Source organism: Trachypithecus francoisi, unplaced genomic scaffold (genome assembly GCF_009764315.1).
Source record: "Trachypithecus francoisi isolate TF-2019V2 unplaced genomic scaffold, Tfra_2.0 Lachesis_group17, whole genome shotgun sequence".
Taxonomy (NCBI): domain Eukaryota; kingdom Metazoa; phylum Chordata; class Mammalia; order Primates; family Cercopithecidae; genus Trachypithecus; species Trachypithecus francoisi.
In genome coordinates, this window is record NW_022681462.1 from 584,506 (window position 1) to 864,510 (window position 280,005).

Here is a 280,005-nt window from a genome sequence, read left to right on the forward strand (position 1 = left end):
CGTCCTCATGAAGGACAAAGCTCTATCCTCAAAAAACATTCAGCTTTTTCTGTAATGGTGAAAAACCAGAAGCCACCTGAGTTTCTGACAACAAGAGGAGAGTTACATAAATGAGCAGCTGCAGCTGTGCCGTCCTAAGCAAGGCCTGCAGACCCTGGTGAGGCGGGGAAGTGCTGCTGCTGGGAGGTTTGCTGAAGGCAGGACAGAAACCCAGTGGCCGGGACAGCCTGGGACTGGCGGGACGGTGGCAGTGGTGGGACTGGGAGCATGTGGTCCTCTTCTACTCAGAAGCCCGTCATTGTCGCCTTCACAGTGTCTGTGTGACTGTAGGCTGGAAGTGGATCCCTGACGTGTGATCCGTGTGTACAGGCTGCCTGCAGGCTGCAGCAGCCCCAGGGGCAGGCAGACTTGGAGCAAGGAAGCCATTCCTCAGGCTGCCTTTGAAATGGCCCAATGGGCAGAGATACCCTGGGGCAGCTGCCATGGACCCCAGTGAGGTTCAGCAGGGAGTCCTGCCAGTACAGCCCGTAGAGCGTCCTCACCCAGCTGGAATGGGGATGCCATGGATTAGAACGCCCCAGGAGGAACAGCGGCTCCCTCTGGAGGGACTCACTGCCCCATCCCAAAGGCAAACACCTCCTAAACAAAGATCACTGTTTGTGACCCTTCTCCACCTTGTCCCTCCACAACGGCACTTCTACGCCAGCACTGCCTGTGATCCAGAGCCTGTTCGAGGGAGCGAGGAAGAAAGGTGAGAGGGAAATGTGGCCTCAGGGTCCAGGTGGGGCTCCTCTTCCCAGACTTACGAGACTTACCGGGGCACTGGCATTGGCCTCGAGCGGCAGGCTGGGTCCTCTTCCCCAGCCATGCCAGGCTTGGCCCCATGCCCAGCTCCCCTCCAGTCCTTTCACAGGCCCAGGTCACAACTGAGTCGGAACCCTGGGCCCAGCGGTACAAGCTTTCCACACCTGGGCCGGTGCTACCTCCCTTCCTTCCTCCGCCCCTGCCTCCTGTGGGTGGCTCCCTACAAGCCTTCAGGTGTCTCGCTCCCACCCCATACTGCACAGAGACAAAGGAGAGAGCCCACACACTCGTGACCCCCTGCACCTGGGAGGAAGAAAAGAGGGAGGGTGGAGGACGAGCAGGAGAGAGAGCCGAGCAGGGCTGCTGTCCCCACCACCCCCAGGCTGACTTGTGTCCAGCACTGGCCGTGAGAGTCCCTTGCTGTCTGGCAGCCTCTGTTCTTATTCGGCTGTTCTCAGCTGCATCTGGTCAGCAGCTAGCAGGGGCTGCAGCGTGGCAGGTGGAGAACCGCGACGGGCTCTGGTGCAGATTCCAGGCCTCACCTGAGTCCTGCTTGGTGCCATTTGCCTTGACAACAGCGGACATTGAGTCTCCGAGACAGAAAAACAGGCAGAAAAGGGAACTGCGGCAGAAGGCTCTCGTGAGAGAGGGGCTGTGGCGAGGCAGGGGCTGGAGTGTGCTCTGGGCCAGGGAACCTGCTCCTGAGAGTCTGGGAGAGTCTTTTCCATTTTCCAACGCGGTTCCACATTCAGGGCCTCAGTCCGCCTCACAGCACCAGCCCCGGCCTGAGACAGGCAGGCCCAGCCTTGCTAACAAATGAAAGAGCCACTTACAGGCCCTGTTTTGTGCCGGGCTTTGCAGCTTTGCACTGGCTGCCGGTGGGACCCAGTCCAGGGAGAGACAGACAGACAGATAACTGAGAATGGTGCCACAAGGGAAGTGCTCCAGCTGGGGTGTCCCCAGGCTGCAAGTCCCAGGCCCAGGAGGAGCGTGGAAGCTGGGGGCTCAGAAAGGCCTAGAACAGTGGGCCTAGAAGGAGGCCCAGAATGGAGCCAGCTGGGAAGAAAAGGCCAGGACAGGGAAGAGACATGCAAAGGCCTAGAAATTGCAAAATAGCTTTAAGTACCGAGGGCTTACTAAGGGCCAGGTGCCTGATGGTCCGTCTTTCCCATCATTCTTCAACATAGACATTATTATCTCATTTCACAGATGAGAAAAGTGGTCTTATGTTACACCGCTTGCTCCGTTACTCCTAAGATTTTTGGGAGTCAGAGTAAGCGAGCTGCTGGGACAAAGAATCCCAGATCTCCGCAGCTGAGCACAAGTTGATTTCTTGCTCACGTCACAGTCTAGGGTGAATCCAAGTGGTGACTCAGGGACCCAGGCTCTATTTATTCTCTAGTGCTACCATCTTTAGCTTGCGGCCTGCCTGCTTGCAACAAAAGCGAAACTGAGTAAAGGATCCTGCTTGGGAGACTTTCATGGGCCGAGTGGATGTGGCGTGTGTCTCTCTCTTCCTCCCCCTTTCCATGGGCCCGACTCATGCCTAGATCAAGGGGGCTGGGAAATGTGGTCTCAGGGTGGTCAGGAAGAGGGGGACACCAGGAAGAGGGAGACACCAAGGATGTCAGGGGACTCTGCACGGCCCATCCCTGAGCAGCTGATCCTGGGCCTGTGTCCTTAGCCAGAGGCTACTGCCCTTCATGCACCAGGGAGGAACTGGACACCCTGGGGAACGGCAAGTCACTGGGGTGGCGCCTGGACTTTGTCCTGTGGGCAGCCAGGAGCCACCAACACAGGCTTTCAGGAGGGAAGTGCCCTGGGCAAGCCTGGGTTGCAGAGAGATAAGACTGCCGAGGAGAGAGCGTCAGGGAGGCAGGGGCGAGGTGACCAGGCCTGCAGGTCATGTGAGCAGCCCAGAGTCCTTGGGGACCCCAGGCTGAGTCTCTGGACCCCTGCCCCAGCACTCATCCTCCTCCTTCCCAGCCCATCATGAAATCCTGGCTGCCCGAGCCTCGGCCATGCCTTCCCAACAGGGGCAACAGGCAGGACACCCAGCCCCACCCCAGAGTGCAGCTGAGGGGAAGGCCACCCTGACTGCAAGAGGCAGCAGGAGGGCGGACGTGAGGCTGTAATTCTATTGCCATCGTCTGGGAGCCAGCAGGGGCAGAAGGACCGATAACCACATTTGGTTCGTTGCAGGCGCCGGGGACATCACTCAGGCCCTGCGAGGAACCAGTCACCCAGACTGCATGTGCCCTGCAGGGAAACCGTCTCCGAGCGTCCTCGTTAGGGAAGGGGCTTGAACAGGAGACTGAGGGCAGACCTTGGCAGGGCCATTTGAGAGGCTGGGAGGCTGGCAGCTTCTGAGAACCACTGCCAGGAGCTGGTCCCTGACTCTAAACCCCCTCTCCTGGAGCCATGTGTCGGGCGCACAGGGCAGTGTGAAAGGATCCAGGTGGTGGGGGGGGGGTGCCCTCCCCAGGGGGAAGCTTGGTGAGGCAGGCAGGAAATGGGCCCTGGATCTTGGCTTTCTTAGCTGAGTGGAAAGGTGTTTCCTGTTGTATGGGAACACCTGGTGTGCAGGTACACGCTGGCTCCTATAAACCGCCTCGCACCCATTCCCACTCGGTGCTGCCTGGTAACAATACCTCTCCTTCCTCAGTCCCCTCCAGGTCCTTCCAGGCTTTGCAAAAGGAGATGGATGAGGCCCCTGTGGGATTTCCCCAGTGCCCAACCCTGATGGCAGCTGCTGGCTCTTCCCTGTCCTCGTCCTCCCTCCCATCACAGGCCTCCTGCAACAACCACCCCACCTCTCAGTGCTGGCCCCCAGAACACGCCTGTTCTCAGGCTTGGCTTGCACTACCCCACCTCATCTCATGAACCTTGTGAGCCCTGTGCTCTCCGCAATCCATGGAGGATGGCCGGCTCCCCAGAGCGGGGAGGGAGCTTGCCTGAGGTCACACAGCAACAGGGGGTAGAGTCAGTCCATGAACTCACAGGGGTGTCCTGCAGGAATTTCTACCACTTCCCTCCTGCCCTGGCCCCTCCTCTCTATCTTCAGACCTTCATCCTTCCCTCCCACGGCAGGGTTCCTGGAGCTGAGGACATTATAACCTCACCCCGCATGCACACTTCCTCCCCGGTGCCCCAGGAATGATGGGAAGCCGATGCCCACCCTTACTGACAGAAGCAGCCAGAAAGGATCCCCAAAAGGCAGGAGGGAAGCTGGCAGCTGGGAGGCTCACCTGCAGGTCAGCCCTGAAGGCACTCTGCGGCAGCCTGGGGAAGGTGTCAGCTGGGACAGGCTTAGAAGACAGGAGAGGAGGGAAAGACTAAGGAGGCTCATGGTATTTAGTCTCCTAGTTAAGGATCTGTACTCACTCAGCCATGTAATCCAATGAGGTATCAGCTGCAAGCCGGTGCCTAGGTGAAAATTGTTGATATTCTAATTCCTTCACAAACAGCTTCTGCAGGTGCCCAAAGCTGTTGCTTCATCTCCTCCATATTTGGGCCTTGCCCCACCTGTCTCGCTGAAAGGGTGCCAACCTGTGGGCAGAGGTCTGGGGCAGCCCCCTGGCAGGAATAACTCCTGTAGCACTAGACTTTCTAGGGGCAGCACAGGGGAGGAGAGGGACCCTTTGGAGTCAGAGGTCTGGGTCTGCATGTCCAGCCTCTCATTTAAGGGCTGTGTGCCCCTGGGCAAGTGGCTTCGCCTTTCGGGGATTCAGTTTCCTCTTGTGTAAATGGGCTAGTGTAGCCAAACTCGCAGGGTGGTTCTGAGGATCCCATGCGGGCAGTTCCCACCACACCGGGCACTCAGCAACCGGGAGCTCCCACTATGACTTGCCAGAGTCCCAGCCACCTTGGGGCATTTCTTCTGTCCATTGTCCCATAGCCTTTAAGTCAGCTTCTGGAAAACTGAACTCCTTGTCTTGGTCTTCACTCCAGATCCTCCACTTAACTTCTACATTTCTGACCTGAGAATGACATTCCCCTATGCTGAGGCTAAAAGCTATGAAATAATCTTGAACTTTGTCTCTTGGCTTAAGTGGCCACCATGCTTTGATTAAGTCCCTCACTCACCTGTCACTCCATATTCAGACCAGGGTCAGGATCAGAGGCTGCCCATGGCAAGGGCCCATTCTGTGTGAGCTACAAGGTGTGGGCTAGGGGTACGGATACAGAGCGGGGGCCCTGCCCTCCAGGAGCTTCCAATCAGATGTAGGAGGACAACTTGCCCAATCTTCACCACAACAGAGGCGAGAGGCCAACAGCGCTGCCAACCAAGAGAGAATGGCAAGGCCACAGGGAGGAGGGGGCCTTTGGATGGTACTGTGCAGAGGGAGGGAAAAGGCATTCCAGGCTCGGGAACCCCGACTGTTCATTTGATGATATTTAAGTGCCTGTTATGTGCGGGAGGAGACTTACGCCCAGTAACTAGGACAAAAGACTCTGTTCTCAGAGGGCTTACGAATTCAAACATGATTAGAATTATAGGGAAAATAAAATAAGGTCATGTGGCAGAGAGTGACAATGGGAGGCCTCTCTAAGGAGACATTTCCAGAAGATCTCAGTGATAGAAAGGAGCCACGTGAGACCGAAGGGAGGAACATTCCAGGCAAAGGGAACAGCAAGGGCAAAAAAGACACGCCTAGTTTCTTCAGGAGAAAAAAAAATACAATTTACCATACAAATGATGTGGTATTGGCATATAGACACATAGACTAGTGGAGTAGAATTGAGAGTCCAGAAATAAACCCTGTATGTCTGTAGTCCACTGATTTTCAACAAGAGTGGCCTGAACATTCAATGAGAAGATAATAGTCTTTTTGATAAATGGTACTGGGAAAACTGGATATGAAAATGAACCCCAACCTCACACCATCTACAAGAATTAACTCAAAATGGATCCAATATCTTCCATTTAGTAAGTGCTTAAACTATAAAACCCTTGGAAGAAAATATAGGGGTAAATATTCATGACCTTGGATTTGGTGATGAATTCTCAGCTATGACACCAAAAGTATAAACAACAAAAGAAAAAAATAGGTAATTAGAATTCATCAAAACTAAAAACTTTTCCTCAAAGAATACCATCAAGAAAGTCAAAAGACAACCTACAGAATGGGAGAAAGTTTTTGAAAATCAAATACTTACACACCTGATAAGGATCTGGTATCCAGAATATGTAAAGAACTCTTTCAACTCAATAACAAAAAGACAAAGAACCCAACTGAAAAACTGGGCAAAGGATCTGAATAGGCATTTCTCCAAGACAATATATGAATGGCCAAACAGCACAGGAAAGATGCTGAACAGCATTGTTTGTTAGGGAAATGCAAATGAAAATCACAATGAGATACGACTTCACACTCGCTAGACGATCAGAATTTTTAAAAGCAAACAATAAAAAGTGATACTACAGAGGTGGAGGAATTGGACCCTCACACATTGTTGTTGGGAATGGAGACCAGTGCAGCCGCTTTGGAAAACACTGGCGGTTCCTCAAAAAGTTCAACATAGAATTAAAAGTTCAACATAGAATTATCGTAGGGGGCCAGGCGCGGTGGCTCACGCCTGTAATCCCAACACTTCGGGAGGCCGAGGTGGGTGGACCAGCTGAGGTCAGGAGTTCGGGACCAGCCTGGCCAACATGGTAAAACCCCGTTTCCATTAAAAATATAAACATTAGCCGGGTGTGGTGGCGGGTGCCTGTAACCCCAGCCCTTTGGGAGGCCGAGGTGGGTGGATCACCTGAGGTCAGGAATTCAAGACCAACCTGGCCAACATGGTGAAACCCCATCTCCATTAAAAATATAAAAATTAGCCGGGTGTGGTGGCAGGTGCCTGCAATCCCAGCCACTTAGGAGGCTGAGACAGGAGAGTCACTTGAATCCGGGGGGCAGAGGTTGCAGTGATCTGAGATCGCACTGCTGCACTCCAGCCTGGCCAACAGAGCAAAACTCTGTCTCAAAAAGCAAAAAAAAAAGAATTATCATAGGATCCAGCATTTCCACTCCTAGGTACACGCCCAAGAGAATTGAAAACAAGGACACTAATGTTCATAACAGTCCTAGTCACCACAGTTGGATGCAAGCCAAATGTCCCTCGCGTGCTGAACAGATAAACAAAATGTGCTCTGTCCACGTTTCGTTGCAAAAAGGAATGAAGTACTGATACCTGCTGCAACGTGGATGAACCTGGAGAAAATATGCTAAGTGAAAAAAGCCAGACACAAAAGGCCACAAATCATGCCATTTCATACACATGAAATATGCAGACTAGGCAAATCCATAGAGACAGAAAATAGATTAATGGTTGCCAGAAGCTGTTGCAAGGTAGAAATGAGAAGTCATGCTTAATGGGAATGAGGTTTTCTTTTACGGTGATGAAAATATTCTGGACTGAGATACAGGTGATGGTTGTACAACATTGTGGATGTGCTAAATGCCATTGAATTGTACATTTTTAATGGTTAATTTCACACATTAGTAATTTTACCTCAATTAAAAAATACATTTTCTACTTCAGGAGGCCAAGGGGGGGCAGATTGCTTGAACCCAGAGTTCAGGACCAGCCTGGGAGACATGGTGAAACCCCATCTGTACAAAAGATACAAAAATTAGCCAGGTGTTGTGCTGCACACCCTTAGTCCCAGCTACTTGGGAGGCTGAGGTGGGAGGATCCCTTGAACTCGGGAGGCAGAGGCTGCAGTGAGCCATGAACGCACCACTGCACTCCAGCTTGGGCAAGAGAGTGAGACCCTGTCTCAAAAAAGAAAAAAAAAAGAAAGAAATTCTGACAAAGTACTAATTTTCAGAATACATAAATAATTTCTATAAGCCAGTAAGAAAAAGACCAAATAAAACAATTTTTAATGGGTTAAAGGGTTGAACAGGCACTTCATCAAAGAGGATATCCAAATAGCCAATAAGCACATGAAAATATGCTCAACATAACTAGCCACCAGGAAAATGCAAATTAAAACCCATTAGGATAGGATGGCAATTATTTAAAAAGAAAGAAAATAAAATAACAAGTATTGGTGAGGAGGTGGAGAAATTGAAACCCTTTTGTTCTGTTGGTGGAAATGTGAGATGGTGCAGCCACTGGGAAAAACAGTATTGCAGTTCCTTTTTTTTTTTTTTTAAGACAGCGTCTCATCTGTTGCCCAGGCTGGAGTGCAGTGGTGTGATCTCAGCTCCATGCAACCTCTGCGTCCTGGGTTCAAGCGATTCTCCTGCCTCAGCCTCCTGAGTAGCTGGGATTACAGGCACCCGCCATTAAGCCCAGCTAATTTTTGTATTTTTAGTAGAGACGGGGTTTAACCACGTTGGCCAGGCTGTTCTCAAACTCCTGATCTCAGGTGATCCACCTGCCTCAGCCTCCCAAAGTGCTGGGATTACAGGCGTGCACCACCGCACCCAACTGAAAGCAAGATCTTGAAGAGATATTTGTACACCCATGTTCACAGAAGCAGGATTCACAACAGCCAAAAGGTAGAAGCAACTGAAGTGTCCATGTACAGACAAACAGAAGAACCAAATGTGGTTTGTACATACAATGGAAGATGATTCAGCCTTAAAAAGGAAGAAAATTCTGACGTAGGCTAGAACATGGATGAAACCTGAGGACATTATGCTAAGTGAAAGAAGCCAGTCATCAAAAGACAAACACTGCATGATTCCAGTTACATAAGGTAGCTACAGCACAATCACAGAGACGGGGAGTAGAATGGTGGCTGCCAGGGGCTTGCGGGAGGGGAAGTGGGGAGCTGCAGTTTTATATGATGAAAAGATTTCTAGGGATGGATGGGGGTGATGACTGCCCAAATTGTGAGTGCATTTAATACCACTGAACTGCACGGTTAAGATGGTACATTTTGTTATGTGTATTTGACCACAACTAAGAAAACTGGGGAAGAAAACACTCCCTTCTTTTCCAAAAAAGTACCTACAAGAAGATACTATACACTCACCAGAATGACTAAAAGCAAGAAGACCAATAACACCAAATGCTGGCAAGGAGGTGGAGCAACTGGAACTCTCCAACGCTGGAGGTGGACGTGTTCACTGTCAGGCTCACTTTGGAAGATTGTTTGAATATCCACGAAAGCTAAATATTTGCTTATCGTATGACCTGGTAACTCCACTTCCAGGTATTTACCCAAAAGAAAGGAATGCTTCTGTGCACCAAAAGACACATGTATGAACGTTCCTGTTGGCTTTACTTATAGTTACCCCAAACTGGAAACAACTCAATGTTCAGCAAAACGGAATGGATCAACAGTGACACATCCATACACTGGCATATTATTCAGCAATGAACAGGAATGAACTCACGCTGAAATAACCCAGATGACTTTCCTAGACATTATATTAAGCAAAGGGAGCCAGACACAAGAGACTGTTTTCATTACATTTACATGAAAGTTCTAGAACAGGCAAAATTAATCCATGCGGTAGAAATCAGGATGGTGCTCCTTCTGGGTGGTGTCGACTGAGAAGGAGCACGGGCGACTTGCTGGGGTGAAGAAAGCACCTGCCACTTGCTTGGGCTGCCGCATGCGTCTGTAAACTGTCTCTGAGCTGTACCGGGAAGGCTGTGCCCTTCGCTGTCTGCTCTGGGTAATCATTTGTAAAGGTGTCTCGGAGTGCAGGGTAGAGAGGGGTTTGCAGAGGTCTCAGTCAGAAATGGGGGCCCTGAAAAATTGGCACATTCATCAGCAAGCATCCCCTCGCCCCCAAACCTGGCAGGTCAGGCCTGAACTCCAGGAGCAGACCCAGTGTGGACCCCAAGCAAGAAGAGGTCTTTGGGAGTGTTTTTTGTCCCACCACCGTGGCCTAGATGGCAAGCCCAGGCCCAGGGAGGAGGAGGGACTTGCCCCACAGTGCAGGGCAGCAGAGCGGGGCAGAAGCCAGGTTCCTGCCTCCCAGCCCGGGGCTCACTCCCAGCAACAGGCTGTTCTCATAAAGATGCTCTGACGAAGGTGACAGTCTGTCTTTTGAAAGTCCTAAAAGCTTCTTTCCCAGTAGGGCAGAGGAGGGCAGAAGATGGTCATTCTGAGACCAGATGGGGTGGACAAGGCATTTCCACCCCTCCTTGGCAGAGCGAGGAAGGAACAGGTGGTAAGACCAGCAGTAGCAAGCTCTGAGGTGTCCAAAGAAATTAGGGCCCTGATGGGGCCACCCTCCTCCCAGGATCCAATGGGTTCCGGCTCACATTGAGACGCGTCTGGGGAACTTGGAGAATAAGCTACTTCCCTCAGAGAAAGCTGAAAGGCCTGGAGGAGGGGGGTCCAGAACTGGCGGATGCTGAGCAGAGCAGGCCAGGCCTGGACCCGGGCTCCCTGTAATCCCATTGTGGCAGTGAGCCCGATTAGCCCCAAGCCCTGCAGCTTCTAGGTGAGGGACGGGGCTCACTTCTGAGGCCCCCACCATTGCCAGGCCCTCCCTCTGGGTTGAGAGCTAGGTGGCAGCCACTCTCTGCCTAAAGATCCCGTCAGCCTCAGGGACTGCCACCAAGGCTTCAGGGCTCTCCGGAGCAAGGGGGATGAAGGAAGGGTGGGGAGAGGGTGAGAGGACCTGGAGTGTGTGGTCCCCAGCTCCCTGATATTCTTTACCCTGGTCTGGAAGAGGCTCTGTCGATGAATCCTGGCTGTTAAAAATAACCCACCTCTCCATCATCCCGACAGCCGCACTCTGGGACAGTGTGTTCCAAGGCCAGGCTGCTCTCCAGGGACAGGAGCTGTGGGGCAGGAAGGGCTGTGGATTCTCCAGGCCGGCCCAGGCTGGGAGAGAGGCCCACAGCCCTGTGTCTCAGTCCAGGCATCCCAGTCACATGTGAGTCCACCTGCCTCCCAAGACCCTGGGGTCAGGCCCAGTGACAAGGGCCTCTGGGTTCCAGGGGTGCTGCAGTGACCCCAGAGGCTCGTGTTGCTATAGGATCTGTGGACCTCTCCCGGTGACCTGGAACTCACTTCCCCCTCACATAGAATTTGGCAAAGAGGACACTGCCACGTGGCTTCCTCCTCTGATTCTCAAAAATGCCTCTGGCTGGGAACACAGGGGGCTTGACAGGAATCAAGGAGACGGAGGGACTCGGGTGTGTGTAAAGCCCATGTCCTTGTCCCGCAGATGCAGTCCCCTCTCTGCTGCCATCCCCTCTACATAGCACTCAGGGCTAAAAGCCCAGGCTCTGGAGGCAGAAAGACCTGGGTTCAAATCCTGACACAGCCCTCACTACAGTGAGACTTGAGAACGTTAGTTAACCTCTCTGTGCCCTGAGTCCCTCACTGATAAAACAGATCACTGTGGTTCGAACCTTGTAGGGTTGCTGTGAAGCCAGATGAGTTCCAGTGTTCCTAATGCAGTACCTGACACACAGTAAGAAAGACTGAGGAGGAGGAGGAGAAGCAGGAGGAGGAAGGGGAGGGGGATGGGGAGGGGGGAGGGGGAGATGAAGGGGGAGGGAAGGAAAATGGGGAGGGAGAGAGGCAGGAGGAAGAAAACGGGGAGGAGTGGGGGAGGAGGAGAAATGAGAGGAGGGCGGAGGAGTAGGAGGAAGGGGAAGAGGTGAGGGAGGATGAGGGGGAGGGGGGAGGAAGAGAAAAGGCGGGGGAGGGGTGAGAAGGAGAAAGGGGAAGGAGAGGGGGAGGAAGAAGTCGTCCATCCAGCATCCTAGTTAAGAGCATTGACTATGGAGTGGAATTTCACATCCCACTTCCTCTATTGACCAGCTGTGTGGCCTTGAGCCAGTTGCTTGACCCTTCTGGTCTCTAATTTCCTGGGCTGTAAAATGGAATGATGACTCCTCCTGGAGCCATTGCACAGCCTCTGTGTGGGTGCCCTTAGGTTGGTGCTAAGCAGAAGTCGGCTCTGGACAAGTGTGTGAGACCCCAGTCAGGACAGCAGGAGAGCTGGAGCCCCAGAGACTGTTGAGCTGAAGGCGGGGCGGGGTGGGGGTGAGGGCAGCTCCCTTGGCCACGCTTCTGCAGAAGCAGTTAGGCCATCCTGGCCACACACACCACAGAGGCTGGAAGCTCTTGGGCGTGGGCTCACCTCACCCCAGGCTGGGGAGCCCGAGGGGCTCCCTGAGGCTCCTGCAGAGCAGACCCACCCAAGGCAGCAGGCCCCGCCTGTCCCCACCAGCCACCTTCCCGCAACCCCAGTGCACGCAGGGGGGCGGGCAGAAGGAGCGGGGGAGAGCGAGAAGGGACCGAGGGAAACCCAGAGAGGAGGCTCAGGGTCCAGGAAGAAGGAAGGAGAGAGGAGAGAGTTCGGGAAACGGAGCGGAGAGAGACGCAGGAAGACAAAGGGAGACAGAGAAGACATTTGGAAACGCCGGAGTGACCTCTCTGAAAGACTCAAATGGGAGGGAGGAGGACCAGCTGGGGAACCCCAAGGAGGGCTGTGAGGGACAGTGATGGAGCTTGGGGAGCTGGAGACAGCCTGACACCCCTGCAAACAGGGCTTTTATCTAAGGATGGGTAAGATGTTGTTATGACAACAGATGTAGCAGTTAGGGTAATTACTGGTGAACAACCAAGAGAAGAAGTGACAGCTCTGGTGGGTGCTGCAGCCCATAAACAGGGTCTCAGAGGCAGCCCTAGCCCTCATTCACCCCTGCCTCATCCCAGACCCTTCCCTCCACCTGAGCCTAGCCAGGACCTTCCTAATCCCTGAGGCCAGGGCACCCCAGGGCAGACCTTCTGAGCCATAGCCAAGGGCCCAGGTCGCACCTCCTCACCCATCCTGCCTAGGGCTGACAGCAAACCCAGGCCCTGTGCATGGACACTGCCTCTGTGACAAGCATCTCAACCTAACTCTCCTCAGGACCCTGAGAGTGAGGTGCAGCAGGAACCTCATTTTACGGATGATAATATAAGAGTCAGAGAAGTTGAGTAACTTATCTGAGGTCACACAGCAACTAAACTGCTCTACGTGGTCCCACCCTAGATGATTTCCAGGGCCAAGAACTGCTCCTGGGCAGATCTAGAGACAGGCTATTCTTCCAAACCTCATCCCCTAACACCTCCTGGAAAAACGCTGGAGACAGCCTTTGTGGATGAGAAGAAAAGGAGAGACACAAAGTGTTCTCTGCGCCTGGCTCTCTACAGACACTACACTACTGTGGCCCGTGACATGATTATTTCTATCGCAACCCACTGGACACTCCCAGTATTTGGGAAACACTGCAGAGTTACTGTGGGACCTGGGCTCTATTTGGTGGAATCTCTCAAGTCTGGGGGACCCTGAAGGCCAAGGCTCACATCCAGCCCCTCCAGGCTAGGGGAGCTCCAGCCACAAAGCCTGCAGCTGCCACAGTTGCCCTTTCTCCTCTGTCCTCTGGGCCACAGGCCTCACACCCACAGAACCTCCTGGACATCCACCCCAGGACCACGGGACGGGGGCACATCCCAGCCCTGGGGAGCTCGGAGGGCAGGGAGAGAGAGTGGCCTAGCCCGGGCAGCCAAGAGCTCAGACGCAGCCTCTGCAGGGGGCCTTTTTGTCGGTGGATCCCAGGCTCTGGGAGGATGAAGCCCTGGCCTTTCACGTGCCTCGGGGCTCCTGCCCCAAGTGCAGGTCTCTGCCTAGCTGGCATCACTGGGATGAGAGAGGCCTCTCTTCACAGCCTCCAGGGTCATCGCAAGGGAGCTTCCTCAAGGACAGGACCCACACCCCAGCACCTCCCTGAAACAGCACCCTGGACCTGGAAAGGCAGGCCAGGGGCCCTCGAGGGGTGACCCAGCTGGGAGAGAAGAGAGTCCAGAGGCTGGGGCTTGCAGGATCTCCAAGCTGACTGCCCCTGAGGAGTGGGGCTGTTGAGCGGGAACAGGTGTGTGTGTGTGTGTGTGTGTGTGTGTAAGAGAGAGACAGAGAGAGAGAGAGAACTAATGTGATGGAACTGCAGTTGGTGAGACCTTTTTTTTTTTTTTTTGAGACAGAGTCTTGCTCTGTCCCCCAGGCTGGAGTGCACTGGCGTGATCTTGGCTCACTGCAACCTCTGCCTCCCAGGTTCAGGCGATTCTCCTGGCTCAGCCTCCTGAGTACCTGGGACTACAGGCTCATGCCACCACACCCAGCTAATTTTTGTGGGTTTTTTTGTTTTTTGAGATGGAGTTTCGCTCTTGTTGGCCAGGCTGGAGTGCAATGGCGTGATCTCGGCTCATGGCAACCTCCGCCTCCTGGGTTCAAGCGATTCTCCTGCCTCAGCCTCCCTAGTAGCTGGGATTATAGGTGCCCACCACCATGTCCAGCTAATTTTTTGTATTTTTAGTAGAGATGGGGGTCTCACTATATTGGCCAGGCTGGTCTCGAACTCCTGACCTCAGGTGATCTGCCTGCCTCCGCCTCCCAAAGTGCTGGGATTACAGATGTGAGCCATCGCACCCAGCCAAGCTGAGGATTTGGAGCCCTTCTAGAGAATTCTTTGACAGAAGATTTGATTTAAACAAAGACAAGGGGAGGAATTGAGAAGAGGGAGTGCAGGGGGCCAAGGCCCTGCAGGACAGCCCTTCTTGCAAGCTGCCCCCCTGTGTTGGACTCCCTTGCATGCCCCTGGATGCAGGTCTGTCCCTGTAGCTGTGGAAGGCCCTAGGTTGACAGAGGCTGAACATCCCCAAAGAGCTTGCAGTCACCTGTGATCAGAGGGGCACAGGTAAACCCAACAAGCACTCAGTGGAGTGAGTGGCCTCTAGGCCCTGCGCTGAGGCTCCAGGGCAATGGGTGAACCGCGACCTCGGGCAGTCAGGGTTCACCCCAATGGAGGGAGGTGCAGGGAAAGGGTGTGCACTGGCCACAGGTGGCCCCGGCCCAGGCCTGGGGACCTGGTATGCCCAGCGGAGGTGAGGGGCCTGGGCAGAGTGAGAGCAGCCTGCATCTTCTGCGGCTCCACCTAGGCCAGAGTGTGGACACGAGGGGCTGTGTCCGAGCCACCCCGGTGAGGTCTGCAGCCAGGACGGGAAAGGGGCTCCCCACTGGCCATGAAAGGCAGAGGGCTTGGGGCGCCCACACGTTTACCCTTCAGTGGTGTCTGGAAGCCTGGCAGGTGGGCTGAGATGGGGGTCATGTGAACCCGATGGCTGCGGGACAGCTAGGGCCCGCCTGCCTCCGGCCCTCCCATCCACACCCAGAGGCCTGTTCTCACAGCTGCAGGCCGCCCCTTCCCTGCTGCCCCTGCTCCTCACAGGAGTGTGGGCTGAGGCCCCACGCAGACAGCTGTGCCCTGGGTGTGTGGAGACCTTGGCTGCAGAGTGGTTCCACGCATTATCAGACACAAGAGCTGGGAATCATCCCTAAACCACCTGGGCCAGCTTTCTTCGTTTGCAGAATGGAAGGGTTGAAAATCAAATTCAAAGCACCAGGTTGTTCTCTTCCTCCAAACAGGCTCCTGGAAACCTGGTTCCTTTTGCCTGCACTCACGGGGTCCTCTCTCTCACCCTCCACTGACTGGGATTCTAAGACATTCTCAGGACACAGGGGTGCTAGGTGTGCAGCAGGGCTCTGGAAGACCAGTGCCCTTACTGGACCCGGGGGCAACAGCCTGAGACTTCAGGCCAGAGAGAAGAAAACAAGTTTGTTGGACACCTTCAGCTGTGACTGCTGTCTCCTCCCTTTTTCCTCCTCCCTGTCTTGTCCCCCTCCTCCTCTTCCCCCTCCATCTCTGGCTCCCCTTCTTCCTCCTCTCCCCCCTTCCTCCCCCTCCTTTTCCTTCCCGTCCTCCTCTCCCCCTCTTTCCCCCCCCCTCCTCCTTACCCCTCCTTCCCTCCCTCTTCCCCCTCCTCCTCCTTCCTCCCCCTCCTCTCCCCAACTTCCCCCGCTCCTCTGCACTCGAGGCCAGCTCCTGACACCCATCACTCTTCTCCACTTCCTGGAGATAGGAGACTCTGACATCCCAGCTTATTTTGGTCAGCTGCCTCCTGGAGCCTGGCTGCTGGCCTGGGGCCTCATTGCCCTGTCCCTTGCCCTGAGGGGGCAGCCTGGGGCCAGAAGTCACCTCAGAACATGAGCGAGCCCACACCCAAGCCACAATATGGATAGCATGCCCCCCACTCCCCTTCTCCTGCCTGTGACGCTGGCCTCCAGCCCTCTAGCTCTCTGCAGGGCCACCCTCCCACAGACCCTCCTCCCTACTCTCCACCAAGGCCCATCCACTTGGGTGCCCGCTGATCTTGCCTTTCCCAAGGGTCACTCACACCATCCCTCAGTGCTCTGTGCCCTTGGCACTGGTGGCTTGACCCCATCTCACAGCTAGGGTGCAAGGTGCTGTTGGCTCTCTGTGGCCTTTGAGCCTGGCTCAGAGCTTAGCACACTGGAGACTAGTGTCAAGGTAGATTTGACACAGGGCGCTGTAAATTGTGTATCCTGGACCAGCGGGTCCATCCTGTGACTGCAGCTGAGGTGGGTGCAGTGGCAAAGGGCACGTGCCCACCTCCAAGGTCTCCAACAATTCCCTTCCAGCCCCAAACTTGCCCACCCTACTCAGCAACACCAGCACTGAAGGGCACTCAGCCTGGCCGCCCTCCGCAAGGGCCACTTAACAAACAACCAGCATCTGTTGTTGTTCAAGCCTGTCTCTGGAGGCTTCAACTATTTCCCTCTCTCTCTGGGAGGAGATCTCATAAATATAGTTTTCTCCATCTCACCACTTTTCCAGGGATATTTTAGCACCCCTGAGAGACTGGTGTCCGGGGCCGCTGACAAGCTAGGCCAGCCCTTCCATTTTCACTGCTGGGCATTGTCACACATGGTTCTGGGATACACAGGGAATGAGACACAAATATCTTGACACACATGGATGGGGGCTCCCTGTGTTGTCAGGATGGGAACTGCAGGGTTGGCCCCTTTGCTGTGGAGCACTGTGCTGGTAGAGGGAATTCAACTGCATGGGCTCAGGTGGTGCTTGAACCATCCTTGCCTTGCTTTCCACACTCCTGAGAGAATAGGACCTCCAAGTGCCCCTGCACCCCTTCATCACCCTTACCTCCCATCTCCAGCCTAAGTCAAGGTGTGCTGGCTCAAGAAGCTCCCATCCTCGCCAACACCTACCCTTCTCTCTGCTCACTGGCTGTGTTTCTGATGCAGGCTTCTCCAAATACTGGGGTCCTCCTGGGTGCTGACATTTGACCCCTGGATGCCCCTACTGCAGCAGCAGCACGGGAATCCTAGAGGTCTCTAGAGATGGCCCTCTTTATTGCCTTGGATGACACCCCTCACACCAGGGTGGGCAGCCCTTTCCCCTACACCCATCAAGGACAAGGCTGGGGTTCTCCACAGATCTGAGGGACAAACAGTTTCATCTTTCACACCAGCGATTGTTTGCTGCCTGAGACTCCCTGCAACTTTGTCTTAGTCATGGAGAGAGCTCTGGGGCCCATTACGGATGTCTGGAATGGGCACAGCAAGAAGGGCACATAGGCTCGCATGTGGCACATTTGACACAGCTGCCTGAGAACCTTCCCCTCCTAGCTCCACACTGGAGAGGGCCTGCTGAAGCTCCCCATGGGAGAGTCCTGGAGCCCACAGAAGCATGGGGTGATAGCAGGAAGGACACGGGGCAGAGTCCACCCTCCTTCCGTCAGGCGTCTCAGCAGGAGTCAGAGGACAACTGGGGCAGGGAGTTCTGCCTGCTCACTTTGAAGAGAACCTCAGGGTCCAGAGGATTAAATGTAATGGGTCTGCCATTCACAGGTGCCTGTCTGTACCCTCGCACTCTATAGGAACATCTTACATGTCATCTCTACCTCTCAACACGCTCCCCAATCTTTTTTTTTTTTTTTTTTTTTTTTTTTTTTGAGACGGAGTCTCGCTCTGTCGCCCAGGCTGGAGTGCAGTGGCCGGATCTCAGCTCACTGCAAGCTCCGCCTCCCGGGTTTACGCCATTCTCCTGCCTCAGCCTCCCGAGTAGCTGGGACTACAGGCGCCCACCACCTCACCCGGCAAGTTTTATTGTATTTTTTTAGTAGAGACGGGGTTTCACTGTGTTAGCCAGGATGGTCTCGATCTCCTGACCTCGTGATCCACCCGTCTCGGCCTCCCAAAGTGCTGGGATTACAGGCTTGAGTCACCGCGCCTGGCTGCTCCCCAATCTTAAAGTAGATTTATCCCATTTTATTTATTTATTTTAATTATTTTCTCCCTTTATTTTTTTTTTTTCTTTTTGATACAGGGTCTTGCTCCATTGCCAAGCTGGAGTGCAGTAGTGCAAGCACAGCTCATTATGGCCTCAAACTCCTGGGCTCAAGTGATCCTCCTGCCTCAGCCTCCCAATGGCTGGGACCCCAGGTGCACGGCACCACACCTGGCTAATTTTAAAAAAAATTTGTAGAGATGGGATTTCACTATGTTGCCCAGGCTGGTTTCCACCTCCTGGGTTCAAGTGATCCTCCTGCCTCGGCCTCCCAAAGTGCTGAGATTTCAGGCATGAGCCACCACACCTGGCCCATTTTAAATGTGAGCAAGTCAAGGCTCAGAGAGGTTTAGCAGTCTGTCTGAGACGATATATCTGGTAAGGATTAGCGCCAGCTGTGACTCCAAAGCCAGTGCTCTTTCCATGCTGCTCCAGGAATGGCCCCACCCACGCCCTCTCTCTGCCCATCCCCTCTCTGTCGGGCCCTGTCTGAGCCTCTGTTCTCTGGGTCTGGTCCCTGCCACCACCTCTCCAGACGCCCTGGTGCGTCCCGGGTGCTGTGGGGACAGTTCTCCTGCCTCTAGCTCAGCCAAGACCAGGATGGAATTTTCCGACAGAATTTCTCTAGGAAACTATGGAGAAAACAAAACAAAATGGAAAATGAAAACCCAAATCAGAGACACTCCCAGAGCCCAGGGCCCCCAGCCTTAGATAACCAAGGCTGCCCCAGTTTGCTGGGAAAACTCACTTCCCCAACAAATATTTCCTGGGCACCTGCTCCAGGCCAGGTTCTGCCGGAAGGTGAGGAGCACAGGTACAGACGAGGCAGCCAAGTCCCTGCCCTCTCGGGCTGTCCTCTCAGAGGAAGCCCCTGGGCACAGACCCAGTCCTGCTGGAGTGAAAGCAGGTCTCTTGTTAGGAGGTGCACCTTCTGCTGCATCATCCTGAGCCATGACCCCGTGGAAGCCTGGGTTCCCAGAGCCCACCTCCCCACTTGCCCCTCCCAGAGGATCTCACCCACTTCCTCCTCTGTTGCCCCCCAACTCCAGTGCCCCTCCCAGCCTTACTGTAGACACCATGTCCAGCCCAGGCAGATGGCCACTCCCCTCTCCCACCCGCTTCCACCTGCCCTGGGGAATGTCTTTCGAGATGACCCTTCTGGGGCTCAGCCACCTAGATTTCCCTGGGACACAGGTGAGGGGTGTGACTTGAGCCCGGATGGGGTTGGGGGATGGAGGCTATGTGGGTGCAGGCAGGAGGGTAGAGGAGGAAACCTGGTGAACAGTGAGGGGAGCCGCTTCCTGAACAATCAACAAGTAGAAAGGTTGGTGGGGTGGGGGCCAGGGGTCAGGAGGCCTCGGTTTCCCCTCATCTCTCCAGGGGAAGCACCCGGGACATCATTAGAACCATGCTGCTCTCTGACACCCGCACTTGACAAGAAGGCATCTGAAACCCAGAGAGGTGAGCAGACTTGCCCGGGGCCACCCAGCAATTTGGTGGTCCTCCTAGGATCACGCCCTGAGCCTCTGGACCCCGAAACAGCTGAGGAATCCCTCAAAGAGCTGCCAGCTAGGTGCCCACCCACATCCAGCTGCCAGGCCAGCAGGGGCAGAGGGGCCGCAGGCTGAGGGGATTTGCAGCTGAAACAGCTGCATCAAAGCTGAACCTGACGAACAGGGACCAGTGGAGCCTGCTGCGGTGGCTGCTCCACCAGTCCTTCCCGCACCGAGGGGAGGAAGGCTGCGTTTAACCCTTGGCTCCCCAACTGGGGAATCCAAGTGGCGGGCCCAGATAGCCTCTCACACTCCCTTTGTGGCTGTGACTGGGCTGGGCTGAGCTGCGACACCAAGACACCTGGGTCCCCACACCATGGCCCAGCCCTCTTCCCTCTTGAAGCAGCTCCAGTCCCCACGGGTGGGGAGCAAATTCCATCTGAGTCCCAGCTGCTCTGAGATTGGTGGGGTCCACCCTGCAGCTCTAGAAGGGGCCTGCCCTCTCCCCGGGGAAATCAAAGGTCAGGACCCTCGGCAGCTCCCCCGCCTGCCCTGCCGGAGAGCGGGGAGGCCCCATGGGCTGCCGCAAGGACAGAAATAGCCCTGACTTTCCAGGGAGGGAGGCTCTTTTTCGGTCTCCAGTCTGTTCCGGTCCCCTCGCAGGCACCAATGCTCCATGGAGCCCGTAAGCTCAGGAAGAGCCAGGACCATCCCCCTGGGCAAGGCAGGGGTCAGGGGATTAGCAGGAGGCAACAGGAGGTTCGGAGGAGGGGGAGTTGCTGAGGACCCGGAAGTGGGAAAGGCCAGGATAGGGTAAGGGAAGAAGGGAGGAGAAGGGAGAGTGGAGGAAGGTGGGAACATAGAATCCCAGGGGGTAGCGGGTGGGCCGTAAAGGGGCACCTCAGCTCTGAAATCACTGCTGATCAATCGTTGGCCTCAAGGCCAGGCAAAGGGCAGGAGCCTTTGACCAGGGTCAGTCCAGGGTGTGAGACGATCAGTGCAGACAAGTCTGGGGGAGGGTGTGAGCTGACATCCAGGCCCTTCCAGCACTGGCCTTCTGACAACAGCCTTCCCCAAGCCCAGATGGAAGAGCGGACGGATGCAGGAGCACGAAGAATCCCAGAATCTAAAATTAGCCCAGAGCTCCCCGCCTCCCCTGCTGACAGTGAGCAGAGCCTGGGAGGGTGGTAGTCTTGTACCCCCTGCCAGGGCTCCTGCTCTCGTGGAAGGGCCAGCCAACAGGGAGAGCTGCCGAGAGTGGCTGAGGTCAGCAGGTGAGGCTCCCAAGCTCATACAGGGCAGGGGCTTTGCTGGACTGGGAAGAACCCAGAGCTTGAGCTCTGGTGCTAGAGGCAGGGCTGGGAAGAGGCAGAGGTTGGTGCTGGAGGCAGGGCTGGGGAAGAGGCAGAAGTTGCTGCTGGAGGCAGGGCTGGGGAAGAGGCAGAGTGAGGCCAGTGGGTGACACCACTGAAATGAGATTGGGTACGTTTATGTCCTGGTTCTGGATGACCTCAGCCAATTGTCTCTGCCTCAATTTCCTTGCCTGTGAAATAGGCATAGTAATCACATCAATTTCAGATGATGGGTGTCCGGCCCTGGACCCTAATATCTCAGGACTCTCATGATTCCTTTCACCACAGCACATCTCAGAGGGCCCCAAACCCATCCGTTACTCCAGAGCCGTTTAACTTTGCGCTGAGGCACAAAGGTGAGAAAAACACCACCGCCATCCTGCCCACGAGCCTGACACTAAGAACAACTGATTAACTCCCGGAACCTTCATGTCTGGACCTCCCAGGGAGCTGGGGCAGGGAGTGGCTGTGGGGGGAAGGCAGAGATGGAGCCCCAAGCTGGGGAACCCTGGGGACCGCAGGGGCAATCCTGCCTGTGGGCAGACAAGGACACTAAGGCCCAGAGAGGGACCGAGTCCTGCCTAAGGACAGCCCAACAGGTGGTGGCAGGGATAGGACATGACTCCTGCGTTTCCCCCCTCCCCCTGTCCTGCCACCCACGGCAACCAGGATCTGGGAGCAGAAAGCCCCGCCAGTGCCAGGGAAGCCAAATGCTGCCCAGGTCCGACTGCAGACAGGCCAATGCCTCCTCCCCAGCCAGGGGCAAACCCATTTACAGGTGGGAGCTGGGCAAGGTCTCACACCCCTTGCCAGTGGCCCCCCGACATACAGGGTGACCATGCAGAGGATGGGGAGAGGGTCCAGGGCCTGATGAACCCACAAGCCTCCTCCACCTTGAGTACTGGGGGCAGATCAACCGGGCTCTCCTGCCACAGGTCCCTTCTTAAACAAGAGTCAGGAGTCCCTTCAGCCACAGTCCTCCAAAGAGGAGTTCTCAGCAGCCCCAAAGTTCTCAGCGGCCATCCCAAGGTAGAGCTGCCTCTTAAGTCCCTCTCAAGGGTATCCTTGCCATGTAAGGACCCAGGTTCTCAGAGAGGAGGTGCGGCTGTGGAATATTCCTCATCCTGCTCTGCCCAGCTCCTCTTATACTGCGTTCTGCAGCAGCGCCTCCCTTCCAGCAGGGACGTCTTAAGAAAGGGGTGTCTGGAAGGATGACGTGACCGGCTGAGACAACTCCCATCCACCTGGTGAACGGCCAGGCAAAGCGCCCCTGCTGGCCTCGCACCCGTCCCCCACACCTGCCACCCTCACCGCCAGGTGACTTGCCAGGATTATTCCTGGAGGCAGAGGGCTGCACCTACCCCACTCCCACCTCTGGCTGTTCTCAGCCAGTCTCATCAACCTGTAGTCCTCCGATGGGCTCAAGGCGAAGTCAAAAGCAGGTCCTACTCACAGAGAGCTGCAGGAATAGAGCATGAGAGAGAAGGCCTGATAGGAAGCCAGGTCCTGGGCCCAGCTCCAGCTGCACCCCATTAGCTGAGGGGCCTGGGCAGGTGCCTGAGACTCCGCCCCCCAGTTCTTCATCTGAGAACTGAAAGAGATAGCAAAATGGGGACGAGCCAAGCACAGGTCCTGCCACACAGCTGTCAGCAGATGTTTCCTGAATGTGGGCCTGCTATTCCTTGAGTTCGGACACAATTCCTTCAGTGTGAAAGTGTGGCACGATGGGCAACCTGGGTCTGGATCTAGATCCAGCTCAGCCAGCTGTGTCTGTATGACGCCCCCTGAGGCAAGTCATCTCCTCTCTCTGGGCCCCAGTCTCTTCCTTCATACAGTTCAGGGGTTGGAGTGAGCTGTCAGAAATGGAAAATCTAGGACACATCTGCCCATCAATTACATAGTCTGTGGCAGTGACAGACATGAACAATCAATCACAGCATAGTCACCTGCTGAATCCATCCACATGCAGTTTCAGGATCTTCAGATACCCAGCGCCACCGAATGAGAGCTGGCTGAAGAGATGGAATCACGATTCTTCATCACCTGAATTTCACAGTTTTGTGATTTCAGGACCCAGAGAGGTCACTTTAAGTCTCAATTTCGTTTTTTGTAAAATGATCACTCTCAGCAAGGTTGTGAGGATTAATGAGATAACGTATTCAAAATGGGCTTGCAAACAGTCCTCCTCCAGGAAGGTATACCTTTCTACCACCATTTCCAAAGTCGGGGCAGGGTTCTCTACTCCCAGGCTCAAGGGCCTGCCCCTCGCAGACGGTTAAGCATCGGGGGACAATGTGGTCCAGCAGAAAGAGGCTGGGCCTGGATAACCTCAAGCAGGTCATTACAGCTTTCTCGGCCTGTACTTTGCTAGTATAAAATGGGCTGATACTTACCTTACAGTCAGGCATAAGGATTAGATGAGGTCATCAGACAAAGAGCCTGGATCAGTAAAAGGGAGTCAATGAACCATCCTCATTTACGCATATCAGGCCTCTGGGCATCAGCAGTGGGCACTTCGGCAGGTGTGGGGAGCTGAGAGCAGGGCAGGGCATGTCTTTCTTGTTAAGTCCTCGGTGAAGCCCATGTCCCCATGTCCGTCAGTGATGGTGGGTACACTGGAGGTCTCGCTGGTTGTCCCTAGCAGAAGCATGGCCCATGCCACTACGGAGGTGGTGAGAGTTAAGATTCTGGGCCAATGTGGAAGTAAAGGGGTGGCCTCACACTGAGGACCCTGGGGCTTCACGTCGCTTCCTTCCTCCCTCCCCTCCCTGGGCTGGCCACTGGCGCTGGCCCTGCCCACGGCCTCCTGCTGCCAGCCTGCCGTCTGCCCCCCTGCCCGTGGGACCAGGCCCACCTGGTTCAGCCCCAGGACTGCCCACTCTGTGGCGACTAAGTAGGGTAGGAAGGCGGTGGCACCAGACCACCTGGGGCTAGCTTGGGGCCGTTTTCAAACTCAGTCACAATTCCACCAATCACCTCCTTTACATATGCCCTTCCCCTACCAAAACACCCTCCCGTCTTGCCTCTTGGTGTACTCCTGCTCTTCCTCCAAGACCCAACCCAAAGGCCACCTCCTCCAGGAAGCCCTCCCTTCTCCTCCCTCCCGGGAGTCAGTCTCAGGCTCCTCCAGCCACCCTCACCCATTGGCTTGTGATGATGAGTAAGGATGCTTCATGGACAAAGGCGGGTAGGAAGGGCAGGGGCTTGGGGGACCAGCCGGCCACATCTCAGGCAGGAGAGGACTACTCGTCCTGGGAGGGAGCCCCAGCTCATTGGGCCAACACCCAGAGTCTGCTGTGCCAGCCGCTGAGGAATAACTGCTCCAGGTAGGCCTTGGGCAATAAGGACACCATTTACTTATTACAAAATATCCTTTATTGATAAAATAGCTCAGAGTTAAAAAAAAAAAAAAAAAAAAAAAACCTGCATGTCGCAATAAGAGGTCAGGGGGATCCCATGGAGCGCACACAAGACTGGCCAGCAGAGGGTCACAGTCAGTCCCTCCCCTGGCCCAGCTCCCCACCACATCCCGGGGCGATGCTCTGGCCTCATAACAACCCACCGAGGACCGAGCTGGGCAGCCTCCCACACCCCAGGAAGGACTCTTTTTGGTCCCCTCCATTCTCTCTACACCCAGAAAACTCTCTTGGTGCCCTTCCAAATCTGGCAGGTCCATCTGGCCCATTGCCCCCACATCTGCCAAGCTAAGATGCCTGCTGCCCCAGCGTCGAAGCCAGGCCCTCCCCAAGATACAGCTGGGAAACCTCCTTTCCACACTTCCAGCTGTTCTGAGTGCCGGGTTTTGGGGTGGGACTGAGAACCAGGAAGCGGGGGTCCTCAGTGCACAGCCCCATCAGAGTGGGGGGAGCAGCGTGGCTGTGTCTGAGGCCGTCCACAAACACCCCCCTGGCGGGATCAGTTGTGGTTCACAAGGACTCATTTGGGGCTTGGAGACCTGGCTGAGCACTTAAGTGGGAGGCTCCCCTAGGGGCTCACCAGGCTCTCATGCCAGCACCCCACCTGGGGGCTCTGCCACCTGTCACAGGCTCTCATCTTAGACTGTTCCCAAGGCATGGATATTGTGGGCTGTCCTGGGGAAATTGCCTCCTTGCTGACAAAGGACTTATCCCCCACTGGGGAGGCCCAAGCCACTAAAAACCCTCTTGGGGCTACAGGTGAAATGTCGAAACGCTGTCATGTAGCATAATAACTCAGACCTTTGCAGCCACAAGAACACATTCTCGAAGAGATCTTTAACTTGAAATAGTGATTCTGTCTGCCACTCCCCGCTTCCAGTTTGGGAAGGAATTCACACAGCCCAGGGACAGAACAAAAGTCTACAGGAAGACAGGTGGTGGTAAACACAGAGGAAAGGGATTTTTATATCACCGGATAATCACATTTTTGGTTCTCTAGTGCATTCCCCCACGGAGCTCAAAGCTTTCTGCAAAGCCTTTCATCTCCCTGCAGCAAGTAGGCGGCGAGCTATTGTCGCCCCGAGTTTTGCAGGGGGTGAATGCCAGTGATCGGGGATCTCCCGTCGAGGCAGAGACCAGGCCTGCAAGACCGCCCCAGCGAGGCATCCACATGGCCACCCACCTGCCAGAGGGGTGCTGGGTAAGGAAGCCGATCCATGGTTCTGGCCTTTAAAGGAACCACAGATCCAAAAACAGGTGAAGGGGGAAAGGAGAGCCCAGAGACGGTGCCACCCCATAAGCCCCCATCCCAGCACCTGCCAGGGACCGCAAGTGCCTAGCGTGGGTGATCAGTCTTGATCAGTCTTGGTTTCTTCCTCCTCCTCAGCAGCAGGCCCCCCTGGGAAAGTGGAAGGCTGGCTGTGTGCTCTTTGTGGGTGAGGGGAGATGAAAAAGAAACAAAAACACCACAAGCAAGTGACCTGCCAGGAACACAGGGTCCTCAAGAAAGGAAAGCCCAGACATTGGCCTGGAGAGCACGGGGCTCTGGGAAGGAAGTGCTCTCTCTTCTCCTGTCTGGGCTATGCTCCGGAGGATTTGAACCACCTCCGTCAGCCTGTGCTCAGGGAGAGGGTGGAGAAGGGGTCCCCCACAGCTGAGATGGCAAAGGGAGGCTTCAATGGGACCCTTGCTAACAGCCCCCCTGCCCACCCCTCCCAAGGGGTTCCTAAGACAAGGCCTGCAGGATCTGGGCAGCGAGCAGAAAGCCCAGGGGAGGCAGCCACACACAGCAGGGCAAGAAGCAAGGTGGCCCCAGCACCACCGCACCAACCCCACAGGGGCAGCGCAGGCGGGCTCACCAGGCCGTCTGGGTCCATGGGCGGCACAGGATCCTCCGGAAGGCACGGCGGAAGTCCTGGTTGAAGATGGTGTAAATGACAGGGTTCAGCGAACTGTTGCAGTAGCCGATCCAGAAGAAGAACTGGAAGAGGCCATGGGGCACCTTGCAGTGCTCCGGGCAGATGGCGCCCAGGCTGTAGCTGAAGAAGAAGGGGAACCAGCAGAGCACAAAAACGCCAATGACCACGGCCAGCACGAAGGTGAAGCGCTTCTCCCGGGTCAGCTGCGCCCGTCGACGCCACCACTGCCCACCTATAGCACCCACGCCCCTGCCCAGGAGCACCTGGCCACGTAGGGTGGCCAGTACCTGGGAGCCCTGTGGCTGCTGCAGCGGGGGGCTGCAAGCTGAGGCCGGAGACACTGGCCCTGCCTGGGGTTCACACTCTTCCTCCTCCTCCTCCTCCTCTTCACCTTCATCCTCTGGAGATGCCCCACAAACACCTTCCTTCTGGCCCTGGCCTGAGTTGGGAAGGGCAGCCCAACTGGGTGGCAAGGCCCGGGTCCCAGTATCTTCAGAGGTTTCCCCCTCCTCCTTCTCCCCAGTGGACTTCGAGTGTCCACTGACCTCTCTGGCAGATGCCAGAGAAGCCAGGGCTGGCAGCTTGGCTGAGGCCAAAGCCCCACCACGGTTGGGTCGGGGCTGCTTGGACTCACCCTGCCCAGGCCCCCCCTTGGCCCTAGGACCTCTGCGGTTGCTGCGTTTGGCGATCAGGTAGATGCGCAGGTAGACAAGGATCATGATGAGGCAAGGAGCAAAGAACGATCCGATGCTGGAGGCCAGGATGTACCAGACCTCCTGGTTGAGCTTGCACTGGGGGCGCCCGCGCGGCTGGGGGCCCTGGTCGCCCTTGTAGATGAGGGGCGGCAGCGAGATGACGGCGGCGATGACCCACACGGTAAGGATGATGCACTTGATGCGGCGCGGGGTGCGCTTGGAGTTGTATTCCAGCGCGCGGCTCACGGCCCAGTAGCGGTCCAGGCTGATGGCGCACAGGTGCACGATGGACGAGGTGCAGAAGAGCACGTCGAGCGCCAGGTACACCTCGCACCACCTGCGCCAGAAGTACCAGTAGCCGAGGAGCTCGTTAGCCAGCGAGAAAGGGATGATGAGCGTGGCCACCAGGATGTCGGCGGCGGCCAGCGACACCAGGAACAGGTTCTGAGGGGCGCGCAGCGAGCGGCTGGTCAACACAGCCAGGATGACCAGCGCGTTGCCGAAGATGGTGAAGAGGATGAGGAAGGTGATGACCGCCGCGATGGCCGCCGTGGCCTGCACGGAGTAGGGGTCCTGGTGGTCCATGGTTGGGCGGGACGTGGGCAGAGGGAGCGCTGCCCGCCTGGTGCACACCGTGGACGACAGCGCTGCCCGGTTCGGCTAGACGAGAGCGGCGCCCCTACAGCGGCGCCGAGGGCGCTGGAGCCCCATGGCCCGGACGAGCGGGGCCTAGGAGGTCGGGAACACCCGGGACCAGCCGCCGCCCTCCTACATCCTCCTCCACCGGCGCCCGGGGTCCCTGCCGTCTGCCCCCGAGAAGTTTTCCAAGTTGTCCCGCCGGCGTCCCCGTCCCACGCGGGACCGCAAAAAGTCGCGCCCTCCCGCCACGCGGATGCTGGACGCGCTGGACTGGGGGCGCGGGCCAGGCTGCGCCGGTTCTCAGAGGAGGCGCGGAGGAGGCGCGGAGGACCCTGCGCCCGCTCAGCTCGCGGGCTCTCGCCCCAGCCGCGCCTGCAGGGGAGCTGGGAGCAGGGCGCGCGGCTGGGAGGGCGGAGACTGGGGGCGGGCGCGGGCGCGGGAGGGAGGCGGGGCTGCGCGCGGACCGAGGTGGGCGGAAGGTGCGCTTCGCGGAAGGCGTGAGCCCCGGACTCCGCGCCCGGACCCCGCCGCGCGCCTCTGCTGCCTCCCTCCCTCCCTCCCGGCGGCCGCACCTCGGGAGAGCGGGGGTCTTCGGCCCCCGGGCAGGACGCGTGCAGCTGTGGAGGGGTCGGTGGGTGCCGGGAGCCGGGACGCGGAGCTGGCGCGCGGGCCGGCACCAGGACGGGACCCTCCTCCCGAGGAGTCGGGCTGGGCCGGGCGCGGGTGCGCGCTGCTCTCCCACCCGCAGCCCGGGAGCCAGCAGGGAGGGCGGGGCGGGCGTGGGGCTGGGGCGCCGGGTCGTAACACACCACAGCCCCGCCCGGCCGGCCGTGGAGACTCCCCGCGGAGAGGTGGGGGAGCGGGGAGCCGGCCCCGACCCTTCCCGGGCGCTTCCCCTCGCGGACCGGCTCCGTCGGGCCAGCGCCGAGGGAGGAGGGCACGTCCCGGCCTGCGAGCGCCCCCTGCTGCCGCCCGCGAGCCCAGCCCGGGTCCCGGAGCCACCGCTTGCAGCCTAGGACTTAGGACTTCGGCTTCTTGTGTCTCGGCAGCTGCCTCAGTTTCCTCCATTAAGGGCAAAGGAGGTAAGAGGGAAACTGGGTTGGACTCAAATCACAGCGTCAACTGCGACTCAGCCAAGGGTTTGTACGGGGCGCGGGGCGAGCTGCCGCCCCTTGACTGATGCGAAGGGGAGGGCCCTTCCTGGGAATAAAGCAAGGAGACCTTGCGGTTGGGGGAGCAAAGGGTGGGGCTTTGTCACACAACTCCAAGAAAGGGAGGGTTGACCCTCCCTCCCTGCTGCGGTCCTTCCTGGCTCCCCCCCCCCCCGATATACACTGAAGCTCTTCTGGGGGTGACAGTGGAAACAGCATTGGGGTAAAAAAAAAAACTTCAGACTAAGGCCCCCCACTTGCCTTCAAAGAGCTATGAGCAACTGCTCTCCCTCAGGGCCTCCCTCACTCTCCCTGCCACACCGCCACCAGCACCAGCCTGGGCAGCCCTGAGGGCATTTTCCCCCGGTTCTGGAGCCCCTAATGTCATAAGCCCCGCCTTGAGCGAGGCCTCTTATTCACAGCCCAACTCTGCAAGGCACCCTCTGTGTAAATAAGCACCAGTCCACCTCTGACAGTGGGGCTCCCCCCAGGCCCCGTCCAACCTGCTGGACCTCCTCTCCTCCCTGCCCCCTCCATGGGAGCAGAGCACGTGGCCTCTCAGTGCCCACAGACAACGTCTAGCGCCTCCCCAGGCTCAGGTGGGAGGTGCCCATCTCAGGTACCCAGACCAGCCCCCCAGCCACAGCGGGGTGCTGGGAGTAGGTGCCTCCTTGATCCCCCCATCCCTGTCATTCTGCCAGACTCCCCAGTTTCTGGTGAGGTGCAAGTGCCCACAGCCCCTGGGGTGGATGCTGCCAGGGCTGGGTTCGGACAGAGCAGTCAGCTTCCTCCCCACCCCCAACCCCAGGCTTCAGCTGGAAACCCACCACTCTGCTAGACACAGTTTCCTGGATGTCTTTCCCACCCTCTGGGCTGGGCAGGGCCTGGGCACCGCCTGGACATACATCACCAGTGATGGAGGGATGCCAGTAGCCCCTTCCCTGAGGAAGGACAGAGGATGGCCATGAGAGCCTGGGAGCAGCTACTTAGGCAAGTGCCTGCCCGTCCCGGGGCTCCCAAGGCCTGCACAGTCTGGGCCTGCCAGAGGCCCACGTGGGAGGAATGGCCTTTCCACCATGTCCAACCATACGCGGGCTGGGGGCCAGTGAGCATCTCCCCAGATTCTACAGCCAGCATCAGCCTTTGTCTTCTGACCCATCTTCCTTCAAGGGGTGCTGCAGGAGCTGAGACTGGGTTGCCCGTGTGCCCTCCCCACCCTGCAAGTCCCCACTGAGGACGCTCACCTGGGCCTTCCTAGAAGTGACAACTTTGGGTCTACTGAGTGTCAAGCCTTGCTAGGCATCTTTCGTTGGGCCAGCTGGGCACGAGGCCAGATGGGGACAGCCAGGGACAGAGTCTACAGCTGGCAGACCTGGGAGATATGTGCCCTCCGGGCAGCAGGAGCTGCTTTGGCATCCATACCACTGCCCCAGGCTGTCGCCTTCTACTGCAGCCATCTCCTCACAGCTCCATTCCAGTATGGACAAGGGCAGTGTGGGTGCACTGGGTCTCCAGGACCGTGTGGGCCATAGCATAACTCAGCTCCTGCTCCTCTCTGAGGCTCACTGTCTTCCCACACACCCACCTTCAGGTCTTGCCTGCTCCAACCAGCCCCATGAGGCTGCCAGGTGCAGGAATTGGAGCCTACTAGCCATAGCAAGGCTTCCTTTAGCTCTTCCCAAACTAGTCCTGACCTTGCGCTGACATCCTGTTCCACAGGGATAGGCATAGTTCAGTCCCGGACCAGCAACAGCCAGCAGCAGGAGCAGCTGGAGCGTTCCCAGATGCATAGCAGGGGAGTGGGCAGGCAGGGCACAATGTGGATCCCTGCCCTCCAGCCCTCCATCCATGCCCTGCCAGGCCAGTGTTGGACTCTGGAAGTGCCCTGGGTCTCCACTCTCCAGACCTTCCCTGAGGCTGTTTGCTATGATAAAACTACCCTGTCACCCTTCCTTCTGTGCTTGGTGGGCTCCTACTCACACTTCAAGGCCCACTCACCAGTTACCACGCTCTCAGGCAGAGGAGGACCTCCATTCTCCAGGTTCCTCGATCCCAGGCGGCACCACTTCCACACTCAGCACACCGTACCCAGATGGTGTCTGATGGGTTTGTTACATTGCCCCTGCCCAGCACAGTGGACATCCCTGCTCTGTCCCCAGTACCTGGCACAAGGTCATTGGCCGTGAGGGACAGTGGCAGCAGGCAACAGTGCACACATACACGAGCATTCTTTTTTTTTTTTTTTTTTGAGGCGGAGTCTCGCTCTGTCGCCTGGGCTGGAGTGCAGTGGCCGATCTCAGCTCACTGCAAGCTCCGTGTCCCGGGTTCACGCCATTCTCCTGCCTCAGCCTCCCGAGTAGCTGGGACTACAGGTGCCCGCCACCTCGCCCGGCTAGTTTTTTGTATTTTTTTTTTTTTTTTTTTTTTAGTAGAAACAGGGTTTCACCGTGTTAGCCAGGATGGTCTCGATCTCCTGACCTCGTGATCCGCCTGTCTTGGCCTCCCAAAGTGCTGGGATTACAGGCTTGAGCCACCGCGCCTGGCCCACATGAGCATTCTAAGACAGCCCAAGTGAGGGTGCCCTGGAGGGATGTCCTTGGGAAGAGGGGCCATGGGGAAAGGACTTAGCCATGGAAGCGATCCACCTTTTCCAAAGAAGGGCAAGATGGCTGTCCCATCGCTGGCTGTGAGACCTTAGTTGGAAACCGTGGAGCCACTTCTCCAGGCCTGAGAGGTGAGAGAGTGCCACCAGATCTCCTGGGCTGGGGCTCCAGCAGCTCACAACGGTGCCTTCCCTCCCCTAAGGGCCCACTGGAACAGACCCCTATTGGGCCACATACCCCACCTTTCTCCAGATGCCTCCCCCCGCCCACCACAAACCAGCCTTTCAGTCCACGGGACTCTTATCCCCAGACCATCCTGTACGCCCCAACATCCCCACTTCCCAGATCCTTGGGTCACGTCCTCTATGATAGAAGTCAGTCGTCCTCTCTGCATAAAGATCTTGACAAAACCCCAGCTCTGGTCGAACCTAAATCATCTACCCACTGCCTGCCTTTGACCAAGCATCTGCTCTTTCCGGAGCAAAACACTCTCTGCATCGACTGGCCTTGCTCTAAATTCCTGACCACAAATCTCCAAACTTCCCTAGTACGTTCACTTTCCCACTTGTTAAAATTGGCATCCCTCCCTCCCTCTCCAACCTCCCAGCCGCTCCTCCGCCCCCCAGGCTGTGACTCCGCCTGGTACTTAGAGGGAAACGGAAGTCCAGGCAGGAACTCACCGCCTCCCCTGACGCCCGCCTGCATCTGACCTCAAACTCTCTTTGCTGATTGAAGAGCAAGTCCTCAGCCTGTGCCCTAGAGCCCAACCCCTCTCATCTCACCCCAAGGTTCCCCACTTCAGTTATCCCCCCACTTATGGTCACTGCCTCTATTCTACAAAGCCAGCCTCACCCCTTAGAACCCCCCCCCGCCCAGCCCTGTCCCCTTTCTGCTGCCTCCCATAGCCTCCTCACCTTCTCCTTAACCCCCAGCAGAGCATCTGCAGACCCTCCACCAAGGGTCTTCTGTGGGCCATGCCCTACTGCACATCACCAAGCACCAGGCTTGTTCTGCCCTCTTTCTCGGCAGCACTTGGCATAGCAGCCCTTCCCCCGGAACACTCACAGGGTCTGCGATCGCCTTGAAAGCCACTCTGCAGCCTTTTCTTCTACCAAACTCTTAAATCAGAGGTTCTTGCTAAGAGTGATTCTCTCTCCCGCTCTAAAGGACGTTGGGCAATGTCTGGAATACAGGGGCCACTACTGGCATCTGTGGGTAGGAGCCAAAGATACTGCCAAACGTCCTGCAAGGTTCAGGACCGCCCCCACCACAAAGAATTACCAGGTACGAAATGCTGAAACACTAAGATTAAGAAATGCTGCTCTAAATGCAGCACCCTAGCTTGGTCTGGGGATCCTTCTTCTTCCTCTACACCCATGGCTCCCCTTCAGATGCGACAGCACTTCCCCAGGCACCTCCTGACCTGCTCTCCCTGCTGAACTCCAGGCTCCTTCAGCCCACCTACTCTCTGACCCCTTTGGACACCTCAGACTTGACATACCCATTTGCCCCAGCCCTGCCTTGCCCCAAGGTCCTCAGTGCTGGATTCTCAGTGAACGGTGCAGCTCCCCACCCAGAGCCTGTGCCCTCACCCCACACGTGCAATCACGAGTGGGGCCACTGTGACCCCTAAACACTCCAGAAGCACCTGCTCCTGTCCATCTCTGTAGCCCCTCTCCCTTGCACAACTGCAGTGGCTTCCCAGCTGTTCTGCTTCCAGCCCATTCTCCAGAATGCATTGAGGACTTTTTAAACCTGAAGTCAGATGTGGCACCATCTTCCTTCAAACCTTCCAGTGGCTACCGCCTGTTGCTTGTGGAATAAAACCCTCCCCATCTCTGTCTTGGCTGTGGCCCCCTCCCCCTGCCAGTTACACAGACCCGACACACCTCACTTTTCCCTGCCTCAGGGCCTTTGCACTGGCTACTCAGTTCCTGAATTTTCACAGCAATCTCCTGCCATTTAGGGCTAGGCTGAAATGTCACATCCTCAGAGGAGCCCTTCCTAACCAGCAGCCTAAAGGGGTGCTCCCCTCTGCCATCATTTGCCAATGCCAGATGTTTTCTGGTTTGCTGACTTATTCTCCAACCCTCCCCACCCTGAATAAGCTCCATAAGAAGAGGAACCCGCCTTGCTCACTGCTATTCCCAGCAGAAGAGAGACTGCCTAGTATGTTGGATGAGTGAACAAATTGAGCCTACACAGCTACATGGTCGGTGACTGGGGAAGTGAACAGGCCACAGACCCCTGGGAGGGGATGGCTAGCTGCCTGGGCTTGGCTAATGATTTACTTTCTAGGAAACTGATTTGCTTTCTAGGAAGCTGATTTGCTTTCCAGGAAACTGATTTGCTTTTTAGGAAACTGATTTGCTTTCCAGGAAACTGATTTGCTTTCTAGGCTCACCAGGGCGAGTATTAAAGGACCAGCGAGTAGGCAAGGCTAGGAGCAAAACTGCAAATTTATTTTTTGGTCAGCCAGCTTTGTGGGGGAGGGGTGAGGTCCGTCGGTCTCCAGCAGGGGAGGCCAAGGGAGTCGCCCGGTGGAGCTCTGGGGCGAGGTTCCTAATGCAGTCCCGACAGGAGTGGGGGCTGAGGAAGTTCGCCCAGCGTGCCCGCTGGGAGCGGCTTTTATGTCCTGGGCCTGGGAGTGGGAGGGCAGTGGGTGGGACATAGGCGGGTTGGGGGCCAGGCGGTAGGCGTGGCTAGGCGGGTTCCAGTTTTTCTCCCTCGGAGGTCGGGTTGCGCCTGCGCAGTCGACCCGTGTCTTTCCCGGGCACGGGAAAGTTGATGGTGAAGAACCCGGAACTGCGCCATCTTGCCTCCGTTCATCCAAACAGTCCAACCTTTTATTGATAATAGTGATAAGGGGTGCCGTGGTCTGTCTGGCTATTTCCTGCTGTTAAGGGACGTCGTTAAGGTTGGGGTCTATGGTTGGTATTTGGACATACGGATGAAGAAGCATCTGGTTGAAGGTGATGCGCGTGATCTCTTGAACTTTGGCTCGGAGAAATTTGATTAAAACAGGAGCGAGACATAAGACAAAACAGAGGATTAGTATGGGAATTAGGAATGGGAGCATCTGCTGTATTACAGGCAGCAGCCATATCGGTGGTCCGGGGGAGAAGGGGGTATTGTAGGTTTTTAATTCTGCTTTAATCCTGTTTAGGGTTTGAATGTTAGTGTCTACTAGGCCTGACTCGTTTATGTAATAGCGGCATTCTTCTCCCAAGAAGAGACATGTTCCTCCTTTTTCGGCAGTAAGTAAATCTTTTTTTTTTTTTTTTTTTTTTTTTTTTTTGAGATGGAGTCTTGCTCTGTCGCCCAGGCTGGAGTGCAGTGACCGGATCTCAGCTCACTGCAAGCTCACCTCCCGGGTTCACGCCATTCTCCTGCCTCAGCCTCCTGAGTAGCTGGGACTACAGGCTTGAGCCACCGCGCCCGGCCGGCAGTAAGTAAATCTAATGCTCGCCTATTTTGTGCTGCTACTTGGGCCACTGAGGTAATTTGACGCTGTAGAGAGGCCAGGCTTTCAGCTGAAGCCTCTATGGCCTCTCGAATTTGAGCTGTTAGAGATCGGGTAGACTGTACCGAGTAGGCAAGTGCCCCAGTTCCAAGCCCTGACGCCACTAGGGAGGAGACCAGGGAGACTCCAATGACTAGGGGAAGGAAGACAGCCCGTTTTTGGAGGTCATTAGGAGGAGGGTTAAATTGTATGACAAGTTCAGCTATTTCTGCTTTGCTATATAAGGTTAAACTAGGTACTAGGGACACTGGGACACAGAGGGATTGACCAATGGATGTGTGATTAAGGACCTTGAAGAGGATTTTGTTGCACCAGAAATAACCTCCGATGGGAGCCGTCTGGGTCTTAGCGGGTGGCTGGGTATAATTACACCAGGAGGTGTTTGGGGTAGAGTAGCAAAAAGGAAGGACTGGACTTTCTGGGTTTTGGTATAGTGGGACTTGGAGTAAGAACGGTTTTTGGGAGGCAGTTGTAGAGTTAGTTGTAGCCTTGAAAGCAGTAGGTAAAGGGACTGCCACCTGTTGGACTACCTTGGAGATGAATGCTGGACCGTTGTTGGACTGAAGGGTGACCGGGTGGCCAAACCTAGGGATAATATGTTCAGTGAGTATTGAAGCAACAATGTTAGCGGTTTCTCCTGTGGTGGGATAGGCCTCTATCCATCCTGAAAAGGTGTCCACAAGAGAGGTATTTGAATTTTTTATGTTTTGGCATATGTGTGAAATCAATTTGCCAGTCTTCGCCTGGTTGGTGTCCTCTGAGTTGGTGGCTGGGATGGGGATTACGCGATGCGCCTTGAGGATTTGTCTTTAGGCAGATAGAGCACTGCTGGTTGATTATAAGTGTTTTTGTAGTGTTGGACAGTGGAGGAGGGGATTTAGAAAATTGTATAAGGCTTTGGGTCCTATATGTAAAGAATTATGTATGTCTGTTAGAATGGTATGGAGTTGTGTTTCAGGAATGACTAATTTGTTATCAATATATATCCAGTCGTCTGTAGTTAGTTTGGCTGTTGGATTTTGTAATAGTTTGGCCTTTTCCTCTTGGGTGTAAATAGGGGTATATTGAGGAGAGAGAAAACATAGAGGGAAGCGTGGGGGTGGAGAATCCGGCAGCCGATTTGGCAGTGGTGTCGGCAAAACTATTGCCAGCTGCTACCGGGTTAGATGGAGTTTGGTGGCCTTTACAATGTATAATGGCTACCTTGGAAGGTGCCGACAGTGCATCCAGTAGTTTGAGTATTTGGTTTTTGTTGATAATAGGGGTACCGCAGGTGGTTAAAAACCCTCTCTCTTTCCAGATGACTGGCTTTAAACCTTGTAGATGTGTCGGAGAGAGAGAGAATTGGGGGTGGTTTGGGAAACGAGTGGGGTCTTTGAGCTTGACAAGAACTGGTGGGTGGTGGGCTGCTATGACCAGGATGGAAGTGTCCCACACTTGAGGGTGTACAAAATAGGGAAGATGGGGGCTGGGGGTGACATAGGAGGAACGTGTATGCATGTACAAAGCCTGAAAAACAGGTCATGAGGGGATTGAAGGGGAGTAGATGAGTTGGTGGGAATGGATATGGAGGCCTTTAAGGTGCTCGAGATGTCTCGGCCTAATAAGGGGGTAGGGCATGAGAGTATAATGAGGAACGAGTGCGCAAAGTAGTTGTTGGCCAGGCACCAATTAAGGAGAGGAGTTTTTCGCGGAGTGGATGGCCTTCCGTTTACTCCTACTACGGAGATACTGGATGGAAGGCTAGGTCCAGAGAAGGATGGCAAAACAGAATAGGTAGCCCCGCTGTCGATCAAAAAATTAATTGTCTTACTCGCTACCAGGAGAGTTACCCGCGGCTCTGCGAGGGTGATGGGGGTCCCCGAGTCTCGGCACCTTCAGTTATCGTCATCCAGATGTAGGAGCTGGAAGGAGCTCCCAGGATCCTGGGAAAGCGGGGGTCACGTTGAGACGTGGCACCTGTTCTCAGGGTGGGGCAATCAGACTTCCAGTGTCCTTCCTGTTGGCAAGCAGGGCAGGGGGTTGCTGGTGGACGAGGGTTAGGACATTCGCTGGCCCAATGTCCTGACACCTTGCACTTATAGCAAGGCTGCGTTGGGGCTCGGGGACCTTGTGGACACCTGTTGGCATAGTGTCCTGCCTCGCCGCATTTATAGCAGGCTCCTTTTATAGTCTTGGCGTCTGCGGGGTGTGTGCTCTCTGGTTTGGGGTTACGACTGGGCTGTAAAGCCGCCGTTAGGAGCTGTACCTTCTGTTTGAGGCGAGCCTGCGACTGTGCCTCAGCCGTTTCCTCTCTGGAGTTATAGACCTTAAAGGCTAGTTTAACTAGGTCTTGTATTGGTGTCTCGGGACCATTTTCCACCTTTTGGAGTTTTTTGCGAATGTCAGGAGCTGATTGGGAAATGAAATGAGATGCCAAAATGATGGCCTCTGTGGGGGAGGCCAGATCTAGCTGGGTATATTGGGTTAGAGTCTCAGCCTGTTTAGGAATGCGGCTGGATTTTCTTCCAGATTTTGAGAAATTTCTTTTAATTTGTTAAAATTTACGGCTTTGTTTGAAGCCATTTGCATACCAGCCAACAGGCACTGGACCATGATGTCTCTCCTACGGCGCCCAGGCTGGCCTACTTGGTAGTCCCAGTCTGGGTCTGCCGAGGGGACTGCTTGCTCCCCTAGTGGAATGGTGGTGTCAGTTAAATGTTGTTGGTTGGCATGCTGCCTGGCAGCCACTAGGATGCGCTCTTGCTCCTCAGGGTTTAGGGTAGAGGTTAGGATAACCTGGAGGTCATGCCAAGTTAAGTCATAGGCCTGACAAAGGTATCTAAATTCCTTTATGTATACAATGGGATTAGCTGAGAAATCCCCTAAACGCTTCTCAATTTTGGAAAGGTCAGCCAGTGAAAAAGGGACATGTACTCTGACTACCCCCTCCGCCCCAGCTATCTCTTGCAAAGGCGCTAACACTGTAGGAGGGTGTGGGGCAGGAGTGGGAGTGTCAGCAGGGCACTTAGAGCGGGTGTGTGCAGAGATAGGGGATCCAAGGCAGCCGGCTGAGGACGTCGAAGGTGGCATGGGAGCGAGCGGGCCACCAGTCGATGAGGAGGAAGGAAGAGGAGTCTGGGCAGGAAGGGAGGGGGTGGAGAGAGAGGGGAGAGAAGGAGGAGTATAGGGCGGGAGTGAGGGTGCAGAGGCGGAAGGAAACCCTAGGTCCTCCGGCTGAACAGAAAGGAATGAAGACTCCTCTTTTTCTGGTTTCTGTGAGCCGGCGTCCTTGGCTAGCATAACTTGGGCCAAAGAGCACCAGCTACACAGATCGGGGTGAGAGCGTAGGTCCCAAAAACCTTGGATGTAATTGATTTCAGACCACTTGCCTAGTCGCTGGCAGAAATTGCTGAGGTCGGTTAAGACATTGTGGTCTAGGGTGCCCTCTGGTGGCCACTGAGACTGATTGTCTAGTTTGTATTGGGGCCGCGCCACAGTGGAGAGGAAAATTAACCGCTTTCTTTTGAGGTCTTGTTCGAGTTGTAGAGTTTTTAGATTGGCTAGGAGGCACCCTAAAGGGGTGCTGTTTGGAAATTTGGACTGGGGGTTTCCCATTTGTATCCTCTTTACTTACACAATGGACACAATGGAAATGGAAGTGGATCTCTGCCTGACTTCAAAGCGTCCTTTGGAGCCACCAGAGACAGACTGGAGGCTCTTGGAGCCAAGGTGGAGATTACCTTCAGGCGGACATCTCCGTCCTGAACGGGTCTCCCGAGCCACTTGGTGGCTCAAAAGTGGGCCTCGAACCTGTGCAGGATTTTTGGCTGAGGGAGGTAAAAAGGAGACAAGGGCACCTACCCCAGAGAGGCTGTGAGAGTGAGGGAAGCGGGTCTCAGGTCCTGGTCTGTCTGCAGCGTGGAAGCAGGAGGAGGTTCCTCAATCCTTAGAGGCCTGAGGAGGGGTCTCCTCCTGGGTTTGGGCACCAAGTGATTTGCTTTCTAAGAAACTGATTTGCTTTCCAGGCTCACCAGGGGGAGTATTAAAGGACCAGGGAGTAGGCAAGGCTAGGAGCAAAACTGCCAATTTTTTGGTCAGCCAGCTTTGTGGGGGATGGGTGAGGTCCATCCGTCTCCGGCAGGGGAGGCCAAGGGAGTTGCCCCGTGGAGCTCTCAGGCGAGGTTCCTAATGCAGTCCTGACAGGAGTGGGGGCTGAGGAAGTTCGCCCAGTGCACCCACCAGGAGCGGCTTTTATGTCCTGGGCCTGGGAGTGGGAGGGCAGTGGGCGGGACATAGGCGGGTCTGGGGCCAGATGGTAGGCGTGGCTAGGTGGGTCCCGGTTTTTCTGCGTCGGAGGTCGGGTTGTGCCTGTGCAGTCAACCCGTGCCTTTCCCGGCCGCGGGAAAGTTGGTGAAGAACTGCGCAATCTTGCCTCCGTTCGTCCAAACAGTTAACACCCCAAGGCCCCCTACCCTTCCCACCACTCAGGCTGGGGCTCAAAGGACAACTTTGTCCCTGCCCTCCCCTTAAGCCACCAGCCTTAAGGGCCAAGTGGCATCTTTAAGAGAACCCAGGATCAGACCAAGAGCCAAATCCTAATGGAGGCTGGTGATGGGTGACCTGAGAGCCAGGGGCCTCCCCAGGCATGAAGCACAGCACCTCCTTCCACCCAGCAGCAGAGGCCGAGAGGCATGCCAGCCTCTGTCCTTGATAAATGGGGCACTGCATGTACTGCCTCTGTCCTAGGGCTGCCTCAAGGTCTCTGCCTGGGAGCCTCCCAGCAGGGCTGTCCCCTACTCCTAGGGGCATGGCCAGAGTCCCTATCCACTCTATACTCATGCAGACCACAGTCCCCCAGGCAGGAGCAAGAGGAGGAACAGCACCTCCCTGCAGTCCTTCCCTAGTGCTAATGCCCAGGACTGGGCCGCTGTTCAGTCTCAGAATTCATGACTCACGACTGAAACCCAAGGCCGACTGAAGGCAGAGGCCACCGTGTCCCCAGTGCGGCCCCAGCATTGACCCTCCAGAAGGCTGGCAAATAGCAACTTGGGAACTTCAAGCTTCAGCCCTGCCGTGCTGCTTCCTGGCCAGGACCCCTGGAGCACTCACTGAAGTCTTTGTCTTGCCTAGAAGGTGGGAGAGCCACCTGGGGCGCCAGAGGGCAAGGGGCGTTAAAGGCACACAGGAGGCAGGAAGGTCAGCACAGCACACTCCACTTTACTCCCTCCCTGAACATGTGGGCCTCCTACCCCCTTCCACCCCAAGCAGGTCTTCCTTGACCCTCTGAAAGGCCACCAAAACAGTACCCTTGGGGTCTGAGGGGCCTCTGGCCCAGGCCCACTCACTGGCATCCTGGATGCTTTCTTCATGCCTGGGACAAACCTCACAGGGAAAGCCAGGAGCTGGGGCAGAGGAGAAGTGGGGCCTGCCTCGAGGAGGCCAGGCCAGGAGCTGGGGCAGAGGAGAAGTGGGGCCTGCCTGGAGGAGGCCAGGCCAGGAGCTGGGGCAGAGGAGGAGGAGGGCTTGCCTGGAAGAGGCCAGGCCAGATAACCCCAGCCCTTTCTCCTTCCAAGGCTGCGCCTGGCTGAGCTCCAGGGAATAGCATTCTGGGGTAGAGACGACCAAGTCCTCTGTTCACAGCCCAGCTGGGGTTCCCATTGTGCAATCTGGGGAGGCCCCACATCTTCTTCTCCCCGATGGTGGCCGCCCTTGGCCCAGCACCTTCCTGCTCTGCAGGGGATTGAGTTGGGCTCTCAAAGCCTCCTGGAGAGAAGGGCTGGAGGCCACACCACCACAGAACATCCTCCATACTTGGGCATGTTGGGTGGGATGGGAGGCTGTGCCCAGGGTCCCAGCCACAGTGTTACCCCAAGGGACACCATTAGTCTATGCTGGGGGGTAGGGCCTCAGGCACAAGAGGGATTCCAGGGTTCTGCATGACTGGAACCTACTTCTTCCCCACCCCTTCCAGGACCCATCCCTGGAGAATGTCACCTCCCATTCCCAGCATCTTCCAGGGCTGGGGCAAAAGTCAAGAGCAGGCAGAGCCAGGACTGCCTTCCCCTATGACAGAGCTAGAAGAACCCCTGGCTCTAGGAGCCCTTAGGGGAACACCGTGGAGAGACGGGAAGAGGCCAGCCCTCTGAGATGGGGTGGTAGGTTGGGGCTGGAAGACGGGGTGGCTCAGAGGAGCCAAGAAGTAGACGACTCAGCTCCACTGGGCAGAGGATGTCCTCCCTACCTGGGGACAGAAGCCACAGGCTTAATCTTTGGACCTCCCCTAGAAATGATTTCCAGGTACACAGCCCCCTGGCAGAGCTGGGCTTCCCTGGACAGAGACTGGCTGGATTCCTGCTTCTGAAGATGGGGCTGTGGGCTCAGTGGATGCTTCGGCCAGCCAGGACTGCTCCTGAGCAATACCGGGGACATCTGCTCCAGGCCTTGACCTTGGGGAGGAAGCCAGGGTCTGAGGCTGCCTTGCCGAGGCCTCCGCACTGAGCTTTTTCAGGACAGGGGACTCCCACCCACGTGGGCTCTCCCCAGGCCCCACAGGAACAGGCTGGCCTCCCGAACTGGAACCGCTGGGGTCGGGGCTCCTGGATTCCGCTGACAGTGCCTCCAAAAGCTGCTGCAGGGATGGAGAGGCCAGAGCGGGGCTCCTACCAGTGCTGTGGGTTTGAGACCCTGCAACAGGAGAGACAGGAGGTAGAACCTCAGAACTGGAGGATGACATGTGGCCTGGCTGTACAGAGCCAGAGCTGGCTTTAGCGTTACTCACAGGGATGAGGAGCCTGGCTCACCAGAGTGGTGCCCACCCATGCCACCGCCTAATGCCTCCAGTACTGGATTCCATACTACCAGAGACCAGGACAATGAAGCCATCCCATCTCTTCCCTGCCTGGCCCCCGAAGTCACCATCAGAACATCAGGCCACTCAGGCTTCTACCACTGCCTCATTCACACCCAAGACTGCTGGGACAGTTAAGTCCCTGACTCAGCACCAAAGTGTCCGCCTTCCGGACCCTTCACCCAGGCTGCCCTGCCCGCGGCCATACCTCACCACTTGCCCCGAACCCAAGACCTGCCCTAGAACTGTTCTTGGACGTAACGGCCACATCCAAATCCTGCACTGTGCCAGGAAATAGGTTGGGGCTTCCTTCTTTACTGTCATGCCAGACTATGACTGTACCCCACCTCTTTGTGGGCACTCTTCCTCATTTAAGCCTATGTTCCCTGGCTGGCCCCAGCCCCTCAGCACTGCCTCCCATCCCAGTTCCTCCTGCACACGCAGCAAGGGCTTCACCAGGAGCCTCTTCCCGCAGCTGACCCTGACCAAATCCTCATCACCACGCTTCAACTGGTGACTCTTCTACCAGGTCCTGTCAGCCTCACAGCCCACACCTCCCTCTGGATCTGGTCAACACCAGGAGCTCCCACCACTGCAGCCTGTTACTGGGGGCCAGCTTCCACAGCACCCCCTCCACCTGTGCACACTGAGGTAGTGCGGCTCTGCGGACATTCCGCAGGCCCAGCATCTTCCTACGGCAGCCCTCGTCACTTCAGATCACTCCCACCTACACAGGCTCCACAGCCCCCATGGCTGTCAGCCCCTCGGAGGCAGCCTCAACCCCCTTTCCCTGCCGTCACACCTGCCACCAGACCCAGTCCTAGAGCGCTGGCATCCCCCACCTCTACCAGGCATCTCCCACTCTTCAGTCAGCAGAGGCACATCTCCTTTATTTCCATCCCCTCTCCCTACCTCTGGTGGCCTCAGCTCTGTGTAACAGAGGCCCCCGCATCCGTACTGTCAAGATCCTCCTGCAGACTTGGGTCTATTCCTGTCTTCTTCCTTCCCGCTAGATCCAAGGAAGTGCCTCAGCTCCCACCACAGGCAGCCTTTTTCCAAACATTCTGGGTGTCCTTTCTCCCCTCTGTACCCACCGCTCTCTTCCAGCAGGTCATGGTTCCAGCATCCAAATGCACTGTCATGCTCACCATCTTGATAGACCCATCCCTTGACCACAGACCTTTCCACTACCTCCCAATTCCATAATCATGGTAGTCAAACCTCTAGAAAAATTACACACAAGGCTAGGCACGGTGGCTCACGTCTGTAATCCCAGTACTTTGGGAGGCTGAGGGAGGCGGATCACTAGAGGTCGGGAGTTCAAGACCAGCCTGGCCAACATGGTAAAACCCTGTCTCTACTGAAAATATAAAACAGCCAGCATGGTGGTGCTCACCTGTAATCCTAGCTACTCGGGAGGCTGAGGCACACAAGACTCCCATCTCAACAAAAGAAATTACACACAAATTTCTTATTACATCTATTCTTTAGGGTTTTTTTTTTTTTTTAGAAGATAGTTAGTAGGCCGGGCACAGTGGCTCAAGCCTGTAATCCCAGCACTTTGGGAGGCTGAGACGGGTGGATCACGAGGTCAGGAGATTGAGACCATCCTGGCTAACACGGTGAAACCCCGTCTGTACTAAAAAAAATACAAAAAACTAGCCAGGCGAGGTGGCGGGCGCCTGCAGTCCCAGCTACTCGGGAGGCTGAGGCAGGAGAATGGCGTAAACCCGCGAGGCAGAGCTTGCAGTGAGCTGAGATCCGGTCACTGCACTCCAACCTGGGCGACAGAGCGAGACTCCGTCTCAAAAAAAAAAAAGAAAGAAATAGAAGATACTTAGTATAGTAAAAAAAGGTGTAGGGGAAATAGTGGTGTTGAGCAACTGGCTAGTTACATGAAGAATGAAGTCGGACCCCTTCCTTACACCCTGTTCAAGGGTTCACTCCAAATGGGTCGTATACCAAAATGTAAAACCTGAAACTAAGACTTACATGAAAACAGGAGCAAATCTCCATGACCTTGGGTTAGGCAAAGGCATCATATACAGCAAAAAGGAGTGACAAAATGGGTCAGTTGAACTTTCCACATTTCAGATGTTGGTGTTCAAAGGACATCATTGAAAAGTGGGGAAAACAAGAAGCATAGGATGTGATGAAATATTTAAGGGCAACATCTGATGAGGGACATGTGTCTAGATATATAAAGAACTCTTACAACTCAGAAGAGACAACCCAACTAAAGAAAAACAGGGTATAAGCATTCTCCCAAGATACAGATAACCAACGTGCACATGTTAAAAGATGTTCAACATTAGTCGCTAGGGAAATGCAACTCAGAACTACAATGAGATACTACTTCATACTCACTTAGGATGGTTCTAATCAAAATAATAGATAACAAATGTCAGCAAGGATGGGATAAATTAGAACCCTTGTATACCGCTGGTGGGAATAAAAATGGTGCATCCACTTGAAAATATCTTAGCAGTTAAACATGGAGTTATTGTAGGACCTAGCAATTCCATTCCTAGCTGTATACTCAAAAGAAATGACATGTTGACACAAAATCTTGTACATAAATGTCCATAGTAGCTCTATTCATAATAGCCGCAAAGTAAAAACCCAAATGTTCCTCAACTGGTGAATATGGCATATCTATCTAACGGAATGTTATTCAGCAATGTTATTGATACATACTACAACGTGGATGAACCTTGAAAACATTAAGAAGCCAGACACAAGAGGCTATGTGTTATGGTTCCACTTATGCGAAATGTCTGGGATCAGCAAATCCAGAGAGGCAGAGTAGGTTAGTGATTACCTGGAGCTGGGGGCAGGGGCAGGTAGTGAGGGGAGGGAAAGGGTATTTGCATGCAAGATAACCTAGGAGCAGAATCCAGGTCAGGGGTTATGTATACTTCAGTCTTCCAGGATGTCAAATTATTTTGCAAATTGGGTACAGCCACTCATATTCCTATCAATAGGGTCTAGCATTTTCATTCCTCACTCTATATCCTTACCAGTATTTGGTATCATTGGCCTTTAAAGTGTCCAGTTTAGTGGCTATAGAATGGTATGGTAGTCTTCATTCACATTTCTTCAATTCCTGAGGTTGAATATCTTTAGTGTGTTTCCCATTTGGTCTCAGATGTCTGCTAAGTCTCTTCCCGTTTTTCTGTTTGATGGGTTTTTTTTTTTTTTTTTTTGGAGACAGAGTCTGGCTCTGTTACCCAGACTGGAGTGCAGTGGCACGATCTTGGCTCACTACAACCTCTGCCTCTGGGTTCAAGTGATTCTCCTGCCTCGGCTTCCCTGAGTAGGTGGGACCACAGGTGCACACCACTATCCCCCACTAGTTTTTTCCAGAGATGGTGTCTTACTGTGTTGTCCAGGCTGGTCTTGAACTCCTAAGCTCAAGCGATCCACCCACCTCAGCCTCCCAAAGTGTTGTGATTACAGGCAAGAGCCATCATGCTCAGCTGGTTTGTTCTTGTATTAATGTGTGTATGTGTATGTATATATACACACACACACACACACACACACACCAGGCACAGTGGCTTACACCTGTAATCCCAGCACTTTGAGAGGCTGAGGCAGGGGGATTACCTGAGGTCAGGAGCTCAAGACCAGCCTAGCAAACATGGTGAAACCAGTCTCTACTAAAAATACAAAATCAGCCAGTCATGGTGGCACCTGCGTGTAATCCCAGCTACAAGGGAGGCTGAGGCAGGAGAATCACTTGAACCCAGGAGGCAGAGGTTGCAGTGAGCCAAGATCGTGCCATTGCACTCCAGCCTGGGCAAAAAGATTGATACTGTCTCAAAAAAAAAAAAAAAAATCTTCATTTGTAACCTGTCTTTTCACTTTCTTTTGGTGCCTTTGGACAAAGTTATAATTAATGTAGTTGAATTTATGAATCTTTCTAGTTTTATAATTAGTGCTGTATCTCATTTAAGCAATCCTTCCCTATCCCAAGGTCATGAAGAGATCTTACTATATATATTTTTTCCTAGATGTGTTAAAGTTTATTACATGTGTCTTTCATGCATCCAGAGTTATTTGCACATGATATGAGTTAGGAATTTTTAAATAGATGTTAAAAGGCTCCAAGACAAGTAACTTAACTGTCCTTTGCTAGTGATCATCAGTGGCCCTCTATCAAAGCTCTGCTTCTGAATGGGGTCTCTTTCTGAATTTGGTTCTGTTCCAGTGGGCAACTGTCTAGCCTTGCCCCAGTGCTATGCCTTTACATAAAGACGTTTCATGAACTACATGACTAATATCTGTTAGGGCAAGTCTTTCTAGTTTTTCCTTCAGGGATGTTTCGGCTATTATTGACCTGTCATATTTTCATATAAAAACTTTATAATCACCCCATCAGTTGGGAGGCTAAGGCAGGCAGATCACTTGCGGTCAGGAGTTCGAGACCAGACTGGTCAACATGGTGAGACCCTGTCTCTACTAAAAGTACAAAAATTAGCTGGGTATGGTGGTGGGCACCTGTAAGCCCAGCTACTCAGGAGACTGAGGCACAAGAATCACTTGAACCTCGGAGGCAGAGGCTGCAGAGAGCCGAGATTGTGCCACCGCACTCCAGCCTGGGTGACAGAGTGAGACTCCAACTTTTTTAAAAAAAGAAAAGAAAATATGTATCACTCTCTCAAGATCAACACTGATATTTTGAGTGGGAATTTATAGATTAATTTGGGAAGACTGAATTTTTATAACATTGCCTTCCTTTCAATAACGGGTGTATTTCTCTGTATTTAAGTATTATGTAATGATTTTAATAAAGGTTCATTTTTCCTCAAATGTTTGATATAGCTGCCAGATTTATTCCTTGGGACCTTTATGATTGCTATTATAATGGTATGTTTACTAACAATTGTGTTTCTAACTGGGTGTACAAAAATACGATTTTTATATTAACTGTATTTACCTTTTCTAAATATTATTAGTTCTAATAAATTGTTTATAGATTGTTGCTTTCAAAACAGGTAATCATCTATTATGAACAATGTTTTTGCTTCCTTTCCAATCCTCGGACCTTCAGTTTCATTGGCTCTACCTCAGTGCCCAGGCCCTCCACTGCCACACAACGTGGAGGAGACGGGACAATAGTGGGAAAAGTTGTCTTGGTCCCTGTTTTAATGTTTTACCCTGAAATTTTGCTCTAGGTTTTTGGTAGATGTTTATTATCTAGGCTAAGATAGTGAGCCCTATTCCTCTTTGGTCAGAGCTGAGTCATAGTGAATGTTCACTTTCCTCAAGTGCTTGTTCTGTGTCCTGTGGCAAACCTCCGTGATCTCACCCTGCTGTCCCTGCAACCTCATCTCCCTCCGTGTCACCCTCCCTGACACCATTAGAGCACAGGTGCCTTCTCCAGGTTCCAGTCACCTTCCTGCCATGCCACTCACCTCTCCCACGAGGCCTGGGGCCACTTGGGCTGCAGCCGTAGAGTTTAAGGACCCGGGTGATGTCCGAGGCACTCAGGTTCCATCGCTGGCCGATGTGGATGCTGGGAGCCCAAAGCGGTGTGATGGTGGGCAGCCCGCGCCGGCTGAAGGCAAGCCTGGAACCCAGTGGGAGACCCCTGAGTCTGGACCAGGGAGAGGCTGGGGCAGCAGAGGGAGAAGGGGGCAGGGTCCTCACCTCCCATAGTGCATCACAGAGGGAGACCCGAGTCCGGACCAGGGAGAGGCTGGGGCAGCAGAGGGAGAGGCTGGGGCAGCAGAGGGAGAGGCTGGGGCAGCAGAGGGAGAGGCTGGGGCAGCAGAGGGAGAAGGGGGCAGCAGAGGGAGAAGGGGGCTGGGTCCTCACCTCCCATAGTGCATCACAGAGGGAGACCCGAGTCCGGACCAGGGAGAGGCTGGGGCAGCAGAGGGAGAGGCTGGGGCAGCAGAGGGAGAGGCTGGGGCAGCAGAGGGAGAGGCTGGGGCAGCAGAGGGAGAGGCTGGGGCAGCAGAGGGAGAAGGGGGCTGGGTCCTCACCTCCCATAGTGCATCACAGAGGGAGACCCGAGTCCGGACCAGGGAGAGGCTGGGGCAGCAGAGGGAGAACGGGGCAGCAGAGGGAGAAGGGGGGGCAGCAGAGGGAGAAGGGGGGGCAGCAGAGGGAGAAGGGGGGGCAGCAGAGGGAGAAGGGGGGGCAGCAGAGGAGAAGGGGGGGCAGCAGAGGGAGAAGGGGGGGCAGCAGAGGGAGAAGGGGGGGCAGCAGAGGGAGAAGGGGGGGCAGCAGAGGGAGAAGGGGGGGCAGAGGGAGAAGGGGGCAGCAGAGGGAGAAGGGGGGGCAGCAGAGGGAGAAGGGGGCAGGGTCCTCACCTCCCATAGTGCATCACAGAGGAGTAGTCATAGGGCGTCAGCATGTTGCTGCTCCGAGACTTGATGAAGTTGATTTCAAATCCTAAAAATACAGAAACAATACAACTTACTGACACATAAAGAGGACGGGCAAGAAAGGGCGGGCAATGGCTGGGAGAGTCTTCTGGGAGCTCGTAACTTACCCAAGCTGAGGGACTGAGCCCGCAGCCACCATGCTGTTTCTGGCACCAGCCCCAATCTCCCCAGCGCCAGGAGGAACCCCAACCTATACTAGTTGGGTTGGAGGCACAGGGACCCCATGGCTGGCCAACCATCACCTCGTAGCAGTTCTCTCCACCCATCCTTCCTCCTTGCATATTCGTCCTGCACGGGGCTCGTCTCTGCATAACCCACAGCTGCCACGGGTCACACACTGCTCAGGGTCTCACATGCCCCTCCCACCCCAGACGCAATGTCTATTCCTTGACCCAGATTTGAAAAACCGCCACGCTGACATCGGCAGTGGTGACCCCCAGTCCCCAGTCCCAGGCCCACCTTCCTGCCACAACACTTCCCCAGACTGGGAGCCCCTCTCCTCCTCGCTCAGGTCCCTCAGACCTGGGAGGGGCAAGGTTCCTTCCTGCCTTCAGAGGCAGCCCCTCTATCTTTGCCCCCCCCCCAATTCCCTCAAACCCAGCCAGCTGCCCATACACCCTACCTCGGTACAGCAGCTTCTCCACGGAGCAGACCAGCGCTCCAGCTCCTTCATACCCCATCACCTGCCTAACAGCTGCCCCTCAAGCTCTTATTTCTTCCTTTTAAAAGCTCATTAAACGCTTTGAATAAGTAGTATATTCATTTCGTTGAAAAGTCAACTATTGAGATGTAGTAAAAGTCTCCGATTCCATCCCCGGCTTCCCGCGTTCACACCTCCCCACCCCACAACAATTAATTACTGCTATTAATGTGTCTGCCCTAGCAGAGTTTCTGTACATATTAACCTAATGAGAACATATTAACCTAAATGAAAACAAACAAGTTCTTGCTTTTTCCATTGGGGAAGCGGTGTTTTAACCTGTTTTTATCATTAGGAATAATTAGTGGTGTTTTCCAACTCAGTTTCTGCTTTTACCCTTTTTTAAATTTCCTCCTGCTTTCATTTAATTTGGGTTGACATGCTCAATTTGTTCTGTTTACTGATATGTAAGTCTACACGTTTTCTCTGAGCATTGCATTAGCTGTGAACCACTGGGTTTTGTATAGTCTTTCATGATTTTTGTTTTAGAATTGCTGTACTTTAACTCCAGAGCTAAAAGAAAGTTTTGTTGTTTTCTTTCAATTTCTAAACAGGAGAAGCTTTTGGTTTTGGTGTATTGGTTTCTGCTTTATATCATGATCAGAATGTTTATATTAGTCTACTTTCAGAGTTGCACGTTTTCATGGCATTTCATGTTGTATCATGAAATTATCAGGGTAACCTTTCACAACTGTTCCACGAGCATTGGGAAGGATCAGTCTGTTTTCAGGATACAGAGTCACTTGTCACCCCCCTCACTACCTCCTCAGCCTGGTCTGATTCAATGTCCATCCCCTCCCTTTTTGAGGTGCTACCCACGTGCCCCAGACACCCCTTTCTCTGTGACTTGTGTTTGCTGGGAGCCACTGAGAAAGCGGTGTTTGGGGCTGGGGAAGGCCCCTGGGCCCAGGCAGCTTCCCTGGCTGCCTCGCCTGGCTAACATGACAGCAGTGAAAGGTCTTGTGCTAGATGCCCTCCACCTGCGGGAGGCCTTCTTCCCACCCACACCTCCTCTGCCCCTCCCTCGGGGGCGGGTCTTCCTGCCTCCTGAACAGAGAGACCCCACCGTCACCAGAATCTGATCCCCGGCACCACAGAGCTGCTGCTGCCAGCACAGGAACCACAGCCCACCTGCCTCCAGCCTCCACTCTCCCACGGCCACAGTCTGCGTTTCTTCCACCTGCTCACTGGCACATGTCCCAGTCCCATAGCGCTGCCCTCAGCCCGTGGCTCAGCACTTGGCTTGTACAGCCTGCTAACTTGGGGTTCTGCTTTGGCTCAGCTCCCCAAGCTGGCACACAGCCCCAGCCCACACTGGTGATGCCTGGTGCATGAGACCGCTGCTAGAGTACTCAACAAGCAGGCACCATGGGTACTGCCTGCCCCATCCCCAGGGAGAAGACAGTGTCAGGGATGAAAAGCGAGACAGAGCAGGTGGTGGCACCCTAACTCAGGCACAACTACAGGAGGGCAGATGAAGGCCTGGGGCCCAGAGCAGCAGCTGGACCACCTCCAGGTCCCAAAGAGAAGCGAAACCCCCACCTTCCCCCCAGGAAGCAGGCAGGTGGTGGGGAGGATGGATAGCCTCATCCATAGGAACCAGGCAACTTGGGCCCAAGCCCTGCTGTCCCCTCCCCGGCACCAGCCTGACCTGCCTGTGGCCTGGCTTACCTGGGAGGATCTCGTTCCAGTTGACACGGATATAGCGGTCCCGGTCAGCCCGCGCATGCTCGTGCCAGAAGCCCAGCACATGCATGAGCTCGTGAAGGACAATGCCCCGGCCCTTCTGAAGACAGGTGGGTGCCAGGGAGACCACCTGCATCCCTCCACTGCGCCCCACACTCGAGAAGCAGCTGCAGGGCAATGAGAGCAAGCAGGGTGAACGCCAGCCCAGATCCCCCCCAGACAGACAGACCTGGGCTCTCCCTCCCCCCACACCACAAAATAGACAAACACCCAACAAGCAGGCCCCACTCTGGGCTCTAGTCTCAGGTTCGCCATTCTCCAAGCCCCTTTACTGCTGGACTTCTGTGAAATGGGCATACCGGACCCCCATCACCAGCCTGGGCCGCAGGGAGGCAGCAGGAACTGATATCAACACAGAGGACATAAGCAGCTCACTCAGTGAACACACTCTCCTGGTCAGCCCTGAGCCAAGGCTTTCACACACATCGCCTCAGGCCCCTGACAAGCTAGGAAGCAGGTATCGCCACCACTCCCACCGCAGAGGGTGCAGAAGAGGTTCAGAAGTTAGCGAACTTGCCAGGACTCAATGACTCATGCACTGTCTGCCCCACAAAACCTCTCCTCTTCACCACCCGGTGGAGTCCCCCGGGAGAGGAGGGCTTTGTAAATGAGGGTCTAGCACCGTTCCCATCCCTTTTCCACCTCCCACCCTGGAGGTCCAGCTCGCATGGGGCAGACCCCTCAGGGTGGGCAGGGGGACTGAGCCCTGGGGGATGGGCCCAGAAATAAGTTTTAGACAATAGACAAGTTGATTCCGGCTGAACGCCCAGCGCTTACCCGTACATGGGGATGATGGAAATGAAGTCTCTCTGGCCCTGGTAGGCGACAAACCTGATGCACGTGGAACGTTCAAAGTCCGCAAGAGCCTCCAGGATGACCTGGCGGCTGGGCTCATCTGAAAGATACCACCTGGCTGAACCCCAGAGCCATGGTGGTCTTTAAGCTCTACATGGGGGTCTGGGAGCAGAGCTCTGAACTCACTCTCCCAAAATAGCATCAAGAAAGGGCAGCCTAGTGGTGCCAGGAGGAAGCTGGGCACCAGACAGACCCTGGCTGTGTGACCTTGGGTAGGTCACTGTCCTCCACACCACATGGTCTCAAGGGGAATCAGATCCCCCTAGACACACTTTCCCATCAGCTCTCCCAGGATTTTAACCCTCCCGACTCAGGAGACCTTCAGGAACAGAAGGGCTTCTGTGGACGGGTTCTTGGGGTGGGGAGGTGGAGGGGATGTGGTGGTTTAAGAGGAAAAAGGAAGAGAGGAGCACCTCTGCCGCATTTGGAAGAAGGGGCCGAGGAAGGGAGGGAGCCTACCACGCTCACTCACCGTACTTGCTGGAGAGCAGGAAGGGGACCTCCACGACACCACCACCACCCGTCGGCCACTTGTTGCTGGTTGCTGACAGCAGACGGAAGGGACTCTGAGGAGAGAGCAGCAGTTCAACCTCCGGGGCAGAGGCCACCCAAGCTTTGTGCTCCAAGGGTACCACACCCCAGGGCACCAGAACCCCAAAGATGTGGGAGTCAGGACCTGTGTGCATGGGAATGGGGGACCATTAGCAACGGGACAGAGGCGTGGAAGGCAAGGGACCAGCTACATGAACCTTGATGCACAAGACAGTCCCTTGGCCTATGACGAAACAATTGCAGTCTCAAGCAAACAAGAGATTAGTCCCTGAGGATGTTGGCTAGGAGGCCCAGCACCCCAGGGTGCCCTGGATCAGAAGGGCTTGGGCTGGCAACCCCACCCCAGCATGTGGGCAGTGCCCCTTCCAGAGGGGAACAGCCACCAGGCTTCCCTGAACGTGGGATGGTCATGTGGACAGAGCCTATTTGGAGTGAAAGCGAGGCAGCACCTTGGCCTCGGCCGCTCTTCTGCTCTCCAGCAACCAGCCCTTCAGAGCCCAGGCTCCACAGCACCCCAGTGTGCCTGCATCATCAGCTGGAGGCATTTGATTCTGTTCCTGGTGGTCACATGCCACCTCCCCGAGCACTCACTGGATAACCCGGAGGAGTCTGCCCTGCCCCTGGGGTCCCCTAGGAGCCTTGGGCCAGCCTCTGGCTCTCCTGCCCAGTCAGAGGCTGTGCCATCAGTGGCAGCCTCCAGCAAGACAGTCTTGCCTTCCCCGGGGTCATTGTCCTATTCAGGAGCCTTCTGCCATTCCCAGTCACCTAAAACACAGCGCTGCTGTCCTGGGCACAGTGTTGCCTTTTCTGCTAGCAAGGCACCCCCAATCCCCACCAGCCTTCTCCCTTCAGATGCAGCCCCTCGACCACAGCCAAGATGGTCAGGCTCCATATCACTCCTTGTTCCACCATCCCCAGGTCGCCACTGCCACCAGGCCCTTTATCCCCCACAGGCCACTCTGCCAACCCTTGCTCATCTCTTCCTTTATCTGAGCACCTCCCCTGGGCAGGATATCAAGCTGCGTCAAGTGTTCAAACCTCCTCCTTCAGGAAACCCTCTCAGGCCGACTGTGCCAGCACTTCAGATCCCAGCCTCCCTTAGCATTCAGGCTGGCTTATTCCTTTTTCCTAACAGAAGAGTCGCTCTGACCTTGACAAAGAGAGGCAGCTACCAAGCTATGTATGTCCCTCCCACATCAGGTCCCATGTCACCCAGGGTGGGCTCCGAGGGCCTGTCACCAGCTGTGGGCTGATCCGCACCCACACACGTCAGAGTGTGCACTCACCGGCCGGACGATGTCCCCCTCGATGAGGAAGCTGCTTTCTGGGGTTTCTTCCGGGATGAGCCCTGGGAAGGAAGGGAAGGACGTGTTGGCCCATGTCCCCCAGCACACTGACTCGAGGGACAAGCCAAGCAAGTCCCTCCTTCAGTCTATTCTTGTGTCTTTCCTAGTGCATTGTTATTATAACTTCTTAAATGGCCTGATAAAAGTATAGGTCACTGGCTCTCCGAGCCTGGGTGTTTAGCTAAGTCATTAGTTGATGTTGGAGAATGTCAGCCACCCTGGCAGGGCTGTCTGCAGACGTGAGGGGCTGGGGGACAAAGACAAAGGAGTCTGAGGCTCGGGGTCTGTCCCTCCCCTGCCTGTGGAGTTCGAGGTTCCCTGAGCACTGAGGGAAAGTCGCACAGTCCCGAGTGTGTGAGGCTTCTTGGCTGGACTGCGTCCTTCCCCTGCTCAAACACAGCCCACAACCTATCCAGTCCCAAGCCTGGGTCCCTGCGGTCAGGAAGCAGCGCCCTCTTCCAGCCTGAGCCACACTCCTCAGAACAGGCCCTGGGCTCTCCCACCCACCTCATCCCCCATCTATTCCTCACCCATCTGTTATACTCAGGCCCCTTGAGGTGGCAAATTTAAATTTGTTCCACCATCAAAGGTAGGCAAGTACCGGCTCTCACAGACCCCTCACCTCTCTTAGTCCCCCTGCTTCTCGTCTCTCCCGCAAGTAACTCATGGAGGGAGTGAGGAAAGCAGGAGAGAAGGCAGGAAAAAACCCAGGTGCAGCCTCAGCTGGATCCCATGGGCGCTCCGGGCCACAAATGGCACCTCTGACTTGCACAGCCTTGAGGCAGAGGCCAGACTCCTGTCCCTTAGGAGTCCCATTGGGCCACCTCGGGCAGGTGAGGGAGTAGCTCCCAGGCACCTCTGGCTGAGGCAACTCCTTTTGGCTGGGGGCCAGTCTTGGGAGGCAGATACAGCTGTACGACATTAGCCACATTCACAGCGGCAGGTGCTTCTCAGGAAAGCATCAGGTGAGGCACGGACAGCCGTTCTGAGATAGCCTCACTGTAGGTGACAGTTGTTGGGGTCACCAGCATTTGGGAGTTTTCTCCATTGGTTCTGGTTACCTCCAGACCACTCACGGTGACCCAGGGGTGGGGCAGTACCTGGGGCTCAAGGCTCAGTTGGTGCTGGGCCCCCATGTCAGCTCTCGGAGGAAGAAGGGGGCAGATCACACAGTGGCTAGGATCTGGTAGGATCTCACCCACCCTTAGGACAACATTGGCCCCTGCTCCCCGGTGCTTCAGCCCTCATTGCTCCAACATCTGAACTCCAATCTCCATCTCGACTAGCTTTGTTCAGGCTATTTATACACCCTCATTCCTCAGGTGACATCCCCAGACAACAAGACCCTGAGCCTCAGACTTCCTAATCACTCCTGCAGACAGTCCTGCACAGGGTGGCTGACGTTCTCAAACATCAACTCACCGCTTAGCTCCACACCCAGGCTCAGAGAGCCAACGACCTATACTTTTATCAGGCCATTTAAGAACTTAGTTTTTCTTATAAAAGCAGCAATCCACTAGGAAAGATACAAAAAGAAAAAGTAGACTTAAGCAATTGCCCATAGAATTTCCACCCATTCACACCTGTAGTCCCAGCTGCTCGGGAGGCAGAGGCAGGAGGATCACTTAAGACCAGGAGTTCAAGACCAGCCTGGGCAACAGCAATACTACTCCATCTCTTAAAAACCACGGCCGAGTGCGGTGGCTCACGCCTGTAATCCCAGCACTTTGGGAGGCCGAGGCGGGCAGATCACGAGGTCAGGAGATCGAGACTATCCTGGCTAACACGGTGAAACCCCATCTCCACTTTAAAAAAATAAAAATACAAAAATACAAAAATTTAGCCAGGCATGGTGGCGGGCGCCTGTAGTCCCAGCTACTCGGGAGGCTGAGGCAGGAGAATGGCGTGAACCCAGGAGGCGGAGTTTGCAGCGAACCGAGATTGTGCCACTGCACTCCAGCTTGGGCGACAGAGCAAGACTGTCCAAAAAAAACAACAACATAAAAAGACACTTACAGCCTAGAGTAAGCTGGTCCACTTCCTCCCAGGCTCTGCATTTCTCAGTGTTCAGTGTGGTTTTCCCACTACATAATGTCATGCCCCTCCAGGCCCTGAGAAGATGCCCTCACCTTGGTTAATTGCAGGAATATCCTTGTCCCAGGAGGCCTGGGTTCCCTCAGGGGTGAGGCCATCTGGGAAGCTGGTAGCACAGGCTCCTGGGCAGCTGGAGGCCAGGGGCGCTCCTAGGATCATACCTGGTCCAGACAGACAGGGGCATACACAAATGCTTGGAGCACCCACCAGTGAGACCGGACAGCAGGACATAGGGTGAGGGTGGGGGATCAGGCTGTAAGACTCAGTCCCTAGGAAGTGTAGGCTCCAGCACAAAGCCAAAGAGCCTTTCCAGCCTCCCTGCTCAACCCCAGCTAGCACCAAGGTCTAGATGACCTCGGGAAGGAGCTCCCCTAGGGGGACCAAAAGGGCACGTGCCCCACCTATGAGGTAGTGGAGGAACAGGAAGGAAGGAGGCAAGACAGACCTCAGGTTCTGACGCCCGTGGCAAGGGCAAGGCTAACCTCAGACCTTTCTCTATGACTCTTTCTCAGCCCAGGCTCTTGGACAATGGGCTCAGCCTGGAGTGGGGACTAACAGCCTACCCCCACCCCAAGACAAGTACGCCTGGGGCACAACACCTCCCATCTTCTGCCAGGCAGGCCCTCTGCTTCCAGGACCTTCAGGAGGCCTCCCCTTGGCCCCCAAGAGCTGACTTCTAAAACAACCCTGGAAAGCTCTGTGCTCTGAGCTCAGCTACAACCCTAGAAAGCTCTGTGCTCTGAGCCGCTGAGCTCAGCTACAACCCTGGAAAGCTCTGTGCTCTGAGCTCAGCTACAACCCTGGAAAGCTCTGTGCTCTGAGCCGCTGAGCTCAGCTACAACCCTGGAAAGCTCTGTGCTCTGAGCTCAGCTACAACCCTGGAAAGCTCTGTGCTCTGAGCTCAGCTACAACCCTAGAAAGCTCTGTGCTCTGAGCCGCTGAGCTCAGCTACAACCCTGGAAAGCTCTGTGCTCTGAGCTCAGCTCCAACCCTGGAAAGCTCTGTGCTCTGAGCCAGTGAGCTCAGCTACAACCCTGGAAAGCTCTGTGCTCTGAGCTCAGCTACAACCCTGGAAAGCTCTGTGCTCTGAGCCACTGAGCTCAGCTACAACCATGGAAAACTGTGCTCTGAGCCACTGAGCTCAGCTACAACCCTGGAAAGCTCTGTGCTCTGAGCCGCTGAGCTCAGCTACAATCCCTGCAGGTTCCAGTCACAACCTTCTGGCCTCTCCCCAGCTTTCTCCAGGCTGGAGCCAGCAGCAGGAGGGACAGGCAGCCAGCTTACCTGGCAAGAAAAGCAGACCCAGCACCCAAGGCCAGAGACCCCTTACATCCTCCATGGTAGTCCTGCTGCCCCTTCGGCAAACAAGACTAAGTCCCAGCAGGACAGAGTAGCCTAACTGCAGAACCAGCACCACCACCACCACCACAAATAGCAGCTGCTCCAGCTCCCACCTTACTCCCACCAACCACCTCCACCTGCAGCCCCGCCCCAACCACCTCCACCTGCAGCCCCGCCCCAACCACCTCCACCTGCAGCCCCGCCCCAACCACCTCCATCTGTAGCCCCGCCCCAACCACCTCCACCTACAGCGTCGCCCCAACCAGCTCCACTTGCATCCCGGACCCAACCAGCTCCACCTACAGCCCCGCCCCAACCACCTCCACTTGCAACCCCGCCCCAACCACCTCCACCTGCAGCCCCGCCCCAACCACCTCCATCTGTAGCCCCGCCCCAACCAGCTCCACCGGCAGCCCCGCCCCAACCAGCTCCACCTGCAGCCCCGCCCCAACCAGCTCCATCTGTAGCCCCGCCCCAACCACCTCCATCTGTAGCCCCGCCCCAACCAGCTCCATCTGTAGCCCCGCCCCAACCACCTCCATCTGTAGCCCCGCCCCAACCAGCTCCATCTGTAGCCCCGCCCCAACCACCTCCACCTACAGCGTCGCCCCAACCAGCTCCACTTGCATCCCGGACCCAACCAGCTCCACCTACAGCCCCGCCCCAACCACCTCCACCTGCAGCCCCGCCCCAACCACCTCCACTGTAGCCCCGCCCCAACCAGCTCCACCGGCAGCCCCGCCCCAACCAGCTCCACCTGCAGCCCCGCCCCAACCACCTCCATCTGTAGCCCCGCCCCACCACCTCCACCTGCAGCCCCGCCCCAACCACCTCCACCTGTAGCCCCGCCCCAACCAGCTCCACCGGCAGCCCCGCCCCAACCAGCTCCATCTGTAGCCCCGCCCCAACCACCTCCACCTGTAGCCCCGCCCCAACCAGCTCCACCGGCAGCCCCGCCCCAACCAGCTCCACCTACAGCCCCGCCCCAACCACCTCCACCTGCAGCCCCGCCCCAACCAGGTCTGCTGGCAGCCCCTCCAGTGCCTACCTGTGGTTCCCACCCCAGCGCAGTCCCCTTCCTGGCTGTAGTGTGTGAAAGACAGGCGGGACCCGCTTGAGAGTGCGGCTCTGCTGAGGTTCCTTCCCGCCACCAGGGGGCAGAGAAACATCGCAGAAAGTTGCTCCAGGCCCAGCGGAGGCCCCAGTCCCGGTATAGACCTATCCTCCAGCGAGGGAGACCCTCTTCCTGCCCCGGCCTGTGCTTAGACATGAGGAAAGCTGCCTGAGACCCTGGGGGCACCCCCTGTGTATCTCTGGAAGGAAGTAAAGGTCACTGCACTTTCACAAGCTTTTATTTTAGTACATATAGAAAAGTTCACTATCACAAGCACAGGGCTCCAGGAAATTTCACAAACTGAACAGTGTGCAACCAGCACCCCAGAAAGCCTGCCATGTGGGAAAGGTGGAACCCCCAGAGGCCCAGAGCCTCGCAGGGAGTCCACTCCCCTAATCCCACAGCCGCTGGCATGATCAGTCAGTGTTTATCCCCATTTCACAGATTTGGAAATTTAAACTCCTAACCTATATGCCCCCTCCTCCATACCCCTGAGCCCCAGAGCCAGGTCACTCAGGGCCCCACCTGGATTGAAATTCCGGAGGCGGGGCATGTCAGCACTGGGCAGCATTTGGGGACACCCCCACAGTCACCTGCGCCCAGTGAAGGGAAGTGACAGAGCCAAGATCGTCTGTTGTCCACAAGCACCTTTCAGCATTCCCGCTGTGCCTGGAATCCAGAGCTTCTCCAAAGTCAGGAATCAGAATCACAGGGAGATGGTGATGGAAGCAGATGCCCTGCTGCCAGGGCAAGGTATTGACAGACATCAGGATACACACCATGGATATGCTAATTAGCTTGTGGTCATCATTTCACAAGATATGCGTATGTCAAAATATCACGTTGTACACTTAAACATATACTACTTTTATTTGTCAATTATGCCTCAGTAAAGCTAGAAAAAATAAGTAAAATAAAGAATAGGACACATCAAAAAACAAATGCATGAGGCTGAACACTTAAGAGGAGCGTCCAGGCAGGCGCGGTGGCTCATGCCTATAATCCCAGCACTTTGGGAGGCCGAGGCAGGTGGATCACGAGGTCAGGAATTCTAGACCAGTCTGGCCAACATGGTGAAACCCCAGCTCTACTAAAAAAATACAAAAATTAGCTGGGCACGGTGGTGGGCGCCTGTAATCCCAGCTACTCTGGAAGCTGAGGTGAATCGCTTGAACCCAGAGGTGGAGTTTGCAGTGAGCCGAAATCGCACCACTGCACTCTAGCCCAAGGGACAGAGTGAGACTCCATCTCAAAAAAAAAGATGAGTGTTCAGTAAAAAAAAGTAAGCCAGGCGCGGTGGCTCATGCCTGTAATCCCAGCATTTTGAGAGGCCGAGGCAGGCGGATCACTTGAGGTCAGGCGTCTGAGACCAGCCTGGCCAATAGGGTGAAACCCCATCTCTACTAAAAATACAAAAATTGGTCGGAAATCCCTTGAACCCGGCAGGCGGAGGTTGTAGTGAGCCGAGATTGTACCACTTCACTCCAGCCTGGGCAACAGAGTGAGACTCCGTCCCAAAAAAACCCAAAATTAAAATAATGATAAGAAATAATCACCCTGCTTGGGGAGAGAAATAGAGTCTTTATGAGGACATGCAGTTGATCTGAGGGTATTCTGCTGAGTGAAACAAGCCAGTCACAAAAAGACAAATACTGCATGATTCTACCTCCAAGAGGTATCTACAGTAGCCCAATGCACAGAGACAGAAAGTGGAACAGAGCTTACCAGGGGCTGGGGAGGGGGAGTTATCATTTAATAGGTATAGTATTTCAGGTTTGGAAGATGAAAAAGCTCTGGATATCTGTTGCACAACGATGTGAATACACTTTACTAAACACCTGATAATGGTAAAGATGATCGATTTTATGTTGCGTTCTTTACCACAATTAGAAGTTTCAAAATTTAATAGGAAAGAAGGAAAGGAGGGAAAGAGAGAGAAAGAGAAGGGCAGTTTGCTAGATGACAAGCTATAAAAAGCATGGGGAAGGGAGGAGAGGGGAGTGGGGCTGGGTACTGGGTAGGGTGGGATAAGGTAGGGCGGAGGGTGGGGTGGGCAGAGGCCTCAGCCACCAGTGCAGCTGCGTGTGAGATGAGGCTGTGTGGTGTGAAGTCCCCTATGACTTCGAGCCCCAGATGTCCCCCACCCACCCAAGCTGGGCATGGGGGTACAAGTGGGTTCCAACAGATGCCCACTCAGGTCCTAAAAAAGGCAGAATAGCAACCCCGGCTCTGCCCAGTTCACACTGGAGTGGCTCACCCCACCCCTCAGACAGCAGAGGGAACAAGGATCACCCTTCATTCCACCCCACAGAGCAAGCGCCCACCTGTGCCAGGCTCCAGGCACGAGGCTGAGCGGACCCCACGCCCAGCCGTTTTCAGTGTTCATCCTGGTCCAGATGCACACCTCGCACCTGCACACTGAAACTTCAGACCAACCTCACTCCTGGGGCCGTAGTTACCTAACATTTTCTGAGCGCCTACGATGGGCGAGCACTATATGGATGGACTTGTGTAAGTCTACATCCTGAGAGGTGGGGGCTAACAATGAAACTCTATTTTACAGACAAGAAAACTGTATACAGCAAGGTTAAGCAAAACCAGCCCCCAGACTGTCAAACTACGTGGCCCCCTGCCCCACAAGGACACCCTCCCAGGCATTCAGAATGCCGTAAGACAGCAGTTCCCAACCTTTGTGGCACCAGGGACTGCTTTTTGTTTGTTTGTTCCTCTGTGCAAGATGGAGTTTCACTCTTGGTGCCCAGGCTGGGGTGCAATGGTGCAATCTAGGCTCACTGCAACCTCCGCCTTCCAGGCTCAAGCAATTCTCCTGCCTCAGACTCCTGAGTAGCTGGGATTACAGGCACCTGCCACCAAGCCTGGCTAATTTTTGTATTTTTAGTAGAGACGGGGTTTTGCCATGTTGGCCAGGCTGGTCTCGAACTCCTGACTTCAGGTGATCCACCCATCTCGGCCTCCCGAAGCGCTGGGATTACAGGCATGAGCCACCACGCCTGGCCGAGGATGGTGAGGGGGATGGTTTCTAGGTGATTCAAGTGCATTACACTTATTGTGCACCTTATTTCCACTATTACACTGTAATCTATCATGAAATAATTATACAACTCACCATAATGTGGAATCAGTGGGAGCCCAGAACTTGTTTTCTTGCAACTGAAGATAACATCTGGGAGTGATGGGAGACAGTTGACAGATTATCAGGCATTAGTTAGAGTTTCATAAGGAGCATACATCCCGTATCCCTCCAATGCAGTTCATTACAGGGTTCGAGCTCCTATGAGAATCTAATGCCGCCACTGATCTGATAGGAGGTGGAGCTCAGACAGTAATGCTAGCAATGGGGTATGTGGGGAGCGGCTGTGATACTGATGAAGCTGCTCACCTCCTGCTGTGCAGCCCAGTTCTTAACAGACCACAGACAGATCTGTAGAGGTAGCGCTGTGCAGAGGCGACCCTTGGCTGGATGGCACTCCCAGTGGCCAAATGTCCCGGTGAGCCTGAAGTAGGACTGGCTCCCACACAACCATCCCCAAAGGCCTCAGCAGCCCTGCTCACAGGCAGATCACAGCACCCCCTTCCAGCAGCCTCAACAGGTACCCCTAGGCTTCTGGCATGGGTGGGGCCCTTGTCTCAGGTCTCCACTGAACCTTAGTGCTATGCTGGGCCCGTAAAGTTCAACCAAAATGTGCTGGTTAGGTGGGTGTGCAGAACCATGAATCCCATCCCTAGTGACAGGTCCTCTGCACCAGACATGGGGCCACATGCCTTTGGGGGACATGAAGGAGCTCTGGAACAGGGGGTGCCGTGAGCCCCAGCCCTGGGATGTAGGAGAAGAGTAGGGAGGCCGTGCGGGCCTGCTGTGAGGAAGCAGAGACCCACAGGGCCTGGGAAGTGCCTCTCGCGTGGGGGTGCACACACGCTCCCACAGGAATGCCAGGCACAACATGCACGTGTGCACAGGCCAAGACCACCCCCCCCCCACAGGACCACACCCTCAGGCACACACTCGCACGCATCCTTCCACGTTCCGAAAAGGAAGCGGGGTCTGATCGGGGCAGCACTGGGCCCGGCTCTGAATCGCAGACAGGACCCCAGCCTCCCAGAAACAACCCTGTTCAGCTCTGGAGTGAGGTCCCTGTCTGGGAAGACGCCAGCGCAGGGAGAACGGAGGGCAAGAGAGCGGCCTTTTCGAGGAGGGTCAGACCTGCCCTTTCCGGCCACTGGCCCCTCTGCCCCTTCACTTCCGAAACCCTGAGGGCACAAGGAAATGTGAGGTCCAAGCAGGCTCCCAGGCATCAGATGAGACCAGACACTAGGTTGTTGTTTTTTAAACAAAACAATATTTTATTGACACATCCTGAATGATCTGTATAAATATAAAGTGCTAAGTTTCCAACCCCTGCCCACAGGGCTAGGAGGAAGCGGGGGAGGGAGTGTTAAATGTCAGCTGAGCACAAATAACTTTCCAGCGCCAGCACAGGTGTGAAAGGCTCACAGACTGACACACACAGCACGACACACCCATCACTTCCCAAGTCCCCAGCTTCCCCAGGAACACAGGGCTTGGGCTCCAGACCCTGGGTGGACCCACCCACAGACAGGGCTCCTGGTTGTCACAGCTTGTTCCTTGGAGCTCTCAGGCTGCCAAGGGCTTCAACATGGTGGTGGACCAGGGAGAGTCCACGGTATAGAGTCCAGATGATTTCTGCCAGGGGATGGGATGGGAAAGAGCAGAAACACCTTCGGTTCCCGACCCCGAATGAGGGCCAGCCTCAGTCCCCCAGCAGAAGAGCACCAGGTCGGAAAGGCCAGCACCGCGGCATTCCTAGAGCCCCCATGTGAGGGCTTCTCAAACTGTGAGGAGGTAGCAGCCCTCCCAGAGGTGAGGGGACTGTGCTGGCCCAGAGAGGAGCCCACCAGTCCACAGTCAGCTCCTGCCAGCACAGTGGCGGGGGGGCGGGCAGGCAGAGGGGCACCACCTCAGTGACACAGCACCTGGGTCTCAAACTGCAGCAGCTGCCCCATGAAACTGAAGTTGGGGGAGATGACCCCCCGGCGCTGCTTAACGAAGTCAAAGGCCTCGTCCAGCCGCACACGGCGACTCTGCATGAGGTAGGCCAGGCAGATGGTGGCGGAGCGCGAGATGCCGGCCTGGCAGTGCACCAGCACCCGGCCTCCGCTGTTCTTCACCCAGTCTGCAAGGGAGATGGGGGAGTGGTGTCAGACGGAATGTGCACAGCCCACGAGACAGGGGCCCCCAGCCCTCTCCTCTGGAGCCCCTAGGGACCTCTGGGCAGAGGCGCCCCCTTACCAATGAAGCCTATGGCCTCCTGGAACCAGGCGCTGATCTCCACCATCTGGTTGTCCTCCACAGGGATACTCTTGTAGCGGAAAAGGCCCTCAAAGTGGTTGGGGCAGCTGGCAGACACGTTGAGGACGGCTGTGATGCCACACGCCTGCAGCCCCTGCAGGTCTGACGAATGGCTGCAGCTGCCCAGGAACAGGTAGGGCAAGATCTCCACAGGGCCACCCTGGAGGGGGCAGAGGGGCGGTGAGGCCTTCCCAGCCCAGCCCCGGAGGGCTGGAGCAGCAGCGGGTGGAGACCCGATGGGCTGGCCAAGACAAGAGGAGTCCTCAGCCAGTCCTCCTGACCTGAGACAGGACTCAGGAATGTGCGAGAACACACCGGCACACACATGCCCCCTCACGCTCCCAACATACACATGCAAACGTACACTGACCCACACAGGCACGTGCGAGCAGCCGTGCCCCCCCCCACCCACCCCCCCCACACACGTATAAAGGTGGATACATGGGCAAACTGCTCGCATCCCCAAATGGCAGGCCCTTTCTCTAGAGGCGCCAGTCTGCGGTGGGGAGGGAGGGAGGGTCCGGGGTGGGGGGCCGTACTCACCTGGTCGTAGATGGGAGCCCTCGGGTCGGAGCGGTTGGTTTTGCTCCCTGCCGGCGGCAGTGCAGGGGCGGGGGCCTCAGAGCACAGATCGGGACAGCAGCCCTGGAAGCCGTCGAAGCCTCCTGCAAGGAGGGGAAGGGCACGGTCAGCAGGGAAAGCCGGGCTGGAGTCGGGTGGGGCGGGCTAAGGGCAGCCGGCGGCTCACCTCGCAGGAAGTACACGGCGGTGGGCCCCGCGCGGGTCTCGTGCAGCAGCGCGGCCAGCAGCACGTGGGCCGGGCCGTCCGGCCGGAGCTCCGCCACCGAGGCACTGCCCTCGTCCAGCACCACTGCCCGCGCCAGCTCCCCGCGGACCAGGCGCGTCCGCAGCGCGCGGTCGGGCAGCAGGCAGGCGAGAACCGCGGCGGGGGGGCCGCGCGCACGGCGGCGCAGCAGGGCGTTCCAAGGCACCGGGCGCGCGGCGCGCACGTGGCGGCGGCAGAAGGCCAGGAAGGGCCGGCAGTCCAGCAGTAGGGTGCGTTCCGCCTCCCGAGGCTCCCGCAGCAGCGTGCCCAGGGCCGCGCACTCCAGCTCGCGCGCCGCCTCCAGCCCCATGGCCACCGGTGCCTCTTCTTCCTTTCGCTCCTTACAGCGTCCCGGGCTCTCCTGGCGGTGGCGCTGCCCGAGTGGTCGACTCCGGGCGCCCTCCGCGGCGGTCCGGGTTAAGTACCCCTGGGCCGGCCCCCGGGACACCAAACAAGGGCAGAGCAGGAAGGCGCTGGCGCCCGCCCCCGCCCCTCACGTGGGGCGCAGGCTGGGCTGACCCGGGGACTCCGGAGGCGGGGGAGGTTGGGGGGGAAGGCAGGGCGCGGGGATGAGCACACGGAGAGGAGGCGGGGACCAGCGACTAAGGGAAGGGAAGGTGTTATCCGGAGTCGGAGGGACCAGCACCCCTCCCTTCTTTGCGCCCACCCTTTGACCTGTCCCAAGCCACTCAGTCCTGGGGAACCCAGCTTCACAGATGCAAGTCCCCGCTTAGGGCCAGCGATGTCCCTTGGAGTACCCCACCCGCCAACCCCACGCTTCCTCTGCCTTTTCCCTTTCCCTCCCAGAATTTTCCTCTTAGAAATTTGTCACCACAAACATTGACAAATGCCTGCTGCCACGGGTGATTTCTACACTGGATGATGGGGAGGTCCCTGCTGAGATGTCCTATTGCTCATATATTTGGATACCTTGGGCCAGAGGGACTTTCTCTCTCCCCCTCCCCACCCCTCATTGCCTGGATGAGACCAGCACTCAGCGTCTTCCAGTAGGCTGGTGGCCAAGCTAGGCCCGAACAGAGTCCCCGGGACCCAGGCCCATGGGCTTGGGCCGAAAGGAAATGAGGGGGTCCTGGGGCCTTTCGTGGGCAAAGCAGGGGTCTGAGACCGGCTTCCAGTTAAGAGTGAGGCGAAGCTTCTTCCTCCTGGGCGCAGGGAAAGCCCCCAGGTCCCGGAAAGAAGCACTTCCCCCTGCCACAAGCCCGCCCTGGAGGGAAGTCCGCTGACGCTCCCAGCCCTCCCCAGGCCTGCGGGGATTTCAGGACCTTGGCAAGGGGAAGAGGGAGAAGCAGAACAGAACTGGCCTCCCCCATCCTAGGCCTCCCTGTCCAGCCCCCCTGGGCAGCAAAGTCCCGGGCTGGCACTGCACCCGGAGGATTGGGGGCCTGGGTATCCCCCTCCATTCTGCCCTCCCCCCGCCCTGCTGCCGGATGTGGTGAGGCCCAGGTGTGCGTGGGGTGTCTGAGCCACAAGAGTTGTTGGCAGTGAACTCCCCAACTCAAGCAGAGAAGTTCAGGTGGGTGGAGACGCTGTTACTGAACTGGGGCTGCCCTCGTCCTGCCCCCAGCTGCGTGGGATTCCAGAACCCACCCGCCAAGCCCCCAGTCTCCTGAGGCCCTCCTCCATGTCCTCTGAAAGACCCTTCCGGTTCTCCCGCAGACCCCTGTGTCCACACCGTCTTGAAGAGTGACAGCTGGGGCCTGTGTAGAGCCCCCAGCCCTTCTGGACTCGTCTGCTCTGAGCTCCTCACAGCAGTGTGCTGTGTGCCTGGCTGTGTGCACGGGAGCATCGTACCTGTGCAGTTCCACTACCTGTGAGGAGCTGGAGTTTGTGTGTGCTGGGTCAGAGCAGATGCAGAGGAGAAAACCTCAAGGACTCCAAAGGTCCCTGGGGCCACGTCACCATCTCACTGTCTCCATCTGTAAGGGGGAGCACATCATGGCGCAGCGGCCCTTCCACACTGGCTCCAAGGCTCTAAGGCTACCCCACTGTCTGCTCAACTTGGCCGAGGCCCTGCGCTCCCTGGCAAGCCAGTCTGGAGGCTGAGGCGGCAAAGCCCACAACAGAGCCAGGGAGTCTGGGCCACAGATCCCAAAGGCTGATAGGAGCCCTTATCATTGGCATCGGCCTCCAGATGACTTAATGCTGATTCCAGGGGCAAATTACAGAGCGTGCAGAAGGACAATCAGGTCCAGTCTTGCTGCTGGTCTGGGAACCACAGCCTTGCAGCTCCGTGGGAGGACCCCAGCCAGGTGGGATCCCTGATTCAGGAGTGAACTCAGCTCAGCTGTGTAAGGGGCTCCAGACCCCAAATCCTATGCTGAGCTGGGCCTCTTCCCCTCCTGGAGAATCTGGTATACCTTGCTGGGGAGTTCCGCATGTGGGGAGAGCATTGCTGAAGGTTTGCTCTGATAGCACAGTCCCTGGGACCTGGCACTCTTGGCGACGACCGGTGGTCTCTTTTTCTTTTTAAGTGACAGGATCTTGTTATGTTGCCCACACTGACCTCAAACTCCTGAACTCAAATGATCCTCCTCCCTCAGCCTCCAGAGTAGCTGGGACTATAGGTACCTGCCACCTCCCAGCTCAGGGCTGGTGATGGCTGCCTAACGTGGCTGCACCTATGTCACCCCCTTGAGGCCATTTGCCTTGGGGCTGTCCCCTTTTGAGCTCTGGAACGTGGACTCACAGAGGCCCAGTTCAGCCATGAAGGTGGGCCTGCTTTGCCTTCTTTCCCTACTCCCAAACTGGGGAAAGCCCCACCCCCAATTGCTGGGTGAAAGCCCAGGGCTGGGGTAAGAAGAGGGGGAGAGACTCACAAACCCATGTCCCTCTCCCGCTTTTGCTCTGACAAAAACTTCCCAAGCCTCGGGTGCTGCCGCTAGCGATCATGGTGCAGGACGCCTGCTCCTCTCCACCACCCCCTCAGAGTCTCCCCAACCACCGTTCGCCGGAGCCCAGCCTTGGGAGCCACAGCGGAGAGAAGGCAGGGCATTGGGTGTAAGGGTGAGGACGTGGTGAGGAGGGGTCTCTGCTAGGCTGGACGCCCCGCAGCCTGAAGGCTCTGGAAGCAGGACCTGGTCCTCACCACTGGATGGAAAGTGGCTGACCCAGGTTGGGGTCCCTGCTCAGAGCTCTCTCTGTTTTTGTTTTTCTCGGCCTGGCTCTTACAGAGCAGACACTATCAAGTAAGTTTGGACTCAGCACTTCTTTTAAAATTGAAAACCTGTGAGACTCACCAGGAAGAAATGATGAGTCTGCCTGTTATTCTTTTTATAACCATCTATTTTGACGGCTGTTTAAGCATCACTGGCTCCTGCCTTTGGGATTCCAGGTATTTCTCGGCCCCAGCAGCACATCCACCCAGCTCCCCGCACAGCGAGTCTCCCTTCCACAGCTGCCTCACTCAGCATCACACTGATGCTGCAGAGCCTCCTTCCTCCTTCCAGCCCCCACCCCCAGGCAGATGCCCCACAGCGGGCGGGAGGTGAGTGGCTTGGCTACAGTGCTTGGGCCAGTTTAGGGATGAAGGTGAGAGTGCCGGGCCACCCCAAGCTCTGCCTGAGGGGTGAGTCAGGGATGACGTCGGGTTTCCTGTGCCAGGCGTCTGACGAACACGCCGATGCGGCGGCCACCCCCACAGGCTCCTGCCAGGTGTGGATTCACACCCCACGCGCCGGGCTCCAGGAACAGCCCCTGTGTGAGGAAGGCGTGTCCAGCACAGTGCAGGGTTGGGGGCGGGGGGTTCACCTGGGGCACCCAGCCCTTCCACATCCTCCTCCTGGCCAAGATGAAGCCGGAAGCCTGCAGCCAAAAGGGCTGATGTCTGTTCCCATGCTCTGTCATGCGTCATGTCACATGCGTGTGTGTGAGCAGGACCACTCAGGAGCAGGGCTGCCGGGGAAGCTCTCCTGACACTCGGAGTCTCCTCAGGGGACCCGTCGCTCAGGCTAACTGCATGGGGGCCTGCAACATGTCCCAACCCTGGCCCTGCCTCTCACCCGGGTGCCACCCTGAGCTTCAGGTACCCTGGCATGCACCCCCCAGCAGGACGTTCGGGTAGTCAGACACCTCGAGGCTGCATCCAGACCAGCACTGAGGAGTCCCCAGCCATGCGCGGAGGACATTCTGCCTTTTTCAAGTCAATCAGTCCTTCTGAGAACATCAAGAAGAAAGTCTCCACCTGGGGCTGGCACCGCTATAACCCCTGCCTTTCCTCATTTTAACCAAGAGGCTTAGTGCTCCTTTCTGCATTTATCACTTACTCAATCCTGCATTCAGAAATACATTTTCAAAACCCTATTATGTACCAGGTACTGTTCTGCGTGCTGGGGATATAGCAGTAAATCCCAAAGCACTGCCCTCAAGGCGCTGACCTCATTGCTTCCACAATATATACTTGTGTGATTTTGTTGTGTTCATGATAAATGATACTAATTATCCACCTAGAGTAATGACATCTTTTCCTTTTAAAGTAAATTTTAGGTTTGTAAAAACTGAATTGACTTAAGGAAAACTGTTGGGAACAGATGGTACCCAAACATCTTAAGAAGTGAGGTGCACGGCCGGGCGTGGTGGCTCACGCCTGTAATCTCTGCACTTTGGGAGGCCAAAGTGGGCGGATCACCTGAGGTCAAGAGTTCAAGACCAGCCTGGCCAACATGATGAAACCCCATCTCTACTGAAAATACAAAGAATTAGTCAGGCATGGTGGCAGGCACCCATAATCCCAGCTACTCAGGAGACCGAGGCAGGAGAATCACTTGAACCCGGAGGCGGAGGCTGCAGTGAGCCGAGATCGCGCCACTGCACTCCAGCCTGGGCAACAGAGCAAAACTCTGTCTCAAAAAAAAAAAAAAGAAAAGAAAAAAAAAAGAAAAACATGCGGTACAGGGAGGAGATGCCAGAATCAGGCCGCGTTGTCCGGGAAAGGATCCTATGGCCCCTTCCAGCTTCGGGAGGTGCGGTGCTGTGGAATCTGGTTCCCCCTTCTGCTATGGTTTCCCATAAAGAGAGGAGGCCACAGCCTGAGGAAGGGACTCTGGGAGAACTCATTGCCAAGGCCCCACTTGCCTGTGGGCCTATCCACCAAAGCACCTGTGTTTGCCTGTGTTCCCAGATGGGCCTGCGCCTGTGCCTGTGCCTGGGGGTGGAAGGGACCCCTCTCTGGGCTTTTCCCTGGGCACCCACCCCTGGCACACCTGTGGCCCCCAACCCATGGGGTTCCTGGTAGTGAAACTGATTCCCGCTCTGCTGGCCAGAGGCGCTGTGGCTTAGGCCCGGGTGTCCAAGGAGGGAATAGGAGGTTGTGGCCAGTGGTAAGAGTTGGGCAAGAAATGAAGGAGTCTCAAAAATGTGACCGCACTTGAGAGGGGGGACTGAGAGACAGGACCCGCTGGATTTCCTAGGCCGACTAAGAATCCCTAAGCCTCGCTGGGAAGGTGACCGCTTCCACCTTTAAACACGGGGCTTGCAACTTAGCTCACACCCGGCCAATCAGATGGTCAAGAGCACTCACTAAAATGCTAATTAGGCAAAGACAGGAGGTAAAGATGTAGCCAATCATCCGATGCCTGAGAGCACAGCAGGAGGGACAATGATCGGGATATAAACCCAGGCATTCCAGCCGGCAGGGGCTCCCTCTTTGGGTCCCCTCCCTTTGTATGGGAGCTCTGTTTTCACTTTATTTCACCCTATTAAATCTTGCAACTGCAAAAAAAAAAAAAGTGAGCTCACTGTGGGCACAGGGCAAGTGGCTCTGTGACGAGAGGCCTGCTGGGACTCCCTTGTGACCACAGCTGGGTGCACTGTTGGGGGGGGACTGACAAAGGGACCTCCTTCCCACCTCACCAGCACTGCTGACACCTTAACTACCATCGAAGATCAGGCCAAGCGCTCTGCCACCCCCCAAAACCAGCAATCCCAGCACAGCGGCAGCAGCGGCGGGGGCAGCCCTGGGCATCCGTTAGCTGTGGGGGCTCTGAAGCCACTTGTCTTGGTCAGACACAACCGGGCTGCTTCCCTACGGTGTGGTCTTGGTCTCGTCCCTCATTAAAAAGAGCAATCACTGGCACTGTGTTCGGTGCCTTGGGAGCGTCACTGCGTCTAGCCTCACACCCTGGAGAGCTGCCTCGTTACCCTGCTCTGCAAATAGGGAAACTGAGGCCCAAAGGTGTTGGGGGCAGAACCAAGGCCACACAGTCCCTATGCAAATGAAGAACTGGGATTGGAACCTGGGCTTAACCACTAGGCTGCCCTGCCCCTGGCCAGGGTCCACATGGGTCTGCCTACATGGTGTCCCCAGCACACACCCTCCCGCCTGGGTCTCTGGCTTCATGGGACAGCACAACAACTGACACCATTGTGTGCTTGCCATGTGCCCTGACTTATCCCGAGAGCTTGACAGAAATTATCTCATTTAAACCTCAAAGAGCCCCACAAGTGGGAGGGATTGGCTCTCCAAATACAAATGGGGGAGCCATGGCTCAGAGAGGCTGAGGAGTTTGCCGGAGCTCTCAGAGCTAAGGCTGAAATTCACAATTTTGTGTCCCCTCCTGACTGTGTCCAGAATCCAGGTCCCTGTCCTCCAGGCCCTTCCCATCTGCCTCCCACCCTTGTCCACAGCCCTCCTTTCTCTCAGCTGCCATCTTGGAGGACCTTCAGGGCATTAGTGCCACCTCCCCAGCTCTGCTGCAAACCCCTTGAGGATGCACAGTGCCCAGGGCACTGCCCCTCTGAGTCCACTGGGAAGCAGAGTGCCCAGCCCTGAGTGGGGCTTGATGCATCTCTGCAGGCGTGAGGACTTGCCTCTGTGCCCCCAGGTAGCCCTCGGCAGGAAGCTGACACAGGAAGCTGAAATCCACAATGTGGGATGGAGTCATTGTCAGGCTAGGCCTTCATCCCTCACCATGCCTCAAGCTCCAGGGAAAAAGAGATGATCTCAGGTGTCCACAGCAGACACCCCAGGCATGTCAGTATAAGAGCCCACCATGAGGCTGGCATGGCGGCTCATGCCTATAATCCTAGCACTTTGGGAAGCCCAGACGGGCAGATCACTTGAGGCCAGGAGTTCCAGACCCGCCTGGCCAATATGGTGAAACCCCGTCTCTACTAAAAATACAAAAATTAGGCTGAAGTGGTGGCACATGCCTGTAGTCTCAGCTACTCAGGAGGCCAAAGCACGAGAATCACTTGAGCCTGGGAAGCAGGGGTTGCAATGAGCTGAGATTGCACGACTGCACACCAGCCTGGGCAACAGAGTGAGACTCTGAGACTCTGTCTCAAAACAAAAAGTCCACTGTGACAACCCACCAAATGTCTTAGGTTCAAGGACAAGCTCTACCACACACAGCTCTGTGGCTCGGGGCACACTGTGAGCTTCAGTCTTCCTGCAGGTCCCAGCACTCATTCACTCACCAACTGTTACTGAGTGCCAGGCTGGCTGCTTTCAGGGTGCTAGGGATGCAGCCCTGAGCAAGACAGACAAGGTTCCTGCCCTCTGAGGCTGGCCTTCCAATGCAAGGCCAGAGATGGGTGGAGTAAGGAAACGAATGAGACCACGGCAGACACTGGGAGATGTTACGAATGACGCTGCAGAGGGGCATGAGATGGAGCAGGGGCGAGGGCACCAGGGAGGGTTCTCGGAGGAGACAGCCTTCCGCCGCAACTTCAGGAATGACAAGGAGCCTGCCAGGGCTGGGGCAGGGAAGAGCGGCAGGAGGCAGAAGTTCTGGCAGGAACAGAGGCCTTGCAGCAGGAGCTCTGGTGGAGCCCGGGGCCCTGGTCAGGGTCTGATTTCATTAAAAGGACAATGAGAACCGTTGGAAGGTCCTGACTTGGGGTGGGCTAGGGAGGGAACCTGTGAGTGGAGAGTGGACTGTGGTGCAGGAGCGGCCATTGGGAGAGGTCAGGAGCTGATGCAGTGATTCAGGGGACGGGGACTGACCTGACCCTGGGTGCCAATAAAAATGAAGGAAGCTCCAGGATCAGCAGGGGCAGGGCTGGCAGGAATCGTGGGCAGATGGGATGGGGTGGCAATGAGAAAGAGAGGGGCGGGGGTGGCTCCCAGGTCTGGGCTGAGCAGAAGGCAAACAGGTTCCTGATGAAAGATGAGGTTCCCTCCTCTCCCCCGTCACCCCAGGCCCTGCCATGGCTCCTCCTCCATGAGACGGGGCCCGGGAGCAGCTGAGGGAGACCAGCTGCTGCCCAGTTTTATAATCTGGAAGAGGGGCATTTATTCGGTGTAGGGTGGAGGCCAGAGAAGGGAGGCTGGCCCCGCCACAGCCGGAGAGAGCTGGGAAGCTGCAGGAGGCAGGGGCGGGCGAGGGGCACGGGGAGCTGAGGCTCAGGTTTAGAGCACAGATGGCTGGGGTGACGCCCGACAGGAAGAGACTGATCAGGGAGGATCAGGGCCCAAATCTGATGATACTTCTTCGAGAATGACTGCGCCTGGAAAAGCTGAGGCCATCACTGCTCATGGAGCGTCCAGACACCCAGAGAGCGCCATGTGTGCGCACACACATACATGTGTTATGTGCACACAGACTCATACGCACACACCCTGCACTTACAAAGCCACACTCACACGCCTGTCCTCCTGCGCGCAGTGCTGCACAGCCAAGCCTAAACATCCTCTCCATTACCCATGGACACCCAGACACGCCCACAGTGATGTAGCCTCCCTAGCCCGGGGACAGCCCACAGAGCCCTCCGTGATGAGTCCTGCCATGGCCCCAGTGGCCCCAGGAACAAGCCCCCAGATCCATGGGGGGCCCACCCCTGGCTCGCATGCCCCAGCTGCCCCTCCACAGTCCATGAAACTGCACTCCTGACCACCAGCCCTGAGACCCACCGCCACCCACCAGCTCCCTGCCCACATTTCGCCTGGATACAGCCCTGCCTGACACAAGCCCTGAGTCCTTTTCTCAGACAGCACAGGTGAGTGACCCCTTCCCTACTTGACCAGCACCACCCGGAAGGAAGCAGGTTCCTGGACTGCGGGGGCCGTTCAAGCAGGGCCATTTCTGGGGCTCTGGCCTCAGCCCTCTCCTCACACATAAACAGGGGATGACCACACACCTGCCATACACACACACAACACACAACACACACACATACACACCCCAGAACACACACACCACACATTTGTGACTATGAATGAATCTCTCATTGAGTGTTGCAACCCAGAAGAGGTCACTGCCGATGTCCCCTGCTTCCTTCAAGGGTGTAGCTGCTGCCCTATCCCCAGCTCAACTCATCCACAGCAGAGCCTGGGCAGGAAGTGCCTGCCTCAGTTTCCCCAGGGGCAGGGGCAGGACTCAGGTTTAGCCTGAGAGAGGAAAGGCCCTGGAGGAGTGGCTCCCAGTAGGCACCAAGGGCCTCTCAGACGGGGCCTGGCAAAGGCAGTAGTGACCTAGGTCCAGCTTCCTAGAACCTGCAGGGGTCAGGCACACCTAGTGCTTCGCCAGCACGGGGCTGGCCGGCTGCAGCTGTGAGATCACCCAGGAGCAGGGCCGAGTGAGGGCCCCAGGGGACAGCCCCAAAGACAGCAGTCACTGAGCCAGAACTCCCAAGCCAGGAGGCTCCTTTCTGCTGGCCTGGGTGCTGAGGGCAAGGGGGAGGCACGAGGGACACAGGATGGCCCGGACGGTGTGCTGCCCTTACCCAGACCCTGTGGGAGGACTCCGGAGAAGGGCAGGAGGGTGGTGCCCAGGGAGGCACCCTGTGTGCCAGCAGGGAAGGCCTGCAGCTGGCAGGCCACCTGCCCTCCTCCCTTCTCTCTCGTGTCTCTCTACCTACCCACTGTCACTTTGTTCTCTTCCTCCTCACCCATCTCTCTCCTCCTCCCCAACCCCTCACTGCTCCCCATCTTCAGGCCACCCCCCTACCCTCAGTAAATATCCCCCTCAGCCAGAGGAGGCCAAGGGAGGGGAGCTGAGCAGTGGCTGAGGCAGGGACGCTGGTCCTGGCCCACCCTTGCCAGGATGCCCTGGCAAGCCTCTCCCGGGACTCCTGCCCCTCGTGTGGACTTAAAGGACTGAGGCCCCTGATGCCAGTGCCTGGCTCAAGATGAACCAGTATAGAGCCTACCTCTCCCTGCTCAGAGACCGTAGTGGTGACAGCCAATCCCCACTCATGGGCCTGGCTTAGATGACTCGCCACGACCCCTGTTCACACTGCAACCCCACTTCCACACCTCCACTCTTGCTGTTCTCTGCCCCTGGATTGCTGGAGCCGCCGCCTCTGTGGAACCTTCTGTGTCCCAGCCCAGCCCTCCTGATTTCTCCTCCATTCTGGGCTCAAGCATGGCTGCCTCTTCAGCCTGCGACGCACTCTTAGAGGCCAGAGGAGGCGCTCTGGGACTGCTCCTGAGCGCCAGGTCTGCAGACAGGCCTGCACGTGCCTAGCCTTGCCCTGGCCAGGCCTGTTGGACCAGAGAAACCCACGGGATAAAGGCCCAAGGTCACAATGCAGAGGAGCTTCCAACGCCCTCCAGGGAATGCACCCAGAGCCGAAGTCTTCTCCCTCTGGGGACTGAGGCCCCTCCTTGAGGCAGGGTAAAGCCACACCACCTCAACACAGGTCGCTCACCAGGCACAACAGGATTGTTGGTGGCTTCTGCATGCACCAGAATTTCACCTCCCTCCACCCTTCTCCGCCCACCAGACCCCTCTGCTCAGCCTCAGATCCCAGCCCGGAATGTCTAGTTGCTAATGGCCCCAGTCAGTGAGTTCCCAGAAGCTGCTCCGTGCTCCCCAGACCCTGGAGGCCAGAGTAGCCGGGGGCCTGGCTGCAACCGCCCGGGCTCAAGACCCAGAGGGTTTCCTCAGCTCCATTCCAGCAGCACCAGGCACCTGGATGTTGTCTCATTCTGGCTAAAAATAAGATCTACTTGGCAATGTTTTCCAATAACTTCCCATTATTGTGAACCTACCATGAGCTAGCGACATTAAATCACACGTCTCATCAGTTTCACATCATTTCAAGAGACAGGAATTACTTGCTATTTCCATTTGGCAGATGAGGAATTTTTTCCCCTATGTCAAGGCAGAACGGGGACTCCAGTCCATCATTTCCTCCCTGGGCTCTGTGCATCGGTCCTGCCTCTCCGACGGCGGTAAGGTCCTCCAAGGAAGAGGAGGCCTGACATGCCCCTGCCCATGCGACCGCCCGTGCCCCTGGCACCATCTGATCTTGGTTGGGGCCCAGCAGTCCCCCACCCCCACCCAATGGGAACAGAACAGAAATGCGTGTGTGCCCAGGACCCAGGGCATGGGACCTCACATGTGGCTACAGATTAGATGTGGGTTAGAACCCCAGATGGGTTTGCCATCTTCCAGGGGCTGGGGAACCCCTCCACCTTGGCCGAGAGATGAGCCCACTTCAAACACACTTTCCCCTTTTTCTCATTCTCCAAAATTTGTTTGGAATGATGACATAAAATATGAGAAGAAGAAACAAGCACTGCTTTTTAAACCGGAGAAGCAGAGAGGTGGTTAACTCCAGGCTGCAAAGGGATCAGAGAGCCGGCATGTCATGTGCCCACACCAGGGCCCATGTTGGGGTGACTCCAAGCAGTGTGACAAATTGGTTTGGGGGCCAATGTGAGGTTGCGGCAGAGGTTTCCCAAACCAACCAGCCGGTTTCAGAATCAATCAGGCCCTGTTGTCTCCTAACCAGACTATGATAACAGCCACCCCCCAGGTCCTGGCACCTCTGCCTCTCCCAGCCCTGTCTGCCCACCCCTCCCACACAGCCCAAGTCTTCTTCCCCGAGGGAAATCTCACTGAGTCCCAGCTCCCTGGAGTTGCCTCTGGGATGCATCCACACCCTTCAGCAGGGAGTCAAGGCCCCATCCTTTCTTCCCCTTATTTGGTCCGTGTTCTTCAGCAAAGCCCAGCTCAGTTCTTCCCACCACCCTGTGCCCCCGGCCCCCAAACCACCTTGCCCACTGTGGCCACTGTCTGCAATGCCCTCCTCATGGACTCAGAACGCCCTCGTGCCCGCCTCCCTGGGGCCAGCACCAACGCTGCCTCCTCCGCGAAGCTTCTCCATCACCCTGCTGGAGCAGGGTGGCTCCCTCTTGGGTGCCCTGCAGCACTGTGAAGCCCTCAGGGACTTCCTGTCCCTTGGAGCTGCTGTCATGCAGCTGCCTCCATGCACACGCCACCCTCTTGGATGTCTCCCTCTGTCCTCACCCCAGGGATTGTCGTCAGCCCTTCTTTACAGATACGGAAACCGAGGCCTGGAGAGGGAAAGTGAGTCACTCTGGGTGAATCCTAAGCAAGAGGCTGGAGGGCCAGAAGACATGTCCTGTACAGGCTGCCCAGAGCCATGCTGCCTTCCCCCTCCTCAGCAGAGCCTGCCTGTCCCCAGGTCAGCCACGATCCCCCCAGGAAGGCCCCCAAGTCCAAACACGGGGGTGGCCCCTGCCAGAGCCACACTGGGCGAGTACAACTGTGGACAGAACCAATGCACAGCCACGGTTCCCACAGGGCAGGAGGAACAGGTCACAGAAGAACCACTGGGCTCATCCTCAGTCATCTCCCTCCTCCCCAAGGAGCCCCTGAGGACTGGGGACAGGTCGGTAGCAGAGGAAGGAGGAGGGGTTACAGACTTCTTGGCCCTGGCACAGAGTAGAAAATGGGTGAGCACGCGGCCACATGGGTCGGGAACCATAGGGTCAGGCAGTGTCCGGCAGCCCAGAAGCCCTGAGCTGAAGCCGAGTGGGGCTCTCCCCGCACCCCACCCTGGGTGGAGGAAGTCCCCTGCTGGGTCCAGGGCTGGGACAGTGACAGGCCCCAGAGGGGAGGAGGCCCCACAGTCCCAGTCAGACAAGGGAAATTGAAACTGCTAACACGCCAGCAGCAGGGCGCACACGGGGCGCCTTCCCTCATGGCGTGCGAGGAGGGGTGGCCCCCTGTGTGGGCGGTGGCAGTGCTGAATCATGTCACTCTGCCCCCGCTGCTTCGCTGGGGAAGGGGTCCAGGCAGCGCCACCTCACCCTGCTGTTGTGGGAACTGAGTGAGCCACCATCCAGGAAGGTATTTTGGAAGCTGTGAAGGGCCTGCCATACGTAAATAATTGAAATAATGTAGGAACAACAGACTCATGAGTGCAGGCAAGTGGGCTGGCCTCCCAGGACGGGGGACAGCCCACCTATAGGGAGACCCCAGAAGAAGCCTTTCTTCTGCCCCGTAGCCCCTCCCCAGGCATAGCGCTCTTCCTGGCCCCTCTGCCCATGTGTAAGCTCCTCTCACAGCCGAGGACGAAGCCTTCCCCAGGACCCTCCTCTGGTACCTCTCAGCCTCCTGGCCCTTGACTCCCCAACTTTGGATCCTGTGGGCAAGAGAGGGCAGTCAGGGAGAGCAGAGGCCCCGCGGTTTTCAATTCAGGGGCAGCGTCACCTACAGTGCTCACTGCCCCACCTAGCTGGGCCCCTTCCTTGAGCATCTCCGGGCTGTTTATGCTAAGAGAACCTTTCTTTTCCTGGTCGGCGGCCCTTTCTGTAGACTCCGTGATCGGCTCCCAGCAGGTGCTGGGACGGAAGAAATCCATGCTGTTGTGCGGCGGCCACTGCTCCCGAGAGGATCGCCTCGGGGCCTGCTGCCCAGCTGTGCTCGGGAAAGGCTTGCTGAGTGGCTCAGGGCACGGGGGATCCAGGAGTCCAAGGTGGACCCAGGGGGCCTGGCCGCCTGCACAGCCCCTTCTTGTCCTAGCTGGGCAGGAGGCCCTCAAACCCTGGCCAGTGAGGTCCAGAGAGGCTGCACTAGGACGGCCCAGTCACGTCAGGGGCAAGAAGAGTCGTGAGAGAGCCAGCAGCTAGGTCACAAGAGGGGGCTGGTCACTGTTTTCGGCCCCAGCCCCTTCTTGCTCCTCCAATAAACTTCTCCTCCTCCACCCTGGAATTTCCCCGGAAGGATCACATACATTAGAGGGGCGCTGCCCAGAACCAAGACCTCCATGAGATTCAGCACGTGTTTGTGGGGCAGCCCTTATGTGCCAGGCACCACTCTGGGCTCTGGGAATGCAGTGGCTTTGCTGATTACTCTCTGTCCCCTTCCCCTTCCCCTTCCCAGACCCGTTCTCCTCCCTGCTCTGGGCCCACAGGCTGCCATGCATGGACAGTCAGGTGGGCTCTATCGCTCTCTACTTCCTGACTACTCAGCCAGAAGGCACCAGGAGGCAAAGAGGGGAAAGAGTCTTGAGGACTTCCACCCCTGCTCCCCCTCTGTCCTGACACCAAGGCGTGGGCCGGGCTGGGTCCCTCTGGGACTCCCACTCCCATAACTCGGCCTCTCTGCACAGCCCTAGCTGTCCCAGGCTCTGACAGTTGGTCTTCCCTCTTCTTGTTCCCCCAGCCCAAAAAAGAGGAATGGCCTTGTGACACAGTGCAAAAATGACTACAACATTTTGACGCTCTTCTGTCAAGAGGTGGAGTCCAATTCTCCACAACACATTAAGGCGAGTCACAGGACAGCCTAGCCTGTGGCACAGGTGCTTTCTCACACCTCCTGCTCAGACGCCCACGGTTGCTGGCACCGTGTGTTTGCCCTCGCTGCAAATACGCCCGATTTGTTCAACTACAGCTGTGTTCCTCGTGGTCTTTGGCTGGAGGGGGTTGACGGATCCCACCTCCATTCTGGTTCCAGCCTTGCCCCTCCTCCTGTAGCATCCGGAATGAACTTTCTAAGTTTCTAAATTGCTCTGCTGGAAACCTCTCGGTGGCACCCAGGTATGTCAGCAGCAGTTCGATTTGGCTGACAAGACAGTGGCCTGGGTTTAAGTGGGGACTAGGAGCTCAGGCTGGTATGCAAGCTGTCCTCCCCAGAGCTCTCAGGCATATAGAAACTATAAAAACCCTAGAAGAAAACCTAGGAGATACCATGCTGGACACAAGCCCTGGCAGAGACTCCAAAAGCAATTGTAACAAAACCAAAAATTGACAAATGGGACCTAATTAAACTAACCAGCTTCTTTTTTTTTTTTTTTTTTGAGACGGAGTCTCGCTCTGTCGCCCAGGCTAGAGTGCTGTGGCCGGATCTCAGCTCACTGCAAGCTCCGCCTCCCGGGTTCACGCCATTCTCCTGCCTCAGCCTCCCGAGTAGCTGGGACTACAGGCGCCCGCCACCTCGCCCGGCTAATTTTTTTATATTTTTTAGTAGAGACGGGGTTTCACCGTGTTAGCCAGGATGGTCTCGATCTCCTGACCTCGTGATCCGCCCGTCTCGGCCTCCCAAGTGCTGGGATTACAGGCTTGAGCCACCGCGCCCGGCCTAAACTAACCAGCTTCTGCACAGCAAAAGAAACTATCAACAGAGTAAACAACCTACAGAACAAGAGAAAATATTTGCAAACTATGCATCCAACAAAGTTCTAATATCCAGAATCTATAAGGAACTTAACAAGCAAAAAACAACCCCATTTTAAAAAATGGGTAAAGGGCTGGGCGCAATGGCTCATGCCTGTAATCCCAGCACTTTTGGAGGTCAAGGCAGGCAGGTCACTTGAGGTCAGGAGTTCAAGAGACCAACCTGGCCAACATGTGAAACCTTGTCTCAACTAAAAATACAAAAATTAGCCAGGTGTGGTGGCTCGCACCTGTAGCCCCAGCTAGCTACTTGGGAGGCTGAGGCAAGAGAATCACTTCAACCCAGGAGGCAGAGGTTGCAGTGAGCCGAGACCTCACCACCGCACTCTAGCCTGGGTGACAGAGCAAGACTCTGTCTCAAAAAAAATAAAAAATAAAAATAGGCCAGGCGCGGTGGCTCAAGCCTGTAATCCCAGCACTTTGGGAGGCTGAGACGGGCGGATCACGAAGTCAGGAGATCGAGACCATCCTGGCTAATACGGTGAAACCACGTCTCTACTAAAAAAAAACAAAAAAGTAGCCTGGCGCGGTGGTGGGCGCCTGTAGTCCCAGCTACTCCGGAGGCTGAGGCAGGAGAATGGCGGGAACCCGGGAGGCGGAGCTTGCAGTGAGCTGAGATCCGGCCACTGCACTCCAGCCTGGGCGACAGAGCGAGACTCCGTCTCAAAAAAAAAAATTAAAAAAAATAAATAAATAAATAAAAATAAAAATAATAAAAATGGGCAAAGGCCATGAACAGACACTTCTCCAAAGAAGACATGCATGTGGCCAATAAGCATATTAATAGAAATGGTCAGTATCACTAATTATTAGAGAAAGGCAAATCAAAACCACAATGAGGTAACAATTCACACCAGTCACAATGGCTACTATTAAAAAGGCAAAAATAACAGATTCTAAAGAGGTTGCAGAGAAAAGAGAACACTTCTGTGCTGCCAGTGGGAATGTAAATTAGTTCAGCCACTGTAGAAAGCAGTTTGGAGATTTCTCCAAGAACTTAAAGCAGAACTATCATTTGACCCAGCAATTCATTACTGGGTATGTACCCAAAGGAACGTAAATCATTCTACCACAAAGACACACGCATGTGAATGCTCATTGCAGCACTATGCACGATAGCAAGGAGGAGGAATCAACCTAAATGCCCATCAGTGGTGGACTGGATAAAGAAAATGTGGTGCATATATACCACGGAAGACTACACAGCCATAGAAAAGGAGATCATGGGCCGGGTGCGGTGGCTCACGCCTGTAATCCCAGCACTTTGGGAGGCCGAGGCAGGCGATCACAAGGTCAGGAGATGGAGACCATCCTGGCTAACACAGTGAAACCCTGTCTCTACTAAAAATACAAAAAATTAGCCGGGCGTGGTGGCGGGCGCCTGTAGTCCCAGCTACTCGGGAGACTGAGGCAGGAGAATGGCGCGAACCCGGGAGGCAGAGCTTGCAGGAGCCGAGATTGCGCCACTGCACTCCAGCCTGGGCGACAGAGTGAGACTCCGTCTCAAAAAAAAAAAAAAGGAGATCATGTCCTTTGCAGCAACATGGATGGAGGTGGAGGCCATCATCCTAAGCAAGTTAATGCAGGAATAGATACCCAAATACTGCGAGTTCTCACTTCTAAGTGGGAGCTAAACATTCGCACACAGGGAGCCTACTTGAGGTGGAGGAGGAGGGTGAGGGTCAAAAAACTATCTGCCTAGTACTATGCTTATTACTGGGGTGACAATCTGTACACCAAACCTCCGTAACATGCAGTTTACCCGTGTCACAAGCTTGCATATGTACCCTCTGAACCTAAAATAAAAGTTGGAGAGAAAAAAAACAAAATAAACTTAAAAAAATTAAAAAGTTTCTGTATGCTCAAATTCACCACAAACAGAAGTAAAGGGTGAGTGACAAAGATGGAGAAAATATTTAGAAACAGGCTGGGCACGGTGGCTCATGCCTGTAATCCCAGTACTTTGGGAGGCCAAGATGGGTGGCTCGCCTGAGGTCAGGAGTTCGAGACTAGCCTGACCAATGTGGTGAAACCCCGTCTCTTCTTAAAAATACAAAAATTAGCCAGACGTGGTGGTGCGTGCCTATAATCTCAGTTATTTGGGAGGCTGAGGCAGGAGAATTGCTTGAACCCAGGAGGCAGAGGTTGCAGTGAGTCGAGACTGAGCCATTGCACTCCAGCCTGGGCAACAAAAGCAAACCTCCATCTCAAAAAACGAAAAGAAAGAAAATATTTGAAAGTAAGTGACAGATAAAATATTATTCATTCATTCATTCATTCATCCAACAGTTAATTGGAGGGTGCTATTAGGCACCAGGCGTTGTCTCAAGTGCTGGAAACCTTCACACAGACAAGTGGCAAAACCCCTGCCCTCTTGGCTCTCACATTCTAACGGGGTGGGGAGGACAAGGAACAAAGAAATAAACACATCGTACGTCAGATGGTGGTTATGGAGAAAGCCCAGCAGGGAAAGAGGACAGAGAGTGTGAAGAAAGTGAGTAAAGATGCGAGGCCTCCAAAAACAAATAAGAAAAAGTCAAACAACACAACATGAAAAGGGGCAAAGAACAGCAACATAGAATTCACAGACCAAGAAACGCAAATCTCCAGTAATCCACAAAAGCCATGCTCTACCCACTAAAACAAGGTGGCGCGATGATCCACCCGTCAGGCTGGCAAACATTCAAGAACTGTGGAGGGTGGAGGATGAGTGAACTTGTGCCTTTCTGGTGGGAGTGTAAGTTGATAACCTTTTTTTTAAAAAAAGCAATTTGACAGAACCTATCCAAATGTTTAAAGCACATGCTCTTCGACCTCGCAACCTCTCTTCTGGGTAAAGAAACTTGTCCAAAGATTTCCGAGGCAGCATTGTCTGTATTGGGAGGAAAAATGGAATACAAATTTTTTTTTTTTTTTTTTTTTTCTTTTTTTTTTGAGGCGGAGTCTCGCTCTGTCGCCCGGACTGGAGTGCAGTGGCTGGATCTCAGCTCACTGCAAGCTCCGCCTCCTGGGTCCACGCCATTCTCCTGCCTCAGCCTCCCGAGTAGCTGGGACTACAGGCGCCCGCCACCTCGCCCAGCTAGTTTTTGTATTTTTAGTAGAGACGGGGTTTCACCGTGTTAGCCAGGATGGTCTCGATCTCCTGACCTCGTGATCCACCCGTCTCGGCCTCCCAAAGTGCTGGGATTACAGGCTTGAGCCACTGCGCCCGGCCGGAATACAAAATTTTTACACTTCTATCAAGTATCTGTAAAAACAAATGATGAGGTAAATCTACACACGCTGATCCAGAACAAGCTCCAAGATAAAGTGAAGAAAAGTGAGTTGCAAAATAAGTTCGTATAGTATGATCCCATTTCAATAAAAACAAAAAAGAGAAAGCTCTACATTCTTGTTTTTTGGTTTGTTTCGTTTCAGTTTTTTGTTTTTTGTTTTTTTTCTCTTTTTTAGACAGGTCTGTCACCCAGGCTAGAGTGCAGGTGGTGTGATCACAGCCCACTGCAGCCTTAACCTCCCAGACAAAAGCCATCCTCCCACCTCAACCTCCTGGGTAACTGGGACCACAGGCGTACGTCACCACACCCGGCTATTTTTTTGTATTTTTGGTAGAGATGGGGTTTCCCCATGTTGCCCAGGCTGGTCTCCTGGGCTCAAGCAATCTGTCTCGGCCTCCCAAAGTGCTGGGATTGCAGGTATAAGCCACTGCACCTGGCCTACATTCTACATGAACATAAATGTGTATGAAAAGCTCTAAGAGAAAAAGTCTGGTTACAAATCAAGGAAAAAGGGTTGAACCACCAGAAGAGGATGGTGACTCAGTAAGCCTCAGGGTACCCCTCAGTTGGGGCTGCTGGGGAAGCGGGGGGACAAGCCTTCCACTACGTGGGATTTGACTGTGGTCTGGACTGTGAAGGAGAACCCCGAGGCTGGCTGAAGGTGTGGAGGAGCCATGGACCTGACAAGGAAGAATGATGGGCCAGCAGGGAGGCTGTAGACTTCAGAGAGGAGGGATCTCAGGAAAAGCCCTGAGCAGGCCAAGAGGGGCGGGCTCAGGCTAGGTGGGCACAAAGGCCCCGGTGACACTGACCACACCACTCAGGCTGGGGATTCCCTCTGCACCCTGTGCTGGCCGACCTGCCCAGAATGGTTTCACCCACCCCTCCCCTGGCCATCCTTGAGGCCCCTCAGGCCTCATTTCCTCCAGGAAGGCTTCCCAGATCCCCAGGCTGAATCAAGGGCTTCTCCCAGAGCCTCCCAGAACTTGGGCTCGCCTCTGGCCTTCACAGGCCTCATCAAGGCACCCACCCAATACTGGTGCCTCCCTGAAGCCAGGGAGTGGGCCTTGGTGGGTTCACGTTCCCCGCACCTGGCTCAGGCCTGGCCCGCAGTGTTGGCTGACGGACAGCCGGTGAGCTGTTTGCCCTGTGTCTCCATTGGTGGCCTTGGGTAGGTACCAGGCCTCCCTGGGGGAGCTGGGAGCCCTTATTAAGGTTTACTCCCCATCTCTCTGAAAGGCAACATCCTGTCCTTCTCTTGCCCACCATCCCAGTGCAGGGGTCAGATTCTGCCCCGGCCAACGGCCAGGCCAAACGGGGGAGGCCTGCCACGGAGCAGGATGTAAGGGCTCCCACGCAGCGCAGGGTCTTTTTCCATGGTTCAGAACACGCTGTACCAGGTGGCCGCCTCTGCTGGGTGTCACCTTGCCTCTCACAGCCCCCTCTCTGCTCACATCCTGTTTCCACCCCTCCAACACTGCTGGGCCCCCGCGCCCCTGGTCTCCGCCCCCAGCTGCTGGGTTTTCACATGGCCTTTCCTGGGTTGTTCTAGGGGCACAGACCTCTTATTTTTAGTTCCTTGGGGGCTGAAGGAATTTACATCTGAGTCTGCTCTCCTGAAGAGACAGACGGTTTCAAATGTGTCTAATGTGGTCTCCCAGGCAGCCTCAGCCTAGGCCAGCACTAATGCAGAGGGGAAGGAGTGAGACGGCCAGCCCAGCATCCGGAAGCTCCAAGCCCGCTTCACCACAGGCACACCGTGTGGCCTCAGGCAGGGCCCACAAGCCAGTTGAGCCCCACTTTCCTCAGATACCAAGTGGGAACCCTGGGGAGGTGACCCCACTGGTGTGAGCCAGGAATAAGGATGCCCATGGGATGGGCAGGGAGGCCCTGGAGATGCCCATGTCAGGGGAAGGAGCCTTCACTCTGGGCAGGAGCCTCACCTACCACATCACCCTGCACACATTTATCACACGTTTGTTATTTTCCCTAATTATCCCAGAAATTACTCCACACTAGGAAATTTGGAACACACAGAAAAGATGGGAGAAGACAGTAATGTGTTGCCCATAACCCATCACAGTTCCTGTGTGGCGTTGCCCCTCCCTGAGCCGAGTGCAAGGCAGGAGAGGAGGTTCCTTACTGAAAACAAAAGCATACTGTTAGCCAATAGGGCCTGGCAGGGAGCCCCAGGCAGTGGCAGTGTCCACCGGCCCTCCTCAGGCAGCATCAAGGGACCCAAGCCCCTCTCCCCCTTCCCTTCCTCCTTCCCGGCTCATCCCAGCAGCCGCTCCCTGGTGGCGGCACTCCCAGAGCCCTGCAGTTTTTCCCCTCCCGAGGTGGGTGCGGGGTGGGCTGCAAGGCTGGGACTGCCCCCAGGGGACGGCAGCAGACATCCTGCGGTGAATATGACTGGTGGTCACTGGTCCCAATCTCCCTACCAGACGCAGAGTCTTGTCCTGCTCACACCTCTCACACTTGGCAGAGCCATGTGACTTACTCCAGCCAATGAAACACCTCCAGACTCTGCAATAAAAAGCCCTGCGTGATTTTCCCACCTGCTCATCCTCCGCCATGCTGACAGAGAAGATCTCGAGTTCTCCAGGCACCGCAGCTGCGTGACAGCCAGTCGGCCTCATCCGAAGGGTTCTGCCTGCTTTTCGACTGTTGACAACCCACTCCCTGTGGCCCTGTTCCACCACACCCCCAACTTCCATTCTAATTTTCAGTCTCTTAAATGGTGGTGGCCACCCCACCACCACCTAGGTCCTCAGTTTCTCCTCAACCTTCAGACAGTTAGTGACGTGTATGCTGTTCACTCCACTCCCGTGGATCCTATTTATAATTTCATAAATAAAATAAACTTATGAAATTATATTTTGGCATATACAAGGAATTTTTTTTTTTTTTTTTTTTTTTGAGACGGATTCTCGCTCTGTCGCCCGGGGTGGAGTGCAGTGGCCGGATCTCAGCTCACTGCAAGCTCCGCCTCCCGGGTTCCCGCCATTCTCCTGCCTCAGCCTCCGAGTAGCTGGGACTACAGGCGCCGCCACCTTGCCGGCTAGTTTTTTGTATTTTTAGTAGAGACGGGGTTTCACCGTGTTAGCCAGGATGGTCTCGATCTCCTGACCTCGTGATCCGCCCGTCTCGTCCTCCCAAAGTGCTGGGATTACAGGCTTGAGCCACCGCGCCCGGCCAGGAATTTTTACAAATTAAGAAGAAAACCAGGGGAGCTATAGAAAAAATATCAACATAAAAATGGTTGTAGTCGACTGGACGCAGTGGCTTATGCTTGTAATCCAAGCACTTTGGGAGGCCAAGGCGAGTAGAACACCTGAGGTCAGGAGTTCAAGACCAGCCTGGCCAACATGGTGAAACTCCGTCTCTACCAAAAATACAAAAAATAAAAATAAAAAATTAACCGGGCATGGTGGCAGGTGCTTGTAGTCCCTCCCAGCTATTCGGGAGGCTGAGGCAGAAGATCTGCTTGAACCCGGGAGGCAGAGGTTGCAGTGAGCCAAGATGGGGCCACTGCACTCCAGCCTGGGCAACGGAGTGAGACTTCGTCTTTAAGAAAGAAAAAAGAAAAAAAAAGGATTATAGTTATAATAGGCAATTCATGTAAGGGAAATCCCAATGGTTAACAAGTATGACAAGAAATATTTAACTCCCTAGTAATTACAGAAATCAAAATTATAACTGAGATATCCCTTGTATACCATCCAGATTGGAAAAACTAAATAAAAATAAAAAATAAAAGTCAGATAATATTGATCAAGCATGGTGGCTCACTCCTGTATTCGCAGCACTTTGGGAGGCCAAGGCAGGCGGATCACATGAGGCCAGGAGTTCAAGACTAGCCTGGCCAACATGGCAAAACCATCTCTTCTAAGAATACAAAAATCAGCTGAAAGTGGTGGCACATGTCTTTAATCCCCTTACTTGGGAGGCTGAGGCAGGAGAATTGCTTGAACCAGGGAGGCGGAGGTTGCAGTGAGACGAGATCGTGCCACTGCACTCCAGCCTGGGTGACAGAACAAGACTCTATCTAAAAAATAAAAAAAAGTCATGTAGGGAAAGCAACATGACACTATTGAGTAAAAAAGGAGTATACTGGCTACCCCCATATTAGCAAATCTTTTTGTCTCTTTACTCTTAAAAAACAAAACAAAAAAAACACATTTCCTATAAGGTATATGGAATAAGGCAAGGGAGAAAAAAAATAGGGGAGTGAGACTCCTATTCTGTCTCGTACGAAATAAGAAATAATGTTGGAAACATCCTAAATGTCATCCAAGACCCTTACCTCACACCATATATAAAAATTAACTAACTGGAACAGATCAAATACCTAAATGTAAAAATCTGAAATTATACAATGTATAGAAGAAAAACATAGGAGAAAATATTTATATCTTGAACTGGACGAAGTTTTCTTAGAACACAAAAAAGCACAGGTTGGGCGCAGTGGCTCATGCCTGTAATCCCAGCACTTTGGGAGGCCGAGGTGGGCAGATCATGAGGTCAGAAGATCGAGACCATCCTGGCCAACATGGTGAAACCCTGTCTCTACTAAAAATATAAAAATTAACTGGGTGTAGTGGCACGTGCCTGTAATCCCAGCTACTCAGGAGGCTGAGGTACGAGAATTGTTTGAATCCAGGAGGTGGAGGTTGCAGTGAGCTGAGATTGTACCACTGCACTCCAGCCTGGCAATAGAGTGAGACTCCACCTCAAACAAACAAACAAACAAAAAATCACACACACACAAAACATGAACAATTGATAAGCTGAACTTCATCAAAATTAAAACCTTTTACTCTTTGAAAGACATCATAAAAAAACAAAAGGCCTGCTGGATGCAGTGACTCACACCTGTAATCCCAGCACTTTGGGAGACCAAGGCAGTGGATCACCAGGTCAGAAGACCAGACTGGCCAACATAGTGAAACCCCATCTCTACTAAAAATACAAAAATTAGCCAGGCATGGTGGCACACACCTGTAGTCCCAGCTACTCGGGAAGCTGAGGCGGGACAATCTCTTGAACCCGGAAGGCGGAGATTGCGTTGAGCGAAGATCATGCCATTGCACTCCAGCCTGGGCAACAGATCGAGACTCCATCTCAAAAACAAAACAAAACAACAACAACAAAAAAAGGCAAGCCACAGACAGGAAAGAAAATACTACCAACACATATATCATACAAAGGACATATATCTACACATTGAAGTATATAAATACACGATTCAACAATAAAAGGACAAATAATCTGATTTTTAACTGAGTGAAGGTTTTGAATAACTATTCCCTCAAAGAAGATATGCAAATGGCCAATAAGCACATGAAAAGATGCTCAACATCATTAGTCATTGGAGAAATGCAATTCAAAACCACAATGAGATAATATTTCACACACACAGGGATGGCTAGAATAAAGAACAAGTGTTGTTGAGGATGTGGAGAAGGTGAAACCCTTATAAACTGCTGGTGTGAATGTCAAATGGTGCAGCCGCTTTGGAAAATAGTTTGGTGATTCCTCAAAAAGTTAAACATCCAGTAACCATGTTACAGGTAGTCAGACAGGCGTGAGCCGGGCAGAGAAGACTGTCCCCGCATCCAGTAGGAATGTCGGGTGGTGGTTCGGCAGTTATTGCATTGCCTCTCTAACAGTGATAAATTGGCAGCTGGCACCAGGGAGAGCCCATTTCCTGATGGGCCACAGCTATTGCACTAACGTATTAATTAAATGCAAGCGCCAGGGATAAGCAACTTCCAAGACATATGCATTAAGAGACAAAATGATGGACCTCCTGGGGGCCCCCCACCAGAAAAGGGAAGAAAGCCTCAGATAGGTATACGCACAGCTTCCTAAACACACTGCACGTGCTCACTTCCCAAGGGTAAGGAGGGCACTGCGCATGCGGGAAGCCCACCTGTGGGAAGAATCGTGGGAAAGGGGCACAAGGCACCAGAAGCGGGCGAGCCTGTAAAGTCCTCGGATCAAGGTTAAACATCACACTTGTTCTTTGAGTTGCCGGCTTGGGCCTCTTTGAAGCTTACTTTACTTTCTTTCCTGTTCTAAAGCCTTTTAAAATAAACTTCCATTCCTGCTCTGAAAATTTGCCTTGATCTCTTTTTTTGACCTCAGTCAAATTATTTCTTCTGAGGAGGCCAGAATTGAGGTTGCTGCAGACCCATACGGATTCGCTGGTAACTCTGATACCTTCCAGCAGTAATAACCACATGACCCAGCAATCCCACTCCTACTTATACCCAAGAGAATTATAAACATATGTCTTTACAAAAGTGTGTACATGAGTGTTCATCAACGGTATTATTCATCATAGCCACAAAGTGGAAAACGACCCAAATGCCCAGCAATGAATGAATGGACAAAATGTGGTAATCTACACAGTAGAATAGTATTTGGCCCAGCGGCTCTCGCCTATGATACCATACACACATACACACATACACACACACACACACATAGAACCCTGGGAGACAGAGACTCCATCTCAAAAACAAAAAAAAAGAAACACACACAACCACAACAAGCTAAAGAAATGAAAAGCCAAGTACCGGCTCTAGGAAAACAAAAAGTAGTGCTAGAAAACAGTGTAGGGTCTTGCCTGTGATATTTCCATGCTCATAATACTGTAAATGCTAAATAATGCTGTAACTAATTCAGTATAATCAAATACTCTGGGAGAAAGAAGGGATAAGGGGTGGGGAGGGGAAGGAAGAGCTAAGTCACTGCGAGGGGCGGGGGTGGGAAGAAAGGGTCTTCCTATAATGCCTCAAATGAAAAAGCAAGAGGGGCGATATAAGCACATTATTCAGAGACCTGGAGGTAAATATCAATATAACATGCTGGGAGAGGTGAAACAGGCTGTCCCAGGGAGGGGAAATGCTGGGAGGAGTTTTCATAACAAACTTTAAGAATGATATGATTTTTTTTTTTTTTTTTTTGAGACAGAGTCTCACTCTGTTGCCCAGGCAGAGGGAGTGCAATGGAGCCATCTTGGCTCACTGCAACCTCTGCCTCCCTGGTTCAAGCCTCCGGAGGAGCTGGGGTTACAGGCGCCCACCATCATGCTCAGCTGATTTTTTCTATTTTTAGTAGAGATGGGTTTCACCGTGTTGACCAGGCTGGTCTCAAACTCCAGACCTCAAGTGATCCACCTGCCCCGGCCTTCCAAAGTGCTGCAATTACAGGCATAAGCCATAGTGCCCGGCCATGACTTTTCAAACTACGTGCACAAATATTTGGATAAAAATGCAAGGAAGGAGAAACATTTTTTTTTAAGTTTTTTGGGTTTTTTTGAGATGGAGTCTTGCTCTGTTGCCCAGGCTGGAGTGCAATGGTGCGATCTCGGCTCACTATAATCTCAGCCTCCCAGGTTCAAGTGATTCTCGTGCCTCAGCCTCCCAAGTAGCTGGGATTACAGACGTGCACCACCACACCCAGCTTATTTTTGTATTTTTAGTAGAGAATACTAAGGAGTGCTGAGATTACAGGTGTGAGCCAACGTGCCCCGCCAGAAAAAATGTTACGTACAAATACAAGTGGAGAAAAATACACTGATGCTCTGGGTTGTACAGAGTATGTAATTTTTCTTTATATTTTTATGTGTAAAAGAAATGCGTAAGTTAGGCCAGGTGCAGTGGCTCATGCCTGTAATCCCAAACACTTTGGGAGGCCGAGGTGGGTGGATCACCTGAGGTCAGGAGTTCAAGACCAGACTGGCCAACATGGTGAAATGTCTGTACTAAAAATACAAAAATTAGCCGGGCCTAGTGGTATGCACCTGCAGTCCCAGCTACTGGCAGGTGGCTGAGGCATGAGACTTGCTTGAATCTGGTAGGTGAAGGTTGCAGTGAGCCGAGATTGTGCCACTGCACTCCATTCTGGGCGATGGAGTGAGAGTCTGTCTCAAAAGAAAAAAAGAAAGAAAGAAATACATAAGTGCATTACCTTTTAGTCTCTTAATTCATACTGCAGAACAAAAGAATATAAAGGCAAGATCCAAAGGAGTATCCAGAACATTATGGGCGATGAAGCAGCAGGCCGCTGGTGTAACTATGTTTGAGACGGTTGGTCTCAGGAACAGAGTCACGGCTCACCCAGCCCTGCTCTGTCCCTGCTACACAGGACTGAGGCTTCGCCGGTTCTCGATGCCGGGCTGTGCAATTCTGTCTAGGCCGGGTCATCTCCCCAGCTGTTTTATAACTCCTTTGAAAGTCCTAAGGCACGCAGTGGGCCCTCAGTAAGTCCTTGCTGGTTATCACCTCATCACACCTTCTTTCCTAGGCACAGAAATACAGGAAGCAATCATGAGCTGTCATAAGAAGCGGAGGAGTCATAACAGGAGCATTGGAACATCAGGCAGCTGGGTCCTCCAAGTGGCCTGGCAGTCCTGGCTCATTCCGGAGTGACCAACCCACCTTCCTAGGCTACTGGACTGGCCTCCAGGAGCAGGAGGGCGATGAGGAAAAAGGCAGCTCATCCAAGCTGCTGTCTAGTTATCTCCATCTGTCCATCTGTCTCCTCAGCAAACACATTCTTAGTCATCACCTGGAGCCTGTGACTCTCCCAGTTGTCTAAAGGGACAAAGCCTTGGCCTCCTCTTCCCACCGGTGCACTGCGATGCACACTGCACCGGCAGTGGTCGTCTGACCCGCTTCCTCCTTTCATTCATAGGACTTGGTGCAAATCAAGGCTCTGAGGGGATGATGGTGTCCATCTAGACCCACACTGAACTGTCAGTTGTCAGGAGCTGTAAAATCCTTCCAGCAGCCACCCACAGGCTAAGACTCCTGGTGGGTGGCACAGCCCTGCCCCCTGCTGCTCACCACGGAAGCTGCAGGATAGGGCACACCAGATGGGCTGGGAGTCTTTCTGGACTCCACTGGGACAGCGGCCTCCAGACACAGATTTTGAAAATTCACCTCTTAAATTGAGTTCTCTGCAGATCTCCCCTTGTTCTAGATTGAATTGTATCCCTCTAAAATTCATGTGTGGAAGGTCTCATCCCCAGTATCTCAGAATGTGACCCTATCTGAAGATAGGGCGTTGCAGATATAGTTAAGATCAAGTCATAATGAAGGAGTGTGGTCCCTAATGCAATGTGACTGGTGTCCTTATCAAAAGGAAATGTGGGCAAGATGTGCACGCAGGGAGCACAAAGGCAGGGACTGCGGTGATGCAGCTCACACGCCAGCAACCACGAAAAGCTGGGACAGAGTCCTAGAACCTTCTCCCTCACTGCCCTCAGAAGGGGCCAGCCCTGCTCACACCTTGCTCTGGGACTTCCAGCCTCCAAAAATGTGAGACAATAAATTTCTGTTGTTTAAGCCACTCAGTTTCTGGTACTTTGTTACAGCAGCTGATTATGACCAAACGAATACACTCCTCGTCCAGGGTGTTCTCAGGGTAGTTGGGAGTGGTTTTAAGGCTTTACAGCATGTGTAGGATCAATTCTAAAGATTTCTCCAAACACTTCGTCAAGAAATTACACAGTGAAATGGAAAATGCATTGGATCCCAGAAGACCAAGGTTTTAGACCAGGGAAGAGCTGTGTGACTTGGAAGAAATGCTAAGCTCTGAACATCATTGATAAATGAAAGATCTGTACCTGATGCCCTCTAAAGTGCCTTTCAGCATTACACTACCTTTGTTTAAATATTGGGTTCAATCCTGTGTAGGGAAATGCAAAATGAAATATACACATACACCCTGAACAGTCCCAAGTCCCCAAAAGCAGAGAACATTTTAAGAAAAAAAAAAAAAAAAAAAAAAAAGGGCCAGGTGCTGTGGCTCACACCTGTAATCCCAGCACTTTGGGAGGCTGAGGCAGGCGGATCACCTGAGGTCAGGAGTTCGAGACCAGCCTGGACAATGTGGTGAAACCCCCATCTCTACCAAAAATATAAACATTAGCTGGGCGTGGTGGCGGGTGCCTGTGATCCCAGCTACTCAGGAGGCTGAGGCAGGAGCATTGCTTGAACCTGGGAGTCAGAACTTGCAGTGAGCCAAGATCATGCCATTGCACTCCAGCCTAGGCGACAGAGCAAGACTCCATCTCAAAAAAAGAAACATAACAAAACAAAAACACTGGGCTGCCCAGGAGCTTGCTGACGAGCTCAGAAGGTGGTAGTGGGACAAACAGAGCCAAGCGAATGCCCACCTGCCTGCGTGATCACCTCGACACCCTGTGAGTGGGCTTCCCGTGTGTTTTGCTTACAGCGGAGATGACCCTGGTCAGGCTAGCAAGGCCTGACTCATCCTGCTGGCATGTATTTCTTGGAACGCTAAATGTGTCTTTCTCTTGGGAGCCTTGTTAGACACTGAGTTCAACCAACTCTTCTCTCTGACATGGTGGAGATCCCCAGCCCACAGAACGGAGGTGCAGCTCCTGGGACACAGAAATGCACACAGCTGACCACTCTGGAGTCACCTGGGAACACCCCAACCCGCACCCACATAGTTTCCCACTTCTGTAGCTTTTTTTTTTTTTTTTAAAACGGAGTCTCACTGTGTCACCCAGGCTGGAGTGCAGTGGCGTGATCTCGGCTCACTGTAACTTCCGCCTTCCGGGTTCAAGCGATTCTCCTGCCTCAGTCTCCCCAGTAGCTGGGACTACAGGTGTGCACCACCAAGCCCAGCTAATTTTTGTATTTTTGGTAGAGACAGGGTTTCACCATGTTGGCCAGGCTTGTTTTGAACTGCTGACCTCAGGTGATCCACCTGCCTCGGCTTCCCCAAGTGCTGGGATTACAGGTGTGAGCACCACACCTGGCCCACTTCTATATCTCCTGATGGAAAGGGAAGATTGAACACATCGGAACAAAAGGAAACTGGATACCAAAATAGTACTTTCTTCCTCTCCCATCACCTCAACTTTCCAAATGAATCCTGACCTCCAGATGTAGAACCACAGCCCAAGCAACTACAATCACTTGCATATGGGAATGGGAAGTGTGCCAGACACTTGTGTTAACCTAGACAATACTTGTGTTCCAAGAGAGAAGCAAGTTAGACAACAAAAATATCAGACACAAGATGTTTATAAAGTAGAAACAGAAAGATATAAGAAAAAAAAAAAAAACCCAAAACACACAAATAAGGGCAGGGACAGAAAGCAGATCTAGAAATGAAGAAAAATACAAGTGCAGCAAGGTGCTACGGCTCACGCCTGTAATCCCAGCACTTTGGGAGGCCGAGGGGGGCGGATCACGAGGTCAGGAGATCAAGACCATCCTGGCCAACATGGGGAAACCCCGTCTCTACTAAAAATACAAAAATTAGCTGGATGTGGTGGCACACACCTGTATTTCCAGCTACTTGGGAGGCTGAGTCAGGAGAATCGCTTGAACCCAGGAGGTGGAGGTTGCAGTGCACCAAGATCACACCACTGCACTTCCACCCTGGCAACACAGCAAGACTCTGTCTCAAAAAAAAAAAAAGCAAGCCTGAGAGTCCTATTCTGGACACTGAGGCCAAGTAGATTTCTTCAGAGGGTCCTCAACAAGAACTACATGTCTAAATTCCTGAGGAAAGAGGCATCACTGATTGGAGATGGGCAAAGGTTATTAGCGTTTTCAAAAAGGGGATGAATTACAGACCGATTGGCTTGATGTTGATGCCAAGTAAATTCTACATCTACTGAGTTCTAGACTAGTGAAAGTTCTAAAACATCGACTGGCAATTCTTTCCTTTTCAACTGAACTGTTTGGTCCTTTGAACAAGTGATTCATTTAAAGTTATTTTCGTCTGTAATTTGGCAAAGACTCCCAGCTGTCCTCCACTTCCATTCTCCCTGTCTTGTCCAGCAAATCACCTCTGAATTTTAACTGGGCACATAGCTGCTTAAAATCGAGACTATTTCCCAGCAGCTGGTGTTCTTTCAAAGTGTGGCCATTGGCTATAGGTAGGAATTGAAAGTGTCTTCAAAGGCAGAGGCCATCCTCTTCTCCCCTTGTTCCTTCCCAAGGGGAACATGATGGCTGGAGGTGAAGCCAGGCCCGCTGGGGCACTGGGAACACAGACACAGTCCCTTCCCCGGGGAGGCCTACCTCCCAGGGAACAGAATGGGGTCTAGCCCTGGGCTCTGCATTTTAGGAAGGGCATTGACAAACTCTACTATTTCCAGAAACGTCATCAGGAGAAAAGACCATGAAAATGTACTGAATGCTATGTCTCAGACAACAGTCTAAGATACTTTCCATCTATTATGTAATCTTCACAGTAACCATACAAGGTAGGTACTCATTTTCCTTTTACAGATGAGGTCCAAAGTCACACAACCTTTGACTCTAGCTACAGAGTCCTTATTTTGAAGCGCTTCACCAGTGCTTCTCAAACTTTACTGCACAGGAGGATCCCTGAAAACTTTAAAAAAAACAGGATGCTTGGGTTCCACCCTCAGATTCTGATGGAACTGTAATTCCACCTTGGTGGAGGCCATATGGAGAAGATAGCAGGAGCCTGGGACCAGCAGGACTGCAGAGCTGTCTGTCACAACAGTCCTGGACTGGCTACACTCACAAGAATTGAGGGTAAATTTGTTTCAGCCGCATGGTAGCCTCTATTCCTTGAGGCTGAACATAATCCTAAACTCCCATACACAGCAGAATTTTAAGATATGACAAAATGCATTTACTGAAAAACATCTACACATTATACTTTTTCTTTCTTTTTTTTTTTGAGACGGAGTTTCGCTGTTGTTGACAGGCTGGAGTGCAATGGTGCAATCTCAGCTCCCCGCAACCTCCACCCACCAAGTTCAGGCAATTCTACTGCCTCAGCCTCCCAAGCACCTGGGACTACTGGCATGCACCCACCACGCCCGGCTACATTTTGTATTTTTAATAGAGACGGGGTTTTGCTATGTTGGCCAGGCTGGTCTCAAACTCCTGACCTCAGGTGATCTGCCCGCCATGGCCTCCCAAAATGCTGGGATTACAGGCATGAGCCACGGCGCCCGGCCCACATATTCACTCAGCCTACATTTTTAGGTATGGTTAGGCTCTTTAGAAGTGGATAATAGGCCAGGTGCGGTGGTTAACGCCTGTAATCTCAGCACTTTGGGAGGCTGAGGCAGGTACATCATGAGTTCAGTTCAAGACCAGCGTGACCAAGATGATAAAACCCTGTCTCTACTAAAAACACTAAAATTAGCTGGGCGTGGTGGCGGGTGCCTGTCATCCCAGCTACTCAGGAGGCTGAGGCAGAGAACTGCTTGAACCCAGGAGGCAGAGGATGCAGTGAGCTGAGATCCAGCCATTGCACGCCAGCCTGGGCGACAGAGAGACTCTGTGTACCCAAAAAAAAAAAAAAAAGTGGGTAATAAAGTTAAGTCACTTATAAATTGTCTGTTTAAAAATGTTTTAAAGTGTATTTGTGGGCCACAACCAACGCTGAGGTTATTAAAGCAGCCGTGACAGTGGACAGCCTGGGGGCGCTATCTGAATAATGCCCTAACAAGTACCCGCTGAGGCTTGTAGGGATCGTACCTTTGCATTAAGATGACTTTCATCCACACGTCACTGCTTGATTTTTAAAAGGTTTTCAAGTTTATTCATTAGAAATCATAGTTCTGGCCGGGCGCGGTGGCTCAAGCCTGTAATCCCAGCACTTTGGGAGGCCGAGACGGGTGGATCACGAGGTCAGGAGATCGAGACCATCCTGGCTAACACGGTGAAACCCCGTCTCTACTAAAAATACAAAAACTAGCCGGGCAAGGTGGCGGGCGCCTGTAGTCCCAGCTATTCGGGAGGCTGAGGCAGGAGAATGGCGTAAAACCCGGGAGGCGGAGCTTGCAGTGAGCTGAGATCTGGCCACTGCACTCCAGTCCAGGCGACAGAGCGAGACTCCGCCTCAAAAAAAAAAAAAAAAAAAAAAAATCTCAGATTTTATTGCTATTTTCACTTTGAGAAAAATATTTAGACTTCTGTCCTATCATGGTGGGTTCAGAGACTGGTAACCTTGAAATTAAATACCTTTAGAAGACGTTATTTCAAGATGTCCCTGCCCCCACTCCTTCATTACACAGTGTGGTACTGGGAGTGGTGTATATTCTGAAGTTTTCCGGAAAAAAATGATTCCAGATAGTCATAGAAGCAGAACTCAATTAGTGAAAGAGATAAAGTTCAAGCAACTGGCTATTACACTGGATGGAACTAGAGGGTAAGAAGTGTAAACCACATAAAATTTAACACAGAAAGCAAGCCTAGGCCAGGCACAGTGGCTCACGCCTGTAATTCCAGTGCTTTGGGAGGCCAAGGTGGGAAGATCACTTGAGGCCAGGAGTTCTGAGACCAGCCTGGGCAACATGGTGAAAGCCCACCTATACAATAAATAAATTATCCAGGTGTGGTGGCTTGCACCTGTAGTCCCAGCAGAGGCAGGAGGATGGCCTGAGCTCAGGGAGTTCAAGGCTGCAGTAAGCTGCTACCGTGCCACTGCAATCCAGCCTGGGTGACACAGTGGGACTCTCTGAGGAAACAAAAAGCAAGCAAGCAAGCCAGCCTAGGCCAGGCACAGTGGCTTACATCTGTAACTCCAATACTTTGGGAGATCTAGGCGGGAGGATCACTTAAGGTCAGGAGTCTGAGACCAGCCTGGGCAACAGAGTGAGACCCCATCTCCACAAAATATTAGATGGGAATGGCGGTGCATGCCTGTGGTTAGTCCCAGCTACTCGAGAGGCTGACGTGGGAGTTCACTTGAGTCCAGGAGTTCAAAGCTGCAGTGAGATCTGATGGCACCACAACACTCCAGCCTGGGCGCCAGCGAGACTATCTCAAAAAATAAAATTTTTAAAAACCAAGCTCATGGGACACATATTCTCAAGATTTCCTGAGGGCTGCGTCACCAGCCAAAACATAAAAATAATAATAAAAAATAAAAAATCAAGCAAGCTATGATCCAAGCTTCCAAACAAGTCAACTACCCCCAGGGGTAAGAATCTGGCAGTATTTATAAACATTAAACTTTAGGGGAAAAATAAAAATTTTTTAAAAACAGAAGTTTCAAGCCAAGCTGCCAGCCGTCTCTGGAGATGTTAGAGCTAGGTCTGTATCCTGGCTGTCACTTCCTGTGTGACCCTGAGCAAGAAAATCACTTAACCTCTAAAGCCATCTCCTCATTTTGTAGCTGAGGCGCTAGCTACATACGCAGGGCTATAGAATTAGATGAAGGCATGAAGCGTGGTGCCTGGCACAGATGCTCAGTAATGATGGCTATTATTGGCTAATCCCAAACTCAGCAGAAGCCAACAGTACAAGACTTACATCAGTAGCAGCGGATCTAGGGAGACTGTTACCTCTCTAGCCTATTTTGTCTCCCTTTGATCACATTCAACATTTGACACTTGTGGCCGGGCGCAGTGGCTCAAGCCTGTAATCCCAGCACTTTGGGAGGCCGAGGCGGGCAGATCACGAGGTCAGGAGATCGAGACCATCCTGGCTAACATGGTGAAACCCTGTCTCTACTAAAAACACAAAAAACTAGCCGGGCGTGGTGGCGGCGCCTGTAGTCCCAGCTACTCGGAGGCTGAGGCAGGAGAATGGCGTGAACCCGGGAGGCGGAGCTTGCAGTGAGCTGAGATCCGGCCACTGCACTCCAGCCTGGGTGACAGAGCCAGATTCCGTCTCAAAAACAAAAAAACAAAAAACAAAAAAACAAAAAAAATTTGACACTTGTTCATGTACACATAACGCTCGCCCCTAGAGGTTTCAACAGTCCGGGGGAGCGGGGGGCAGGGGCCAAAGCTTCCCAAGCGCAGCCAAGCTTGAAGACCACTGCTCTACTTCTGTTATATGAAGCACAGGTGAAGTTACAAAAGGCAGACGACTGTTCTAGACAAAAAGTGGCCACAGAAAGCCGGGCACAGTGGCTCACGCCTGTAATCCGGCAGTTTGGGAGGCCAAGACAAGTGGATCACTTGAGGTCAGGCATTTGAGACCAGCCTGGCCAACATGGTGAAACACCATCTCTATTAAAAATATAAAAATTAGCTGGGTGTGGGGTAGGGAGGTGGTACGCACCTATAATCCCAGCTACTTGGGAGGCTGAGGCAGGAGGATTGCTTGAACCTGGGAGACGGAGGTTGCGGTGAGCTGAGATTGCATCAATGCACTCCAGCCTGGGTGACAGAGCAACACTCTGTCTCAAAAAAAAAAAAAAAAAAGTGGCCACAGAGACAAATGAAACACATGATAGTTAATTAATCTTGGGTTGGGGAGGCTATAAAAGTCATTTTTAAAATTTTAATATGAACTACATTATTAGATATTGTGACATTGTTATTTATCTTGTGTGCTCACGTATTGTGGCTACACAGAACATCTGTACTATAAAACACATGCTCAACTATTTAGGGGTGAAATATCATGATGCTTGCATCTTTTTTTTTTTTTTTTTTGAGATGGAGTCTTGCTCTGTCGCCCAGGTTGGAGTGCAGTGGCCGAATCTCAGCTCACTGAAAGCTCCGCCTCCTGGGTTACGCCATTCTCCTGCCTCAGCCTCCCGAGTAGCTGGGACTACAGACGCCCGCCACCTCGCCCGGCTAGCTTTTTGTATTTTTTAGTAGAGATGGGGTTTCACCATGTTAGCCAGGATGGTCTTGATCTCCTGACCGCGTGATCTGCCCGTCTCGGCCTCCCAAAGTGCTGGGATTACAGGTTTGAGCCATCGTGCCTGGCCATATCCTACTTTCAAATGATCATGACACTGTGTATATAGTAAAAGAAAGCACACACAGCAGATGTTAAACACCAGCAAAGGGTATACAAAACAGTTGCTTACTCTTTTAACTTTTACATATATAGATATGTGTGTGTATATATATACACACTCACACACACATATATATATTTTAAATAAAAACCTCATACTAACACTCAGCCCGCAGTCACCACGCTGTGAATTATGTGATGGCTAAGCCCACACTAGCTATTAAAGCATCACTACTTTCCTACTGTACGGTTCTCCTGTTCATAGAATACTCAGTGCTGCTGTCTCACAACATGTGTCTACACAAAACCACCCAATAAAAACTGCAAGGCCTATAGAAAAAGGGGTTTAGGTGTTCAACACTCAAAATCTTTGTGACACATAAAAAGGCAGCAGTTTCACATACATCAATGGTTAAGAAATAAAGCAGTCTACCTTGACCTGCACTTTGCAGGCAGAAACCCACTGGACAGACTACCCAGCTCCCACACCTACCACCCTGTGTGAAGAGGAAGAGAACAGAAGACAAAGTGAGATAAAAGACAGAGAAAACAAAAAAAGGTGAGGTTGGGCGCGAGGTTCATGCCTATCATCCCAGCGCTTCGGGAGGCTGAGGCAGGCGGATCCCTTAAGGTCAGGAGTTCAAGACCAGCCTGGCTAACATGGTGAGAGCCCATGTCTACTAAAAATACAAAAATTAGCCAGGCTTGGTGGCACACACCTGTATGTAGTCCCAGATACCAGAGAGGCTGAGACAGGAAAATTGCTTGAACCCGGGAGGTAGAGGTTACAGTGAGCCAAGGTCTCGTCACTGGACTCCAGCCTGGGCGAGAGTGAGACTCCTGTCTCAAAGAAGAAAAAAAAAATTAGAGGTAAAATACAAATGAGGTTGAAAGAGAATAAAGAGCAGAGTGTGAGGCAGAGCCAGGATGGCCAGTGGAAGGGCTGCAGCTGGCAACCATGAGATGAGACGCGCGGTTCTCTGGAATCAGATGGGGGAACACCACACAGGGACGCGTGCCTCGTGTTCCTATGCAGCTCAGTTCAACTGCGGTGCTTCTGTGTTCGCCTAGTGCTTCTCACAGGCAAAATTACACATAAATTCATGTTACACTCAGAATATGCTAGCAGAACTGCCCCTCGGCCAAGGGCGCCGACTTGGCCCTCTCCTCAACCCTAGACCGCAGGCCTGCTTCTGTCCCGATTTCTACCACCTGCTAAGCTCTAGCACTGCTCCCTCCCAAGTGATCCCTCTTTAAAGGGAAAGGATATGGATCAGTGTATCAAGCTAAGGAAGCGGATATAGGTGGTTTATTTTCAGGTGCCAAGCAGGTCACCTGGAAAGGGCTCATGCTCCAGGCAAACTGTGCCAGCCACTATCTACCAAGAACGAACAAGCCCTGCCACTGCCACCTCCCAACTCTCAGAGTAAAAATTCTTTTCGACTTTGTGATCAGAAAGAAATAAGCCCAATATGCAAGATTTTTCCACCATCTGTCCAAAGACAAACACTTTTGTACCAATCTTTATGTATTATTTATTCACACATTTGGTAAAAATGTCACAGTTAGGAGTGAAATCATTACAATGACATGAGTAACTGTACAGACCCCAAGTGCAGAATCAAATTGCCGTTAAGTCAGAACATGGAGCAACTGCAACTCCTTTGCACCTGTGCGTGTGTGCGCACACCCGGATGGACACACACACACATTCTCTCTCTCTTATGCACACATCCATCCACATCCCAGCAATTGCAGGTGCTAAGTTTGGACACAACCCAGGGACTCTGCCCTGGCTTGTCAGGTCCTGGGGAAAAGACAGAAGTAAAGAATGAAAAGCAGCTGGAACTGCTCGATGCATTTCTCTTCCCTTCCAACAATGATGTGGAGAAGGCAAGACACACACTGGGGCAGCCACTTCCTTGGCACAAAAATGAACAGTCAACAAGGTCAAGGAAGCGTTTAAGTTAGTCTCAGGTTTAAATCACTTCTCAACACCACAAAACAGTAGCAAGCAGGGGGAAAAAAAAACAAACAACTCTGGCCATCAAGACTCCAGAAAAAAGGGAGGGAGGAGGATTTCAAACTTGATCCCTATTATCCTAACAAATTGCAGCATGACCATCAGCGAAACCAGCTCGGTAAAACTGACAGCATCGGACTGTGACCTTATCTGAACAGTGTAGTTCACTTTTATTTTGGCTCTGAAGAGAGAAAAAAAACTTTTTAGAGGAACATAATGGTAACATAAACCAAATCTCCACTGTATTAGTATCTGTGGCAAGATTACATCTATGCATCCACACAGCTTGTCTACAGATCTGAGAGCTCCAAGGGAGTGGCCCAGCCCCCATTCCTCTGCCTTTAGCCTTCTGAAAAGAACAAGTCAAACCTGAAATGTGAAAAATAATACCTGAATCAAAATCGTGTTTTCTATACAATGGGACTAAGGTAGAATCCTCAATTCCTCAACTGCTTCTGTTTGACACAAAAGTTAAAAATTTTTTAAACTAAATTTAAATGTGATGTTTTGAGCATCAAAAAGCTACTATGTAAAAGGATTAGTCTCCCAGTGTTCTTGGTTAAGTGGGGAAGGTTAGGAAGGAGGCAATGATCCAATGAACACAGAAGAACTGGCCGATTCAAAGGAAACTTGCCCTGGATAAGGTGACTAAATGGGTGCTATTGTGCAGGCAGGGAGGGAAATTTCTTGGTACAAATTTCATGTCCCTGGCCAGGTATGGCCCAGGAGTTCAAGACCAGTCTGGGAAACAGAGTGAAACTCCATCTCTACTTAAAACAACAAAAAAATTAATAATAATTTCATGTCCCTAGAGATAAAAGCAAGGTGCGGACAAGGCACTTAACACAATCAAGTATCGTTCACACCTATTCACAACATGATTGTTACCAAGAGCACTCCCAGCGGCCCCTCATCTGAGAGACTCAACCGGCCAACTACACTTTCCAGGTGGACCTGGAGAACTGAAGGAAATCCAAAGCGCTGCACAATCGATGGTGGGATTTGGAATGTCAGCAGAGGAAACTACTCAGAGAAGCAAATGGAGGTCATCCCCTTCTGGCCTGAGGTTAGCGGTTTGTTCCAGATTAGCTCAGTGAGACACCGAATTTCAAAGGAGTGGGCCTAAGAATAGGACAACACTCCCACAAATGTAGCCTTCTTCTGTTTTGATAAGAGCAATAAGGGCTCTGAATGAAATGGGGTATCAGTTATTGAATTATCTTGCACTGAAGTTACAGCAGACGCCTCCTAACACATGGGGCACGTCCCCCTTCTGGAGCAGAGTGGTAAAGGACTGAGACGGGGCTAGAAGCGCCGGTCCCTTCTCCCAAAGCCTGTCAGGCATACTCAATCTGAGCAGGGCCACAGCTGCCCTCCTTCTTCCGCTCAGAGGACTGGCTGGTGGCCTTGGCTTCACTACTCATTTCCAGAGGTTGAGCCGAGATGTAGTCCTTTACTTTAATCTCCATATTCTTGGCTTTCAGAGTGGCCATGTGCAGCTTCTCCAGGAAATCTGGCATGCCTGTCAGGAAACGAGAATCAGGTGAAGCTGACATACAAACCAACAGTAGGCTCGAAATGAGAAGGTCCTATTTCTTGGATGGTAGGGAACCAGTTCTTCCTTACACAGATCACAACCTGATTGACAGCCTGTGAACAGCTGCCTCCCAGAACCTGTTCCCAAACCATGATCTTTGCTCCTTCTTCGAAAGGGGGTACTAATCAGGCCACTTCAGTCCCAAAAAGGATCTTTTAATCTAAATATCACTCATCAGTGGCATGGCTGAAATACCTGCCAATTTTATTTAGATAAATGTCAAACAGAAATACCTAATCTTCTCTCTATTCTCCCCCTGAAGCAGGTAAGGAGCTGCCTATAGAGAACCAGAAGAGAGAAAATCACAAGGTTGCTTTCTCAGACAAGAAGGTGGAAGGGAAAGCTGCAGTTACAGCCATGACGTGTAACTTGGTTAAGACAAATGCCCCTTTCCCCAGGTGACTGCCCTATATTCACCATATTTTCTATGTCAGATCTTATGGCCTTCAACTATTCAAGAAGCAAATACAAATACGTTCATCTACACAGTCCATATTTAAGGCATTGAAGCTAATGTTTTTAAAGCTCTCCTCTGGATACAAGTTCCTTTCTGGGACGCTATAATTCTCATCCCTTCAATCTCCACCTGGAGTCTCTGGTATCTTCATAGTAATTCAAGAATGAACCAGAAAAGGGTTGGGCACGGTGGCTCATGCCTGTAATCCCAGTACTTTGGGAGGCTGAGGTGGGTGGATCACTTGAGGTCAGGAGTTCGAGACCAGCTTGGCCAACATGATGAAACCCTCTCTCTACCAAAAATACAAAGATTAGCCAGGCGTGGTGGGGGTGCCTGTAATCCCAGCTACTCAGGAGCCCGAGGCAGGAGAATCGGTTGAACCTGGGAGGTGGAGGTTGCAGTGACCCAAGATCATGCTGCTGAACTCCAGCCTAGGCGACAGCGAGACTGTCTCGGGGGAAAAATAAAAAAAAAAAAAGGAACCAGAAGAGACGTTTTATTTCCCCAATAGGAAACAGAGAAAAACAAAATGCTCAACCCAGGTTCCAGGCCCTGTGTACTTGCCCTTACTTACCACTGGAAACCATCCAACTAACACAGTAGCGAGGAAACACCGTCTGGGGATTGTCGCTGTATGTCAGTAAGTAGTCAAAGCCATTCTGGAAAAGAAAAACAGCAAAAATGAAGATCCCTAGATCACCCACCACGACCTCCATATCCAGCACCACAGGGTAACTATGATCTGATTCTGGAGCAGGGGGTGTCATTTTCTTTCTTCACCCTGTGCAGAAAAGAGTTAACACTGAAGGCCTGGGCTGGGCGCGGTGGCTCACGCCTGTAATCCCAGCACTTTGGGAGGCCGAGACGGGCAGATCACGAGGTCAGGAGATCGAGACCATCCCGGCTAACACGGTGAAACCCCGTCTCTACTAAAAAAATACAAAAAACTAGCCGGGTGAGGTGACGGGCGCCTGTAGTCCCAGCTACTTGGGAGGCTGAGGCAGGAGAATGGCGTAAGCCCGGGAGGCGGAGCTTGCAGTGAGCTGAGATCCGGCCACTGCACTCCAGCCTGGGCGACAGAGCGAGACTCTGTCTCAACAACAACAACAAAAAAAACAAACACTGAAGGCCTGAGAGACTACTATCCATAGAAAGGCCTCCTTGCAATGTTGACCCTTCCTTGGTCAACTTGACTCCCAGTCAACAGTTAGCTGATAAGGGTGGCTCCCTGCGCGTAGACTACGCTAACAACGTGGTTTATGCTGAACACAGGCTTTGCTTTTAGGGGTTTGAAATTCTGGTATGTGCTAAGCAGACAACACTAAGTGACCAGCTCCCAAGAAAAACTTTGCGTGTTAAGCCGGGCATGGTGGCTCACGCCTATAATCCCAGCACTCTGGGAGGCCGAGGCAGGCGGATCACCTGAGGTCAAGAGTTCAAGACAAGCCTGGCCAACCTGGTGAAACCCCATCTCTACCAAAAATACAAAAATTAGCCCGCCATGGTGGTATACACCTGTATACAGCTACTCGGGAGGTTGAGGCACAAGAATTGCTTGAACCTGGGAGGCAAAGGTTGCAGCGAGCCAAGATCAAGCCACTGCACGCCAACCTGGACAACAGAGCGAGATTCCGTCGCAAAAAAAAAAAAAAAAAAAAAAAAAAAAACTGGGTGTTGGCTGGGCACTGTGGCTCATGCCTTATCATCCCAGCACATTGGGAGCCCAAGGCAGGCAGATTACTTGAGGACCGGAGTTCGAGATCAGCCTGGCCAGCACAGTGAAATCCCATCTCTACTAAAAGTTAAAAAAAATTAGCTGGGTGGTGGTGGTACGCACCTGTAATCCCAGTTACTTGGGAGTCTGAGGCAGGAGAATCGTTTGGACCGGGAGGCAGAGGCTGCACTGAACACAGATGAGGTTGCAGTGAGCACAGATTGAGCCACTGCACTCCAGACTGGGTGAGAGAGCAAGACCTTTTTTTTCCTTTTTTTTTCTTGAGATGGAGGTTCACTCTTGTCGCCCAGGCTGGAGTGCAATGGTGCAATCTCGGCTCACCACAACCTCCACCTCCCGGGTTCAAGCGATTCTCCTGCCTCAGCCTCCCGAGTGGCTGGGATTACAGACATGTGCCACAATGCCTGAATAAATTTTGTACTTTTAGTAGAGACAGGGTTTCACCATGTTGGCCAGGCTGGTCTTGAAATCCTGACCTCAAATAATCCGCACGCTTCAGCCTCCCAAAGTGCTGGGACTACAGGTGCAAGCCACTGCACCTAGCTTCTTTTTTTTTTTTTTTTGAGAAGGGTCTCACACTGTTGCCCAGGCTGGCGTGCTGTGGCACAAGCACAGCTTAATGCAGCCTTGACCTCCTGGGCTCAAGTGATTCTCCCAACCTCAGCTCCCCAAACAGCTAGGACTACAGGCACATGTCATCGTTTTTATTTTTTGTAGAGACCGGGTCTCTCCATGTTGCCTGGCCCAGAGCTGTTTCAAAAATTCCTTATTTGGGCTGGGCACGGTGGCTCACGCCTGTAATCCCAGCATTTTGGGAGGCTGACGTGGGAGGATCGCTTGAGCCCAGGAGTTCAAGACCAGCCTGGGCAGCATGGTGAGACCTCATCTCTACAAAAAATACAAAAATCAGCCAGACATGGTGTCACAAGCCTATAATCTCAGCTACTTGGGAGGCTGAGGCAGGAGGATCACCTGAGCCCAGGAAGTCGAGGCTGCAGTGAGTTGTGACTGCGTCACTGCACACTAGCCTGGGTAACAGTGCGAGACCCTGTTTCCAAAAAAACCCAAAACCCTTATTTGAGATAAATACTGAAATATATAATAGAATAATTGGGTTCTCTTACAGTAAAGCTAGAATTTGCTTCAAAATAATCAGGGGAGTGGGAAAGGGTATGGATAAAACAATTTTGGCCATGAGGTGATAACTGGAGCTGGAGACGGATACATAGGGTTCATTATACTCATCTACTTCTGTATCTTTTGTATGTATTTCAAATTTTCCATGATAAAAACCCCCTACCTTGGATCAAAGATTTAGTTCCCATTTGGCAAATCCAAACGCAGCTACATGGTTTTTGAGTACCCTCAGTACACAGTCAATGCAATTTATCACTTCTCCCTAACTTCTACCTTCCTTTCTAAGCATGTGAGTCTCTGAGTGCATACCTGGCTCATTCCTATCTTTGTTTTTGCTTGAATCATGTCTTCTAACCCCAGTGCCCTTCCTGCTTTCCTCTCTCTATCGTCTCCATTTTTTTTTTTTTTTTTTAACAAGGACCAACTCAAGTCCTGGAGGTGATATAAATAAAACAACCTGATGAGAATGAGAAAACTACATGAAAGAACACAGTCCGTATAGCTCTAAATCAAACACAAGCAACAGGGAGAAACAGAGCCATCATAAAGTGAAGTGGAACTAAAACCAGAAGCTACTAGCATCAATATCTATACTCTCAATGGAGATTTAGTTTAAAAAGATCAAAAATAAATACAAAACACCTAATTAGGCTGAAATAAATATTCTTTTCAAATAAAGTCACAGAATTTTAAAGAAGACAGACAGCAGAATCCAACCTTCCCATTTCTCTGGCAAGGAAGCAGAAATCCAGAGAAGTTTCCATCCAGTGCTCTGCCCACTGTGGTGAAATGCTGACAGAATGTACTCACTCTAGTTCCTGAAGAATGCTGCTGATACAGGCTAACGCGTCAGTGGTTATGATTATTTTAACTGTCTCTCAGATACGAGGGAACCAATGGATTGCCACTACCTTGTCCTTGGGGATCTTCCAGGTACATCACCTACATCGGGAGTTCCCAAAAAATGGTTTCCAGACCAGTAGCATCAGACTCCCCTGAGAACTGTTCCTGGGCCACATCCCCTCCTCCCTAGTTCAGGTAAGACATCGCTTGAGAATATTCCACAGCCATGACATATTATCTCTGGGATGAGGTAAAACTCACCTCGTCAAATGACTTGTGGGGACGGATAACCATTTGGGATTCATATGATCTGACCCTGACGAATTCTGGAGACTCTGGCACACTCGGATGCTCCACAGCACTGGTAAGCAGGAAAGGAGAAGCACACTCTTAGTAATGTCTCCATATAGAACAACAGGGGAGCTGTCTCCGATTTTTTTAAATACACAAAACAAAAGAGTCACTAAGACGAATAAATACAAACTAAGTTCTAAAAATGAAGTCAAGGCCAGACGTGGTGGCTCATGCCTGTAATCCCAACACTGGGAGGCCAAGACAGGAAGATCACTTGAGGCCAGGAGTCCACGACCAGCCTGGACCACATTGCGAAACCCTGCCTCTAAAATAAACAAATGAATTAATTAAAAATGAAGTGAGTTCCTTTGGTAATTTATGGCTCACTAGGCTGTGGGTCAAAAACAACAGCACTTCTTTTAATCACCAACATTAAAGAACCCAAAAACAGTTTAACTAAAAGCTTGTATCTCTCCATTCTTCCTAGACAGTCAAGAGCCCCCTCATCTTCCAGCTGGGTGGAAGGGGCACTGGCTGCAGGGAAGCCTGTGGGAGACTCATCAGGGCACTAAGAATATGCAAACTCAGGTACGTAGGAATGAAGGCCACAGCTAAAGGAGCTCAGCAAGAGTCATAGGCAGCCATACATACCGCGACACCAACACCATCATGTTGTTTTCCTGATCCACACTATACCGCCGAACATAAACATAATCCCGTGAGTACATTGGATACTAAAGAAATGGAGGGGCAGGATTAGTGTTCTGCATCACACATACCTGGACAGAAATAAAATCAGAAGTAAAAATACTCACAGGAAAATGGGTTACCCAGTGAAGAACCTCGGAACCACTAACCACATCCCTCTCAATCACCTCGAGCTTGATCACCAGGGCATCCCATTTTTTTCTATACTCTGTGTCCAGCTGTAGAAAGAGAAAAGACAGTGAAGACTTACGAAGACCCAAAACAAAAATGCAGAAAGCTTTCCAGATGCTTTGGTTTCTGATCCAGTAACCTTATTACAAGGAGAGGGTAATCTGACCTAACAGAGAGTGCCAGAGTGTGAGAGACATGGTTGTTATTACAGATGATTCTTTCAAAATCACTTTATACAGGCTAATGTCATTACACTGAATGTGAATCTTTTTTTTTTTTTTTTTTTTTTTGAGACGGAATTTTGCTCTGTCGCCCAGGCTGGAGTGCAGTGGCCGGATCTCAACTCACTGCAAGCTCCGCCTCCCGGGTTCACGCCATTCTCCTGCCTCAGCCTCCCCAGTAGCTGGGACTACAGGCGCCCGCCACCTCGCCCGGCTAGCTTTTTGTATTTTTTAGTAGAGACAGGGTTTCACCGTGTTAGCCAGGATGGTCTCGAAATCCTGACCTCGTGATCCGCCCGTCTCGGCCTCCCAAAGTGCTGGGATTACAGGCTTGAGCCACCACGCCCGGCCTGAATGTGAATCTTAAAAAGACAAACGGGCCGGGCGCGGTGGCTCAAGCCTGTAATCCCAGCACTTTGGGAGGCCGAGACGGGCGGATCACGAGGTCAGGAGATCGAGACCATCCTGGCTAACACGGTGAAACCCCGTCTCTACTAAAAATACAAAAAATTAGCCGGGCGTGGTGGCGGCGCCTGTAGTCCCAGCTACTCGGAGGCTGAGGCGGGAGAATGGCGGGAACCCGGGAGGCGGAGCTTGCAGTGAGCCGAGATCGCGCCACTGCACTCCAGCCTGGGCGACACAGCCAGACTCCGTCTCAAAAAAAAAAAAAAGACAAACCAAGGAAAAGTGTAACAAAATATTTTAATAGACAATCTGGGGAAAAATAATATATAGCGATATAAATGTATAAGGGTAAGACAATTCTAAAAAGTTTTAAACAATAAAAAGTCCAAAAGTGGTAGCAGACACCTCACATACACAAAAATGCAAGTAGCACATTTTTTTAAACTTCTGGCATCACTAGTAACTGAAGAATTTCAAATTAAGACAGACATACCATATACATAAAACCAACAAAAATTCACTACAAATTAACAACATCCAGGGTCTCAGGCAAAGTGCACTGGCATGTTAGAGTGAACGTTTTAACCAACGAAGTAGTTATCGGAAGTCTGGCAAAACAAATGAAAATTCCAGAAAGAAAAAATTTTTCTTTTAGAACTCTGGGCGATCCCATCTCCCTGCTTCATTTTTAAAAACATCTTCCCCTACAAGGAGGAAAGTAGTCTTTGAACAGATACTCTTCATCTTCATGAAATAAACATTGGGCCAACACAGTGGCTCACACCTGTAATCCCAGCACTTTGGGAGACCAAGGTGGGAGGATCACTTGGGCCCAGGAGCTCAAGCCCAGCCTAGGAGACAAAGGGAGACCCTGTCTCCAGGAAAAAAAAAATTTAATTAGCCAAGTGTGGTGGTGCAAGCCTGTAGGCCTGGAAGCTGAGGTGGGAGGATCACTCAGGTCCAGGAAGCAAAGGCTGCAGCAAGACATGATCACACCACTGCACTCCAGCCTGGGTGACACAGCAGGACCCCTTCTCAGGGAGAGGAAAGAAAGAAAAGAAATTTCCACTGTGGAAATGTTCTTGATTTGAGGTTAAAGAGATGCGACAACTAAATATAATCCTGACTATATCTGTACTGAAGCGGAAAATGCTATAAAGGACACTACTGACTCAACTGATAAAACTGGAATACAAACGGAAGACTATATGAAGTGTTGCATCAGTGTTAAATTTACTGATTTCAATAATATCATGGTTAGTTAAGAAAATATGGCTAGTTTTAGGAAATACACACTGGAAGAATTTATGAATAAAGGGCTATGATGTATGTAACTTACTCTCAAGTTGTTTGGGGGAAAAAACAATAAAGCCTCATAAAATACATTAAAGTATTCATATCCATTCCTCTATCCAATAGTCCTGTGAGAGGGTAAAACTGATCTCATCCCCATGGGCCAGATAAATAAAGTCTAAGTCAAATGTTTACCTAAACACTATGCAATGTGGGATGACAGGTGGATAGGTAGGTAGATGGATGTATTGAAGCCAATGTCACCTGAGTCAGATAAATTATTCATGTAAACAGTAGCAACTGATATGCCAGGAGGCTCCAAACCTGGAGAGAAAAATTAACTCACCTGAACATTGAAGAACTGCCGAGGTGTCACATCTGTGTAAGTTCCAAAAACTAGAATGACAAGAAAGAATAAGAGATACTTGCCATACTCCAGTCACTTGCCTTGTTTCGATCACCTAGCGGCATTTCAGTTCTAAAGTACTAAGAGATCTTAAGGCAGGTTCAGAAACTACAAGTCATAGTGGGGCAACAAAGAAAGACAAAGATGATCTAAGCAAAGACAACACTGTCATCTGGGAGAAGAAAAACAATAAACAAAAAACCATGGCAAATTTTCTGAGAAACAACCAGAACAGTTGAGAGAAGTATGAAGAACAGAAGTCTCATGCACCTGGGCAACTATGGAACCCAAAAGACAGCCAAACTGGGCTCACCTCGGTACTGGTAAAGGTGGGTGCCTGGAATTGGGCGCCGCCACAGCTTAAAGTGTTTCTTATCCATCACCATTTCCCAAGGTTGCTCTTTGCCCTCTGAATCTTCACTCCCTTCTGTGTGGGCTTTTGGTTCTGGAGGGTGGTGCTGGACTCCACAGCTCTGAAACATATTTGACATTTCTTCTAACCGCTTCATCTCATTAATGGATCTGGAAAGGGGAAAAAGAGCCATGGTGAGGTGGTTAGTCAGCCCTGTGAAATGAAGTGTCCAAGAAGGTTATACAGTAAACCACAGTATGTAGTATATAAACAGGACACAGTATAGTGAATAAAAACTGAGTTCCTGAGTTTGAATCTTAGTCCAGTGCTCACTAACTAGATTATTTAACCAGTTCCTATTTCTAAATCTATAAAATGGAAATAGTAATAGTATCTATCTCGAGGTTGGCTACAAAGATTCCAAACAAAGTATCAAGTACTGCAGGGCACGGTGGCTCATGCCTGTAATCTCAGCACTTTGGGAGGCTGAGGAGGGTGAATCACGAGCTCAGGAGCTTGAAACCAGCCTGATCAACATGGTGAAAGCCCATCTCTACTAAAAATATAAAAATAAGCCTGGCATGGTGGCACACACCTGTAATCCCAGCTATTCAGGAGAATTGCTTGAACCTGGGAAGCAGAGGTTGTAGTGAGCCGAGATCACACTACTGCACTGGGTGACAAAGTGAGACTCTATCTCAAAAAAAAAAAAAAAAGTAAGTGTCAAGTGCTTAGTACCTATGGCCAGGCACAGAGGCTCACTCCGGTAGTCCCAGCACTTTGGGAGCCCAAGGCAGGAGGATTGCTTGACGCCAGGTTCAAGACTAGCCTGGGAAACACAGTGAGACCCTATCTCTAAGAAAAAATTTTAAAAATTAGCCAAGCAGGCTGGGCGCAGTGGCTCAAGCCTGTAATCCCAGCACTTTGGGAGGCGGAGACGGGCGGATCACGAGGTCAGGAGATCGAGACCATCCTGGCGAACATGGTGAAACCCTGTCTCTACTAAAAAATACAAAAAACTAGCCGGGCGAGGTGGCGGGTGTCTGTAGTCCCAGCTACTCGGGAGGCTGAGGCAGGAGAATGGCGTGAACCCGGGAGGCGGAGCTTGCTGTGAGCCGAGATAGCGCCACTGCACTCCGGCCTGGGCGACAGAGTGAGACTCCGTCTCAAAAAAAAAAAAAAAAAAAATTAGCCAAGCATAGTGGCACGTGCCTGTACTTGAAGCTATAGGCTGAGGTGGGAAGATCACTTGAGCCCAGGAGTTTGAGGCTATAGTGAGCTACAATTCTGACACTGTACTCCAGTCTGGGCGATACAGTAAGACTCTGTCTTTTTTTTTTTTTTTTGCTTGATTTTTTTTTTTTTGAGAGGGAGTCTCGCTCTGTCACCCAGGCTGGAGTGCAGTGGCCGGATCTCAGCTCACTGCAAGCTCTGCCTCCCGGGTTTACGCCATTCTCCTGCCTCAGCCTCCCGAGTAGCTGGGACTACAGGCGCCCGCCACCTCACCCGGCTAGGTTTTTGTATTTTTTAGTAGAGACAGGGTTTCACCGTGTTAGCCAGGATGGTCTCGATCTCCTGACCTCGTGATCCGCCCGTCTCGGCCTCCCAAAGTGTTGGGATTACAGGCTTGAGCCACCGCGCCTGGCCTTTGCTTGATTTTTTGAGACAGAGTCTCACTCTGTCACTCAGGCTGGAGTACAGTGCCGTGATATGGGCTGAACTGCAACCTCCACCTCCCGGGTTCAAGCGATTCTCCTGCCTCAGCCTCCCAAGTAGCTGTGACTACAGGTACGCACTATCACGCCAGGCTGATTTTTTGTATTTTTAGTAGAGACACGGTTTCACTGTGTTAGCCAGGATGGTCTCAATCTCCCGACCTCATGATCCGCCCGCCTCGGCCTTCCAAAGTGCTGGGATTACAGGAGTGAACCACCGCACCCAGCGACTCTGTCTCTTAAAGACTAAAATAGACCAGGCGTGGTGGCTCACGCCTGTAATTCCAACACTTTGGGAGGATCAGGCAGGCGATCACCGGAGGTTGGGAGTTTGAGACCAGCCTAACTAACATGGAGAAACCCTGTCTCTACTAAAAATACAAAACGAGCTGGGCATGGTGGCACATACCTGTAACCCCAGCTACTCGGGAGACTCAGGCAGGAGAATCGCTTGAACATGGGAGGCGGAGGTTGCAGTGAGCCAAGTTCGTGCCATTGCATTCTAGCCTGGATGTCAAGAGCAAAACTCCATCTCAAAATAAAATAAAATTAAGTTAAAATAAAATAAAGCCAGGCACAGTGGCTCATGCCTGTAATCCCAGACTTTGGGAATCCGAGGTGGGCGGACCACCTGAGGTCAGGAGTTCGAGACCAGCCTGGCCAACATGGTGAAACACTATCTCTACTAAAAATACAAAAATTAGCTGGACATGGTGGTGGGCACCTGTAATCCCAGCTACTCGGGAGGCTGAGGCAGGAGAATCACTTGAACCCAGGAGGCTGAAGTTGCAGTGAGCCAAGACTGTACCATTGCATTCCAGCCTGGGCGACAGAGTGAGACTCCATCTGTAAAATAAATAAAAAGTAAAATAAAGTGTTATCTGGCACGTAAGTAGCCCTCAAATGTTAACTATGAAGGTTTATGGTTTTAAAATATAAATTGATGTCTTTTGTCCGTTTTTTATCAGGTTGTCTTATTATAAGTATATATATATATTTCCACTTTGTTTTTAAATTGATATATTCACATACCATAAGATTCATTCTTTTACAGTGTACAATTCTGTACTTGTAGTATATTCACAAGGTTGTACAACCATCACCCCTATCTAATTGCAGACATTTTTATCACCCCCAAAAGAAACCTCTATCCATCATTAGTCACTTCCCATTCCTGCCTCCTCCCAGTCCTAGACAGCCATAATCTACTTTCTCTCTCTATGGAGTTGCCAATTCTGGACATTTCAAGTAAATGGAATCATATGATATGTAACTTTCTGTGTCTGGCTTCTTTCACTTAGCATACTTTCAAGTTCAGCCATGCTATACTTTATTCCTTTTTATAGCTGAGTAACATTCCATTGTATGGATAGATCCCATTTTGTTTATCCATTCATCAAACAAAATTTGTTTCCACTTTCTGGCTATTATAATACTGCTGGCTGGACGCAGTGGCTCACGCCTATAATCCTAGCACTTCGGGAGGCCAAGGCGGGTGGATCAATCACTCTGAGGTCAGGAGTTTGAGACCCAGCCTGGCCAACATGGCAAAACCCCATCTCTACTAAAAATACAAAAATTAGCCAGGTGTGATGGCGGGAGCCTGAAATCCCAGCTACTTGGGAGATTGAGGCAGGAGAATCGCTTGAACCCAGGAGGCGGCGGTTGCAGTGAGCCAAGATTGTACCACTTCACTCCAGCCTGGGCAAAAAGGCAAAACTGTCAAAAAAAAAAAAAAGAAAAAGAAAAAGAATACTGCTATGGACATTTGTGTACAACTCTTCATATAAACATGTTTTTAATTCTCTTGGGTAGATTCCTAGGAGCAAATTTGCTGGGTCATGGTAATTATGCTTAACTTTTTAAGCAACTGCCAAACTGTTTTCCAAACAATTGCACTATTTTATATTCCCATCAGCAATGTTTGAGGATTCCAACGGCTCCACATCCTTGGTTCCAATTGCCCCACTTGTTATTGTCCCATCTTTCTTATTCCAGCCATCTTAGTGGGTGTGAAATGGTATCTTATTGCATCTTGACTGGTATTTCCCTAACCTTTTCATGTGCTTATACTATTCTCGATAGTATCCTCTGATGCATAAAAGTTTTTAATGTTGATATTTTTCTCTGATTGCTTATGTTTTTGGTGATATAGCTAAGAAACCATTGCCTAATCCAAGGTCATAAGAACTTATGCCTATATTTTCTTCTAAGAGTTTTATAATTTTAGCTTACATTAGGTCTTTACCCCATTTTGAGTTAATGTTTGTGTGTGATAATGAGGTAGGAGTCTAAACTCATTCTCTTGCATCTGCTTCTCCAGGTGACCCAGTGCCATTTGTCAAAGACTATTCCTTCCCCAGTGAGCTGTCCTGGCGCCCTTGTTGAAAACTGACCAAAAATGTACAGGTTTATTTCTAGACCCTCAATTTTATCCTAACAATCTAGATGTCTATCCTTATGCCACTACCACAGTGTCATTACTGTAGCTTTGTAGTAAGTTTTGAAATTGGGAACAGTGAGTCCTCCAAACTTTGTTTTCTTTTTTCAAGACTGTCTTGGCTATTCTGAGTTCCTTTCATTTCCATGTGAGTAGCAGAAAAACTGCCTAGGGTTTGGATAAGGACTACACTGAATTTGTAGATCATTTTAAGTGGTATTGCCATCTTAGCAATATTAAGTGTTCTAATCCATGAACACAGGATGTCTTTCCGTTTATTTATGTCTTTTTAAATTTCTTCCAAAGATGTTTTGTTTTTAGTGTTACAGTTTTACTCATACACTTTTGTTAAATCTATTCCTATGTACTTATTCCTTTTGATGCTACTGTAAATGAAATTGTTCTTAATTTTATTTTCAGATTGTTCACTGTTAGTGTACATAAATATGACTTCCGTGTATTGATCTTGCATCCTGCAAACTTGCTGAACTCATTTATCAGCTCTAATAGTTTTCTGTGGATTCCTTACTATTTTCTATATATGATCGTCAGCTGCAAACAGAGATAGTTTTATTTCTTCCTTTCCAATCTAAATGGCTTTCATTTCCTTATGTTGCCTAATTTCATTGGTTATGATCTCCAGTACAATGCTGAACAGAAGTGGTGAGAACAGAATCCTCATCTTGTTCCTGATCTTAGGAGAAAAGCACTAAGTCTTTTGCCATTAACTACATTGTTAGCGATGTTTTTTGTAGATGCCTTTTATCAGTTGCAAGAAATTTCCTTCTATCCCCAGTCTGCTGAGTGTTTTCTTTTTTAATCACAAAAGGAGGTTGGAATTCATCAAATACTTTTTGTGTTTATTCAGATGATCACGTAGTTTTTGTCCTGTTTTCTATTAATATGGTGTAATAAATTTATTTTTATATGAACAACCAACCTTGGGCTCCTTACATATAAATCCTACTTTTGGTGGCATATAATCCATTTCATATATTGCTAAGTTCAGTTTGTTGGTATTTTGCTCAGGACTACGAAAAGTTGTGTGGTTTTGTTTGTTTTGAGCCCAGGCTAGAGTGCAGTGGCATAATCACAGCTCACTACAGCCATAACTTCCCAAGCTCAGGTGATTCTCCCACGTCAGCTTCCCAAGTAGCTGGGATTACAGACAAGCACCACCACACACCGCTAATTTATTTTCTGTATTTTTAATAGAGATGGGGTTGCACCATGTTGCCCAGGCTGGTGTTGAACTCCTGGGCTCAAGTGATCCACTAGCCTGGGCCTCCCAAAGTGCTGGGATTATAGGCGGGATTCACTGGCTGCAAAAAGTTTTAAAACATGAAAAACACCACCATATACTGTACTATCACTATGTATCATTCATGGGTATATACATATATATATATAAAAACATAGGGAATTATATACAACAAATTGGGATAATGGTGACATCTTGGAGAAAAATAAGAATACAACTGGAAAAGGGTACAGATGAAGCCTAAATATACCTGTAATGTCTTATTTCTTAAAATAGCTGTATTTGTAACACTCGTGTTATTATTTAAACCTTTTTTATATATCTGTAACATTTTATTATAATAATTTTTTAAAATTTGGCTTGTATTTTTCTCATAACCTCTTTTTTTTTGAGACAAAGTCTCACTATGTTGCCTAAACTGGCCTCAAACTCCTGGGCTTAAGAGATCCTTTCATTTCAGCCTCCCAGGTAGCTGGGACAATAGGCGTGTGCTACCATACCCAGCTTCTCCATGCCCCCTACTTCACCCTACCTCCTGCAACCTTTAAAGAAAGGTTACAGATAAGAAACAAAAATTGCTGGCTGGCTGTCTTGTACACTCTATTGCAATTCAAGACCGAAGAAGACCCAAATTACTGCTACACTGTCTGAAATGCCTTTTCACTCTTCAAGCTTCAGAAAACCACAAGGGTAACTGCTAGGCAGAGTTAACCATATATACTGATTTGTATTCCTTTACACAGGCATATTACACTATAATTAATCTATCTTTATATCTGCTTTCCTTACTAAACTATAAATTCCTTAATAGCCCAGAATCAGTCTCCTTCATGTTTGTAGTTCCAGCTCCCAGCATGTACGGGTAAACATTACATGTCCCAGTAAACATTACATGAATAAATTTAGTAAATTAAAAAATAATAATAAAATGAAAATAGGCTTCAATACTCCAAATTTTTATTAAAAGATTGCATTAAGGCCGGGCACAGTGGTTCACACCTCTAATCCCCAGCACTCTGGAAGGCTAAGGTGAGCAGATCACTTGAGCCCAGGACTTCAAGACTAGCCTGGGCAACACGCAAAACTCCACCTCTACAAAAAAAAAAAAAATCACAACAATTAGCTGGGCGTAGTGGCATGCAACTGCAGTCCCAGCTACTGAAGAGGCTGAGGTTGGAGAATCACCTGAGCCCTGGAGGTCAGGGCTGTAGTGAGCCAAAATCACATCACTGCACTCCAGCCTCAGCAACACAGTAAGACTCTTAAAAAAAAAAAAAAAAAAAAAGCTGGGCGCGGTGGCTCAAGCCTGTAATCCCAGCACTTTGGGAGGCCGAGACGGGCGGATCACGAGGTCAGGAGATCGAGACCATCCTGGCTAACACGGTGAAACCCCGTCTCTACTAAAAAATACAAAAAAAACTAGCTGGGCGAGGTGGCGGGCGCCTGTAGTCCCAGCTACAAGAGAGGCTGAGGCAGGAGAATGGCGTAAACCTGGGAGGCGGAGCTTGCAGTGAGCTGAGATCCGGCCACTGCACTCCAGCCCAGGCGACAGAGTAAGACTCCATCTCCAAAAAAAAAAAAAAAAAAAAAAAATATATATATATATATATAGCATTAATATATTGCTGCAGAAGCCAAAAATTCAAAGTTATAGTGGCAATCCAAGATTAAAAGTTTAGAGCAATTCAAAATAATGATGAGTCTAAATATTTATGTTCTAGTCCTGGCTCTACAGCTGACCAGCTATGTGATCTTATTTTATTTTACCTTTAAAGTGAGGATGTTATTTCTTGAAGTCCTATTGGTTCTAAAATTGCAATTTGCTGAATTTTAAGCTTTGGACTTAGATGAGAATATTTATATAGGGGAATATTTGTCATTATGACTGCCTGAAATCCCTTTCTATTTGGGGAGAACCCAAATAGGTGAATGCAGCCCCCCTCCCGTCCACTAGCAGTTAAAGCACAGCTCCTAATTTACGTGAGTTTAGAGAAGTCTAGAAGGGGCTTTGAATGTTGAAGGTAACACAAAGGCACAGGATCTTGAGGGAGCTGAGAGTCCAGGAGTACAGTCAATCTGGGGAAACAATGCCAGCAACACTGTCCTAAGTAGATTACTGCTGTTGCAGGTCTTGGTCAACCTATACCATGGCCTTCTTGTCAATACTGAGTGACCTAATATCCTTTTGATTACTTCCTTTTTGGCTTAAATTAACCAAGACCAGTTTCTTTGTTACGACCAAGAACACTGACCAGCTGTAAAATCATACAGAAATAGAGAAGGAACCTTAGGGTAGGCATTTAGATGTTGCAGAAGAGAAAGCAAAGGCAAAACCACAGCTAGATTTGCTCAGAGAACAATCAGGCACCACAGGGCATCAATTACAGCATTTTTGAGGACTATAAAGCATCCTTGAACAATAACTAAGCACAACTCCTGAGTGTCATTCTTTTAAAAAAAACAATTTTTTTTTTTCACTGCCCAAGCTGGCCTCGAATTCCTGGGCTCGAGTGATCCTCCAGCCTCCCAAGCACAGGCACATGCCACAACACCTGGCCCAAGTATCATTCTCGGCACATAATAAAGGGGAGCATGTTTCCACTGGTGGAATGTCTTACTAAAACATCAGAGGCTCATAAAAGAATTACATAGTTAATCAAGTTTTAAGAAAATTATTAACTACAGGCAACATTTTTTCATGGCCTTCCAAGAATCAAGGTGGTTCAGAGTATCTGATCCACTGCTTAATCAAGCTCTCCTATATAATTAAAGGTTGCTAGGTGGCTTTGACTAAAATTATGAAGAGGGACGGAAATGTCTTGTGGAGACACAGTATGAACGCTAGAGCAAGACTGCTTCACAAAAATGTAAATGATTAAGTTATTTTGTCCCAAGGTTTAGGAATCCCTGAAGGGTCTGAACTTATAAATGCTAACATGACAAGACCCAATTAACACACAGGAGCACAAAGTCACTCAGTATCATATATGTGGAGAAAAGGAAAGCCTCTCATGATACATCTCTTTAGCCTGCTGTGCCAAATCTTGTTTGGATGGGATGGCTGACTAAATCTTCACATCTTAAGAGACTTAACAGAGCAAAGAAGGACAAAAGAGATTATTCCCAAAATAGTAAAATCAGCAGATTAGAAAAAGGATCAAGAAAAGAGAGACCATGTCTTTCTTTCTCCAAAACGAAAATCATTTCAATATCTGAAAAACGCTGGACTGAAAGCTATAGAAACTGAAGGCATACAACCATGAAAACAAAGTAAGTGCAACAATGGTTCATCTTGGGGTCCTGCCGCCAGCATGGAGTTTGGTATAAGGCTCCAAAATTACTTAAATGAAGCCATCCCTACAATTAGGAATTTCAGTAAGACAACAGCCTCACTTCACATAATCCTCCTCCTCCTCAAATTCCAAGTTATTGTCAAAGGTAGGGTCTACTGATCTAGGACACACCTAGAAATAAAAGACATAGGAGTCAGGCGCAGTGGCTTATGCCTATAATTCCAGCACTTTGGGAGGCCAAGGCAGGCGGATCACTTGAGATCAGGAGTTGGAGATCAGCCTGGCCAACATGGTGAAACCCTGTCTCTTCTAAAAATACACACACACAAAATTAGCTGGGTGTGGTAGGGCATGCCTGTAGTCCCAGCTACTTGGGAGGCAGAGGCAGGAGAACTGCTTGAAACCAGGAGGTGGATGCTTCAGTGGACCGAGATCATGCCGCTGCACTCCAGCCTAGGCAACAGAGCGAGACTCCATCCCCCGCCAAAAAAAGACATACGGCCAGGCGCCTGGCTCAGCCCTTTGTAAGGCCAAGGTATGAGGATTACCTGAGGTCAGGAGTTAGAGACCAGCCTGGCCAACATGGTGAAACCCCGTCTCTACTAAACATACAAAAATTAAACAGGCATGGTGGCGCCCCCGCTGTAGACCCAGCGGCTGGCGAGGATGAGACACGAGAACAGCTGGAACCAGGAAGGCAGAGATTGCAGTGAGGCGAGATCACACCACTGCACTCCAGCCTGGGTGACAGTAAGATTATGTCTCTCTTTGGGAGGCCGAGGCAGGCAGATCATGAGGTCAGGAGTTGGAGACCAGCCTGGCCAACATGGTGAAACCCCATCTCTATTAAAGATACAAAAAATTAGCCGGGTGTGGTGGCAGGCACCTGTAATCCCAGCTACTCGGGAGGCTGAGGCAGGAGAATCGCTTCAAGCTGGGAGGCGGAGGTTGCAGTGAGCCGAGATCGCACCAACGCACTCCAGCCTGGGCGACAGAGACTCTGTCTGGGAACGGGGTGGGAGGGGAGCAGAGGGGAGGGGAGGGCAGGGCAGGGCAGGGCATCAATTACCTCACTGCAGTTCTGGGGCAACTAGTTAATGGTAAAATAATGAAGACCACCTCAAAAAACTGAGGTCTAATTTTATGCAGCTCTGAAGATCTAACAAGAGGTTTAAGGGTTTACCAGTAAGATATCCCAAAGTGACAATGGACCAAAAAAAAAAAGTTCCTTTGAGATAAAAGGACTTTATGTTTATCATTTATCTAGTAAATAACACACTGGAGTTTAATGTATCCCAAATGCCCTGAAAGACAGAAAAGAGAAAATGGCCAATTTTCTTTATGCATCTTTAACGGCACTTATTTACTCAAATTTCTGGAGCAATGAACTGTAACTTTTAAAAAACTATGAGGAGATTAATGGAACATTTTCCCCTAGCCTTTCATTTCTTAACATCCTTCCTCTCTTTGTTCCTGTAACTTTTTTTTTTAACCGTTCCAAAGCAATCAAAAATATGACTACTGTATTTTTCCATTAGATTCGCCCTGGAATCACAGAATGCCAGCTAGCACCAAAAACAGCAATCCCAAGATTTTTTTGTTGATTGTTTAATTTAAAACAACTGGGTACTAGAGCAAGTATTAAAAGATCTGATTTCTACATCTGGCCATAGCAGTCAGTCAAAATCACTTCTCAAATTTTCTTGCTATTGCTTGATTAATAAGACGCTATTTGCTAAGATGTTCTTAAGCACAAAAGACGAGAAGGCAAAGTTATGCTTTGTCATTCTGAATAGGACTCAAATAACATAAGGAAAACACATGCCACTTTAAGGCACATGTTCAAAAAGACACCCTGCACATTCCACCCGCTTAACCAAAACAGCAATGTCAGAATTAGTTTGTGCCAGGACAAGTTGGTACAGAATCAGCACAGATAAGCCAAAGGCTGTGATTTAGGGGCCACGTGACAATCATGCTCTTCTTCCATTAACAATGAAAGAAATGCACTTGAGACACACTCCAACTGTGCTCCATCATGGAAGCTACCCAAAAATCATCTCACTAGAACAAACGAAATCCAAGACGTTCTAAGCTAGCTATGACAACCTCAGCAGTGCTTACCTTAAAGCAAATAGAATACTTAAACACAAAGCAAATAAATTAATCTGTACCCAGAATATTTTAACAAAATATAAACATAACAAGCTACCAAAACAAAGACCTAAGGAACCACTGCGCAACCAAGATATGGTTGTTGAATAGCATATTTGCCTTCCTATCACATTAACAAATATTTTCAAAAGAAAAAACATCCTCGGCCAGGCGCGGTGGCTCAAGCCTGTAATCCCAGCACTTTGGGAGGCCGAGACGGGCGGATCACGAGGTCAGGAGTTCGAGACCATCCTGGCTAACACGGTGAAACCTCATCTCTACTAAAAAATACAAAAAAAGCTAGCCGGGCGAGGTGGCGGGCGCCTGTAGTCCCAGCTACTCGGGAGGCTGAGGCAGGAGAATGGCGTAAACCCGGGAGGCGGAGCTTGCAGTGAGCTGAGATCCGGCCACTGCACTCCAGCCTGGGTGACAGAGCGAGACTCCGCCTCAAAAAAAAAAAAAAAAAAGAAGAAGAAAAAACATCCTCAAGATGAACAACATGATCAAATTTTAATTATATGAAAAACCAAATTCAAGCATGAACCGAACAATGAAATGTTAAATGAGGGCCTTTACTACAACGACCTAAGGAGGGTCAAAGTGCAGCTTGAAAGTGTTCTGGAGTTCATCTGAACTCCTGAAATTCCAAAGCTGGTTAACTCAGAGCAGTCCCTCTTTAGGAGCTGGATTACAACCAAAAGTATTTCAATTGCCTCCAGGTTTCAGGGACAGTCTGACCAGAGGAAAATAGAATGAATACTCCTGGCTCAGTCATGAACTGGTCTGATCTCTCTCCCATGGTAAGTGGCGACTAACTCAAATGCTTACTATGTTCATTTCCTATCTTTTTTCCCCACTAACTCTGTTTAGCAGTGCGAGGCTCCAGGACCTATTAATACCATCCGTAAAAATGCATAAAATAAGCCAAAGAGTGTCATCTACTACGTAAGCCCCAACACTATTCAATCCCACCCCCGGACTCTCCTTTCCTCTCTTTCATACCCAGTAGCCCTTTTCTGGTCTTTCTCTTTTTTTTTTTTTTTTTTTTTTTGAGGCGGAGTCTCGCTCTGTCGCCCGGACTGGAGTGCAGTGGCCGGATCTCAGCTCACTGCAAGCTCCGCCTCCCAGGTTTAGGCCATTCTCCTGCCTCAGCCTCCCCAGTAGCTGGGACTACAGGCGCCCGCCACCTCGCCCGGCTAGTTTTTGTATTTTTTTTAGTAGAGACGGGGTTTCACCATGTTAGCCAGGATGGTCTCGATCTCCTGACCTCCTGCTCTGCCCGTCTCGGCCTCCCAAAGTGCTGGGATTACAGGCTTGGGCCACCGCGCCCGGCCTCTCTTCTCTTACCCCAGCAATTCCAATTGGAGATTTTCCTCTCAAGCTTAACTGTGGAACACAGATATTTCATCATCAACAACGAAAATTCCAAGTTAATGATAATTTTTCACCTTAAAATTTTTATTCCCATTCTTTTATTTCTCACACCCGAGACTTTGATTATAACCAAAAGCCAAGTAGCAAAAAAATACTAATAGAAACTAGGCAAAATACATATCATGCTTTGATAGCTTAACTGTTTTTGCGAATAAGGTTGTTTACGGTTATGATTTTAAGTTGCATTTATAAAAGTTATCTTTCCTGCTAGGAAAAGTATTCCCAGTTCTTAAGATAGACCTCCATTTACCCACAATTCATAGTGTGGCACAAATAGCTGCATGGCATCTGGGTGTTACACCTCCCACACAGTCCATGGTATAAACTTTATTGCGGTTATTTCCATTTTTAACCTAACAAAAAATGTGGAATAACAGGTTGTTTCCCTGTGGAGGAAATATCAAGAATAAACAGGCGGGTGTGGAATCTGCGGAGGGAGGGGATTGTTTCTGGTTCCCGAAATCACAGTTCGAGTTTAGATGCAAAGTGCTTTCTGTGCAGGGAGGGCACAGTTTAAGAATATCTGTTGCAAAGAAAATACAGACACAAGGTAAACCAAGAGCCAAAGCAAAGATTCTCCATGACATTACCTGGAAACTATCGTCTCAGAACTACAGATTAACAAATGTAATCAATGGCATTGGGCTTTTTAGTTTTGATGACGACAGCATGACTTCAGAGTCTAATGGGACACTATTCCCAAAGTTATGGTTAACATCGCAAAACTCTGACCTAATTCTTACAGGTTCAAATGTCTGGGCTGCTGGTTTGTGTAACCTGGACAAAATCCCTTCCAGGCTCTCATTCTGCCACGAGTCACGAATGACAGAGGGCTCTCCTGCCATTTCTCACAGGCCTAAGTCCCATCTGGATCGAAGTCATTTTGCAAATAGCAGCCCACTACCCTCAGGCCAAATTTAAAATCTGTTTTGAATTTGCACCTTTTTGCGTGTGTTAAAGATAACAGATTACGTGAAGAAGGGCCTCCATGCCTTCGGTATCTAATTTATTTCTACATTGTTTCTTTACTGCCTTGCTCGCCCCACTCGGTCTCCCTCCTACATAACAGCCTACACTTTCAGTTCTATTTTATAACCCGACACATCAAATTGACACAGAGGCAAACAACAACGCGGTTTGCTCAAGCGGGTTCAATCGACTGCACCGCCAATTAAAACATCCCGGGGTATAAACAAGGGCCACCGACCACAGGGCAGGCCCCAGGGTTCACAAGTCCCCCCCACCCCGCGGCCCAGAACGAGCTCGCCGCAGCGCCCACCTCTGCAGCTCCTCCTCCTGGATCCTCTCCTCGTCCCACACGAAGACGCCGGCGAACGCCGCCATCAAGGCAGAGGCATGGCCAGGACGGCCGTGCAGCCGGCGCCAGAGGCGGCCGAGAAGGACGCGGCGTGCGCGCTCGGAGTAGAGGCGGCCGTAGAGCTGCGCGATCTGCTGCGCGCGCCGCACGCGCAGGCCCGTGACGAAGCGGCACTGATTGGCCAGAAGCGCCAGCAGGCCCCCGCCCCGCGCCCCCGCCAGCCAGGCGGCCAGCAGCCTCCGCGGGAACATGCCGCCTCCCGCGGGGCCCGCCACGAGCCCCCGGGGCCCTAGGAACCAGCCCGGCCGGGCGCAGGCGGTGGTCCGCAGCGTCCCCCTAACTGGCCGGCCACGAACCCGTCTCACGGTCCCGCGGCCAGGAGCCGCCGCTCGTCTCTCTCTGCAGCTACCGCTGAGGAAGCGTCCCCTCTGAGGGGAGAGTCGGTCATGGCAGCAGACGCCGGGATGGCTCCGCGACCGCTACACCGCGCCCTCCTGGGCTGGGGCCGCAGACCAGTCGGCCCTCTGGCTCCTCGGCGACCTCCGGCGGGCGCCGGAGGCCGGGATGCAGGAGGCGCGACAGAGAGGAAACGGACAGCTCAGGCCCGGCGGCAGGAAGGCTCCCGCGCGTTCCGCGACTGCCACACGCGCCGCCCGCACGCACCCTACCCTGTCTCCGCCGCCTGGGCCTTGATTGGGCGCGACCTGGACTCCTGGGTGCTTATTGGTGTTGCCAAGTGCTCGTCACTGCCACCTCCCGCCCTTGCATGCAACGCGCGGAGTCCGCCTGCTAGCAAGGTAGGTGGCCCGGCAGCGAGAGCCGTCAAGGGCGCCTTGGAGAGTGACCCTCGGACCCCGCCGCCATCTTCCGGTCGTCCCAGTCCCCCCCGCAGAGAAACGTGGCCGGGTTCCTGTTAGAATCCTGCCAGGTGTTCACTTGTTTGAAGAGGCGGGGGCGCCCGCCCTATTCTCTTATTAGAGTGCGGGTGGGGCGGGGCTCCGCATGTCTCTGCAGGGGCTGGGGACTCCAGTGGTTACCGCCATTGCAGAATTGTAGCTCGGTGAAAGAGGTCTGACCTAAGCAACTGCATGTTGCTTCTATCCCTGTTCATTCCTGAGCTTCTGTGAACTAATTTTGAGAGGAACTTAGTTTATAGTTTAAAACAAAGAGGATAACAGTCCTTTCCCAAAACAAATCTCCTTCTTGTCTGGAAACTAGACTGCCTTTGTAGGACTAATAAGTTAGCCATAAGACTAGAAATTACGGTTTAGGAGACATGCAGCTGGAGGCCACAAGATTATGATCCTCCTTAAACTGCTCTTAACATCATGGGTAGTTTGCTGACCCCGCGCACTTGATGGATCCTGGCACCACCCAGGTGGATAAAGTGACTTATCTGACCTTGTGGCCCCCACCCAGGGACCAACTCAGTGCAAGAAAACAGCTTCAATTCCTTATGATTTCGTCTCCGACCGAAGCAGTCAACACTCCGGACTTACTGGCCTTCCGCCACCCACCAAATTATCCTTAAAAACTCTGATCCCCGAATGCTCAGGGAGGCTGATTTGAGTAATGTTGAAACTCCAGTCTTATAGTGGGCTCTGCGTGAATTACTCTTTATTGCAGTTCCCCTGTCTTGATAAATCAGCTCTGTCTAGGCAGTGGGCAAAATGAATCCATTGTATGGTTACAAAGTCGGGGGTTCATCTGGGATAGCCCTTGTGGCTACCTGTCCATGATTCGATAGCTCCCCCTCTGGTGACAGATCCAGAGGCCAGCCTAAGCGACCACATAGTTCTCTTGGACTAGGGGCTGACTCTGGCACTGTCTCTGCCAGTAGGGCGCTGCTAGCCCAATGTGCATGAACTTAATTGCAATGGAGAAATAGTCTTGGGGAGACATCCCATAACTGTAGCCCTATCACAGGGTGTCTGTAGCCAGGTCATGGAGTGTCTGTAGTTATAGCCCCATCATGGGGTCTCAGGTTGGTGAGTATCCTAGATGCTGCCAATGCCTCCTTCCTTCTCCAGACTGATTCTGTAGCTGCATGGTGGGGTGTATGTAGCTACACCACGGGGTGTCTGTCTCAGCTTGGCTCCTGGGGCATCTCAGTTGGCTCTCCCTAACTAAGTAGGAAGAGGAGACATGCAGCTGGACACCACAAGATTATGATCTTGGTTCGGGAGACTTCTATCAGGGAGATTCGTCAGATGGAGAATAGGAGAATAGTTTGGAAGGGATACTCTTGGAGTTCTTGGTTAGGGATCTTAATTTGGAAGGCCTTGTCTGACTCATCTTTCTGTGTGTGTTTGTATATATGGAGGGGATCTCTGAAGGAATTGCTGATGGAAGTCCAGCAGGCCTAACTTGGAGATCACACCTTGTTTATCTGGTCACATTCAGTGAGACCTGAAAAGTTTCACAGGCCTGATTCAAGGTGACTGCTCAGAGACCACCCATTGAATTCAGGATCCGAGGTCACCCCCCGCACTGTGAGTAGATCAAAGATGGCAGGGACCAACAGGAAAAATTTGAGCCTTGCCAAGTCAATGTTGGATGCTGAACGAGGTGACTCGTGTTTTGTTATGTGTATTTTGCTTCTATTGGGATGGAAAATGTGAATTCGGCTCCCCGTGCAGCCTGTTGGGCAGCATCTTGCAAAATTGAGAATCTTTTGCGTATGGTTCCATAAAACAGAAAAGGCTGATCTTTTATAAAGTGGCTTGACCCCCACAGCTGTGGCACAGCGAGCAGGATCATCTGTTCTGGAAGCTGCAGAGAAAGGGAACCTGGAAACCTAGTATGCTGACAGAAAGGGTAAGAAATTCTTACCATACAAGTTTCTGCTGTGTGTGTGTGTGTGTGTGTGTATAAATGGTAAATGTCACTGTTTGTCTTCTCTGCTAGAGTTTAATAGAAAAAAGGTATTTGTGAGACTGTTTTTAGGCTGTAGCAAATTTGGTGCACTTTGTGCTAGGAATTTATCTTTCTGTAACGGAGAGAAGGGTACCACAGGATAGAACGTGGGTTTAGGACTTCTATAAGCCCACTTTTCAAGCCAGCCCTGCAGGCTGGTTGGTTCCAAACTTCGCTGCACGTCCCTGAAACCAATACCAGATGAAATTTCTCTGTCTTGTTTTGTGTCCTTAACCTCGTGACTATGTGGGGATACATTCTCTTGGTCTCCACCATTCAGAGAACAGGAAATTTAGGGTTCATGTCATAGCCTTAAAAATTAACTTGAGCAGTTAAAAGCCTTTGCAAGTTTGAAATTGGCTGCTGTAGACTTCTCCTGGTAAAAGCAGTAGAAACTGCTCAGTGCTGTGGAGCTCAGTTAACTAAGGCTTTATCTTTTGACATTATTGACCCGTGTTCAATTCTTGGCTTTGGGAATGATGCCTTTCTGATTTGTTACTTGTGTAACTTTGCCATTTATTGAAATTTTACCCCCCATGGCTGGTTTCTGATTTCCTGTCTTGACTGTCTTGAATTTTCCTTTCTCTGAAGTACCCTTGGAGAGATTCTAAATCTTGTAAAACAAAAAACTGCTCGCCATCTCTTTGAAGCACCTTATGCATCCATGGTTAAATTATAACCTTAGAGCCCGCATTGCCAAGACAATCCTAGGTCAAAAGGACAAAGCTGGAGGCGTCACGCTACCTGACTTCAAACTATACTACAAGGCTACAGTAACCAAAACAGCATGGTACTGGTACCACAACAGAGAAATAGACCAATGGAACAGAACAGAGTCCTCAGAAATAATACCACACATCTACAGCCATCTGATCTTTGACAAACTGACAAAAACAAGAAATAGGGAAAGGATTCCTATTTAATAAATGGTGCTGGGAAAATTGGCTAGCCATAAGTAGAAAGCTGAAACTGGATCCTTTCCTTACCCCTTGTACGAAGATTAATTCAAGATGGATTAGAGACTTAAATGTTAGACCTAATACCATAAAAACCTAGAAGAAAATCTAGGTAGTACCATTCAGGACATAGGCATGGGCAAGGACTTCATGTCTAAAACACCAAAAGCAACGGCAGCAAAAGCCAAAATTGACAAATGGGATCTAATTAAACTAAAGAGCTTTTGCACAGCAAAAGAAACTACCATCAGAGTGAACAGGCAACCTACAGAATGGGAGAAAATTTTTGCAACCTACTCATCTGACAAAGGGCTAATATCCAGAATCTACAAAGAACTCAAACAAATATACAAGAAAAAAACAACCCCATCGAAAAGTGGGGAAAGGATATGAACAGACATTTCTCAAGGGAAGACATCCATACAGCCAACAGACACATGAAAAAATGCTCATCATCACTGGCCATCAGAGAAATGCAAATCAAAACCACAGTGAGATACCATCTCACACCAGTTAGAATGGCAATCATTGAGAAGTCAGGAAACAATAGATGTTGGAGAGGATGTGGAGAAATAGGAACACTTTTACACTGTTGGTGGGATTGTAAACTAGTTCAACCATTATGGAAAACAGTATGGCGATTCCTCAAGGATCTAGAACTAGAAGTACCATATGACCCAGCCATCCCACTACTGGGTATATACCCAAAGGATTATAAATTACTCTACTACAAAGACACATGCACACGTATGTTTATTGCGGCACTATTCACAATAGCAAAGACTTGGAATCAACCCAAATGTCCATCTGTGACAGACTGGATTAAGAAAATGTGGCACATATACACCATGGAATACTATGCAGCCATCAAAAAGGATGAGTTTGCGTCCTTTGTAGGGACATGGATGCAGCTGGAAACCATCATTCTTAGCAAACTATCACAAGAAGAGAAAACCAAACACCGCATGTTCTCACTCATAGGTGGGAACTGAACAATGAGATCACTTGGACTCGGGAAGGGGAACATCACACACTGGGGCCTATCAGGGGGAGGGGGGAGGAGGGAGGGATTGCACTGGGGAGTTATACATGATATAAACGTTATACACATATACCCTAGAACTTAAAAGTATAATAAAAAAATTAATTAATTAAAAAAAAAAAAGAAAGGAATCTCGGAAAAAAAAAAAAATTATAACCTTAGTTAAAACTTACAAATTTCTTGTGGAAAGTTACCTGTGGTAGAATTCAAAAGCCAGAAATATTGGCTGTCCTGGCTAGAGTCTGGTAACAAGAGATTTTAAAGGATTTTTTTTCTTTTTTCTGAAACAGAATCTTGCTCTGTCGCTAGGCGGGAGTGCAGTGGCAAATATTGTGTCCGGAATTGTTGGGTTCTTGGTCTCACTGACTTAAAGAATGAAGCCATGGACCCTCATGGTGAGTGTTAAGAGTTCTTAAAGATGGTGTGTCTGCCAGAGTTTGTTCCTTCAGATGTTCAGCTGTCTGGAGCTTCTTCCTTCTGGTGGGTTCGTGGTCTCACTGTCAGGAGTGAAGCTGCAGACCTCCGTGGTGAGTGTTACAGCTCTTAAAGGTAGCATGTCTGGAGTTGTTCATTCTTTCCGGTGGGTTCATGGTCTTGCTAGCTTCAGGAGTTAGACTGGAGACTTTCACGGTGAGTGTTACAGCTCATGAAGGCAGCGTGGACCCAAAGAGTGAGCAGCAGCAAGATTTATTGTAAAGAGTGAAAGAATAAAGCTTCCACAAGGCAGAAGGGTACCCAAGCAGGTTGCTGGTGGCTGGCTCTGGCAGCCTGCTTTTATTCCCTTATCTGGCCCCACCCACGTCCTGCTGATTGGTCCGTTGTACAGAGAGCTGATTGGTGTATTTTACAGAGAGCTGATTGGTCCATTTTGACAGAGTGCTGATTGGTGCATTTACAATCCTTGAACTAGACACAGAGTCACAGAGTGCTAGTTAGCTAGATACAGAGTTAGCTAGCTACAGAATACCAATTGGTGTATTTACAAACCTTGAGCTAGATACAGAGTGCTGATTGGTGTATTTACAAACCCTGAGCTAGACACACAGTGCTGATTGGTGCATTTACAATCCTTGAGCTAGACACAGAGTCACAGAGTGCTAGTCCTCCAAGTCTCCACTAGGTTAGCTAGATAGAGTACAAATTGGTATATTCACAAACCCTGGGCTAGACACAGAGTGCTGATTGGTGTATTTACAAACCCTGAGCTAGACACAGAGTGCTGATTCGTGCACATACAATCCTCAGGCTAGATATAAAAGTTCTCCAAGTCCCCATCCAGTTTAGGAGACCAGCTGGCTTCACCCAGTGGATCCTGCACCAGGGCTGCAGGCTGAGCTGCCTGCCAGTCCCAAGCCGCGCCTGCACTCCTCAGTCCTCAGTCTGTGGATGGGACCAGGTGCCAGGGAGCAGGGGGCGGTGCCCGCAGGGGAGGCTCAGGGCGCCCTGGAGCCCACTGCAGTGGGGGAGCTCAGACATGGCGGACTGCAGGTCCCAAGCCCTGCCCCGCAGGGAGGCAGCTAGGGCCCCCTGAGAATTTGAGTGCAGCACCAGCTGGCAGGCACTGCTGGGGGACCCGGCGCAACCTCAGCAGCTGCTGGCCCAGGTGCTAAGCCCCTCACTGCCCTGGGCCGGTGGCACCGACTGGCGGCTCCATGTGGGGGGCCTGCTGTGCCTGCGCCCCCTGGAACGCACACTGGCCCGCCAGCGCAGCCCCGGTTCCTGCCCGCGCCTCTCCCTCCACACCTCCCTGGAAGCAGAGGGAGGCGGCTCCAGCCTCAGCCAGCCCAGAGAGGGGCTCCCACGGTTCCGTGGCAGGCTGAAGGGCTCCTCAAGCGCCGCCAGAGTGGACACTGAGGCCGAGGAGGCGCTGAGAGTGAGGACTGCTAGCACATTGTCACCTCTCAATATCGGCTCACTGCAACCTCTGCCTCCCAAATTCAAGCGATTCTCCTGCCTCAGCCTCCCAAGTAGCTGGGACTACAGGTATGTGCCACCACACCCAGCTAATTTTTATATTTTTAGTTGAGATGGGGTTTCACCATGTTGGCCAGGATGGTCTGGATCTGACCGCGTGATCTGCCCGCCTCGGCCTCCCAAAATGCTGGGATTACAGGTGTGACTCACCGTGCCCAGCCTTAAATAATTTTTTCTTATAAAAAAGAGCTCTGTAGTTAAAATCAGCTTAATTTATATCTATCTATCTAATCTATCTATCTATCTATCTATCTATCTATCTATCTGGATATCACCCCAAGCTATACACGTATTTAAAAGGTCTTTATGTTTTTTCTCTTCTTGGATCTTACTTTTCTGAAGAAAAAGGGTTTTCTTCTCTGTCAACTCAATTGTTTTTCTCCGTTTTATGTTCTTGCCACTCTTGATGTCAGCATGAGAGAACCTAAGATAAATTCTTACAACCTGGGAATCCTGGGAAAAAGCAGAGGAGGCACCACAAACCCCATTCTGAGAAAAACCTGTTTTTTTCATGGAACGCCAGAATTGGAAAAAAAAAAATAGATTCCTCTCAAAATCTAAGACTCTGTTCTGTTGTGCGTTGTGTTATCTGATGGCTTTTACTTTTGGCGGTATCAAAAATTACTTTGCATTATGGGAGAGCTTTTAGCCTTGCTATGTAATAACTAGGTAGGAAATATACTTTAAGGAATGGCTAATGGCAGTTATGGAGGAATACTGGCTCTTTGAATGCTTGGATCAGAGAAGCATGCTCTTGGCCGCCTGGAAGATATGGAAGCATCCCCACCCCACCCCGCACTGAGAGATGAGACTCCCATAGAGTATGGGCTGATTACAAAATGGGCTGATTGGCTTTGGGTTGCCTTGCAATGAAATGCCTGGTAGGAGCATTGCATGATCTTCTCCCACAGTATTTCCCTCCTTTTGGGGGATCCAGGAACCAGAATAAAATGGCACCCTTAATTTTGGGGATTTGTTTGCCTTCCAGCTGTGCCTGCTTATTAGGCCCTAGAAAGTACAAGTGTTCCTGGCCCTGTTCCTCCAAGGGCTCCATCCTAAAGCCTGTAATCCAATTAAAAAACTAGCAAATGAAAAATCTTAATTACTGGATCTTCTGTCTGTCTGTGTACTGATATGTGTTGTGTGTGTAATATTTATGTATAAAGAGCTCTGATCATTTGGCTTAGAAAAATCGGGACTTAAATCATATTTTATCAGAAAAAAAAGAAACTTTAATGCCTTTTGTTCACAAGACTTTAGTAATCTTTTGGAAACAAAGATTTAAAATTATTGGTAAAAGAAAAATGTCTTAAATTTAGGCTGGGTGCCGTGGCTCACGCCTGTAATCCCAGCACTTTGGGAGGCCCAGGCGGGCGGATCACGAGGTCAGGAGATTGAGACCATCCTGGCTAACACCGTGAAACCCCATCTCTACTAAAAATACATATATTAGGCCGGGCGTGGTGGCTCAAGCCTGTAATCCCAGCACTTTGGGCGACCGAGGCCGGCGGATCACGAGGTCAGGAGATCGAGACCATCCTGGCTAACACAGGGAAACCCCGTCTCTACTAAAAATACAAAAAATTAGCTGGGCTTGGTGGCGGGCGCCTGTGGTCCCAGTTGCTCCCAAGGCTGAGGCACGAGAATGGCGTGAACCCCGGAGGCGGAGGTTGCGTGAGCCGAGATCACGCCACTGCACTGCAGCCTGGGCGACAGAGCAAGACTCCATCTTGGGGGGAAAAAGAAACAGAAAATTAGATAGGCCTGGTGGCGGGCACCTGTAGTCCCAGCTACTGTGAGGCTGAGGCAGGAGAATGGCGTGAACCCGGGAGGCAGAGAGTGCAGTGAGCTGAGATTGCGCCACTACATTCCAGCCTGGGCAACTGAGCAAGACTCCATCTCAATAAAAAAAAATATTGATCCCCAAATGCTCAGGGATACTGATTTGAGTAATGATGAATTACTCAAATAATGTGAATTACTCTTTCTCTATTGCAATTCTCTTGTCTTGATAAATCAGCTCTGTCTATGCAGCAGGCAAGGCGAACCCACTGGGTGGTTACACCAGGATGGGGTAGGGGGCAGTGAAGACACCATTGGTGAACGGGGACTGTTCAGGCCTTTGATGCCTGCCATCAGATCTTTCCTCAGCCTCCCCTCCTGGCTGTCCCGGAAGCACCCCAAACACTCCTCTCTGCTAACTCTTCAGTCCAAGAATGGACGTGTGTCACAACCTGAGAGCCCAGGACAGTCCAGAGAAAGTCACATGGGCAGGTGCCCCATCGCAATCTGCAAATATGTCAACCTTTTGGTAAAAGGACAACAGAAAAGAGTTTGTTGGGGCAGATGCCCTAGGTCAAGTAGTAACTGTCCCTCTCCTTTTGACCCAAAGGTGACAGTGTTGGAAGGTAAACAGGTTTACTCGCCCATGAGCAACCTGGCTAAATGATTTCAAAGTGTATTAAATTACTATTCTGTATTCAACCTCATTAAAACAAAACTGCTAAGTTGTTTCCTTACCTTTTTAAATCTTATACTTAAGCACCTTATTGACAGAAATAAATATTATAAACTCTTGGTGTGAAATGAACTGCTGGTTCCAAGGCATTTAGGAATTTTACTGTAGCTAAAGAGTTACGCGATTTTAGACGTTCTTAATAAAAGTAACTGTTTCTCCAAAGAGAGATTATGCTTTCCTGGGAACTGAAATTTAGGTCTCTCCTATCCATCCTGTCCGATTTTAGTTTGAATGAATGAGGCTTTATTTCATCTGGAAGACAATGAAAAAGAAATGTGTATGTAACAGAAAGTAGTATTTGACACCATGTTGAGCCAGGGTTTTTTTTTTTTTTTTTGAGACAAAATCTCACTCTGTTGCCCAGGCTGGATCTTGGCTTCCTGCAACCTCTGCTTCCCGGGTTCAAGCAATTCCCATACCTCAGCCTCCTAAGTAGCTGGGATTACAAGCACATGCCACCATGCCTAGCAATTTTTTTGTATTTTAGTAGAGATGGAGTTTTACCATGTTGCCCAGGCTGGTCTCGAACTCCTGACCTCAGGCAATCTGCCTGCCTCGGCCTCCCAAAGTGCTGGGATTGCAGACATGAGCCACTACGCCCTCTGTCTAAAAACATTTTTAAAAGGAGCCAGTGAGGCCTGCGCAGGCCCCAACCCACTGGTGGTTTGGGGTTGCTATCTGCCTCATAGAGTGGAGGGTTTGTTTTCTCTAAAAAAGCCTCCTATATAGTTGATCTTGGCATCTGCCAGGAATAGAAGGGCAGGACTTGAGGCCTCCTGGGTCTGGGTTTTCAGTTGAGGTCGAGGGTGAATACAGTGATTGTAACCAGAAAACCTGGAGTGGGGTGTAGTTGCCTCTGGAACTCATCACTGTTAACTCAGCCTGGACTTTGTGACAGAGAAGTGGATTTCTTAATAATAATAATTTTTTAAAAGGAGCACTTTGGCCAGGTGCAGTGGCTCACGCTTGTAACCCCAGCACTTTGGGAGGCTGACACAGGCAAATCACCTGAGGTCAGGAGTTCAAGACCAGCCTGGCCAACATGGTGAAATCCTATCTCTACTAAAAATACAAAAATTAGCCAGATGTGATGGTGCATGCCTGTAATCCCAGCTATTTGGGAGGCTAAGGCAGGAGAATTGCATGAACTTGGGAGACGGAGGTTACAGTGAGCCGAGATCGTGCCATTGAGCTCCAGCCTGGGCTACACAGGGAGACTCTGTCTCAAAAAAAAAAAAAAAAAAAAAAGTACTTTGTGGGTTTGATTTTATATGTATACATAAATTTTCTACCAATAGCCTATAAACCAAACGAATCCTCAGAAACTCCAGCTGAGCCTCTCTAATGCAGCCATTTTCTCCATCTCTACTGCCTCTTTCCCATCAGTACATAAACACAATCGAGTTCATCTTCAAAAAAGCCTTTGGGGGTAAAAGTCTTTAAAAAGAGGCTTTAACTCTTCCCCTTTCTAGATACCACTTCTCTTTTCACAGCTAATACTTTTTTTTTTTTTTTTTTTTTTTTAGACGGAGTCTCACTCTGTCGCCCAGGCTGGAGTGCAGTGGCTCGATCTCGGCTCACTGCAAGCTCCGCCTCCCGGGTTCACCCCATTCTCCTGCCTCAGCCTCCCAAGTAGCTGGGACCACAGGCGCCCACCACCTCGCCCGGCTAATTTTTTGTATTTTTGGTAGAGACAGGATTTCACGGTGTTAGCCAAGGTGGTCTCGAAATCCTGACCTCGTGGTCCGCCGGCCTCGGCCTCCCAAAGGGCTGGGATTACAGGTGTGAGCCACCGTGCCTGTCCCCACAGCTAAGATTTTTTTTTTTTTTTTTGAGGCGGAGTCTCGCTCTGCCGCCCAGGCTGGAGTGCAGTGGCCAGATCTCAGCTCACTGCAAGCTCCGCCTCCCGGGTTCACGCCATTCTCCTGCCTCAGCCTCCCAAGTAGCTGGGACTACAGGCGCCCGCCATCTCGCCCGGCTAGTTTTTTGTATTTTTTAGTAGAGACGGGGTTTCACCATGTTAGCCAGGATGGTCTCGATCTGCTGACCTCGTGATCCACCCGTCTCGGCCTCCCAAAGTGCTGGGATTACAGGCTTGAGCCACCGCGCCCGGCCAAGATTTTTTTAAAAAATGGTATGTACAGGTGGCCCTTCGTATTTACGGGTTCTGCATCCAGGGATTCAACTAATTGTGGATGGAAAATATTTGGAAAAAGAAAAATTGCATCTAAACTAAACACATACCCACTTTTTTGTCATTATTCCCTAAACCAGTGGGCCCCAACCTTTTTGGCACCAGGGACTGGTTTCATGGGAGACAGTTTTTCCACGGACAGGGTAGGATGGTTTTGGGATGAAACTCCTCACCTCAGAGCATCAGGCATTAGTAAGATTGTCATAGCAACCTAGATCCCTGGCATGCACAGTTCACAATAGGGTTCACTCTCCTGTGAGAATCCAGTGTCACCACTGATCGGGCAGGAGGCAGAGTTCAGGTGGTAATGCGCTGCGAGCACCCTCCCCTAAACAATACAATATAACGTGGCTCAAGCCTGTACTGTCCATTTTAGATTCCCCTCAACCTCAGGACGCACCTCTGCTGAGCCTCTGCTCATTCCATTATATTACAGGTATCCAAGGTGGAGTTTCTAGCAAGCCCCAGGAGGACAATCACAATATAGGTCTACAGGGTTCTGGAGCAAGACCATACTATCTGCAGCAGGGAATTAGACACCTTTTGAAAAGCCCTCCTGGAGGGCTACTAGACCCTGGCAGAAACGGAATACTTCACCAACGGGCACCAAGGGACCACGTGTCTAGAACCGTTCGTTATTCATTAGGTTCTGCCTTTCAGACTCAGCAAGACATAAAGTCGAATGGGCTTAGCAATAATCCATAGTAAGATGGAAGTGGTATGTCCAGAACTGGGCATGAACAGAGCTACACAGTCAGGTGGCCCAGACACATGTCACCTGCCAGTGTGGCCCCAGGGTTTCTCCCTCAGCTCACGCCTGTGGCTGCACAGGGGGCAAAGTCCCTTGTGATCCGCTGACAAAAGAGGAAAGCCTTTGCTTTGTCTTGATTCACAGACGGGTCAGACTGGTACGTGGGTGCAAGCCAAAAATGAACGGTGACTACAGTACAGCCCACCACAGGCTGCTCTTGACAAACAGTGGCAAGGGAAGTTCCCCCAGTGGATTAATCCTCTCAGTGGTGCATGTGTTCGTCTGCTTTGTATGGAAAGACATGTAGCGCAAGGGTACACTTTGTATTCATTCACGGCTACTAGCAGCTGCCTTGATGCGTGGATCAGGGGTCTGGAAGGAGAAAGATGAGATGATCACGGACAAGGATGTCGGGGACAGAGGCATGTGGATGGACTATGTGAGTAGCTGAGAAGTGTGAAGAGGACCACCAGAGAGCGTCTACCATGAAAGAACACCAAACAACCAGATAGACAGAATGGTTTCGCCAGAGAGCGTCTACCATGAAAGAACACCAAACAACCAGATAGACAGAATGGTTTCGCCAGAGAGCGTCTACCATGAAAAAACACCAAACAACCAGATAGACAGAATGGTTTCGCCAGAGAGCATCTACCATGAAAGAAACACCAAACAACCAGATAGACAGAATGGTTTCGCCAATTGGATGTCAGCCAGATGCCATCAGCCACCCCAGAACTGACACAGTGGGCACAGAAGGAGCAGCTATGGTGGCAGGGATGGGGACAAACACACGGACCAAATAGCATGGGCTGTCAGTCACAAGGGCTGATGTAGCTACTGCCACTGCTGAATGTCCAGCCTGCCAGCAAGGCATCAGTGCTGATCCTCGGAAATGGCAATGACTCTCAAAGTGAATACATAGCCACTTGATAGTAAGTTGACTACAGTGGATCCCTTCCATTCTAGAAATGGCAGAAATTTATTTTGACTAGAATGGACACATGCTTACCTTTTCTGCCGGCAGGGCCTCAGCCAGCACCACTATCTGAGGGCTGACTGAGTGTTTTACCCGCTGACGTAGGATCCCACATCACATCACATCAGACCCAAGGGCCCATTCATTGCATAGCCAAGGAGGCATGACAACGGCATGTGACCATGGGATCACCGGTCCTGTCACATTCTGCACCACCCAGAAGATACTGGCATGAACGAAGAGAAGAAATGGGCTGTTGAAGGCGTAGCTGAGATGCCAGCTCAGAGATGATGATACCAAGTAAGGAGGGGACACCACCTTCCAGGGCACAGTGTACACTCTAATCAACAACCAATAAGGCGCTATGTCCCACTGGAAGGAATATATAAGTCCAGGAACCAAGGGGTAGAGATAGGAGTGGCTCCACTTTGCATTAATCCCGTTGGGGTATTCCTGTTACCACAACTCTAAGCTTTGAGGATTTTAGATTCTGGTTCCCAGTGAGGAAATGTCTCCATCAAGGGATACAGTGAAAGTACGCCAAGGAACCAGTAGGCAAGAAGCAGGAGCCACCATCCTGGCAGGAGTAGTGGACCCTGCCCACCAGAAAGAGATGGGCTGTAGTTGCACAGTGGGAGCCAGAAGGAATATGTCCCTGTGCGCTCTTGCCCCTTGTTGATGGGAAATGCACAGGTGCAGCAACCATGGCCTGAAGAGGGTGTGATGGGCCAGGGGCTCAGCTGAGGTGCCTCCTGCAGGGAGGGGCATCTAAAATGGATAGAAGCTGAGGCAGGCGCAGTGGCTCACGCCTATAATCTCAGCACTTTGGGGGGCCGAGGCGGGAGGATCACTTGAGGTCGGAGTTTGAGACCAGCCTGGCTAACATGGTGAAACCCTGTCTCTACTAAAAAAAATTACAAAAATTAGCCAGGCATGGTGGCGCATGGTTGTAATCCCAGCTACTCAGGAGACTGAGGCAGGAGAACTGCTTGAACCTGGGAGGCAGAGGTTGCAGTGAGCCGAAATCATGTCATTGCATTCCAGCCTGGGCAAGAGAGTGAGACTCGGTCTCAAAAAAAAAAAAAGTAAAGTAAAATAAAATGGATAGAAGTCTGAGTGCAGTGCTTCACACCTGTAATCCTAGCACTTTGGGAGCCTGAGGCAGGAGGATCACTCAAGTTCAGAAATTCAGCATCAGCCTGGGCAACATAGTGAGATCTCATCTCTTAAAAAAAAAAAAATTTAATGAGTTGAGTGCAGTGGCGCACACCTACCTGTAGATCCAGCTACTCAGGTGGCTGAGGCAGGAGGATCCCTTGAGCTTGGGAAGTGGAGGCTGCAGTGAGCTGTGATCACACCACTGCACTCCGGCCTGGGCAACAGAACCAGACTGTCTCTAAATAAATAAACAAAGGATAGAAGAGGGAGATGGGGAGTATCACAGACCTCGAGCACAGCTGCAGTGGTGGGGGCTGTGGTCATCTGATAAACCATTAGTTTGTTGCAGAGAAAGACAAGCTGCCCCAGAACGTAGCCGGAGGAGTGGATCGGAGTGGCACGAGAGGCTGTGGATGCCCTGATACACAATCCAGATCCCCCTCAAGACAGAGGCTCTGCCCCAGCTGCTGGGAGGATTGCTGGCTCACCGCCCTCCTCAGGAATTACCCCAAGTGAAGAGAGCTTCCCCACCCAGTGTCCCACCTCCTCTCTGAGGACAGTATGCACCCAGTGACTGGCTGCAGCTGGGGTACAAAGGTCTGGCCCCTCAGCTCGGTGGGGATGGGGGCATTTGAAGCTGGGATGGCCATGAGACTTTTCTAAGGCTTCAGAACCCTCCATGGGTTCAGCCGAGGGGACTGCCTTGCAGCCCAGCTTCTCCCTCTGAGCAAGTCGGCTTCCTTCCCTTCTCCTGTAGGTGCAGAACCTGAGAGCAGCCCCAGTACACTCCCTGCCTGCAAATCTCCATCTCAAAGTCAGCCTCCAGGGAGCCCGCCCTGAAACAGAGTCTGTCGTGAGCTCTACAGAGTATCCCTGTGCGGACAACCAGCGCTGGGCGTTAGAGCAGGGCTGTCTCCACCTGCACGGTGCTGGGGCTCTGCACACCCCTCTGCAGCCATCCTCGCTGATGTCCCTTAGCTGACACCCTTGCCCTCTCTGTGTCCTTCCTCATGGCCTGCAGGTTTCAGATCCCAAGCTACAGATCGTGTCTTCTAGTTTGGGCTCTGGCAGAGAGTTCGGAAGCACCTGTTCATTATCTTAGCTGCAGCACGTGTGGAAATCATTTCTCGTGACCGCAGAGGGCAGGCATTGTGCAGAGGGTTATGTGGGCCTGCTCGACGTTGGTGGTTGTTAGCTCTCATGTCTATGCCTTGGTCCCTTTCCCTGCAGGACTTGGGGACCAAGCTGTTTGAATCTGATGCAACCCCTGGGCTTCGACTATCATGCCAAAAGGCAGCAAATAAGTGCCTTTTCTTCCCTTCAGAATGCATGGACAATCCAAAGCTCTATTAGTCTATTATTCAGAAAGAAAAGTGTTTACAGTATTCATCCTCTTACTCCTCAGTATGTGAGACTGTTCCTCATAGCAGGTAATTTCTTCCTAATTCAAAAACTCCTCATGGAAGCATCTGTTTTCGTCATCAAGGAGGGGGCTGTATGTGGAATTGCAAGGCCAAAGACAACGCGGGTCAACTCTTCTCAGGACCAGATCCAAGTCGCCAGTGCGAACACACGTTCAGGCAGCCGCCACCAGCGCCCCGCCTCAGGAACGAGGCTCTCTGCTTCATGTGGGCAAGAGTTGCCCCAGTTTTCCCAGCAGGCAGTCGGGGGTCTGGAGCCTAGGGAGCAAAGTGAAGCATACGCTCCTGCTTCCTTCCTTCCCTGCGCTTGGTGAGTTTCTGGCTCAGCTTAGATTAATATCATCTCTTCAGCCTGGCCCAGTTTACCACTATGGGAAGGAGCCCAGTAGCCGGGGCTGCCAGACCTGGAAATAGACCCGCTCATTGCAGTGTGGCAGGTGCAGAGGAACACAGCCAGCCATAGCTGGAAGAGAATCTTAGGGCACAGAGATGCACAAACACATAGGAGCAAGTCGAGACCCAAGTACCAAGCTGTAGAGCAACCATAGCAACCCAGGCCAGGAGGCAAGGTAAGAGGGCGGTTATTACAGAGAGCCACTGGGCAAGAGTGGAGCCACCTTGACAGTGGGGTTGACCAGAAGCCACATCTAGGAGTGTTGACCCAGAGTCTGCATTTCCTCCTGCTCGGGACTGTAGGAGAGGCCCATCTTAAATGCCACTGTCTCCGTGAGCTTTTGGAAACCTTACCGGCTTCCTCCCATGTTCAGGGAGCTCCGCTAAGGTGACCTTCCTGCCTTGTCTCCACCCCTCTATTACTTTGCCCCAGGGAAAATAAAAGATGACCGCTTGGATAGGTAGGTGGGGAGGGGAAACTGGTCCTGCGTAGGCCGGTTGGCCCCTCCATCACCTTGGGAATGAGCACATGCAGGGTACAAAATCCCACCGCTCTCGCTAAGGGGGCTGCACCCCTGCAGGACTAAAGGAACCTTTCCTAGTCCAGGGCTGCCATGGCTGGGTGGGTGAGCCTGCCTCCTAGTGGGATTTGCATGAGCAGCTTACTTAGTTCACAGGTCTAAAGCTGTGTCCTCCAGTCCAGCCCTCTAGCAGTAATAAAGAGGGTATTTGGGTTCCTGTTGCCATTCCTTTGTTTTATTTCTCAGGGCCCTCAAAGACACCCCAGAATAGGTTTCCCGTCCCCTTCAATCCTGCCCTTCTTTGAGTCCCCATTGCATTTTGTGGTATGTTCCTAGCATGAACTTTCATTCTTTCAGTAGTTACCTCCTTATTTCCTTCCCCTCTGCATTTAAAAATAATTTTTATAGACGAGGTCTCACTCTGTCACCAGGCTGGAGTGCAGTGGTGCAATCCTAGCTTGCTGGGCTCAAGCACTCTGCCTGCCTCTGCCTCCCAAGTAGCTGGGACCACAGGTGCACAGGACTATGCCCAGCTAACTTTTGTTTCTCTTTTTCGTAGAGACGGGAGTCTTACTTTGTTGCCCAGGCTGGTCTCAAACTCCTGGCTTCAAGCAATCCTTCTGCCTCGGCCTTCCAAAGTGCTGGGATTACAGGCATGAGCCACCGCGCCCGGCCTCCTTCCCTTACTAGCTGAGAACTAAGAGAAGACACTGGAGACAGAGGAGGAAACAATGACGACGCCACGCGATGAATACATCATGGAGGATGAAGACAAGGCTCCGTCAGGGGCACGAGCGAGGGAAGCCCAGTTCTGTGCGGAAGGTATGGGGCGGCTTCACAAGCCCAGTGTCTACTCTCTCTGTGGGAGATGTGTTGTTTTGGCATCCATTCCCCCTTCTTTTAGGAAAAGTGCTTGAATTTCCTTTTTAGGAACCACCCACCATCCTCTCATCCATGCATTCTGTTCCTGGCATCAGGGGTAGACAAGTGACTGCAGGCCTGGCCAGTTAGGGTTCTGACTCCTGGTCAAATCGGAGTGAATCCTGAGTCATTTGTAAACTCCAAGGAAAGGGCTTGCTTTGTTTTCTGTTGAATGCAGTGCTGTGAGATAACCGGAAATGAAGCTGCTTTCTTGCCACAGTGAAGGCAACAAAAGGGCCTGGCCGGCAAATGATGCCAGTGATTGGGGTGGAGCTGGAAGAGGGGGAGCGAGGAGGCCCAGACATCTTGGGGGCCCCAAATTCACCTCAGGATTTAACTTCTCTGCTGCTCAGCCAATTAACTCCTTTCTTCCATGACTAGTTTGAGTTGAGTTTTTAGTTTTTACAACTAAAACAGCACTGACTAATACAGCCTTAGGTAAGATTAGAGCAAGAATTTCCAATAGCTGTTTTCTTCATCCTGAAATTTGGTGAGGATCTCTAAGGTTCTTTTGTCTTTTAAAAGAATTCTGTTGCAATGGAAAGTATCAACCCATATTTTTCCATTTCTCCAAAATGTTTTAGTGTATATCTACAGGGCACAAACTTCTCTCTGTAGGCCCTCTGCCATAGTTGCTCTGTGCCACTTGTTAAGGGGCTGGTATCTAGAATATATAAAGAACTCTTAAAACTCAGCCGGGCGCGGTGGCTCACGCCTGTAATCCCAGCTCTTTGGGAGGCCGAGGCAGGCGGATCACCTGAGGTCAGGAGTTTGAGACCAGCCTGGCCAACATGGCGAAACTCTAGCTCTCTAAAAATACAAAAATTAGCCAGGAGTGGTGGCTCACTCAAGACTGAGGCAGAAGAACTGCTTGAACCCAGGAGTTGGAGGTTTCAGTGAGCCCAGATGGCGCCACGGCACCCCATCCTGTGTGACAGAGTGGCACAGGATGGCAAAAACAAACAAAAGCTCTTAAAACTCAACAATAAAAGACAAATAACCCAATTTAAAAATGAGAAAAGGGCCAAGTGTGGTGGTACTCCCAGCACTTTGGGAAGTTGAGGTGGGTAGATTGCTTGAGCCCAGGAGTTTGAGACCAGCCTGGACAGCATGGCAAAACCACATCTCTACAAAATACAGAAAAGAAAAAAAAAATTAGTTGGGTGTGGTGTTGCGCACCTGTAGTCCCAGCAACCTGGAGGCTGAAGTGGGAGGATCACTTAAACCTAAGGAGATAGAGGCTGCAATGAGCTGTGATTGTGCCACTGCACTCTACCCTGGGCAACAGAGTGAGACCCTGTCTCAAAAAATAATAATAAAGAAAGAAAGACGAGAAAAGCATTTATTTCTTTCCTTCTTTTTTTTTTTTTTTTTGAGACAGGGTCTGACTGCGTCCCCCAGGCTGGAGTGCAGTGGTTCAATCTTGGCTCACCGCAACCTCTGCCTCCCGGGTTCAAGTGATTCTCCTGCCTCAACCACCTGAATAGCTGGGACTACAGGCACACGCCACCACACCCAGCTGATTTTTGTATTTTTAGTAGAGATGGAGTTTCACCATATCGGCCAGGCTGGTCTCGAACTCCTGACCTCAAGTGATCTGCCCACCTCAGCCTCCCAAAGTGCTGGGATTACAGGTGTGAGCCACTGTGCCTGGCCATTTTTTGCTGCTGTTGTTTTTGTGTTGTTTTTGAGACAGAGTCTCGCTTTGTCGCCCAGGCTGGAGTGCAGTGGCTCGATTTTGGCTGACTGCAACCTCTGCCTCCTGGGTTCCAGGGATCCTCCTGCCTCAGCCTGCTGAGTAGCTGAGATTACGGCCGAGGCACCACCATGCCTGGCTAAGTTTTTTTTTTTTTTAAGTAGAGATGGGGTTTCATCATGTTGGCCAGGCTGATCGTGAACTCCTGACCTCAAGTGATCTGCCCACTTTGGCCTCTCAAAGTGCTGGAATTACAAGCATGAGCCACACTGCACCTGATCATTTTTTTGTTTTGTTTTGTTTTTTAAGAGAGATGAGTACAAGGTAGGGACTCAGAGGAAAGGGGGGAAGGGGGTGAGGGATAAAAGACTGCACATTGGGTACAGTGTGCACTGTGTAGGTGGTAGGTGCACCAAAATCTCAGAAATCACCACTAAACGACTTATTCCTATAACCAAACACCACCTTTTCCCCAAAAACCTATTGGGAAAATAAAAAAAGAAAACTCACATAAGTAAATAAATACAGGCCAGGCACAGTGGCTCATACCTGTAATCCCAGCACTTTGGGATGCCAAAGTGGGCAGATCACCTGAGGTCAGGAGTCTGAGACCAGCCTGGCCAACACGGAGAAATCCTGTCTCTACTAATAATACAAAAATTAGGTGGGCGTGGTGGCACACACCTGTAATCCCAGCTACTTGGGAGGGTGAGGCAGGAGAATCACTTGAACCTGGGAGATGGAGGTTGCAGTGAGCCAAGATCGCGCCACTGCACTCCAGCCTGGGTGACAAGCAAAGCTCTGTCGAAAGAAGAAAAGAAAGAAAGGAAAGAAAGATGCCGTCTGGCTGTATTGCCCAGGCTGGAGTGCAGTGGCTATTCATGGTATAATCATAGTGCACTGCAGCCTCAAAACTCTTGGGTTCCAGTGGTCCTCCTGCCTCAGCCTCCTGTGTAGCTGGTACTACAGGCTACAGCTAAACGGCTCAGCTCCTCAGTCCTTCTTCATCTCCCACAGTGGATACAGAGCGTGGCAGCCCCTCCCAGGACGTCACAGATCTTTATGGCTGCAGGGACTGTAAAGTCACCCAGTTCAGCCCCTCATTTATATATAAGGAAACAGTCCTATAGAGAAGGCATGCCTTTTTAAGTCACACATTTGAGCAAATAAATAGTTATCTCCTCACACATTTAAGATTGCTATTACATCCTTTTCTCTAGACCTTTTCTTTTAACCTTTTATCCACTCAGAATGCTCGCCTGGACCCTCTCCAATTTCTCAACATCTTTCTTTTTTATTTTTTTTGGAGACGGAGGCTTGCTCTGTCACCCAGGCTGGAGTGCAGTGGCATGATCTTGGCTCACTGCAACCTCTACCTCCCGGGTTCAAGCAGTTCTCCTACCTCAGCCTCCCAAGTAGCTGGGATTACAGGTGCCTACCACCACACCCAGCTAATTTTTGTATTCTTTTTTTTTTTTTTTTTTTTTTGAGATGGAGTCTCGCTCTGTAGCCTGGGCTGGAGTGCAGTGGCCGGATCTCAGCTCACTGCAAGCTCCGCCTCCCGGGTTCACGCCATTCTCCTGCCTCAGCCTCCCGAGTAGCTGGGACTACAGGCGCCCGCCACCTCGCCCGGCTAGTTTTTTGTATTTTTTAGTAGAGACGGGGTTTCACCATGTTAACCAGGATGGTCTCGATCTCCTGACCTCGTGATCCGCCCGCCTCGGCCTCCCAAAGTACTGGGATTACAGGCTTGAGCCACCGCGCCCGGCCAATTTTTGTATTCTTAATGGAGATGGGGTTTCACCATGTTGGCCAGGCTGGTCTCGAACTCCTAACCTCAAGTGATCCACCCACCTCAGCCTCCCAAAGTGCTGGAATTACAGGCGTGAGCCACCATGCCCAACTCAACATCTTTCTTAAGTGGGCCCGAGGTTGGGGGAAAATCTCACCATAGGGATATTTGTTAGATATTGAGCATGTGTAAAGAAGGCATCTGTGATGGTTAATTTTATGTGTCAGTTGGACTGGGCCGTGGGGTGCCCACATATCTGCTTGAACATTACTCTGGGTCCATCTGTGAGGGTGTAGGGTAGGATTGGCATTTAGGTTGATGGAGCAAGTAAAGCAGGCTGCCTCCCTAACACGGGGTCCTCATCCATCAGCTGAGGGTCCAAATAGAACAAAAGGCTGAGTTGGAGGGCGCCCCTCCTGCATGACCAACTTTCAAGTGGTGACATCAGCTTTCTTCCTGCTTTTGGACTTGAACTGAAACATCACCTCTTCCTGGATCTTGAGCCTGCTGGCCTTCAGACTAGAACTACACCTTCGGCTCTCCTGGTCAGCTTGCTGACTCACCCTGCAGAACTTAAGACTCGTCAGCCTCTACATTTGTATGAGCCAATTCCTTATAGTGTCTCTTTCTCCATATATACATGTATCTCCACATCTTATTGTTCTGCTTCTCTCGAGAACCCTGAATCATACGGTATCATTCCAAGATCAGCAGAAATGTTAGTGCTTTTGGGGAATTACTGCGAAGGGCACCTGAATAGCAGCACATGCTCTCAGTGCCCCCGCCTTCTGTTGTCTGCTGTGGTCTGCTCCCTCCCTACCCTTTGGGTTTATTTCAGGATAGAGGTATGGGGATGGCACTGGGGTGGGGTGTGCAGTTACCCAGAACAGCCAGGATGTGTGCACACTGTGTCCCAGGAGCAGGAGCATCGAGCACAGCTCACGCTGCTTGGAAAAGAAAACAAAGTCAGGAAAGTGAGGAGCTGGGTGGGCGCTGGAATGGAGCAGGAAGAAAGGGGCAGCAGAGAAGCAGAAGAAACAATCCCCGAGACAGTTGGTGTAACCAAGGCTCTGTTTGCCCCACCGTTTGAGGGAGCGGGTGAGCTGACGTCAAGGCCCAGCTCTGTTCAAAGGTAGGACACTGATTGTCTTCAAGAAGGCAGAGCTGGTGAGTGGCCCCATGTCCTATCATCATGGAAAGGGGAGGGCGGGGGGAGAGAGAAGGGGCAGCCAGGGCCTCCGAGTGGTGTAGGCCTCACCCTTGTGCTCACATGTCCCAACGACTACCAGTGGTGCCACCCCTGCATCCCAGACCCCACGTGTAACCATCTACCTGGACCACAGGAGGAAGCTCCACGTTCTTTGTCACGGTTCAGGGTAAAAGCATGATCTAAGATGGGCAAAAGAGAGTCATCCTGGTACCTTAAAAAGGAGTCTAGGGTGAGCCCCAGTCTGCTGGTGGCCGTCTTCACCACCTTTGAGGAGAGACGACCTGAGCAGACACACAAAGGAAAGAGGTGGAGAGAAACCGTGTCTTTGTGTCACTGTTTGAGTCCCTGGACCCAGTCAAGCCCCCTGGACTATGCTGAACTTTTCAGTTGTGGAAAGCAATAAAGTCCATTTAGTTAAGAAAGTCTCGGTTCTGTTTCTTGCAGCCGTGAGCATTCCGACAACCTTGATGCTCCAGGCCCCCTTGGGCTAGGTCCATGAGCTCATTGCTTGCCACGCGCCTCACGGCATCAACTCAGTGTTCCCCAAAGCCACGCCCTTCCTCTCCTGCTTTCACACCATGCTCTCATGAAAGCCTGCCTCTTCTCCAAGGCCCAGATCAAGTCTCTCCTTTAGGAAGTGTTCCTTGGCTGTCAGGTTTGGGTGTTATCAGGTTTCCTTTTTCCTGGTGGCTGGACTGGAAGGCCTTAGAGGGCAAGGATCATGTGTTAGAATCTCTGCATCCTCCACAAGGCACTTGTGTTCAGTGTAGTTGCTGAATGAATGTCACATAAAAAAGCATGACCCGGTCGGGCACAGTGGCTCACCCCTGTAACCCCAGCACTTTGGGAGGCCGAGGCGGGCGGATCACCTGAGGTCAGGAGTTAGAGACCAGCCTGGCCAACATGGCAAAAACCCCATCTCTACTAAAAGTACAAAAATTAGCTGGGTGTGGTGGCACACACCTGTAATCCTAACTACTTGGGAGGCTGAAGTTGGAGAACTGTTTGAATTGGGGAGGTGGATGTTGCAGTGAGCCAAGATCTCGCCACTGCACTCCAGCCTAGGCAACAAAGTGAGACTCCGTCTCAAAAAATAAATAAGTAAAAATGAATAAGAGAACTTCTTCCTTTATTAAAATAAAACCCGTCCACCACCCCAAGGTTACTCCAGAAGGAAACTCCCCACCAGTAGTGGTGGCACTAGACATACACTGAGAGATCCCCAAGACGGAAGGGAAGCCCTGGGAGCATCTCAGACTACAGGGTTTACCTCGCCAGACAGGGAGGCCCTTTACAGGGCTAGCTGCCATTTTCTACCAAGACAGAGGCAGGAACCTTCCAGACAGGGCAGCCTGCAGGCCCTGCACCCTTCAGGCCCCTTTCTCAGACACCTCTACAACCCCTTAAGCCAGATGGACTCACAGCTGTCTCTGGAAAGTTCTTCGTTACCTGACTGTAGACACAGGGTTGGCTGGAGGGGTCTCTGCCTCACCTCCAACATCTTATGAAGCTGCTTGCCACCCACTGTGTTGCTGTCCCACTCAGCTGAAGGGGGCTGGCCAGTCCCGCATCAACCCTCCGGCTCTGAGATCAGCCAGTCCTCCCTGCACACTGCTCTCTCCCCCAGCAAAAAAGCCAAGAATTTTCCCCAAAGCTTATGGGTGAGGGACCGGGTGTGTGTGTGTGTGTGTGTGTTCTGACATGGAGTCTCACTCCGTCATCAGGCTGGAGTGCAACGGTGCGATTTCGGCTCACTGCAACCTCTGCCTCCCGGGTTCAAGCGCTTCTCCTGCCTCAGCCTCCTGAGTAGCTGGGACTCCAGATGCCCGTCACCACGCCTGGTTAATTTTTGTATTTTTAGTAGAGACAGGGTTTTGCCATGTTGGCCAGAATGGTCTCGATCTCCTGACCTTGTGATCCGCCCACTTGGCCTCCCAATGTGCTGGGATTACAGGCGTGAGCCACCGCATCCAGCCAGAACTGATCTTAATTCTCAAACCAGTGACCCTAATAAACTGTCTTCATTTCAGGTGGGCTCATTCAAAATGCCATTTTCAGGCTCGGTGCAGTGGCTCATGCCTGTAATCCCGACACTTTGGGAAGGGAGGCAGAAGGATTGCCTGAAGCCAGTAGTTTGAGACCAGCCTGGGCAACATGGTGAGACTCTGTCTCTACTCACACCCACAAAAAAGACATTTTCTCTTCTCCGCAAACCTCCCGCCTACCATTAAAATGTCACTCCCCCTAAAAAATGCAGAGGAAGAGGTACGATTGCAGGCTATTTGAAAACAGGGACATGAAGTTTGTCAGTTCCCTTATGTCTCCCCACAGCATCTGTGTTCCATTAGTGTAGTGGCTGAGACCATGGATACCGCAGGCAAGATGCCAGTTGAAGATTCTCTAGTCATCTTGGGAAAGCCGCCCTGCCCCAAATGCACCACCTCTTCCTGTGTCCCAGGGTCCTCTCCTTGTGGCCCTTCACATCCCATGGCTTCTCGTGTGCGGGCCCCTCTTCGCCTGTGTGGCTGATGCCACCTTCCAGCTGCCGTGTGACAGGTAGGCAGGGACTGGGGCTCCCGCATTCCCAACTCCAGCACCTGGCTGAGACACTGGGCCCTGGGACCGACTGTGACTGCCCTCTTCCCCTTTGGCAGGTCCTGTCTCCCACTTCTGACACCCTCACTTAAGGCCAGGCAGACCCCTTCCCACTGTCACCAGTCATTAAAATAAGGCTGCATCCCTCCCTTCCCTTCTCAAAATCCTTCCAGGGCTCCTTCTGCTGTTAGTGCCTTAGATGAGCGCCCCTCACCTTTCTAACCTCAGCTCTCACCACGTCCTGGCCACCAGTGTGCTTTTGCTCTTGCCATTCTCTCAGCAGCAGTGTCCCTACCCCAGTTCACTCCCACGTCAAGTGTGGCTCAAGCTGTGTCCTCCAGGAAGCCTTTCATTATCACTGAGGTCAGAACTGGCTCCCTTCTGGGCACAGCGCTTTTCCAAGTGGGCCGCCCACTTCACTCTGCCTTTCTGTGGACAAGTCCACCTCCTGAACTTAGGACATAAAATCCTTGCAGACGGGGTCCTGCCAGTCACTGTATTTTTCATGCTGCCTAATGGTGCTTTGTCTGAATGGACATGAAATGAGAGAGAACACGCTCCCGGCTTCCAAGAAAGACGTGTATTCGCCCCAGCAACAACAACAGAGACCTAAATGGGCTGCTCCCTGAAGGGAGCCCTGGGCTCTTACCGTGATGCACACGTGGGGCTGTGGGACCGAATGTATGAAGGAAGGAAAGAAGGAATGGAGAGAATGTGGGCAATCAAGGCCTGACACTGCCCTCCAGCAGGCTTACAGGCCACACTCCCAGGACTGTCTCTAGCCCCACACCTCTCCCAGTAAGATTCACTGCCTATGATTTCAAAGAAAGTGCAGTTTCTAGGGAGTGAAGGAAAACATGAAACATAGAAAATAAAAAGAGAAAAACACAAATTATTAAATAAAATTTAAAAATAGAGGGAAAAAAAAGTGGAGTTTGTTCTGCAAGCCACAGCCCAAAGAAGTCTATTTCCTCCCACAGGATGGCCAGAGTTTAGGAGCCGCGTTCTCTTCTATAGCTCACCAGAGGACGCAGTGTGAAGAGCTCAGGTTTGAAGGTTGGGCCTGGGGCAGGGGTCAGCTACTGTTGCTAGCTGTTCTAGAAAGACCTAGAAGCTTCCTGTGTGAAAACAGGATTAGGAGGCTCTGGGGGTGAAAGTGCCATGCACGGAGCTGGCCCACGCCAAGTCCCTTCTAACCATTTTAAATTACATCTTTGGCCAGGCGCAGTGGCTCATGCTTGTAATCCCAGCACTTTGAGAGGCCGAGGTGGGTGGATAACCTGAGGTCAGGAGTTCGAGACCAGCCTGGCCAACATGGTAAAACCCCTCTCTACTAAAAATACAAAAAAAGTATCCGGGCACAGTGGCACACGCCTGTAATCCCAGCTACTTGGGAGGCTGAGGCAGGAGAATTGCTTGAACCCAGGAGGCAGAGGTTGCAGTGAGCTGAGATCACGCCACTGCAGTCCAACCTGGGCGACAGAGCGAGACTCTTGTCTCAAAATAAAGAAAAAGAAAAAAAATTACAGCCTCATCGATGTCTCCTGCTTCTCTGAGATGAAGGGAACAAACCAAATCAGGAAAATTGTGACAAAAATGACAGGCAGCCATTGGCATTTCCATTCTTATTTGTGGTTTCTGGTTTTTTGGTTTTGTTTTCCTTTTTAATTTTTTCCTAGAAAAAAAACACAACCGGGGGATTTATATGACAAACTATCAGTGTCAGGATGGCAGAGGGAAAGAGAAAGAGGAGGAAGGCTCAGAGACATGGGGAGTGAGTAAAAAGTGGGTTCCGGATTGTGCGGAACGGTCCACAGGGTCATGTACAGGTCTGCAGGAGATGACCGGTCCCTTTGGCATGCATGTCCGGTGCCTGGTCTTCTGGTCTGCCTGCTCAGACGCCCATGGGCAGAGCGAGCTGGCCACAAGTAAACCTGCCAACGACAAACTCAGGACTCAACAGAAAGACTCAGTGCAGTTCCTTGGCTTTGTGCTCAGGCAGCCGGCGGCCTTTCTTGCCTGAGAGAAGAGTCCAGAAGAGCAGGAGAGTCGCCTTTGAACACACTCTGGCATCACAGCAGTGAACTGCAAGCAGCTGCCCGCTCGTGTGCAGGTGTGGCCCTCGCCACCCGCGCAGGCATCTGTCCGGACATCCCCAGTCAATCCGGCCAAAGGATGGGACATGACAGTCCCTTTCTAGCCACAGCGTCATAGTGTTGTCCATTCTCCAGTCTTGCTCAAACTATCGATCACTGTAAAGGTTCGAAGAGACTGTGATCCATTTCCTTTTCAGCTCAGCAGTGGACACTGAGTCCCAAGAAGCAAGTAACTTAACAAGGACAGGTTGGCCATCTGGATCTACACTGAAGGTCTTTCAAGTTTCATCCACTTTATGCCCAGATCTCAGGGCAGAAAATTCAGCCAGACCCAGAGCAAACAGGGTGGCCGAGTGATGGCTGAGCAAGAAAGGCCCAGCAGCGCACTGCAAGACCAGAGTACATTCAAGAGGGGGAGAGGGGCGCATGGCAGGCTGGAGCCCCTAGTCAGAGTCTAGGGCAGCACTGGGTCTGAAGGACACAGCCCGGCCTGCTGGGCTGACGGGGTGGGTCTGACGCCTCACGTGACGGGGCCCTACTGGTTGTATTCCTATGTGGAGGGTGGTGGGTTCCTGCCCTGTTGTGGCCCCTGTTCCTAAACTGAGGCCAGGTTCCATCTCAGTGCCGCAGTCCTGAGGAGCACCACGCTGGCCCGCCAGCCAGGCCACAGTCCTCAGCCCCACTGGGTTCCACAAGAAGGCCCCAGGGAGCCACAGTCACTGGGAGGGAAGGGGCCCGGGAAGGGAGGCTGCATTCTACTGGGAGAGACTCGGGAGGGGCTGCCATGGGCTTGGAAGGAGCTACAGCCCAATATTGCAGAGCCAAAAGGAATGGGATACATGTCTAAAAAGGGACAACAGTCTTGTCCCTATTTTAAAAACAGAATATTGTTGCTATTGCCTGGTTTTGTTTTTTTCCTTTTAAAACCACTCACATTTAAAAGGTGAAGGGCTGGGAGACGTAGTCCCCTTCACTCTGGTCCTTGACAGGCACCAGGGCCTCAGTCTCACGCTGGCTCCTGCTCTCTCTGCCTGGGCTCCAGCCACAGGAAGCAGAGAGGGCAGCAACGGCTCTGCCTTCCCAACAGCAATTCCCTCTCCCCATAAACCAGGGCACATGTGAGGAGAAGTCCAAAGAGTAAAGTGCACAGAACTCTCGGGAGCAGGTGGCCTGGGGGTGGGTCACTCCGAGAAGGAAGGGGTCTGGGGGGCGTCAGCCCAGAGCTGCAGCTGTGGAGCAAACAATGACCCCTGTGAGGTGAGCCTGCAGGGCACAGTCCCCTTTCCCTTGGGCCCTCTGACACTTCTTTCTGGGACTGTCCACGCTCAGCAGCTCTCCAAGGAAAGATACGGCCCATGCTGGAGGAAACTTGGATGACCTTCCCTGGCTGGTAATGACTCATGAACGTGAAGGGGGCAGGATGCGGCAGGAGGGAAAGAGTACATTATAGAAAACCAGTGGACCTCCGCTTCTAAGAGCAGGGATACTTGGATGACCCTAAAGGCAGAGTCTCTCCTGGGGAAGGTTTGGAGAAGATGGTCAGGATCCTACCAGTGAGGCCTGCTGGGGAAAAGAGCTCCTCTGGGTGCGAGAGGAGCTGCAGAGTTGGGGGAGGGGCTGCCGAGGAAGAGAGCCCAAGGCTGGCATTAGGGTGTGTAGGCAGGGGGTGGCTGGAACTGGTTGATGACCTCATATTCCGCCGGGTAGGGCTCGTTCTCCTCCATCTCGGAGAGCAGCTCCAGAGCCTGCTCCTCTTCCTCTGTGGGGTAGTGGCGCAGGAGGTTGGCTGCCGTGGCCAGGATTGAGGCGCCACCAGCTCCTGCCACCAGGTAGAAGCTAACGGCGAAGGTGACATAGACCTGGGATCCATGGTACTTCTTATGCTGCTGCTGCTGGGCCAGGATGAGTTCAGAAGCCCAGTAAGAAAAGCCAATGACGGTGGCACACTGCAGGACTAGGGGACAGAGGGGCAGCACGGAAGGGGAATTAGTGAGCACGCCATAGCCAGGATGCTTGAGGACCCAATCACAGCCTCTCTACCCAAACCCCATTCTCAGAGAACCTGCCTGGCCTGACTCTGCAAGGAGCTCTCCTGGCCATGGGATTCCTGGCCTGGCCTGAGGCTGGGGACAGCAGTCCAACCTGATCTAGGCCAGTCAGATTCTCTCTGTCTTAAGGAGCAAACAGGGTCATGCAGGTTGGGAGCTGGAGTAGGCACACCACAATTGGAACCAACACAGCAGTGCAGGCATGAGGGAGGAGAGCAGCTGCATACAAGAAAAGGCGGGTCTGCAGGGAAGCAGGAAGGTGGAGAGGAGAGAATCTGACCAGGAGCTCCAGGTGAGACACGGGAGATTGCCTGGTTCCTTCTTCACTCGTGCCAGGTCTGAGCCTCAAATGCCATTTTAGAGAGCTGGGAGCTTCTTTGTGGAATTTCTAGCAACATTTCCCCTCTACAGCTGGGCTGAGTGGGTTTGTGATCCTGGCAAGTTAGCAGCTAGACTGGAGCAGGCTGCTGACACCCTGACACTCTGGGAAAGACTGGAGCTTGGCACATGAGCTCCTGGAAGGGTGTTTGCTCAGAGAAACCGGAGCCCTCACCGGCAACTCAGACAGGATGCCCCTGCCCCACAGCAGTTCCTCCCCCACTACGAGCGGGCCCTCAGCTCACCCGTGAGGATATGCGCGAAGGCATAGCGACGGGTGATCTTCAGGGCGGGATGCTTGGGCCCAAAGACATCCAGAAGGAAGGCGGAGAGACTGCACAGGATGCCCAGGAAACAGAAGGCGGCGATGACCCGCAGGAGCAGCACTGTCTGGGGATTCATGCAGAAATCTGTAGGGGAGAACCACATTTTCAGGGCCCCAAGTAACGCCTGGTGCAGGAAGCCCCCACCTAGAAGGAGTCTGATCCCCTCACCACAGTCCCGGGAGCCAGGGCAGTTCTGGAGGACACTGTCTTAGCTCCTGCTCCTGGGTCGTCTGCAAGGAGATGGAACAAATTCCACAGTAGCAAACAGAAGCCCTCTGGGCCGCTGCTCTCCTGTACCTCAAGTCCTTCTCTCTCCAACAAGACTCGCCTGAGTGCAGGATTCTGCTTCACTGTCCATGCCATGCCCTTCTAACCATGTTTAAAGACCTGACATGTGAATGCTAGAGGATACTTTGAGCTGGCAGGAAAAGACTGACTTTGGAGCTGAGACAGCCAGAGAGGCTAAGACCACACAGGTCAATTCATACCGATTCTCCATTTACTCACTCATTCATTCCCTTTTTGTTCCAAAAAGAAGTTGAACTTGAAGACACTATGCTAAGTGAAATCAACCAAATGTAGGACAAATATTTTATAATTCCACTCATATGAGATACTTAGAATAGTCAATTTATGGAGACAGAAAATATAATGGTGGTTGCCAGCGGGTAGGAGAGGGGAGAACAGGAAGTTATCATGTAACGTGCACAGAGGTTCAGTTTGAAATGATGAAAAAGTTTTGGAAATGGATAGTCATGATGCTTGCACAACAATGTTAATGTGCTTAATATCAATGAACTCAACACTTAAAATGGTTAATACTGGGTGGCTGAGGCAGGAGGATTGCTCGAGGCCAAGAGTTTGAGATCAGCCTGGGCAACACAGTGAGACCCTGTCTCTTTGAGAAAAAAAAAAAAAAATTAGCTGAGCATCGTGGTCTTAGCTCCTTAGGAGGCTGAGGCAAGAGGACTGCTTGCGCCCAGGAGTTACGGTAAGCTATAATCACACCACTGCACTCCAGCTTGGATGACAGAAAGAGACCCTGTCTCTTAAAAAAACAAAATATTGGCCGGACGCGGTAGCTCACGCCTGTAATCCCAGCACTTTGGGAGGCCGAGGCAGGCAGATCACAAGGTCAGAAGATCAAGACCATCCTAGCCAACATGGTGAAACCCTGTCTCTACTAAAAATACAAAAAGTAGCCGGGCATGGTGGCACGCACCTGTAGCCCCAGCTATTGGGGAGACTGAGGCAGGAGAATCGCTTGCGCCCGGCACGTGGAGGTTGCAGTGAGCCGAGATCTAGCCTGGTGACAGAGTGAGACTCTTTTTTTTTTTTTTTTTTTTTTTTAAAAGGTTGGCAGGGCACAGTGGTTCACGCCTGTAATCCCAACACTTTGGGAGGCCAAGGCAGGTGGAACATCTGAGGTCAGGAGTTCGAGACCAGCCTGACCAACATGGTGAAACCCTGTCTCTACTAAAAATACAAAATTAGCCGGGCATGCTGGTGCATGCCTGTAATCCCAGCTACTTGGGAGACTGAGGCAGAAGAAGCGCTTGAACCTGGGAGGTGGAGGTTGTGGTGAGCCAAGATCGCACCTTCACACTCCAGCCTGGGCAACAAGAGTGAAACCCCATCTCAAAAAAAAAAAAAAAAAAAAAAAAAAAAAGGTTAAAATGCTAAGTTTAATGTTATGTATATTTTACCACAATAAAAAAAAAAAGTAAAATAAAGAAAAGAGGAAGAAAGAAGTTGCAGCAGTTTAGAGAAATGTGCAACTACAAGAAAGCATTACCTAGATTGTAAAGTTGGTAGACTACATCATCGCATTTAGTTTTGCTCCCTCCCTGAACTCTAGGAGAACAAAAGAATTCTTTTAAAGGGCAACCCACACAAAAAGAAAGGGAGGTGTAAAACAAGGCTCCAAAAACTGGAAAGTAAAGGGACACAGACCTACCTAAAAGGGACTCAGCAGACTCAGCAGAGCTGGGGACAAGCCGTCAACAGGAAAAGCTAGAAAGCAACCACATGTATGCCACAAAAGCCACAGAAGGTTTGGACAGTGCCAGTGTGCACACATCAAGGGCATAAATGAAGGAAAAGGAAGAGGCTGAAAGAAAAGACGCAGTACTCAAGGGGTTCCTGGGGGTCATGGTGCAGGGAGAGCCCATGACAACAACCACGCACCAGACACACAGAGCGACTTGTACTTCCCTCCGGTACGTCAGCCATTCTTCAAAAAACATTTCAACTAGACGACACTGTCTGTCTCCTTTGATAACTATGCAAACTGCAAAAGCTCCCAGAAGCATAGGGTAGAATAAAGGCTGAACCAAAAAGAAACCAGGCCATGATTAAGTATTTTAAGCTTTAATAAAAAGTAGGAAATGGGGCCGGGCACAGTGGCTCACGCCTGTAATTCCAGCACTTTAGAAGGCTAAGGTGGGTGGATCACCTGAGGTCAGGAGTTTGAGACCAGCCTGACCAATATGGTGAAACCCTGTCTCTACTAAAAATTAAAAAAACTAGCCAGGTATGGTGGCATGCACCTGTAGTCCCAGCTACTCAGGAGGCTGAGACAGGAGAACTGCTTGAACCTGGGAGGTGGAGGTTGCAGTGAGCCAAGATCACATCACTGCACTCCAGCCTTGGTGACAGAGTGACTCTGTCTCAAAAAAAAAAAAAAGCAGGAAATGGGCCTTAACTTCCTCTCCTTCCTCTGTTACAGTCACTAGCAAGTTCTTCTTTTATTTAGGTCATGGGTCACCAAGTGACTTAGGAAAATTTGGAAAGGGCTGGCAAGACTCAGGCTATATAGCGTCCTTTCCTGAACTTGATCTCAGGCGGAGAGGGTGTGGGATGTGATCATCAATCTCTAGGACACACCCAAATCACTGGGGCACTAGCTGAAAGCGTGTTCCCAGGTCCCCAGAGAGTCCGAGTTCTAGGTCTGGAGCAGGGTCTAGAAATCTGGATTGTAACAAGCAGCCTAGGTAATCCCCATGCAGGTGATCCAAGCCCCACACTTCAAGAAGCACTGGTTCCAGACCTCAGAGGAAGGTGGACTGATAAGGGAAAGTCCAGGAACCTGGGGACTGGACCTAAACCCAGCAAAGCTGACTTAGCCCAACAGATGCCAGCGTCACAGGTTCTGGGTAGAGGGAAGCCCTGGGCCTTTGGGATTGAGCATGCAAACCCTGCCTCAGGCTCAGAGTTCGCCCGGCAGAGGCTGGCTGGGCCCAGACAAGGCTCATAGGCCTCTGTCTGGCTTTGGGTCACCCACCAAGAAGCCCTCAGAGCTATCTGTCACGATCTCTTAGAGAAATGTGCAGCTACAAGGAAGTATTACATAGATTAGGAAAGTCAGTAGACTGTATCATCACATTTAGTTTTGCTCCCTCCCTGAACTCTACGAGAACAAAAGAATTCTTTTGTTTTGCTGACCATCTGTTTTGGGCCTAAGCATCCAGTCTGGGTAGCTGTCTACTGCCAAAAAGCCTGCCTGTGTGTGAGCCCTGCCTGCAACTGGGACCAGCCTTCATTGAACCCGCCCTGCAGTGCTGTAGTGCACGGGGCCTCACTGAAAGAAAAGCTCTAGGAGACAGGGGCTATCTCCAGGCTTTATTTTAAACATTATTAAGAGCTGGGAGCATTCTTCTTGGGGTCCATGTGGCATGTGGCAGGGATGGGGCAGTGTTCTTATAGTTAACCTGCCAGAGGCCACACGCCACTCTGCCGCAGGCCGTGTCAGATTCCACTCTCATTACTAATGAGGCCAGGCACTAAGGAGTAAGAAAAGTAATACGTGGGGGCTTCAAGGAGCCTGTATTGTTTCTTCGGCTGGATGGTGAGCACAAGGATGTTCATTTGATTATCCTTAAAAATGTACATCCATGACATATACTCCTATTGCCTTATGTTTCATTATACATGAGTTTTAGGAGTAAGGAGACATGAACACGATAAAAAGCTTCCGCGAGGACGTCCCTTCCCTTGTGGATGTCCACCTGCTCCTCCCCAAAGGCAAATATTGTTGGAGGGGCCTTGTACACCCCTCCTGGAACAGCCTGGGCACACAGATGGTCAAGTGCCCCCCCGGGGGATTTACCACAGCTCGGATGAGGAGTTGGGGGCTCCAGGAGGTAAAGTGGCTTCCTCCAGGCCACATGCTGCAGAGCTAGATTCCAAACTATGGTCAGGCTCCCCTGCACTGTGCTGCTCGGAATCACCAAGTACCAGAGTCCGCCACTGTATTTTTGCCTGGAGATCATCAATCAATTCCTAAAGAATTGTGCGTGAATGAGGGATCAGAAGCCAACAGGAATACCGTCAGAGCCATCCTCGGAGCCCGCTGCTAAGCTCACTAGAGGAACAGCTTGAAGCAATGAAATCTCTCAAAGAAGCAAAAAAGGTTTGGGTTATTAAGTCCTCACATGGGGAATTACTGGGCAAAGCCTGCCAGGCACGGTGTCCAAGCTCCTGCAGCACTGCCACCATCAGAGCCTGCTCCAGGAAGCGGTCAGGACACCAGCAAGGCTCGGGACCCGTGCCGAATCCTAGCTCTAGCAGAGACTGTGTTACTCTGGGCAAGTCCCTGGACTGCGCTGGTCCCTGCTCTCCCATCTATCCACAAAAACAGTAACATCTGCCCCACCCACTGCCAGGGCCTGCTGGGTGGGCCCGTGAAAGAGCAGCCACCTGGACTGTTCCTAACCAAAGGCTGCTTCAGCTGGGCCAGTGTGTCCCCTCGGCAGGCCTTTCCCTCTTCTACCAAGACCTCCCCGACCACAGTCAGCCTGTGTGCACCAAAGCCTACGAAAGCCAGACTCAGGGCCTACCCTACAAGTGAGACACTGTCATAGCGAGAAGAGACTTCCGACCTCACACTCCAACAGGTTTTGTTTCAATGTAACTGCCTTTCTCTACTCCAAAGCTGTGAGTCAACCCTCACGGTCAGTAGAAAACCAAGTGTGAACTTCCCACTGGGTAACGATAACAGACACCCCAGGGGCCTGCCCCATGTAACAGGCAGGCTTTCCTCAGAGGGTCTCAGAGCACAGCGGAAGAACAGGCGGTTATCCTAGGCAGGCTTGGAGCCCAGCTCAGAGGCTCTTCTGGAGTCAGTATCTCAGTGTTTCTCTCCTCCCTCCCTAGACATCGGGACAGCAGGGAAGGCGACAAGCACCTGCTCCCACGAGGGATTGCTAAAGAAAACCCCTGAAGGTTATGGACGTAGGATTTTATTTGAGAGAGAAATGGCACGCAAGGCAGGACCCTAACTTGAAATTCAAGCCAGTGGTGTAGTCCACGATGCCCTGGCTAGACACAGAACACCTCCTCTCCTCCAGCTGTGCTCTGGCCTCCTGATTTTGGTAAACACTGCTTGGTGGTGCCCTCTAATCATGAGGGAAGTAGGCAGCTGTAACAGGATCCCATGAACTGACTTTGCTCAAGGTCACTGGTGAGTCACCAGGCTAGATTTGTTTTGAAGGTCCTGCCTCTTCCTGCCTATCTGCCCATTGCTCTAACCACTCCTGACCCAAACAGTTTGCAGGCAGAAAGGCTACCGGGACTCCTGTCCTACCCTGCTCCCTCCTTGCTGGAGTCCCTGTCAATTAGAGACACTTCCCCAACGCCCCAAGCCCTCTCTATGCATATGTGCAACCTGCTCAGCCTCTCCCCACTGTGATATTTTTTAGCTTCCAGACAGGCCTGTGCACAGGCCTCTAACAGAGCCCTCTAGTGCCCAGCCAGGTTATCCCACAGAAACCAACAGGCCCCACGGGACCTGGCAGTGTCAGCTGCCCGGGTCACCACCTGTCAGGCACATAGGCTCTCCCTGGAAGGCCTTTGAGCTTCCACTGGCTGCTGCCAATTGAGATTCACCTGACTTCTACTCCCCAACTTCCTCATTCTCCAAAGATGCTTCCTGGGGCTGTTGCCAGTGCTCTTTGGTGGCCACACTTGAGAGGCAGAAAGTCTCAGAAGAAAGGACTATCTGGGGCCCCTCTTTCTGGAGCCATTAGAGGTCTGAGTATGTCTCCACCCAGGCCCAGGTTGAGAGCTGTGTGAGAAGCAGGCACCGCTTGCTGGAGCACTGGAGAAAACCCATGATGAGGTCTTTTTTTTTTTTTTTTTTTTTTTTTTTAGAAAAAGGGTCTCACTCTTTCACCCAGGCTAGAGTATGGGCCACAATGATAGCTCACTGCGGCCTCGAACTCCCGGACTCAATAGATCCTCCTGGCCTCCTGCTTCAGCCTCCCAAAGTGCTGAGATTACAGGAGTGAGCCACCACACCCAGCCCAGGATGGGGTCTTTGGAGCCAGCTTTCATTGGCTAAAGCCTCTGAAGCTTTGTGAATGACAACGGGAGAGTGGCTTTGCCCTGGGATCACCAACTAGAGCCTCAGCACTGAGGTGATGAAGTTATGACAAAAAGCACAGCTTTGGCTAGGCTTGTGATAAAACTCAACTAGAACAGGAAGGTGATAAGCCTCGGGCAGCTTTGATGGAAGTAAACTCGGAGCTCACTAAGGTGTTGCGGTAAGAGTATGGACTTTGGAGTCAATGTCCACTCGGATTAGCTGAGCAAACCACCCAGCCTCCCGGAACTGGGAGCTTTGTGAAGTGGGGCTGATGACAGTACCAAACAGAGATGCTGTTTAGGAGGAAAACGCAGGTCTGGCGTGTGCTTAGTGTAATGTCAAAGTGTGGCACTCGGGCAGGGGCTGAGAAAGGGTAAGGCTGCTCCAGGGCCTGCTGGCTGCCTGACTCCCATCACCTGCAGACACCTGCACGGCCTGTTCTCCCTCTGGAAGTATCTATACGCGTCCGGGAGCCGTGGCTCACGCCTGTAATCTCAGCACTTCAGGAAGCCAAGGCGGGTGGATCACTTGAGGTCAGGAGTTTAAGATCAGCCAGGTCAACAAGATGAAACCTTATCTCTACTAAAAATACAAAAATTAGCCGGGTGTGGTGGAGCAACTGTAATTCCAGCTACTCGTGAGGCTGAGACAGGAGAATCGCTTGAACCCAGGAGGCGGAGGTTGCAGTGAGCCGAGATGGCGCCACTGCACTCCAGCCTGGGCGACAGAGCAAGATTCTGTCTCAAAAAAAAAAAAAAAAAATCTATATGCACCACATCTGCGTTTGACAGCTCTGCTCCCTCCTGAGATGTGGAATACTCCAGGCTCCCAGGTCAGAACATCTGTTAGGCCCACTGGGTATCAAAAAACCAGTAGGTACAAAGACAAGGGAGAGAAGATGCAATCAGGGGTCTCCGTGATTCTTCTGTGATAGCTCATGAGGTGCCACTGCCAACTCTCCTATTCATGGGCACAAAGTGCTCCTAGGAGACGTCCACAGGCAAGCGAGTGGAAACTACACACAGATCTCTAAATATGTGAGCAAACGTAACGAAAAGGTTAAGAAAACATGCTTTGCAAAAGACAAAACGGAGCCTGAGTAATTTCTTTCTTTTTTCTTTTTTTTGAGATGGAGTCTCACTCTGTAGCCCAGGCTGGAGTACAGTAGTGTGATCTGGGCTCACTGCAACATCACGTCCCAGGTTCAAGCGATTCTCTTGCCACAGCCTCCTGAGTAGTTGAGGCACCAGCCACCAGGCCTAGCTAATTTTTGTATTTTTGGTTGTGATGGGGTTTCACCATGTTGGCCAGGCTGATCTTGAACTCCTGACCTCAGGCGATCCATCCGCCTCGGCCTCCCAAAGTAGTGGGATTCCAGGTGTCAGTCACCATGCCTGGCCTGGCCTGGCCTGAATAATTTCTTCAAAAGGGTAAATACACATGTGAACAAAGAAGAACCTGCACCAAGAATTTACTTCTTTTTTTTTTTTTGAGATGGAGTCTTGCTCTGCTCTGTTGCCCAGGCTGGAGTGCAGTGGTGTGATCTCGGGCTCATTGCAACTCCTCCGCTTCCGGGGTTCAAGCGATTCTCCTGCCTCAGCCTTCAGAGTATCTGGGACTACAGGCGTGCGCCACCACACTCGGCTCATTTTTGTATTTTTAGTAGAGACAGGGTTCCTTTCACCATGTTAGCCAGGCTGGTCTCGAACTCTTGACCTCAGGCAATGAACCCACCTCGGCCTCCCAAAGTGCTGGGATCAGAAGCACGAGCCACCACGCCTGGCCTTTTTTTTTTTTTTTTGAGATGGAATTTTGCTCTTGTTGCCCAGGCTGGAGTGCAATGGCGCGATCTCAGCTCACTGCAACCTCTGACTCCCGAGTTCAAGCGATTCTCCTGCTTCAGCCTCCCGAGCAGCTGGGATTACAGATGCCTGCCACCACGCCCGGCTCAAAAATTTACTTTTATTTTTAACATGCCTTCGACAAGGATACACACCAAAGTGAAATAATTATGAGATTGTTTCTTATGACAGCTGAAGTAAAACAAAGGATAAAAACCATAAATGACACAGCATCATTTTATATTGGCATCAACAGATGTGGGGTAGTCCCAGCTCTGCCACCCCCAACTGGGTAGCCTTGGGGAGATCATTCATTTTTCTGAGCCACAGCTAAGCACACCCCATGCGGTGCTAGATTTCAGAGATCTAGCTTTCTAGATCCGATGGGTCTAGTGGTGGGAAGGTGGTATGTGTGCCTCAAAGAAAGCAAGTACAGGGCAATGTGCTAAAAGAAAAACCACCAAGACTCATTCAAGCTTAACGCTCTTTGTACCATTAGCAACATGACACAGAAAAGGCTGCATATAAGGCCTCTGTCGTGTGCATAACTTTGGCTTTAATGAGCCACCCCAGCAAAGAGTACCATGAAGGTGAAATCCGGAAACAACCAGAAGCCCCCAACCTTCTACAAAATCACCCTACAGCTTCTCAAACTCAAGAGAGATGGAAAACAGTAAGAGAACACTCAGAGAAAGGCAACATTTGGCCACAAGGATGAGGCTTTTCAGCCTAGACCTGCAGTAGCAGAGTACGGCCCAATGCACAGCGGGGAACTTGGACCTTTTCACCGAATCCTGGTGCCTGAATCCTTCAGGAGGGAACATGAAGATATCTAACAGGAGGTGCTTCTGATAGGCGGTGCAATAAACATCTGGAATGCATCACAGCCAGGGAATAGCACAGAGAGGATATAAGACCTTCAAGATGCCTCAAAAGACCTTGGGGTTGATGAACTATGCTGTTACTAAGGACTGTTTGGGATACATTGATCATTGTTAGGGTAAAAAGCAAGTGATACAGTCCAGTCCTGTCCTCACACTACACAATTTTTACTGGAGACAAGACTGGGCAGGATAAACTACGGGGCCCATAGGACCCTCCCATAGCCTGCTGTCTATCTGGCTGGAAAGCACGATGATGAACAAAGCAACCTTGCCTTTGTCAGGCACACTTATAATGGTTCCAAGAGCCAAATTCCAACTGTTGTACTGAGGGTGGCAATGGGACGGTCTTCCGATTACCTAAAATGCCACAGATGCCCTTCTTCTCCAATACACATCCGATTACCACAGAACTCTAAAATACCTTTTAAATCCTAGTCATATGAAAAGTTCCTTTTTCTCCATCAATCAGTCTGCCCCAAAGAAGCTTTTCCGTATCTCACAGACTCTCAGAAGGGGCCAGCTAACTGTGATACCTAGCACCCTTATCTTTTCTCGATACACAGCGTCCTTCCTCCAGCAGAATCCGAAAATAGCAGCAGTCCGGATTAACATGGCTGTGAGGAGTAGGTGCTTAGCTGAATAACATCAGAATTAATGAGGGGCCGGACCCCAAACAGAGCCACCTGGTGGGCATGAACTCCAGGCAGCTATGGAGCCATTTCCTTCAAGCAAGTGTCTGGTCCCTGGCTATCTCTGCTTCAGCCAGAACACATTCTGCCCCCCACCGAGGCCTGAAGGGCCAGCGCGCAGCGCCCTCACCTTTCAGCAGATCCGGGTGCACATAGCCCAACACGTCGGAGACCCCCAGCTCCTGGCGCGAACAGGTGCCTCCGTGGATGTGCAACCAGGCAGGCTCGGCGAGGGCAGTGCACAGCGCCGTGATGGACAGGGCGCCAGGCAGGGCCGAGGCCAGGCTACGCTCCGGCTGCTTGGGCAGAGCGCCGCCTCCCGGACTCCTCCGCCGGCGCCCTCCGGGCAGCCCTGCGCCTCCGGGGGCGTACATGCCCGGGGCCGCCCGCCGTTGCTCCGCAGTCGCTGCTGGTCGCCACCGACCTCCGCGGGACGCGCAGAGCCTGACAGTCCGGTGGAGGAGAGCAACGCTCGGGGCTCGCTGCAGGTGAGACCGGCACTGGGCTGTCAGGGTTGACACCAGAGGATAGGGGGGTGGGACCCAGTGCTGACGGAGACGGGGAGGGCTGCGGGGATTCGGGGGGCGGAGACAGGAGACTCCGGAATGGGATTGCGGGACGAAAACTGGACAGGGCCGGGGGCCAGATGGGGTCTGGGCAGACTCGAGTCTCCGGGGGACGGAGGGATCGGGGATCGGCTACCGCGGGAGCAAAGACCCGGACTCAGGGTCTCGGCCAAAGGGTGCCGAGGGGCGGAGGACCGGGCTGGGCCGCGGGGATCAGGGAACGGTGATCTGGGACCGGCGGTTTGGAATGTGACCTGTGCGGAGAAAAGACCCTCCCCACGCAGCCCATTGTTCCTCACCAGTCAGCAGGCCACAGGGCTGGGATGGCGCCGCTCAGCCCAGTCACGGGCTTCTCGGCAGCCGGGGGCCGAGCGTTCCCAGGCCCCAATCCCGCAACGCCCGGACAGACCCGGGTTCGATGCACTTCCGGCTTCCTCCTTCTCTGCCTCCGCCTCCTCCGGCTCCCCGCCCCGTCCCCCGCGCGCGTCACAGCCTGGGCGCGCCGCCGGGCTCTGCGCAGGGCCTCACGGGACTGGTAGTTCGAGGCGGTCACGTGATGCTTTCCCTGCCGAAGTGAGGGGAGCGACTACAACTCCCAGAGGGTATCGCGGCCGCAGCAGTGAGCAGCTGAGTTCCCGGGGCGACCCCGGTCCTCCGGCGGAAGCGGGAGCCTCAGTTGGCCGCGGAAGCCTGGAGTGGGCGGTACGCAGACGCGCGCGGTGAGACCCGCTGTCTGCGCCGCGGACCCTATCCCGCCCCCACCTCCCCGTACGTCGGGCCGCCATGAAGGACTCGCTGGTGCTGCTGGGCCGTGTCCCGGCGCACCCGGACTCCCGCTGCTGGTTCCTGGCTTGGAACCCCGCGGGGACCCTGCTGGCCTCGTGCGGCGGCGACCGGAGAATCCGCATCTGGGGCACGGAGGGTAAGGCCCAGCCTGGCTGCGCGGCCTTCGGCGCTGAGGGCTCCGCTTGCGTGTCGTGCGGGCTCTCAGCCTGCGGGGGAGGCTGACCCTGTTCCTGGCGGAGGGAGGGTCGGATGTTAGCCACCCCCAGAAAAGCTTTATAGGCAAAGAAGTCTGCGACTGCTGGGAGGAAAAACGTCAGCAGACAAGCTGAAATGTCGAGGGAATTGTGGTAGCTGCTGAGGAAGGAAAATGGGAAAAGGAGGGTGTTAGGAAAGTGGCTTTCAGAGTAACTTGCGACTGGATTGTCACATTTTATCCCGAGGGCATTGGGGAACCAATAGCAATTTTAGATTAGATTTGTTTTAGAAAGATGCCTCCAGAGGCAGGGCGCGGTGGCTCACGCCTGTAATCCTAGCAGTTTGGGAAGCAGAGGCGGGGAGATCACCTGAGGTCAAGAGGTCGAGACCAGCCTGGGCAACATGGTGAAACCCCGTCTCCACTACAAATACAAAATTAGCGGGGCGTGATGGCGGGCACCTGTAACCCCAGCTACTCTGGAGGCTGAGGCAGGAGAATCCCTTGAACCCGGGAGGCGAAGGTTGCAGTGAGCCAGGATTGTGCCATCGCACTCCAGCCTGGGCATCAGAGCAAAAACTCGGTCTCAAAAAAAAAAAAAAAAGCCTCCAGAGGAAGTAGAGTCAGTTGCATCTTTGTAAAAGCTGTGAAAGACAATCCCTGAGCTTTCCCCCACTAGCTTGACTCCAGTGCTAGCCCCCAATATCGAATGTCTTCATGGTGCTGCACCCAGCTCCAGAGCCTGGCCTGTGCTCCACCTTTAGGTGACAGCTGGATCTGCAAATCTGTCCTTTCTGAAGGCCACCAGCGCACCGTGCGGAAGGTGGCCTGGTCCCCCTGCGGTAATTACCTGGCCTCTGCCAGCTTTGATGCTACCACTTGCATTTGGAAGAAGAACCAGGATGACTTTGAGGTACCCAGGCTGGTTGGGACCAGAATTATTGCCTGTTTCCTCCCCAGAGCTGGTTCAGGAACCTGAGCCAACCTGCGCCAATTGGGCTGTACCCATGGGAAGGGCCTTAGCGGTGTTAGCTGCTGTTAATTCTCATTTTCCTTCTCCTTTCACAGTGTGTAACCACGCTCGAGGGCCATGAAAATGAGGTCAAGTCAGTGGCTTGGGCCCCATCTGGCAACCTCCTGGCCACTTGCAGCCGAGATAAGAGTGTTTGGGTCTGGGAAGGTGAGTCCAGGTCCCTCCAGGTGGATTGGGAACCACCTGACACCCCCCTCCGTGTCCGTGACAGGGTCCGCTCTTGGGTTCCCTTCTTTATCTCTCCCACAGTTGATGAAGAGGATGAGTATGAATGTGTCAGTGTTCTCAACTCCCACACACAGGATGTCAAGCATGTGGTTTGGCACCCAAGTCAGGAGGTAAGAGTCAGGCAGGGTCTCTTGTGGGAAGGGCTCTGGTGTGCAGGCTTGTGTCCAGCCTTCCTCTGCTTTTCAGCCTTAATCTAGCTTTTACAGGGACCTCCATCTGTGAACAAAAAACATTAGTCCCTTTATAAAAACAGATCCAGCTGGGCGTGATGGCTCACACCTGTAATCTCAGCACTTTGGGAGGCCACAGTGGGTCTATCATCTGAGGTCAGAAATTCAAGACTAGCCTGGCCAACTTGGTAAAACTCCGTCTCTACTAAAAATACAAAATTAGCTGGGCGTGATGGTGCATGCCTGTAATCCCAGCTACTCAGGAGGCTGAGGCAGGAGAATTGCTTGAACCTGGGAGACGGGGGTTACAGTGAGCCGAGATCGTGCTATTGCACTCCAGCCTGGGCAACAAGAATGAAACGTCGTCTCAAATAAATAATAAAATAAAATAAAAACATAAAAGCAGATCCCTGGGACTGACCTGTCCTGCACTTCCTGGGCCACACAGATACGTGTTGGGTCTCCTTTCCCTCTTCCCCCAGCTCTTAGCTTCTGCCAGCTACGATGACACAGTGAAGCTGTACCGGGAGGAAGAGGATGACTGGGTATGCTGTGCCACCCTTGAGGGCCATGAGTCCACTGTGTGGAGCTTGGCCTTTGACCCGAGTGGCCAGCGCCTGGCATCTTGTAGTGATGACCGCACTGTGCGCATCTGGCGTCAGTATCTGCCAGGCAACGAACAAGGTGAGGGTCCATTAGTAGATCTAAAGAAGACCCATTTCTCAAGGGGTTCACAGTCTGCTAAGACACATACATGAGTCGGAGCAAATGGGGGTAAAAGGTAAGATATGCCACAGAAGGGCTCGGGATAGAGTACTGGAACAATCAGGAAAGCTTTGTGGAACAGGGGCCATTGCATCTGAATTTGAAAGGGTATGTAGGATTTTAACATGAGAATTTCACGTGAGAATTCCAAGTGGAAACTCAACAGCGTGAGTAAAGATAACAATGGCGGGAATGCTCAGACTTAGTGAGGCGTGGTAATTCATTTAAATGGGGCATAGGACATCTAGGGTTTGGAGAGGAATAAAGTGGGTTGGGTTGGCTGGTGGGTGGCAGCAGAACAGGGACGTTTCCTTCTCGGAATTCTGCTTGAGAAAGACCAGTCTGGCCAGAGTGTGTAAGGCAGATCAGCGGGGATGGGTACAGGAATGGAGACGTGGACTCATAATCAGTTGAAGATGAGGGTGAGGGAAGCTAAGTTAGGTTCTCCTTTGAGGCGCCTGGGACATAGGAACGTCTTAAGTGTAAGACAAGTCTGTCTTGCAGGGGTGGCATGCAGCGGCTCTGACCCCAGTTGGAAATGTATCTGTACTTTGTCGGGCTTCCACTCAAGGACCATTTATGACGTTGCTTGGTAAGACTCCATCCCGCACCCCCATCCCATCATGCCCCATGCAGTCCTCTGCAACCCTGGGGGAGTGCTTAGGAATTGAGGGCAGCCACCCCCATTCCTTATCAGGCCTGACTCTAGCATGCTGCTTTACAGCTGGCTGGGCTGGCATTCACAGGAGCAGGGAACAGTCCCAGGCTGTGAGCGCAGCACCAGCACTCGGGGTTCACACAGCTTGTGCCGTCCAGAAGTTACCGAATCCGTGCATTCATGATGGGTTGTTATTTATGTATTTATTTATTTTGAGACGGAGTCTTGCTCTGTCACCCAGGCTTGGAGTGCAGTGGCGTGATCTTGGCTCACTGCAAGCTCCGCCTCCCGGGTTCACGCCATTCTCCTGCCTCAGCCTCCCGAGTAGCTGGGATTACAGCGCCCACCACCATGCCCGGCTAATTTTTTTTTTTTTTGTAGAGATAGGGTTTCACCATGTTAGCCAGGATGGTCTCGATCTCCTGACCTTGTGATCCGCCCGCCTTGGCCTCCCAAAGTGCTGGGATTACAGGCGTGAGCCACCGCGCCCGGCAGTGGCTGGGGTTTTTATGGGTAACGCTGACTGTGCCCTTGCAGAAGCTGGAAAAGCTGCACCATTCATATAGGAGAGTAGGTCAGAGGGTAGTTCTGGCCCTGAGAATTGATCCCTAGGAAATAATCCAAAACAGTGAAAAAAACTGAGTACTCAAGCTTGCTTTATATTAGCAAACATTTGGGAATCACCTATTCAACAAAAGTGAACTTAAGTAAATTATGGTAGAACTTAGCTTGTTATATCACTGTTTAAAGAAATGGGTTAAGAATACTTTACGATGGGGTGGGGAGCGGTGGGTCACGCCTGTAATCCCAACACTTTAGGAGGCCGAGGTGGGCAAATCATGATGTCAGGAGTTCAAGACCAGCCTGACCAATGTGGTGAAACCCTGTCTCTACTAAAAATACAACAATTAGCTGGGCGTGGTGGTGCGCGCCTGTAATCCCAGCTACTCGGAGGCTGAGGCAGGAGAATCGCTTGAACCTGAGAGGCAGAGGTTGCAGCAAGCCGAGATTGCGCCACTGCACTCCAGCCTGGTGATAGAGCAAGACTCCATCTAAAAAAAATAAATAAATACTTTATGATGGCTGGGCCCAGTGACTCATGCCTGTCATCCCAGCACTTTGGGAGGCTGAGGTGGGTGGATCACTTGAGGTCAGGAGTTTGAGACCAGCCTGGCCAATGTGATGAAACCCTGTCTCTGCTGAAAATACAAAACTTAGCCGGACATGGTGGCACATGCCTGTAGTCCCAGCTACTTGGGAGGCTGAGGCAGGAGAATCGCTTGAACCTGGGAGGCGGAGGTTGCAGTGAACCATCTCAAAAAAAAAAACCTTTATGACATGGGAAACTGCTTATGCCAAGTGAGAAAAGTGCAGTTCATAATTGCATGTTGTTTTTTAGGGTAATCATAGTAGGGGAAAAAACTAGATTGCAGCATCTGCGGATATAAGTGGGTGATATTTGTGACTCCTTATTAGTTAAGGAAACATTTTAATAAGAGGTTTTTAGCCGAGGCCTGAAGTTAGGGAAGAGAACAGGCCAGGAACCATGGACCAAGTCTGGCCTAATCTGTCAGGTGTACCACTGATGTCACTTTCCTCCCAGGTGTCAGCTGACAGGGGCTCTGGCTACAGCTTGTGGGGACGACGCAATCCGCGTGTTTCAGGAGGATCCCAACTCGGATCCACAACAGCCCACCTTCTCCCTGACAGCCCACTTGCACCAGGCCCATTCCCAGGATGTCAACTGTGTGGCCTGGAACCCCAAGGAGCCAGGGCTGCTGGCCTCCTGCAGTGATGACGGGGAGGTGGCCTTCTGGAAGTACCAGCGGCCTGAAGACCTCTGAGCTACCTTGACTTCGGACAGAGTAATGACTCCCCAGAAAATGTCGTAAGACTTTCCCAGCCCCTGAGCGGACCAGGAGGAGCATCCTTGACCTTCATTTAACTTGGCTCACTTCTCTTCAGACTTGGGTAGAAGTACGGAGCCACAGAATTGCTCTCCTTCCCCTCCTTTGACGTGAGGCCTTCAGTAAAGAGCTACAGAACATCAGTACCTTGTTATACCACAGATTTTTCTTGCATTAGGGCACAGTGTTAAATTCTTTGGAGGTAAATATACTATTTATAATCACTATATATAGTAGGAGGGGGTGTGTCTCAGGCCTTTCTGAAGTTGTAAGACTTAAATAATCCATCTGCATCCCAAGTCCTATTTTATAAGGATATTCATAAAAGAATTCCATGGTGAATCCTTGTCTGAAATAGGTCCTGCCTTCCCAGTTTGTGTAAATCTTTGCATTTAAGACATTCAGTCAGTACTGAAGGAAATTTTTTTTCTGAATGTAGGTTTGAGTGAGGGGCACCTCTGCTTTCCCTTAGAAACCCTCATATACCTCCTGCACCGTTAAGCTGTGATGGCAACGGGGGATAGAAAAAAATGGGGAAGGACAAGAAAAGGGAGAGTTATTACTGGCCACAAGCCCTATATTCTCAAAGGGATGCAAATTGGTTCTTCAGTAGGGATTAAAAAAATCAGTTTGTGGCCCTCCTAAGGCCCACAGCACATATAGTGTGGCTGTGACATTCCATTTTCATGGCAGGGAGTGATCAGGAAGAAGGCTCCCTAGGGGACTGGCGATGAAAACCAGTCGAGAAACACTGCCATCGGCAGGCAGTTTTCAGGCACACTCAAGTCGTCTCTTGACAGTTCTACATGGACGTGACAGTGGTCTCCAAAGCTACAGCCTTCCCCTAAGTTTAAGCCGTGACCTTAGATTTTAGAAAGACAGTGGGGCGATACCTAGAGTAGTGGTTCTCGAAGAATGTGGTCTGCAGATCCTGGGAGTCCCAAGACCCTTTCAGGGAGGATCTGTGAGGTCAACTGTTGGCACTGCGGCGTGAATCAAGGTGGTGGCAGCAAACCTCTAGTAGTTTTGACATGTCCTTGTTAGAACAAATAACAGTGATTAACTATACTAAATGTTGACTTAGCCAGCGCTGTGGCTCACACCTGTAATCCCAGCGCTTTGGGAGGCTGAGGTGGGTAGGTCCCCTGAGGTCAGGAGTTCGAGACCAGCCTGACCAACATGGAGAAACCCCGTCTCTACTAAAAATACGAAATTAGCTGGGCGTGGTGGTGCATGCCTGTAATTCCAGCTACTTAGGAGGCTGAGGCAAGAGAATCGCTTGAAGCCAGTAGGCGGAGGTTGCAGTGAGCCAAGATCGCACCATTGCACTCCAGCCGGGGCAACGAACGAAACCCTGTCTCAGAAAAAAAAAAAAAAAAAAAGTTGACCTTGAGAACACTTAGACTCTGAAACGACTGAAAGCATGCATAAAGCCCCTCTGCTGTGCACTGAAGTATGGATGCTTTGAGGAAAAGCAGTGGTACCATTGAGTTGCAAGCTGAATTGGCTGTGTTCAAGGCATGCCCTTTAGAGTTGAAAGAACTAGCAGATTATGGTATTTAGACTTGAATATTTGGCTGACATTTTCTGGGAGATGAATGGAATGAGCCTCTCACTTCAAGGGAAACAACTGAGAGTGTTGCCAATGATAAAAGAAAGCTTTCAAGCAAAAATCAGAATTTCTGAAAATCTGTACTCCACCATGAGCTTTATTGTTAGGGATATTAACAAATGTGATTTGTATAATGAAATGCATTTCATTTGGAAGAATTCAGTGAACCAGTTTTCCAAAACCAGTACGTGATGTTACAAAATCATACGTGGCTCGAAGATTCATTCAAAAGTGTAAGACAGGCCAGTGGATTTTAATGTATTAACAATATAAGAGTGCATCAAGTTTTCAGAGTCCACATTGCCTTTAAGAAACTATCACTTGTAGTAAGCCGGGCGCGGTGGCTCACGCCTGTAATCCCAGCACTTTGGGAGGCCGAGGTGAGTGGGTCATAAAGTCAGGAGTTCAAGACCAGCCTGGCCAATATGGTGAAAGCCCATCTCTACTAAAATTACAAAAATTAGCCGGGCGTGGTGGCAGACCCCTTGTAGTCCCAGCTACTCGGGAGCCTGAGGCAGGAGAACCGTGTGAACCCAGGAGGTGGAGGCTGCAGTGAGCCCAGATCATGCCACTGCACTCCAGCCTGGGCGGCACCGTGAGACTCCGTTTCAAAAAAAGAAAACAGTATCACTTGTCTTGGCATCAGAGAACAGCCACAATTCGCTGAAGAGGCTGTTTAGAACCCGTCTTCCACCTGTGCGTCTGTGTGGAGTCAGCTTATTGCAATGAAAACCAGTTTGGATGTAGAAGCAGCTGTAAGAATTCAACAGTTTCTTATAACAAGAGACTAAAGATATTGTAAGACGCCACTCTTCTCCTTGGATTGTTTTGGAAGTTATTCTTCACAAAAAATGTTAACATGGACGGGGCATGGTGACTCATGCCTGTAATCCCAGCACTTCTGGGAGGCTGAGGTGGGGAGATCACTTGCGCTCAGGAATTCAAGATCAGCCTGGGCAACATGCTAAACCCTGTCTGTATTTAAAAAAAAAAAAAAAAAGTTAACATGATGATTTAAAAGTGCGTTAACCTAGAAGAAAAGCTTTTTGGGGCAACCTCCGGAACTGTGAAAAATAGATTTGTTATTTAAAAAGAAAAAAAAAGCTCTTTGAGGTTCTTAGCTTTTTAGTAGCGTAAAGAGGTCCTACCACCAAATCATTTGAAAACTGCTACCCTGAGGAAACTGCCCCCTCAGACTCGTCTTTCAGTTTTGTGTGCATTTAGTCTAAAGAACAGAAGGTAAGAATTTGGAGACAATCAGATCTGGATTAGAAAACCTGTTTATTAAGACTGGGTCACATCCAGCTGGTACATTTCAGTGTCCTTTCTGGTGCTGCCTCCCAGGAGCAGACACTGCAGATTTCAGAACACCCATCTAGAGAAACGCCTAACCTGTGATCTAGCTTCCGAGGCTCAGTGTTGGTTCCTGTGGTCGTGCTGATGTGTGGGTACCACTGGGGCCAGGCCACAGTCGGATGTTCCCTCCTCCAGGCTGACTCACAAGGCTACAGGGGACAGCACGCCTAATGAGCAGGTCTGTCCTCCAGAAGCACTCATTACAAGCACGTTTCTGGCTAAAAAATAACCAGGTCTTTCTGGCCATGCCCTCAGGTTGGAGAAAGAAAACTTTTAATTTGGAATCACTGCAAAGACAAATGGTTTCTACAAATTATTTTATTAGAATATCAGACTCAAAAGAACTACCAGGAACATGCCTAAAAATGCTATATATGATTTATGCTTCACCCGTGACACCTGCTGTCGCTGGATCCAGAGTGAGCAAGGGAAAAGGAAGTGGAGGTGGGCAGGGACAGCACCAGCCCTGGCTGGCCAGACCTCAGGCCCACAGACCTGGTCCCCACAACCAGGATCCCTACAAGGTACACATTCCTAATTCAGGCTCGACTCTCCTTTACCCAAGAGTACATGCCTCAGGACTCAATCTGAATCACTGTCCGTCTCGGCTTCTTTCACATCCACGCTGAATTTGTACTCCTGGTCACATCCCATGTAAGCGTCACTCATGAAGTACAGAGTGTAGTTGTGGGCGCCAGTGGCTGGGGCCACAAAGTCCAACTTCACCTAGAAAGAGCAGGCAGAAATCATTATGAGCATGGACACAGGAAGCATTCTCACCCTCCCCCCATGCCGGAACAAATGCTGGGGCCGGTGGACACACTCACCTTGGCCTTCTGCTGGAGGGTCAGCCTCTTGATGGAGATGAGACTATTGGACTTCGCGTCTCCAATCACCACCCACCAGCCCTCTTCACGTTTCTGCAGTGATCCAAAACCAAGAATTTCAGCATGTAAAACTTGATGGCCATAGGCAGCCATGAAAACGGTTACGGTTACAGAAGAAATAACAAAAATCAGATAGCTTTCCAAAGTTTCTTCCCGAAATACAATTAGATACAACATTTTAATACTGTCAAAAGTTGTCTCAAACAGGCTTAATTATTTAAGTAAGTAGATGAACTCATTTGTTGGTTCTGGCTCATTTCCTTGTGCCAAGGTACCTTCTCCCGCTTAGTACCTGCTGCTAAGTCCAAGGTGGTACTATTAGAGGTCTAGTCTTTGGGGCCTGGTAGCTTTGAGTTCCTTAGAGATACTTTAAGTACAGGGCATATCTGTCAGATGAGAAAAAGCTTAACCCAGAGCTGAATGTGCACAGAGATGATCCCCAGCAGGCCTTGCAGCCCTGTCTACCGGCCGCCCCACTGTCACAAAGACCAGGAGTCCTAGTTAAAAGCACTCGTTACTCAGAGCCTGTGAATTACACATGACAGGATCTGGTTTCTGCTGTCAACCTTCAATTCTTCTCCCATATAAAGAGAACCAGAATTTCTTTCTGGTGGTAAAAAACCAAGCACCCAGAAGCACAGTAAGTGGCAGTGAGAAAGAAGGAACAACCAGGAAAGCCCAAGTGTCCTGGAGCCATGGGAGTTAAAGACAAATGCATCTGAAACAGCCAGAGAGATGGAAATACTGCACAACTAACGGGTTTAACAATGACCAGTCATCTAAATCTTTTTTTTTTTTTGAGACGAAGTCTCACATTGTTGCCTAGGCTGCTGTGCAGTGGGGCAATCTCTGCACTCCACCTCGCTGCAGCCTCCACCTCCCGGTTCAAGTGATTCTCCTGCCTCAGCCTCCCGAGTAGCTGGGACTACAGGTGCCCACCATCAGGTGTGGCTAATTTTTGTATTTTTAGTAGAGATGAGGTTTCACTATGTTGGCCAGGCTGGTCTCGAACTCCTGCCCTCATCATCTGCCCACCTTGGCCTCCCAAAGTGCTGGGATTACAGGCGTGAGCCACCGTGCCCGGCCCTAAATTGTTTAAGCAGAAATAAACAGAAAAAAAAAAAAAAAAACCCATAGCCTCAAGATTAATTCTCAGCCTTGTAAGCTCATTATCAGTCTAAAGTTTCCCTCCCTCAGGGACAGTGTGCCCTTGTACCATGCACCTAGCCAGCGGATAGGGGAGTTGACACCTGGCCAAGCCAGCTACCAGGACGCACCTGCGGGAAGAGGGGCGCAATGACAGGGCCTGTGACTTCCTCCTCTCGCTCCAGCTGCACCAGCACCACAACTGGCCCGCCACTGCAGGGGGAGAGGAGGGGCACACATCAGTGATGGGGCAGTGGGCTCCCAGCATACTATCACGCTGTGCCCAACAGGTACCACCTCTGGCTCACCTGCGGATGCTGTCCTTATCCACCACCTCATAAGACAGTTCGATATTAGGGTAGCGGTTACAAAAGCGAGCCACATCTGCAATCTGGCTGTCAGTCAGCTGAAGCAATGCGTTCCGTTCTTCATCCTCCATCTCCATGATGTCGAAAACACTCTCCACTCCCTGCAGTGAGTATTCAGACGTCAGGAAAGAGAGAACACAGGCCAAGAGCAAATGACACAGGCGCCAAGAGCTGCTCATTTTACCTCCTACACCATCAAGTCATCTAGAGAAAACAGTTGCAGAAAGAACACGGCCCACAGTTGGCAGCCTCTCTAGCATCTCAACAGGGAGCACCTTCAGAGGAACCATAACTACAAGTTTCACTCACTGAGACCCACCTCCCGCAACCCACCCTCGGTCCACAACACTAGGCCCTCAGGCTCACCCACCTGACCCTCTAGGCTGACCCGGCTCACCTTGTCTGTGCAACGTTTGATATGCTCCGAGGTGAAATGTGGCAGCTGCTTCAGGTATGAGTCCTTGGACCACATGGCTTGGGTGACCATCTGGGCCAGTTCCATAGCTGCCAGAGCAGGGCTGAGCCACCCATTGCTGGAGAGGACATCCACACAGGCCTGGATAAGCCGGATTGCCTGAACACGAAAAGGTGTACCAAAGTGGGCGGGGTTGAGCTGAGACGTCTGGAGCACCACTGGCCCCTCTGCCCCACACCCACACCCACACTCTACCTTACTAAGGATTTCCTCCGTATCTGACTGCAACTCAGCACTCAGCTGCATGCGGGACAGGTGAGCCTGTAGGAGCAGGTTGGTCTTGACGTGCGGATCATTGAACTTAGGGTTATTCAGCTTGTGGGGGACCTTCTGAGCCAACTATGAAGTGGAAGAAAAATAGTTGGTGATGAACAGGTGACCTTGCCTGAGACGGACTCAGGCCAAAGCCCCACGTGGCCCAGGCTCACACAGCCCTTCAACACCCCGAGGCACGTGGGTGGCAGTGGGATGGAGATGGGTGTGAGGGGAGTATGGAGGGGAGGACATATGGCGGGGGTCGGGGGATGCATATGGGGGTGTTGGTGGCAGGGATGCCATGTGCTCTGGGCACACAGGCAGAGTTTGCTGTTCCAGGATGTTCTCCTGAAGCTGCCGTCCTCACCTGCCGCAGGAGGTTGTCTTCATGGTGCCGGATGGGAATGTTCTCGTACTCGGCCGCATTGGAGATGATCTCGATAAGCCCTCGCACCTTGGTCTTGGCATTGAGGGACATGCTGAAGAGCTCTGACAGAAAAAGGACATTTGAGAGAAGCCAAAAGCAGGCGGAGAAGGAGCAGAACTGCCTGGGCTCCCCTGCTCTCCCCTGCAGTGTCATCTCGCTGACAGACACGGGCGGACCTCTCATCCCAGTGGGCTGCTGACCCCTGTGTGAGAAGGCTCCTACGGACAGGATACGGGCCGTGCCGGGCCTCACCAATGGTGGTGTAGTTGATGTAATAGTAGGCAGCGATCATGCCCAGGTTCAGAGGTGCCACATCCATCTCGTCCTCGATGCTGATGCACTTGGACTGCTCCAGGTCACTCAGGGTCTGCTCCACCAGCTCTGACAAGTGGTCGGACAAGTGACGATGGGAGATGCCTACGGAGGTGAGAGGTGAGTGGGGAGCCTTGAGAAGATGCCCAGCAAAGGCTGTGAGAACCACCAAAGAATCACGTGTGCTCCCAAGGCCACTGACCCTGCAGGTTGTAGTAATTGGGGTTCTGTGTCATGCGGCGGTACAGAAAGGTCCAGGTGAGATAGTCCACAGCGTCCTGCTTGTTCTCAATGGTCTTGGTGACGATCTCAGCATTGAAGTGGTCATGCATACAGTGGTCCAGGTGAGACTCCACTGGCAATGGCTCATATAAGAACTTCTTGAAGAAATCCTGTGGGTTGGAGAAGGAGAAGCATTAATAAAGAATTAGTGACAACATGGTCACAAAGGCCCAAGGGCAAATCAACAGGGCATGGTCCCCGTGTGAGACCTAACTAATACCAAAATGGAAGAAGCCACACGTTTAGAAAGTGCGTCACTGGCAACAATACGCAGTGGGAACAGAGGCACAGCAAGTCACGAGGGCAGAGCAGTGGGCAGCCCAGTGAGGAAGGAAGGAACCAACTAGCGGGCGAAGCCCTCAACACGTGGAGCCAACGGCAGCCGCAAAAGCAAAAGGCAGCAAAATTCCAAATGGGTGGCCGGCTCGTTACAAAAGAATTGTGTAAATAAGAGAGGCAGAAGTTAAGAGACTAAAATTACTGAAGACATCTATCAAAAGAAGGATTAAAGAATCCATTCTGAGGCTCCGGATCCAAGAGGCTGCATGAGTCCAGGACTGACCTTCTTGGAGCCCTGACACATGATGACGCAGCGTCCCTCATCGTCCTGCAAAGGGCGGTTGGCGTGACCCACCATCTGAAGCACGTCGTAGATGGGGTAATCCACATAGCTGGTGACAGATGCGGGGAAAGAAGGAAAAGCCGCCTCAACACGGAGACCATGCTCAGGAGACCCGACTCCCTCCACTAAGTAACAGTAAAATGTAAATACGGGGAGGCGTGGTCAAATCACAGCACGACTCTGTTTATGAATCTCTGCACTTAGAACTGGCTTCACTGGTTGGCCTGTACATCATTTTAGCATTTAGTGTAAGGGCCATGAATTTGCTGCTCAAGTGCCATGAACCAGGCTACAAAATACAAAACTAATGCCAAAACCAAAATAACTCCCTATTCGAGGATCAAATATGTAAGTCAAACTTCCCAAACTTTTCTCCTTTAATTAAAAAAATTATTTTTTTATTTTTTAATTTGTTTTTTGATAGAGCATCTTGCTCTACTGTCCATGCTGGAATGCAGTGGCACAGCCACGGCTCACTGCAGCCTTCACCTCCTAGGCTCAAGGGATCCTCTCACTTCAGCCTCCAGAGCAGGTGGGACTACAGGTGCGCACCACCACACTTTCCAAACTTCATAGCTGTGCATTTCATGATCATCAAGTCACCTGACTTTAACCCAACCTAGAAGCAGGTTCAGACATTAAAAATGAACCCGTAAATAAAATTCACTTCAAACTAATCTGCATTTCGGGAAAAAGTTATTAAGCATTGGGCCAGGCACCATAACTCGCGCCTGTAAAGCACTTTGGGTGGGTGAATCATTTGAGCTCAGGAGTTCAAGACCAGCCTGGGCAACACGGTGAAAACCCATCTATACAAAAAAAAAAAAAAAGCAAAAATTAGCTGAGAGTGGCAGCACATGCTGGTAGTCCCAGCTACTTGGGAGACTGAAGCAGGATGATTGCTTGAGCCTGGGAGGCAGAGGCTGTAGTGGGCCGAGATCATACCACTGCATTCCAGCCTAAATGACAGAACAAGATTGTCTCAAAATAAAAAAAAAAAATGCAGATGTTTTTCTGAGAATGATTGACTCTTCTAACTTTTTTTTTTTTCTTGAGATGGAGTCTCACTCGGTTGCTCAGACTGGAGTGCAGTGGCGCAATCTCGGCTTACTGCAACCTCCGCCTCCCGGGTTCAAGCGATTCTCCTGCTCAACCTCCCAAGTAGCTGGGATTACAGGAGTGTGTCACCACACCTGGCCTTTTTTTATTTTTTTGAGATGGAATCTCACTCTGTTGCCCAGGCTAGAGTGCAATGGCACGATCTTGGCTCACTGCAATCTCTGCCTCCCAGGTTCAACTGATTCTCCTGCCTCAGCCTCCTGAGTAGCTGGAAGCACAAGCACGTGCCACCACGCTCAGCTAATTTTTATACTTTTTTTTTTTTTTTTTTTTGAGACGGAGTCTCGCTCTGTCGCCCAGGCTGGAGTGCAGTGGCCAGATCTCAGCTCACTGCAAGCTCCGCCTCCCAGGTTCACGCCATTCTCCTGCCTCAGCCTCCCGAGTAGCTGGGACTACAGGCGCCCGCGACCTCGCCCGGCTAATTTTTTTTGTATTTTTTAGTAGAGACGGGGTTTCACCATGTTAGCCAGGATGGTCTCGATCTCCTGACCTCGTGATCCGTCCGTCTCGGCCTCCCAAAGTGCTGGGATTACAGGCTTGAGCCACCGCGCCTGGCCAATTTTTATACTTTTATTAGAGACGGGGTTTCATCATGTTGGCCAGGCTGGTCTGGAACTCCTGACCTCAAGTGATCCGCCTGCCGCAGCCTCCCAAAGTGCTGGGATTACAGGCATGAGCCACTGCGCTCAGCACTGTTCTAGCTTCTATATAGGTGTACGACCTTGACCAAGTCACTTTTCCTAATCTACAAGATGTTTGAGGTTAATGACATAATGTCAAACATTCCTCCTGGCTCTAACTTCCTACCTCTCCCAACTGCTGAATGTGGAAGCACAATGACAAAAAACAAATGTGAGCCTAGGTATTGAGACACAAAACTCCCAAACACCTGGCTCTGGTGGCATCTCAGCTGTTAACTTCCCTAACACCTTTCCTTCATCCTAGCTTGCTTTCTGTGTATCTGCAGATTCACACTCATTTTAGGAGGGAGGTCTGGGCTAACACAGACCACCAGTTGTACTCACGCGTGGATCTTGCCATTGTAGTACTGGGTGTCCATGATGATTACCAGGTGGGCAGCCACGTTCATGCCCCAGCAGAGACTCCGAGAAGCCACCACCACCTGGATAGCTCCTGAGCAGCAGAAGGGAGAGGAAGGCTGAGGACAGGGGTCTCTGGGCGAAGCAGGCTCACTACCTCATGGGCAGGCCATGATATACCCTGTGCTACGTTTCAGAACTCACAGCGAGGCTGGCTAGGAACAAGGTCTAACATGAATGAGAGCTAACACATTGCTATGAGATAGCTCCACGCTGCTGGTGCCTTGCTCTGGGACTATCCAGGAGAAAACAAGTCATCATAGAACAGAACCCAAAGCCCAGGAACACCAAGGCATAACTACTGCTGATGGACTGCTCCTCTGACCGGAAAGTGCTAACACTCATGCAGCCACGGGCTGGCTCAGCCACACCAGCAAACCGGAGATCACTCTAAGCATGCCCCAAACAGGCAGATTCAAGGGCCAAAGAGTGACAGGAAGTGATTCTGGCAGGAGGATCTCCAATGAGGCTCCATTAAGCAGTGTTAAAAGGTAAATCTTTGCACAAAATGCTACAGGTCAACAAGGGACAGTGGCCAGCAAGTGTGCCCAAGGGAGAATCAGAGCTCTCCTGTGTGCTAATCTCTAAAGTCTAACGATCTTGGTGAGATGGTTTGGATCTGTGTCTCCACCAAATCTCATCGAACCGTGGTCCCCAGTGTCGGAGGAGGGGCCTGATAGGAGATAACTGGCTCACAGGGGCGGAGTTCTCATGAATGGTTTAGCACAACCCGCCCTTGGTACTGTCTAGCGAGTGAGTTCTCACAAGATCTGGTTGTTCAAAAGTGTGTGGCACCTCCCCACTCACTCACTCGGTCCTGGCTCCTGCCATGTAAGATGCCTGCTTCCCCTTGGCCTTCCCTGAGGCATTCCCAGAAGCAGACGCCACCATGCTTCATGGACAGCCCGCAGAACTGTGGGTCAATTAAACCTCCTTTCTTTATAAATGACCCAGTCTCAAGTATTTCTTTATAGCAATGCAAGAATGAACTAATCCATGGACCAGCAGCAGTCTAGTGGCCAAAGGTCCTGGACTCTAGAAAACCGGGGTCTGAAGTGGCACAGCCCGACGTGTCTGCCTGTTTTCTCACCTGGCAAGCAGGGACAGTGTTTGTCTCACCTGCCTCATGAGGTTCTTGGGAGGATCAAATGAGTTAACAGCTAAGAGTCCTAAACAGTATTCTGAAAATGTCTAGTATGCTGTCGAGAAATGCTGCCACCCGGACCCCTCAAGTTTACCACCACCACTTGGTGAGACCCTTGCTGTGCTCCCCTTCCATGGCCTGACTCACCTGAGCTAAAGAGCTGCTCCACTAGGCGCCGCTCCATGGGGCTAAGCCCCTCATGCAGGTAGCCCACCCCATTCAGCAGCGTTTCCTTGAGCGTGCTGTCACTCAGCTTCTCCAGGTACGGAATCAGATCCTTCTCAGTGCAGTGCAAGAACCTGTGCGGCACAGGCAATGGCTCAGCTCAGAGTGGTCCGAGTCCTGGCAGACATCCTGCCAGCTGTGCGGAACCTGGCCCCGAGCCACATGGGCTAACCCCACCCTCATGAAGAGGACACCCTTGGAGTGGGCCAGCCTCACTTAACCTAACCCCAACCCCAGACACCAGGCCCCGCCCACCTCTGCCGCTGGATGTCTGCCGCACACGTGGTGAGGATGTCAATGGCAGTGAGGCGGGTCTGCTTGCGAGACGGGACAAAGACAATGACAGGCTTCTTGGGCGAGTGCTTGGTGATAGCATGGTACACAGGCTTGGCCATGGAGAGCAGGCGGGTTTGTGTATGGCTGATGTTGAAGCCCTGGCGGCCGGGGAGAAGAAAACACACCAAGGTTATCAGACCTGGGTCACTCAGGATCTAGGTGAGACCCCACAGACGGATGAGGAGAGTGGGTCCTACCTGGATGTGCAGCTCCAAGGGGATGGGACGCACATTGGGGTGGAAGTTGAAGGTGGAGGTGGCGCTGCAGCCCAGCCAGTGGGCCACATCCTTGGCATTGGAGAGCGAAGAGCTGAGTGCCACAATGCGAATGGGCCGCTCAATCTGGGAGGAGATGTAGCGCATTCGGGAGCAGATCACTTCTAAGACAGGCTGGAAAGAGGGAGGGAGGGTCACTGCAGGCCGAGGCTCCCATCCTCTGCCTGGAGGTCCCCTTTGTGAACAGCCCAGCAGCCTCAAAATGACCTCATTCTTCCTTCTAACTAGGAACTCTCATGTTTTTGGTTCTACCTCCTCCACAGCAGCCAACCTCCACTAAACAATACTGTTTTCCTAAAGTACTACAAAAAAAAGCTGACACTGTCCCTTTGGAACAGGGCAGCAGGCAGAATCCTCCAGGGAGAAGCCCTGAGCCTCCATCCTCAGACCCAAATATAAGGCCCAATGCCAAGGTCACTTGGTCAGTCCCAGTCCCTCATCTGTGCTGCAAGGTCACGCCATACCCCATTCTCGCCCCCGATAAGGTGGACCTCATCCACCACAAAGAGGTTGATGTTCTGCACGTTCTTGCGCTGCTTCCACCGCCGGGAAAGTATGTCCCACTTCTCAGGAGTGCTGATGATAATGTTCCCTTTGCCCAGCAGCTTCAGGTCTGTGCTGGTCTCTCCCGTCAGGAGTACCACCTTCTTGTTGAGCCTGTCCTGGAACTTCTCATACCAGTCCATGTATACCTGGCAGGCAGAGGAGGGAGGCAGAACAACATGAGGTCATACCAGGCATCTTTCACTTACCTGAGGAAAACCTGAGATGCCAAACAGAGACCTGTTGACCTGCAGATCTCAAGCTATGTTCTAATCCCACAGCAGCCTTTATGCGATGGGGCAGCTTTTCTTTTTTTTTTTTTTTTTTTGAAATGAAGTCTCGCTCTCGTTGCCCAGGCTGGAGTGCAGTGGTGCAATCTTGGCTCACGGCAACCTCCACCTCCCGAGTTTAAGCAATTCTCCTGCCTCAGCCTCCCGAGTAGCTGGGATTACAGGTGCCCGCCACCACACCCAGCTAATTTTTGTATTTATAGTAGAGACAGGGTTTCACCATGTTGGCCAGGCTGGTCTCGATCTCCTGACCTCAGGAGATCTGCCCACCTCGGCCTCCCAAAGTGCTGGGATAACAAGTGTGAGCCACCACGCCTCGCTGGGGTGGCTTTTCTTTAATACACAAACTGAAGAAATGACCCTGCAAATTTCCGGCCTAAAAAAGCCTTTATATGGAATCACAGATGAAATGCTTCTGGGCAAATTCACACGACACAGCGCCATGTCATACCTGCTCTGCCAGGGCCTCCATGGGGGTGATGTACACACAGCGCCCCTCCGAGCTCTGCAGCAGCATCCGCAGGATGGCAAACTCTGCACAAATGGTCTTCCCACTGCCCGTGGGGGCCCCCACAAACACGTTGTCGTCACTGTTGTACACAGTGTTAAACACTGGAAACCAACAGAAAGAAGCAGTGTGAGTATCAAGAGGGAAGAAGAGATGGACTGGGACGTGGACCCCTTGTCAAAACAAAGGACAACATAAGAAATGAAGTCAGGCAGTTCTGGAATGCAGACAGAGGAGCAGTGGCATCCGAGCCTCTAACTCCAGGCCGGCCATGGTGTACCCCCTCACCTGCTACCACTTAACAGGTAAAGGCGAAGAGGCCAAGATCAAGAGCCCAGGTCCCCTGGAGATGTGTGGGATGACAACAAAAGCAAAGCAAAAGAAGCCACACATCCTTCTTTGCTTCTCAGAGACTAGGATGCAGGACAGAAAGGAACTGGATCCCTTTCTCTGCCCCTTCAACACTCTCCTGCATTTCCTAGAAATAGCCTAAGGTAGAAAGTAAGAGCCTTAGCTCTGGCATCAACACTGAATTAAAATACAAGTTCTATTTATCAGTTGGTTCAACTGGGACACCACCTATGCCTCAGTTCCTCACCTATAAAATGGAACGCTAATGGCAGTATCTCCAATAGTGATTCCTTTTAGGCTTGGTGGAAGGAATAAGAGAGAAAACACTGGTGATGTACTCAGCCAAGGACTGAGAACACAGTGCCTGCTCTGTGAATGTCCCTGTTATTTATCATGATGTGGGGGAGGAGGCCTCAGTGCCACCCCATGGTTCTGGTTCAATACTTGAGCGCCAGGGGCAGGCCTCTAAGCCCCCAGGGCCCGAGAAATAACCATGCCATGTAAGGCCTTGCTCTGCTGCCCCTCCACAGTGACACATGCAGAGAAGCAAAGCAACCAAGGCTTCTGACAAAGGAAAAAGTCCTGGTGGGCCCCAGGGGTCACGCTGAGGAGCTCCCAGGCCTACCAAGTGCCTGAGCGCCCCCACTCCCCTGCCTGCCACAGAACACATCTGTCTCCCGGTGACTTCAAAAGCCTCCAGAGGAGGGATGGAAACACTTACCCTGGGTCTGGATGGGATTGAAGAAAGGAAATTTATCTTGGTAAAGACTCTCAAAGGCGCTGTTTCTCAGAGCAGACACGGGCAAGGGCTGCAGGTCCAAAAGCTCGGTGGGAGGTGGGTACTTCTCTGGCAAGATCAGGTGCCGGAAGGAGACAGGCAGCTGGGTCTCACAAGCTACCAGAAAAGAAACAGGAAGGAGATAAGCACTGCTCTCTTTACCTCACTGGCCTCTAGATCCCCTCCGTGAACACTGGAAACCTAGGCAGCGTATGTATCACTCTGTCCCCAGCAAAGGCAAGCCCGGGACAAAGTGCAAGACATTCTTCTACTGTCCTTGGAGGGACTGTTCCTGGGGACTCTAGAGAGGAGACACTCACAGAGCCAGCGGTCAGACACCACTCGGATGAAGTACTGAGGGGGCAGCGGTTCAAAGACAGGCACGAAGAACGTAATGAGGTGCTCGTCCTGGGCGTACTTGGCCTTGAGAAGAAAATACTCATGGTGCAGAATCACCTCGCTGTCCACGTCCTCCACCAGAATCCAGAAAGCCTCGGATGAACCATGCACCTGCCAACAGAAGCAAGGGTAAAAGGAATGCGAGTCAACGTAGACAACATGCCTCCGATCCAGCTCCTCTGCCCAGCAAAGCCTCACCTTTTCATCCCACTGGAAGTCCGGGGTGATGGTCAGCTCCACCTTCAGGGTGGAACGTGTGATAGGCTGCAGGTGCACCGACAACTCCAACTTGGGAAACAGATGGACATATTTGTGGATGGTCTTCCCCATCTTTGGCATGCGGATAAGCTCCCCTACGAGGAAATGAGAGTACTGAGGCTACAGCCCAGCCTGCCCACTATCCTGCAAACTGGGCCTGAGGGCCACTGTGGGAAAGGAGTAGGGTCTTCCCTTTATGGTCAGTGGAGCCCAGGATTCCAGGTCCCCAGACCAAGGGCCAGCCCTTCAATGGGACCTGGGGAGGGAACACAGGACACTAATGCACAGGGCTAGGAACAGGAAGATTGCGTAGGCAGACTGGGAGAGACACCCAGGCAGTGAAGACAAGGCAAGAGCATCCCACACACCGATCTCATTATGATTCAGGTCGTACAGACGCTCAAAGGGGAAATTCTTCTTCTCAATCTTCTTCACTACTTCCTCAGGGAGTTTCCGGAACTGGCGCAGAGGACACATGGACTGCCACCTATCCAGGAAGGAGGCAAAGCTGTTGGTCCCTTCTGCGGGGATGTGACAAACCGTCCACATCATGGCTTCCAATAGTTCAGCAGTGACCACACAAGACACAGTCATTAAAGGCAAACACTGACGCTGTGCCAGCTCTGGCCTCCACCTTTCTCCTACTCCCCGGCCCTACCACAGAGGGCCTTCCCTCTTCTCAACATGCAACAAGCTTCGGATCATACTTCAGGCGTCGGGTCTGGAGAGCAGATGCACCCTGCGTTTTTCCCATCAGACCCTTGGGCTGGGGACCCCACTCATGGGGACCAGCATCCAGATCACCGGGTCCTTACATGCGTTTGTCGATCATCTTGCAGAGGTTCAGTGTCTTGTCTGTAAGCTGTGCCCAACCTCGGTTCAGGACAATTTCAAATATTGCTCGCATCAACCGGCCAGCCGACTAGGCAAAGAAGCATCATTCCCACTGTTAAGTCTTGACTATCCCCAAGCCTTGTGAGCCACTCCACACTGTTTCATTACCTCCAGCTCTGACACAACCACCCATCCCAACTCAAAGGCAAAGTCCCCCGTCTTTACGCCTTTCTCCCTTCTATACAGTAGATGCCTGCCGAATGGGGAACAATTAGAAAAGTGTGGCTCAAGGTCGCTGCACAACATTTTAACCTAACATTCACTGCATGATTTTAAAGCTTTTGACTCATTTAGCATTTAGAGTTTTAGGAAGAGTTGAGGGTACCAGTGACCTGTTCTTAGAGGTAAAGATGAAGAGCAGCTAATAAAACCCCGTGCCATTTTTGGATTTATTTATGAGCTGTGCAGCAACAGTGGGAAATCACTTCGCTGCTGGGAAGCAGACACCGTGTGCTGTGGCTCTTCCTGTCTCTGAGGGCCTGTGGAGCCTTGAAGCATTCCCTCTTAAGGTCTTACCTTTCCCACGTGCTCAAGATGTGTACTACGGAGTGGCTGTACCACACATGCACCAACCAACGACCCCGCAAGAGCAGAACTAAACACTCCTTCCATCTCACTAGCATCAGGCCTCCTTTTCCCGGGATGCACACAGAACACAGGGATTGAACTGTTCAGGCCCCTTCTCATAGCTCCCATACAACTCCACCCTCACCTGTGTGACATACACCATGTCAGCCATCAGTGCAAAGCCCTCCAATTTCAGCTGCGAGATGAAGGCTTGCAGAAGAACATTGATCTGTAAAGAAGCAAAATCAGCCAGCAGGAGACCAATCACTGAACAGTCCAAGAAAGGGAACTACATTTCTGCTCTGAGTATCCAGGCAGGTGAGATTTTCTACAGGTCTTGATTTACAAATACTAAATAATTGTTATTTCATATAAAAAGAACATGTGAGAAGGCTGCAAAAACTAGGAGAACTAAGCAGGATACCACACATGAACCCAAATTCAAGGTTCATCTTTTTTTTTTTTTTTTTTGAGACGGAGTCTCGCTCTGTCGCCCGGGCTGGAGTGCAGTGGCCGGATCTCAGCTCACTGCAAGCTCCGCCTCCCGGGTTTACACCATTCTCCTGCCTCAGCCTCCCGAGTAGCTGGGACTACAGGCGCCCACCACCTCGCCCGGCTAGTTTTTTGTATTTTTAGTAGAGACGGGGTTTCACCGTGTTAGCCAGGATGGTCTCGATCTCCTGACCTCATGATCCGCCCGTCTCGGCCTCCCAAAGTGCTGGGATTACAGGCTTGAGCCACTGCGCCCGGCCTCAAGGTTCATCTTTTAGAAGATTATGAAAACTACTTAATCCTCAACTGATCAAAGCAAAGAGGAGAGGAGCTCACCTTGGCGCTGGGTTCCTCGATGCTCTCTTTTACAGGGATGGGCACCCTCTCCAGCAACTTCTGCAGCTCCAGCTTCTCCTCCTGCCACAAGGAGGAAAAGGTCAAGGGAAAGCCTTGTGGCCGAGGAGGGAAACCATTCAGTGACTTGGTGAGCACCAACTCCCCGCCCCACCACACTGCATAGGCTCACCTCTCTCACTGTGATGTTCTTGAACTCAGAGGATAACGAGAAGACTCTGAAAAGCTCAATCTCGCTCAGGGTGGGCTTCAGCAGCTGGTTGTAAGTCTGCACTGTGTCATTGGTGATGTAGTAGTGGCTGGCTATACGGCCCAGTTCTGTCACCTAGAGAGAAGGTAGGCTCAAACCAGTGCTGACTACTGAGGAGCTCCCACCTCTAACTGTGGACCGCAAGTTATTGTCTTATAGGTTTTCTTGTGCGATTTTTGGTAAAGTATATGACTCAATGTCCTATAGGTTATTGCCCTAATAGGACAACTGGATGAAGTCACAGCAGTGCAAGTGCCAGGCCAGGCCCAGGCACATGAAGAAAAATGGCACAATAAGCTGACCCACAGTGAAATGATGTCTGCATGGAAAAGACAGCTGAATGATCCACTTCAAGTTATGGGAAAAGCAACCCACTTTTCTGCTGTTATAAGCAACAGGTGATTAGACAGGCAGTGCTCACATCGAGAGCAATCTGAAAAATTTTCTCCTGGGCCAATAACTTTTGCTGAGACCTTTGCCTCAAAACCCTCAGCCCACGCACCTGGAAGTTGCCCGTCTTCTTGTCATACTTGACCAGATTGTTCTTGTCCAGCATCAGGGCAGCCGTGTGAACCAGATCCAGTCGGCGCTGGTCCAGCAGGGGATCTCCCTTGAGGTCATCATGAGAGATGCCATAGAGGGTTGGGGATCGCAGCATTCGGATATACAGGTAGGCATAGCCCAGCCAGTTCACTGCGTCCTACAAGACACAGCTCATGGTTCTTAGTATGAAGAAACTCTTGATGTCCAAATGAAAGGCTACCATGAATTGCTTAGAAGTTAATTCCCAGCTACAAGGATGCATATTACATCATATTCTGAATGTGTTTAGCATTTCATTAGTAAAAAGATCTAAGCATCTTCTAAGATCTTGGTAACAAGGGGAACTATCTGCCAGACCCAAGATGCGGGTGCAGGGATGGAAAGCCTCGGACGCTGCTGGCCCACGGCACAATAGGGACGGACCCACACCTGGTGCCTTGGTGTCTGCGGGGAAGGCATGAAGCACAACAGGCAGAGTCCTCCCCTACCTTGGCATTCTGGACATTCCCCAGCACGATTTCTGCGTTGAGCATGTCAGGAAGCTTTGAAACCATCTGGCTTTCAATAGGAAGTTGTTGGTTGAGGAGGGACAGGTAGTACTGCAGCTCCCCATGAGACGTGATGAGGATGCCTTCGCCCTTGGTGTCATACTGGGGTCTTCCAGCACGTCCCAGCATCTAGATCAGGGACAGCGAACCAAGAATGCTATAGCAAGAGAATGTGTGATTTTGATGCAGGGATCTACATTACAGAACTAGGCCTCTGATCTGCCAGCTTTCCAGCATCTCTGCATTTCAGGCAAGGATATTGATCCCCACTGAGAATAAACTCAAAGGCTCTGTACCTGCAGAATGTCCAGTGCTCCCAGTTCTGTCCAACGCCCCTTCTCTGGACTGTACACCTGGGTGCCTTTGATGATGACCGTATGTGCAGGGAGATTCACACCCCAAGCTAGAGTTGCTGTGGAAACTAAAACCTACAGAGGCAAAGCAAGGCAATGAGAACAGATGCCACCATCGGGGTTACTATCCCCGGCTTCTCCAGGCAGTTGCCTCAGAGCTTCTATCAGGACTAGCCAGTGGGGTGTGGGGGGTCCCAGTACTTGTCAATGTGACACCAGAATAAAGAGGAAAGGTTCCCTTGGGTTCCTCATCTATTCAGGAATGAACATTTCAAGGTTCCAGAGGCACAAGTGCAGACCTGTATTAAACCACCTTCAAGTTACTGGAAAAGGTAAAGCAGAGGCTATCCGGGAAGAGGGAACGACATGGCCATGCGTGCCCCCCTGAGGCGCTGTGTGGAGCCATCTGAAGTCACCAAAGTGCTTGCTTCACTATGCTTCTCAGACTGTCCAAAACTCACTCACCTTCCCTCACACAAGGTGTGAAGAGTTGGGAGAGTGGCATAAGGTTCTATTTATTGTATCCACCACAACCCTCTGACCCGGGCTAGCTGGGCCAGAAGCAATAAAGTACCAGGAGCAAACATGGCACAACCTTGACACTGCCAGTCTTCTGAAGTATGTCCCACCTGCTCCTCCAAAAGCTTTGCACCCCCTCACCTGAATATGTTTATCAGCAAAAAGATCCTCCACGAGTGTTCGGTCAACCCTGGTCATGCCTGCATGATGAATAGCAAAGCCGTAAGGCAGAAGATCCTTCAGCTCTAGGTTCTGTGGAATAAACAACCGGGGATGAGGTGAGCCTTCCTGTAGGACTCACCCAAGGACTAAGGAAATCTCTTCCCATGAGACCCTGCCGCTTAACTACTATGTGGAATAGTAATAATCACATCCAGACAATCAACCTGAACCCACGGGAAACAACAGTACCACAGTACGGTCAGTACGGTCCTAGAGGAGCTGTCTGAGGCCTCGGAGGGACACGGCTGCCAGGTAGGAAGGAGGGAACCCCGCCGGCCCCTCCTCACCTTGCACTGCTCCGCTTCTGTTCGCAGGACTTCCGTGGAGGCTGAGCCCTCCCTCAGAAACAGACCCAGAGTGTCCTTCTCTAGGCACATGTCCCGGATGGCCCTGGCCGTCTTTCCAGTCTCCTTCCGGGAGTGGACAAACACCAGCACCTAAGCAGAAGCCACAGTTTGCCACAGTCACGAGATACTAACAGCCCCAGGGCACCTGTGGCAGGAAGCAGAAGTTGCCCCATCACCACCAGAAGCCAAGGTCCTGGAGAGGGGAAAGGGCAGGAATATGTGCAGGCTCACAGCAAGCCTCAACAGGGCTGGAAAGATCTTTCTTCAAGGGAATGCACCCACCAGTTCACAGTTCTGGAACTGAGAAGTTAAACTCACTTCAACATCCTACCTTGAACAGCAAGTTTAAATAGACTATGACTACAAATGCAGGCCTCTCAACTCAGAATTGATGTTCAAGCACCTAACAAGAGTCAAAGCTGCATGAAAATGTGTCTGCAAAATAACAGCTAAAACATTCTACTACTTATAAAAGGATTTAGGAAGTAAGTCTGAGACTAGTACAGTGTTGGAGGAAATGAAGTCTTCCTAGTATTTAGTGCCAAGAAAAGCTCTGTCTCTTCATATAAATTCATATGCTTCTTTTCATCAGACAAAAAGAAATACAAAACCGGTCACTTTCCCTTATTTTTTGTCTTAGTTAACATTGCTCAACTCGACTTTCAATTTAAAAATTCTATCACACTGTCTAGTAAAATGCCCGCTCCACTCGTTTTTCCTTTTCTCTTTTCATTGTCTTGTATTTTCCGTGTAAGCGACCCCAAACCTTTTATGGAGGGACCCTGGATAATGTGAATGGACAAAGCGATGATCCGGGACTGGCGATCGCTTGATGGGGGGATTTTTAATGCTCCAAACTCTCTAATGGTTGTAAGGCTATCCAGGTTATCCATTTCATCTGGGCTGAGTTGTGCTAGTTAACTAGTAGTTGTTGGAGAACTGGTTCATTTCTTCTGAATTTTTAAAGTGATGAGCATAAAACTACTCACAGTATTACCTTATTATCTTTCCGGTGGCTATAGGTTCTGTAGTAATATCCCATTTCATAGCTGACATTGGTGATTTATGTTGTGTCTTCTTTTAATTTCTGTCAATCTTCCCAAATTATTGGTAAATCAAACATTTGAAAGAACAGGGTTTAAGAGTAACCACAAACCATGGGCAAACCTGATTTTTCCCAGCATGTTCCATGATTTTTTCATAGACGATTTCATTCATGATCTGGAAACGCTTGATAGCTTTTTTCTCTGTGATACCCACGTACGTCTGTTCCAGAGGCACTGGACGGAAGCTAGGAGTTCAACAGTTAGACAAATGAGGCTTTGGCGGAAAATACTGAGAGAATAAACAGTCTTTTTCCTGCCCCAAGAGCAATATTCCTCCTTGATTCACAGCACATCAAACCCAAAGGCCCTTCTAAAACCCAACACAGCAGCACTCCTTGGAAAAGGGGAAGGAGAGCAGGATGGTCACCTTGATAGAACTTCGCCCAGTCTTTTCTGATACCTGTTGTCAAAGTAAAAGAGACCCTTGGCAGGGTCAACACGCAGAAAGGTGGCTACGTCTTCATAGTTGGGTAGGGTGGCACTGAGACCAATGAGTCGGACATCCTCCTGGGTCATCTCAATGTTTCGGATGGCCCTTGCCACCAAAGCTTCTAAGACAGGACCTCTGTCATCGTGGAGAAGATGGATCTCATCCTGTGGAATTGGAGGACAGCAATTACCTCTAGCACTGGAGATACGTAGTTCCTTTTCCTGGACTTGTCCCATATTATAGGCATATAACCTAATGCCTAAGGAAAAACACACGGGATCCCAAGCCAGAGATGCCCAAAGTATGGAGACAATATTTACCATGAAATACTCCAGAAAGTAACAGACTCTGACCATGAGTTGCTTTGGTACAGTTCAGTGACATACTTTGTAGCAAGAAATTCTGAAACTCAGATAAATGAGTTTACAACTGTACTTAAAAGTAAACTTCTTTATGAAAAAGGATACAAATATGATCTGATCAGAAACTTCACTTCTGGCAGTTACAGTTCCCAAGAACAAAAGTTATCATGCATCAAATGAGCTCTCACCGTCTAAAGCAGTGCTTCTCAAATTTTATTAAGTATCCCAAAGCCAGGGGATGTTGTTAAAATGCAGATTGCATTCAGCAGGTGTGGGGTGAGGCCACAAATCCTGCATTTCTAACAAGCTCCTATTTCATGCTGCTGCTGCTACGACTCCCGCCATGGATCAGGCTTCAAGCAGCAAAGCTCTAAAGCAGGCGCCAGAAACGTGTTTTTTTTTTTTTTAAAGTCAGATGCTCCATCTCCAAGAAAAAAAAGCCAGGTGCGGTGGCTCACGCCTGTAATCCCAGCACTTTGGGAGACCGAAGTAGGTGGATCACCCAAGGCCAGGAGTTTGCGACCAGCCTGGCCATTATGGCGAAACCCTGTCTCTATTGAAAATACAAAAAATTAACTGGGTGTGGTGGCAGGCAACTGTAATCCCAGCTACTCAGGAGGCTGAGGCAGGAGAATTGCTGGAACCCGGGCGGTGGAGGCTGTAGTGAGCTGAGATCACACCACTGCACTCCAGCCTGGGCAACAAGAGCAAAACTCCACCTAAAAAAAAAGCCAGATAGTCAGTATTTCAGGCTTTGGGCCATGCGGCCCCTATTGCAAATATTCAGCTCTGTCATTGCAGCACAAAAGCCGCTGTAAATAATACATAAACAAATGGATATAACTATGTTCCAACAGAACAAAGCTAGTAGCCACAGACTGCCAACCCCTGCTCCAGAACACTGAAAACCAACATGTGAAGTCTCCTTTCTTGCTTTTCCCAGACAACGTAAACTACACTCACTGAGTCACTAATCTCTGGAAGCTTCTGTGTATACGGAATACAATATCCTGATTACGGCCGGGCGCGGTGGCTCAAGCCTGTAATCCCAGCACTTTGGGAGGCCGAGACGGGCGGATCACAAGGTCAGGAGATCGAGACCATCCTGGCTAACACGGTGAAACCCCGTCTCTACTAAAAAAAAAAAAAAAAAACTAGCCGGGCGAGGTGGTGGGCGCCTGTAATCCCAGCTACTCGGGAGGCTGAGGCAGGAGAATGGCGTAAACCTGGGAGGCGGAGCTTGCAGTGAGCTGAGATCCGGCCACTGCACTCCAGCCTGGGCGACAGAGCGAGACTCCGTCTCAACAACAACAACAACAACAACAACAACAAAATCCTGATTCCTCATTCATTCCCTCAGAGAATGGATTCTTTTACTTATAAAGCCCTTCATGATGTTGGATATGATGGTTTTTTGCCTATCTGTTTATATTTGTTTCAAAATATTTCAGATATCGTTTCTCGGCCTTTTGGCTAAGATCAAGTGTAGTAAAATATTTCAGACATAAAAAATAGAGAGAGAGAATAACGTGGCAGGCTGGACGCAGTGGCTCACGCTTGTAATCCCAGCACTTTGGGAGGCTGAGGTGGGCAGATCACAAGGTCAGGAGTTCGAGACCAGCCTGGCCAACACAGTGAAACCCAGTCTCTACTAAAAATACAAAAATCAGCTTGGCATGGTGGCAGGCGCCTGTAATCCCAGCTACTGGGGAGGCTGAGGCAGGAGAATCGCTTGAACTTGGGAGGCAGAGACTGCAGTGAGCCGAGGTTGTGCCACTGCACTCAGCCTGGGCGACAGAGCTAGACTCCATCTCAAAACATAAATAAATAAATAAATAATAAAAATAAATAAATAACATGGCAAACACAAGCTGACAATAACTGCCATTACAAGGGCTAGTGCCTACAGAAAAGGCAGCAAAGAAACATTGTGCATGAAAACCCAGCAAACCCTCCTTGACACAACTGGCCTCTATGTTCTAGGAGCACTCCCAACTCACCAGAATGATGAGCCGCACCAGCTGGGTGTAGGTGCGCTCGCCACCCTTGCGGGTGATGATATCCCACTTCTCGGGGGTGCAGACGATGATCTGAGTGGCACTGATCTCTTCTTTGCACAGCTGGTGGTCCCCAGTCAGTTCAGCAACAGTGATGCCATAAGTGGCCAGGCGCTGTGGGAGGAAAACTGCATCAGACAGGAATGCTTGAAGGGGCCTGGACACCACGCTTTCTGTTTGGGCAGTTGGAGTGTCGGGCCTTGGGAGCAGGCATCAACCCATCAGGTGAATACAAAGCAAATCAGAGCGTATGAGCATTTCTTCCTCAAACAAGCAGAAATTTAACTCGGGCAAATAAAGCAGACAAAAGATCTCTCGGGGCCAGGCACGGTGGCTCACGCCTGTAATCCTAGCACTTTCAGAGGCCAATGAGGGCAGAATGCTTGAGCCCAGGAATTCTAGACCATGGTGAAACCCTGTCTCTACAAAAAATATAAAAATTAGCTAATCTGGTAGCACACATCTATAATCCCAGCTACTAGGAAGGCTGAAGTGGGAGGATCACTTGAGCCTGGGAGGTCAAGGCTGCAGTGAGCCATGATTGTACCACTGCACTCCAGCTTGGGCGACAGCAAGACCCTGTCTCAAAAAAAAAAAAAAAAGATCTCTGGGAACTCTGTACCCAAGAGGAAGAAACGGCAACTTGTAGATAACAAGACCTAGAATAACACCACTAGGTCTATTACTATCCACATCCATTTGATGTTTCATAAATACTTCAATAACACAAATGATACCAACTGCAGGAAATTGCCATGGAGAGGACGAAAGAAAGATGCAAACCCTTGTAAAAGATGGCTCAGGACATTCTTACTTCAGAAACTCTGCACCTGGGTTAAGTTCCATCTTGGAAATGGGGAGAGAAAAATAAAAAATAAAAACAATCCCAGGAGGCATTCCAGAGATGCCCTAATACAAAAAGTGGTGAGGTCCAGGCCTGTCCACAACACTTTGACAGCTGCGCTCCGTATCCTCTGGAGGAAAGTTCTGCTCCCTCACCTTTCCAAAGCTGCCCACCATCTCCTGCACCAAGGAGCGCATGGGGGCAATGTAGATAATCTTGAAGTCATCCACGTTGATGGTGCCGTCCATGTTGATGTGCTTCCCGATCTCTCGGAGCATGCACATCAGGGCCACGTTGGTCTTCCCAGCACCCTACGGGAGAGGTCAGGGATGAGAACGCCTGTTCACCTGGTTATTCTCACGGCCCTCACTTCCACGGGCTTATTTCCCAAACAGAGAATAGAGCTTTTCTTGGGTACTTTATCCTACCATTTAACCTCTCTTCCATCAAAGGACAAAGAATTAGGGGGTGGGGTGGAAATAAAAAACAATCTTCCAACAGAAACTCCACCCATATTTTCCGAGAAAAAAGCAGGCAGGGTGGCGCTTACAGTAGGAGCACACAGCAGCAGATTCTCATCCGTCTCAAGGGCAGCACGGTAGAGCTTACTCTGGATCCGATTCAGTGTTTTGAAGCCCTCAAACCCAGCCTGGGCATACTTTGGAAGCTTTTCCACTGGAAGCAGTTGCTAGAAGAAAAGAAGTGCCATTGATATCATGTTGGCAGCAACCTTGAGCAGACTGTTTTTGTGGGATTGCCAGGATTTTGTTCCCTGGCAATCTCTTTGTATAACTCTCCATTAAAGGTCAGTGCAGAGATCAATATTGTCCCCTGGGCTCAAAATCAGAATGGGAAAATTCTGTTGCAGCTTTCAGCCCTAAAATAAACTATATATGAAACAAAGCTACATTCTGGTCAATGGTTGAAATCCAAACCAGGAGGCGAACTAAGCAGAGAACTGAGGAAAGCAATTCACTTACTTCTTCTGAGCCAAAGGGCTTGGGCTTCAGAGCAGGCACATGTACCTCTTCGTAGCCCTTACGCTGGCGACGGAAGGATCCATCAGGAAGCTGACAGCGTTTATTGGCCATAAAGTGGCTCCCCTGGGTAAATACCAGGTCCTCCAAGTCCAGAACTTGCCGTGGAGCCAGTGCCTGGGAATGTGAAAGACAAAAACCCCAAGGAAGTGAGCAAGCCGAGCAAGCGAGTTTTCCATCCAACAAGGCCTGGGACATAAATCGCCCTGGATCCTACCTCTCCACCCTGGTCGAGATCCATGGTTTCCAGATCTGTGTCCATTCGAGACTGACGCACTCGCTCTCTCCGGGATCTTTCCTCCTGTAGTGGACGAAGATGAAAATCACAAAAACAATTCATCAGTATCACAGGTTCTTGTCCTTTTCTGTCTCTGCTTAGCTAATACTTGAGTCACAGGTGCTAACTAGTAAGTCGCCAAACAGAAAGACAACGCTTTACGTGGGGACCACCAGAATGATCAAAGCGCACACACACCTTTAAAGGGGCAGTGCGCAGTACAGGGACGCCAGAAACAGACGTTCTGTAATTAAGTACCAAGGGCTACCCCTGAGGGGTAAAAGTGTGGGTTCTGTTAAGCAAGTACATGTGTTCTGTTACTCTATTTTAGTAAACGCCATGTAGTTACTGTGCAAATAAACAATAAAGATCCCCATAGTGCCGGTGAAAGACAGCAGCAGGTCACTGCTCTCACGACCAAGCCAATGTGGATGTGTTGATTCTAACCTGCATGCACTGACAAACCCCGAAGAATTTAGAGAAATTACTTTTTCAACTTCCACTTTTAATATGAATTTAGCTTCATGCTGCAATCTTCTAGCCACTGTTAGCTCAGAACTCAGACAGATAAACCAACCCAGTCCTTACTCGGATCAGATCCTCCTTCTCGGTTTCATGGAGCTGGTAGAGGAACTTGGATAACTCTGGGTCAGCTTCCATCTTTCCCATAATCCTTTCCTTTTCAGCTTCACTTTGTGCACTGGCCAGCAAGGTACAGTATAAAACTACCCACAACAAAAGGAACAAAGGAAAATGAGGAGGAGGAGGAGGAGGAAATAAGGCAAAAACCCTTCATCCTTAAAGTAGAAAGAAGAAAAATAAAAGAAACAAGCACTTAGGCTGTGAAAACAACAGAATCTCCATCTCACACATACACACATATGTACTCACTCTGCAAGAAGAGCCCACCATATACTCACTCATCATCCTGTGCTGCCGCAACACTTTAATGAAATCAAAGGTGTTGAAACCAAGCAGCAGAACCAGCTGGTTCTCACATTCCCGATCGTCACTGGCCGTCTGCAGAGAGAAGGTAACACCACCACTAAGGACAAAGCCATCTGCCACTTCATACGCTGTCCCCATGTGCTAAGATACACTAAGTACACAACTATTGTTATCTTGGCCATACCTTCAAAATTTCCAGTACTTCATCTGCCTTCTTCTGCGACACGATGGCATCATCATAGAAACGACTGAGCTGCCGCTGTAGCCAAAATGCATCAATATCCCGAGGGTGCAAATCTTTCTTCTTGGAACTCATCAGTTCACCTGAGGCCACGAGCTACAAAAGTAACCAGGCATTTAGCTCACCAGGTCTCTGCCACCCTTGATCACTTTGCCACCACCCTGCAACCAAGTTCTACTTGCCACCCCACAGCCCACCTTCTGTGAGGACTTTCCAGAGGGAAAAACTCTGGAATACTGAGTTCAGAATACCAGACTAAGACTTCATCAACATACATCTTTGGGAAGGACCAGACTAAGACTTCATCAACATACATCTTTGGGAAGGAAGAAAATCGACTGAAATCTTAAGAAACTCTAGACACCAAGTGTTTATCACAGTACACTCTAGCAAAAGGTGGCTCAACAAATGTAACAGGACCTAGGCATGGGGAAGAAGCACTAACACACAGAAGTAACCTTGCAGCAATGAGAAAAAGCAAACTGAACTTACATTAGCCGAGAGGGTGCAGCGCACGACAGCCTCATCCCCTTCCATGTCATCATCAGATGCCTCTTCTCGAACCTCCCCGTACACATCTTCATCACCTTCCTGTGGAAATGGCCCCAACTCAATCATTATCTGGAGCTGATCCTGCATCACCACAGAACTTCTCCCTCAAGTCACCCTAAATTAGCCCAATGGTTAGAGAAATGGCTTTGGGGTGAAACTGAGAGCCTATTGGAACCAAGGTCAGCCTTATTCCAGGGGACAGGTAATAGAAAGATTGCTTGGCACAGACTTATTAGATGCACCTACTTTCTGTTTCTTACCTTAGGCTGCCACAATGGAAATCAACTGGATCATAGCCTCTCTTTAATATACAATCAACACTCAAAAACAGTGATCAGCGAACAGGAGAGAAGAGCTATGCAGAGGCATGCCTGGGAAAGCAGATGGTGACTCGGGAATGAAGAGATCACACTAAGCTTGCTCACCACTCCGTTTACTCACACACTGCACATTAGGCAGACTAGGCATAGTGTCATAGTCAAAGCAGGTGCTTCAATAACGAGCACTGCTAAATGAATGAACTGCTACAAGCAAAGCAGTTTGTTGCTACTTAAAATCATCAGATCCTATTAACTATACTGTAGGAAGAGACTTAGCAATCACCTATTGAAATCACCTCATTTTATAGAAAGAGAAACTGAGGCAAGATGACCTGCCAAGATACAGGACTCAAATTCAGAAGTCTTGGCTCCTAGTCCTCTAACTCTCCCTGTGCGACCCCTTCTTCCAGCCCTGGTATATATACCAGGGATCCATTTTCCCTTTCAGGAGCCAAATCTACTCACTGAGAACTCTAAGGCACTCTGCAATTTTTTCAAAGTACCCTACTTATTCCTATTTATATTCAAGGAATTCGATTAGATGGTAAACATTAACTCCAGTGACTTAACCATGTACGAACTACATCCATGCTCTAAGGCAAATGTGCAATCTTTTGAAAGAGGCAGTGGGGACACAGTAATGAAAAACGGGAAAAGATTGTAATATGGTTAAAATGCAGTAAAACATTAGCAGATACATTCTCAATGAAAGTATTCACTGTACTTTATCTTTTGTCTTTCTTTTTGCTGATCCACTTGGTATATTTTAAATAATCACATCGCTTTACATTTGTTAAATTTGCTATAGAAAAGTTAAAAGATAACCGCATTTTTTTTTAAGCAAAAGAACATATAATGCCTAAGTCTGAAACCCACACAACACCGTAAAATGTATCTGGTTTAAACTAGGGAGCTTCTTTACACTACAAGGGGTCCCTTTACCCTCATCAACTTCAAAACCAAGAAGGGACTGGGCCTGTTTATCACTCACCTCCTCATCAGATTCAAACTGCACATTCACACCATATGTCTCGTCAATGTTGTCATCTGAAATGACGAAGGATTAAAAAAGAGGGCAGTGAATGGCTAGTAAAACAAGGCCCTCTGGAGCCAATGTCCTCCCCAACTACCTCTCCTCAGGAAAGATCTAAGTGCTAAAGACACACACAGGCACTTAGATGATCAACACGAGAGAGCCACCTATGCTGCCACTGCCAAGACCTTCTCCACCTGCCAGCCCTGGAGTCAGCCCAGCTCTGCTTGCTCAACCACTTGAGCCCCCAAGGCTCTGCCCACATTTTCTCCCATATTCTACACAACATAAGGGTCTCAGAGTAAGGAACAGCTGAAATCTAGGGATTCTGGTGTCTATCAATTATAACTCTTCGAAAAACACACAACAAATTATGGGAACTCACTGACATTAAGGTTTTTAAATGAATGATGCTAGAAAATGCATGTTTAGGGGTCAACAACAACCAGTTAACATGATCAGGACATAAAGAGCTCACTTACCCATATTTTGGATTTCCTTGTCTCCACCATAGTCTGTGATCTTTTTGCCCAGGTTGACTAGCACATGGTATCTGGTATCATCTGTTTGACCCAGCAGCAGGTCAATCTCCTTTCGCCTTTCCTTGTCCCGCAGCTTTTCATTCTTTAGAACAGCTAGAACCTCATCAGCTGCCCCACAAAGGATATCACGTGGCTGGTAGCAAGAAACAACCAACCAATATTGAGAATGATGACAGGCAGAACATCACCAACCAGGTTTATGTGGCGGCAGGATGCGAAGAGCCACATTTCCTCAAAACCTGTTGCACACTAGGCTCTGACCTTTCTCATTAATGCTGATTTAAAATGCCACAACTAAAGGAAGACTCGTCTGTTTTTAAAAAGATTAGCTAGGTGGCCTCAAGCAGCAGGACACAGCTTCCACAACAGCTTGCCACATCTCCAGGTGGCAGTCACTTGGCAGATCTCCTCTAGCGTGCCACACTTCTGTAATTCTTTGTCCTCACTTCCTCTAGCACCCACGTCAGCAGAGCTCCTCAGACTCATAATGGTCCCCAATCTAATCACACATGTGTAATGGTTAGGAACACAGATTCTAGAGATAAACTATCTGGATCATATCTTGGCTCTGCCAAATGCTACTTCTGTGACTTGGGAAAATTACTTAATTATTCTTGCCTCACATCTCTCTTCTATAAAATGGAAAATGAATATTAACAGCACCTATTCATGGAGTTACGTGAGGGGGGCGGGAAAAAGACATGTGCTGTTCCACACAAATCAAGTGCTTGGTAAATATAAGCCACTTCTGCAAACCAGTACATCCCACAAGGGGATCCAGAGGCAAGGTTCATCTAGAGCCTCCCAGTTGTGACCCTCTCCTTTTCTGACACATGGTCTCATCCTCTGGCCGCCTTGCTCTGAGAATATAGAAATAAAGCAAACTTGGCCAGGTGTGGTGGCTCGCACCTGTAATCCCAGCACTTGGGAGGCCGAGGCGGGTGGATCACGAGGTCAGGAGATCGAGACCATCCTGGCTAACACGGTGAAACCCTGCCTCTACCAAAAACACAAAACATTAGCCGGATGTGGTGGCGGGCACCTGTAGTCCCAGCTACTCAAGAGGCTGAGGCAGGAGAATGGCGTGAACCCGGGAGGCAGAGCTTGCAGTGAGCCAAGATCATCCCACTGCACTCCAGCCTGGGCAGCAGAGCGAGACCCCAACTCAAAAAAAAAAAAAAGAAAGAAATACAGCAAATTCGTTTTTTTCTATACTCTTACAACAATTAACACAGAAGGCTTCTGTGACAATTCCTCCCCACCAGCAACCAATCCAAAAATTGTGCAGTGGACACAAGCTGGTGTCCTCAAATTCAATTCCATTCCAACACTAACTACCTGGAGATAGAGTAAGATCCCACAGGCTGAGGACTCAGTCCCACAAGCCTGCCTCCCACTCCATGATGCCAATCACAAGCACAGGCTGTGTGACTTGTGCTTCTCACTGTACAGCTACAAATCGAGCTTTCCACAATCCTCTTTTGGGATTCAATTAATTTGCTAGAGCAGATCAGGGACACACTTACTTTCACTATAAGGCACATTACAAAAGATGCCTACCAACAGACAACAGATGGAAGAGGTGCACAGGGCAGGCATGTGGGAAGGGGTATGGCGCTGCCAGGCCCTCTCAGGCGCACCACCCTCCAGAAACCTCCATGTGGCAGCAAACTCTCTAAACCTAGTCCTTTTGGGGTTTTTATGGGGGCTTCATTACGTAGGCAGATTGATTAAATGACCAGCTTCCATTCTGAAGCTATCTAGGTGCTGCCAGCCATCAGTTAACTCATCAGCAGACAAAAAGACGCTTATCGCTTCAAAGATTCCAAGGATCGTAGAAGCTGTATGCCAGGAAATGAAACAAAGATCGAATATATATTTCACAATCTCACACTCACCTGGTCCCCAAGAGCAGCCTGGATGAAGCTGAGCAGCACCTCATAGGTCTCCCGGGTCTCCTTAGTTTTGGGCTTGTAGATGATCCCCACCATCTCATCAATGCCCTCCGACAGCAGAGTGTAACCCTTCATCTTGTTGATGTCATGCCGGTCCTCATCACGCTTTCTTCGCCTAGTGGACACGTGACAGTGAATGGCAGAACCTTTCCTCCCCGAGGGAAGACTGGATCAAGCCCACCCTCCTCTCCTCGGCTTCGTGGCAGGAAGTTAATATCTGAAAACCGGTACCTGAGCCTCTGCAAATGATTCCTGTTGGACCTTGATCACTTGCAGGAGTATTTCTTTATGGGACCCAGTGACAGAAAGAAAAATTCCCCATTATCTTCTCACTAGATACACTACACATTACAGTGAGATATGTTTCTCATTTAAAAAATGCAACCCTTTGGCCAGGTGCAGTGCTTCACGCCTGTAATCCCAACATTTTGGGAGGCCAAGGCAGGCGGATCACCTGAGGTCAGGAGTTCGAGATCAGCCTGGCCAACATGGCGAAACCCTGTCTCTACTAAAAATACAAAAATGAGCCGGGCACAGTGGCGAGCACCTGTCATCCCAGCTACTCAGGAGGCGGAGGCTGGAAAATCACTGGAACCCGGGAGGTGGAGGTTGCGGTGAGCAGAGATCATGCCACTGCACTCCAGCCTGGGTGACAGAGCAAGATACCATCTCCAAAAAAAAAAAAAAAAGTACAACCCTTCATACATTGTATGAGACTATTATATAATAGGATTTTGACTAGTTGTTCACCTGTCAAATGCATTTTCCTTTTCTAGCTAGAGAAACAAGCTCTAACGAAATCTACTGCCGTTGACTATCAACCAATTATAACAAACCTGGAAAAGAAGATATAGCACAAAGTGGAGATAATGTATCAACTCATTTCAAACACAACTACTTTAATCAAACTAAGCCCGTGAATTTTGGAAACATCATCATAGGAAAGGGAGCAAGACACCAAGACATTCAAGATCAAAAGATAATGGTGAGGTAAAGGTAAATTTTGAAATACATCCCCAAGAAATATTTTAAAAAAGAAAAAAAAAACGCAAATTAAGAAAGAAAACTGTCTCTCATACCATGGATGCTTCAATTAGTTTGTAACAACAAAATACGTAAGAAATAGGCAAGAGTAAAGGGAAAAAGTAGGGGTAGAAAGTTAGTAATGGGGCCGGGCGCGGTGGCTCAAGCCTGTAATCCCAGCACTTTGGGAGGCCGAGACGGGCGGATCACGAGGTCAGGAGATCGAGACCATCCTGGCTAACACGGTGAAACCCCGTCTCTACTAAAAAATACAAAAAACTAGCCAGGCGAGGTGGCGGGCGCCTGTAGTCCCAGCTACTCGGGAGGCTGAGGCAGGAGAATGGCGTAAACCCGGGAGGCGGAGCTTGCAGTGAGCTGAGATCCGGCCACTGCACTCCAGCCTGGGCGACAGAGCGAGACTCCGTCTCAAAAAAAAAAAAAAAAAAAAGTTAGTAATGGAAAAAAAAGAAAAGAAAAAGAATTACTGAGACACAGGAATAGTAAGCGTCTTGAAAATACCCTGAAGCAAAGAAAGATCTGTCTATGGACTAGAAACACACATGTAAGAAAAAGGTACCAACAAGTTATTTTCCCCTTTGGGTACACTTTTTAAGGTCAAAAAAATCTTTAAACTCTCCTGTTCTGTTTTTACCTTCACGAAATCGTTTTAATGCCACTGATCTTACACCAAGCATTCCGGCCAAAATGCTGCTCGAATGTTAAAGGGAAGAGACTTTGGATCTGAAGGAAAAAATAGTATTCCCTTAGCACTCACTTGGCTCTTCTTTCCTCCTGCATCTGCGGTTTGGTCCGTTGAGCCTTGTCTCCCATACGGGTGCCCTCCAGCTTCCCAACAAGGGACAGCACCTCTCCTGTGGGTTCATCCCGGCGGGTCCGGTCAATGAGAGAACGGTCAGCTTGGAGCACAAGATTCGAGTTCTGAAAAGATCAAAACATTATTGAAGCTTTGACATGAGCAGGGCCAATTCCTACTAACACAGTTACCCCAGCTGATGGAAGAATCGTAGTAACTAGTTGCCTATAATCACTAATTGTAACAAAGATATTTTCCTTAAGAATTGCATTGTATGACGCTGTGCAGAAGCATAGAGCTGAATAAGTCTTACAGCCTGTCGAATCAGCCAAGCAATTCTTGTTCCTAACAGTGCCCATCATAACCCACACCTGGGAAAAGTGGTGAGTGGGTTGGAAGTCACGTGTGGAAGGGGGCGGGCTTAGCGTTGAAGGGACTCGAGAAACTCCTCCTAGAGAGATCTTAGCACTCCCCAGACCCCCGTAGGTTATTCACGTCATCAAATAACCCCCATCTTCACGGCGATTCCACTTCCCCTCCGTTTTCGTGGCACTCCTGGAGGCCTTCAGACTGAAATGCTCTTTTTCAGCTTCCCCCTCCCCATTGGACTCCTGAGCCTGGAATCCTCCCACGATCCCAAACGTACCGCCTTGTACTCGTACTGCAGACTACGGGCGGTTACATCCGCCATGGCCGCAGCTGCTTGGAGGCTTCAGGCCTCCACGCCCCACTGCCGCACGCTGCAAACGGCCGTGGACCTCCGCTCCCGCCGCGCCGGAACGACGCAGGAAAGATGCACTGGGGGAAGGAAAAGAAACGGCCACCCTTCCGCTTCCGGGTCGCGCCCCGGAAGTGCGGGTCGGGGCGTGTCCCTGGCGTGTGCGCGCGGCTTCCCGCAGCCCTCTGAGTGGGATGTGTGGGCCTGGTGCATTTGGGTCCCCGAATCTCTAGACCCGCGCACTCTGGTTCCGGCCGCCCGCTGGCACTAAGGACCCAGAGCCCTTGCTCTCCCCGACCTCAGTCTCCAGCCCCCCGGCACCCCTCACATCGTAACGAACGTACGGCCGCTTAGCCTCTGTCCCGTCCCAAGACCTTTCCTTCCGGTTCCTTCCTTTTTGGTAACAGTCCCATGAGGTAGGCAGGAAAACAGGGCCTGAAAAGCCCCGTTTCCGTTTGAGGTAACGAAAGCACCCAGCGGGCGAGGTGACGGGCGCGTGTGTCTGTGTTTGCGTGTTTTAATGATTGGCGTCTTGGGCGGATCACTTGAGGTCTGGAGTTTGAGACCAGCCCGACCAACATGGAGAAACCCCATATATACTAAACATACAAAATTAGCCGGGCATGGTGGTGCACGCCTGTAATCCCAGCTACTCGGGAGGCTGAGGCAGGAGAATTGCTTGAACCCGGGAGACGGAGGTTGCAGTGAGCTGAGATCGCACCATTGCACTCTAGCCTGGGCAAGAACAGTGAAACTCCTGTCTCAAAAACAAAACAAAACAAAATGGCGTCTTGCTTTGGGTTTCTCTTCCGTGTTGAACAATTGAAAAAGAAAGCTACTGTCCCCCACCCGTCCCAGCTAAACGTGTGGCCCCAAGACCCTCGTTCTCACCCAGCGGAACGAACGGGGGCCGGGGCCCCCGTTCGCTCCCAGTTGTCGGTAACATTCTATGGTAGGGCCCTGTCTGCCGCCCAGGAAACCGGTGCAGGCGGGGCCAGAGCCTTGGTGACAATGACTTCTTCCCCAGCTACATTCCCCACCGCTTCTCGCCAGTAGAATGGCACCTTATGGCTGAAGGTGACCTCCCTCCTCACTTAGAGCATGTCTGCTTTTGAGAAGATGAATGAATGAACAGGAGGATGGGTAAGCCAGAGGAATTCATCCTCAATAGCAGTCCCCTAGACCAGATTTGTTCTGTGGTGTTACTGTGTTTGGCTCCTTCTTTAAAAATTGGGATAATTCATGCAGACTCTGGCTGTCCCCCATCAGTTGAGAAACCAGAAAATCATCCACATGACACCCAGCACCCACACTCCTGCATGGCATTGCCTGCTGCTGGTCGGCAGCTGCCCAGGTCAGAGGACAGATGGTCCTTCCCACTGCTCCTGTTTTCTCATGCCTGCCCGTCTCCGTATTTTTACTTGCCCAATCACTGTAGGCATGGAGTTTGCTGCTTTGGTGGGTGTTTTTTTTTTTTTCTTTTAGATATGTAACTCTTCTTCCCAAGGGACAGTCGAGTCCTCGTAGCTCTGCTCCTCAGTGGCTGTGTGACTTTGAAGTAGCTACCTGGCCTCTCGGTGAGCACCGTTTTCCTCATCCTGAAAATTGACGCAATTGGCCGGGCACAGTGGCTAAATAATAAATGAGTAAGCAAACAAAATAATGTAAGATTGTAAAGGCTGGGCACGGTGGCTCACGCCTGTAATCCCAACACTGGGATGCCAAGGCAGGAGGATCACTTGAAGTCAGGAGTTTGAGACCAGCCTGGCCCACATGGTGAAATCCCGTCGCTACTAAAACTACAAAAATTAGCTGGGTGTGGTGGCGGGCGCCTGTAATCCCAGCTACTCAGGAAGCTGAGGCTGGAGAATCACGTGAACCTCAGAGGTAGAGGTTGCAGTGAACCGAGATCAAACCCTGTGCTGCAGCCTGGATGACAGAGTGAAACTCTGTCTCAACAACAACAAAAAATATCAAGACAATAAAACTTTCCTCCCATTGTGATTAAATGGGGTAGTGTGTTTAAAAGCACCTAGCAAAGTGCCTGACTCAAGGTGGGGTTCACTGAAAGTTATTGAAATCTGAACCCTTAAGGCTGACTTTTATTCCATGATCCGGCTGTGGCCCACCCACCTAACACGAGAGGGTCTGAAAGGCATTTTGGGGATTCCACTCTGCTTCTGTAGAAGGAGCATTCTTGTTCACAGATGGAGCTGGGCTGTGGGTAAACCTGTGAAGCAAGAAAAGAAGGAAATTTTCCCATCTTTTGTTTTCCTCTGTAATCCGGCTCTACCAAGTGTAAATCCTGCATTTAGTCATTTAGATGGACTTGTAAGTTTCCATAGTATGTTAGAACTGGAAGGACCCTGAGAGATGGAGCAGTCTGGTTCCCTTATTTTCCACATGAGGAGACTGCAGCCCCAGAACAATCGTCACACTAAAATGTAAATAAGGAAGAAAATAATTATGATTTAGAAAAGAAAACAACAGGCTGGATGTGGTGGCTCATGCCTGTAATCCCAGCACTTTAGGAGGCTGAGGAAAGAAGATTGCTTGAGGCCGGGAGTTTGAGACCAGCTTGGGTAACATAGTGAGGCCCTGTTTCTGCAAAAAGTAAAAAAGTAGCCAGGCCTGGTAGTGTGTGCCTGTAGTCCCAACAACTTGGAAGGCTGAGGCAGGAGGATTGCTTGAGCCCAGGACTTCAAGGCTGCAGCAAGCTAGGATTGTGCCACTGCACTCCAGCCTGACCCACATAGCAAGACTCTTCCCCCAAAATATAAAAACAATTTTTTAACTAAAAAGATAGAAAAGAAAAATGACAGCCATGCTTCCTCACTCTGGGGAAGGGGCTCAGGGAAACTTCCTGGGCCAACTTGTTGAAAATGGGGAAAGGGGTCTAGTCCTAGCACTTTGGGAGGCCAAGACGGGCAGATCACAAGGTCAGGAGATCGAGACCATCCTGGCCAACATGGTGAAACCCCATCTCTACTAAAAATACAAAAAAATGAGCTGGATGTGGTGGCACGTGCCTGTAATCCCAGCTGCTTGGGAGGCTGAGGCAGGAGAATCGCTTGAACCAGGGAGTCAGGGGTTGCAGTGAGCTGAGATCGTGCCACTGCACTCCAGCCTAGTGACAGAGCCAGATTACGTCTCAAATAAATAAAGAAAGAAAGAATTTTATAGTGTATCGTTTTTATCTCTCTAAAGTTGTTTTTAGACGATTTTTTTGGAAACAGGGTCTGGCTGTGTTGCCCAGGCTGGAATGCAGTGACACAATTTCAGCTCACTGTAGCCTTGACCTCTCCTGGGTTCAAACCATCCTCCTGCCTCAGACTTCCCAGTAGCTGGGACTACAGGCGTGCACCACCACACCCAGCTAATGTTTGTATTTTTGGTAGAGATGGGTTTTCACTGTGTTGCGCAGACTGGTCTTGAACTCCTGGCCTCAAGCAATCTTCCCACCTCGGCCTCCCAGAGTGCTGGATTACAGGTGTGAGCCACCATGCCCGGTCTGTTTTTAGACAATTTTTAATAGAGGATTATCCTCAGGAAGCTAAAGGACTGGGGGCACCCTGGCAGGTACAGACCCCCGGGATGACATTAGTTACCAAGATGGGCTCAGAGCAAGGGCCTTTAGCCTTGTTTCAGTCCACGTGCTATCTCTCTCCAAAGATGACCTGAATTCACTACTCGCCAGCCCCAGGCCTGCACAGGTTACCCAGACTTTTGCCTGGGTCCTGCATTTCTGTATCTAAAGACCTGTCACTTCATTTAATTATGTCTTAAATATTTGTATGTGCTCTGTGAGCACTTTTAGGGACTCAGAGAAAGACAAGGCATAGATAAGACCCTTGAGAAGTTCAAGTCTCACAGGAGAAGTAAAACTACAAATACGGTGGTGCACACCTGTGAGGCAGAGGCAGGAGGATTGCTTGAGCCCAGGAGTTCCATACTATAGTGCGGTATGATCATGCCTGTGAGTAGCCACTGTGCTCCAGCCTGGGCAACAGAACAAGAACTACATCTCTGAAAAAGGAAAAAAGAAGGAAAAAAAGAAAAGGGAGAATGCGGTCAGTGCCACAAGGGGGCACTGTGGGAAATCACTTCTGACTTAGGAGAGCCTGGGAGGCTTTATAGCTGTGATGCAAAGGGTGGCTAAGGATTTCCGTAGAGGCAGGAGGTGGGGGATTTCACAGGGACAGAGAAAAAGAAAAAGCATGAAGGCGGGAAGACACAGGTGTATCTTGGGTACTGTTAAGAGCTCCATTAAGCGGAGTGCAGGGCAAATGTAAAGAATGAAACAATGGGCCGGGCGCGGTGGCTCAAGCCTGTAATCCCAGCACTTTGGGAGGCCGAGACGGGTGGATCGCGAGGTCAGGAGATCGAGACCATCCTGGCTAACACGGCGAAACCCCGTCTCTACTAAAAAATAGAAAAAACTAGCCGGGCGAGATGGCGGGCGCCTGTAGTCCCAGCTGCTCGGGAGGCTGAGGCAGGAGAATGGCGTAAACCCGGGAGGCGGAGCTTGCAGTGAGCTGAGATCCGGCCACTGCACTCCAGCCTGGGCGACTGCGAGACTCCGTCTCAAAAAAAAAAAAAAAAAAAAGAATGAAACAATGTGATGAGAGAGAGAGTCTAATCATAATCTCTTCATTCAAAAAAAAAATGCCATTGTGAAGAGTTTTTACTTTATTTAGGAGACAACAGGAAGCCATAGCTTCATGTTTCTTGTCTGAGGAGTTTTGTTTTTTACATCTTCATAGCATGTATTTGATTAGACAGAACACTTAGATTAAGCAAAAATTTAGTGTATATGTGACAAGCATTTGTAAAGTTCCACTTTAGCACACACTATCATTGAATCCCCATCAAGCGCTGGGGAATATATTGATGGCCCCCATTTTACCAGTGAAGAAATCAAGGCCCCAAGAAGATATTTGACTTATCTGGCCTCATCTGCCGCAAAGCCAGGCCTTCTGTTCTCACCCTCTATGCACAGGGGCGCCCTCACAGAGCTGAGCTTCAGGAAGGTGATTCTCACGGTGCTGGGTGTGGAGTCCTAATTAAGGAACAGGGGTCAGGCTGGCGGGACCAAGGGAAAGCAAAAAGACAAAGCGGATAAGCCATGAGTCTGCCACCACACCCGGGCCATCTGCTGTGTTTCCAAACAGGCTTGTTCCCTTCCAGGTCTTCACTTTAGGAGGCATTGGTCTTTTTTAACGAAGAGGCAGTTTCATGAGGCGGTTGAACGTATAGACACTTCTGTTATACCATCTGGGTTCAAATCCCAGCTTCACCCTTTCCTACCTGTGTGATCTTAGGCCTGTTTTTAGCTACTCTGGGCCCAACAGGGATAATTTTACCTACACCGTAGGGTTGCCTGGCACCTAGAACTATACCAGGAAATAGCAAGTGTCAGGTTTTATCCAACAGCACTGTGCTTCCTAAAAACATTCCTAAACACTCTGTGTTTGGAGGCAATTTTATGACTCACAAAGGAAAACTGCCCCATTCTTGGTCATATCTATCCTTTCTTATCCCAGATGATCTTACCCAACCTGATGGCCTTTCCACCCAGTAAACTTGGCTCTGAATGACTGCTGTTTCCCAGACTCCAGGCCTCATGCGGAGGTAACAGGTTGCCAGCACTGGGTATATTCAATGATGTGACCAGGTTGGGTGACTGTTCCCAGAGTGCTGTCAGCTGGCCTCACGTGATCCACCTGCCTCGGCTCCCAAAGTGCTGGGATTATAGGTGTGAGCCACCATGCCCAGCCACCCCAACTTTTTAATAAGCCGATAAGGCTGGGCATAGTGGCTCATGCCTGTACTTTTAGAACTTCGGGAGGCTGAGGCAGGAGGATTGCTTGAGCCCAGAAATTTGAGACCTTCCTGGGCAACATAGCGAGACCCTGCCTCTACAAAACAGTTTTTAAAACATAAGCCAACAGACGTGGATACAGTGCCCTCCATTCACTGGTGACTGTGCCTGTTGTGAGGAGGGTCACCAAGCATAAGCTCTTCTTGGAAGCAGACAGAGGCAACTGAGGGCAGCCTTAGTGAAAACCTCAAGTGCCAATTCCTGCCAGAGCCCAACACAGGATGGGCAGTCTTTGAGCTGCTGGTGTTATCCTCAGTTCTCCATGCATTGTGCCTGGCACCCCACAGTTGCCTCTCATAATGGACGTCTGCATTCTCCAGACAGGTGACAAGTTACCTGCCCTTCCAACAGCAGCAGTCTAGTGGCATTGCTTCTGGCCTTAGCCAGTGCTACCGCATTGGAGCAATTAATATTTTGTTGCATTTCACCCTGATTATTAAATGAGTGGAATTCTTTCTGAGATGGGATCTGGCTCTGTTGTCCAGGCTGGAGTGCAGCGGTGTAGACATAGCTCACTGTAACCTCAAACTCCTGGGCTCCAGTGATCTTCCCACCTCAGCCTCCTAAGTAGCTGAGACTACAGGCACATGCCACCATGCCAGGCTTATTTGTTGATTTGTTTTTGTTTGTTTGTTTGTTTGTAGAGATAGGGTCTTGCTTTGCTGCCCAGGCTGGTCTTGAACTCCTGGCTTCAAGCGATCCTCCAACCTTGGGCTCTCAAAGCACTGTGATTACAGGCCTGAGCCACCATGCCCGGCCTGAATGGGTATTTTTAAAAATGAAACTTGGTGATACTAGTGAAAAAGCAAAGGTTTTATAATTTACTACAGTTGGAAGCTAATAAGCAGGCCAAAAGTAACAAACCTTTGCCACACTAGTTGGGACTCATTGGACTTAAGCCAATCCCTAATGTGTTGGGTTGGAGAATAAAATAAGAGTGTAAACAAATGCTTTGGAAATGTCATTGAAGAAAATATCTAAAAGGCAAGATGTAATTAGATATTCTATATATTTTTTGTCTCAGGACAAAAAAAACTTAAGGGATCCCTCCTTCCCTTTATAGTGTTTAAGTTCTTTTTTTTTTTTTTTTTTGAGACAGAGTCTGGTTCTGGCGCCCAGGCTGGAGTGCAGTGGTGCGATCTCGACTCACTGCAATCTCTGCTTCCCGGGTTCAAGCGATTCTCTTGCCTCAGCCTCCCGAGTAGCTGGGATTACAGGCATAGGCCACAATGCCCAGCTGATTTTTGTATTTTTAGTAGAGACGAGGTTTCACCATGTTGGCCAGGCTGGTCTCGAACTCCTGACTTTCAAGTGATCTGCCCGCCTCGGCCTCCCAAAGTGCTGGGATTACAGGCATGAGCCGCCATGCCCGGCTGTGTTTAAGTTCTTTTTTTTTTTTTTTTTTTTTTGAGACGGAGTCTCACTCTGTCGCCCAGGCTGGAGTGCAATGGCTGGATCTCAGCTCACTGCAAGCTCCGCCTCCTGGGTTTACACCATTCTCCTGCCTCAGCCTCCCGAGTAGCTGGGACTACAGGCGCCCGCCACCTCGCCCGGCTAGTTTTTTGTATTTTTTAGTAGAGACAGGGTTTCACGGTGTTAGCCAGGATGGTCTCGATCTCCTGACCTCGTGATCCGCCCGTCTCGGCCTCCCAAAGTGCTGGGATTACAGGCTTGAGCCACCGCGCCCGGCCTAAGTTCTTATTTAACTAGTACATGTCACTTTTTGTACATGTTCAGGAGTGTGATGTAGTCAGAACTGCCTTAATTTCTTTGACCAACTCGAATGATTGTATAATTATTGGCATTGGTTGAGTTTATTATGTGCCAGGCATTTATCCTATTTTATTCTTCAGCACCGTCTGAGGTCAGGGTTGGGAAAGGCAGTCTGCATGGTCCAGAGCATGCCTGCGTGTTCTTGCTGGGTGTGCCAGGAATGCAAGGCCCTGGCCACACTTTCCTAGGCCCTTTCCCAGAGCTGTGTGTGTAGTGGGCAACCTTGAGGGATAAGGTAATGTCTTCCACCAGGACAAAGAGAAGAATGGCCATGAAATAGGTAGTTTCCCTGAAATCAGAATTCCTTGTCTGCAATGCAAACCATTCCATGCATAGCATCCACCTGGGCCTCTCCATGTTGCCCCTGTGGGACTTGAGAGAGCAAGGAGAACTGACACAAACAGGATGCTAGTGCTGATTGTTGTGCCATGAGCCATACATTATTCTGTCTCTGACCCAGGCGTCTTGTGTCTTTTGCCAGCATCCATGAAACAGCAACAGTAACTATCTTTTACATATGGTAAAATTCCAGACTTTTGACAGTTTGGATGGAAGGGATTTAATGTCATGACTCTGGGGCTGCAAGCCTTGCAGCCACAGCCAAGAGGCAACATGACTGTGGGTGCTAAGTCACTGGGTCCCTAAAACTGAGACAAATGGCATCCGCAATGAGGATATAGAGCTTCCAGTGGACCGAAAGCACTGGAACGTGCAAAATCTCGTTTATTGGAACAGAGCTGCTGTCTCCCTTTGTGCGACTGTTTCTTTGGACCCCTCCCCAACCCCCGCTATGTTAAGGAAAAAGCTGAGTATGTTGGGGAACTTCACGGAAGGGGCTTTGTTACCGGAACCCAAGTCACCATCCTCCCCGGTCTTGTGGCAGGAAGCGGTGCTGGGTAAGGCTAGAGTGGTTTTAGAGCAGCCTGAAATAAAAGACACTCAATCCCTCAGGGTCAGAATCAGAGGAGGCTGTGGCCAGAAAAATCCCAGCTACTGGATGAGCCTGAGGACAAAGCCTAGGCAGGCAGACACAGAGACTAAAGGGCATCACAAACAGGAAATCTGACGCCGGCAACACAAAGGGGTCACCACCTCGGTAGAAGCAGGGACCAGAGCCCCTCAAGAGTGAATGGACGGACACACAGAACCCCCACCCCCTCATCCACATGGAGGAATCTCCACTCCCTCTACAACTCACGGCCCCAAATTCTATATGGTTTCTGGGGAAGCAAGTCCTCATGCGTCTAGTTTTAGTCCCTGGAGAGCTGGTTTCTTGGCCCCCGGATAAGGTGAAAACCTGGTAGGCACCAGAAGAGACTGCCTTGTTCCCTGCTATCTGTCCTTCCCACTCCCACTCAGTTCCTTTGTCTTCTCTCCATTCTGCATGCTCTGTCTCAACGTGGGACTAAAATATATATTGTGATTAGTTACAGGGTTACTGATTGAGTAAAGTTTTTGGTTTCTAAACTTGCTCTTAAAATGCAGTTGCATTGAACATTTGATTTGCCTTTTTTTATTATTATCATTGTTATTAAGACCAAGTCTTACTCTGTGACCCAGGCTGGATTGCAGTGATGCGATCATAGCTCATTGCAACCTCCAGCTTCAACTCCCGGGCTCAGGTGAGCCTCCTGCCTCAGCCTCCCAAGTGGCTAGGACCACAGGCACTCGCCACCATGTCCAGTTAATTTTTTTAACTTTTATTTTTGTTGCGATGTGGGGGAGGGTGGTCTGGCTATGTTGCCCAGGCTGGTCTCGAACTCCTGGGCTCAAACTATCCTCTGGCCTCAGCCTCCCGAAGTGATGGGATTGCAGGTGCAAGCCACTCTTCTGACTTGTCTTCCTTCAGGAAACACTGAATTGCTTGGTACTTTCTGGGTCTCTAGTACTTTATCTATAAATAGGGATGATGTTGAAAAGACCAAATTAGTTAATACAAATAAAAGACTTACAATGGTGACTGCTGTTGCTGCCCTTCATTGAGGTGTAATCTGTGACATAGTTTCCCCATCCTAGAACATCCCCAGGCCACATCATAAACAGCTGGGCAACATCTCATGGGAAAGCCAAGGAGATAGGAAGCAATACCAATGCAGCAAAGAAATAGGGAAAGAAAGCAAACAGCAGGATGCCTACCACCCTAGGACTTCATGAAACTCCTGGGGGCCCTCCCTAACTGCTTCTCTCTCTCATCTCCCTCTACCAGGGGTAACCACTTTCTTAACTTTTATGTTAGTCATTCTCATGCTTTCTGGTTTTGCTGTCTATGTATGAAATCTGAACAATAGACCAGCCTGGCCAACATGGTGAAACTCCAGCTCTACCAAAAAAACACAAAAATTAGCCGGGCATGGTGGCACGTGCCTGTAATCCCAGCTACTTGGGAGACTGAGGCACAAGAATCACTTGAACCCGTAGTCAGAGGTTGCAGTGAGCCGAGATGGCACCACTACACTCCAGCCTCGGTGACAGAGGAAGACTCTGTTTCAAAAAAAGAAAAAAAGAAATCTGAACAATATATTGCTCAGTTTTGAAAAAGTTAGTAGCAAGCACAAACCCAGCAAAAAAAGGGCTGTATGGCCCCATTAGATGGAGGCCAGGAGAGACCAGACACAGAGTCCTGCACTGGAAGCTGGCCTCAGCATCCCTGAGAACCTATCAGGGTCACTCCGGCTGTGAGAAGGCAAAGCCACAAAGCAGTTCCCGGAAGCACAAAGGTCAAGGCAGTGTGGCATTGGCAGCATTGCGGTATATACCAGGACAGTTTTTTGGGAAGGGGCACAAGGAAGATACTTGCTTTTGTTTGAGACTGAGTTTGGCTCTTGTCACCCAGACTGGACTGCAGTGGTATGATCTTGGCTCACTGAAACCTCTGCCGCCCAGGTTCAAATGATTCTCCTGCCTCAGCCTCCTGAGTAGCTGGAATTACAGGCACCCACCACCACACCCGACTAATTTTCGTATTTTTAGTAGAGACAGGGTTTCGCCATGTTGGCCAGGCTGATCTTGAACTCCTGACCTCAGGTGATCCACCCGCCTCGGCCTCCCAAAGTGCTGGGGATTACAGGCGTAAGCCACTGCGCCCGGCCAGATATTTGTTTTTAAACCTGGCATGGTCCAAATTGTCTTTATTCTACTCTCACACATGTTTGATACTTTGGCTGAGTATAAAATTCTGGACTAGATACCATTTTCCTTCAAAATTGTAAAGGCATTTCTCTTTCATCTTTTTTTTCTTTCTTTTCTTCTTTTTTTTTTTTTTTTGAGATGGAGTTTTGCTCTTATTGCCCAGGCTGGAGTGCATGGTATGATCTCGGCTCACTGCAACCTCTGCCTCCCAGGTTCAAGCGAGTCTCCTGCCTCAGCCTTCCAAGTAGCTGGGACTACAGGCATGCATCCCCATACCCAGCTAATTTTGAATTTTTAGTAGAGACAGGATTTCACCATGTTGGCCAGCCTGGTCTCAAACTCCTGGCCTCAGGTGATCTGCCTGCCTCGGCCTCCCAAAGTGCTGGGATTACAAGCATTTCACTTTCATCTTATTCTAGTGCTGTATTTAAAAATCTGGGTTGGCAGGTCACAGTGGCTCACACCTGTAATCCCACCACTTTGGGAGGCCAAGGCTGGCAAAGCACTTGAGCTTAAGAGTTCAAGACCAGCCTGGCCAAGATGGTGAAACGCTATCTCTACTAAAATTACAAAAATTAGCTCGGCGTGGCGGTGCTCGCCTGTAATCCCAGCAGGTTGCAGTGAGCCAAGATCATGCCACCGCACTCCAGCCTAGGCTGGACCTGTTTAAGACCCTGTCTCAAACAAAAAAAAAAAAAAAAGAGAGAGAGCGAGAGAGAGAAATCTGACACCATTTGTCCTGATCCTGTATATGTGATCTGTGTTTTTTTGTCTCCAGAAACTTGGGGAATCCTGTTTGACCTGAGTGCTCTAACATTTCATAATGAAGTGACTAAGTGTGAGTTTATTCTCATCCATGGGCTGGGCACTTAGTTTCAATCTGGAAACATCTTCCCTTTATAGGATGGTTTTTTATTACTTCTTTGACAAGATTTCTTCCTGTCCATTTCCCGTGCTCCTTCAGGGGCCACTAATCATCGTATGTTAGACCTACTAGGTTCGTCCTTGGCAATTTTCTTGACTCTTTCCAGCTCTTTACATTTTTACTCTAATTTGGGGAGATTTCCTCGATTTTAACTTTCAGTTTCTGTATGAAGTTTTTCATATTTATTATCAAGGTTTTCATTTCCAAGAACTCTTTCTGGACCTCATTGTATCGGGTCCAAATACATCTTTCACAGTTATAAATGTTCAAATAAATATTTGTTGGGACTGAGCATGGTGGCCCACACCTGTAATCCTAGCACTTTGGGAGGCTGAGGCAGGAGGATTGCTTGAGCCTAGGAGTTTGAGACCAGCCTGGACAATATGGCAAAACCCTGTTGCTACCAAAAATACAACAATTAGCTGCATGGTGGTAAGCACCTTTAATCACAGCTACCTGGGCGGCGGAGGTGGGAGGATGGCTTGAGCCCAGGAAGTGGCAATTACAGTGAGCTGAAGTCACACCACTGTACTCCAGCATGGGTGACAGACTCAGACCCTTTTTCAAATAAAGAAATAAATATTTGTTGAATGGAATGAACAAGTGATTGGGACAGATGGTAGACAGAATCTACTCATATCCTTCAAATCCCTATTTAATCAAGAGCACCTATTTTATCCTCCCAACAGTACAAGTGCTACATTAAGAAGAGAAAAAACAATAAAGAAATATATTATAAGCAAATAATACACATTGATACGCTATTGAGATTTTTTTCCTTTTTTGGAGAATGGGGTCTTGCTACATTGCCCAGGCAGGTCTCAAACTCCTGAGCTCAAGCTATTCTCCCACCTCTGCCTCCTTAAGTGTTGGGATTACAGTGTGAGCCACTGCGCCCAGTGCTATTCATTTTTCTTTTATTTTTTTTTTCTGAGACAAAGTCTTGTTCTTTTGCCTAGACTGGAGTGCAGTGGTGCAATCTCAGCTCACTGCAACCTCCGCTTCCTCGGTTCAAGTGATTCTTCCGTCTCAGCCTCCCCAGTAGCTGGGATTACAGGCCTCCACCACTACACTCAGCTAATTTTTGTATTTTTAGTAGAGATGGGGTTTCACCATGTTGGCCAGGATGGTCTTGAACTCCTGAGCTCAGGCAATCCGCCTGCCTCGGCCTCCCATAGTGCTGGGATTACAGGCATGAGCCACCGCACCCGGCCCAGATTTATTAAGCAATAGTGGTGCATTTCATGCACAGGTAGCAGCTAGTCTAGTAATAATTCTCCACAAATCATTGGGGAAAAGGCGGCAATTTTCTACTTTTCCTTTATGTTCAGGAGCATCAGCAATATACAACTCAATGTCCACACAGGTCTTTGTTACACAGCATGAGTCACGAAATGTTTGCCACCAGAGCAGGATAAGTTTTTGAGCTTGTAATAGCAAGCAACTGGTTTGAAGAAAATCTTGCAGTTATAAAATAAAGTGTTTTTTTTTAATGTGTTGTTGAGAGAAGTGATTTGTCATGTAGTTATTTATTGTATCAGTTATTTTGCCTGGTTACCCTGATCTCCCACCTCTAACCTCAAAACTAAACATTTTAGTTGAGATCTGTTTATTTGCTTATCTGATTATTGGCCATATAGCTAATTTCTACATCCCCTTGGTCAAGATTTCGTGTGCATCTTAAGCTTGCTTCCCATAAGTTATCCCCAACTGCCAGACATCTTATACAAAAAGAAGGTACAGTCTCTATCCCACTGTAAACTCTCCTATTTCTCATAGCTGGATCATCCTGTCAGTCACTCATTTCGTAACATTTAGCAGTTGCACATCACGAATTAAGCTAAGTCTAATTTTGGTCTTTGCCTTTAAGGATCCCAGTGTGATGCTGTAAGGACCCAGTGAACACTGTTGAGTCCAGGAGCGAGGTGACTAATCCGTGAGCCAGGTGCTCTAAATATACAGTAAAGGGCCATTTAGTCATCACACCAACCTTACAAGAGAAGAACTTTTATCATCACGTTTGCCAGATGAGGAAGCTGAGGCTCAGTGAGGTTCGGAACCTTGCGGGACCGAGTTGGCAGGAGGCGAGACGGGGCTCTAAGCCCGACTCCCAGACCGCTTTCTCCCCCATCAAGCTGCGTCCACTCAGTTAGGAAGCATCGCTTGGGCCTTGGGGATGGGCCGCCGCCAAGGAGAGCTTTTTCCCGTCCGCTCGGGGAAGAGCGCGCAGGAGAAAGGGGCTGTGGGTCCCGGCACGCGGCACTAGGCTCTCCGTCCCCCGCCTGGTCTTTCCTCTGCTCCGCCCGTGGGGCTGCCGCCGCCCTGAGCTTGCAGCCGGGACTCATTTCCAGATCTGCCGAAGGCAGGTCTTCCTTGTAAGGGCCGGTAGCTCAGAGGAACGACCGTGGGCAACCGCTGCCACGTCCGAAACTGCGTCTCCTTTTTCATTCTGAAATGAAATTCGCAGTTGGTTAAAATGGGCCTCGCCAGCACGATTTACACACAAGACGAGCGCTCGCTGCAATCACATGAGGAGAAAAGCAAAGGACGAATTCATAATGCGGTCACTAGAGCCCCGATGTGCGTAGGGGAGCGCCCGCCGAGCGCCAGCGGGAACAGCGCCCCGCGGAAGCTGCAAGGTGTGGGGCCGCCCCGCAGGCGCGTGCAGAGGCTCGCGCTCCGAAGGGCCGCGCATCTCAGCCGTGCGCCCGGTCCTTGCCACCCCAAACTCCCGCAGCGAACAACGCGTCCCCGGGGGCGGCCCTGCGGCTGCTCTTGGAGGCGGCGGAAGAGGCGCGTCCGCGGCTTGGGAGACAGAGGCGGGGTCGGGGACGAAGGGAGGCGGCTCCTGGGTCCCAGAAAGCTGGCGAGGAGGAACCTCCCCCGACCTCCACTCCCAGCTCTCCGAACCGTGAAGACACTGCCTCGGCTCAAAGCGTCTCCAGCCGTCCTAGGTGCACCTGTTTCTGTAGAAAACGTGTTTTGTGCTCACGAGGCACAAGAGGGAGTGCTTTGGGCACACGGCCCATTCATACGCTGGACACTGCATGTTTATTTGTGTGAAAAGAATACCTACTTATTGCTAGACAGCTGCAATCAATCCCTCCACTTTCAGAAGACCACTGTAAACATTTAGGGATCCACCCTTTGAAACTTTTCCGAGGCATGTGATGCACAGACACACACACATAATGGGAGTAAGCCATAGCATGGTTTTTTGTTTTTTTTTTTTTTTGAGACGGAGTCTCGCTCTGTTGCCCAGGCTGGAGTGCGGTGGCGCCATCTCAGCTCACTGCAAGCTCCGCCTCCCGGGTACACGCCATTCTCCTGCCTCAGCCTCCCGAGTAGCTGGGACTAGAGGCGCCGCCACCACGCCCGGCTAATTTTTTGTATTTTTAGTAGAAAAGGGGTTTCATCGTCACATATGACGAAAATATGTGTGAGATTTACGCAGTGATTTAATCTTGGTAAAGATAGCAGAAATTAATGCGTGTGCCACAGGAATCTTTTACAAAAAGTTAATGGTTTGTGAATCATTTAAAAAATACCTTCATGAGGCCGGGCGCTGTGGCTCCCGCCTGTAATCCCAGCACTTTGGGAGGCCGAGGCAGGTGGATCACGAGGTCAGGAGATCGAGACCATCCTGGCTAACACAGTGAAACCCCGTCTCTACTAAAAATACAAATAATTAGCTGGGCGTGGTAGCGGGCGTCTGTAGTCCCAGCTACTGGCGAGGCTGAGGAGAATGGTGTGAACCCGGGAGGCGGAGTTTGCAGTGAGCCGAGATCGCGCCACTGCACTCCAGCCTGGGGGACAGAGCGAGACGCCGTCTCCAAAAAAAAAAAAAAAAAAAAAAAAATAGCTTCATGAACTCATGGCTCAGTTTATACCAATGATCATAATTATTTTTCCATGCAGAGTCTGCAATTCACTCTAGCAATGGGAGTCTTCTATCTGTGGCTTCTTCGCATCCCTTTCCAACATTACCTGAGACAAGGAGAGAGCTCCCCTTCTTTCTAACATCAGCAGCATGTTCCAGGCTTACCTTACTTCTTGGGTGTCCTGACATCTTGTGTTGACACCCTTCCAACAAACTCTGATTTCCTTTAGAGAACAGCATAGTGGGCCCAAATCTGGGTTTTTTGTTTTTGAGACAGTCTAACTTTGTCACCCAGGCTGGAGTGCAGTAGTGCAATCTCGGCTCACTGCAACCTGCACCTCCCAAGCTCAAGTGATTCTCCTGCCTCAGCCTCCTGAGTGGCTGGGATTACAGGTGCACGCCACCCCACCTGGGTAATTTTTTTTTTTTTTTTAAAGTAGAGACAGGGTTTCACCATGTTGGCCAGGCTGGTCACGAACCCAAATCTGGTTTTAAGACTGAGGATCTGGGCTGGGTGAAGCAGCTCATGTCTTTAATCCCAACACTTTGGGAGGCTGAGGTGGGAGGATAGCTTGAGCCCAGGTGTTGGAGACCAGCTTGGGCAACATGGAGAGACCTCATCTTTAAAAAAGATGTCTGGCGCCAGTGCCAGATTCCGTCTCAAAAAAAACAAAAAAACACAAAAAAAGTTGTGGATCTGAATGTCTTTATGTACAGTGGAAATGGAATTGTCTTGGAGTATAAATTCACAGACTAGTGCTTGTTAGAGACAAGCTTTGTAACCTTTGGCAGTAACTGTGCTGCATCTTCTCTGCACCTGGAGACCTCTCTCCTGCTTCTCCTCCTTACTCTGTGCCCTGAGGCTCCCTGGTGATCTGGCCTCTAGTTAGTTTTGGCCAGTGGGAGGCGAACCCAGCACTCTTTCTATGGGGTACCAGAGGATTGACTGCGTTCTCTCCACTGAAGACCCTCTCTATGTAGCCACCCCCTTCGAATTCTGGTAACAAGCTTCCCTCCCCTTTATACTCAAGCAGAGCTGGGCTCCCAATTGGTACTGACTCCAGGGACATCCATCCATCCCTTGTAGTCGTCCCTAACCCCTGAAACGCTTTTGTCCTTAATTAAACTCTCTTCAATTATCCAGGTTGAGTATGCCATCAAATCCTGCTGGGATCCTAACTGATATCATAGGATTAAGGATGATTTTTTTAAGCCGATTTTTTTAATGCTTTCTGTATTTCCTAAGCCTTTCACAATGATGATGTTTTTCACTTATGAATTTTTAAAATGTCATCAAGAAACATTATGAAAAGTCCTTTTGCTGAGAGTCATCTGAGCAACTCGTGTTCCAAGGGGCACATTTTAGGAATGTGGCACAAATCATGTCTAGAAGGAGCTCCTCCTCAAACTTGCAACACTTGTCTCTGGGTGGCGGGGTGTCAGGTAGCTTCTTTCTTCTATTACTACTATCTAGTATGCGTTTTTACAATGAATGTGTATCATTTTTACAAAAAGACAGCTTTTTTTTTTTTTTTTTTTGAGATGCAATCTCACTGGTCAGGTTGGAGTGCAGTGGTGTGATCTCGGCTCACTGTAGCCTCTATCTCCCCCAGCTCAGGTGATCCTCTCACCTCAGCTCCTCAGCCTCCCCAGGTAGCTGGGCCTACAGGTGTGCATCACCACAACTGGCTTTTGTGTGTGTGTGTGTGTGTGTGTGTGTGTGTATTTTTTGTAGAGATGGGGTTTTGCTATGCTTCCCAGGCTAGTCTTGAACTCCTGGTCTCAAGCGATCAGTCAACCTCAGCTTCTCAAGGTATTGCAACCATCAGCCTCCTCACTCGCCCATTTTTTTTTTTTTGAGACAGAGTCTCGCTCTGTTGTCCAGACTGGAGTGCAGTGGCCCGATCTTGACTCTCTGCAAGCTCCACCTCAGCCTCCCAAGTAGCTGGGACTACAGGTGCCTGCTGCCATGCCCGGCTAATTTTTTTTTTTCTTTTTTCTTTTTGTATTTTTAGTAGAGATGGAGTTTCACCATGTTGGCCAGGATGGTCTCAATCTCCTGACCTCGTGATGCACCCGCCTCAGCCTCCCAAAGTGCTGGGATTACAGGTGTGAGCCACCCTGCCCCGGCCTCTTTTTTTTTTTTTTTTTTTTTTTTTTTAGAGCTAGGGCTCAGTCTGCTCAGGCTGGAGTAGTGGTGCAATCATGACTCACTGTAACTGCAAACTCCTGGTCTCAAGTGATCCTCCTGCCACAGCCTCCTGAATAGCTGGGACTACAGCCTTGTACCACCATGCCTGGCTAATTTATTTTACTTTTTATTTTTTGTAGAGACATGGTCTTGCTATGCTTCCCAGGCTAGTCTCCAACTCCTGGCCTCAATCCATCTTCCCAACTCAGTGTCCCAAGGTGCTGAGATTACAGGTATGAGCCACCACATCCAGCCATAAAAATATACAATTTTACAAATAGATTTCTGAGGGAAATGTGCACTTTTTGATGCTTAAAAGCAAAGGTCAGCTAACTTCTTCTGTAAATGGCCAGAGAGTAAATGTTTTAGTGTTTGCAGGCCAAGAGACAGACTCAAGATACCATGTAGGTACTTACATAACAAGAGAGAAAATAAATTTCCACACATTCTTATTGACAAAAAGTGGCGCGATCTCTGCTCACTGCAACTTCCGCCTCCCAGGTTCAAGCGATTCTCCTGACTCAGCCTCCCGAACTGCTGAGATTACAGGTGTGAGCCACCATGCCTGGCCGAGTACAATTTTTATGTGGGTCTACTAATGAGAATAACATAATTCTTTTTTGGGAAATAACATGTCACTTAATGTTAGTGTTTCTTATCATCCAGACTGATTGCAAACATTCATCTATTAATGTTGATCTGTAATGAGATTTTACATATTTCTTCTTCGAAAATGTAGATGGGCACTGTCAAATACTGACATGAATGCACGAGCACATGATTTCAATTGATCTTCGAAGGCATTTATACGATTAGAATCTTCTCTTGATATTTGCCTTTTAATGTCATTACATTGCAGATTAATCACTTCTAATTGAAGGTTAGAGGGAAGCTCTTCAATTGCAAAGTTAAATGAATTTTGAAATGTAGAACTGTCCTTTTTACTTGCACTAATGTCTGACAAAGTCTGCTGGAACTGTATTTTGAGCTCTGAAAATACATCTGCTGCAAATTTATGTAAAAATAGAGATCTTACTTTTGTTTTACCTTTTGTCAGCACAGGAAGTGTATTAAGCAGGTCAATATCACTTGTGAGTCAAACAAAGTTAGTTGTTGAAATGACTTCATCACAGTGTAAGTTTCACACATAAGCACCATTTTGCCTTATAATTTTAGGTTGAATTCATTAAGAAACAGTATCAGGCAACCAACTTCATTTCTGTACAGACCATGAATTAACAACCATCTAACCTAACAACCACTTTTTTTTTTTTTTTTTGACAGCGTCTGGCTCTGTTGCCCAGGCTGGAGTGCAGTGGTGTGATCTCAGCTCACTGCAACCTCCACCTCCCAGGTTCAAGTGATTCTCCTGCCTCAGCCTCATGAGTAGCTGGGATCACAGGCATACACCACCACGCCCAGCTAATTTTTTTTTTGTATTTGCAGTAGAGACGGGGTTTCACCATGTTGGCCAGGCTGGTCTTGAACTCCTGACCTCAGGTGATCCACCTGCCTTGGCTTCCCAGAGTGCTGGGATTACAGGCGTGAGCCACCGCGCCCATCCAACAACCACTTTTAAAGCAAATCCTTGGCCGGGCACGGTGGCTCAAGCCTGTAATCCCAGCACTTTGGGAGGCCGAGACGGGCGGATCACGAGGTCAAGAGATCGAGACCATCCTGGCTAACACAGTGAAACTCCGTCTCTACTAAAAATACAAAAACTAGCCAGGCGAGGTGGCGGGCGCCTGTAGTCCCAGCTACTCGGGAGGCTGAGGCAGGAGAATGGCGTAAACCCGGGAGGCGGAGCTTGCAGTGAGCTGAGATCCGGCCACTGCACTCCAGTCCGGGCGACAGAGCGAGACTCTGCCTCAAAAAAAAAAAAAAAAAAAAAATCCTTAACCACAAACACACATTTTAAAGCACATGGTTTTACAGATGCTGGTGAGAATGGGGAGAAAAGGGAACTCTGATATGCTGTTAGGTAAACTAGTACAGCTGCTATGGAGAATAACATGGAGGTTCCTCAGAAATCTACAAGTAGAACTACTCCCATGATCTAGCAATCAATCCCATTACTTAAAATCTATCCAAAGGCAAGGAAACCATTATATCAAAGAGACATCTGCACCCGCATGTTTATAGCTGCACTATTCAGAATAGCCAATATGGAATTGACCTATGTGTCCAACCATAGATGAATGAAGAAAACGTGGTATATGTACACAATGGAATGCTATTCAGCCATAAAAAAAAACAATGAAATCCTGTTATTCACAGCAACTTGGATGGAATTGGAGGATATTCAGTGAAATAAGCCAGGCACAGAAAGGTAAACACCACATGTTCTCAGTCACATGTGGGACCTAGAACACGTTGATGTACTAGAAGTAAAAAGTAAAACAGAGGATGCCAGAAGCTGGGAAGGGGAGGGGAAGGTGGTGACAGGGAGGGATTTGTTAAAGGATTCAAGATTATAGTCAGATAGGAGGACTAAGTACTAGGGTTTCACACTGCTGTAGGGTGACGATAGTTAACAATAATAGACCAGGCGTGGTGGCTCATGCCTGTAATCCCAGCACTTTGGGAGGCCAAGGCGGGCAGATTGCCTGAGTTCAGGAGCTTGAGACCAGCCTGGGCAACATGGTGAAACCCCCACTCTACTAAAATACAAAAAATTTGCCAGGCTTGGTGGCATGCACCTGTAATCCCAGCTATTTGGGAGGCTGAGGCAGAATTGCTTGACGCAGGAGGTGGAGGTGGCAGTGAGCTGAGATGGTGCCATTGCACTCCAGCCTGGGCGACAGAGCAAGACTCCATCACACACACACAAAATAATAATAGTAATAATACATAGTTTCAAATAGCTGGAGGGAGGATTGAACCTTCCCAACACAAAGAAATAATGTTTGATATGATGGATACGCTGATTACCCTAATCTGAAATCATTATACATCATACGCATGAAACATGACTGTGCACCCTATAAATATTTGTCAATTAAAATAATACAACTTAAAAACACATGGTCTTAAACATGATTGTTTTTGCACACTCTGAAGCATATATTTTGTGTCCTGACATCATAAGTGAAAAGATAACAGTGACTTTCATTATTACTGCTCCAAATGCATGAATGCTCAATAACCTGTGATCTATTTTCCATAATTCACGTTTATAAAAAGTAACTTTGGAACTTCAATCATTGTCAGCCAGCAGACAGTTTTTCCCGCTCCACAATTAAATAAGTCAGAATTTTTGGAAGTACAAGTTGTTTGGGAGCTCCCTACACATTGCCACTGGATAAGAAGACCTGAAACCCAGCCGGGTGTGGTGACTCACACATATAATCCCAGCACTTTGGGAAGCCGAGGCAGGCGGATCACCTGAGGTCAGTAGTTCGAGACCAGCCTGGCCAACATAGTGAAACCCTGTCTCTACTAAAAATATAAAAATTAGCCGGCCATGGTGGCTTATACCTGTGGTCCCAGTTACTCAGTAGGCTGAGGCAGGAGAATCACTGGAACCTGGGGCGGGGAGGCTGCAGTGAGCCGAGATGGTGCCACTGCACTCCAGCCTGGGTGACAGAGCGAAACTCTATCTCAAAAACGAACAAACAAACAAAAACCCTGAAACCTGTCTTTCAGCAGAGGGATTTTAGTGAATTAGTATCAATTTTAGTGAATTAGTCATCACTTCCTTTTCTCCTTGGAGAGCTGACACAGGACAGGAAGACTAAGTGCTTTTCTGATATCTTAAGATCCCTTTCAGGAAACCCATTCTGTTGGTGTTTCTTAAGGTGTGATAAAGCTTGTCCAGCCTCCACACTGTATAAAGTTCTCTTTTATACACCCATGTATCAGCAGAGCTGCCCTGTAGGTAGGATTCTTACTCCCACGTGGCTAGTGAGTAGCAAGCAAGGCCACAAGTAAGGTCTTTGGGTGCTGTCTGTTCTTTCAGGAGAGTCACTTTGACATGAGAAAGGGGTTGGGGAAAGACGCCTGAGTCTGGGCGTGGTCTGGGAGAGAAGCACATTTAAGGTGCTGCAACCACATCTTATTTCTTGTGCCATTTTGCTCAGGGCCAGCCCGAAGTGAAAATGGCTTTTCTCGGTCAATTCCCAGTTTTGCCACCATCATCCTTACCCGAATCCTAGTAAGTCTATTCTCCACTGAACTGAACCGAGTGCAGCTGACGGCAGGCACGCGGTGCCCCATTTGCCACCCCAGGGAGGCCGAGCAGCGGCGAGTGTGTGGCCACGGCCCCTCCACTCCAGCAAATCCACGGTGTGTGGCCACGGCCCCTCCACTCCCAGCAAACCCACGGGGGCCTGGGTGCGGACGGAGACCCGCTGTGCGGAGGCCGCGGCCCCTGCAAGCTGAGCCACCGGGGTTTGGGCGGGGAGGAGCTTGTACTCGGTGGGCGGGGAGGAGCCCGGACGGCGGGAGCGGCTGCGGCGCGCGGCTGCCCTCGGAGCCGCGTGCTGGGGGTCCTGGGGGCCCCCCGCGCCCAGCCAGACTTCAGACGCTCAGCCAACCATGGTCTGTAACCCAGGAAAGGGGAGCAGGGCCACTCCCGCGCGCGGCCCCAGCGCTGAACCGGACGCCCCCACTCTGCCGGGAAAAAGGCAGTGGCGGTCAGGCCGCGCTGTCTCTTTAAGACCGTATTCCTCCTAACACCGAAGGTGAGTAACCCGGCCCTGGGTCCCGGGAGACATCCCGAGGTGGGATGGGCCCTCGGCCTCCTACGGGTAGGCGGGTGAGAGTACAAGTCTCTGGGCGTGGCATCTGGGGAAGTTATGAATGGGGGGAGGGGCGGGTTCCGAGTTGAACCAAAGCCCCCAGGTACCTTGTGCATTTTAACAGGGCTCCTGAACAGGGCGGGGAGACTAACTGAGCAAGGCCAAGTTCCAAAGGGAGGAGAGTCCCAGCTGGTTTCAGCGTCCACACGGTGCAGTCCTTCATGAATCTGGGTAAGCACGGTAGCTTGTGAATTAGGGTGAATGGCAGAAGCTCGGGCTTCACGGGTGGGTGGGGAGGCAGTGGAACTGAGTCCTGCGGCTGTCAGGTAGGCCTTGGGCACCGGGTTCTGCAGACAGTTTTCTGGACTAAGACGTGAAGTTAGCCTGCCCACACACTGGGTATCCACTGGCCCCTTAGGAGCTCAGAGGGTACCGTAGCAAGCAGCTGGCGGCACTGTGCCTCCCTGGCACTCCCTGGCAGAGAGGGAGAGGCTGAGTGATGAGGCTCACTGCATTTTGGGTGAGCAGAATAAAGACTGTGAAGTCACAGAGGAAGTGGAATGCTACAGCTGGCTGCCGGGGCAGAGGAAAGGTGTCACCCAGGCAGGCTTGGGGCTTTCTGGCTATGAAAGGAGCCTCTGGGACCAGCAGGGCACGTCTGGTGCCCATGGTTGACTGATGAGTCGGGTGAGGCCACCCTACCACAAGGGTCCCCCTCCCTATCCTACACAGGAATGACAACAGTCCCATGTCCGCGTTCTGGAAGCCTAAATACCACCCACACCATGTGGAAGGAAAGCAGGAGAGAGACTGAGGGGCACATCCTGCCACCCTCTTTTCTCTCGAACCTCCTCCCAGGCCGACACCCTTGCTGTGTCCAAGCCAAGCTCCGTGGGCTTTCTGTTTCTCCTGAGTAGTTGATTTTCAGAATTTGGGGTACCAGGGCTCTGGGGAGTGTGAGCTAGAGAGCCGATGAGTCTGGAAGATGACCACTGACTCCTACTCTCCCACTTCTCCAGATGCAGAGGCCTCCATGGCTGTGATAAGCCTGCTGTTCTTGGCAGTGATGTATGTTGTTCACCACCCCCTGATGGTCAGTGACCGGATGGACCTGGACACATTAGCCAGGAGTCGGCAGCTGGAGAAGCGAATGAGCGAGGAGATGCGCCTGCTAGAGATGGAGTTTGAAGAGAGAAAGCAAGCGGCTGAGCAGAAGCAGAAGGCAGAGAACTTGTGGAGAGGAGACACATCCAGCGACCAGTTAGTGCTGGGGAAGAAAGCCATGGGGTGGCCGTTCCAGGCCGATGGCCAGGAGGGGCCTCTGGGCTGGATGCTGGGAAACCTGTGGAACACTGGCCTCTTTTGCCTTTTTCTCGTCTTTGAGCTCCTGAGACAGAACATGCAGCAAGAGCCGGCCTTTGATTCCAGCAGTGAGGAGGAGGAGGAGGAAGTCCATGTGGTCCCTGTCACCTCTTACAACTGGCTTACTGACTTCCCCTCCCAGGAGGCCCTGGACTCCTTTTACAAACACTATGTCCAAAATGCCATCCGTGACCTGCCTTGCACCTGTGAGTTTGTGGAGAGTTTTGTAGATGATCTCATTGAGGCCTGTCGGGTGCTCAGCCGCCAGGAGGCTCACCCACAATTGGAAGACTGCCTGGGCATCGGGGCTGCCTTTGAGAAATGGGGAACCCTCCATGAGACCCAGAAATTTGATATCCTGGTGCCCATCGTCCCCCCACAGGGCACCATGTTTGTCCTGGAAATGAAGGACCCGGCCCTGGGCCGCCGCTGTGGCTGTGTGCTGGTGGAGTCAGAATGTGTGTGCAAGCGTGAGAAACTCCTTGGGGACGTGCTGTGCCTGGTGCACCACCACAGGGAGCCCTCGGCAGTCTTGGGGAAGTGTAGCAGCTCCATCAAGGCAGCTCTCTGCACTGGCCTCCACCTAGACGTGTGCAAGACTGTGCAGTGGTTCCGGAACATGATGGGCAATGCCTGGGCCCTGGTGGCCCACAAGTATGACTTTAAACTCAGTCTCCCACCGTCTCCCACCTCCTGCAAGCTCAGGCTAGACTATCGCTCAGGCCGCTTTCTCTCAATCCACTTGGTCCTGGGGGTGCAACGAGAAGACACCTTGGTCTACCTGGTGAGTCAGGCTCCTGACCAGGAGCAGCTCACCAGTGTGGACTGGCCTGAGTCCTTTGTGGCCTGTGAGCACTTGTTCCTGAAGCTGGTGGGGCGCTTTGCCCCCGAGAACACCTGTCACCTCAAGTGCCTCCAGATCATTTTAAGTCTCCGGCAGCATCAGAGCTTACCCCACGGAGCATCCCGCCCCATCCTCACATCTTACCACTTTAAAACAGCTCTCATGCACCTCTTGCTACGGCTGCCCCTCACGGACTGGGCCCACAACATGCTCTCTCAGCGGCTCCAGGACATTCTCTGGTTCTTGGGCCGTGGCCTCCAGCAAAGGTCCCTCCATCATTTCCTCATTGGTAACACTTCTCTGCCCCTGACCATCCCGATCCCTAAGACATTTAGGAGTGCTGAGCCTGTCAATCTCTTCCAGCACCTGGTGCTCAACCCCAAGGCACATTCACAGGCAGTGGAAGAGTTCCAAAACCTTCTGACCCAGGTGAAAACTCTGCCTCGTGCCCCACTGGCTGCAGCACCTTGATGTAAAGACCATTTTAAAAAAAACAGATGAAGGTATTTCTAATTCCTTGGGCTACACAAGTGTTTATTTTTCAGATCTATCAGTGGCATATGTGACCCTCACCTTGCCAGTGGGGGCTATGATAAGACACCTTAGGGAGTGTGTGAGGTGGTGATGAGGATGGGCCTAATGACCCTGCGGGGCCTAATCAAGGCTGGGTCATCTGAGGTTTTGTTCTGCTTAACTTTCATCATGACCCAGAGAAGGCCGAGGGAAACGGATGTTATGGGAGGATCTCGCTGCTAAGGAGGTGAAATCCAGAGGGGTACTGTGAAGTTGCGTTTTTGTATCGACACTGGAAGCGAGAGAACCAGAGAATACCTTCATTCCAGCTTATTCCTTTTTGTGATTGACTCCCAGGTGTGTTCTCTGTGAATTGGTTTCCTTGTTGAACTGTTAGCTTAATTCTCATCTGAGCTGGTGGCACTCCATTTTATCCCAAATACTGTGAAGGGCAACTTCTCCTACTTTAGGATCTATAGGAGGCTATTTTCTGTATACATGGGAATCTCTGCAGTAACACACTCAGCAGATCAGCATTCTCACATGCCTGTTCCCAAGAAGTTCGTGTTACCCTGATAGCTCCGTTCAGTACCTCCTGGTGTTGCTCAATGTACTTGGAACGAGTCTGCCTTGTGGTTGCCCAGTGGCATGGCCAGTAGCCAGAAAAGAATAAGAAACATCTAGGTGACTGATTTTCATGGCGCCCAAACCAAAATATCAGCCAAATTAGAAGATCTTAGTGGTTGCAAACAAGCATACACTCTAACAAAAGTCTTCTCAGGTAGGAAGAAGGTGGTATAATTTCTAGGAGTGCATGGTTGTTTCTAGTCTAATAGATAAAAAAGAAAATAAAGGCCTGGCGTGGTGGCTCACACCTGTAATCCCAGCACTTTGGGAGGCCGAGGTGGGCGGATCACTTGAGGTCAAGAGTTCCAAATCACCTGGCCAACATGGTGGAACCCCGTCTCTACTAAAAATTTAAAGACGTTTGCCAGGCAGGTGGCACACGCCTGTAATCCCAGCTACTCAGGAGGTTGAGGCAGGAGAATCGCTTGAACCCACGAGGCGGAGGTTGCAGTGAGCCGAGATCGTGCCACTGCACTCCAGCCTGGGCGACAGAGTGAGACTCTGTCTCAAAAAAAAAAAAAAAAAAGAAAAAGAAAACATACAGTTATGATAGTGGGCAGATGACTACAAAGGAAGTGGTCAGCAAAACTTGGGTGGAGCAGAGGGTGCATGAAAGTATTAAACACACACATATACACACACACAAAAACAAGTAGTAATGGAAAGAACAGACCTGCAGTACTCTGGGAATACTCTTACAATTTTTTTTTTTTTTTTTTTTTTGAGATGGTGTCTCGCTCTGTCGCCCGGGCTGGAGTGCAGTGGCCGGATCTCAGCTCACTGCAAGCTCCGCCTCCCGGGTTTACGCCATTCTCCTGCCTCAGCCTCCCGAGTAGCTGGGACTACAGGCGCCCGCCACCTCGCCCGGCTAGTTTTTTGTATTTTTTAGTAGAGACGGGGTTTCACCGTGTTAGCCAGGATGGTCTCGATCTCCTGCCCTCGTGATCCGCCCGTCTCGGCCTCCCAAAGTGCTGGGATTACAGGCTTGAGCCACCGCGCCCAGCCCACTCTTACAATTAAAGAGGAAACCTCCCCAGCTAGGAAGCTAAGCTTTATTCTAAAACAAAACCTGGCTGGCCCCCAGGATACAACAGCAGTTATAGTAATGGGAATGCTTACTGTTCACTGAGCTTTGCCAGTGTTCGGGACACTGTTCTGATGGCTTTACATCTGGTAACTCATTTAATCTTTACACTGTAACCCCATGAAGTGGGCCCTTCATCCCCTCCATTTTACATGCGAGGAAACTGAGGCGCAGAAAGGGTATGCAACTTCCCCAAGGTCATGTAGCTAGTAAGTGGCAGAGCCTGGAAGAAACTATCTGCCATTGCAACCTTTCAGCTTGGTCTTGGAAATAAAACAAGATGTAAGGGTTAAAGGGCTTTGAGAAGCAAAAAGCACTATATTTTAAAAGATGGTATGTTACTGTTTAGAAATTCTAGAAGACAGAAATTGTTGGTTCTTAGCCCAATCTTGAGGTCAAGAATTTCATATCACAGGCAAAAATTAAAGGCATTTGTGCTGGGCACAGTGGCTCACACCTGTAATCCCAACACTTTGGGAGGCTGAGGTGGGTGGATCACCTGAGGTCGGAAGTTCGAGACCAGCCTGACCAACATGGAGAAACTCTGTCTCTACTAAAAATACAAAATTAGCTGGGCGTGGTGGCAGGCGCCTGTAATCCCAGCTACTCGGGAGACGGAGGCAGGAGAATCACTTGAACCCAGGAGGCAGAGGCTGCAGTGAGCTGAGATTGTGCCATTGCACTCCAGCCTGGGCAACAAAGCAAAACTCTATCTCAAATTAAAAAAAAAAAAAAAAAAGCATTTGCTTTAGAGGCCAAAATGAACGCAAAGCCATTTCAACTACGTGCCCACTGAGTCCCAGTGACTTGACGGTTTCTATCACAGACTACATCATTATATAAGCCAGCTGCAGGCTGGAAGGTCAGGGCACATGTGAAGTCAAAAGATTGCTTGTTCAGGTAGCCAGTGGATAACACTATTGTTCCTCACCTAAACTAAGGCAGTTTCCCATTTATTTGAGGGAAGTAGAATCTCCATGAAGAATAAAATGGGGTGGGGAAGGGAGACAACACTAGCTCTGCTTTCTGGCAGCCTAGGAGTAGTGGAGGAACTTAACTACTTTACTTTTGCACAAGCAGAGGTATTGAGCTTTGTACTCCACTGATATCAGTGATAAATCATTCAGTCTTTTTTTTTTTTTTTTAAGACAAGAGTCTTGCTCTGTCACCCAGGCTGGAGTACAGTGGCACAATGTTGGCTCACTGCAAGCTCCGCCTCCCAGGTTCATGCCATTTTCCTGCCTCAGCCTCCCAAGTAGCTGGGACTACAGGCGCCCGCCACCACGCCCAGGTATTGTGTGTGTGTGTGTGTGTGTGTGTGTGTGTGTGTATTTTTAGTAGAGATGGGGTTTCACCAGGTTAGCCAGGATGGTCTTGATCTCCTGACCTCGTGATCTGCCCGCCTCAGCCTCCCAAAGTGCTGGGATTACAGGCGTGAGCCACCGCGCCCGGCCAAATCATTCACTCTTTTGGCATCCTTCATAGCCCTAAAAACAAAACAAAGATGGCATTCAGAGCAGGAGGTGGAAGACCTGCCCGCACGAGGCAGCCGTGGCCCAGAGAGACGCTGGGCATGGAGCTGGCTTTGCCTTCCTGCACATGAAGCTGGAAGCGGCTCAGGTGGCTCCATTATCCCCACAGAACAGCCTCAAGGCTCACCTAGTGGGTCACCTGGTAGCTTTCCTCCACCAGGGCTTCCAAGCTGTTCACCTCCCAACCCTTGCTGCTCTTAGTGTACACATGGAATCCAGAGGATCACACTTGTCCCAGTGTCCGCCCTCAGATGCATTCAGCAGAGAGAACAAGTGAGGGAGATGACAGGGACCCTAGCATATACTGAGCAAGTCCAGTGAAGGGGATACTGCCTTCCCCATTTTATAGATGGGGAAGAAAATGGGGTCCAGAGAGGTTAATGTGCCCAACCCAGGATTTAAAATTGTCTTCCAGCTGTACTCACTGAATACATATTTAAGTACTTGCGGTGTCCAGGGCCAGCACCAGGCCGTGGGAAAACCATAGTGAGCAGATACGGCTTCATCTTCATGGAGCTGACAGTCTATGTAGGAGACAGACATGAAATCATCACCCTAGTACATGGAAAATTGCAGCTGTGACAAGTTCTCTTGAAGCCTGCAGTATGGAGAGTTGTGTGTATCAGGGAAGGCCTCCTTGGGGAACCTGAGGGGAGTGGAAACCTGACTGGAGCTACAGGGGTGAAGATGGGGATGAAGAGGATCCTGAGGCCTGGAGGTAGGAGCAGGCGTGATGAGGGGAATCTGAAAAAAGGCCAGGGCAGCTGGAGGGCAGGAAGCAAGGGGAGCAAGGTCCCTGAGGAGGCTGGAGAGGCTGCAGAGGTGGGGAGGGGGGCAGGAAGACCCTTCCATGGCCTCGTAGGACGATTAGAAGTTCCCAGGGCAGTGGAACCCCTGAAGGGTTATACTTCCGGGAGGAAGTGGTGGGGGACAAGTGGGAGTGACAGCTCAGATTTGGACTCCTCATATACTACTCAGGGCCTGATGGGGGGCCAGAGCAGGCCAGTGAGAAGGTAATGTGGATGGAAGGAGAAAGGCAGGATTGACGATTTTTAGGAGGTGAAAATAGCTTGCTTGATAATGGAATGCGTGGGGAGAGGCCCTCCCAGGGAGGGGCCCCCGAGGATGACTCCTGGGTGCTGATTTGGGTTCTTGGATGGCTGATGGTATCATTTGCTGAGATGAACAGTGTCAACCCGTTTTCTCTAACCCACACAGCTTTACACTGAAGATCTGAAGGTGTTCACTAGAAGAACAAGTTTATAACAACAGATAGGCTTAAAAAGTGGTTTTCAGCCAGGTGCAGTGGCTCACGCCTATAATCCCAGCACTTTGAGAGGCCAAGGTGGGTGGATCACCTTAGGTCAGGAGTTCGAGACCAGCCTGACCAACATGGTGAAACCCCATCTGTACTAAAAATACAAAAATTAGTCGGGCGTGGTGGCAGGTGCCTGTAATCCCAGCTATTCAGGAGGCTGAGGCAGGAGAATCGCTTGAACCCGGGAGGTGGAGATTGCAGTGAGCTGAGATCGTGCCATTGCACTCCAGCCTGGGCAACAAAGCAAGACTGTCTCAAAAACAAAAAAAGTGGTTTTCAACAAAGGGTGGCACTTTTTGATTGCCAAAATGAGAGCACGGATGGCATTTAGCGGGCAAATGGTGTCAGGGAGGCTTAAGAGCCCACAAAGAGGGCAAACATCCCTATCATGCCAAGAATTGTTTCACCCTGAATGCCAATAGTGCCCTTGAAGAGAAACACTATAAAAGATGCCAGATATGATGAGAGTTACAAGAAATTCTAGGATGTGCTAGGGATATTCCAAGGAATGACCCTGGCCTTTACTCCCATAATTCAATCCTTAGGGTTAGATGAAACTGAAAGGACAGATGGCATTTTGTGCTTATTTTGCTTTTTCGACCTTTATTTTTTTTGAAGGGTGTTTCCAGGTATCTATTCACAAGAATCTGAATGATGGCCTTCATCTTATATTTTATACTATATTAAATGTACATTTTGTACTATATTAAATGTATATATAGCATTTTTGCATCAGTTCTTCCCCACCTGGACCGCTCCTCGTTCCCATGTAGTCTCCCGCTCCCCGCCGTCCCTTTCCTCCCAGGTTTTCAGCGTTTTGCTGCCTACACAGCACAGGTCTCGTCTTCTCGATCATCTGCCTCCCCATTAGAAAGTAAATTCCACGGGCTGAGCGCTGTGGCTCACGCTTGTAATCCCAGCACTTCGGGAGGCCGAGGCTGGCGGATCACCTGAGGTCAGGAGTTCGAGACCAGCCTGGCCAACAGGGTGAAACCCTGTCTCTACTGAAAGTACAAAAATTGGCCGGGCGTGGTGGCGGGCGCCTGTAGTCCCAGCTACTCGGGGGGCTGAGGCAGGAGAATCGCTTGAACCCGGCAGGCGGAGGTTGCAGTGAGCCGAGATCGCGCCATTGCACTCCAGCCTGGGGACCAAGAGCTAGACTTAGTTTCAAAAAAGAAAAAAAGAAAAAGTATATTCCACGAAAGACGGGCTTTGCTTGTCCTGCTCGACGCTGGGCCAAAAGCCCAGTCCTGCACCTAGTGCTCGAAAGGAATGGGTTTTCACCCTATTTCAGGGGGGTCCACAGACCCCAAGAACCCAATCAGACAGGGTCCTCTACCCGGATCTCCTCACCCTGGCGCCGCCGGCGGAGGCCCGAGGTGGTCTGCGCAAGCGCGCTGCTGGCCCCGCCCGCCGGTGACGTCACGCGGCCGTTACGACGCTCAGGCGTCTCGACGCGCGCGATTTAAAACCAGCTCAGGAGACGCCAAAGCGGGATGGGACCTCCCGGCCCAGGTGAGGCCGGGCCGTCGGGAGGCGCGGCGGGAAGGGCCCCGAGCGAAGCAGTACTTCGGGCGGGTAGGGCTGGCGGGCTCGCCTGGGCGGGGAGAGAGGATATGCTCAGCCCGGGTCTTGGCCCTGCGGCCGACTGCAGATGCAGGTGCGGGGGGAGGGGAGGGCCGGCGCTGGGCGGGCTGGCCTTGTGCGCTCAGCCAATCAGAAAGCGGCTTCGGGCGGCGTCGCAGCGCGCGCGCGGGCCCGGCCCACGCTCCTCAGTCCCCCGCGGGCGGTGGGGCGGCCTCCTCCCGGGGCTGCTAAGGCATGCCCGGTGTCTCTCCGTTACAATGATGGTTTTCTTGGAATAGACGGTTTTTTCAGGGCCTTGGAAGCGATGTGGTTACCAATGTATGCTTAGCATACATGCGTTTATTTTGCATCTGTTCAAAAGTACTGAGCTCTCCCGTTGTGCGAACAGAACTGATCATATATCTCTATGCTGTTGGAGTCGGGGAGACAGACAGTAAACAAAAGGAATCATTACAGATGAGGCTGAGTGCTGTGGTTGAGTATAGCAGAGTGGGAGTGGCTCCGCTAGGAGTTCAGGGAAGATCTTTAGGCAGATCCTAGGGCGCGTGTTTGAGGCAGAAGGAGCAAGTACAAAAATGAGGCAGGGAAGAGCTGGCCTGGCCTAGGACCTGACCAGAACGTTGTGACCAAGCTGAGTGAGGCCTGACACCTAGGCAGGGTCTGGAGGCCTTGGGTAAGAGATTGGGAAATTGAGGTACATTTGGGACATGGTATGTGTGACTTATGGGAGAGAGACTCAGGTGAAGGGGGTCTATAATCGCTTAGATGAGAATTTGGCTCTCGGGGAGTTATATGGACCACGCAGGCAAGTGGCCCATGGACTGAGAAATCAATTTGGATACCATTATCATATAGACCGTAAAACCATGGGAACAGGTGAGAACACTAGGAAGGCCATGCACATCTAGGATCAACATTTAGCAGCTGGATAGAGAAGGATGAGCTGGAAAAACTCAAAAGACAGTGGTATAGGAAGAAGCCAGAGTGTTTCAACAAGGAAGGAACTGTCAGCTGTTTCAAATACTGCTGAATTCCAAGAGAAAGGCCAGAAAATGACCGTAGGGTTTGGCAACATGGAAGTTGTAGAAGATCACGAACAGATAGTTCTTAGGAAGATGGAATAGAAACTAGACCAGAGTGGGTTGAAAAATGAGTGGGAAATGAGGAAGTAAACATAGGAAGTGTCTGAGCTCAGTAACCATCGGTTGAATGGATGCATGTCAAAGGCAAGAAGAGAAACCACGGGAAGATGATTTGGAGAATTAAAGCATGCCTCGAATTCCAAGTTTAGTTTCTCTCTTAGACAAGGTTCTCCTTCAGTGCTTCCTATTTCTGTTAAGGTATCCTCTCCCAGGGTCCAGCTTCCTTCCTTAGCCTGTAGCCTACTGTGCTCATGTCCAAATACTGTCCTCACAAGTCCTCTTGATTCTGTTTCTAAAAATGTCTCTTACCTCCTCCCTTGTTTTTACTTTGTTTGTTTTGACCCCAGGTGAGAGTTATGTTAATCATACTGTTCAGCTTATGGGAAGCCATTAGAGTACATATGAGGTTCTTATATTTTATTTATTCCCTTTTATCCCTATTCACCACGCCTTCTTCCTTCCCATGGGCAACCATTTCGTGTTTATTGTGTATCACTATTTTTAATATATTCCTATTAAATATGTTGTACATTATTTTTTCCTTTGTATCATCAATTCTGAACCAGTCGTGGTCTAAATTCTTATTTCCATTTGGGGGATGAAACAAATTCTTAGAGCATTTACTTGTGTAAATTTCACTAGCTAGTAAACAACAGAGCAGGATTTGAAGCCAGGCCTTCTGGTTCTTACACCTGGAAACTTTCCCTAAGGTCTCTCAGTCTGTTCATCTCTCTGTGATCTTGTTTCTTACTCTACCATAGTAAAGTAGGCCATAACCACTCACTCACTACCATAGCCATACCGTAGACCTTGTCATTACCGATAGGTGCACTACTCTCTCATCTTAATTTTAAGTATTCCACTTTTTAAAAATTATAATTTTTTTTTTTTTGGTATGGAGTCTTGCTATGTCTCCCAGGCTGGAGTGCAGTGGCACAATCTTGGTTCACTGCAAGCTTCGCCTCCCAGGTGCACACTATTCTCCTGCCTCGCCACCCGAGTAGCTGGGACAACAGGCTCCCGCCACCACGCCTGACTAATTTTTTGTATTTTTAGTAGAGACGGGATTGCACTGTGTTAGCCAGGATGGTCTCGATCTCCTGACCTCGTGATCTGCCTGCCTCAGCCTCCCAAAGTGCTGGGATTACAGGCGTGAGCCACCTTGCCCGGCCTATTATTTTTTAGAGGCAGGATCTTGCTGTGTTGCCCAGGCTGGAGTGCATGGCTATTCACAGGTGCTGTTCTAGCTCACTGCAGCCTCACTGAGCGCAAGCAAAGTCAGCCTCCTGAGTAGCTGGAACCACAGATGCCTGGCAAAGTACCCCACTTCTCAATACACCTATATCTTTCTAATTCACTCTCTCGTTCTCTGACTCCAACGATCTTTTTTTTTTGTTTTTTGAGACAGAGCCTTGCTCTGTCTCCCAGGCTGGAGTGGAGTGGCTGGATCTTGGCTTACTGCAACCTTTGCCCCCCAGGCTCAAGCAATTCTCCTGCCTCAGCCTCCCGAGTAGGTGGGACTACAGACATGCGCCACCACACCTGGCTAATTTTTGTATTTTTAGTGGAGATGGGGTTTTGCCATGTTGGCCAGGCTGGTTTCGAGCTCCTGACCTCAAGTGATCGTCTCACCTTGGCCTCCAAAGTGCTAGGATTACAGGCGTGAGCCACTGCACCCAGCCTTGTTTTTTACTTCCTATTTTACTGGGAAAAAAAAAAGCAAACAAAAGGGAACATCCCCAAGTCTGCCATTGCACCTGCTCCCTACCTGCATCTGTGCCTGTGCCTCTGTCTTTCCTCCTGGTGCTGAGGATGGGCTCTCGGTGCTCTCTACAAAGGCAACCCCTTTACCTACTTGAGTATATTGTTCAGCAAATTTTACCTTTTATTTTGGATGGTCACTGTGATAGGCTGAATAACACTTCCCCTGAAGGTGTCCAGAATCTGTGAATATGTTATCTTACGTGGTAAAAGGGACTTTGCACATGTGATTTAAGGCTCTTGAGAAGGGGAGATTACCGTGGATCATCTGAGTGGGCCCCGTGTAATCACAGTAGTCCTTATAAGAGGAAGGTAGTCGGGTCAGAGTGAGAGCAGATGTGATGACAGAACACGAGGTTAGAGTGATGGGGTGGACAGTGAGCCCAGGAATGTAGGCAGCTGTGAAGCTGCAAAAGGCAGGGAACAGATCCTCCCCTCAAAGCCTCCAGAATGAATGTAACTCTCCACAACTGCAAGAGAACACATATACATGTGTGTTGTTTAAACTGCTAGGCTTGTGGTCATTTGTGACAGCAGCCGTAGAAAACAAATACAATCACTTTGCTTCATTGTTTCTACCATGCTGAGGTTTGTTTTGTTTTGTTTTTTTCTGTCTTAAAAATTCCTCCCTTCCCTTTCAACTCTCACCCTCTCATCTCTCTCCTCCCTTTTATAGTAGAAGTCCTTGGGCTGGGTGCGGTGGCTCATGCCTGTAATACCAGCACTCTGGGAAGCCAAGACAGGCAGATCACGGGGTCAGGAGTTCGAGACCAGCCTGGCTAACATGGTGAAACTCCATCTTTATTAAAAATACAAAAAATTAGCCAGGCATGGTGGCATGTACCTGTAGTCCCAGCTACTCAGGAGGCTGAGGCAAGAGAATCTCTTGAACCCTGGAGGTGGAGGTTACAGTGAGCTGAGATCCCGCCAATGCACTCCAGCCTGGGTGACGAAGCAAGACTCTGTCTCGGGGGGGGAAAAAAAGAAGAAGAAGTCCTTGAACACCTTGTCACTGTTTGCTGTCTCCAGTTTCTCTTCTCCCATCTTCTCTTGAACCACTCCAGTTCAGCTTTCTCCCTTACTACTCTAAGAAAACCGTTTTTGGCCGGGCGCGGTGGCTCAAGCCTGTAATCCCAGCACTTTGGGAGGCCGAGACGGGCGGATCACGAGGTCAGGAGATCGAGACCATCCTGGCTAACATGGTGAAACCCCGTCTCTACTAAAAAATACAAAAAACTAGCCGGGCGAGGTGGCGGGCGCCTGTAGTCCCAGCTGCTTGGGAGGCTGAGGCAGGAGAATGGCGTGAACCCAGGAGGCGGAGCTTGCAGTGAGCTGAGATCCGGCCACTGCACTCCAGCCTGGGCGACAGAGCGAGACTCCGTCTCAAAAAAAAAAAAAAAAAAAAAAAAAGAAAAGAAAAGTGTTTTTAATCAAGATCACCAGAGTAACCCTAGGATCTAAATCCAATGATCGGTTCTCAGTCCTCGTCTACATAGTTTATCACATCCTTCTCCCCTAAAAACACTTTCTTCACCTGGCTTTTAGAATGCCACATTCTCCTGATTTTCTCCCCACCTCACTAGTTGCGCATTTTCCAGCTCTTTTGCTGGTTTCTCCTTCTTCCCTGCTCTCTTTTTATTTTTTGTGACAGAGTCTCACTGTGGCCCAGGCTAGAGTGTAGTTGTGCGATCTGGGCTCACTACAGCCACCGCCTCCCGGGTTCAAGCGATTTTCCTGCCTCAGCCTCCTGAGTAGCTGAGATTACAGGGGCCCACCACCACACTCAGCTAATTTTTGTATTTTTAGTAGAGACGGGGTTTCACCATGTTGGCCGGGCTGGTCTCGAACCCCTGACCTCATGTGATCCACCTGCCTCAGCCTCCCAAAGTGCTTTCTTGCTCTTCAAACCTTTAAAGTGTTCTCTCTACTCAGTTATTTAGTGATCTCATCTAGTGTTATGGCTCTGAATACCCTCTACATGCTGATGACTTCCCAGTGTGTGTATCTCACCTGGAACTTTCCCTAAACTCTGGGATTAGATATCCACCTGTCTAACCCAGTTGAATGACTAATACTAATAAGCATCTGTTTTTTTTTGTTGTTTTTTTTTGTTTTGAGGCAGAGTTTTGTTCTTGTTGCCCAGGTTGGAGTGCAATGGCACAGTCTTGGCTCAGTGCAACCTCCGCCTCCCTTGAGTTCAAGCGATTACCTCACCTCAGCCTCCTGAGTAGCTGGGATTACAGACGCTCACCCCCATGCCCAGCTAAGTTTTGTATTTTTAGTAGAGACGGGGTTTCACCATATCGGCCAGCTGGTCTCTAACTCCTGACCTCAGGTGATCTGCCTGCCTCGGCCTCCCAAACTGCTGGGATTACAGGCGTCAGCCACCGCGCCCAGTAGCCCAGGCCGTTTCTTAACTCCTGACCTCAAGGGATCCTTCCACCTCCGCCACCCAAAGGGCTAGGATTACAGGCATGAGCTACCATGTCCAGACTTTTTTTTTGGTTGTTATCTTTTAAATTAAGAGACTAAGCCAGTTTTCTTGAAAACTGTCCTGCATTCTAGATTTGTCTGAGTGTTTCCTTGTGATATCATTTAACTTGTTCCTCGACCCCTTGTATTTCTCATAAACCAGAAGTTAAAGATCTAAAGTTCGTTGGTTAAATTTAGGTTAAACGTGTTTGGTGGAAATATTTCCTGGGTGATGCTGTGAATTTCACATTGTGTCACGTGAAGAGATGAGTAACTTTCGGATTGATTTTTAGTGAGACTACATTTGACTGGTTAATGTGGCAACTGGTAGTTTTTTTTTTTTTTTTTTTTTGAGACGGAGTCTCGCTGTGTCGCCCAGGCTGGAGTGCAGTGGCCGGACCTCAGCTCACTGCAAGCTCCGCCTCCCGGGTTTACGCCATTCTCCTGCCTCAGCCTCCCGAGTAGCTGGGACTACAGGCGCCCGCCACCACGCCCGGCTAGTTTTTTGTATTTTTTAGTAGAGACGGGGTTTCACTGTGTTAGCCAGGATGGTCTCGATCTCCTGACCTCGTGATCTGCCCGTCTCGGCCTCCCAAAGTGCTGGGATTACAGGCTTGAGCCACCGCGCCCGGCCAACTGGTAGAGTTTTTGTTGTAAAAGACATTTTTCCCTTTGTAGTTAGCAAGTAACTGGATGATTCTTTGGAACTTTCGATTTGTTTTACATGTTTATGTTGTTTTTTTCTCTGCTTGCCAAGCTGTGGAGGAGCTGGGATCCGAGCCCAGCCTGTCTGACCCTGTAGCCCTTACCTCACCCTTATCTCAGCATCTGTCTCTCGCGTACCTGATGATGGGTTATATGTGTCTGTTGTCCAGTTTGTGAGCTTATCATCCATCTTTATATCCGTGCAGTACTTGCATTCACAACAGCTGCAGAGCGGATTATTTGTCCCAGATTAGCAAAGAAGCATCAGAAACCTATGGCCTCCCCCCGCATCTCCAAGAAACCCAAACTCTAGAGGTTCTAGCCATTAAGTATTAGAGTTGGAGAAGATCTTCGTGGAGAGTGTGTGCTGAACCTCCAGCCCTGTGACGGGCTCAAGTCTTCTTTGGATATAGGAAATTTCTCTTGAAGGTTTCTTGAGCAAGAATTTTGTTCCAGCACTGCCAGCCACAATGAATAACTCTTCTTCAGAGACCCGAGGACACCCCCACAGTGCCTCCTCCCCTTCAGAGCGGGTGTTCCCGATGCCCCTGCCCAGGAAGGCGCCTCTCAATATTCCTGGCACCCCAGTCCTCGAAGACTTTCCTCAGAATGACGATGAGAAGGAGCGGCTGCAGCGGAGGCGGTCGAGGGTCTTTGATCTGCAGTTCAGCACTGACTCGCCTCGCTTGTTGGCCTCCCCCTCCAGCAGGTGAGGGGCTTGTGGGCTGGCTCTCCTTGAGGCAGCCGCCTTGATGTGGGCTGCATAGGTCCAGGCATCTCCACAAAACTTCATGGGTCTAGGTTTTGAAAGTTTAAACTATCGTGGATTCTTGCCAGAGTTGTTTGTTTTTGTTTTCCATTTAGGATTATTGATGTTTCAGCTACTATGCCTAAGTTTACAAACACGCAGATTACAGAACATTACTCCACCTGTATCAAACTGTCCACTGAAAATGTGAGTATCTGCTGGTTTATTACTGAAGATGTGATCCCTTGATCATGGGGCATTCCAGCTATCTTGTTTCTGTAGAGAATGCACAATCGATGATGATTCTCCAGTGAGTCACCTTAGTGCTGGTAGTTTCCACCAGAAGTGCTGGTGGTTTTACTGTTTCCTCTAGACCCGTGGTGCACCTCCTGAGAGGCTGCCTGCTATCTGCTGTGTATCTAGAAAGGCAGCATGGCGCTTGAGTGAACAGTAGAGTTCTGGAGCTAGCCTGAGTTGGAGGCTACATGCTCTAAGCTGCGTGGGAGCCTCCCAACCATTTTGCTTCCGTGTCCTCTGGAGAATGAGGGTAGTGCCTGCCTCATGAAGTTGTTTGGAGGGTGAGTCCCTTTGTGTGCAGTGCTTAGAGCAGGGCCTGCACACACTGAGCATTCAGGAATTTCGTGCCATCATTCCCTAGCCTTGAACATGAGGACATGCCTGTGAGGATTTGGCTCTTGACAAGTGTTTTTGGGAAAAGAGATCAGTGACAATATGTGGGTATTCCTATATAAAGACTTAGCTTCCTCTGTTCAAAGCAGCATTATTTACATGAGCCTAGGCTATAAATAACAGTCCTTTCTGCAATTTTCTGTTTTCAGAAAATCACTACCAAGAATGCTTTTGGTTTGCACTTGATTGATTTTATGTCAGAGATTCTTAAACAGAAAGACACCGAACCAACCAACTTTAAAGTAAGAAGGATGTGCACTTTCTCTCGCATCTGAATTAAATGATAATTTCTACTATTGGGCATAACACAGTTGAATTCTGCAAATATACGAGAGACTTCTCATTTAGATGTTATGTTAGTTAATTTACTTTCTTTTCCTAAACTGATGAAATACAGACAGAATATATGTTCTGTTTACTCCCTGTCAGTCATAGAGGGGGTCTTTGTCATTGTTTCCTTGGGCAAGTAAATATTTTGTGAAGCTTGCTGTGTTTTACCTGTTGAGAAGTTCTTTTTTGTGCATCTTTGTGAGTGCAGCTCTGATTGACTAGGTGGCTGCAGGTACTCTGGATGCCAGCACTAAGATCTATGCCGTACGCGTGGATGCCGTCCATGCCGATGTGTACAGAGTCCTTGGGGGGCTGGGCAAAGATGCACCATCTTTGGAAGAAGTGGAAGGCCATGTTGCAGGTAGGTGGCTAGGGATCTGGATTTAAGTGGCTTTTTTTTAGGGCATACCAGGTAGTTATTTGAGTAATATACTAGAAGAAGGTCACAAGAAATCAGTGATCTCATTTTATTGAAAACAGGACATTTTTAGAACCATATATGGTCTTACATGAGAAGATACTCAAACACTGAAGTTATGTTTCCTTGAAAAAGAGAAGGGCCTTATCAAAGCGTTTATATTTTATTTATGCCAGGTCGAGTAAACATCACCAAGTGAGGAACTTCTCATCTGGGAGTCTTTGGAAATGGACTTGCATGAGAAGCCAAATCTAATAGTTTGGTTTCTCCTTAAGTTGCAGATTAAATATGCCTGATGTTTTGAGAGAACTGCATGTTTTTTTGTTTGGTTGGGTTTCTTTTGTTTTGTTTTGTTTTTTTAATTTAATTTTTTTTTTTTTTTTTGAGACGAGGCTCACTTTGTCACCCAGGCTGGCATGCAGTGGTGCGATCTTGGCTCATGGAAGCCTCTGGCTCCCGAGTTCAAGCGATCCTCCTGCCTCAGCACCCCAAGTAGCTGGGACTCCAGGTCGGCATCTCCATGCCCGGCTAATTTTTGTACTGTTTTGTAGAGATGGGGTTTCATTATGTTGGCCAGGCTGGTCTCGAACTCCTGAGCTCAAGCGATCTGTCTGCCTGAGCCTCCCAAAGTGCTAGGATTACAGGCATGGGCCACCACACCCGGCCTCACATGTTTAAATTACAACCATTCTTTCAGGTTTTGAAGAACTTGAGTTAGTAAGTTCATCACATGCTTCAAAGCAGCCCTTGCAGTACACAGTTGTATTTCTCCTTTTAGACGGAAGTGCGACTGAAATGGGAACAACCAAAAAGGCTCCAAAGCCAAAGAAGAAGCTGTTACACAGAACCATCGAGCAGAATGTAAACAACCTCAATGTCTCCGAAGCAGATCGGAAGTGTGAGGTGAGGAACTGTGTGTGCAGTGTGGTTTCTGACTAATTCAGAACCTTAGGGGCCGAGACTTGGCAGGGCTAAGGCTGCCTTGCTGGTATGTGCCCATTTAAGCCTCAAGGGAGTAAAACATTCAACTGATATCTCTGCATTATCATCCTTTAACTTGACAGTAAAGACTAAAAGTGAGTCCCTCAGTGTTTCAGAATGATTAAGAAGAGACTGCAAATTGCTGAGAAATCTAATTGATAAAAAATTAATTTTATTTCCTAGTAAATGTAGCAGTGGTTACGTTAGGTAACATTTAATATGCACATGGTGAGCACCATATGCTTCCTTAAACCTGTAACCTGTGTTAACTCATCCGCACAACATTCTTGTGTCATTTTAGGAAGGGGTAACTGAGGCACAATGACTTGCCCAAAACGGCACCTCTAGTGAGTGAGCTAGGAGTTGAAGCTAAGTGGTCTAACTCCAGAATCCTAGCTTTAAATCATCTATCTAGCAAATCCTAAGGAATCTGCTTAAACAGATGGTACTGGAGGCCTCATTTATAATTAGCACAGTTAATTTAAAGCAAACAGGTGTTACTACAATTTTATTTTTTAATTTTGCAATTAAAAACATTGTTTCAGTGAGTATTCTTTTTTTTTTTTTTTGAGGCGGAGTCTCGCTCTGTCGCCCGGACTGGAGTGCAGTGGCCAGATCTCAGCTCACTGCAAGCTCCACCTCCCGGGTTTACGCCATTCTCCTGCCTCAGCCTCCCGAGTAGCTGGGACTACAGGCGCCCGCCACCTCGCCCGGCTAGTTTTTGTATTTTTAGTAGAGACGGGGTTTCACCGTGTTAGCCAGGATGGTCTCGATCTCCTGACCTCGTGATCCGCCCGTCTCGGCCTCCCAAAGTGCTGGGATTACAGGCTTGAGCCACCGTGCCTGGCTCAGTGAGTATTCTAATACGTATTATCTTTGCACTCGCATGGGAGAATATAAGAAAATTCTGAGACATGGATTTTAAGTTGCCCTCAAAAAAAGGTACTGATTTACTCTCCCACTAGCAATAGACTAGATTACTTCTGTCTCTTACCTCCACAACATTCATAAATGGCAAGTAAGGTCACAAAACTGGAATTGGTCACCAAGGACATGAGTGTATGTGGGAGAAAGACTGGGAGTTCCTTTTCCCCAGTGTTAGGAGTTCAGAGAGCTGAAGAAACATCCAGTAGGTAGGAGGAATACCAGAAGAGCGTGGTATTCAAATGGGAAGATATTTCAGGGAGTGGGGAATGGTCAACCATGCCAAATGTGGCAACCTGAGGCCACTAATGAGCTTGGAGGGGGGCCCTCTGGACCTCAAGCTCAGACCTCCAGGGAAGGGCTTGGCCAGTGCTAGTGTCCCTGAGTTTGGGGGAGGGGATTGTGTGTCCAGGACCCAGACCCTGGAGCGGGGGCATGCTGGCTGGTGCTGGTGTCTTAATAAGGCTGGTTCTGTGAGTGAAAATCTGCATATGGGGTTCAGCTGCTGCTACAGGTGAGCCCTGCTGCAGCCGGGCTGGAACACTGCTGGGTGATGCTCTCCTAACATGCAACCTACAGAGAGGAGCAAGTGCCTTCTTCCCCTCGGAGCCTGCAGTCTCCCTCTAGTGCCCCTTCTTGGTAGAGGCTAACAGGCAGCAGCTGGCAAAGCTGAATGTCCCAGTTTCCGCATCACAGCCGAGGAGAGAGGGTAGGCTTAGAGCTGAGAGGCAATAGCTTAGTAACTGCCACATGGTGAAGTGTCGTGAGGATTACTGTCAAAAAACTCTGGGGTGGGGGGAGAGAGAGAGATATTATGTATAGAAAGTGAAAACATACACAAAATGCCACCCATGGGGGAATCTGAGTCGAAGTTTTACAGAGATTTACATGACTGTTTCAACGTTCTTATGGATTTTAAATTTTTTATGATAAATGGGAGGAAAGGACTGAAAACACTTGAATATAGGCAGTTGTTTTGAAGAGTTTTGCTATAATTTGGAGCAGAGTACTGGGATAGCAAATGGAGGGAAAGGTAAGGCCAAGAGTTTTTTTTTTTTTTTTGAGACGGAGTCTCGCTCTGTCGCCCAGGCTGGAGTGCAGTGGCTGGTTCTCAGCTCACGGCAAGCTCCGCCTCCCGGGTTTACGCCATTCTCCTGCCTCAGCCTCCCGAGTAACTGGGACTATAGGCGCCCGCCACCTCGCCCGGCTAGTTTTTTTGTATTTTTTTTTTTTTTTTTAGTAGAGACAGAGTTTCACCGTGTTAGCCAGGATGGTCTCGATCTCCTGACCTCGTGATCCACCCGTCTCGGCCTCCCAAAGTGCTGGGATGACAGGCTTGAGCCACCGCGCCCGGCCAGGCCAAGAGTTTTGATTTTGTTTTTAAATGGAAGAAATGACAGCATGTTCTGTTGATGGCAGCAGTCTAGTGGAGAAGGGATTATTGATGATGCAGCAGAAAGGAGAATTGCCAGGGTGATGTCCTTGCTCAGGTGAGAGGGAAGGGAATGGACAGCACAGGTTGGGCTTGACTGACAGGGGTGTTGTTTGGGTGCACTCATGGCGGATCCTTCTGGATACTGTCTTAAAACAGGAAGCCAGGTCATCAGCTTACAGTGAGGATGGGGGAGGAAGGCACTGGGGGTGTGAGGGAAAGGGTAGGAGAGAGTCCTCTAGGAGGTGAGTGAGTGAATGGACTAAGGAGATACAGTGTGACTGTCAGACAACTTAGGGTCTACCTGAGGGTGGTGGCAGATGGATTTAAAGTGAGGTCCGTCAGCATGATTTTGTTTCTCCAGCCGTGAATACCTGTGTGGGTACAGTCATGGAGTAGGCAGAAAGTTGGGTTTCATACGGGACCCTGTTGAGCTGGGTGAACGGGCACAGCTGGAAAGGGGCATTGGCGGTGAGAGCGTGTGTAAAGGCATGGTCGCATCCACTGTGTAGGGAATGCTACCTGGGAAGAGAGGGGAATGAGGGGCAGTGGAAAGTAATATAATCAGTAGAGTGTAGGCCTGGTGGGGTGAAAGACTTCTTGGTGTTGGGGACAAGAAGGGGTGAGCTGGAAATGTAGGAGGTCATTGTCAAAGAGGGACCCTTAGAATTGAACATATGGAGAGATTGCAGTAATGGTTAATGACTCAACTCAGAACAGGCGAGGGAACAAATGGCGGAGGCGGGGTGGGGGTCTTACTAGGCTGTCTTGGAGTCCTGGGTTGCTTAGGATGAAGGCGACCATTGAAGGAGAGGATATCAACCAAGAGGCAGTGTACTAGATGGATCAACATATGAATATTGAAGGCCGGGCGCGGTGGCTCAAGCCTGTAATCCCAGCACTTTGGGAGGCCGAGACGGGCGGATCACGAGGTCAGGAGATCGAGACCATCCTGGCTAACACGGTGAAACCCCGTCTCTACTAAAAAATACAAAAAACGAGCCGGGCGAGGTGGCGGGCGCCTGTAGTCCCAGCTACTCGGGAGGCTGAGGCAGGAGAATGGCGTAAACCCGGGAGGCGGAGCTTGCAGTGAGCAGAGATCCGGCCACTGCACTCCAGCCTGGGTGACAGAGCGAGACTCCATCTCAAAAAAAAAAAAAAATATGAATATTGAAATCAGTAAGAACTACACCAGGAGTAAATTTGGAGACTGGTAATGAGCCATGAACTAATACTAAGATCTTCCGAGAAGAAGGGCAGGTTGTGACCTGGGGGAGTCGGAAGATGACTGCAACACAGATGGGCAGACAGTGGCGAAGGCGGATGTGATACTCAGAGCTCGGGGCATCAGAAATTGGGAGGGGGAGAGTTGGATGCTGCAATCACCTAACCCACCTGTAGGCCACTGGTTTGAGGGCTGTGAAGAGAAAGCAGCCACTGCAGAGGTCTGCAGGGAAAGCATATCCTCAGGCTGGCACCATGTCTCAATTGGAGCAGTGCCCCTCAGCCTGTTTTTTATCACTTTTGCCCCTTCAGACCCTTTTAGACATTTTGTGCCTACTCCTTCCCCTTGAAATGAAATATGAAGGAATCAGGTTGTGTCGGATAGGGTAGGGTTTGAATAGGCAAACATTACTGTAATATCTAAGATTGTTTTCCACCTTGCCTCCAGGAAACAGTTTTCACCCCTCGAGAGGGAAATGAGAACCCGATTGAGAACACATAAATGAGAACAAGTGGGTGGAGAGAATCCTCAGGAACTAAGTGGGCGATAGAATTTTGCTAATGACTGAATCTAGAGGGCCCTGAGGAAATACCAGTTTTTGAGGAGGAGTGGGAGATGGGGGCCGTGGTGGGGATAGATCTTAGAGTCCAAGAAATGCAGAACTGTGGGTGTCTTGGGTCTTTCTGTGTAATTAATTAATAAGCCAGATAAAGGGCAACAGTGAGATGAATGCCAGTGTTCTTATAGCGACGACAGTGGTAAGACTGAGTGTGCAGGGGCTAGGGAAATGGGGCCTTGCCATGCCCACTGTGAGTGGTGAGGTGAGCGGGGCATTACTGTGCACGGGCAGGGAGGGGCCAGAGGAAGGAGAGTCACTGAGAATGAGGCCTAAAAGGGAGGGGAGAGGCGAGAGTGACTGGCTCTTGTGGGGAGAGGGAATTGTATTTTTTCCTTAAGTGTGTGTCAGCATTAACCATGGGTGATGCCAGATGTGCAGGCAGATGATGTAAAGCTCAGATCCAGGTTCCTCCATCCTTAGCTGTGTGACCTGGGAAGAGATACGAATCTCACTGTCATATACTGTAAAAACAGGGAATGCTGGCCAACCCACATCTGGGTTTCATATTAGTGAATCTGTTTATGTTAAGGTCTTTTTTTTTTAAATTTTTTTTTTGAGACAGAGTCTTGCCCTGTCACCCAGGGTGGAGTGCAGTGGCGCGATCTCAGCTCACTGTAAGCTCCACCTCCTGGGTTCATGCCATTCTCCTGCCTCAGCCTCCCGAGTAGCTGGGACTACAGGCGCCTGCCACCACATCTGACTAATTTTTTGTATTTTTAGTAGAGACGGGGTTTTACTGTGTTAGCCAGGATGGTCTTGATCTCCTGACCTCGTGATCCCGCCTGCCTTGGCCTCCCAAAGTGCTGGGATTACAGGCGTGAGCCACCACACCCAGCCTATGTCAAGGTCTTTAAACATGGTTATATGCTACACACACCGGAAGCGGTATTACTTATTAGTCATAGGATTTAAACATGGTTATATGCTACACACACCGGAAGCGGTATTACTTATTAGTCATAGGATCCAGAAAGCCCTTCTACCTTCCCTTCCCTCCCCCAGTTCTTCTTGTTTTTTCCCCTTCCTAGATAATCTGGAATTTATCTTACTGTCAGTCTTTTTTTTTTTGAGATGGGAGTCTTGCTTTGTGGCCCAGGCTGGAGTACAGTGGCACGATCTTGGCTCACTGCAACTTCTGCCTCCCCAGTTCAAACGATTCTTGTGCCTCAACCTCCCATGTAGCTGGGACTACAGGCACGCACCACCACACCCAACTACTTTTTTTTGTATTATTAGTAGAGATGGGGTTTCACCATGTTGACCAGGCTAGTCTTGAACTCCTGATCTCAAGTGATCTGCCCACCTGGGGTACCCAAAGTGCTGGGATTACAGACGTGAGCCACCGACGTGAGCCACCGCTCCTGGCCTTTACTGTCATTCTTACTTTTGGTTCTATAGTGAAATATTCAAATCAATCAGGGATTATTAAGTATAGGATGTTTGGAAATTGTTTTGTAGTCATCTTCTTTCTTACCAGGTAGTCTCAATTCTGAGGGCCTGAGGAAAACGGACTGTTTCCCAGGCCTGCATTAGCCTTTCCCATGATTATAAAGAGAAAAGGAGAGAGCAGCAAGCAGGGCTGCTTCCTCTAAGCCTGACAGTGACAGGCTGTGGTATGTTTATGCCAAATGAAATGAATACTGTCATGAAGAAATGCCAAATACTCCAATCCTGGAAAGCTTTTTTTGCTCTGTAAGCTGCAGTAAACTTGTAATCGCCAAGAGTATGGAAGATAGAAAAAGGGATGGATTGTCACAAGCAGAATTTAAAGCTTCAACTGTTTATTAAACTCTCATTTTCTTTTCTGTTTTTTTAAGACAGAGTCTCACTCTGTTGCCCAGGCTGGAGGGCAGTGGTTCATTCTTGGCTCACTGCAACCTCCATTTCCTGGGTTCAAGCGATTCTCCTGCTTCAGCCACCCAAATAGCTGGATTGCAGGCATGCACCACCACCCCCGGCTAATTTTTTAATTTTTAGTAGAGACAAGGTTTTGCCATGTTGGCCATGCTGGTCTCGAACTCCTGACCTCAAGTGATCTGCTTGCTTCGGCCTCCCAAAGTGCTGGGATTACAGGTGTAAACTCTCATTTTCTTGGAGGTCAGAAAGCAAATGTGTGAGTGTGTCTAGACCAGTTGAGAACACTTTTTTATATATGAGCTGGTCTCTTTTGGACACAGCTCTTCAGTATGTGCAGAACACTTGCCGTCATAGAGGATTCAAACATCATTATGCTTCAGTTCTTCATACCGGGATAGTACAGGTAGATGAATGCAAGGAAGGTCAAGGCATATACTATAGGAAACCAGAGTTGGTAGGGCTGAGTTTATGGAAGAGGCAAGACTTGAACTGGGCCTTGAAGGAAGGCTAGGTGTCTGTCAGGTAGACATTGCCAGGGAGGTGGTTTTAAGTAGAGGTGTAAGCAAAAGCCACAGCACAGGAAGGTTCTGATTAGGAAGCTGGAGAGTATACGAGTTTGGCTAGAGCCAAGGATTTGCTTTTAGAAATCACCTAAAGAGATCGTGAACTTTATCATTCGGTCTATTCCAAGGCCTTTTATTGTGGTCCTTCCTTACTGCAGACCCTTGTTTCAGAAGGTTTCATCTACTGTCCCATTGAATTGTTTAGGGATTTAAATCCCTCTCTTCTCACACATGATATAATTCTAGACACAAGTGAGGAACATTATCATAGTGTTTTCGGCTTTAATGTGGGTCAATGTACAGTTTCCATGTTGGCTCTGAAGTGCTGAGTATTGTTCCATTAACCACCTACCCAAGACTTCTAGGGATGCAAGCCTCCAGATGGGAAACCGTTACTCTGGATAGCATTTGAGAAGGGAATAGGAGTAACAGGACTGGTATTTTTAGGATGGGAATTGGGACAGGCCAGAGATAAGGGTCATATTGCTGGCTCTGGGGATGGAAAGATGCACTGGGAGGTAACCGACCTGGACGTGTGACTGCCTGAGGGCTAAGGGGACGGGAGAACGTGGCTATGACGAATGTGCTGCTCTGGGATGAAGAATAGTGAGATGGGCTTATGGTACGGCAGGAGCTGAACCTCAGTTCCGATGAGCTTGGACTCTGAGCTAAGGGGGCCACATCTGCGTTGTCCTATCCAAGCCCCTCGCTCTATAGCAGCCATGTTCTGAGGCATCAGGGAGACCCGTGAACCCAATCCCCCGCCATATCTCTTGTCTCAGGGTCACCTGCAGAGTCCCAGGGGGCTTCTAGCCTCTTGCTACACATGTGTGTGACTTGCCCTGTCCATATTCTTATGCCCAGTGCCTTATTCTGCCTTTGGGCTTGGTGTCATATGACCATGCCAATCCTGCTCCTGACCCAGTCTTAGGGACCTTCTTAAAACCTCTCTCAGGTTTTACCCAGCCAGCTAGCCCTACTGACTCTGTCTGTCCTTTGCCTGGATATCTTGGGTATGTTCTTCCAAACTTTAGAAGATAATTCTGTTCAGAGAACAATAGAGCCCTGTGACTAGCTCTATCACACAGGCTTTTTAAGCCAATGGAATTTGTTAGTGACTTATAAAAGGAGACCAGCAGCAAGGATACACGTCCAGGTGTATTATAAAAACGCCAGTTGGTACAGTGTACACTTGCCACCATGTACTGTCTTCTGGAGCAGTATATGTTTATCCCCTGGCTATAACCAGCCTTTCTTTTGAACCGGGATTTTATCTGATCAATTAGAGAAGCCACTTTTGTCGGGTGTGGTGGCTCACACCTGCAGTCCCAGTACTTTGGGAGGCCAAGGTGGGTGGATCACTTGAGGTCAGGAGTTCGAGACCAGCCTGGCCAACTTGGTGAAACCCCGTCTCTACTAAAAATGCAAAAGTTAGCCAGGTGTAGTGGCGCATACCTGTAGTCCCAGCTACTTGGGAGGCTGAGGCCCAAGAATCGCTGGAGCCTGGGAGGCAGAGGTTGACAGTGAGCCAAGATCATGCCACTACACTCCAGCCTGGGCGGCAGAGCAAACTCCGTCTCAAAAACAAACAAACAAAAAAACACACTTTTGACCATGAGTGTAGATATTTCAGTCCATTGTATACACCTGCTAATGAGCGGGGCCAAATGCATGAGAGTTTATATTTCCCTTGGCTACATGCCGTAAATCTTCAGTTTCTTCTCTCTCTGTGTTCAGATTGATCCCATGTTTCAGAAGACGGCAGCCTCGTTTGATGAGTGCAGCACAGCAGGGGTATTTCTGTCCACTCTCCACTGCCAGGACTACAGAAGTGAGCTGCTGTTTCCCTCTGATGTCCAGACGCTCTCCACGGGAGAACCTCTCGAGTTGCCAGAGTTAGGTTGGGTAGAAATGACAGATTTAAAAGGTAAGTACAAGTGATGCCTTTCACCAGAACATTTCAGTCATTGGGGAATTTTTTACATAACCATGGGGTACAATAAGCCCATCATGCTCTTATGTTGCTTAAATTACCCAGAAATTTTCTCTGGAATGCCAAATTGTGTATTCTTTTGGGAGTGCCTTGCAATCCACTAACTTTTGTCTTCTCTGCGACATGGAGTCTAAAACAGTAAACCATTGCCTCTTGGTCTTGATGTGCCCTGTAGCTTAGGTGCCCACTGTTTGCAGTCAGCTCTCCAAGTCACATTTTGGAGCCCTGGATTCCTTCTGGAGTGAAAGAGTTTGTACTTGGGAAGGGGACTTAGAGAGACCTTTGCCTAGCCAGAGAGGCTTTGTCTTTATTTGCTCCCCATCCAGGGGGCCCTGAGGAGAAGAGAGCATTGTGAATTGTTTTGAGACTCCTCTGCAGCAGTCTAAGAACTGATCTCTCCTATTTTCAGTCCCCTATACTGGCTTGACAGAGATTTAGCATCCCTCCCATTTATGCCTCCGCCCCTGAGTTGGAGATTCTCCTCGGGATGTTGTAATGAGGTACCGGCATGTGGGGAGGCCAGGTGTGTGCAGCGCAGTAGCTACACTTGGTCTCCCAGAAGAGCTGCCGCCTTCTGCAGATTTCCACTGCAGTGTTCGTACTCTCGCTGAGCTTCATCTCAAGTGCGGTCATTTGTACATGGTGAATGAAATTGATACTCCTCCTCCAGGCTATGCAGTTGTTTCAGCTCCCATTCTTGTCATTTCTATTCTTGCCTCAATTTTATTTAGTATAACTTTTGTGCTAACAATCTATTTTCCAAGTTTATGCTCTCACTGGGGCTCTAATCCTCTGAAGTAAGTCTTCTCTAGTTAGTATGGGACAAAAAATAAAGTACCATTACACGATTGCCTGTGCACTTAGTGTATTTTTAGGACGAAGCATTTCATTTCCCAGCTATAGCATAGGTCACGGAATTCATTTCAGAATCAAATGTCTGTGCTTTAGGTTTCTCCTCTAGTGTTTTACTAATTTGTGCGATGACAGTGCATAGCCTCACTCCAGTGTGGTTGTGGCCTGTGCATCTGCTGGCCCCCAGGAGAGGCAGGGACACAGAGATTGGCAGCCAGCCAGCCACTGATGATACTTGAGCCTTTGCTGGAGGACAATGAGGTAACTGTGCCTCTTGTCTCTCTTGCCACTCAGTATCATTCTGAAGGGAGTAAGGAATGCACTTGACCCACTTCTAATCTCTCTTTGTGATCTTGCTATCCTCTCCAGCGCCCTTGCAGCAGTGTGCGGAAGATCGCCAGATCTGCCCTTCCCTGGCCGGGTTCCAGTTTACTCAGTGGGACAGTGAAACACATAATGAGGTGTGGTCAGCTTTTAGTGGCTTGTGGTTTCAGTTAGTTGGCTCAAGACTGATCCTGCCCAGTGGGAACCAAAACTGTGGCACCATCTTTATTTAGCCAGGAGTACAGAAAATATTTCCTTTGGCACTTCCGTAGGGACAAAAACCCTGAGGGAGAAGAGGTAGGGTTGTGAACCCCAGCAGGACTATTCTAGAGGTAAATGAGTTCCGGGATCAACTTCATGTCTTCTCTTCTGCTGTCCTAGGGTGTAAGGCAGCCCTGACATGAATGGGTGAACATTTATAATTAGATTTACTGTTGAATGTAGTTATCCCAGTGGCCTCGAATCTCTGAGGCTGCTGTCAAGCTTGAGGAATTTCCTGCTCTTTGGGGTTGAGTCCCGTGGCACAGAGTTTCCTGAGAAATTGTCACGTGTAGAGCTTTCCTCTGTGTATTTTTAGCATGGCCCCCTTTAGCTTACTTACTACAATTTCCAAAATAAATGGTCTCCAAGGAAAACTGTTTTCTGCAAACATGTAGTTAATGGATACAGAATCCTGTTTGATGTTTCACAAAATGTACCTGACAACAATGCAGCTTCATCCTGTGCTGCACAATATAAACTTCCTCCTCACTGTGCTGTCGTGAGAATCCTGGTCTGGGCAGGCAGGGGATGGGGAAGGGCGGCTCGGGGGATGGAGGAGGCTGGAAACTGAAATTTAAGGGTGAGAAGGCTGTCCCTCCAGTGGTGATTTGGGGTGGTTACAGGAATGAGACTTAGAGAACCCTCTTTTGTCCCTCCAGTCTGTGTCGGCCCTGGTAGACAAGTTTAAGAAGAATGACCAGGTGTTTGTCATCAACGCTGAAGTTGAGAGTGACTGCGGAGACGTCCCTGATGGGTCCCTGGGGGATGACTTTGATGCCAACGATGAACCCGACCACACTGCAGTTGGGGATCATGAAGAGTTCAGGAGCTGGAAGGAGCCCTGCCAGGTTCAGAGCTGCCAGTAAGGCTCCCAGAGTCACAGAAAGTGTTTCCATAGGAGTTTTCCATTGGTTCTTTTTTCTTTTTCTCTAATTAAAAAAAAAAAATTTCTTTCTTTTTTTTTTTTTTTTTCCCAAAAATAGAGACTGGCATCTCACTGCATTGCCCAGACTGGTCTTGAACTCTTGGGCTTGCAGTCCTCCTGCTTTGGCCTCCCTGAGTGCCAGGATCACAGGTGTGAGCCACCATGCCTGGGCTCTATCAGTTCTTAACAGATTTCCTGCTGGGATGACTGAATTTGATGTCTGATTGGCTGGGTTGGGTGCTGTGTCATACCCGACAGCCGAGCTTCTCAGCGGAGCCTTTCTGACTCAGAGGAGTCACACCTAGCTTTGAATGTCAACTTAGCCACTTTGGTTATACGACTGACATTGCAGGAGTTTGTAAGGATTGGAACAATGTGAAGTGTTTGGAGCAAAGCAGCTGGGATCTAGTAATAGTGTCAGTGTGGCTGCCGTCACCACGTGCACTTTGGTAGCAGAGAGCACGCTCCCTTTGTCCACGCTGCTGATAGCGTGGCTCTCGGTGACTCTAAGCCACCAATTTGCCGTCAGAAAGGTAAGCAAGTAGGGGTTAGGCAGTGTTGGGTTACCAGATGGGCAGACTGGGGACGAGCAAGGCAGCGAAAACAAAAACAACCAACAAAATTGAGCATATTTGGAGGAGGAAAAGGGTAATTGGTTTAGTAATTTAAATTTTTTATTATCCTGGTAAACATCATAAAAATAATCAGAACTTGGTTAACCTTTATGTATTTAATAGATTAGTGCTGTTTTAATTCTAAATATGATTTGGAGGCAGGGTCCCACAACCCTTTAGTGTCACGGTCATGTAAAGGTCTTGAATGGGCCTGGGGGTAGGAGATTTCATGAGATTAGAGTGAACAGTGCCTCTGTTAACTCCTGTGTCTGTAACAGAGCTTTGCAGGCCTGGGAATGGGGACAGCCAAGCTGGTCTTGTTTGACTAAAACCTTAGAAGTTGCTTAGTATAATTTCCCACTATGACAGAAATCTCTTCAAGAGCCCTGCTTGGATGTCTTTCCTAGGCTCATTTTTTGTCTGCCCTTGTGGAAAATGATTAGGCTGATAACGTCTTTCAAAATCTGAGTAGGAATCTGGAGGGCTGAGCATCTGGCACCTCAAGGTGCCACTGCCCATCCAGGCCCAGTGGCACCCTGCTATCCAGAATTGTTGTATTCACATGGCTGCGATTTTGCCCCATTCTCATCCTGTCTTTTTTTTTTTTTTTTTGAGACGGAGTCTTGCTTTGTTGCCCAGGCTGGAGTGCAGTGGCACAATCTCGACTCACTGCAAGCTCCATCTCCTGGGTTCACGCCATTCTCCTGCCTTAGCCTCCTGAGTAGCTGGGACTACAGGCGCCCGCCACCAAGCCCGGCTAATTTTTTGTATTTTTAGTAGAGATGGGGTTTCACCGTGTTAGCCAGGATGGTCGCGATCTCCCGACCTCGTGATCCGCCTGCCTCGGCCTCCCAAATTCCTGGGATTACAGGCGTGAGCCACTGTGCCTGGCCATCCTGTCTTCTAAGAAGGGAGAAATGATAGGTTGATGGGATGAACTCTTTTTAAAATGTCATTTTCAAATGTCAGAGAAAAGCTATCACTTTCTAAAACGGTGAAGTGACATCTGAGGGACTGACAATAACAAAGGGCTTCCAAGACTTTCATTTGGTTTCTGGAAGATGATTTCTGCTGGTTATTTTGAGCAAATGTCTCCACTTCTGTCCCCTATTCCAAATAGCACAAAATCTTAGACTCTATCCTACCTAGTACATTAGGGGCGGGAGGCTGCACTTCTAGTCTGGGGTTTTACCCATCCTTAAATCCCCTCCCTTTGCCACATCGCTGGCCTTCCCTGGGAGTTCACTGAGTGTTTGATCTGAGTAGATCTGATCTTGCCGTGACTAGCCGTGAGACGTGGGGCAATGTTACCACCTTTTGCGGTCTTTGTTTTCTCATCCATGAAAATGCAAGGTTGGGACCAGGTGATAATAACAATATCTGATATTTATTGAGCTCTTCCTTCTTTGTGCAAGATGCTGTGCCAGGTGTCTTATGTGTATTATTTCACAAATTTACATAATATCTAAGATTAATTATTTTATTGCAGCAACCCTATAATGAGGTCCTATTATCCCCATTTTACAGATGAGGAAATAGGCTCAGAGAGTTTAATGGGGTAGAGCTGGTTGCCACCCAGCACCTTTGATCAGTCCTGGCCACATATAGTGAACTTTGGATGGCAGGCTCCAGTCCACACCACCTGAGCACCTCAGTGGGTAGAGGGGACCAGATATCACATACCATCCCCGGGTGATTGTGTTCTGCACCCAGGGCTGGAAACCATTGTACTCTTCTGAAAGGTCTTTGGGGGCTTCTGGATGAAGGTGGGGTGGGGCAATGCTGAGTGATAAATACCAGTGTTGTGTAGGTGCCTCATGTCATTGGTCCTTGCATGGCAGCACACTGACAACGGCATAGCGTAAAAGGTGGAGCTCTTTGTGCACGTGCATTGGTAAGGACTGGTCTGCAAAAGTGCTTGTGTCTAAGAGTGAGCTCCCTCTCTCTGTGCAGCAGCAGGAGCAGCCGCCGCAGCCCAAGAACACTTGGAGCCAAGTGTTCTCTGTTCTCTGGCCAACCCTTCTGTAGTACGAGCATGCTGATATAAGGCAGTCACTGTGGTTAAAGCCCTGGTCGGGGGTCAGAGCCCAGAACACAGTCTGCTCCATGCATGCGAGAATGAAACATTCGGCTGCATGCTGTCTGATGTGCTGAGCTAGCTGGGAGGAGACCTTATCTTGCCAGTGTTAGGACAATGGATTGAACCACGGCTAAACTGAAGGAGGGACCCTGTGATATTATGGGGAGGGGACAGAAGAAATAAAGAGTTTTCCTGGAGGGGCTAGAGATGTTTGAAGTGGGCAGCCTTGAAAAATGGATAGACTGGCCGGGCGCGGTGGCTCAAGCCTGTAATCCCAGCACTTTGGGAGGCCGAGACGGGCGGATCACGAGGTCAGGAGATCGAGACCATCCTGGCTAATACGGTGAAACCCTGTCTCTACTTAAAAATACAAAAAACTAGCCGGGCGACGAGGCGGGCGCCTGTAGTCCCAGCTACTCGGGAGGCTGAGGCAGGAGAATGGCATAAACCCGGGAGGCGGAGCTTGCAGTGAGCTGAGATCCGGCCACTGCACTCCAGCCTGGGTGGCAGAGCAAGACTCCTTCTCAAAAAAAAAAAAAAAAAAAAATGGATAGACTATTTTGGACTATAGGTGGATTCATTTCGTTGTTGAGTGGTGAAATTGGAACTGGTAGGATGCCTGTGACATAGCATTGTATGTTGAATTATTGAATTACAGCCAGGCACAATGGCTCACGCCTGTGATCCCAGCACTTCGGGAGGTCGAGACGGGCGGATCACGAGGTCAGGAGATCGAGACCATCCTGGGTAACACGGTGAAACCCCGTCTCTACTAAAAATGCAAAAAATTGGCGGGGCACAATGGCGGGCACCTGTAGTCCCAGCTACTCGGGAGGCTGAGGCAGGAGAATGGTGTGAACCCGGGAGGTGAAGCTTGCAGTGAGCCGAGATCGCACCACTGCACTCCAGCCTGGGGCGACAGAGCGAAGACTCCGTTTCAAAAAAAAAAGAATTACTGAATTACTACAGTTCAAAAATCCTGTAGCGCCTCTGTCCAGCTGCGTCACCAGAATCAGGAATGGGAGTCACTCTTCCTCATGGAATGATATCCATCAGAATGAAGTGAGGATGCTGTTGAAACTGTCTTCCTTCTCCCTCTGGAGTTTACAGCACAGTGCATTTATTACTTAATAACGTGCTAGGTGTCAGATTCTGTTATAGCACTAGGCCATGCAGACTAGAAATGTGATTTTTTTATTGTGTGTTTTAATTAGGTTTTAATTAGACGATAAATACACAAATATAATCTTCTGTTTTTGTTTTTTAAAATTCTGTATATAAAGACAAAATACCCTTTTAAAAGCCTTTTTAGCTTATTCCATATGGCTTATATAAACGGGAATTATATGTATGCTCAGTACAAATACAGAGCCACTCTTCTGAAACTCCTTTGTTACCGTACCTTCAGAGGGCAATACAGCAGCACCAGCGTCCTTTCTGACATGTCAGAGCCCTTTAGGAGAAAGCTTGTACCCTGTGGAAAGAGTGAAAAATGGCTGGGCATGGTGTAATCCTGACACACCTGTAATCCTAGCACTTTGGGAGGCTGAGGCGGGAGGACTGCTTGAAGCTAGGAGTTCAAGACCAACCTGACCAACATAGTGAGACCCCGTGTCCATTTTCTAAAAATGTAGAAAGAGTGAAAAACCCAACCGAAACTGCCACGCTGCACTGACCACTTAAGACACTCTACACACGGCAAAGAATAAAGCTGGATGACCTAACAGATTATAAGGGCGGCCCCCAAAGCATTAGAGGAACTAAATAATTAGACAAACATTCTTTTCACTTTTAATAGGAACTATAGCGGTGTCTTTTGGAGGCCTCATTTACGGAAGGATGGTGAAGAATGAGGGGTTTGTCATCTTGTGTGGCAAGAAGCCTGTGTGTGGAAGGACCCTGAGGCTGGGATTAAGGGAATTGTGTCCAGCTCCTAGCTCTGGCATTTTACTAGCTGTGGATTCTTACACGAAAAGAATTCTGTTTACTTTTGTCATCTTGTCTCTCTAATTAGGTAGACTAGCATTTTATGGTGCACTTTGAAACTTCCAGAGTACTCGTATAGACATGATTATATTATTATAAAATTAAGAGAAGCAAAAGTACTTGAGAAGTAAAAGGAATTATTAATAATGAAGTATTTGTATTGGACTCACTCTTAGAAATGCAGCTCATTTGTGGACATACTTCATATGTAAATGCAGCATTGTAATATATGTAATATACATGTACAAATATGATTTCACGTGTGTTACAGGGAAGAAATGATTTCCCTCGGGGATGGAGACGTCAGGACCATGTGCCCCCTTCTGTCTATGAAACCTGGAGAATATTCTTATTTCAGTCCTCGGACCATGTCAATGTGGGCTGGCCCGGATCACTGGCGCTTTAGGCCTCGACGCAAACGTATGTCATTCTAGGTGGAATTTTAAGAAAAGAAGTAGTGTACGTGACCAGCCAGTCAGCAGTTAGCCAAGGAAGAGAAATGCCACTCACAGCCCTGCTGTGTCTCTGAATAAGTCAAAGAAGCATACAGATGAGCCAGCCTCCTGGTTGGTCAGTTTGCCTGGCCTGGGATGAAGGGACAGTGAAAATGGAAGCCTCTGAGTGAGAAGAGTGCGTAATGGAGTCAGGAGAACGGGGCTCCCAGCCTCACACTGCTCCCTAGTATACACATGAGTTAACTCAGGGGCCGTGGGTGGGCATGACCCCAGGCACTAGAGGGCATACAGGTGCTACTGCGCATGCTGGCATTCTGTAGAACTCTGAAGGGCTGTGCTGACCTTAAGTGTTTTGCAATGTCTCCTTGAAAGAAAGGGATAAGCATCTGTTGTTCTATGTTTTGTTTTGCTTTTGAGACAGGGTCTCACACTGTCACCCAGGCTGAAGTGCAGTGGTAAATCATGGCTCACTGCAGCCTTGACCTCCCAGGCTTAAGCATCTTCCCACCTCAGCCTTCTGAATAGCTGGGACTACAGGGGCATGCCAGCATGCTCAGTTAATTTTTAAATTTTCTGTAGACAGCATCCTACTTTGTTGCCTAGGTCTGGACTCCTGGCCTCAAGCGATCCTCCTGTCTTGGCCTCCCAAAGTGTTGGGATTGCAGGCATGAGCCACTGCACCGGCCAAGCATATGTTTCTGATGTGTTTTCTTTTTTTTTTTTTTTTTTTTTTTTTTTTTTTTTTTTTTGAGACGGAGTCTTGCTCTGTCGCCGGGCTGGAGTGCAGTGGCCGGATCTCAGCTCACTGCAAGCTCCGCCTCCCGGGTTTACGCCATTCTCCTGCCTCAGCCTCCCGCTGATGTGTTTTCTTAGCCAAAACACAAATGATAAGTTTAGGATGAAAAGAGGGTGGTGATTGAGCACTCCTACCGTTGTGATGCTCAGACACGATGCCGCCTTGTGGTTTTGATAAGCCTTGATAAGGCTGTCAGCAGATCTTGTGAAATAAGTAGGCCACAGAAGTGAAGTGCTGACATTTGTGTTCACTCTGCAGAGGATGCTCCCTCCCAATCAGAAAACAGAAAGAAGAGTACAAAGAAAGATTTTGAAATTGACTTTGAAGATGATATTGACTTTGATGTATATTTTAGAAAAACAAAGGTTTGTACTGGATTTATTAGGATTGTACTTTCTTAAATTCTTTTCACACTCGTTTTTCCCTTTCAGATGTGATTTTTTTTTTTTTTTTTGAGATGGAGTCTCGCTCTGTTGCCCAGACTGGAATGCAGTGGCACGATCTTGGCTCACTGCAAGCTCTACCTCCTGGGTTCACGCCATTCTCCTGCCTGAGCCTCCTGAGTAGCTGGGACTACAGGTGCTCGCCACCACGGCCAGCTAATTTTTTGTATTTTTAGTAGAGACGGGGTTTCACAGTGTTAGCCAGGATGGTACCGATCTCCTGACCTTGTGATCCTTCCGCCTCGGCCTCCCAAAGCGCTGGGATTACAGGCGGGAGCCACCGCGCCCGGCCTCAGATGTGATTTTTAAAAATTCCATATAAATTTAATTCTTAGAGCAAACAGGTGGTTTCATTCTTCCTTGTTCCCTAAAGGCACTATTGAGAAATAGTCCTAAACTCAGTGGCAGAAAGAATCAAATTGAGAATAAAAAGAATAATGCTAGCAAAACACTTTTTTACATAGAACTATGAGAGTGATGGTAGACTCATGCTGCCCAAACCCTTCCCAGACTGCTTTAAAAAAGTAAGATGTTTTACCCATTGTTAAAATGCCTAAAACACCTTTTAAAAAATAAAAATTATAGGCTGCCACTATTCTGACCAAGTCCACTTTGGAGAACCAGAATTGGAGAGCTACCACCCTTCCTACAGATTTCCACTACGATGTCGACACTCTGGTCCAGCTTCACCTCAAACCAGGCACCAGGGTAAGCCCATTTCTTGGTTCCTTTAAGCACGCAAAGTCTCAAGTGGCTGATAGTGTGACGGTTAGGCAGTGCCTTTGAGGAAGGGGAGAGTGTGAGGAGGGGTTGTGTTAGCCAAGGGGTGTTGCCAGGAAATCAAATAGATAAGGCAAAGAAAGCTAAAAGGAAAGGCCTGTGTGATGGACACACAGTAAACACTCGGAAATAGTTTACCTGGCAAGAATGCTGGAAACTGAAGCCTCCATTCTGAAATTTAGGGGGCAGTGGGTGTAGTTTTTTGGTGAAGTTTCAACAATTTTTTAGTTATTTCTTGTTTCCTTTGCTTTCTCCATTTATTTATTTATTTATTTAGAGACAGAATTTCGCTCTTGTTGCCCCAGGCTAGAGTGCAATGGTGCAATCTTGTCTCACTGCAACTTCTCCCTCCCGGGTTCAAGCAGTTCTCCTGCCTCAGCCTCCCAAGTAACTGGGGTTACAGGTGCCTGCCACCATGCCCAGTGAATTTTTTGTATTTTTAGTAGGGACAGGGTTTCACCATGTTGGCCAGGCTAGTCTCAAACTTCTGACCTCAGGTGATCCACCTGCCTCAGCCTCCCAAAGTGCTGGGATTATAGGTGTGAGCCACCGCGCCCGACTGATTCCTTTGCTTTCTCGTTGAAGTTGTGGATTTACTCACCAATGGCTTTATACAGTGAGGTTGCCTTACTCATGATCCAAGGTAATGGGTTTTCTATCAAAATTGTTCAAGTGCACCAAGTTGACTTTCAGAAAGCCGGGGGGTAGATTTTCCAACGTTCGTTTTTAGTGAAGGAACTCTTTTTCAAGTAACACTGTGCAGAAGACCTAACCGCCAGTCACACAGAATAGAGCTGCTCTGGTTTATTTGGGACCAGTAGAGACACTGAGCCCTGCTACTCCAGGTTTGCGCTGTGCAGTGGAAAAGTCTGTTAGACTTAGATGACTTGTGAGGGCCCTTCTGACGCTAAAATGGTATAATTCTAGGAGGAGATTGGGCATAGGAATTAAGATTTACTTCTCTAACCTGTTCAGTAGCTTTTAAAAAAATTGCTTTCTGCGTTTATTCTTTCCTTTAGTTACTTAAGATGGCCCAGGGCCGAAGGGCAGAGACTGAGCATTATGAAGAAATTGAAGACTATGATTACAACAACCCTAACGACACCTCCAACTTCTGCCCTGGATTACAGGTGAAGGGGGAAAGGGGCTCTGTCCTCTCTTGTCCTCTCTTCTAAGCCAGGGAGTCATTTTTCTCTGCTTCCCATGTCCCCACTTCATGTGGCGGGAGACTGTTGGAAATTTTGAATCTAATAGAGGTTTTCTGGGTGAAGGGTCTGCCTTCCACCCAGTGCTAGGAGCTGAGCAGAGTCGAGGAAACAGCCTCACCCTTGGCCTGCCTTACCTCACATCCTACATGCAGGAAGCAAATGGCCACACTCGAGTGAATGCGTCCACATGTGAATGAGTGCTTAGCCTCTGCTACAAAGTACTAATATTGGCTGTTGTGAGATTTCAAAGGAATATAAACACTTTGTCCTCTTACGAGCTAGTATTTTGGCCAGGTAGACAAAACGCATAGACATGTGAAGGTGGTGTGATCTGGTGTGGCGAAAAATAAGTCTTCGGGGTGTATCTCCGACGACCAGGTTTCTAGCTCTGAATGTCGTTCTCATATTGCAAGCTTGTTGTGAACTTGTACAAGCCATCCCCGATCTTTAGATCATGGTTTAGACTAAAGAATTTCCATATCCCTTCTCTGAGTCTACTGATGAGATGGCTGATACAGGTAACAGAAACTGGAAAAATAGGCTTCATCTGTGCCCCTGTATGTGGAAAGGGGGAAAAGAACTGGAAAAAAAATTTATTCACCTTATATTCTTACTCGGAAGAGAGTTAGGCTGTTATATTTTAGTGAAAATCCAGACTGACCTTTTGACCAGTGCTTCTCAAACTTTAACTTATATACAGATCACCCAGGGAGCCTATTTAAAGACTGACTTCTGACCTGTGTCCCCCAACCCCACCCCCTGCCCCTAGATACTGATACATTCACTCTGGATGTGATCCCAAAAATGACTTTCTCACTTGTTTCTGGGTGGTACCCCTGCTACTGACCAGATGGCCCCAGGAATCTCCTGTGCTTTCCTTGGGTGATATGTGTAGGTCATGTCTCCGGTATTTGAGGAATGTTTTCTTTTTTTTTTTTTTTTGAGACGGAGTCTTGCTCTGTTGCCCGGGCTGGAGTGTAGTGGTCGGATCTCAGCTCACTGCAAGCTCCACCCCCCGGGTTCCGGCCATTCTCCTGCCTCAGCCTCCCAAGGAGTTGGGACCACAGGTGCCGCCACCACGCCCGGCTAGTTTTTTTGTATTTTTAGTAGAGACGGGGTTTCACCGTGTTAGCCAGGATGGTCTCGATCTCCTGACCTCGTGATCCGCCCGTCTCGGCCTCCCAAAGTGCTGGGATTACAGGCTTGAGCCACCGCGCCTGGCAAGGAATGTTTTCTGTAAAATGAAATCCTAAATCAGTTAGAAGCTGAAGGGGGGACATAGTGGCAATTATGATTATTGAATTCCTTTAACTCCCACTTGAAGGGTCTTAGGTTGATAACAGACACCTCTCTAACAGGGTTTATGTAAAACAGGATGACAACTAGGGGCACCGAGAAGTTCATCGCGGTGTAACTCACTCAGTGAACTATCAGATGGTCTCTTCTTGCTTCCTAAACACGGAGTCTATTTCAAGGGTGTTTCTAAGCTCCTCTGGCAGCTTACACCAAACTCAAAGAGCTGTTTCTTGCCCAGGCTGCTGACAGTGATGATGAAGATTCTGATGACTTATTCGTGGGACCAGTTGGGAACTCTGACCTCTCACCTTCTCCTTGCCATCCACCTAAGACGGCCCAACAGAATGGAGACACTCCGGAAGCCCAAGGATTAGACATCACAACATATGGGGAGTCAAACCTGGTAGCTGAGCCTCAGAAGGTACGGATGAGACAGCAGAGAATTACACTGTTTGCCTGAAGTCTGTGTAACTGCCTCTTACATGAGAGTCATGGCAGTCTGAGCTTGTTTTCTTCTCAATTTTAACCTGTTGCTCCGAGTTTTAAATAGGGTTGTGAGAGTGAGCTGATGTTAATTAGGTTGTGTGGAACTGACCATCTCTGACCATCTCTCCAGAGACCTTGAAAAGACAACTGGGGAGGAACTGGTCACCAAATAAGGCATATGAATGAAGGCTGCAGGCAGAGAATATAAATTTATATGCTAATTCAGCAAGGCTAGCTAGCTGTGTGGCTCTGAAAAGTCTTGGCCAAATTCAGTTTGTATTAAACTATCATGCGTTAAACATTTATTTCTTCCATACCAGCTGGAAGGCTTTATGCTTGCCTTAGTATTTGATTCACTTATCTCTTTTACACTCTGGAATTCCAGTTAGCCTTAATGTAGAGTGCAGTTGATCAAAAAGAAATTAGATTTGATATGAGGGATTCTATTTTAGTGTCCAAAGAGAGCTCTGGGCTGGGCTCGGTGGCTCACGCCTGTAATCCCAGCACTTGGGGAGGCCAAGGCAGATGGATCACCTGAGGTCAAGAGTTTGAGGCTAGGCGCAGTGGCTCACGCCTGTAATCCCAGCACTTGGGGAGGCCAAGGCGGGCGGATCACGAGGTCAGGAGTTCAAGACCAGCCTGGCCAACATGGTGAAACCCCGTCTCTAATAAAAATACAAAAATTAGCTGGGTGTGGTGGCAGGTGCCTGTAATCCCAGCTACTCTGGAGGCTGAGGCAGGAGAATCATTTGAACCCGGGAGGCAGAGGTTGCAGTGAGCCGAGATCGTGCCATTGCACTTCAGCCTGGGCAACAGGGTGAGACTCCATCCCAAAAAAAAAAAAAAAGTTTGAGACCAGCATGGCCAAGATGGTGAAACACCATCTCTACTAAACATACAAAAATTAGTGGGTACCTGTAATCCCAGCTCCTTGGGAGGCTGAGGCTGGAGAATCACTTGAACCCAGGAGGTGGAGGTTGCAGTGAGCTGAGATTGCACCACTGCAATCCAGCCTGGGTGACAAGAGCAAAACTCCATCTCAGAAAAAAACAAAAAACAAAACAAGAAAACCAATAACAACAACAAAAAACAGAGATTTCTGTAGCTCCTTGGTTGAAATTGGATTCCTTCTTTAGTTGAACTCCAGACCTTTGTTTTTACAATGGATTAATGGTAAAAGTTTCTTTATTCTACTTAGTTTTACTCTGTCATATACCTATTTCAGGTAAATAAAATTGAAATTCACTATGCCAAGACTGCCAAAAAGATGGACATGAAGAAGCTGAAGCAGAGCATGTGGAGTCTGCTGACAGCGCTCTCCGGAAAGGAGGCAGATGCAGAGGTCAGATGCTCTGCCTGTTCTGTAGGTGCCCAGCATGCGGGAGGGGAGTGGTTGATGTCTACAGCCGAAGACACCTCGATTTGGGCAATGCCTCCAAGGCAGAAATATTCATTCAAAAATACAGAGAGCTGGGCATGGTGGCTCACACGTGTGATCCCAGCACTTGGGGAGGTTGAAGTGGGAGGATCACTTGAGCCCAGGAGTTTGAGGTCACAGTGAGCTATGATACGATCGTACCACTCCACTCCAGTCTGGGCAACAGAGAGAGATTCTTGAAAAACAAAACAAAAATACAAGGAAGACATCATGCCTCTAAGAGAGAAATGAACCAAGTGTACAAGCAGGCAGATCACACAGACTGTGATACAAATAGCAGACTAGTGTGTAAGGCATGATTCAGCCTTGCTGGTAGTAAAAAAAGACAAGTGAAGCTTGTCAGACAAGTGAATCCTGATGCTACTGTAAAACAACAGCAGGTTTAGTAATTCAGCTGTTTTCCATTAGTGAGGAGGGAAATTTGGAGTTCTTATTCACTGCTGGTACACTTTAAGTTGCTATATGCTATGAAATGTTTAAACCCTTTGATCTAATAATTCTGATTTCAGGAATGTATTCTCAGTAGGAAGATAGTGGAAAAATAATTATTATACTGTCAGATTCTGCTTCTCCTTCAGAACAAGTTGAAACCTTGATTAACTTGGTGCACCTCAATGAAAGGAAGTATCAGTTAATTAGAATGCTTCCCTCTTTCTGACTCCTTCTTCTCAGGTAATATTCTGAGTTTAGACCTTTTGTAGCTGAGAAATGAAAACTGGTAAGTTGATTGAGGGCCGTAAGCTGGATATCAGAGAAAGCTTCAGTCATATTTATAAAGTTTTATCAACTAGAACAGAATGGGATGCAAGTGTGTGTCTTTAAGTGGAAAGTTTGACTTTACTTTTCAATATGAATTTTGTGCTGCCCTTAGCAGTGCAGTCCAGTTGAAGCTACAAGTAATCATGGCTTTGGTTGGCACAGTGGCTTACGCCTGTAATCCCAGCACTTTGGGAGGCCAAGGTGGGTGGATCATGAGGTCAGGCGTTCAAAACCAGCCTGGCCAACATGGTGAAACCCCGTCTCTACTGAAAAAAAAACCAAAAAATCAGCCAGGCATGGTGGTGGGCGCCTGTAATCCCAGCTACTCAGGAGGCTGAGGCAGGAGAATCGCCTGAACCCAGGAGGCGGAGGTTGCAGTGAGCCGAGATCACGCCACTGCACTGTAGTCTGGTGACAGAGCGAGACTCCGTCTGAAAAAACAAAAACAAAAAAATCATGACTTTTTATTACTGTTTTTCTTCTTGTTTGTTTTCAGAGCACCCTAGGACACCTTTGCAGTGTCTCCTTTACCAGGGTGATGCTGACCATTGACATCCATGTTCACCACAATGTCATTAGAGCAGGACTGAGACACTGGTTCCCTTTATAGATCCTTTTTCTTCAAAATAACTAAGAAATTTGTTTTCATTTCATTTAGGTATAGACTTTTTGGTGATACACCTTTATTTCTGTTGCTCTTTTTTTTTTTTTTTTTTTTTGAGACAGAGTCTTGCTCTGTTGCCCAGGCTGGAGGGTAGTGGCGCTGTCTCAGCTCACTGCAAGCTCCGCCTCCCAGGTTCACTCCTGCCTCAGCCTCCTGAGTAGCTGGGACTACAGGCTCCCACCACAACACCCGGCTAATTTTTTTGTGTTTTTAATAGAGACAGGGTTTCACTGTGTTAGCCAGGATGGTCTTGATCTCCTGACCTCGTGATCCACCCGCCTCGGCCTCTCGAAGTGCTGGGATTACAGGCGTGAGCCACTGCGCCCAGCCTTTTGTTGTTCTTTCAAAAGTGCACTAGCCCTAACTGTCCGACCTGTAAATGTGCTTCTGTTAGGCAAACCACAGGGAAGCTGGAAAAGAAGGGGCCCTGGCAGAAGTGGCTGACAAGAAGATGCTTAGCGGGCTCACGAAGGACCTGCAGAGGAGGTGCGGGCTGGCAGGCGTGGGGCTTTGTGGGGGCTCACCTACTCTCCTCTGAGCTGTCCGGGTGGCGGGCCCTCCACACACACACACAGCCTGTTTCCTATGACCCTTGTAGTGGCTGTTCTGTTTTCTCTCTGTGTTGATAGATAAGTTAATACAGACCAACTTTTAAAAAGTTGTTTTTCTGTGCCAGTGGTCAGAGTGTAACAGGAGATATTTTATCTCAGATAAGAAACTAGAAAAATCTGCTTATAAAATGCATCTGAAAGATTTGTCTCTCATTAGTTTAGTCATTGCTTGTGTGACTTATTCATACTTGATGAATGGCCTTTGTTCTAACAGTTGCAGTGACCTAAATACTTGCCCCTTTCTTTCCAGCCTGCCCCCTGTCATGGCTCAGAACCTCTCCATACCTCTGGCTTTTGCCTGTCTCCTACATTTAGCCAATGAAAAGGTAGGTAATTAAGGTAAGCATGGGAGTATTAGAGTATTCCCTGTTTATGTCAAGTCATTTAGCTTTTTATTTGATCTTGCATGGGCTACCATAAGATTTCTTAAATACCGTGACTCATGTGGTACCTTCAACCCAAATGATTAGCCAGGCACCTAGAAGTAACTTAGGAAAAACCCATCAGGTTCGATTAGCAATGAAAATAGCACAGAGGACCCAAATGGTAAGATTTTAGATGACGGAAGTGTGATCGGTAAGTTCCCCAACCTAAGAACACAACGTGCTTTTACTTCACTGGGTGTCAAAGACTTTAAAGGCCAAAGCCTGGTTGTACCAAAGTCAAGACATATGGGAGACCTGGCAGAGGAAAGAGGAGAGAGATGAGGATGGAAAGAAAACAGTTGCAGAAAGAGAAGAGTACGTTTGGGCATCGCTAAACACTTGGTGTCCATTAGGGTCCCCAGCCAGCTGATGACAGCGCAGCCTTTGGCACCTGCAGTAGAGGCTATGGGCTGGGCCACGGCGTGTGCGGCAAGCCCCACCCTGGGGCTGGGGTACCATGGCCATGGTGGGCACCACCACTGTCAGCTCCCCAGGAGGAGGGGTGGGCACTGGTGTGCAGGTACTGTCTGAATGCCAAAGTGCGGTTTTAGTGGGTGATTATGGGAATGGAATGGTAGCAAAAATGGGGTGCTGGTGGAAGCAGCCAGGATTTCCTGTGTGCCAACATGTGACCTCTGGCCTCCTAGTGAAATCAGGAGCAGTGAGGACTGGCTCCATTTTCCAGGTCTCAGTCTGCTTCGGAGAGAGGTTGCCCTGGCCTGTGTGGCACAGCCATCAGCCAATCCCAGTGACCTACCACTGGAAGTCAGAGACCAGTTTTTCTCTTGTCATTACCTTGCTTAGCTCACAACCTCATGAAGAAGAAGAAACTGTCCAGTTAGCAGAAGCTAGTTTTGATTCTGGGTGGGGAACAGGTGCAGAAGAGCCACTGGGCCAGGACCAAGTGCTGTATGTCTCCGACAACTGTACTGACCACTGGGCTCGTAACCACCAGTCTGGGTGTTCAAACCTCAGGCCTAAACAAAAGAGCCCAGTGTAGTTCCCAAGAAGGAACGATTGTACATCAGAGCCCTTGGGAATGGTTTTAACCCAGGAATGCTGAACTTGCATGGCTGCTGTTGGGGGGCAGTAAGACGGTGACCAGTGACTGTGGAGAGAGGACGTGCCCCATTCACAAGCCTGTGAAGGCAGACATGCCCGTGGTTATAGGAGGTGGTAGTTCCTATACCTGACACATCCTAAGGCATCCGATGTCACATGCAAACTATGTGAAGAGAGAATGACTAAGAAAATAAAAAATTAAAAAATATACTATTATCATTGTTCTGACAAATTCATAAGTGGCTCTGCTGAGGATACACCATCTGAGGTGGGTGGTGTGCAGGCCATCCATCTGTCTGACTTGAGAAGTGTCGGGGGAGGCCTGGAATCTCATTTGCACACCATCTTGGTGGAAATAGGTGCTGGTGACTCTCCCACATGGGTGCTGGTCTCCTAGCACACCAGGCTCCTAGGCTGGCCTCCAAAGCTCAGGAACCTTCTGAGTCCAATTTAAGAGTGTTACTGCCTTCGCTCATCAGCCCCAGCCTGAAGGTCAGAGTGCTTCTCTAGGCTGTGTCTCTCCACAGAAACCTGCCTTGAGAGAGGGACTTCATGGCCCTCACTTGTTTCTTAAGGAGTCAGGCCAGGACAACGCTGCTAAGATACATTAGTGACTCTGTGGCTTCGCTGAGGTCGTTTTCACTGAGGCCATGCTGCTCCGACCCCAGCTCTGCACCCCTGCTCTCAGTGGCAGTGCAGCCTCATTCATTTTGCTGTGATCAAGTCTTGTTTTAAGGGTCCCGGAGCTCTTGGGGTTTGAAGAATGACTTGTGAGGCTGAGTGCCGAGGCCATTGCTGGGGCCTGGCTTTGGGTTGTTTGAGAAAATGGGGTTGGAACATTGGCCACAACAGTTACTGTGGTAATCTACAGGGATCTGTGATAACTCGGAGCTTAGAGCCACCAAGAGAAATATTCTCAACACTTCACAGCAGAACTTCACCTCCTCTTGGACTTCTTTCTCTCCTTCTTTCACTCCTGTCTGGAGTCTGTTCCCCCACCACTGTGATAACAATCTCCCCTCACATAGCCAGGCAGTGTGTGGGGCTTAGGAGCCGGTGATGGGCGTGAGGCCCACTGCCTTCATGGCTCTCTACATGCCAGCAGTGTGCGGCCTCCAGAACCTGAGCTGCAGAAACCCTGCGAGGTATGACTTGAGCACTCCGTCTTTAATGGCAAGGAAAGGTGCAAGTGGCTGTTGAGCCCTGGCACATCCCATCTGCCTCCGGTGCAGAGTCAGGGCAGGCTGGTTGTGGTGAAGTTCATCGGGAAAGGCGTCTCACGGCTGCGTAGTCCTGGGGGAAACACTGCCTGGGGTTGGGGAGGAGCTGGGAGGGAGGTAGGGAAAGGCCTGTGCAGAGACTGGCAGGAGGGCACTGCTGTCAGGAACTAATGGAGGGATGGGGCAGTCGGGCAGTTGGGGGTGCCTGGCGGAGGTGTGCATGGACGGGGTTAATACAGTAGTGCCCCTGTTTCCACAATTTCACTCTCCATGGTTTCAGCTACCCACAGTCACCCATGGTCTGAAAATACTAAGTGGAAATCCAGAAATAAAGAGTTCGTAAGTTTTAAGTTGCAATTGTTCTGAGTAGTGTGATGAAATGTCACAGTGTCCCGCTCCATCCTGCCCCAGATCTGAACTGTCCCTGTGTCCACTGGATCCACACTGCAGACACGGCTCTCCCATTAGTCACTTGGCAGCCATCTCAGTTCCCAGGTCAACTGTTGCGGTACTGCAGTGCTTGTGTTCCACTCCCTCTTACTTGACTTAATTTTTCTATTTTATTATTAGTTATTGTTAATCTCTTACTGTGCCTAATTTATAAACTAAACTTGATCATAAGTGTATGTGTATAGGAAAAACGAGGTATGTTTGTGTATACATATACATAAAAATCATGCGTTGTGTTTGATTTGGTACTATATGGGTTCAGGCATCCACCAGGGACCTTGGAACATCCCTCGAGGATGAGGGGGAAACAAATGACTATGTGTATGTGTTGTGGCTCCTGATGACCTCCCATCTGCCTCCATGAGCATCTTTAGGGCAGACAGCTCAGCTCTTAGGCCCTTTATAGGGGGTGGGTTGCAGGAACCAGAGCCAGAGAAGGCTTGCTTTTTGCTTTTTTACCTAAGTCATTTTGTTGTAACAAGGATTGGGAATCAGTTTTTTCATGCAAGTTATACTTGCTATGAAACAGTTTTTCTTATAATCATGGGACAGACTTTCTTCTCGTAGTCACTATCTTGTAACTGTGATTGGAATTGATGATTCTTTTATTCTCAGTATACCAAAGTCCATGCATGTTTTGGTCTTGCCTCAGAATCTAAAGCTGGAAGGAACAGAGGACCTTTCTGACGTTCTTGTGAGGCAAGGAGATTGAGTTCGCTGTGGAGAAGTCAGGAGGCCCATCACTTACTCAGCTGCCGGGACATCCCCAGTCTGGGTGGAAGAAGATGCCATGGGCTTCTACCCAGGCTGTAGCCAACTACCAGCGTGCCTGTTTATTTGTTGCTCTTTCCTTCTCTCCGTCACAGTCTGGCAGCCAGCGCCCGGAAGCTCTGTGCTTGACTGATGAAACCTTACTGCCCTATGGTGACCATCTAGGAGAGGGGAGGGCAGAGCGGGTGAGGGTACTGCTCTGGATTGAGAAAACCTATATCCATTCTTCGTATCAGTATATAGTTCTAGTCTCCTAAGTTGATCTGTTATTTTCCAAACTCTACTCTTGTAGAAAATTTTCCAGTGGGCACTGAATGTTGCCCTTGAAGAACTTCCTAATCCATGTACATGAAATACACCATATGTACACTTATAAATGTATATAGAATGCTCAAAAATAAAATTCTTAATAATATAACTGGCAAAATATTTGAGTGTCCACTAGATGAGTATCAGACCTAGTCCTTACCCTTGAGGGGATGCAGTCCTGGTAGTTACCTGGGATACCCACACGTCAAAATAAGGCAGAAGACGCCTAAGGGCCAAGATGGTTTGCCTCGGAGGAGAATGGAAGAGAACACTGGCTGGACATTGAGATTGCAAGATTGGGTCCTGCTTAAATCCCAGGATTCTGCTGGAGGGAGCCAGTAGTGATTCTTGTCCCTTCTGTACATTGCTTCGTGTAGTGCTCTCAGCATCCCTAGGAGGAACTTACTGTTGTGACTCTCATGTTGCAGAGGAGGAAACAGACACCCAAGGTAGAGTAACTTGCATAAGGGCAGCTGGCTGACTGTCAGGGGTGGGCTGAGCCTGGTAATCTGCCTCCAGAGTCTGCTCTCAGCCACTGTGCTCTGTGCTACCGGGGTGGGTCATACAGGCTCAGCAGTGGGTGGAGAGCAGTACTCAGATTTGTCCATCTCCACAGAATGCAGCACACACAAATGTACAAGTTCTTCCCCTAACCTCAGAGAAATAGGGGAATTAACTCTGCTTGCAATTTGAAACAATATTTTTTTGTTGTTTTTGTTTTTGTTTTTGTTTTTGTTTTTGAGACGGAGTCTGGCTCTGTCGCCCAGGCTGGAGTGCAGTGGCCGGATCTTGGTTCATTGCAAGCTCCGCCTCCCAGGTACACGCCATTCTCCTGCCTCAGCCTCCCGAGTAGCTGGGACTACAGGCGCCGCCATCTCGCCCGGCTAGTTTTTTGTATTTTTAGTAGAGACGGGGTTTCACCGTGTTAGCCAGGATGGTCTCGATCTCCTGACTTCGTGATCCGCCCGTCTCGGCCTCCCAAAGTGCTGGGATTACAGGCGTGAGCCACCGCACCTGGCCTTGAAACAATATTATAGATGTTGATCCAAGTAGTTCTGTTACTGGCTGGTCCTGGATCTCTGCCAGAATATCTGTCATCATTGAGTGGCTAAATAGAGATCTTGGATATAGGCCAGAAGCAGTGAAGTATATAATTAATTGACAATTGCTCTTGATAATAACTTGCTTCTTAGCCAGAAATCACACAAAACAAAAATGATCCCCTCCCCACAGGAATATGCTTTCCAAATTGTGTCCAAAACATTCCCTGCTCTACTGTACTGAGAGGGTTAGAGACTTAGCTGTCACACCATGGAACTCTAAAAGAGCATGCTTTAGAAAGAGCAGTGGTGCTGCAGGTGAGAATCCACACTCTGTCTTGCTGGGTCTGAAGTTTCCATCACTTCCCCAGGCCAGGTCAGTGCTAGGCTTCTTGCTCTGCTATTCCTGAAAGTAGAACTGGCTAAGCCCATTCCTTCCCTCAGTCAGCCCCACTTCTCTACAGTGGGGTCTGGGCGGGGGCTGAATTACCAGTAAAACTAGAAAGACTGGGACCAAGTGCAGTTGTCCACACCTGTCAATCCTAGTGCTTTGAAAGGAAGAGGCAGGAGGATTGCTTGAAGTCAGGAGTTCGAGACCAGCCTGGGAAAACAGACCCCCATCTTTTAAAAAATGTTTAAAAATTAGCCAGGCATGGAGGTGTGTGTCTGTAATCCCAGCTACTCAGAAGGCTGAGGTGGGATAATCACTTGAGCCCAGGAGTTTGAGGCTGCAGTGAGCTATGATCACACTACTGTATTCCAGCCAGGACAACAGAGTGAGAGCCTATCTCAAAAAAAAACTGATGAGTTCAATACCAACTTCTTCAACGAAATCCCCTTCCCTTCCCCTGGCTTCTCCTAAGTTTCCCTCATTACACGGTTGCTGTGGGCTACGTGTGCTGTGGTCTGAATGTTTGTGTCTAAAATTCCTATGCTGAAATCCCCTAATACGTTTGGTATTGAGATGGGGCCTTTGGGAGGTGATTAGGTTATGGGGGCAGATCCCTTGTGAATGGGATTAGTGCTCACTCTTACAAAAGAGGCCTGAGGAAGCTTGTTCACTCCTCTTGCCCTTCTGCCGTGTAAGGATGCCATGAGAAGGCACCACCTGTGGGCAGTGAGCCCCTCACCAGACACCAGACCTGCTGGCACCTTGATCTTGGACTTGTCAGCCTCTAGAACCGTGAACAATAAATCTGTTTATAAATAAGCAGTCTAAGTCTTTTTTTTTTTTGAGACGGAGTCTGGCTTTGTCGCCCAGGCTGGAGTGCAGTGGCCGGATCTCAGCTCACTGCAAGCTCTGCTTCCCGGGTTCCCGCCATTCTCCTGCCTCAGCCTCCCGAGTAGCTGAGACTACAGGCGCCCGCCACCTCGCCTGGCTAGTTTTTTGTTTTTTTTTTTTTTAGTAGAGACGGGGTTTCACCGTGTTAGCCAGGATGGTCTCGATCTCCTGACCTCGTGATCCGCCCGTCTCGGCCTCCCAAAGTGCTGGGATTACAGGCTTGAGCCACCGTGCCCGGCCTAAGTCATTTTGTTATAGCAGCCCAAATTGACTAAGACAGTGGGTATGCAAGATAAGTTTATTTTATATAAAATACTTTGGAAAGTAGGTATTCCAGGACTGGTGTGACGGTTCCATGAAATTATGAGAGACCGGGGATCCTTCCAGCTCATCCTTCTGTTTCAGTGTGGCTGCTGGAATCCAGCCATCACATCCATAGTCGAAGCAGCAGAATGAAGGACTGGGGGGTAAGAGAATTGCTGCCCCCTGTTAAATCGGTTTCCTGGGGGTTGATATGAATATTTGCCACCTCAGGATGCCACAGAGGTCCCCACCAGCAAGAAGGCTCCCACCAGATGTGGACTCAACCTGGGAGTTTGCAGCCTCCATAACTGTAACAAATTCCTTTGTCAATGACCCAGTTTCAGGTATTCTGTTGTAGGTAACAGAAAACAAACTTAATACAAATGGTAATGTGTCCAGCTAAAAATGTGGGTTTTGTTAAGGTTAAAAGAAAATTTGAGGTAGCCAGCAGTATCTGCCTCAGATGCTGAGAAGCCTCCTGAGACAAGAGCACGTACCATGTCCATAACTGAAGTTTTAACATTCTCTGCCAAACAGAACCAGAATTGAAGGGCAGGAGAATTTGCAAGATAGAATTGTGGGGCCCTAAGAGAGAATCCATCCAAAGGAAGAGGGAACCAGGCATTACAAACTGAATTGAACCAGGACAGATGTCTGAAGGGGGTTTGTAGTTCCCAGTAAAGTATGGTACAGCTAGGTGCACTTCCCTGGCTGGACCACCCTATAGTGTAGGATCCCCCTGGGGAGCAAGAGGCTGCAGGTAACGCTTTGGTGCCCTAGCAATTCTGCTGTGGTACAACTATAATGGATCACAGGCAGAGTGGGGTGTTGTTCCCCTTCTTAGCACAGGACACTGGGCCATTTCAACACCACAAGGATTTGCAGCATCTGTGGCAACCAGTTTGGTGTCCTCGAGCAAGGAAAGGAACCGTTGATGGTGGCTGAAGCCAACCTGCTCAGCACTGAGGCAGCAAGCCATCATCTAGGTCTGCGAGCAGCATTCTCAGTTTTGAGGTTCATTTAAAAATGTTTTTGGGGGGAAGTGGGGATCTTTATGGGTACCAAAAGAAAAAAAATGAATAAGACCTACTATTTGATAGCTCAATAGGGTGACAATAGTCAATAATAAAAATCATCTATTTTAAAACAGAATGTAATTGGAAAGAGTAAATGCCTGAGGGGATGGACACACCCCCGTTCTCTGTGATGTGCATGCCTGTGTCAAAACATCTCATGTACCCCTTAAATATATGCACCTACTATGTACCCACAATTTTAAAAATAATAAAATGAAAAAAAATTGTCTTTATTTTGCCTTCCATTTTTTTGAGACAGAGTCTCGCTCTGTCGTCCAGGCTGGAGTGCAGTGGTGCGATCTTGGCTCACTGTAAGCTCCACCTCCCGGGTTCACGCCATTCTCCTGCCTCAGCCTCCCAAGTAGCTGGGCCCACCACCACGCCCGGGTATTTTTTTTTTTTTGTATTTTAGTAGAGACAGCATTTCACCATGTTAGCCAGGATGGTCTCGATCTCCTGACCTCGTGATCTGCCCACCTCAGCCTCCCAAAGTGCTGGGATTACAGGCCGCCTTCATCTTTGAAGAATAGCTTTACTGGATGTAGAATGCTTGGTTGATAGTTTTTTCCTTTGGCGTTTGACTGTCTTCCAGTGTCTTCTGGCTTCCATAGTTTCTGAAGAAAGGTCGGCATAAGCTCTTCCTACTATTCCTTTGTATGTAATTGCTGTTTTTTTTTCCTCAAACTGCTTTCAAGTTCTTTTCTATATCTTTGGCTTTCATCGGTTTAACTATCACATATCTAGGAGTAATTCTCTTTGTGTTTATTTACTTAGGATTTCTTGAGCTTCTTAGATCAGAAAATTAATACAGTGAGTTCTCATGGTAGCCATGTTCTATAAAGTCTCTGCAAGCACAGAATTCGCAAATGCTGAGCCACTGCTCCTAGGTGAGATACAGGGTTAGCTTCCTGTGAGCCTCTGGTCAAAACATTTTCATCAGCTGGTTAACGCATAACCTTGTTTTATGTCTGCTCCTATTTAAAGACATTTAATATATCTTACAAATTATAGGCAGTATTTATAAAAACACTAGCCAAGAAAGGTTTAACATTTTCCTGACCATGGGTAACATGACTGTACATTTATTTGGCTTCTATCCTCACAAGAGTACTGTCCACTAAAAAAAAAAAAAGTCGTCTCATGAATCCACAAATTTAGCTGCTTTTTCATTCCATCCCATAGCGACATCATACACTGTAGATGTCACAATACTTTAGCATTTTCTTTTTTCTTTTCTTTTTTTTTTTTTTGAGGCGGAGTCTCGCTCTGTTGACCGGACTGGAGTGCAGTGGCCAGATCTCAGCTCACTGCAAGCTCCGCCTCCCGGGTTTACGCCATTCTCCTGCCTCAGCCTCCCGAGTAACTGGGACTACAGGCGCCCGCCACCTCGCCCGGCTAGTTTTTGTATTTTTAGTAGAGACGGGGTTTCACCGTGTTAGCCAGGATGGTCTCGATCTCCTGACCTCGTGATCCGCCCGTCTCGGCCTCCCAAAGTGCTGGGATTACAGGCTTGAGCCACCGCACCCGGCCTACTTTAGCATTTTCTAGAATGGCTTCATGTCGTATAGACTGGTGAATTTCCTCTTTTCTAGGTACTGTACTGTTGGCTCATTAACTTTGAACTCATAGCTAACAGCACTGTGAATCGTGCCTGAATGAAGCTTATGTAACACACATTTCATCACAGCCTTCTTGCACTTAGCAGTACTTAAATGGGTGATCTACCCACCTCAGCCTCCCAAAGTGCTGGGATTACAGGCGTGAGCCACTGCTCCTGGCCTGGACTACTTCATATTACCCCACAGATTTTGGAGTTTCTACTTTTGCATGTATGTGACAACTTTATTGAGGTATTATTCATATAGCATACAATTCA

The 280,005-nt window shown here is 50.4% G+C and overlaps 11 protein-coding genes across 33 annotated transcripts; 4 read left to right on the forward strand and 7 right to left on the reverse strand.

The window, feature by feature from the left end:
• Positions 1 to 24,138: 24,138 nt before the first annotated feature.
• On the reverse strand, positions 24,139 to 27,833 carry ADRA2B (adrenoceptor alpha 2B). Of its 2 annotated transcripts, none has more exons than XM_033238836.1 (2): positions 26,058 to 27,833; positions 24,139 to 25,597 (listed from the first exon to the last, which is right to left on the reverse strand). In XM_033238836.1, the coding sequence occupies exons 1-2, from the start codon at positions 27,395 to 27,397 to the stop codon at positions 25,582 to 25,584; spliced, it is 1,356 nt and encodes a 451-aa protein (XP_033094727.1). In that variant the 5' UTR covers positions 27,398 to 27,833; the 3' UTR covers positions 24,139 to 25,581. The 2 variants fall into 2 exon arrangements, with proteins under 2 accessions (XP_033094727.1, XP_033094728.1); XM_033238837.1 differs by having other exon boundaries at positions 24,139 to 25,626.
• An 8,758-nt stretch (positions 27,834 to 36,591) lies between these two features.
• On the reverse strand, positions 36,592 to 61,904 carry ASTL (astacin like metalloendopeptidase). Of its 3 annotated transcripts, none has more exons than XM_033238841.1 (9): positions 60,831 to 61,904; positions 55,284 to 55,409; positions 53,095 to 53,156; positions 51,729 to 51,822; positions 51,179 to 51,296; positions 50,327 to 50,508; positions 47,881 to 47,962; positions 46,978 to 47,132; positions 36,592 to 36,727 (listed from the first exon to the last, which is right to left on the reverse strand). In XM_033238841.1, exons 2-9 carry the CDS (start codon positions 55,405 to 55,407, stop codon positions 36,708 to 36,710), a joined length of 837 nt encoding a protein of 278 aa, XP_033094732.1. In that variant the 5' UTR covers positions 55,408 to 55,409; positions 60,831 to 61,904; the 3' UTR covers positions 36,592 to 36,707. The 3 variants fall into 3 exon arrangements, with proteins under 3 accessions (XP_033094732.1, XP_033094731.1, XP_033094730.1); XM_033238840.1 differs by having other exon boundaries at positions 36,596 to 36,653; XM_033238839.1 differs by lacking the exon at positions 36,592 to 36,727 and adding an exon at positions 39,196 to 41,394.
• A 137-nt stretch (positions 61,905 to 62,041) lies between these two features.
• DUSP2 (dual specificity phosphatase 2) lies at positions 62,042 to 64,358 on the reverse strand. The gene is made up of 4 exons (XM_033238842.1): positions 63,841 to 64,358; positions 63,636 to 63,757; positions 63,033 to 63,252; positions 62,042 to 62,916 (listed from the first exon to the last, which is right to left on the reverse strand). The coding sequence occupies exons 1-4, from the start codon at positions 64,226 to 64,228 to the stop codon at positions 62,702 to 62,704; spliced, it is 945 nt and encodes a 314-aa protein (XP_033094733.1). The 5' UTR covers positions 64,229 to 64,358; the 3' UTR covers positions 62,042 to 62,701.
• Positions 64,359 to 100,836: 36,478 nt separating this feature from the next.
• On the reverse strand, positions 100,837 to 125,233 carry STARD7 (StAR related lipid transfer domain containing 7). Its single transcript, XM_033238844.1, has 8 exons — positions 124,545 to 125,233; positions 110,930 to 111,138; positions 110,557 to 110,606; positions 108,228 to 108,338; positions 108,064 to 108,146; positions 107,380 to 107,479; positions 103,978 to 104,062; positions 100,837 to 102,871 (listed from the first exon to the last, which is right to left on the reverse strand). The coding sequence occupies exons 1-8, from the start codon at positions 124,832 to 124,834 to the stop codon at positions 102,687 to 102,689; spliced, it is 1,113 nt and encodes a 370-aa protein (XP_033094735.1). The 5' UTR covers positions 124,835 to 125,233; the 3' UTR covers positions 100,837 to 102,686.
• Positions 124,816 to 142,705, forward strand: LOC117099587. Of its 11 annotated transcripts, none has more exons than XM_033238851.1 (3): positions 124,816 to 125,380; positions 140,558 to 140,802; positions 141,966 to 142,705. In XM_033238851.1, coding segments are annotated over exons 1-3 (597 nt in total). In that variant the 5' UTR covers positions 124,816 to 125,029; the 3' UTR covers positions 141,967 to 142,705. The 11 variants fall into 11 exon arrangements, 4 of the variants coding, with proteins under 4 accessions (XP_033094742.1, XP_033094741.1, XP_033094743.1 ...); XR_004443900.1 differs by lacking the exons at positions 140,558 to 140,802; positions 141,966 to 142,705 and adding exons at positions 126,907 to 127,400; positions 136,620 to 137,457 and having other exon boundaries at positions 125,270 to 125,380; XR_004443899.1 differs by lacking the exons at positions 140,558 to 140,802; positions 141,966 to 142,705 and adding exons at positions 126,907 to 127,400; positions 136,620 to 137,457 and having other exon boundaries at positions 125,275 to 125,384.
• A 7,480-nt stretch (positions 142,706 to 150,185) lies between these two features.
• Positions 150,186 to 165,254, reverse strand: TMEM127 (transmembrane protein 127). Of its 3 annotated transcripts, none has more exons than XM_033238847.1 (4): positions 165,112 to 165,254; positions 164,377 to 164,751; positions 154,388 to 154,552; positions 150,186 to 153,670 (listed from the first exon to the last, which is right to left on the reverse strand). In XM_033238847.1, exons 2-4 carry the CDS (start codon positions 164,618 to 164,620, stop codon positions 153,363 to 153,365), a joined length of 717 nt encoding a protein of 238 aa, XP_033094738.1. In that variant the 5' UTR covers positions 164,621 to 164,751; positions 165,112 to 165,254; the 3' UTR covers positions 150,186 to 153,362. The 3 variants fall into 3 exon arrangements, with proteins under 3 accessions (XP_033094738.1, XP_033094739.1, XP_033094740.1); XM_033238848.1 differs by having other exon boundaries at positions 164,377 to 164,728; positions 165,112 to 165,250; XM_033238849.1 differs by lacking the exons at positions 164,377 to 164,751; positions 165,112 to 165,254 and adding an exon at positions 158,577 to 160,607.
• Positions 165,255 to 165,335: 81 nt separating this feature from the next.
• CIAO1 (cytosolic iron-sulfur assembly component 1) lies at positions 165,336 to 170,907 on the forward strand. The gene is made up of 7 exons (XM_033238845.1): positions 165,336 to 165,734; positions 166,556 to 166,704; positions 166,860 to 166,971; positions 167,074 to 167,162; positions 167,705 to 167,906; positions 168,492 to 168,579; positions 170,249 to 170,907. The coding sequence occupies exons 1-7, from the start codon at positions 165,596 to 165,598 to the stop codon at positions 170,487 to 170,489; spliced, it is 1,020 nt and encodes a 339-aa protein (XP_033094736.1). The 5' UTR covers positions 165,336 to 165,595; the 3' UTR covers positions 170,490 to 170,907.
• Positions 170,908 to 173,428: 2,521 nt separating this feature from the next.
• Positions 173,429 to 205,050, reverse strand: SNRNP200 (small nuclear ribonucleoprotein U5 subunit 200). Its single transcript, XM_033238843.1, has 45 exons — positions 204,897 to 205,050; positions 204,212 to 204,375; positions 202,357 to 202,528; positions 200,399 to 200,591; positions 199,875 to 199,930; positions 198,504 to 198,602; positions 197,955 to 198,107; positions 197,743 to 197,842; positions 197,411 to 197,547; positions 196,763 to 196,846; positions 196,489 to 196,662; positions 196,059 to 196,196; positions 195,664 to 195,819; positions 194,608 to 194,778; positions 192,216 to 192,409; positions 191,877 to 192,000; positions 190,650 to 190,799; positions 190,282 to 190,392; positions 189,565 to 189,696; positions 189,209 to 189,397; positions 188,680 to 188,877; positions 188,100 to 188,252; positions 187,910 to 187,990; positions 187,227 to 187,310; positions 186,436 to 186,542; positions 185,989 to 186,107; positions 185,561 to 185,715; positions 185,284 to 185,473; positions 184,907 to 185,080; positions 183,778 to 183,938; positions 182,958 to 183,185; positions 182,416 to 182,607; positions 182,138 to 182,316; positions 181,805 to 181,956; positions 180,439 to 180,547; positions 178,235 to 178,343; positions 177,593 to 177,782; positions 177,331 to 177,495; positions 177,019 to 177,140; positions 176,592 to 176,735; positions 176,319 to 176,495; positions 175,862 to 176,022; positions 175,685 to 175,766; positions 174,348 to 174,440; positions 173,429 to 174,246 (listed from the first exon to the last, which is right to left on the reverse strand). The coding sequence occupies exons 1-45, from the start codon at positions 204,939 to 204,941 to the stop codon at positions 174,103 to 174,105; spliced, it is 6,411 nt and encodes a 2,136-aa protein (XP_033094734.1). The 5' UTR covers positions 204,942 to 205,050; the 3' UTR covers positions 173,429 to 174,102.
• A 12,937-nt stretch (positions 205,051 to 217,987) lies between these two features.
• Positions 217,988 to 227,602, reverse strand: LOC117063063. Its single transcript, XM_033176834.1, has 3 exons — positions 227,594 to 227,602; positions 226,891 to 227,237; positions 217,988 to 219,125 (listed from the first exon to the last, which is right to left on the reverse strand). The coding sequence occupies exons 1-3, from the start codon at positions 227,600 to 227,602 to the stop codon at positions 218,939 to 218,941; spliced, it is 543 nt and encodes a 180-aa protein (XP_033032725.1). The 3' UTR covers positions 217,988 to 218,938.
• Positions 226,828 to 231,049, forward strand: ITPRIPL1 (ITPRIP like 1). Of its 3 annotated transcripts, XM_033238860.1 has the most exons (4): positions 226,828 to 226,900; positions 227,300 to 227,429; positions 227,611 to 227,717; positions 228,506 to 231,049. In XM_033238860.1, exons 3-4 carry the CDS (start codon positions 227,708 to 227,710, stop codon positions 230,161 to 230,163), a joined length of 1,668 nt encoding a protein of 555 aa, XP_033094751.1. In that variant the 5' UTR covers positions 226,828 to 226,900; positions 227,300 to 227,429; positions 227,611 to 227,707; the 3' UTR covers positions 230,164 to 231,049. The 3 variants fall into 3 exon arrangements, with proteins under 3 accessions (XP_033094751.1, XP_033094752.1, XP_033094753.1); XM_033238861.1 differs by lacking the exons at positions 226,828 to 226,900; positions 227,611 to 227,717 and having other exon boundaries at positions 227,128 to 227,429; XM_033238862.1 differs by lacking the exons at positions 226,828 to 226,900; positions 227,300 to 227,429; positions 227,611 to 227,717 and adding an exon at positions 228,048 to 228,173.
• Positions 231,050 to 235,926: 4,877 nt separating this feature from the next.
• NCAPH (non-SMC condensin I complex subunit H) lies at positions 235,927 to 274,548 on the forward strand. Of its 6 annotated transcripts, none has more exons than XM_033238854.1 (18): positions 235,927 to 236,281; positions 242,847 to 243,142; positions 243,298 to 243,388; positions 244,021 to 244,113; positions 244,424 to 244,562; positions 245,398 to 245,522; positions 253,958 to 254,147; positions 255,435 to 255,526; positions 256,310 to 256,512; positions 261,527 to 261,675; positions 262,765 to 262,871; positions 263,535 to 263,657; positions 264,749 to 264,859; positions 266,472 to 266,654; positions 267,945 to 268,061; positions 269,975 to 270,066; positions 270,442 to 270,517; positions 273,964 to 274,548. In XM_033238854.1, the coding sequence occupies exons 1-18, from the start codon at positions 236,039 to 236,041 to the stop codon at positions 274,033 to 274,035; spliced, it is 2,502 nt and encodes an 833-aa protein (XP_033094745.1). In that variant the 5' UTR covers positions 235,927 to 236,038; the 3' UTR covers positions 274,036 to 274,548. The 6 variants fall into 6 exon arrangements, with proteins under 6 accessions (XP_033094745.1, XP_033094746.1, XP_033094747.1 ...); XM_033238855.1 differs by having other exon boundaries at positions 235,931 to 236,281; positions 274,001 to 274,546; XM_033238856.1 differs by having other exon boundaries at positions 236,175 to 236,281; positions 242,890 to 243,142.
• Positions 274,549 to 280,005: the final 5,457 nt, after the last annotated feature.

What these genes read in the sequence shown, in the direction of transcription:
- LOC117099587 (XM_033238850.1), top strand. Translation starts at nt 125,030, where the DNA reads ATGGCAGCAGACGCCGGGATGGCTCCGCGACCGCTACACCGCGCCCTC. An exon ending in GGAGTCCGCCTGCTAGCAAG is followed by an intron (nt 125,381 to 140,557) that starts GTAGGTGGCCCG and finishes TTCGTCATCAAG; the next exon opens with GAGGGGGCTGTATGTGGAAT.
- SNRNP200 (XM_033238843.1), bottom strand. Translation starts at nt 204,941, where the DNA reads ATGGCGGATGTAACCGCCCGTAGTCTGCAGTACGAGTACAAGGCG. An exon ending in TGCAGTACGAGTACAAGGCG is followed by an intron (nt 204,376 to 204,896) that starts GTACGTTTGGGA and finishes TGATCTTTTCAG; the next exon opens with AACTCGAATCTTGTGCTCCA. An exon ending in TTGCGCCCCTCTTCCCGCAG is followed by an intron (nt 174,441 to 175,684) that starts GTGCGTCCTGGT and finishes GGATCACTGCAG; the next exon opens with AAACGTGAAGAGGGCTGGTG.
- CIAO1 (XM_033238845.1), top strand. Translation starts at nt 165,596, where the DNA reads ATGAAGGACTCGCTGGTGCTGCTGGGCCGTGTCCCGGCGCACCCGGAC. An exon ending in TTTGGCACCCAAGTCAGGAG is followed by an intron (nt 167,163 to 167,704) that starts GTAAGAGTCAGG and finishes CTCTTCCCCCAG; the next exon opens with CTCTTAGCTTCTGCCAGCTA. An exon ending in TCTGCCAGGCAACGAACAAG is followed by an intron (nt 167,907 to 168,491) that starts GTGAGGGTCCAT and finishes TCTGTCTTGCAG; the next exon opens with GGGTGGCATGCAGCGGCTCT.
- LOC117063063 (XM_033176834.1), bottom strand. An exon ending in ATAGACTTACTAGGATTCGG is followed by an intron (nt 219,126 to 226,890) that starts GTAAGGATGATG and finishes ATTTCATTTCAG; the next exon opens with AATGAAAAAGGAGACGCAGT.
- DUSP2 (XM_033238842.1), bottom strand. Translation starts at nt 64,228, where the DNA reads ATGGGGCTGGAGGCGGCGCGCGAGCTGGAGTGCGCGGCCCTGGGCACG. An exon ending in CGCCGTGTACTTCCTGCGAG is followed by an intron (nt 63,758 to 63,840) that starts GTGAGCCGCCGG and finishes CCCTCCTTGCAG; the next exon opens with GAGGCTTCGACGGCTTCCAG. An exon ending in GGGCTCCCATCTACGACCAG is followed by an intron (nt 63,253 to 63,635) that starts GTGAGTACGGCC and finishes TGCCCCCTCCAG; the next exon opens with GGTGGCCCTGTGGAGATCTT.
- TMEM127 (XM_033238847.1), bottom strand. Translation starts at nt 164,620, where the DNA reads ATGTACGCCCCCGGAGGCGCAGGGCTGCCCGGAGGGCGCCGGCGGAGG. An exon ending in GCACCCGGATCTGCTGAAAG is followed by an intron (nt 154,553 to 164,376) that starts GTGAGGGCGCTG and finishes TCTCCCCTACAG; the next exon opens with ATTTCTGCATGAATCCCCAG. An exon ending in CTTCGCGCATATCCTCACGG is followed by an intron (nt 153,671 to 154,387) that starts GTGAGCTGAGGG and finishes TCTGTCCCCTAG; the next exon opens with TCCTGCAGTGTGCCACCGTC.
- ADRA2B (XM_033238836.1), bottom strand. Translation starts at nt 27,397, where the DNA reads ATGGACCACCAGGACCCCTACTCCGTGCAGGCCACGGCGGCCATCGCG.
- ASTL (XM_033238839.1), bottom strand. Translation starts at nt 55,407, where the DNA reads ATGATCCTAGGAGCGCCCCTGGCCTCCAGCTGCCCAGGAGCCTGTGCT. An exon ending in CTGGAACGAGATCCTCCCAG is followed by an intron (nt 47,963 to 50,326) that starts GTAAGCCAGGCC and finishes CTGTATTTTTAG; the next exon opens with GATTTGAAATCAACTTCATC. An exon ending in TCTGTGATGCACTATGGGAG is followed by an intron (nt 47,133 to 47,880) that starts GTGAGGACCCTG and finishes ACTGGGTTCCAG; the next exon opens with GCTTGCCTTCAGCCGGCGCG.
- NCAPH (XM_033238854.1), top strand. Translation starts at nt 236,039, where the DNA reads ATGGGTTTTCACCCTATTTCAGGGGGGTCCACAGACCCCAAGAACCCA. An exon ending in AAGCAGATCGGAAGTGTGAG is followed by an intron (nt 245,523 to 253,957) that starts GTGAGGAACTGT and finishes CTCTGTGTTCAG; the next exon opens with ATTGATCCCATGTTTCAGAA. An exon ending in ACAGTGAAACACATAATGAG is followed by an intron (nt 255,527 to 256,309) that starts GTGTGGTCAGCT and finishes TTGTCCCTCCAG; the next exon opens with TCTGTGTCGGCCCTGGTAGA.
- STARD7 (XM_033238844.1), bottom strand. Translation starts at nt 124,834, where the DNA reads ATGTTCCCGCGGAGGCTGCTGGCCGCCTGGCTGGCGGGGGCGCGGGGC. An exon ending in ACTGGGTAACCCATTTTCCT is followed by an intron (nt 108,147 to 108,227) that starts GTGAGTATTTTT and finishes CCATTTCTTTAG; the next exon opens with TATCCAATGTACTCACGGGA. An exon ending in CCCACAAGTCATTTGACGAG is followed by an intron (nt 104,063 to 107,379) that starts GTGAGTTTTACC and finishes TTTCTTTTCCAG; the next exon opens with AATGGCTTTGACTACTTACT.